This window comes from Lithobates pipiens, unplaced genomic scaffold (assembly GCF_037356315.1).
Source record: "Lithobates pipiens isolate NorthernLeopardFrog02 unplaced genomic scaffold, aLitPip1_a1.2 Scaffold_1, whole genome shotgun sequence".
Taxonomy (NCBI): domain Eukaryota; kingdom Metazoa; phylum Chordata; class Amphibia; order Anura; family Ranidae; genus Lithobates; species Lithobates pipiens.
The window spans coordinates 65,348,594-65,636,951 of record NW_027507685.1 but is presented as its reverse complement, the minus strand read 5'-3'; the positions used below and the strand labels follow the sequence as shown (position 1 = coordinate 65,636,951).

The 288,358-nt window shown below is 43.9% G+C and overlaps 4 protein-coding genes across 9 annotated transcripts; 2 read left to right on the top strand and 2 right to left on the bottom strand.

The window, feature by feature from the left end:
• Positions 1-8,283: 8,283 nt before the first annotated feature.
• On the top strand, positions 8,284-59,333 carry LOC143927306 (endothelin receptor type B-like). 2 transcript variants are annotated; one of them, XM_077451433.1, is made up of 9 exons: positions 8,292-8,442; positions 27,823-27,902; positions 30,763-31,286; positions 37,596-37,708; positions 40,686-40,890; positions 44,253-44,402; positions 45,473-45,606; positions 53,938-54,046; positions 56,709-59,333. In XM_077451433.1, the coding sequence occupies exons 3-9, from the start codon at positions 30,840-30,842 to the stop codon at positions 56,856-56,858; spliced, it is 1,308 nt and encodes a 435-aa protein (XP_077307559.1). In that variant the 5' UTR covers positions 8,292-8,442; positions 27,823-27,902; positions 30,763-30,839; the 3' UTR covers positions 56,859-59,333. The 2 variants fall into 2 exon arrangements, with proteins under 2 accessions (XP_077307476.1, XP_077307559.1); XM_077451350.1 differs by lacking the exon at positions 27,823-27,902 and having other exon boundaries at positions 8,284-8,442.
• Positions 59,334-74,808: 15,475 nt separating this feature from the next.
• Positions 74,809-90,157, bottom strand: LOC143927212 (DNA-directed RNA polymerases I and III subunit RPAC2-like). The gene is made up of 5 exons (XM_077451240.1): positions 90,000-90,157; positions 79,437-79,534; positions 79,269-79,345; positions 77,497-77,579; positions 74,809-75,197 (listed from the first exon to the last, which is right to left on the bottom strand). Exons 1-5 carry the CDS (start codon positions 90,036-90,038, stop codon positions 75,150-75,152), a joined length of 345 nt encoding a protein of 114 aa, XP_077307366.1. The 5' UTR covers positions 90,039-90,157; the 3' UTR covers positions 74,809-75,149.
• Positions 90,158-161,046: 70,889 nt separating this feature from the next.
• On the top strand, positions 161,047-212,254 carry VAMP7 (vesicle associated membrane protein 7). 3 transcript variants are annotated; one of them, XM_077451021.1, is made up of 8 exons: positions 161,047-161,164; positions 188,507-188,659; positions 192,791-192,848; positions 196,746-196,883; positions 199,458-199,548; positions 202,650-202,717; positions 206,795-206,887; positions 208,707-212,254. In XM_077451021.1, exons 2-8 carry the CDS (start codon positions 188,514-188,516, stop codon positions 208,773-208,775), a joined length of 663 nt encoding a protein of 220 aa, XP_077307147.1. In that variant the 5' UTR covers positions 161,047-161,164; positions 188,507-188,513; the 3' UTR covers positions 208,776-212,254. The 3 variants fall into 3 exon arrangements, with proteins under 3 accessions (XP_077307147.1, XP_077307206.1, XP_077307245.1); XM_077451080.1 differs by having other exon boundaries at positions 188,504-188,659; XM_077451119.1 differs by lacking the exon at positions 161,047-161,164 and adding an exon at positions 168,859-168,879 and having other exon boundaries at positions 188,504-188,659.
• A 12,115-nt stretch (positions 212,255-224,369) lies between these two features.
• LOC143926771 (SLAIN motif-containing protein-like) lies at positions 224,370-279,909 on the bottom strand. 3 transcript variants are annotated; one of them, XM_077450844.1, is made up of 10 exons: positions 279,712-279,908; positions 266,835-267,452; positions 261,292-261,431; positions 256,133-256,282; positions 248,528-248,668; positions 241,894-242,211; positions 241,674-241,811; positions 232,376-232,676; positions 229,194-229,498; positions 224,370-224,629 (listed from the first exon to the last, which is right to left on the bottom strand). In XM_077450844.1, the coding sequence occupies exons 2-9, from the start codon at positions 267,437-267,439 to the stop codon at positions 229,438-229,440; spliced, it is 1,854 nt and encodes a 617-aa protein (XP_077306970.1). In that variant the 5' UTR covers positions 267,440-267,452; positions 279,712-279,908; the 3' UTR covers positions 224,370-224,629; positions 229,194-229,437. The 3 variants fall into 3 exon arrangements, with proteins under 3 accessions (XP_077306970.1, XP_077307034.1, XP_077307097.1); XM_077450908.1 differs by having other exon boundaries at positions 224,370-224,577; XM_077450971.1 differs by lacking the exon at positions 256,133-256,282 and having other exon boundaries at positions 279,712-279,909.
• Between the last annotated feature and the right edge of the window lie 8,449 nt (positions 279,910-288,358).

Below are 288,358 nucleotides of genomic sequence, written 5' to 3'. Positions count from 1 at the left end.
GTCTTTGGAGTGTGAGAGGAAACCAGCGTATCTAGAGGAACCCCACGCACAGGGAGGACATGAAAACTCCATACAGATAGTGCTGTGATTGGTATTCAATCTGATGACCCTAGTGCTGCCATGTGGAAGTGCTAACCACTTAGCCACTGTGCTGCCTCACATTTAGTTTTCTTGGGATGTAACTGTTACTTTGTTTACTTGGACATTAAATTTAAAAATTTATTTTTATTTTTTTACATTTTTCATCCTTTGTTGCATCTCAGTGGTTCTAATATATTGCAATCTCATTTCCATGCGCTCCAGCGTTGGCTACAAGTCATTTCTCTGAGAGGGCTTTCTGGTGGTAACAACAGTGGATCATAATTGTATAATGTGTTTTACTGTGGCCACTTGGAGTCTGCATTATAAGCCCTTGTGACAGGATGGCAATAAAACAGCATAATCAGGAGACAGGGACAACGTGTTGTCACGCTATAACAGAAAATGCCTGAACAAGGACCTTTATGACAGGATCACTAGGAGTTATATTATAGAAAGTTGCAGATTTAAAAGTACTGAATAGAATAGCATTAATATGTTAAAGCTTATTTGGGATGTTAATGATTTGGTTTACATATATTTTTTTACCTGAACACTAGCAAGATATAAAAGACACAAATGAATGCAGCTATCTTACCATTATTACATAATTAAATGAATTTTTCTATACATGTATAAGTATCAGAATAGGAGCTGGTATTAGCCTCATGCAGTCCCTGTACAGTGGGGCTTGAGTGTGAGAGGAAGAAGCAGGACAAGGAGCCAATCAGTTAATGTCCTAATCAGATGCATGTGGATAGGAGGAGACAGCTGAATGTCAGAAAAATTAGCTAATCACTGTGTTGTTTCTCCTTTCACTTTCCAGTCACAGGCTGGGGTGGGTCCAGGATGACCTGGGCTCATAGGAAGTGAATTGAATGATGTAGTGGTAAGACTCTGAACTGAAGGTAAATAGGTAAATATTGCATCAAAACCTGGTTTTCCTATTTTATTTTTTAATCAGCTATTCATTTTTGGGGGGCTGGAGTTCTGCTTTAAAGGAAATTTTTTTCAAGTATTACATAAACAGTGTTGGGTATTGGAAAGGTTACTTAAAGCGTTTGTTACCCCAGCATTTCATATTCCTGATATGTGTCTGCTGTACCATGTACTTGTATCAAAAAGTATCCTGTTCTCTTTGTATTGCATCCTTTGTGTGAAATCGCTTTTGTTCCCGTCAGCCCCTCTGCTTTGCTCTTAAAAACTGACTACACCAAACAGGAGAACACACCATGGTCAGTTCTCTAGTTATGCTGGTAACTCAGCCTGCTCTCCTCCAATGATTAGACTTGTCCTGATACCACCCCCTTGCACAGCCATTCACTGGGAAGCTTAGTGTACTGTTGCTTCTCCTCCCCCAGCTCTTATGCAGCTGAGAACAGAGAAAGCAGAGGGAATGTGATCACTTATAAGAAGGGGGGAAAAGGTATTAATAATGTTTTTTTTTTATATCTATACACAAATTTTTTGCCTTTTGATTCAGTTTTAAACTGAACGCTTTAACACTATCGTTTGTATGAAAATACCATAGTGCCAACTTCACGTGGTCTACATAATGGACCAGAAGATCCAATTCTGCCAATTTACAGAACAGACTACTCATCCATCAGAGTTTTCCCACACATATTGTAAATGCGAGCAGAAATGTGCCTGCAGGGTATATTTTCTGTGTCATTGGCCAGTACGGATCTGCTTAACCAGAGGGAATGAATGAGCACACGATAATCTTATTACCGTAAATAAGCTATGGAGTCTGAGTAATTTCTTAGAAATGAAGATAAATGAATATGTGTGCCACAAGATTGGTATCAGCTAGTGGGTGAAAATTAGGGATCTGCTAATTACACATCTGCTATGGGCAGCCTGGAAGACTCTCTATCCAAGATTCATAGAAGTGTGGATTTTGCAGTTGGATTGCTACTCTGATCACTTTGCTTAAAGCCCAACTTGGAGTTGGCTACAAAAGGTAAATGTTCTCCAAGTAGATGTAGACTGCAGTATAATGCTTGTTGTTCATGCGATAATTTAACAGAGGGTATCGAATTCATGGTTCTGCTGGTAGTGATGACTGGTCCCTCAAAGCCGTTCTTCTTCCCTGGTTGCATTGCAACGCTGATTGCTAATATCATCATGTAAAATGCAGGACAGCGGCCTCTTCTGGTTCTGCATTGGGCTTAAAGAGGGATTCCACCTACAAAAAAATATCAAAAGCCGGCAGCTATAAATACTACAGCTGGTGACTTTTAATAAATAGACACTCACCTGTCCCAGGGTCCAGCGATGTCGGCAGCCGAGACCGATCGATCGACCGGGTCTCGGCTGCTGCCGCCGCCATTCTAGGTGAGGGAATCAGGAAGTGAAGCATCACGGTTCCCTACTGCGCATGCGCGAATCGCACAACGCACTAGGAATGGTCCGTGCTGTCTCTGGGACCCGTGTGTGTCCCAGCAGACAGCGCGGTGGGACAGGAAACCGCATAAACTCCCGTGGGAGTCTGTGCCCAGAAGTGGGTGCAAATACCTGTCTTAGACAGGTATCTGCACCCCCCCCTCCCCCCTGAAAGGTGCCAAATGTGACACCGGAGGGGGGGAGGGTTCTGATGAGCAGAAGTCCCACTTTAGGGTGGAACCCCGCTTTAATGACATCAGGGGTCTGCCTATATTCTGCCTCTGGAGAGAAGAAGTCCGGTGGGCCAGCTGTAGTTGTTATTCTGTTAGATCTCCACTAGACAAAACAATAATATTTTACATATGGGGGGGGGGCAACATATGGGGGAGCAATATACTGCATGTCAATGTTTCATAATCACAGCACTGTTGAAATTAAACCACATCTTAACCACTTGAGACCCGCGCTATAGCCGAATGACGGCTACAGCGAGGATCTCCTTTTCTGGGACTACGTCTATTGACGTAGTCCCGTGCACGAGCGGCCTGCGCGCCCTGTGATCGGCGAGTCTACGAGACTCGCCTGATCACCGATCCGTGCAAGGGGTCGATCCCGACCCCTTATCACGTGATCAGCTGTCAGCCAATGACAGCTGATCATGTGATATAACGGAGCCGGTAATCGGCTATTATTCCTCCTCGCGCTGACAGCGCGAGGAGAAAAAAAAAAGCCGATCACCGGCGGCCGTGATCGGGACATCAGTCCCGATCACGGCCAGCCCTGCCAGTGCCCACCTGCCCCCTGCTTTGCCACATTAATAAAAAATGTGTCCCACCTGTCAGTGCCACCCAGCAGTGCCCATAGTGCCACCCAGCAGTGCCACCCAGCAGTGCCACCCAGCAGTGCCACCCAGCAGTGCCCACAGTGCCACCCAGCAGTGCCCACAATCTGCCTCAACAAAGGTGCTGCACCCCAGTGCCACATATCCGTGCCCAGCAGTGCCGCCCATCAGTGCCCAGCAGTGCCACCTATCAGAGCCACCTATCAGTGCCACCTATCAGTGCCCATCAGTCCCATCTATCAGTGGTACCTATCAGTGCCCCTTAGTGCCACCCATCCATGCCACCCATCTGTGTCACCCATCCGTGCCATCTTATCTGTGCCCGTCTTTGCCCATCAGTGCCGCCTTATCTGTGCCCATCGGTGCCGCCTTATCTGTGCCTATTAGTGCCGCCTTAACTATGCCTATCAGTGCCCACCAGTGCAGCCTATCAGTGCCCACTAATGCAGCCTATCAGTGCCGCCTCATCAGCGCACTTCAATGAAGGAGAAAAATGACCTGTTTGCAAAATTTTATAACAAACTATTAAACATGATTTATTTTTTTTTCATCTTTTTTTGTTTGTTTAGCAAAAAATAAAACTCCCAGCTGTGATTAAATACCACCAAAAGAAAGCTCTATTTGTGGGAAAAAAATTATAAAAATTTCATTTGGGTACAGTGTTGTATGCCCGCGCAATTGTCATTCAAAGTGCATCAGCGCTGAAAGCTGAAAATTGGTCTGGGACTTAGGGGGGTTTAAGTGCCCAGTAAGCAAGAGGTTAAATAATTGCTTGAAGTCTATTGTTCAATGAATATAGAAGAGAGAAACACCTTTGCTCAAAGATTATATGATATATATATATATATATATATATATATATATATATATATTTATATATGTAGCGCCGGCTCCTGAAGAGCACGAGCTATGTGTTTTTCTCCATTTAACATTCCTGAAACCGTAGTTTGGTTTTGGGTTTAATTTCACCAAATTATAGTCTCAGTACCAGTCTGGCTGGATTGCACTGTGTTCTGCTCGGCCATAGGGGGCGCTGACATCGCTGGCAGGTGTGAGAACACAGTTCAGCTTGGTGCATTGAGTGCCCCTTTTTCTCTGAACCAACTTAGTGGGCATATGATCCTGCTGTGCATTCTGGGAGAAGGTACTTAAGCTACTGACATCACGTGCTTCTGGGTTCCGGTCCAGAAGATCTTTCTGTTTGTTTGGTCCTGGTCCTTCTGACCAGCCCCCATGGCTCTCATGGCCTGGGGTGCGGATCCATCCCATTCTGAGTCTCGGGGCTTGCTAGCCCAAGGCCAAGTAACTGGAGGGAGGACTTGGAGGTGGTCCGGTGCTGTCTTGTCTGTGGAGAGGCCCAGCAACTGAAGAAGCAACCAGGGGAGGACTCTTCGGGAGAAGGCCACGCTGAAGGCTGGCTTCTCAGAAAGACCCTGGAGGCTTAGTTGAAAGACCCCAAGTGAATCTACACTCGTACAGTATCGCCGGGCCGGCTTCAAGATACTGGTACCGTATGAGGGCTCTCTAAATTGGTCTACATCCTTCAGTTACTACAAATGTTCTACAACAAATCTGTGGCAGAGACTTTATTCAACCATTCCATATGCAAGTCTGTGGCAGAGGCTTCACTTTATCTGAACACTCTATCGGCTGCTAGGCCTAGTGAGAGGAGGTCTGTCCGATAATGGTGAGGGACCAGTTGTGAATGGCTATTCTCTGGATTGTTATAGTGAGAGACTACTGTTTTGACTAAGTTCCAAGAGTACCTGAATTTTCTACCTGAAACCCTGTAACCCTTATCGAAAGACTGTGTTTTGTTTATTCACTTTTTTGCAAATAAAAATCCCTAAAGTGGATCTGGTGTCAGTTTCTGCAATTCTTGGGCCGTCAACCTTGGGAAACCCCTAGACATACACGAGGTCAAGAAGGTAATGGCAAGCCCAATACAATCAGCAGCTCCTTCGGGGGTTTGTGCTACATATATTTATATATAAACTATATTGTCAAAAGTATTGGGACACCTGCCTTTACACGCACATGAACTTTAATGGCATCCCAGTCTTAGTCCATAGGGTTCAATATTGAGTTGGCCCACCCTTTGCAGCTATAGCAACTTTAACTCTTCTGGGAAGGCTGTCCACAAGGATTAGGAGTGTGTCTATGGGAATGTTTGGCCATTCTTCCAGATGCGCATTTGTGAGGTCAGGCACTGATGTTGGACGAGAAAGAGAAAAACAGGCTTGCCATAGCGTAAAATCAGAGGATCAATTTATTAAATAAAAGTAATGCACTCACTCAAGGATGACATCATATTGTGACGAAACACATCAGGAGGAGGGACATACTGACGTCACAGCGTTGCCGTGAACCTCGCAGGGATGAGCGTGTTGCTATAGCCGGCCAGCTTTATTCTATATGCTGTTTTTAAAGTTGCTTGAGTAAGTGCATTACTTTTATTTAATAAATTGATCCTTTGGTTTTACACTATGGCGAGTCTGTTTTTCTCTTTGGGTCCTTATCGAGTTCCATCTCTGATCGAGTTTGATTCCTCTGGGATCTGCTTCCAAGTCCAAGGCCAAGTCCAACAACAATATTATATATAATATTTATTATTTTTATTTTGTAGCACACGAAACATGAAAAAGAACAAGTTTTTCCAACCAAAAGCGGAAAAAAACAAAAACGCTGTATTTTCATTACATTTATTATTCGTTTTATACTATAATCCAAAACACAAAGCCTGTTTTAAATACTTTTTTTCTTGTAAAGTATCAAAGAACACATTTAGATTCATCTGATTTTTGCATATACAAGGTTAAAAATGTGCATGGGTGCCAAAACGTTCTACTACAAATTAACGTCATTTATGCGGTATGTTCCAAGGTGTCCTCTTTACTACGTGTATTGAAGAGCTTAGTCAATCCCAAATCCCTGCCAACTGGCAGAACTACATCCTGCTCCACAGCAGTGAAGATATCATCTCTGCACGTACTTCATGTTAGATCATTTGTTTCACCGGTAAGCTAGGGACCCCAATCCACACATGTTAAAAAGTTAGTTCAGTCTAGGTTTTTCTTAGATTGAGGTATAATTCCTTCATTGCTGTGGATGCCAGCAGAGAATTAGAGATGTTGGCTTAATCTGTAGTGTTTTCCTTCCCACAAAACTTGAAGTTTGTGTTTAGTGATGAAGCTGCTAAAATTGAAACACTGTATTGTATAAACAGTTTTTTATTTATGTATTTCAGTTACTTATATAGCACCATAAATTTACGCAGTGCTTTACATATACATTCGCATCAGTCCCTACCCTCAAGGAGCTTACAATCTAAGGTCCCTAGCTCACATTCATACATACTAGGGACAATTTAGACAGGATCCAATTAACCTACCAGCATGTCTTTGGAGTGTGGGAGGAAACCCACGAAGGCACAGGGAGAACATGCAAACTACAGGCAGGTAGTGTCGTGGTTGGGAATTCGAACCGGCGACCCTTCTTATTGCTAGGCAAAAGTGCTATCCACTACACCACTGTGTAGCCCAGTTTTTGCTACTTTGTGTATGTAATTTCTCTCCCTTTCGCTCTCTCTTATATATAGTTTATACACCAATTAGTTATAACTTTATGACCACCCACCTAATATTGAGTAGGTCCCCTTTTGCCACCAAACAGCCCCTTTTGCTGTCAATACAGCCCTCACCCATCGAGGCATGGATGCCACTAAACTAAACTGTTGAAGATATGCTGTGGTATCTGGCACCAAGTTGTCAGTAGCAGAAGTCCTATAAGATGCGATATGGGGCCTCCATGGATTAAACATCTTACAGATGAGATCTAGAGAATTTGGAGGCACCACCTAAAACAGTTTTGTGTTCCTCAAACCATTCTTGAACCATTTTTAAGGTGTGGCAGGGTGCATAATCCTGCTGAAAGAGGCCACTGCCATCAGCAAATACCACTTACATGAAATGTACTTGGTCATCAACAATGTTCGGTTAGGTGGTATGTGTCAAGTAACATCCACATGAATGACAGGATCCAAGGTTTCCCAGCAGAACATTGCCCAATGCATCACATTGCCACCACCGGCTTGCCTTATTCTATCTTCCATTGCTCCATGGTCCAGTTCTGATGATCACTTGCCCATTGTAAGCGTTTTTGACTGTGGACACAGGTCAGCATGGGCAACCTGGCAGATCATCAGCTACACAGTCCCATACATGCCAAACCACAATGCCATTTTTTTCTGCTTTCTACACATCGACCTTACGTACCACATGTTTACTTGCTATATATATTCCACTGACTTTCCGATTCCTTTGTAATGATATAATCAAAATTATTCACGTAACCTGACAGTGATCACACAATTATGGCTGCTTAATACACATGTATATATTGTGTGTGTTTGTGTGTGTGCGTGCGTGTGTGTGTTATCTTTATTTATATTTTTTTACCCGTGTATGGTCAGCTTAATACCATTCTTTAACAGCCACAGTGTTTGTACTGGATATAGTTAATAGCTCATTATTTATTAACTGAATGCACCCTATTCCCACTTTTTTGTTTTTACACATTAACATATCCTCATAATTCGATCTAAAAAAAAAAATGGCCAGCTATACTTATAATTCATTATTTTTGCTATTTACCTGAATGCAACACTTTTTTTAATATATGGAAATATCCTTTTCATTTGTTCTGCAAAAAAAAAAAAATGGTTGGCTACTCTTATAATATATCTAGGCTGTCCCCATAGAGACATCACAACAATGAGCCCTCTAGCTGCTTCACTTTTCCCTAATTATCTTCACTTCTCCTTTGAATGACAAGTTCAACAATTTTTTTTTTTTTTTTCCTTAAAGCCCTCTCTGCTTTTCTAACTCCGAGAATTGTCCAGCCCCCTGGTGTTACCTCATTGGCTATGACACATCAAACAGACAGCCTATATAGTGCCACTGGACATAATAACTGCATCATATAAAGCTTCCCTGGCCAAAAATTCCCCTTAGAGTTCTCAGATGAGGAGGACTTAACTGTGTGGATCTGTTCTAACCTTCTGGCTTCTACGTGAATGGTTCAAATGTCTACAAACAGAAGCCTAATGAGCTAAGAAACTGAAGATATCCATGAAGGTACTTTACATTTTTGTTCTGTATAATGTTACTTTAAATTATTTTTCAATTTTATTTATTACATTAGGAAGGATGGTATGCAGGAAATAAGAGTAATTTGTCTCTCTGTGTGCACATCTGCAGGGAGCATTAGGATATAATGAACTAACTTTAAAAACTATTCTACAATTCAAACAAAGTTGGGTAACCTTTGTTTAAACAGTGAGGATTATAGCACTGTTCCAGAATTTGTGTGTAACATAATCTGATTTGGACATTTGGACACATTTTTTTCAAATACGTTACTTATTAAAGCCTTTTTTTTTAAAGGGGTTTTTTTCTTTTTTGAGTGAGCAGTATTTTCTGTCATGATTGATGGATATCATCTCATGTGAGTGAGTAGTACATGATGTGCAATGGACAGGAGGAAAGAATGATGTTATAATTCCACTAATGGCTCAATTCACTAAGCTCTACCATATGGATTATTTGTCATAACATCTCCTATTTCCAGCACTCATCATCTCTCACTGCTGAAAATATGGCAGATAATAATCAATACGACTTGGCGAATTAAGCCAGTTTCTTCTATCCATCTATCTATTTATCTATCTATCTATTATTCTACCTATGTCAGGAAGAGGAAATGATAACAGATACCAATCTGTATTTGTATATACCCATTTATATATCTATCATATCATTGATAAATAGAAAAAAAAAGAGAGATTACTAGAAAGCAGATATATCAATAGATAGATAGATAGATAGATAGATGGAATATGGATCTATCTATCTATCTATCTATAGTCTATCTATCTATTTATGTATCTGTCTGTTGAAATTGTATCTAACAGATTCCAATCTATCTATGTATGTATGTATGTATGTATGTATCTATCTATCTATCTATCTATCTATCTATCTATCTATCTATCTATCTATCTATCTATTTATGTATCTGTCTGTTGGAATTGTATCTAACAGATTCCAATCTATCTATCTATCTATCTATCTATCTATCTATCTATCTATCTATCTATCTATCTATCTATCTATCTATCTATTATTATATTTATTTCAGGAAGAGGAAATGATAACAGATACCAATCTGAATGTGTATATACCCATTTATGTATCTATCATAGCATTGATAAATAGAAAAAAAATATAGATTACTAGAAAGCAGATATATCAATATATAGATCCATATTCTATGTATCTATCTATCTATGTATCTATCTATCTATCTATCTATCTATCTATCTATCTATCTATCTATCTATCTATCTATGTATATATCTATCTATCTATCTAGCTATCTATTATTCTGTCTATGTCAGGACGAGGAAATGATAACAGATACCAATCTGTATGTGTATATACCCATTTATGTATCTATCATATCATTGATAAATAGTAGAAAAAGTTAGATTACTAGAAAGCAGATATATCAATAGATATCTATATCAATACATCAATCAATCTATCTATCTATCTATCTATCTATCTATCTATCTATCTATCTATCTATCTATCTATCTATCTATCTATCTATCTATCTACTGAGCTATCTAAACTATTAATTATAGGAAAAGAAAATGAAAACTAACAGATACCAATCTGTCTATCAAGCTATTCAAGTGATTTTATGTATCTATTTTTATCCTGTTCCATAGATAGATAAAAAAGTAGATAGACAGACAGATAGATAGATAGATAATTTGATGGCAGATAGATCAATAGATATATCCATTATTTATCTGTCTGTCTGTCTATCTATCTATCTATCAATATATCTATCTATCTATCTATCTATCTATCTATCTATCTATCTATCTATCTATCTATCTATCTATCTATCTATCTATCTATCTATCTATGTGTGGAACATATAATATGATATGATATAAATAGATACATAAAACCACTTGAATAGCTTAATAAACAGCATGGTATCTGTTGGTTTTCATTTTCTCTTCGTATAAGTGATAGTTTAGATAGATAGATAGATAGATAGATAGATAGATAGATAGATAGATAGATAGATAAAAAAAACATAAAATATAGCTGCGCATAAATTTAAGCTAAGATAATGTAATACTATATGACAATAAATGACACCAAAAAATCACCATAATAAATATAAAATCATACTCATAAATGAACATGTGATGAAATAAATGTGTAATACATGGTAAATATGTGATAACAATAATAAATTCTAAAATAAAAGAAATAAAGTAATTATATCAAAAGTCCAGTGAATGAAGTGAAAATGGTGACTTAATCAAATTCTTCTGTGCAAACAGAATCACCAGTGCTTGTGAACCTCCACCACACAACATTTGCGCTTACCAGAGGGTAAGGGATACAGGGCCCGTAGTATTAAATCGGTGGCGTCAAATCAACCTCCAGACGTCCATGGAAGGAATCAGCTGTGGTTAAAATGAGGACAAGCCAAACGATCCAAACTCAAAGGGCAGAGCAGTAAGCAGCAATAACGATCCCAATGAAAAAGGAAAACTCACCATAGTGTAAGTCCATAAAACACAGTTTATTTTATAAGCAAAAATATTTCACTTACATTTGTAGAAACCGTTCTCCTTGACTAAGTCACTCTTTGACTAAATGGACGTATGTTGGGAGGGTGGCGTGCTGATGTCATCGCTGTCTAGGACGGGTGTTTGTAAGCCGGCTGGCATTTCTTTATGAGCTTTTAATATTTCTACAAATGTGAGGGCAATATTTTTGCTTATAAAATAAACTGTGTTTTATGGACTTACACTATGGTGAGTTCTATCTATCTATCTATCTATCTATCAAATAGAAAATTAAACATCTGTCTTATTTATTTCACCCAAAGTAGCCAGTTATAACTCAATTACAATTTCTGTTGAACTGCATAAATAATGGATTTGTCTCTTTATATTTTATTCCAATATTATTTTAATTACTGGGCAGGCAAAAGTATTTGTAAGCACAATAAGTAAAATCTTATATAAGCTTGAGCAAACTAACATTATTATAAAAGTTGTTTTCAATCTTTTTCAATTTATTTAAAACACCAGCTTTCATTAAAATAATATGTGGTGATCCTGCCCTGAATGTCCTGGTTCAGGCACCTCCTGAACCAGGACGCTAGAGTGACAATACCCTGTCCATCTCTGCCAAGGGTTTTCCTATGTTGCCCCCCTGTCCCATGCACCCCTGGTTGAGACTACAAGCAACCCTGCTGTCACACATTGCTCTGGCACGGTTCACCACCATAGCAATGATGTACAAGAGACGTAGTAGCAAGTGCATGTAGGCAGGAAGTGAAAAAGGCTGGAAGAGGTCAGCAACAATGAGATTAAAAAATGGATGAAAAATTTGCGAAAACAGTATTTTATTGAAAATATGGCAAATGTTTTTGCTACCCAGTGCTTTAGAAAATGAAATGCTGTTATGCCGCGTACACACAACCGGACTTTTTGACATCAAAGGTCCGACGGAACGATTCCGGCGGACCATTCGATCGTGTGTGGGCTGCAGTGGACATTTGATTTGCAAAAATCTGACAGACTTTAGAAATGCTAAATTTTTCTAATTTTTCCGCCGGAACTCCGCTGGACCCAGTTCCTACCGAGAAATCAGCTCGTGTGTATGCTAGTCCGACGGACAAAAACCGACGCGAGGGCAGCTATTGGCTACTGGCTATGAACTTCCTTATTCTATTCCGGTCGTATGTCATCACGTTCGAATCCGTCGTACTTTGGTGTGATTGTGTGTGGCCAAGTCCGTTCATTCAGAAAGTCTGTCAGAACTCTGTCAGAACTCTGCCGAAAGTCCGTCGGACCTAGTCCCTCGAAAAGTCCAGTCGTGTGTACGCGGCATTAGAGTTCAGATCTACTTTAAGTAATCCACAGAAAGAACTCAAACTTTAACTACTATAAGGCTTAGGATTGTGGCAAAGGGAAATTGATTGTTGTAACTGAAAGCCAATTAAAATGTTTGCTTTCCTTGAGTTTAGAACAGGAAGATCAATGAAAGCTGAATGCTAATTTGTGCTTATGATATACTGTGTAATATACCTTTCTCTTTGCCTTAAGCTATAGAATTACAAGGGCGATTGGATGTGCATACACAAGATAACCACCCTCAGGCACAGTCTTCGGCCGCTGGGCTTACAGATATAAGCTTTGTTTGCCAAAGTGTCATATTTGTTGCTATAGGGAGGAGGCAGAGAAATAGTGAACAGGAACTTCTCTATCCAATGTGTTGTTTTCACAGTGGCTAGCCAGAACAGGTCAATTTCTATAGACATGAGATCATCATCTTATGTGTATGGCTACCATTATTACACAAATCCAGTTATAGTTTACTATTGAGCACTGTGCCTAATGCTACTTAAAGTGGTTGTAAACCATTTACAACTACTTTTTACTACAGGCAAGCCTATAATTAGGCTTACCTGTAGCGACACTGTATATCTCCTAAATCTGCATGGTTTAGGAGATATCCCTGTATGTGCATGTGCCAAAGTCATCGGCTCATGTGCACTTAAGCAAACTGAAGCAACGGCACGTACGTGCCGTTGCTTCAGTTATACTGTGCCGTTACTGACCGCTCGTGCAGGAGTGACGTCATCAAGGCTTCGGCCAATCACAGAGCCGGAGCCGCGTTACCCGGAAGTAACCCCTGTGACAGATGTCGTCCCCGGAGCGGTGAAAGAGGACTGCTGCGGGGGCTTTGATCTCAGGTAAGTAATTCATAATGAGCTAGTATGCTATGCATACTAGCTCATTATGCCTTTGTCTTGCACAGTTTTTATTTATTTATTTGTTTTTACGGTTTACAAGCACTATAAAGTGGTATTAAATACAAAAATATTGCAGCATACCAATTATATGTGGTGTTAGTCTTTTTTTTTATTTTCAGCTTATTATTATTTCTTTTTTATTTTCACCTGAAGAGCTGCCCAGTATGTCTGTTATTTTTCAACTTCCTTTAACAGTGGAAGCTGTCCAGCAAAAGTGACGGTTAGAGGGCTGGGACAAACTATTAACACTGACAGGGATGCTTACAATGATCAGCTTTTAATCATGTATGTAAAACCTTTATCCCCCAAAAAAAAGAACTGTTGCTGTAACTGCTTATAATGCTTTAACTGGAGTTCAGCTTTAATTTATTAGTCAAGTCCATCTAAATCTGCTAATACATCTAACATCACCCTCTCTCAAGGCTGACAATGCTGCTGTCCAAAGGTGTCTCTCTTGCTCCTCCTTCTAGAGTGGAGAAACCCTAAGTAAGGAAGGGGGGGGATTTACTAAAACCGGAGCATGCAAATTTTCTGGTGCAGCTCTACATAGAAACCAATCAGCTTCCATTTTTTTTTTTGTCAAAGCTTAATTGAGCAAGCTGAGGTTAGAAGCTCATTGGCCCCCATGCACAGCTGCACCAGATTATGAGAGATCCGGTTTTAGTAAATCTTCCCCGAAATGTGTTACTGGCCAGACCACCTGGTGGAAATAAAGGAGAAAACACCTGAATGCAGCCACCACATTTAAGGATTGCTAAGCTACAATATATTACCTTTTTGTTTTTGGGTTTAATACCACTTTAAAAAGGTACATTGGCAGTGATGGATTGCTACAGGTAGCCCAATATATAAGGAATTCTGTTGAGACAAAAATGGCTGTTAGATTAGATCACGTAACCTACACAAAGTACATTGTGTTAGTGAAATCTAGAAGTAATAAAGCCCTTTGCCAGCATGCTGCAGAGAAGGACCCTTGCTCTGTGTAGAAGCAGAGGTCTCTCTATAGAGGTCAGACATGCCCCCTGCAAATTGATGTAAACAAAGTATAATAACCAGTATTGCCACATTGGTTGACCCATTAAATAATATTTAACCTGAAGTGTTAACGTAATGATTTTTACTAATGTGCGTTAATTAAAGAGGAGCTGCACCTTAAAAAAAAATATTAAAAGTCAGCAGCTACAAATACTGCAGCTGCCGACTTTTACTAAATGGACACTTACCTGTTCCAGGGTCCAGCGATGTCGGCAGCAGATTATGAGCAATCGCTCGTCTCTCAGCTGCCCCCGCCGCCACCCCCTGTTAGGGAATCGGGAAGTGAAGCATTGCGGCTTCGCTGCCCGGTTCCCTACTGCGCATGTGCGAATCGCACTGCGCATCTCCACTGGTCCCCACTGTGTCCTGGAAACTGTGTGTTTCCCAGAACACAATGGGGAGGGATGGCCAGAGCATCTGCGACTAGCTGCGGCTAGCTTGTCCCAGAAGTGGGTGCAGATACCTGGATTATACAGGTGTCTGCACCCCCCACCCCAGAAAGGTGTCAATTGTGGCACCGGAGGGGGGGTTCCGAAGAGCAGACCTTCCACTTTAGGGTGGAGGTCCGCTTTAACAAGAGTAATTGCTCCTGAATGCACACCTACAGTAGTATGCAACACACATGCATTTCAGTGCATAACAAGGCAAAGAGGCAGGTGCCCTGTGCTGAAAAAATAATTCAGTACCTATATATATCTGCTTATGTCGCAGCACACTGAGTTAGCCAGGGTTCACACTATAGCGAACACAGACATCGCATGTGATTCACATACACACACTGCTGTGCCGGTCACATCCGATGTCTGTGCAATGCGAGTTCAGCCATACTGTTGTATGGCTGAACTCGCATTGGATTTGTGTAAAAAAGGCGCAGGGACTTTTTATTTCCCGCACTGGAATTGGATCGCCTGGGTGTTCATGCCCATGTGATCCAATTCTTGTCCAAATCTACAGTTCGCACTGCGATCTGTAAACAGATCTGGGGATGTCACTGACATTGTATTGACACCCGCAGCAGTTTGCAGAGGGAAGTGTGACCTGCCTGCGGACGAGATGCGATGCGGGAACTGGCGCTGGTATTGTGCTGGTTCCTGCATCGCTATAGTATGAACCCCGGCTTAAAGTCTGAATGAGTCCTAAATAGGATATATCTATAGTTAATACTTTGAAATTTTCTGAAAAATCAGAATTTCTTCTGAAAGTGCTAGCTATGTTCTGATCAACAACCCATAGACTTTGCTGTGGTATGAATGTGAACTGTCAGTGTGATGAGAGCACCTAGCAAGTAAGATCAGACACGCAAACATGTATGTACTAGGATGCATGAGCTATTGTAGAATTTATTGGGAATTATGACAGAGAGATTTCACTATTGGAACATCCAAGGCATATAAGAACCCAAGGCCTGTCTTAGCCCACAATACTACACCTACAACTAAATATAAATTATTTGTGCACCAACCTTCTATTTAAATTGGCACTGTATAAATTCTGGGGTGGCCTATTGCCATTGATGACCAAGAAGTTCAGTTTCTACTCTCATGTTTTCTGTAAATCATTTGACCTTGTCTTCTCTCAAACCTTCATCAGAATAACCATGCATCCTCCTAGAAATTGAATTACTTCACAGAAACCTTCTAGCGGACATGGGACCATAGCTCAGAGATTGCTAGTTTAGATTTTGTCCTGTTATGCCTATTGAGCAGTAGCAGAGTACTAGGATTATCGCTTTGCTGGTTTATTTACTACAGCCATGAATAACATGCAAGAAACAGTAGGGATTAGTTACTAAAACTGGAGAGTGCAAAACCTGGTGCAGCTCTGCATAGAAACCAATCAGCTTCCACGTTTTAATTGCAAAAGCTTAAAGAGGAAGTAAACCCTGATGAGTTTACTTCCTCTTTCATTCCCTGCAAAGGTAAAGCATAATGGACTACTATGCATCGCATAGTAGTCCACTATGTGTCACTTACCTGACACAGGAGCCAGCGAAGTCACCGCTGTCCCCTGTAGTCCGGCGCATCCATCTTCTCGGTGGGTCTCGCTGCTCCGCAATGACGTCACTCCCGCACATGCGCACGGGAGCCGCCATGAGCAGCATATCACCGTTGACGGGGGCGCGCTCAGTGCGCCTGCGCGCCGCTGTCTACGGCGCATGTGCCGTAGACAGTGGTGCCTGTCTTTCGACAAATATTTCCTAAACCGTGTAGGTTTAGGAGATATTTCTTGGACCTACAGGTAAGCCTTAATCTAGGCTTACCTGTAGGTCAAAGTGTGTTGTAAGGGTTTACAACCACTTTAACTGAACAAGCTGAAGTTAGAAGCTGATTGGCTCCCATGCACAGTTGCACCAGATTCCAAGTGCACCAGTTTTAGTAAATCTTCCCCTGTATCCCCTAGCAGCCAGGGTTCATTTTTCCTGGATCTTTCTGAAGTTAACCGATTGGTTGCTATGGCTTAAAGGGGTTGTAAACCCTTGTGTGTTTTCACCTGCATTAACCTCCCTGGCGGTATGATTCAGTCTGGATTTAGGTACTGAAAGCGGTACAATTATTTTGCATGGAAATTTGGCGTTTTATATTATAGTGCTGTAATTCTTAGGAATAACTCTCCTAAATATGTTCAAACCAGAGTCTAGCAGACATCCCGGGTATGATAAAGTTTATAATATAATAAAGAATAATAAAAAATATTCAATAATGTAATCAAATCCTAAAACAATGAAAAAGGGACAGTTTTTGGTTGCTATGGACAATCTCCAAATTCCAGGCAGAAAAAACAGTATTTATAATATAAAAGTGCATGCAGGGCACTGCACAGACCACTAGGGACAAAGGGGGTGTGTCATTTTGTAATACAGCACTGTAATCTGTAAGATTACAATGCTGTGTGTGTTTTGTGTACTTTTACTTTTTTGAATTTGCCGCCATTCTCCGCTCCCGTGCGCCGTAACGCCGCAGGGAACGGAGCTCGGCGGCATTTGGCACTGTGAATCAAGCGGAGGACAGCTCGATCACACAGTGCGGAGGACATCGCTGGATCCAGGGGACAAGGTAAGTAAGTCTCACTGTGTCCTCCCCTGCATCCAGCGAAGCGATCCCGAGTCTGGCTCGGGGTTACCGCTCCTATCAGTAAATTCCTAACCCGAGCCAGACTCGGGATTACCGCTAGGGGGGTTAAGGTGAAAAAACTTCTGACACTGACCAGCCCCTCAGCCCACCTCATTTTACTCACCTGAACCTGTTCGTTCCCTCGGCAGAGACGTGCTCTACCTCTCTGTCCATTGTTTCATCTTTTGATTAGATAGATTGAGAGCAGCACAGCCATTGGCTCCTGCTGCTGTCAATCAAATCCAATGACATGGGTGCAGGGGGGCGGGGCTGAGTCCGGCATTCTGTGTCTATGGACGCAAATGCTGGACTCGGGAGCACAGTAACCCCCAGGGAAAGCGCTTCTCCTAGGGGGTTTACCAATGCAGGGAGGAACTGATAGCGCCGCCGGGGGACCCCAGAACAGGTGGATCAGGGCCACCCTGTGCAAAATGAGCTGCACAGTGGAGGTAAGTATGATATGTTTGTTATTTTTTTTTTTAAATGAGGGTTTACAATCACTTGAAGCTTACCTTCCTTAGATAGCTTGAATTTTGGCCAGTTTCTGCTGAATCAGCTGAAATTCGAGCTGTAGGCGACCCTGCATTTTAAAATCTAAATTTATTCAACATTTCTCAGCCGAATAGTAACTGCACCCTTTCAGTTCTGCAGTGCAAGTATCTAATAGCTGCAGGACCATGGGCTACTTGAATAGGATTGGATAGGATGGAGTTTAGAGTGGATGGAGGAATCAAGTGATTTTCTCTCTATTTCTCACAGGCCGAATGGCCAAAATTCAAACTGCCTATGCCTGCTGAATCAGCCAAATCAGCCAAAGGTTGAGCCATGGGATTCCCTATTGGCACCACTTGGCTAAACAAACTTCGAGTGAAAAATCAAAGGAGCTGGGTTAAAAATTGTCAGACAAACAGATACTGCAGACAATCATACACAGTCACTGTTAGGGTATCCAGACAGCCATAGGTAAATAAAACAACTGTCAGGGGAGATTCCTCCATTCACACTGTTTAGCATGGATGGATGAATCACTGATTGAGAGAAAGCTTTGCCGTGTACACACAATTGGAATTCTCATCGGAAAAGCCTTGGATGGTTTTCCTGATGGAATTCCGATCAAGCTTGTGTTGCCTACATACGGTCACACCAAATTCTCACCGTCAAGAACACAGTGACATCCAACACTTCGACAAGCCGAAAAAATTAAGTTCAATGCTTCCGAGCAAGCGTCAAATTGTTTCCGCGCATTTGTGTAGGAATTTTGCGTGTCGAAATTGCTACAGACGGTCGGAATTTCCGATCGAAACTTTTTCCGTCTGAAAAATTGAGAACCTGCTCTCAATCTTTTGCTGGCGGAAATTCGGCCAGCAAAATTCCGATGGAGTATATACACGGTCGCATTTTCTGACAAAAAGCTCTCATCTGTCTTTTGCTGGCCGAAATTCTGACCGCGTGTACACGGCATTACTCTTTTTTGCACACCATCATCCCTGTTCTCATACTGAATAATGTACTCAAAGAAGTGCTGGGAAGCTTTAGATTTACACGTGAAGTCAGATGAAGTAAAACTTCAAACATGCTCTGGTGAGATAGCTCCCACACAGCAAGGCTTTCATTGATGGGAACCCAACAGTAGCCAAACTTAGAAATACAGAAAGGAGTGCCAGACCAAAACCAGATGAAACAATTTAAGATAATTTAAATTGTTGATAAAAGGTCACATAAAAACAACTAACACATTTCGGGGGCAACACCAATCTCCCCTCATCAGGGCTCAACATAGGATAACACTAATGCCACGTACACACGATCGGAAATTCCGTCCAGAAAAAGACCGATGAGAGCTTTCAAAATGCTACCGTGTGTATGCTGCATCGGAATTTAGCTGTCTGAATTTCCGCCAGCCAAAAATTGATAGCATGTTCTCAATTTACCCGACGGAAAAACTTTCTATCGGTAATTCCGATCGTGTGTATGCAATTCCGACAAGCCAAAAATCATGCATGCTCAGATTCAACTACGAGACAGAAGCTATTGGCTACTGGCTATTGAACTTCCTTTTTCTAGTCACGTCGTACGTGTTGTACGTCACCGCGTTATAAATGATCGGAATTTGATGTGACCGTGTGCAGGCAAGACAGCTTGAGCCGAATTCTGTCGGAATTCCGTCGGGAAAACCATCAGAGCTTTTTCCAACGAGAATTCCGATCGTGTGTACATGGCATTAGATGGAACAATGACTTCACAGATCTATTTTAAAACCAGTATTGGACTCTCCTCATAGAGGAACAACTTGGCAGCAGTTACTAAGCATGTGGAGAGTTCAATACTGGTTTTTATATAGAGCTGTGAAGTCACTGGGGTTAATTTACTAAAACTGGAGTGTGCAAAATCTGGTGCAGCTATGCATAGTAGCCAATCAGCTTCTAACTTCAGCTTGCTCAGCGAAACGTTGAAAAAAAAAAAAACTGGAAGCAGCTGTACCATATTTTGCAATCTCCAGTATTAGTAAATCAACCTCGGTGTGTCCTCTAGGTTTTATCCTGTGTTGAGTCCTGAAGAAGGGGTTGCCCCTAAAGCATGTTGGTGGTTTTTATATGACTTTTTTTTTGCCAATAATTAAAATGATCATGTTTTCTTTCCTCCAGTTTTGGTCTTGTGTGCCTTTTGTTATTGCTGTTACTGAATAAAGTTTGTTTGCACTTACATGTCTATTGGCATGTTCCAGGTAGCAACACTGGAGTTGTTGAAAAGTTATTAATATTCTAGTGTGGCAGTAGCAGGGCTCAAGTCCTGCGGGAACGCATGGGAACGGAGTTCCTGTACTTTTTCCACAACAGGAACTCAGTTCCCGTTAGCAGCCGCGTCCTGCATATGCCGGAGTAGCTGGTTGCTAGGCTGAGCAGCGCCTCTGAGAGATAGCAGCCAGCCACAGACACCACACCAGACAGAGCCACACTTACTGCTGGTAAGGATCCAGCCTGTGCCCACTGCCCAGTCAGTGCCAGACAGTCCCGGGCCACCACCGACTACTCCCGCAGCCACTGTAGCACATTGCCAGCATTGCAGCCCAACTCTGAGCTGCCAGACTTCTCCAGTTCAACTTCTCCTCTCCTGAGCTGAGCCTCCGATTCCTCCCACCCACGAGGTCCGCTGCGAGTTTGCCGCCCGCCAGAGTCATTGACAAACTTCCAGGTTTGTGTCTTACACACACTTTGTTCGTTACAGTGAGCATGCTCCCCCTCCGTTCTGCTGCTGTGTCCCCTACTCCGCCTCCGTTCTGCTGCTGTCCCCCACTCCCCCTCCATTCTGCTGCTGTCCCCATCCAGTTTTCCTCCATGTCCCCCTCCGTTCTTGTGGTGATTATTCTGTTAGTTTGACAAGTTAACTTATTTTGTTTTTGTAAACTGGCACTTTACAAAAAATGTTGCACTATATTTTCTGTGAAATATATATGCATATGAGTGTATCTTTTTTTTTTGGTGGGGGAGTGCATCTTGGGTGGGAGTTCCCACACTTTTTTCCCCAGGACTTGACCCCTGGGCAGTAGTATTTTCATTGAAGGCTAATTAAAATAACAAGGTGAATGAAGGCCTGTCTAGATATGTCTGCATCCTACAGCTGCTTCTGTTTGCCATGCATAACCTGGACCTGCAGCAAGCAATGGAGGTGAATGGCAATAAATGCAAATGATGATTCAAGGCTAAAATCCTCATGTGAAAAGTGGCAAATGTGTGTAGCCATGAGTGAGCATGAACATTCTATATGATGCAAATATAACATTTCAAGTTAGGTCTTTGCTTTGTGTAATAAATACAGTGAATCGTACTGAGGTTCCGATTTTCAGTTGAAAAATTGGAGAATCCAAATGTGTGGAAACAGTTACTCTTTAAACTCCCCCACCTCCCTCCCCATTAGCTAGAGTAAAGAAAAAATACCCAGTATTTCAGGGTATAGGAGAACATGGGACTCCCTTGCCTTCTTCCCACAGTGCCATACTTGGCACTTGAGCACCCAATCACCAAGTCGAAACATGCAGAGATTGGGGGAGCTGGAGTTCATTAGCCTTGTATATTCTCTGATCCAGACCTTGATCTTACACAGGGTTTTTTTTTTTTCAAAGCCCCAGCAGGTGAGTGGGGTGCCTGGAGTGTGCAGGGAAGGTAGTTATCAGTATTGGAGGGGGCAGGCTATCAAGCAAACCTGTTACTTTTCCCTGAATTGGCAAAACACTAAATAACTTTACTTTATACAAAGCATTTGTAAAATTGTATATGTAGATTTTAAAAAGTACATTGTATTTTCAGTGAGTAATAATGTTGAGCAATTAGAGTAATTTCTTTGAGCATGAAGGGGCATTTACTTCTACTCACCTCTCCTCCCTTCTGTCCTGTCTTCCTTCTTAAAGTGGAAGTAAACCCTTCTATCATTTTCAGTCAAGGAAGCTGCCATCTTGGCCTCTAATGATTCTTCAATTGCCATAATGCTGCACATGTGATCAGTTATGAAACCATGCATTGGATAGTTTGAAATTTGGTTGAGAGCACAACCAATGTCAAAGTTAGCATTTCCGGCATGCCAGGAATGTAAGTGTTTTTTGAAACTGGGTTTACTCCCGCTTTAAGCTGGGTATAGACAGACCTAAATTCAGCTAGGTCAGCAGGAACTGTCCAAATTTCAATACATTTTTAGGCAGCCTGGTTGTACTGAAGTCAATATATTGATCGAGAATTCAATAGAGCAGCAGGAGAGATTCCTCCATCAACACTGACTGTGTTAATGGGAGAACCAAGCAACTTTCTTTCCTGCAATCTGCAGTTGAAGGATAGAAAATTGCATAATGTATGGCCTGCCGTAATCTAAAACCCATTAACAAGACAGGATGTGACAGGATATTTTCCCTTTAGGGGGCAAGGATGGCAATAAGAACCTGACAAATGCCCCACACACACACACACAAGAAAATGTTCTTATTCTGCTGCCTGTGTCCCCTCAATTCCTGTTTTATCTGACACCTTTCATATAGAAACAATAGTATCTGACCATAGGCTGATCAAAATTCAGCCAGTCCATGCTGGATCAGTATGTGTGGCTGTCACTGCTCCATAGAAGTTGATTGTTTAATCAACTTCTGTTGAAGGGGCATGCTGGAAAACTTTGGTTGATCAGTGACTACAGCTGCTGATCAGTGTATTCCAGGCGGTAGGTATTCGTTTGTGTGGATGGAGGAATCTATGTCCAGCTTTAGACAAAATCTCTTGAAGAGGGACAGATTTTCTAATCCCTTACCTTTAGGGGGGGGGGGGGGGCATTAAGTTATGTGTGGATTTGGGCTTTAGAATGAACACGTGTACTCTATATATTATTTACATATACCATTACAGTATATATATATATATATATATATATATATATATATATATATATATATATATATATATATATATATATATATATATATATTGGAGATGTATATCTAAATAATAATACAAAAAATCTAAAACAAATATAATATAGACACAATTATATTAAAAACACCATAGTCTGTGTATATAAAACAAAAAATACACACTATTGTAATCTAGTACTATGACGGGTCTCTTTGAAGTGGTAATTGCTTCTTAATTTAGTGGGAACTAAACTATCCATTCTAAAAGTCCAGGACGCCTTTTAGCATGGGTTAGATTGAAGGGGACAGTGAAGGAAAGTCAGACAATTGTTGCTTTGTGTTGGGGAAGAGGGAATATTATTCATTGCAAGTGTAATTATCCCTTATACCATGTAGACAGCAAGTTTTCAAAGCTTCAGGCTGTGAAGGGTTATACACTGCCAGATGAAATATAGATTTATGAGGCTATAAATGAATTTAACAAACCATTCTGCATTTAGCCAAGAAAAGCCAAAATAAACCCATGCTCCCTTTCTAATATTTCCATTCATGATTATTCGTTGCACAGTGGCAGATGTGCTACAAATATAACAGAGGCAAAAATAGAATTTCTGTTGCATTAAGGCATTTTCATGTGTGCAGACAAATGAAAGTGGGACATGATTGTTAATTATTTAAATAGTGACCTTATCTCTAGGAAAACTGTGCAATGCAATTGGGAATGCATTGGAAACTACCATATTAAACCAGATGAACCAATTGAAAGAAATAATTGCCATTCTATAGCATGAAATAAAAATACAGTATCTCACAAAAGTGAGTACACCCCTCACATTTATGTAAATATTTTATTATATTTTTTCATGTGACAACACTGAAGAAATGACACTTTGGTACAATGTAAAGTAGTGAGTGTACAGCTTGTATAACAGTGTAAATTTTCTGTCCCTTCAAAATAACTCAACACAGCCATTAATGTGTAAACCGCTGCCAACAAAAGTGAGTACACCCTTAAGTGAAAATGTCCAAGTTGGGCCCAAAGTGTCAATATTTTGTGTGGCCACCATTATTTTCCAGCACGCCTTAACCCTCTTGGGCATGGACTTCATCAGAGCTTCACAGGTTGCCACTGGAGTCCTCTTCCACTCTTCCATGATGACATCACAGAGCTGGTGGAAGTTAGAGAACTTGCGCTCCTCCCCCTTCCATTTGAGGATTCCCCACAGATGCTCAATAGAGTTTAGGTCTGGAGACATGCTTGGCCAGTCCATCGCCTTTACCCTCAGCATCTTTAGCAAGGCAGTGGTTGTCTTGGAGTTGTTCTTTGGGGTTGTTATCATGTTGGAATACTGCCCTGTGGCCCAGTCTCCGAAAGGAGCTGACCATGCTCTGCTTCAGTATGTCACAGTACATGTTTGGCATTTATGGTTCCCTCAATGAATTGTAGCTCCCCAGTGCCAGCAGCACTCATGCAGCCCCAGACCATGACACTCCCATCAATGTGCTTGTCTGGGATGACAGCCATGCAGACCAATCTGATGCCGTGTGCAGTGTATGGTCTAGAGCACTGACAGGCTGACCCCCCACCTCTTCAACCTCTACAGCAATGTTGGCACACTCATATGTCTATTTCCCAAAGACAACCTCTGGATATGACACTGAGCACGTGTACTTGACTTCTTTGGTCGACCATGGCAAGGACTGTTCTGAGTGGAACCTGTCCTGTTAAACCGCTGTATGGTCTTGGCTACCGTGCTGCAGCTCAGTTTCAGGGTCTTGGCAATCTTCTTATAGCCTAGGCCATCTTTATGTAGAGCAACAATTCATTTTTTCAGATTCTCAGACAGTTCTTTGCCATGAGGTGCCATGTTGAACTTCCAGTGACCAGTATGAGAGGGTGAGAGCGATAACACCAAATTGAACACACCTGCTCCCCATTCACACCTGAGACTTTGTAACACTAATGAGTCACATGACACCAGGGAGGGAAAATGGCTAATTAGGCCCAATTTAGACATTTTCACTTAGGCGTGTACTCACTTTTATTGCCAGCGGTTTAGACATTAACTACTTCCCACTTGGCCAATGTTTATATACGGCCGGGTGGGAGCCTTCTCCTTCTGACTGGCTCTCCTCTCCTCACACGGAAGTTGTCGCTGAGAAGAGGAGAGCAGATCGCTGCAGCCAGCTGGTGATCAGTGAGTATGAGCTTTTTTTTATAGCTTTTTACTCACTGATCACCAGTCTAGTGTAAAACACACATGTCCCCACACATGTCCCCAAAACACACATGTCCCCAAATAATAAAAACACATGTCCCCAAATAAAAAAAACACATGTCCCCCACATATGTCCCACTAAAATCACATGTCCCATATGTCCGTGATCACCTGCACACATCTGTACATGATCATTTGCGTACATATGTCCGTGATCACACAAACCAATTATTATACACTTAACGGAAAATTTTTTACCAAAAACATGTAGCAGAATACATTTTGGCTTAAATTTATGACAAAATCGATTTTATTGGATTCTTTTTAAAATAGAAAGAAGAAAATATTGTTATCTTTTCCAAATTTCCGCTCTTTTTTCGCTTATATTGCAAAAAATAAAAAACGGAGTCGTGAATAAATACCACCAAAATAAAGCTCTCTTTGTGCAAACAAAATGATAAAAATTTCATTTGGGTACAGCATAGCATGACCGCGCAATTGTCATTGAAAATGCGAGAGCGATGAAAGCTGAAAATTAGGCTGGGAAGGAAGGGGGCGAAAGTGCCCTGTATTGTAGTGGGTAATGACTGAGTGTTGAGTTATTTTGAAGGGACAGAAAATTTACACGTTTATGCAAGATGTACACTAACTACTTTACATTGTAGGAAAGTGTAATTTCTTCAGTGTTGTCACATGAAAAGATATAATAAAATATTCACAAAAATGTGAGGGGTGTACTCACTTTTGTGAGATACTGTATATAACATTATATGTGCAAAAATAAATAATTGATTTAAATATCACTACTTTTAGATACTGCTGACAGTGGTCACCACGGCAGAATGGAAATCCCCCCCCCCAAAAAAAAAGCCGGATGAATTTGCATCTTCATTTTGGATGTCAAACACTGACATATGAATATTACTTCTTACCCACAGACCATTCAGGAATATCTAACTTTATGGGGTAGTTTACTAAAGGAATAGAGTGTTCACGTTACAAAATTAATGACTAAACATTGTAAATAAGGTAGCATTGCGTTCACGCTGAATAACCAATTATATGAAAAGGAAATTCAAGTCATCTTGTGGTCAAGCATTTGGCATCCATTTATTTACATATTCTTGACAAGCAGTAAATAAGTGTAGCACTGACCCCCGAGGAGCTGCTGATTTTTATTTGGGCTTACTGTTACCTCACCTGCTCACTTCTCCGTCTCAGGGGTCCCGTTGGAAAGTGAATCAAAGAATGTTAGCTCCGACACTTAGTCCTTTTTCCAAGATCTATTTGGGATAAACACAAAGTCTTGCAATATAGGGATAGAGGGTTAAGGGGAGTTCAGGTACCTTGTAATTGCAGGTTAGAGGTATTTTCTTGATCCAGAGGACAACAGTTTCCACAGTCTGAATCCAGCAATCATCGGATAGGCCTCTCTCACTGACCTAGCAGCCAGTGGGATGCTCAAACAAAGTCTCTGCCACAGACTTGTCAATTTAAAGTAACTTCTTGAGAAATATTAAAGAGTTGTCACACAGTACCAGTTTCCTTCAGGCAATACTGTATGGTTAGTGACCCGGGTTGTGTCCTCCAACTGAGTCTCCAGGCTCTTTCAGAGATACCAGCCTTGTGCTTGGTCCTCTCCTGAAATAGTCCTCCTCTGGATCCTCCAGTCGCTTGGCTTCTCCCCGCAGGCAAGACAGCACAGGACCACCCTGGATCAGTAGGCCCCAAGACTTTTGGGCCTACTCTCTCAGTTGCAAAGCCCCGGGCCAGCCGGCCCCGAGGCACAGGAACAGGCAGCACACACCCCAGGCCAGGAGGGCCATGAGGTCAGGATTGCGAACACCAGAAAAGAGACCCCCTCAAAATGGCGTCAGTACCTTAAATTTCCCCACCCAGAATGCACAGCGGGTGAACCACTCCCACTGGGCTATTTCCAAGCAAAAGTAGTATTCAATGCATCCAGCCTGTTGCATTTCCAACACTTACCGGTAGTGACAGCGACACCTATGGCCAAGTGGAAATTAGCACAACCCAGCTGAACTGGTACAGAAAACAGAACTTTGAAATAATTAGCCTGAGCCAAACTGCAGCTTCAGACAACTTAAATTTGAAAAAACAATAGCATCTGCTCATTAGGAGAAAAAGAAAAATTAATAATGTGGCGCTTACTCAAATAAATGTGATAAATCTACAAATATTCAATTGTGTCACCTAAGATACTAAAGGTGAACAAATAAACAAAATCTAAACAATCCTTCATAAACAATACTGTGAAATATTCAAAAAACAGTACTTGAAGACAATACGGTGCAAATAACAATGAAAAAATGTCCTAAACTTTTTCTTCATTACGGTGCATAAGTTTATCACATTTTTTTCATTGTTATTTGCTCCGTATTGTCTTTAAGTATACTCGCATTTACAAAAAAAAAAACGGGTCACAGAAGTGCAGAACGAACTGCACTTCTGTGATCCACAGGAGAAGTATAGCCAAACAAGCTTTGGCTATATTTCTCCTTTAAGGTTTACATTCACGTTAACGCATAGTTAAACTGCAAAACAAAATTTTAATATATTTCAGCTTACCAGTCCTTAGTTGTTGTGGGTGTTTTTTTTTTTGGGGGGGGGGTTCTTTTGTTTCAGGTTTTTTTCTTCTATTTCTTCTGTTAACAAACTTCCTGACCCTGGGAGGCTACACTAACTTATCTACTGTATCTATGGGAGAAGTAATGGCTGCCTTAGGCTGGCCTACAATGTCTGCCTTTGTTCATCTCCATTACATTTCTGACATTGCTGATATGAAAATTTGGAGTTTACAGAAGGAACTCAAGATTGTTTTGCTTGCAGTGGTGCTAACAGAAAGTCGCAAAGCCTCTCTTCTTAGCCTGAAAAATAAAAACGAATGCAGTCACCATACCTGAGGACTAGTAAGTTGAAACATACTACATTTTTGTTCTTAGTTTTGTTTATCAAACAGAACCTCACTGTTCTTTGCAACTACAGTAATTCACCCACAAAATTCAAAACAAAGACAAGCTAATTAGGTTCTAGTATCAGTTTCACTCTGCTCCCTATCACAAAAGTGACCTTGCAGAGGAAACTGATTAGAACCCAACTACTGTACAGTGCCACTTTTGTAAACTTTGAGTAAGCATTGCTCAGATATGCCTGTAGCTACAGAGGTCAGTGAGGGGCTTGTTCTAAAATGGTTACTCCTACATGCACACAGACAGTTTGACATACGTGTCTGCATGCATATGGCTCGAAATGCAATTACACTTCAGTACAGTGTTCAGTCACACTGTATTTCGGCCTTCAATTTTTTTTTTTTGCAATTTTTTTTTATTGAAAGACTTTATAGTTTCATAGGATAGCACAGATGTAGGGTATACAGAGCATATATCCATTCAACAAGTGCCACAGTAAGGATTATTTCCTACATTATTTTCTACATTCAATTTGCCATATAATAAACTGAAAATTCCGTGTTGACGGTGGAATGGAGGGGTTGCGGCCCCCCACCCCACCAGGGGTTCCTATTCTGATGGGTTATCCATTAGCATTCAGGTAGAAGTTGTTGAATAGTCATTTTTACATATATTATAGTCCGTGCCACAAAGATGGGTCAGTCACCGTTATGGTGTGGGCGTAGTAAGAAGGGAAGTTAGAAAGCATAGACTTAAACATCAACTTAACAATAACAATGACAATAAGGGCTTGGTCTGTCGTATGTCCGACATCAGGTGAGCCCGGCCCTAAGGCAAGCTCACAACCCTATCTGTAGGGGCCTTGAGAAAGAAAGATGACTGAAGTAATTCGTTCCTCTTTAACCAGTTATCCCATATTTACTAATTCATTTCAGGCCTTTAATAGATTTTGATAGACTGCTGGCAGTGGGATTGGGTGCTGCCCCTGTGCCTCCTGAGCATCTGAAAACGCTGGGATTTGACTCTCTCAGACTAAAATTGCCTATGTACATGGGGCCTAATACTTACCCCTTCTATCACCCACACCACTGATACCCTCTTTTGTTTTTCTGGGAGTGCCAGATTCCAAAATTGTAACTATCCAACAGATTCCAAAATTGTAGACTCAGCCCTATCCTCAGCAGACAGGGGCCAGATTCCCCTTGTGCTTTTATTGTACTGATTCTGTTTGTTTGTTTGTTTGTTTGTTTGTTGGGCCACAAAACACATAGAAACTGGTACCAGCATGTTTTATGAAGCTCAGGTTGTTTCCTTACACATCTTCTTGTGGAGACACATGCTCATCTATGGGCACCATAGTGTTTTATTAGCTGACAGGAAGGAAACTATAGAGCCAATGGGAACCAGTACATCTCCAACTGTATTATATCTAGTATGGTCAAAAAAGAAAGGGTTGTGAGTTGAACATTCCTGGAAAAAATGCAGAGCAGGCTTATGGAAGCTGCAGCACTGGAGAGGAGGTAGGCAGGAGACACCGGCAATAGGTAAGGTGAGTATAATATTTACTCTAGTGTCATTGGGTATTATTTAAAGACCTGACAGGACTGATGATCAAACCATAAGATGATCAAACAATTAGAACACTACTTATCTATCACACTGTCTTTTAAGTTAAATATCTTTCACAGTTTTGATAACCACCATATGATGTCAATGGCTAGCCTACTGTCAAGGCTACATTGTTCACAAGCACTTTGTAGTCAACTGAGAGAAAACACTTTTTTCAAAATCGGTTAAAGTCTTCTGAATCTCTCAATTCATGAAGACACTAATACTAACTCTTACAAAAAGAAAACTCTTATGAACATATTCTTGTTAGAATACTGCACACTTGTTTTACATTTCTACACATAATACGCATGATGATAATTATCTTCTCTTCAAACCAATCCACCCATGTATTGTGCTTAATACTGTAGGAACAGTGTTTGTGTGAATAATCTTCTAAATGATGCTCATTATACTGTTTAGTTCAGATTTATGGTTAGTAATAAAGCATGGGTACCTGAGGGCATGTATTGCTGATATGCACTCTGCACTCAATTCTTCTCTTGTGCTGCTTTGCCCAATGTCTTGCTTTTCCCTGATTTACTGGCTCCTCACCACAGGTCATCAAAGCTTGGATTTTCTAGGCACTACATGTGAAGAGCCCCAGGAAAAACAGGACACTTATGACCTTGGACGATAGGACAATGGACTTTACAGATACTTTATTTGTATGCTGGATACTATGGCAAGGAGATAAGAAAGCCATGCGGTGCATGTGATAGCGGCCAGTTAATATATAACACAGAAGAACAGAATCTTACGCAGGCTTTGATTTAGTTGTTGAACAAATCATCTGAGAGACCAAAATTTAATATATAAGCAAACTTTCCTTGCAGCTGTACATAAGATGTACAGACCAAGCAGCGAGATCAGTCAAGAAGAGTGGCATATATGGTGATAGGCAATATGTTAAGTATCCTTTTATCAGAGATCGGTTGTGGTTTATCAGAAATTGTAGTGGCTAAAAGCGCCTGGTATTAAATTTGGGGTTTGTTCATAATGGACAATTGCCAGCATTCCTAAACTATTTAAATAGAAACAATTCTGGCATGGGATTTCCCTTCAAAGAGTCTGGCATGATCTACCACCTTGTCCATCATAATACTATGAAAGAGGTAGGGATGTTTGGGAACTCAGAAAAATTTTGAGGGCTTGCTATTGTTAAAGTGTCTCTAATGCCTGTCAGATTTGTGCTATTTCTAATTCCGCTGGGGAGATTCACTCTTACAACTGTTTCATTCTGTATTAACAGGTTTGTTTCCTGGACAATTGAGCCCCTTTCAGCCGTAATTTCAAGATCATTCTAAAACTCAAGCCCCAGACCTGCACATGATGTCTCCTACCACCTTGGCCCTAGTGTGGATAGCATGCCTAATTTGTGGTGTTTACAGCCAGTATACCCCGACCCCACAGTATCTGGAAGAAATCTCAGAGCTGTCACAGACATTAAATCAGGAAAAAGCTGGGCACATTATACAGCTGGGCACAAACCAAAGCCCCAATGGAAGTCAACAGTCTGAAGATGATATTGGAAATATGCCACCTCGAAGACCACCACCTTGTCTCTCCCGGTCTAAAATCAAGCATGCATTTAAGTATGTCACCACCATATTGTCCTGTGTCATTTTCCTGGTGGGGATTGTAGGAAATTCAACACTTCTAAGAATTATTTACAAGAATAAATGCATGAGGAATGGTCCCAATGTACTTATCGCCAGCCTGGCACTGGGAGATCTTTTCTACATACTAATAGCTATTCCCATCAATATTTATAAGGTTTGTATGAATTGACATTTATTGTTTTAAAGCTATTCTCTCTATACATATGCCATATTTAAGTGTATTAATACCCAACATACAGTATACAGTAATAAAGCAAAAGTAGAACAACCATAGGTGTTACTTCTAGGCATGCTAGATTGGAAACCCAGTACTGTCCAACAAAGCTTGTTGAAAAATCTGTCATTTTATGCATAGGAACACGTTTCAGTACATTTAATGTAATAATAGCTATTACTAACAAGTATTTCATGGCGATGGGGGCATGCACATGGGTCTACCGTCATGTGCACATTGTCGTCTAGGTCTTTACAAATTTGTAACCCTTTTCTTATTTTATTCGAAATAGGTAAAAAAAAAAAATTACAGGGATTTTAACCTTTCCCTACTTTATCCATAGTAAGAAAACAGAACAGCATCAAATATGCTTTAAGACATAGACCTTAGACATAGATAGTTGGTAGTGGCCTTTGGGAGTTAAAGTGTATTTCTACTTTTCCGGTCAAATTTGAAAAACCCCAACCATGTTTGTCCTGCATCCCTATTCACACAGCATGCCTAGAAATAATTTAAAGAGCAATACTGCCTACCTTTTTTGGTGTTTTTTGGAGCATATTTACACATAACCAACTTCTATTGCTTTAAAAGTATGTAAATATAAGGGACAGAGCTAAGGACATTTTTTACAATGCAGAAACCAAGCCTTGTGATTAAAATTTTGTAAAAAAAAATTTTTTTGTCAAATTTTGCTAGAACAGACAGTGTTTAAATCTAGTTATGACTGATAATAAGATCTGCCTGCACAGTACAAACGGGATTCATTTTTTAAATATTGCTACACAACCCCCACCCTAACATGACATAGCGAGGGAGAGCTCTGTAGGATCTTAAAGCAAGAGAAAAGCACTTAAGAATGTAAGCAGAAACAATTAAATACGGTATATGTTTTTTAGTTATGCTATGCTAATGGAAATATGTAACAAAAATAAAACAATTATCCATATTTGACTGCAAAGTAAAACAAGACTTTAATATTAGCAAATTACCTTTAAATATAAATTTGGAGCCAGTTTTTTTTTTTTTTTTTTTTAACTAACGCATTCTCTCCCTTAAACCCATGACAACAATATTCTCATTGTAACTAGGATGTCCCATAATCTTATCCCTTGCGGTTTGGAATGACTCATTTTCTCAGAAGGTTGAGAACTTGAGGTCAAATTAGAGGCTTCCGTGGCAAAGCCCTTAGGTTTATTGCGATTCAAATTTTATCTCTGACATTAAAGCCCAACTCTGGGAAACTAGAAAATACTCCCTTGCAAGGAAAACTGCATCTGTACTGTTATGGTTAAATATTTGTTTATGACTAGGGGGCACGAAAAAGTAGATTTACTTACCCAATCCTCTACTCCTCCTTTTGCTAAAACGGTCCCTGCAGTATCTTCCCCCCATTCTCCAGGGACCTAAAGCTGAGTATACATGTATTAAATTTTGGCTCGTTCAACAAGAACTGGACAAAGTTAAATCTGCCTATACCCAGTGGTGTATTTAGGTTTTCTGCTGCCCTAGGCATGACTAAACTCATGCACCCCCTAATTTAAATATGACCCCCCTTCCTGTCAAGGCCACACCCCTTTTTGTTCAGAAATTTTCCAGTGGAGACACTAGCTCTGAGGGCCTGGGGGGGAGGGGGGGCAATGGATTCCCTTAATTTTCAGATATTTCTTCTCACTTCCTGTTGGCTGGCTATGGGGCAGGAAATGAATGTTAAACTCTGTAATGGGACAGGGATGGCAAAAAATACGCTGACAGGGGCTATAACCCTCCCTTACTCTATCCAAAATGAAAAAAAAAAGTGTTGCCTTTAGTTCTACTTTAAGCACAAATTTCTGCTAAATTTATGGTGAGGACTAAGAGGATATAACCATGCCAGTGGTGCAGATGAAAACATATAGCACAATTATGAAGGTATGTGGTCCAGGCATTGAGCAAAGGCAGGACTGGGGGCAGGAACAAATAAATCCATCAGTTTTTTTTCTTCTCTTTAGCAATCAACAGAAATAAAGTTAAGATTCCTTAATATGTAAACTTACACAAGCAAAGGATTGCAGGAGAGTCCTACTACCTACCTGCCAGGGGACGTGTCCAAGATGTCTACCTGAGCTGCTACATATTCCGGAGCTCTGCTGGCTGACCCTACTATTATCCTTCTCCTGGGCGCTATTCTACCTGGCCACGTGTGGATTCTATCCAGATGAGACGTCGCTCCTCCAAGGGAACCCCTGGTAGAGGAAAGCAGCTCATATTCCCGCCGATCGAGGAGGTACAGATCTCGTCTCTTGCAGCCCGCGTGGAGCCTCGCAACATGTGGAAGAGCAACATGGCATCGCAGATGGATCCACTGGAGGGCAACTTTCTCCCACCGGGCTTTGTGGCGGACATAATGTCGGCAATAGCCACTTGTCAAGCCACACTCACCACTAAGATTGAGGCGGTGCAGCTTGAGATGGGTCTCATGAGACAGGACATTAATAAACTCCACTCCCGAGTGTCTGAAACGGAGCAGCGCGTAAGCCTCACTGAAGACACAGTAACTGAGCACTCCTCTGCTCTATGCACCATACAGACTAAGCCTACCTGCCAGGTATAGGTGACCATGTCAGTGTGCCTTGTGTCTGTACCATCCCTAGATTAAAAGCCCTTTGGCAGCTAGGTAAGTGCCATGCAAGTTTCACCCAAAAAAAGTGTAGCTTTCCTTCTACCCTAGGGCCTGTGTACCCCATGCTATATAATCTAGTCAGCTACTGCATAAACATCAACATCTACCTCCTATATAGATTACCAGTAACTGATTTCTATGTTAAGTCACTATAATATACTGTATAGCAACTCCTCTGCCAAAGGCAAATAAATAAGAAGATTTCCTAATATTTAACTGCCATATGCATCATTGCAAGCTTGTTGCCCTCAGGGGTTTCTAGTATATACAGTATATATACCTACTACATATACCTATATACCTATATTACTACCTACCTCCTGAGTGTAGCTGACCATCTTAGTCTCCCTTGCATCTGTGCCATCTCTACTACCCAGATTAAAAGCCCCATGGAAGCTAGGTAGTTGCCCTACGATTTCCACTCAACTGGTGTGGTTTTCCTTTCAGCCTCGCTACTTACAGCCTGCCTGGCTCCCTCCACGTGTCTCTGCTGCACCTTTCCAGACATGGGATCTCCTCACACAGTGGAGAGTGCCTCCCCTTCACTCTACTGGCCCGTGTCTGTCAGCTGACTTTCTCCTCCAGACAGTTTCAGCCTCCTGTCATGGCATCTGTCTCTCTGTAGATGAGAACTCAGGTGAGAGGTCCGCTGCGCTGATAGGACAGTCAAAACTTGACCGTCCACACAACAAATCATTGGTTGGGGTCCGCCCCGTACATATGTATGGGCTGTCCTCCACCAATGGTGGCCCTGCCAGTATTATCATACCAGCAGGAGTGTGGTCACATTATTGGGATGCCAAACTAATTTACCTCCCGGCCCAGTTCATCCCATAAGAGTGGCCCTGCACTAAAAAGGTAGCACAAGTCGGCGAAGACACTTTTTGTACTACCCCCCTGCAAAGGGCCGCCCTAGGCCTTGTTGGCCTAGGCCAAGATACAGCGTTGTTTATACCCCTCTCAGAAGCCAATCGTTAGGCAGGCTTCAATCAAACAGTCCTGCTGGAAGACCAACATTCGATCAGCCACTGCAGCCATTGGCTAATCAGTGTATTCTGACTGGGGGAGGGGCGGAAATCCCCACTTTTAGAGAACAATAGAACATTGGGGGAGATCCCTACACCTACATCGCTTGTGTGGATGCAGCAACCTGTGAGGTCTTTTTTTCATTCAACCCACTTGAACGAAAAAAATAAAACCTCAGTGTGTATACCCAACTTAAGGTCCTGACATCATCAGGACCAATGCAAGGCCCTTCGTGGGATCTAAGGGCACCATAGAACAGTCCATCACCAAAGCATAGTGGAGCGGCCTCTGCTGGCACAGCAGATGGATTGGGTGAATAAAAGTGCTGTTCGTCCCCTAATGAGCTGTAGTGTATATGGGACTGAACGTGTAACAGAGAATACATATTCTCACATATTGCTTGTTTTGGAAAATTAGAACAAGTGCACTTGCCTATTTCTATAAGATGTAATGGTTTGCATAAAATCTTACTATAATCCATGAAGCTTATATATGAGGGGGGTTCACGTCAAACCAGGACTTTTAATTTTACAGGTATAAAAAGGGATGTTAGCGTACTACACATAGTAGTAAATGGCAAGTGTGTCCTACTACTGATAGGAGGCACACATGTTGCAGGCCAGTCCAGAGACCGTTAATCAAGATGGCAGACAACAGTGTTAGTGCATGCATGGAACAGCATGTGGTGATGAAGTTTCTTATGAACGACGGGGTAAAACCCACAGATATCTACAGAACACTTCAAGCACAGAATGGTGATGAGGTGTTCAGATGCAGTAAGACATCAGTGATGATCCCGGCCGTGGTGGTCCCCAGCTCACTGCAGTTATTCCTGTGAACATTCAGTGCGTGTAACTCCTGATCCTGGATAATCGACACATACTGTAGTCTGTCGTGAAATAGCACAGGAGACTAATCTAGGCTGTCCCTGGATGGTTCAGGCATACTGACAAATCTTTCTATGCCAACGCTTGCCAGGCAATAGTTAAATGCTGGGATATGTGTATAAATGTAGCAGGGGAGTATGTTGAAAAATAAATGCAGTTTCCACTCCTTGAAATTTGTTCTTTTATTATATAAACTCAAAATTCCCGGTTTGACGTGAACAATGGCTTGGGGAGTACTCTAAACTTAAAGTGGAGTTCCAACTACATTTACTAATTTAAAAAAAAAAACTTTAAATTAGTTAATGACATTGCTATTTAATACTCACGTTTTTGGAAGAATTCACCCCCCCCGATGTCACATTTATTAGCCAAAATAAACGTATATAATTGATTGCTGGCGGTTGTCATTTTGCTTGTGGGCATGTGAAGCCCGCAAGCATTTAGTTTCGGGATATGGTGCAGCTGAGCGACCAGCATGCACCGCCCCGTTTTTGCACATGTGCAGTGATGCAGCGCTGTAAACTATACAGGTTGCCATAACAGTGGGCGGCGGCGCTGTCCACTGCCTCCTGGGAAATGATGAAACACATCTCCCAGGAGCAGTAGCGAACGCACTGAAGGAAGTGACGTAAGGTGCCTAGGTGATGAAGAAGGAAGATTTCAAGGACCACATAGCAACAGGCATAAAAAGGTAAGTAAAAAAAAAAATTCTCCAAATGTTTTTCTTTGTATTATTTCATGCACATTAATGACATTTTTCTTTTGGATGGAACGTCATTTTAACAACACAACTGGAGTGGAGCTAAAAAATAAATGCAACTTTCTCTATTAGACATTTTTGGCATAGATATCATAAATATTGCTCTGGTTTTGGGTAGTTGATGATGTTCTACACTTCCTACTGGTGCCATGTATGCAACTAATACCCCGTACACACACGGAATTTCAGACAGAAAAAGTCAGAAGGGAGCTTTTCATCGTATATTTCGACTGTGTGTATGCCCCATCAGACTTTTTACGTCAAAAATTCTGACAGGTCTCAAAAGAGAACATGTTCTATATTTTTCTAACTGAACCAATACCTATCGGGAAAACCGCTCGTCTGTATGCTGTTCCGACGTACCAAAAATTACGCAAGCTCTGAAGCAAGTATGAGATCGAAGCTATTGGCTACTGGCTATTGAAATTCCGTTTTCTAGTCCCGTCGTGTTATACGTCATCATGTTCTTGTCGGACTTTGGTGTGACCATGTGTATACAAGACAGCTTGAGCGGAAAACCGGTCGTGTGTACAGGGCATCAGACTCAAATGAGATGTCTGTGTTCTCAGCTCCACCTACTTTGCATGTACATAAAAAGGGGTCTTGCTTTTACTGCTAATTCGTTTCACTTTGTGGAGGAATAAGAAAGAGAGTTCTCCTACATGTTTATGTGTAATGGTCAAAGAAAGCATTGCAATGGAAACTTCCAATGTTGTCACTTACCCAAGAGTTATGATGCCAATGAATTAATCAAACAGCACCTGCCCAAAACCAAAATGACCTTAGAACAAAAACTTGCTTCCTGTAAAATTTAACATTTATCATTATGTATTTGTAAATTGTCAAACATTCTTGACAATCAGAATTGAAATTACAGAATCACTTACCTGTCTGAAATAATGTCTATATGATTGCAGCTTCTAGCTGAAAACTGGCCATTTGGAGTTCACGTGTGCAAGCTGGTTCCATTTATCCAGAAGGCCTCGGTGGGTGTCACAGTCCTGAGTTTATGTGCCCTGAGCATAGACAGGTAACATTTCAAGCTTTTTTATTCCAATATTCACAGAGTAAGATGGAGATAATAACTTATTTTATTTGCTGCGCTTTGGTCTGCTAAATAAACCATTGAAAGCATTATGTTATATCTGTTTGATAAGTGCAAAAAAAACACCTGTCCTTCAAGAGATCTAGAAACTTCTTGTGCACTCTGCCTGTGTTGCACTCTTATCAGTTATATTTGTGAACTACAGAACACCTCCCTCTATGTTATGGAGATGAGGGGCAGGTAAGTTTTTTTTGTAGCCCACACACTTCTTTTCCTGGGGTGACATTACTACTCCTCCATAGATACTGTACAGTTGCCGCCTTAGAAAATTAAAGTGGAAGTCCATGCTAAAACTTAAATCCCTGAATCTATAGACACCCGCAAACTAACACTAACCTATCTAACTATGTAAAGAAAAAATGAGTATACATACCTTTTCTGAAGCTGATCCGACCCGATCCCACGCTGAGTTGTCGACCGTGGCTTCGCTGTGGAGGCGGATGCAGAGGACACAGCCGACAACGGAAGCCCCATAGTAAATCTATGGGTGATGTCACTTCCTATTCATTTGACAGCCCTTGTAGGCTGTGTCCTCTGAAAAGCTTCTGCTGCTGGAGATCGATTGGGATCAGCCTCAGAAAAGGTATGTATACAAATTTTTTCTTTACAGGGCTAGATAGGTTAGTGTTAGATTGTGGGTGTCTTTAAAGCGGAAGTCCCTCAAAAAAAATTTTTTTTAAAGTCAGCAGCTACAAATACTGCAGCTGCTGACTTTTAAAACATGGACACTTACCTGTCCAGGGCACCCGCGATGTCGGCACCTGAGGCCGAACCGTCCTTCGGTCCTCGGATGCTGCCCCCACCATCTTCGGTAAGGGAATCAGGAAATTAAGCCTTGCAGCTTCACTTCCGGTTCCCTACTGCACATGCGGTAGTCGCACTGCGCAATCCGAATAGTTCCTGCTGTCTCTGGGACCCGTGTGTGTCCCAGCAGACAACGCAGGGGGACAGGAAGAGGTGTAGACTCCCATGGGAGTCTATACCCAGAAGTGGGTGGAAATACCTGTCTTAGAGGTATCTGCACCCCCCTCCCCCCTGAAAGGTGCCAAATGAGACACTGGAGGGGGGGGAGGGTTCCGAAAAGTGGAGGTTCAATTTTTGTGTGAACCTCTGCTTTAAAATTAGAGATTTTAGTTTTAGCATGGACTTCCACTTTAAGACCCCTTTCACACTGGTGCGGTGCGGCATTAGCGGTCAAGCGCCGCTCGTTTTAGTAGTGCTTTACCGCTGTTATAGCGGTGCTTTTCGGCCTCTAGCAGGGCACTGTTAACCCCCGCTAGCAGCCAAAAAAAGGGTTAATAGCGCCCGTGTTGCAGCACTGCCAATGCGCTTTGCAGGCACTTTGGCAGCGCTGCCCATTCATTTCAATGGGCAGGGCATTTTGGGAGCAATGTACAGTATGCACCGCTTTCGCACCACCCCAAAAGATTCTGCTTGCAGGACTTTTTTCCCATCATGCAAGCACACTGCCCTGGTGTAAAAGCACTCGGGCTTTCACACTGGGGTGGCTTGAGAGGTGCTTTTCAGGCGCTGTTTTTAGCACTAAAATGCCTCAAAGGGGTCTAAGTATTTTACTAAACTCAAGACAAAAAAGTGATATTTACCAATCTTTAGATGTGGTGGTTACATTTGTTTTCTTTGTCTAGGCTAAGTATATTTTCTATAGCAACTGGGAGGCATGTCTGCCTTAGTTGGGGAGTGAGGCACGAGCTGAGGAGTATGGAGGTAACAAAGTGGAGTAACTGAGCCGGCTTTTTTCTTTCTGCAAATCCTGTAGTTTAGAGGAAGCACGCACAAGTGTACTTCTGATCAGCCATGCAGTATTAAAAATGATTTGTGACTCACTTCTAACGGCTGGAGATCGTTGCTGATGTCCTTAACCCTGAGGGTTACATTGCTATTTTGACAAACATGAGAATGTGAGGCAAATTAATTTGGTGAGTTTAAACCGAATGGGGAAGTGGTTGCACAGTCTCACATGGTGTGGTGTGGAGATAATCTAAAGATACATCTACTGAATCTCACAGATCATCAGTTTACAACAATCTTATGATTTTTGCTATTATCTGGACATTTATTTCAGCTTTTATTCACTTCATTTTTACTGGGTGTGATTTCAGTCTACTTTTTATTGTTTTGAGAGTATGTTATATTTGTTTATGATGTTTTATTTATGTATTAGGTGAGTCTGAGATCACGTTTTCACTGTACAGCACCGCTATTTACCGTATATGTTTTAGGTTTAGGTGTTTTAGGTGATTTTGGTTTGTGAAAACATGTTGGGTTGGGTTGTGCTATGACTATCATTTCTGACTTTATGTCAGATAGATAAGTGTACTTCAACATCTTGGTAGCTATTGTATCATGTGTTTTATTTTAACGTTTTATTGTTCTAGATATGTATGTAATTATCATTGAATTTTTTCTATACTATTTAATATTTCAATAAACTTTTTTCATTTTTTTTTTATATAATCTGTTTAAAGTAGTACTCCGCTAGAATCGTATTATTTTTTCTTTTGCCCACAAAATCCCTGGGGCAGTCCTTATTTGTATTCATAGATTCTTTTTGGGATGTGGCAGAAGCTGTTAGGATTTATAATGGGTTGGTGGTCTCTTCCTTTTTTCAAATTTTTCCCCTTGGTTTGGGAAAAGGGCCAGAATCTATGGCAATCCAAATCAGACATATAGCTATCTTGTTTTCTTTTTTCTTTATAATTGCATATATATATATATATATATATATATATATATATATATATATATATATATATATATATATATATATATATATATATATATAGTGATTAAAATAGGCTTTAATATTAAAAAAAATATTTTCATGATCACTGTGAAATAAAAGCAGATGAATATTAATCAATAGTATCTAACCTTTTTACAGGTATCGTGCTGTGGCTTCTTGGAACCGAATACAGGGCATTGGAATTCCAGTTTGGAAGGCCATAGAACTCACTTTAATCTGGGCTGTGGCCATCCTATTAGCTGTCCCAGAAGCCATTGCCTTTGACTTGGTCGAACTGGAATTTAAGGGACAAATTATGCGGGTCTGCATGATGCCACTAGAGCAAGCATCTCCTTTTTTGACAGTAAGTATTGTGGATAATATTTCAGGTACAGCTATGAAAGATCATTGCCATTATTGTACCTCTAATCTAGATTTTCTGCTCCTTATTGTGTCAGATTTTATTGTGTCCTCTTTCCAGTTCTCATACCTTTGGCAACACTGTGTAAGATATGCCCACTCACAACTGGAAAAAAAAGCCTTTTAACCAACTTGAAATCTGCTTACCTCCCTTTTTTCTACTTCCTTTCTACTTCTGTCCCATATTTTCCACTGTTCCTATTCATCTAACATGGAATGTACACAATGTGGGGGGGTTTACTAAAACTGATACACACAGAATCTGGTGCTGCTGGCATAGTAACCAACCAGCGATTTGATTCAGCTTTTCAGTTCAATTAACCACTTCAGCTCCAGGCCATTTTTTGCGATACGGCACTGCGTCGCTTTAACTGATAATTGCGACGTTGTACACAAACAAAATGTATGTCCTTTTTTTTCTCACAAATAGACCTTTCTTTTGGTGGTGTTTGATCAACTCTGCAGTTTTTATTTTTTGGACTATAAACAAATAAAGACCAACAATTTTGGGAAAAAGACAATACTTGTTACGTTTTGCTATAATAAATATCCCAAATTTTTTTTTTTTCTTCATCAGTTTAGGTCAATATGTATTCTTCTACATTATTTTGGTAAAGAAAATTGCAATAAGTGTACATTGATTGGTTTGCATAAAAGTTATAGCGTCTACAAAATAGGGAATATATTTATTGCATTTTTATTTTACTAGTAATTGCAGTGATCAGCGATTTTTAGCGGAACTGCGACATTGTGACAGACAGATCAGACACTTTTTTTGGGACCAGTGAGATTCATACAACGACCAGAGCTAAAAATACCCACTGATTACTGTATAAATGCCACTGGCAGGGAAGGGTTAACACTAGGGGGCGATTGAGGAGTTAAGTGTTCCCAAGGGAGGTTTTTCTAACTGCGGGAGAAGTGGACTGACTGGGAGGAGAGAGATCGCTGTTCCTGATCACTAGGAACTGCAGATCTCTCTCTCCTCCCATGTCAGAACAGGGGTCTGTTTGTTTACATTGACAGATCCCTGTTCTGGCTCTCTGTGGAGCGATTGCTGGTGGCCGACGGACATCGTGGCCATCGGCCATGCACATCGGCCCTGGCTTTGAGCACGCGCCTGCTATTGCTCTTAAAGCGGCCGACATACACCTATGGCGATTTGTGCAGCCATGCCTACCTGGTCGGTGGCTGGTCGGCAAGCGGTTAAACTCTGATGGTAAAACCTGAAAGCTGATTGGTTGCTATGCACAGCTGCACAAGATTCTGTAAACACCAGTTTTAGTAAAACTCCCCACTATAACAAATCTATCATTTTCCCTTTACATACCAGCCTTTATAAGAAACTAGAGGCAGGAAACAACCCTGACACTAAATACCCTAAATAATACATTACAACCAATGCACCACCTACTCCGACACACTGTAGTTTGTTTGCTTAAGCAAAATAGACTGTTAATTTTGCAAGGGAATTTCCCCAGAGCTTAGTGAATTAGGTAAAGCTCCAGTGACTTCCATCACAAAAATATGTGCAAGCCAAAAATGTATTTATTTTTTGCTATTTTCCTTTCACGTGTTTAGATACACTTTGCAATATGAAGTTTCACCTCATTTACTAAGCTGTGGGTAAAAATTCCTTGCAAAATCAACAACTCCACTGCCTCCGTCTAATGATCAATTTAACTCATCCCCACTCCTAAAGAGCAAAAAGAGAGCTCTGGTCATCTCATTAGGCAACCTCCGGATTGAGATGGCAAGTGTCTCAGTGTGTAGCTATTAACAGTTTGTAAGTATGCTGTTCCCACGCTTATTACTCATGTCTGAAAAAAAAAATCTTTTGTTAATTAACTTTTTTCTCTATAAACAAATAAAAATATTGAAACTAAAATAGCCATTTGTTATCAGATCTTTCATTATTTGCATTGCATTACATTTAAGGGGCAATAGCAATTAATTCCCACTACTTCTAATTTTACAATACCTATTGACATAATTCTTCAACTAGATTATACAATAAAATTTTGTGCATAACTACTTATTTACTCCAGCATCCCCACCATGGAGTACCAAAATGTTTTGTTTAAAAAAAAAGATCGCAGGTAGTATTCGAACCTTTTTGTATCATGTACAATCTTACGATTTGTTATGCTTCCTATCCTGCATCCCTTTCGTAGAAAACAGTCTGCAAAAAATGCAACAAACCAGCCCTGGGTCGACATCAACCTGCTTCAGACTAATAACTCCTGGTGCTCAGTGACGGTGCTCGACTGATGGTGCTCGACTGACTATTGTCCCAATCTGGTTACCCTTTCTAACCAGCCCCCTGAGTGGTAGCCAGTTTATCAAGCATGTCAGGATCCTCCTAAGCAACTTGGGCTTAAACCCCAGTCAGTTCTCTGTACATTCCTTCCGTATTAGAGCAGCCTCAGCTGCCTCCCAACATGGAGTACCAGATCATGTAATCAAGAAACCAGGCCGATGGAAGTCCGCTTGTTTTGCCGCAGACATCCAAAATTCTCAGGAATAAATGGCATAAGCCTTTACCAAGCTGGCCCAATACACACAATAATCAATTAAGAGTTATTCCCCTATCTAAGACTTTTGCCCCCTTTTCTTGGCATACCGACCTGATCCACATCTCTCTCGGTCATAGGACCATGACCATAAATAAGAAGGCCAGTATGTTGGCCTGAATTTATGGGAGGAGCCTGGAGGGTTTTCAAGCAGCTCACTTGCCCATGCTCAGTGTGCAATACCCCCCCGCCCTTCCCTTTTTCAGGGCACTTCTCAGCATATCCTTCTTTATAAACCACCCATTACTTTGGATATGCCCCCTTTTCTTGGCATACAGACTAGACCACCAAGGCCCACTTCAGGTCTATTTATGTTGTATGATTTGTCGCATATTTATGTGATCCACATCTCTCTCAGTCATAGGGCCACGACACTATATATATATATATATATATATATATATATATATATATATATATATATATATATATAAATATAAATAAATATATAAATATATATATATATATATATAAATAAATATATATATATATATATCTCAAGGTACCCTTGATTGTATATTTGTTGATCATATATTTGTATATTATATGATCAGTTTGCATTACTCAGGCTTGTGTAAGGTCTACATTAGGTGTTAAATGTGAGGCCTGGTAAACAAAATAACTCAGAAACATAAAACAAAAAACATAAAGAAACAGAAGTTTTGTAAAACTAGAAGTTATATTTATCAGTTATACAAATAAATAATTATTGCCATTATTGCTTATATTCCAGTTTTATCAAGAAGTGAAGGTATGGTGGCTTTTTGGTTTTTACTTCTGCCTTCCTTTGGCCTGCACTGGAATCTTTTATACATTAATGTCCTGTGAGATGCTAAGCATGAAGAATGGCATGAGAATAGCACTCAATGATCACATGAAACAGGTAGGTGTTATCTTTATACAATTCTCCTTATCAGTAGATTGTTTCTGTTTCCTAATGTCTAATCCCTTTTAAAATGTTGCAGGTATAGAAGAACACTGAGTTCTCCTTACTTGATGTTTGAGCGGATAGCTATTTTATTAATTTACAGCACTTTAAGTGGAACTTAACAATCCATAACAACCTGCTGAAAAATAATGTTCTTTAGCAAGAAGCATACATTCCACATCAATAATTATGCTTCCGAAAAATTAGTGTGTGCTGTAAATTGCCTCCAGCATTGCTCCTGTTTCTTCTTGCTGGAGGCCACAATTTTCCTGAAGCCCAGGGCCCCTGAACAGCAGTTAATCTTTGGGATGTCAGCAGTTTGGCCTCTACAAATCTGGAACAGTGCCTAAAAATAGAGAGCAACTGAGCATGTGCAAAGCAGGGTGAAACAGTGTATCTTTTAAACGGTATAAGTACTTACTTTTAATGTTTCACATAGCTATGCCTGCAAAAGGGGCAAGCCTGAAGTGACTAAAGTACCACTTTAAATCCCAAGCAGTGTTGTCAGCCCTGTCCAGTTTTCCCCTTCTGAATTACAGAACACTTCTCCTTCTCCTTATCTCCATTACATAATGGGGTTCTGTGGTCCAGGAGAGGTGGAATAAGTCGAGCTGACAACACTATTTGAGATTTGGCAGTGTGTTGTCAGTTCATACAGGAAATTAGGAACACTGTAGTTTTCTAGAAGGTCAACCAGTATTTTGCTGTATTTGCAGTCTTTTAAAAGCGATAAAACATTAAGAAACCCAGACAAGTATATATAAGTAAATATAAGTGGATTCATTAATAACAGATGTAACTGTAAATTTTTTGCCTAGGCTTCCTTTTCTAGCCTAAACATAACTCATTGCTGCCATACAACATATCCACATTCCATAAGTTGGCCTCTTGTCACTAGATAGCCACCATTTTTAAAACCCTTAATGTAGCCTTTTTTCATGTTTCTTTGAAATAAGTATATCATAGAGCCTTATGCATGTCCTTTGGGAAATTCCACGTTAAAGAATTCTGATGTCTTATTTCAGAGAAGGGAAGTGGCGAAGACAGTATTTTGCTTGGTGGTGATCTTCGCACTCTGCTGGCTTCCTCTCCATGTGAGCAGTATACTGAAAAAAACTGTATATGATGGAACAGATCCACACAGATGTGAACTTCTCAGGTGAGATTCCAGCTGGTTTGATGCATCTTCTGTATGTAGAATAAGGGGAGGATGCTGGGATAGCTGCCCAGTGACCAGCAAAACAAAGTGAATCCACTACCACATTATGAAAATAAAGGCTTTGAATCTTTGGCTTGGCTTTAAAAAGCTTTGTTTTATTTAAAGTGTTACAAATATGTTATACTTACCCGCTCTGTGTAGTGGTTTTGCATAGAATAGGCCGATCCTCCACTTCTGTGCTCATGGCCCCTCTTCGGCACTACTTGTCCCTCCCTCCTGCTGAGTGCCCCTACAGAAAGAAGCTAGCTATGGGTGCACCTGAGCCAAGCCACAGCTCCCTGCACATAGAAGGTTTTTTATCTTAATGCCTTTACAACCACTTTAAGTTTTTGATAGTGCAGGTAAGAATCGCAATCAAGTTTTCATGCCCCCATTTGGGGAGATTTCATCTTACTTCCTGTCCTCAGTGACTCCAAAACAAAAAATCAGAGGGTGTGAGTGTCAACACAACAGGATTTATTTAACCTCCCTGTCGGTAATCCCGAGTCTGGCTCGGGTTGGGATTTTACTATCATAAGCGGTAACCCCGAGCCAGACTCGGTATCGCATCGCTGGATACAGGGAGAGGTTACTTACCTTGTCCCCTGGATCCAGCGATGTCCTCCGCGCTGTGTGATCGAGCTATCCTCCGCTCGATTCACACAGTGCCCGAATGCCGCTGAGCTCCGTTCCCTGCGATGTTACGGCGCACGGGAGTGGAGATCGGCGCTAAATTAAAAAAAGTTAAACCACACAAAACACACAAAGTACTGTAATCTTACAGATTACAGTACTGTATAAAAAAATTACACACCCCCTTTGTCCCTAGTGGTCTGTGCAGTGCCCTGCACGCACTTTTATATTATAAATACTGTTCTTTCTGCCTGGAATTTGGAGATTGCCCATAGCAACCGAAAAGTGTCCCTTTATGTCAAAAGTGATTTTAGACCAACTAGAAAACAGCGATAATAAATTATAATCACTTGCAGAACTGAGCGATAGCGATTTCTGGGGAAATTCGTCATCAAACACTAAATCTAATGACAGCGACAATTCTGCAAATGAGCAAATTTCAGTGTTTTTGTATTTGATTACATTATTAAATAATTTTTATTATTATTTATTATATTATAAACTTTATCATACCCGGGATGTCTGCTAGACTCTGGTTTTAACAGATTTAAGAGAGTTATTCCTAAGAATTACAGGACTACAATATAAAACGCCAAATTTCCATGCAAAATAATTGTACCACTTTCAGCACCTAAAACCAGAATGAATCATACCGCCAGGGAGGTTAATGCCAACAGTTTGTGCAGTGCTTTACAAAGTGAAGGGAGACAGTACAGTTACAATACAATTCAATACAAGAAGGTTAGGATGTCCCGTCTCATGGGAGCTTACAATGTAAAGGAGAGGGTAAGTAATATAAAAAGTAATAACTGAGAGCGATGACCTGATGAATAAAGTAAAAGGACAGTGTTTAGGTGGAAGTAGCATAGACTTCTCAGAGGAGATGAGTTTTCAGGGATTGGCAGACAGATTGGGGTAGGGAGCTCCAGAGGAACAGACAGGCTCTGGAGAAATCCTTGGGAGGAGCAGAAAGGAGGGTTTGGGTGATAAATAAAGATGAGGTTGGTGATGTGGTCGCTTCTGCAGGCTTCTATGTGGATCCACAGAATCCAGCAGGGGGCACATTATCCATAAGACCTAGAAGCAAAGACATCCATAGCTCTCCAAAAGAGCAAAGGTTTTACTCCCCATTGACAGAAAAATGAACAACTTCTTGAGCAGGGTAATATGACTTTTTACATTAAGGGTCTCTAGAAAAAAGTTAACTTTTTACTTGCTGCCCAGTAAAGTACTGTACATGTTCACCTTAAAATCATTATTGTTACGTTTACCCCTAGTGTAGATGGTCAGAAACTATAGCTGGCTTCTGTGTTCTTCATCGATTGCATAAGGAAAGCAGGCCTACCAGTACTCAGTAGCACAGTGCTATAGTGCCTGGCTACCATGTCGGGGCAGGTACTTGTGGTTGGCAGACAGGCACAGTGGTTTAATGACAGTCCAGGTACACAGCAGGCAAGGTTTGGAATAGTCACGGTCAAATCCATAGTCAAAAGGCAGGCAGAGTTCAGAAAATAGTCTGAGTTCCAATTCCGAAGTCATAAACAATGGAATCCAAACTAGCAGGCAGGGAGACAAACAGGGAGCTTGGAGCACATGTTACAATGCTATCACAAGCATGAGACTGCAGGCTTGGCTGGCTTAGATCAGGTTTTGTCTCCACACAGAGACTGGCCACATCAATCACCTTGCAGGTGGACAAGGAGGATACATCACAGCCAAAACCTGTATGCTGGAATGAGAACAGCAGCCATCATGGAACAGAAGCAGGGCTCGAGTGCTGCGGGAACGCATGGGAACGGCGTTCCCGTACTATTTCCACAGCGGGAACGCCGTTCCCATTAGCTGTCTGAGCAGGGCCGGCTGAGGCTATGCAGCGCGTAGTCCGCGCCGCTCCTCAGCCGCCGAGTGACTGGTTGCTAGGCAGAGGCCGCTCCGCATCTAGCAACCGGTCACATGACTTCGGCGTGGGCACGCACTGGCACGAGCCCGTCAGTGTGACACACGCTGCGCGCCGGACTGTCCTCCCGCTCCCCTCTACCCAGTGCCTCCTGGGGAAACAGCCGCTGCAGTGCACTTTGAGTTTATTTCTTCTCCCCCCAGAACAGAAGGGAAGAAGAGAATACCAGGAGGTCAGTCACTAGTAGTGTCATGTGTAAGTAAGTTGCATTCTGCAATACCCTGCCAAATTGCCAATACTCATCCATACTCTGCAATACCCTGTCAATACTCATCAATACTCTGCAATACCCTGCCAATACTCATCAATACTCTGCAATACCCCGCCAATACTCTGCAATACCCTGCCAATACTCTGCAGTACCCTATCAATACTCTGCACTACCCTATCAATACTCTGCAATACCCCGCCAATACTCTGCAATACCCCGCCAATACTCTGCAATACCCCGCCAATACTCTGCAATACCCGCCAATACTCTGCAATACCCGTCAATACTCTGCAATACCCGTCAATACTCTGCAATACATACCCTGCCAATACTCTGCAGTACCCTATCAATACTCTGCAATACCCTGCCAATACTCTGCAATACCCTATCAATACTCTGCAATACCCTATCAATACTCTGCAATTCCCCGCCAATACTCTGCAATACCCCGCCAATACTCTGCAATACTCTGCAATACCCGCCAATACTCTGCAATACCCGTCAATACTCTGCAATACATACCCTGCCAATACTCTGCAGTACCCTATCAATACTCTGCAATACCCTGCCAATACTCTGCAATACCCTGCCAATACTCTCCAATACCCTATCAATACTCTGCAATACCCTGCCAATACTCTGCAATACCCTATCAATACTCTGCAATACCCTATCAGTATCAATACTCTGCAATACCCTGCCAATACTCTGCAATACCCTATCAATACTCTGCACTACCCTATCAATACTCTGCAATACCCCGCCAATACTCTGCAATACCCCGCCAATACTCTGCAATACATACCCTGCCAATACTCTGCAATACCCTGCCAATACTCTGCAGTACCCTATCAATACTCTGCAATACTCTGCAATACCCTGCCAATACTCTGCAATACCCTGCCAATACATACCCTGCCAATACTCTGCAATACCCTGCCAATACTCTTCAATACTCTGCCAATACTCTTCAATATCCTGCCAATACTCTGCAATACATACCCTGCCAATACTCTGCAACACCCTGCCAATACTCTGCAATACCCTATCAATACTCTGCAATACTGTGCCAATACTCTGCAATACTCTGCAATACCCTGCCAATACTCTGCCAATAAATACCCTGCCAATACTCTGCAATACCCTGTCAATACTCTTCAATACTCTGCCAATACTCTGCCAATACTCTGCAATACCCTGCCAATACTCTGCAATACCCTGCCAATACTCTGCAATACCCCATCAATACTCTGCAATACTGTGCCAATACTCTGCAATATCCTGCCAATACTCTGCCAATACACACCCTGCAATACCCTATCAATACTCTGCAATACCCTGCCAATACTCTGCCAATAAATACCCTGCCAATACTCTGCAATACCCTGTCAATACTCTGTCAATACTCTGCCAATACTCTGCCAATACTCTGCCAATACTCTGCCAATACTCTGCAATACATACCCTGCCAATACTCTGCAATACCCTGCCAATACTCTGCCAATATACACCCTGCAATACCCTATCAATACTCTGCAATACCCTGCCAATACTCTGCCAATAAATACCCTGCCAATACTCTGCAATACCCTGTCAATACTCTGCCAATACTCTGCAATACATACCCTGCCAATACTCTGCAACACCCTGCCAATACTCTGCAACACCCTGCCAATACTCTGCAATACCCTGCCAATACTCTGCCAATAAATACCCTGCCAATACTCTGCAATACCCTGTCAATACTCCGCAATACTCTGCCAATACTCTGCCAATACATACCCTGCCAATACTCTGCAATACCCTGCCAATACTCTTCAATACTCTGCCAATACTCTGCCAATACTCTTCAATACTCTGCCAATACTCGCCAATACTCTGCCAATACTCTGCCAATACTCTTCAATACTCTGCCAATACTCTTCAATACTCTTCAATACTCTGCCAATACCCTGCCAATACTCTGCAATACCCCATCAATACTCTGCAATACTGTGCCAATACTCTGCAATACCCTGCCAATACTCTGCCAATACTCTTCAATACCCTGCCAATACTCTTCAATACTCTGCCAATACTCTTCAATACCCTGCCAATACTCTTCAATACCCTGCCAATACTCTTCAATACCCTGCCAATACTCTGCAATACCCTGCCAATACTCTGCAATACCCCATCAATACTCTGCAATACTGTGCCAATACTCTGCAATACCCTGCCAATACTCTGCCAATACACACCCTGCAATACCCTATCAATACTCTTCAATATCCTGCCAATACTCTTCAATATCCTGCCAATACTCTGCAATACATACCCTGCCAATACTCTGCAACACCCTGCCAATACTCTGCAATACCCTATCAATACTCTGCAATACTGTGCCAATACTCTGCAATACTCTGCCAATACTCTGCAATACCCTGCCAATACTCTGCCAATAAATACCCTGCCAATACTCTGCAATACCCTGTCAATACTCTGCAATACTCTGCCAATACTCTGCAATACATACCCTGCCAATACTCTGCAATACCCTGCCAATACTCTGCCAATACTCTGCCAATACTCTGCCAATACACACCCTGCAATACCCTATCAATGCTCTTCAATATTCTTCCAATACTCTTCAATATCCTGCCAATACTCTGCAATACTCTGCAATACATACCCCGCCAATACTCTGCAATACCCTGCCAATACATACCCTATCAATACTCTGCAATACCCTGCCAATACTCTGCAATACATACCCTATCAATACTCTGCAATACCCTGCCAATACTCTGCAATACATACCCTATCAATACTCTGCAATACCCTGCCAATACTCTGCAATACCCTATCAATACTCTACAATACATACCCTATCAATACTCTGCAATACCCTGCCAATACTCTGCAATACCCTATCAATACTCTGCAATACCCTGCCAATACATACCCTGCCGATGCTCTGCAATACTCTGCCAATACTCTTCAATACATACCCTGCCAATACTCTGCAATACCCTGCCAATACTCTTCAATACTCTGCCAATACTTATTCCTGTTTGTGGGATATTTTCTAATGGGCTGTGTAACAGAATTTGGAACAGGGTGTATTTGTGGTAGAAATTCCCTGCGAGGGAAAGATCATCACCCATTGTGTTGATTGTTTTGTTTGACACGTTATTTTGTTTTTGTAAACTGGCACTTTACAATAAATTTTGTACTGTATTTTCTGTGCAGTATATATGCATATGAGCGTACCTTTTTTTTTTTTTTTTTGGTGGGGGAATGGATCTTGGGTGGGAGTTCCCACACTTTTTTTCCCAGGACTTGACCCCTGAACAGAAGTGTTTACACGCTCTTGAAAATTATTACCAATAATAATGTCCCAAACTCTTCTGAAAACATATCTGCATTCCTTTGCTACAAAAACTAATATAGAATTTCAAAGAAATACAAATACCACTTTTTTTTGTACAAAGATATACTGTAGAGTCAGCAGACTCACTAATTGTATAATTAAATAAAAACCGAGGACAAGTGGGTACAATTAGCGTTCTAGCAATTTTGTTGCATTCTAGAAACTATGTAGATTATCACTAAGTATGGCCTAAGTGAATTTACTAAATTAGGACCAAAGTTATTATGAAAATCTACAAAGGAATGCAGTCATCAGACATGTGGGATTTATGGAGGCTTCTAGGAAATAAAATATTTGCATGTTTTGATTTACTGAAGACCCAAAATGCCTCTAAAGCAGTGGTTTCTGACCTTTTTTGAGTCACAGACCCCTTTAGGCTGCGTACACACGGGCGGATTGTCTGCCAAACTTAGTCCGCTGAACAGTGTTTCAGCGGACAATCCGCTCGTGTGTGGGCTTCAGCGGACTTTTTCAGCGGACAATCTGACGAACAAAGTCTTACGGAATTTCCGTAAGACAGTCCGTTCAAACTTGGTTTTGTCCGTCCAAACTTGGTTTCAGCGGACAGTCCGCTCGTGTGTAGGCAAGTTGGATGGACTAAGTATGGCGCATGCTCAGAAAGGATTTACACGGCCGAAGGTTGCATTGCAGTGTATAGGACGTCGTTTTTCTAGTCCCGTCGTACGTGCTGTACACGTCATCGCGCTCGCTTTCAGCGGACTGTCTGCTCATCGTGTGTGGTCAAGTCCGTTCATGCAAATTTTGAACGGACTGTCTGTCGGATTGTCTGACGAACTTAGTTGGGCAGACAATCCGCCCGTGTGTACGCGGCCTTAGGAATCTGTGATGAGCGCTATGGACCCCTTCCCCAGATATATTCATATAAACACAACTTTGCACACAATGAACATGTGTACATTATTTTATTAAACTCTGAGTGCCTCATACATATATGACATACACAATGTTTGAGCAGTAAACAGAAAACTAACTCCTTTTCATGCAAAAAGTAATGGAGTGGCCCAAAATGGTGGTTGTGCAGACAATGACGATGCAAATTGAAATGGTAAACATGAGCCAAGTCAAGAGATGCTTAATGGGGCAGTGGAAGGTGCATTTTCTTTAATTGGAAAACCATTAATTGGGGCAAAGGAGAGGGCTGTATAGAGAATGTGTTCATTTTTATCTGATCCTCACAGACCCCCTAAAACCCATCCATGGACAACAGGTTAACAACCCCTGCTCTAAAGCTTTCATCTATAGCAGCCTTTCTCAACCCTTTCAACTCGGAGAAACCCTTGAAATCGTTCTCTGGTCTCGGGGAACCCCTGCTAAAAATTAGAAGTCTATAACTCCTGATACATTGGTGTGATGGTCAGTGGGAAGAATGGTCCTTACACTTGTGGTCATTGGGAAGAATTACCTCCTTACAGATAGCTGAAAAGATCAATGGTGTCAGTGGGAACTTATCGAGAGGCAGAAATTGTCCAATGCTGAAGGAACCCCTAGCAACCTCTGGAGGAACCTTGGGGTTCTATGGAACCCTGCTTGAGAATCACTAATCTATAGTGATATCTGTTGGTGTAATCTGGTATTGCGGTGCAATCATAAAGATAGTTCTGTATGAAGAACAGTTTTTTATATGGCTATCCACACTCGTGTTTTTCATTTTTATAGGAGATACTCTTTGAGATATTTTATAGACATAGACAGAGCTGACAATATTAACCTTCCTTAGGACAGTACCAAAACATGGCAGACCTAGAAGAAAATTCTCAGTGAAATTCTCACCCTGTGAATATTAAATATTCCCTGCTGGCATTAAACATGGAGATATTAAAACTGGAGAAAGAAAATTAACACAAAGCTACAGTTGTTGCCAATAGCAACTAACCAGTTTTCAGGTTTTACTTTATAGATTCAAAATGATTTCAGTGTTGCTGTTGGAGAGTTTGTTCTCTAAAATCTAACCCTTCATTATTCTATCCAAAACTAAGAAAAAGTTTTATCTGAAAATACACGTTAAACAAGAAGGCTGGTCGGTCTCTATATCTATTTACATGTTTGTTCTTTCTTTAGTTTTTTCTTAGTCATGAATTACATCGGGATAAATATGGCTTCACTGAATTCCTGTATAAATCCAGTGGCACTCTACTTTGTCAGCAGGAAATTCAAAAACTGTTTCCAGGTAAGCATCATGCTTGTTTTTATTTATTGCAGTAAGCAACATGGCATGGTCCCTTCGCTGTCCCCAAACCAGCCTTCTATTTAGAAAATTAAGGAGCAGCACAACACAGATAAAGCCTTTAAAAGATTGTAAGCCTAAAAAAAATAGATCCTGTTCCCTTTATAGCAGGTTTTTACAGCACAGTGCATACGCTGTCTAATCTGTCCCTTTCTATACTGTAGAAAACCTGGTTGATCCTGCCTGTTCCTGTGTTCCCCTTAGTGTGCTCACCACAGTATGGCTGCTGATCATGAGACCGTTGTCAGCTTACGTGCCTCTGTCAGCCTGGTGCTCTCTTCTCTTCCACTCCCTCCCTGCCTGTCAGCTCCTGCGTGTGAGGCTGTGAGCAATCTCTTTCCCACCTCTCCACTCCTGTTGCTGTTAGTAGTTGGCAGTAAAGTCAAAGAATGATTATTGCCAGCCCCTCTCTTCTACTAAGCTATACTACACTGTGTACATGTTTGTATAAAATGTTGCCTCTAAATAACTTCTTTCTGGTCTTTTCCGGTCAGCCACATGACCTCCAGCCGCTCTTCTCCCCCGATCTAAAGACTACAGCGGGAGGGGCTGAGCAGAAAGCACAGCGCTCATATGACTTCCCGCCTAACGTCAGAGGGGGGTCTTAGCCCCTCCCGCTGTAGCCCTTAGATCGGGGAAAGAAAAGTAGCCGAAGGTCACATGGCCGACCAGAAAAGATCAGAAATAACGTATTTAGAGGCATAATTGTATACTAACAAGTACACTGTGTAGTATAGCTTAGTAGAACAGAGGGGCTGGCAGTTATCTTTCTTTGACTTTACAACCACCTTAACTCTGTGATTTTTTTTCCCCATTTGTAAGCTCCCAGGGGTAGACTGACAGTGCTTTGCAGTGTATTTTGCATTGCATAAAGCTCAGATTACCCTTCCCCTTCCCAGTCTACATCCCACTGTGCAGGAGATTAGAAGACAAATTCAGGTTTTTAGATTAAATGTATATAAAAAACACATAAGGTACACCTAACTGTAATAAAACAGCTGTGGGATGGAGTTAAGTAAACCTCTGGGATGGGAGGGGTTATTATAAGTCGGTGAGGGGCCAATAAGGGAAAGTCAACTTGTCTGAAAGTGCATTTATCCTTTAAGCAAGAGTGCTCTGAAGCAGGTTGGGACAGGGCAGAAGAAGCACCCAAATCTTAGTTACCCCTAATTAGTTTATATTAACGTCTTCCATCCCCTCTTCCCTTAGCTTTTCTTTTTTTTGTGTCATATGTAAACGTTATAAATGTACATTTGTTCATATAAGCAGCTCCCAATTAAAAATGCTTTGCACCAGCAACATTATTCTAGAATATTTATTCAAATAAATAATTCCAGATTAAAATGTGCACTTTTATGACTTGAGTTATACAGTAAACTACTTTAGTTCCTAGATAGAAATATTAGTTCCAAATATGTTAATGGAACCTGAGAAGTCATATCTTTTCCGGAGAAACACATAAAGCAATTCATCCATTGTGCTGGTTTGAAGGTGCCTGAACAAATATTGTAGCGCTAGAATATCCTCAGTCACATGTGCTAGGTTCATTAATCAGTATTTAAAAGGAGGTGTTTGGATGGCTTGAGATGGTTATTGAGATTTTTTTAAAGTGGTTGTAAACCTCAGTCATGGAATTTGAGCAAAGCACATATATCTGCAGTTTTTACCTATCTCTCTCCAAAGCTCTAAGGCCGCGTACACACGCTGGGACTGTTCGCTCAACTTTGTCCGCTGAACAGTGTTTCGGCGGACAGTCCGCTCGTGTGTGGGCTTTCAGCGGACAGTTTCAGAGGACAGTCTGCTGAACAAAGTTTTTCGGAAATTCCGAAAAACTGTCCGCTGAAACTCTGTTTCAGCGAACAGTCCCCTCGTGTGTAGGCTTGTTCGTCAAACTAAGTTCCGCGCATGCTCAGAAAGGATTTACACGCCGAAGTTTGCATTGCAGTGTATAGGACGTCGTATTTTTCGTCCCGTCGTACGTGCCGTTCACGTCATCGCGCACGGTTTCAGCGGACTGTTCGTTCGTCATGTGTGGGCAAGTCCGTCCATGCTAATTTTGAGCAGACTGTCCGCTGAAACTGTTTGGCGGACAAAGTTGGGCGAACAGTCCCCGCGTGTGTACGCGGCCTAAGTGTTGTTTCTCTCTGGTGCTTCATTTCTCTGTTAACAGCATGAGTCACTTATGAAACGTTTCCCTGACACATGAGATGAATTTGTGTCGGGTGGGGGAGAGAGCTCAGAACGGAGCTTGCCTATTCAGAACACAGTTCTTCTGCTGTGTGGAGGGGGGGGTGCCTTTCCTCCAATCAGCTCTCACACACTGTAACTGCAGCCTCTCTACCCCCATCTGACAGATGAAGAAAGTTTTTTAACATGATCTGCCGTTTTAAAGGGGTGTAGGGAAGAGAAAACTGCAGATATATAGTTCCATCTATGTAGGAGGATTTGTTTATTTCTGTGTATCATCTGAGAATGTTCAGTTCACTTAGTATATGTGAGGGTTTACAACTACTTTAAAGATCTTCAAGATAGTTTTCAAATTTTTGTTGATTTCTTCTGGCTTGATTCAATATATTTATGCATTTTTTATTTTATTTTTGTTCAGTCTTGCCTCTGCTGCTGGTGCCATAGGCCCAACCTCACTATCACTCCTATGGATGAAAAGGGTTCTGGCGGGAAGTGGAAAGCTAATGGCCATGACTTAGTCTTGGATCGCAGCAGTTCTCGTCTGACAAACAAATACAGCTCTTCCTGAAATTAAGATAATGCAAACAGCACCCCCACAATGGACCAGAAACCACATTTCCCTACCTGATCATGACTCCGTGTATATATATGATGTATATATGATGGCTGAGATGACATGAATGCCTTGTGGGCTGTATATATATAGTGCCCACTTTATGCTGTACTGTAGGCATTTAATCTATTTTCAAGGTGGAAACCTGGAATAGCACCTGACCAAGAACTTTTTTAAGGGTCACATAAGACAGAAAATCCACCAAACTTCCTGGGAGTTTTATTTTTACTAAAATGTAATTTTCAGGGCCTACAACTGAGGTTATATGTGTGTAATATTTATATTCTTGTGTATTTTTAAAAAGGGCTGTGACAGGTTGAATGCACTTTTGTTTTTTACTAGCACGTTTATCTAACAACAAGTGCCAGTATTAAGAAAGGTGAGATCTCTGGTGGAAACAGAAAATCATTTTTACTGGTTGTATTTCACAGCATTTTGCTGCAGTGCACTTCAAGGGAGACAAAATCAGAATAAGCAGGTTGCATGTATTCTGGGTTCAGGCTGGATTCACATATATGCGAATGTAATGTGTTTTTAATCGCATCCAATTCGCTCAATAGAGCCGGCTCGCACATGTCTGGGGTGGTCGTGGTCTGGTTTTGAAAAGGGCCCTGTGCGTTTTTGGGTTGCGAATTCAGGCAAACATTTGCACCTGAACCGGTGAGCAGAAACGCACCGGACTCCGGACTGCAAACCGCAGCTGCACATGTATGAATCCAGTCTCATCCTTTTCTGCATAGACTGTACTGACTTCTTGACACCTTCAATTTATTTCTATTCTTACTCTGTTATATTATATCCCTGAGTAGGACATGAGCTTGGAGATTATAAAGTGAAAACACAAGCACACCTCTCGTCATAATATTAGGTCATAGAACTTTTCTTTAAGTGTTTTATATTTTGCCTGCACAAACCTTTTAAATCCATTTTCAGGCATTCCCGGGACAAGAAGATTGTTTATAAGCTAACACTGCCATTCCTATTCTTCATGTACCATAGTTCATTTTATACTGAAATGCAACAGAATTTCTGAATGCCATTCTGTATGCATGTAATACAGATATTTAACGTGTTTAAAGGGGAACTCCAGGAAGTGTCATTACAAAGGATTAAGAGATACAAGTCAAATACATTAATTACAATTACCTCCTTGCCATCCTTTCTGAAATGGGTCTTTTAAAAACGTTCCAAGAGAGCACCACAGTACAAGCAGTCACTGTGCATTGTGCTCCAATGGGATTAGTTACCACAATGTTGGTTCTGTAGACTCCATAGACAAGTTCTATTCAGATAATGGGAGAGTCTGGAATCAGTTAGCATTTTCCACCTTTTTCAGTGGTACTTCCTGGGGCTCTCCTTTAATCAGAAAAAAGATGTGTCTTATATTAGCAAACTTAAGGAATCAAAAAGTTAGAATTTGCTTTCTGTGGATTCATTTGCAAAGAGCAGTTGTGTAATGTCACTATTAGACAATCTTAGTATAACCCACCCTAACATATGCTGAAATGTACCGCAGTACAACGGCAGCAAGTTGAATCAAAGACATAAGAACGATTACTGCCAGTGATTATATTAAAACCTGGGATTAGTGAAATATGGATGTTGACCATTGATGATCGCTCCTTAACCACTTCAGCCCCGGAAGATTTTACCCCCTTCCTGACCGGAGCACTTTTTGCGATTCAGCACTGCGGCGATTTAACTGACAATTGCGTGGACGTGCGACGTTGCACCAAAACAAAATTGATGTCCTTTTTTTTCTGAGAAATAGAGCTTTCTTTTGATGTGATTTTATCACCACTGGGGTTTTTATTTTTTGCGCTATCAACAAAAAAAGAGTGACAATTTTGAAAAAAACACATTATTTTTTACTTTTTGCTATAATAAATATCCCCCAAAAAACATATATAAAAAAAGATTTTTTCCTCAGTTTAGGCCGATACGTATTCTTCCACATATTTTTGGTAAAACAAAAATCGCAATACGTGTATATTGATTGGTTTGCGCAAAAGTTATAGCACCTACAAAATAGGGGATAGTTTTATGGCATTTTTATTTTACAATTTTTTTTTTTTTTAGTAATGGCGGAGATCTGTGATTTTTATCAGGACTGTGACATTATGGCAGACACATCAGACACGTTTGACACTATTTTGGGACCTTTGTCATTTATACAGAAATCAATGCTATAAAAATGCTTAAATTACACTGGCAGTGAAGGGGTTAACCACTAGGGGATGATGAAGGGGTTAAGTGTGTTCTAGGAAGTGATTCTAACTGTGGGGGGATGGGCTTCAAGTCACATGACAGCTATCACTGCTCCCAAAGACAGGGAGCAGTGATGTCTGTCATGACACAAGCCAGAACGGGGAAATGCCTTGTTTACATAGTTAGTAAGGCTCAATAAAGACACAAGTCCATCCAGTTCAACCTGAATAAGTGTCTACAATTGTCGCTATCCCTGTACATTGCACACTCACATCGGTCCCTACCCTCAAGGAGCCCACAATCCAAGGTCTCCATTCATATACTAGGGCCAATTTTGGACAGAAGCCAATGTCTTTGGAGTGTGGGAGGAAACCCGAGTACCTGGAGGAAACCCACGCAGGCACAGGGAGAATATGCAAACTCCAGGCAGGTAGTGTCGTTGTTGGGATTCAAACCAGCGACCCTTTTTACTGCTAGGCAAGAGTGCTAACCACTACACCACTGTGCCACCCAAACATAGGCACTTCCCCGTTCTGAGGCTCCGTGATCGCCGGTCCCGCGGGCATGGTCACGTTGTACCTGATGGGCACACGTGCGCCTGCTATCCCTGCCTCTTACAGGGGACATACAGGCACACCCATTTGCCCACTACTGCCATTGCACCAACGTATATCAGTGTGCAGCAGTCAGCAAGTGGTTAAAAAATTGCCAGGCACAGTAACAATTTTGAGAAGTCTCAGTACACATTTTTTGCTTCTTTCCCCGAAGCGACAAACCGCATGTAGCACTTCGCCCTGTCCCTCTAGAACAACATTTTTTAACCAGGGTGCCTTTAGGTTTATTCAGTGCTGCCTTGACAAAATGCCTAAAATTTGGCTAAAAATGCTTATACAAGCCAGGGGGTGGATGAAGCCTGCCTTTTAGATATATAAAGTCACAGATTTTCATTGTGCACCATTACAACTTTTCAGCCCCTGGTTTCCTAACAACTAATGATGTCATCAGTTGATAAGGAGGATGTCGGGCACCTACAGAGCATGCTTGTTTTTGCCCTCCCCTGCCCCTCTCTGTCAGCATTGGTGTCGCATAAGCTGAGTGAGCAAGAGAAACTGAGGGAGAAGAGAAACATTGGAACACTAGTCAGTATTCAGTCTTTGGAAGACTAAATCCTCTCTAATGAAGGGTTTCCTAAGCGTGTGGATTTTGGTGCACTATTAGTTTAGGTTTTTTATATTTTAGAATGGGGTGCCTTGGGAATTTGCAAAATTTTAAAGGGTGCCTTGACTGAAAAAAAGGTAGAGAAACACTGCTTTAGACTAATTGCTGAGATAGCATGGTCAATAGCACATGCATCATACCAACCAATGATGCTGTGCAGACCCTTGGTATGGCCAAAATATTCAGATATGTTATGTATGCTTGCAGGCTTAGCAGGATCACTGGATGGTGGATCTAGCAGAGCCCGTCACTGCTTGAAAGGACAGAGGGGATAGAACAGCGGAACTGGATGGGAGCCCTGTAGCTGACATGATCTATGGTGGTGTCAACTGTGCTCAGCTTGAGCGGGAACGCCCACAAATCCAGTTTCTATCTGGGGAGGAGCAGAGGAACTGAAAAGCATAATATAGAAGGGATTTTTCTTTATATTCAATAGTATTTAATTGTAAAAGCTAATATAGGTATTGAGATTTGAATGTATGCATCTTATTTTAATTATTTATTGCTCAAGAGATTTCTTTAAGAGACCTGGACGAGTATAGAGATAAAAAAATTCAGACTTTCAGGTCCTTTAGCTAAAGCCAAAAACAACCAGGCAACGAACATTTTAACCACTTCAGCCCCCGGAAAAATGTACCCCCTTCATAACCAGACAATTTTTTGCGATACGTCACTATGTCGCTTTAACTGACAATTGCGCGGTTGTGACATTGTACCCAAACAAAATCAATGTCCTTTTTTTCCCACAAATAGAGCTTTATTTTAGTGGTATTTGATCACCTCTGCAGTTTTTATTTTTTGTGCTATAAACAAAAAAATTGTGACAATTATGAAAAAAAAAACACAATATTTTTTTACTTTTTGCTACAATAAATATTCCAATTTAAAACTAAACAAAACAAAACAATTTGTTCCCTCAGTTTAGCCTGATATGTATTCTTATACATATTTTTGGTTAAAAAAAAAACACAATATGCGTATATTGATTGGTTTGCGCAAAAGTTATAGCACAAAATAAGTTATTGATTTATGTCATTTTTATTATTTTTTTATTTTTTACTAGTAATGGCGGTGATTTGCAATTTTTATCAGGACTACGACATTACGGCGGACAGTTCGGACACTTTTTTTTAAACCATTGACATTTATACAGTGATCAGTGCTATAAATAGCCACTGATTACTATAAAAATGTCACTGGCAGGGAAGGGGTTAACACTAGGAGGCGATCAAGGGGTTAAATGTGTTCCCTCACTGTGTGTTCTAACTGTGGGGGGATGGGACTGACTGGGAGAGGAGACCGATTAGGAACACACGATATATGACTCCTCTCCCCTGACAGGATGTGGATCTGTGTGTTTACAAACACAGATCTACGTTCCTGCTCTATCATGAGCGATCGCGGTGCCCGGCAGACATTGCAGCCGCCGGGCACACACATCAGGTCCTCAATGACGCTGCGGGCACACACCCCCTATACCCCTTTAAAGCAGGTGCCGTACAGCTATGACAAATTGCGCAGGGGAGCAATTCTGCCGCCGCCAGACGGTTGGAATGTGGTTAAAGTCAAACCCAGCATTAAAAGACAAGATTTGCTTATCATATCACGGCCCATCCAAACCAAAATACCAAAAAAAAAAACATGGGAAAAATTGGAGGAAGGGTGACATCAAAATTCAAAACAAGATAAAGTTGGCGCACAAATGAATGGTCTCTTTAAGAGCGTTTGACTATCTCGTGGGATGTTTGTTTATTTAAATAAATGTCCTGTAGATGGTCTCAATGTGCGGCTGTTAACCCATTATGGACTTGGCAAAAAATGGATGCAGCAGAAAAAACGATCAAAAACAGCGCATCAAAGGGACTAGTAGATTGATGTGAAAAAGACTTTAAAATTTCATTTATTAAATGTAAAAAATAAATAAACACAGACATCTGATCCCTGCAGGATCTCAAACACATAAAAAACACCAATCATAAAACGGACAGATGTTTGATAATGAAAAGCTCCTCAGATCTCTCAATTATAACTTTGGAAAGGTCAAAACCAAAGACCAATGTGCACAGCTTTCGAATGCCTAATGAATGCAATCAATCATCTGAAAGAACCCAAAAAGTCAGTGTAAACGAATGGAACAACGTTCCTAGGGACACTCACTTCATAGGTGTTCAATGGGCTGCAGAGCTGATGAGTCCAGTCTGATGACCGAGGGGGAGGTGTTTATTTCAGCTCCATCTGAAGCGTTCGGCTTGGAGGCAGAGGTGTAATGCTGCACGCTAGGTGGTAAGGATCAAGCTTAGTCACCAGATGATATCTCCTGATGACTCTCCTGCTTACATGTTTCGCGCTCCTGCGCTTTGTCAAAGCGCAGGAGCGCGAAACATGTAAGCAGGAGAGTCGGCATAGCAACCTTCCCCTTCACAGCCTTCCACGTGACAAGCCTCTCATGTGATCCACAGCCGCTCGGACAAGCGGCACTGCAGGCAGTGCAGCGTTCTCCAAGCTGCCTATGTGTACAGCTGATATCATCTGGTGACTAAGCTTGATCCTTACCACCTAGCGTGCAGCATTACACCTCTGCCTCCAAGCCGAACGCTTCAGATGGAGCTGAAATAAACACCTCCCCCTCGGTCATCAGACTGGACTCATCAGCTCTGCAGCCCATTGAACACCTATGAAGTGAGTGTCCCTAGGAACGTTGTTCCATTCGTTTACACTGACTTTTTGGGTTCTTTCAGATGATTGATTGCATTCATTAGGCATTCGAAAGCTGTGCACATTGGTCTTTGGTTTTGACCTTTCCAAAGTTATAATTGAGAGATCTGAGGAGCTTTTCATTATCAAACATCTGTCCGTTTTATGATTGGTGTTTTTTATGTGTTTGAGATCCTGCAGGGATCAGATGTCTGTGTTTATTTATTTTTTACATTTAATAAATGACATTTTAAAGTCTTTTTCACATCAATCTACTAGTCCCTTTGATGCGCTGTTTTTGATCGTTTTTTCTGACATCAAAATTCATCCAACAAGATCCTGGAAAAACTGAATATCCCTAATTTCGCAGAGAAGACACTCTGAAACAGCAAGACTCCAGGATCCTCAGCATTCTTGCGGGTAGGACGCGGCTATCACCCTTTCTTTCTCCAGTGTGATAGCCAGGTGTAAAGTAAATATATGCAATACCCTTTTTCCCTTTTTTTTTTTTAAAAGCTACGTGGTGACCTGATCTAATAAATGGGCTTAGCCTTTTGAATCAAGGTCTACATTAAGCCAAGGCCACCAACAGCAGCCCACATATTTCTCTCATGCCAGGAGTACTTTAACAGTTGTTTTTTTTAGCATTTTAAGCATGTATATTACCATATAATCATAATTTAAACTTCATACGTTCACGCTAGCATAGACATTTAGCGATTTTACAATAAACCAATCAAAGAAAGAAAACCAAGGGGACGCTACTGCTGACATCCTTCTCAAAATGATAGTTGCCACGCTATTGTGCTGACCCTCTGGCTTTGATTCCTTGACTCACTAATCCAGATGAGGAAAGACAAAGGTATTTACCTACATACTGGTACTGGGTACATTTTTCTAATTATTGGAGCATGTGGGTCACCATGACAGCCAAGCAACTAGCATTTTAAGGAGGGGTCAGCAATGGCAGCCTTTAAGAACCAAGTCCACCTTTCAGACCATTTTGCATGTTTGCGGACATGTTTAGGGTAATGTGAAACATGGTCAGAGTTCACAGCCCCCTACTCTTCCCCCATCTTACTGAATCTTGGGGTTCTTCTCCCCACAGGCTCTTGTCACTTTTGCTAAACTCAGCTTGGCTGTGCATAGCATGCCTCTGTGGTAAAGGCTTGTAGTTTTAAAAGAAGCACATACATGCGGTAATGTCACATTTTTGCTCCAGCCCCTTCGGACCTGCGGCTGTAGGAATAGTCTTTAGGAGCCTGTGCATTGCACCTATCATCCACTAATGCAAGAAAGTTCTTAAATGCGCATTCTCCTCAAGCAATGTGGGTGCATTTGTTTTTTTTGTTTTTTGCAAAAGCTGGAATATGCCTTTAAAGAAAAGAAATATAGGAACTACCTTCTAACAAATCAAATCTGTGCATGAGCAGCATTAAGCACATGCCACCTTGATAGAAGAAAATTTGACCATTCCGGCAGGGCTGGAATTTTTTTTTTTTTTTTGGGTAAACTCCAACTCCAAGTTTATGTACAGTAATCAAAGCAATATACAATTTTCACAAAAATAAATGTTTTTTTAATTTATTTTTTGTCCAGTTCCTCATGTCTTGCTCATTTGTTAAATTTTGTGAATAATCCTTCTTTTAGTTTAGCGTGTGTCACTTTGTTTTTTAATAAATCTCACATTTTCTACCAATAGTTTTTCATATTTTCTGTAAACCATGTGACTTCTCCCCTCTCACAGCCTGTCTTCTAATCATCAAAGAGTGTGGACACTTGACTGTTTTTAAAGTGGTGCATTATGCTCTTAAAGTGTACTGTATATAAAGACAAAACTTGTTCTTTTTTTGTTCTGGATAGAGTGGTGAGGGGGTGAGACCCATGTCTGATTTTTAGCGCCATCTGTGTTAGTGGGATTTACACCTATCTTTTACAGCTCAAATTTAGGCCGATCCAGCATTGGGGATAAGCTTGGGTTTGGTTCGAACATATGCTCGGCTGAACCTGGATGGTAGCCATAAATGCCACACCAATGAGCCACAGCTGGGACATTCTCCACCCCTAGCTTCACATACACAGAGAGACAAGGATGTTTGTGACATCCTAGAGCAGGCTTTCTCAACCTTTTAACCCTAGAGGAACCCCAAAAATTATTTTCTTGTCTCGAGGAACCCTTACTAAAACCAAATCAGCAGGACTCAATAAGAACAGTGCTCCTTATATCGGTGGCCAAAAGGAAGAATGTCCCCCTTCAAGTGGTGTTAAGAATGCAACCCTTAAAGACAGCTAAAAAGATATTTGGTGTCAAGATGCTGGCTTTGCTAAGTGGTGCTGAACCTTGAAGTTTGTAGGCATCATCAAATAGGTGGTCCATCAGCCACAACTCAAGGAACCCCTAGCAACCTCTGGAGGAACCCCAGGGTTCCACAGAACCCTGGTTGAGAATGGCTGTCCTAGACCATCCTAGACAGCAAGAAAAGACATGACATTTTTTGTGAACCTAGGCAAACCTGCCACAAAGACATTTGACATGATTTGGCAAGTTTATGGCGATGCTGCAACGCTGGAAGGTCCAGCTCAAAGGTTGTCGTTTTCACACCATTGCGGAGATTCAGCATGAATAGCAGAAGGTGCTTGACACACTTTTAAAAGAAGCCTTCCATGACACATTGCAGAAGTGGCAGGAATGCTGGGAGCGCTGTATTGATGTGCAAAGGGACTATTTTGAATGTAACTGTGTGTAAACGTAGATAAATAAAGTGCTTTCTTCTAAACAGAGCTAGTCTCGAAACTATTTGATACCACCTTGTAATCTTGGCTGAACTCAAGCTCATCACTGTTCTGCTGGTGGCCTGTCAGGACAACCCAGCTTGGCAAAAGTTACATTTTCAGTTGACTTTTGCTGAACGACCTAGGTAGCAAATTGTTGGCTGAATAGTGACTGCATCCAACCACATTCAGGCATTGTTCATGTATTCAAACTAGCCAGCCATTTGCTCTTTAGTGTGGATGGAGGAATCCATTTTATCTATCATGATTTCTCTCCTTTAGTCGGCAGGCTGAACAAGACAAACCTGTATGTTCAAGGCTAGCTTTAATCTCTCTACTTGTCCAGGTCACCAGGAGGTAAAATCCAAAATTTTGAGGCGTCAACAAGAGCACAGGGGAAATCTTCCAGCAACAACTGTCTAAGAGGGTGTTTCTTTTCTTTTGAAGAGACTTCAACTCACTTCTCGTGTCTGTGGGAGAGGAAGTGAAGGGAAATCTCCCCAATGTGACAGATTTTAAAAATAAATGCCTGACGGGTTTAAACCATTTCGTACTCTACCCAAAATGGAAAAATTGTTTTAGATATAATTTAATGTTAGGTTTGAACATTTCTACAGCTTCAGAGCTGACATGGGGATGTGACACACCATGCCATGACTACAAGGTGGTATCAAATAGTTTAGAGACTAGCTCTATTTACAAGAAAGTACTTTATTTAGCTAGGTTTACAAAGAAATACAGCACTCGCAACGTTCCTGCCACTTCTGGAATGTATCCTGAATCTCTTCTTTTCAAAGCATGTCAAGCACCTTCTGCTATTCGCATTGGATCTCTGCAATGGTGACAAAACGGTGACCTTTGAGCTGGATCTTCAACTCATTGCAGCATCACCGTAAACGTGCCGAATCACGTCAAACGTCCCTGTGGCAGATGTGCCCAGTTTCATTCAGAATTCCACGTTTGCTCTTTGTTCTAACTTGCTGTCCATATTGAAATAGCAGAAGTGGTAACACACGTGGTCAGCTGCAAAGTGCCTGATGTACACAAGAGGACGACTTTTGGCACACTGACTTAAGTTGGCCTGTTACAAAACTAGTCTCGAAACTTTTTGATAACACCTCGTATATTCGTAATTGACTACAATTATATTAAATACACATTATAGAGATGACTGAAAATTTGTCTAAAAGCAAAACTCAAATCATATCTACCAACAATCCAATTATCAACCAAACCCTGGCGATCCAATTTGTTCTAACAGAGGCTTGCTTAGAACTTTTCCATTAGTGTTTAAACGTAATGCATACAGTACAGTTTGTAGTAAGAGTTAGTTGTTCATTCACCCCATATGAGCTTTAGTTCGATGGGGATTCTTTTTACTACTCAAAGAAGCTGCTGACTCACCACAACCAACTTTCCTCTCTCTATTACCTGAGAGGAAATGCTCCAGGAATTGAACATGTAAGCATTTTCAGAGCTCTCTGCAGGCCTTTTGAAAAGCATCTTTGTGGCATGGTTACAACTTCAAATTGAAGAATATTGGACTGCAAGGCCTTGATTTGCACTCTAATTAAAACCTGCAGCTTTGCAGTGGAGAACCAGGTACTGATCTGATTACATTTTTGTCAAAATCATCCTTTGAAGGCAAGGAAGGTAAAATAAAAAAAAATCTATCCATAATTTATGAAACATGCCCAGCTTTGAGTTTGTGTGTATTCAAATTGATATACAAAACTTGAGCTTATCAATAAACTGGTTTATTAAGAGAGCAAGGAAAAGGTCAGCAAGCCATAGCTTAATACTGTATATACTAATGAAATCTGATTGGTTGTAATGGATTATGTACTAAATATATTCATAAAACATATTTACAGAAATAGCTATAGAAATTTAGTGCTAGAGATCCAATGCGAGATAAAGCGGGACTCAATTCCCCCACCCACCTATGATTTTCTTTTTACATGTGGGTCAGCACTTACTCCCTGGAGGGGCTTCTGAGAATATGCCTAGATTTTCCCAGAATAGTACAGAGGATGATAGTCACACATAGAGATCCATGCACGCCAACAATACAGGCTCAGTCTATGAGATGTCTTGGAATTTATTGCTGAACAGGAGAGGGGTTTAAACATTAATAGCAATCAAAGGGATGACAAAATTCTTAGTAAAAAAAAAAAAAAAAAAATCCTTTAAGGAGCAAGCACACACTACAGTCCCAAATCAAGTCCCAGGAGCTGTCTGCCACACAGGATCCACAGGTAGATCCTCAGTGAGGGAGATAAAAGATCCTTCTCCAGACGAGGATTTCAGGACAGTGCCCTCCAGCAAAATCTATTGGCAAATTTCTCCAGGTCCTCGGCTCAGCTTTTGCTGAGGCACAGACTGTAATCTCTTGTCTCAGAAGCTCTCTCCTAGGGGACAACAGCATCAGGAGAACTGGAACACTTCCTGGGGGTTAAAGAACACTCTGGCAAGGCCTTTCAAACATTCATCTCTTCCTCAGCTACTTTCTGGACTACTCCCTCTAGGGATTAAAGTGGTTGTAAAGGCAGAAGGTTTTTTTTTATCTTAAGCTTGTATTAATCTTGTATGCATTAAGAAAAAAAACCTTCTGGGTACGCCAGCCCCCCATAATACTTACCTGAGCCCCCTCTCTATCCAGCAATGTGCACAAGTGCCTCGGACATCCAGGATTCTCCCTTCTGATTGGCTGAGACACAGCAATAGCGCCATCGGCTCCCACTGCTGTCAAAGTCAGTTAGCTAATCAGCAGAGAGAGGGGTGGGGCCGAACCACAGCTCCATGTCTGAATGGGCACACGGAGCTGTGGTTTGGCTTGGGTGCCCCCATAACAAGCTGCTTGCTGTGGGAGCACTCGACAGGAGGGAGGAGCCAGGAGGGCTGAAGAGGGACCCGAGAAGAAGAGTTTCCAGGCTGCTCTGTGCAAAACCATTTCAGTTTCAAGTGAAGTGCTTGGGAAAAACTGATACGGTGTCCAAATGTACACATTAAATAAACCAATGTGTAGTGTTAAACTATACAAAAATAGTTCATAGGTAATCATTAGTGATAACAGTTCAAATAGCGATGTGTTTATTCTTATCCGGACAGAGATTCACAAACATGTCCCTCCACCAATCCAAATGCACTCACCAGAAAGCAATGCTGCACAGATTATAGGCAGAAAACTGGGCTCAACAGCATCATCCAAGACCAATGAATTCTTCTGAGCAATCCCTTTAAAAAGATGATCCTCTAGGTGATGGCAGCGACCAGAATATTCCAACGGTGAAAACAGCAAGTGGATGGCGGGACTGAAAATAAGATAAGTGCTCCCCAAAAATCAAAGAGATATGTAAACTCACTGGCCACTTTATTAGGTACACCTTGCTAGTACCAGATTGGACCCCCTTTTGCCTTCAGAACTGGCTTAATTCTTCTTGGCATAGATTCAACAAGGTGTTAGAATTTTGGTCCATATTGATATGATAGTATCACGTAGTTGCTGCATATTTGTTGGCTGCACATCCATGATGTGAATCTCCCATTCCACCACATCCCAAAGGTGCTCTATTGGATTGAGATCTGGTGACTGTAAAGGCCATTGGGGTACAGTGATCTCATTCTCCTGTTCAAGAAACCAGTGGTGAGATGATTTGAGCTTTGTGACATGGTGCATTATCCTGCTGGAAGTAGCCATCAGATGGAGCGGGGTTCCCCACTGACAGATTAATGTAAAGAAAACCATTGCCGGCAATAAAAAATAGTGAGGAAAAAAAAATGATGTGGGACCCCCTCAATCCATACCAGGCCCCCGACCCAAACATGCGCTAGTGCCCCCCCCACTTCCTGAACCATAGAAGGCCACATGCGGGGCTCTGCCCCACACTCCCAAAGCACCTTGTGCTCATGTTGATGGAGACATGGGCCACTTCCCCTCAACCCTGGCCAATGATTGTGGAAGGGTCTGCGGGCAGGGGGCTTATCGGAATCTGGAAATCTTTAACAAAGAGGGCCCCAGAGCCCAATCCCCCCCCCCCCCCCACCAAACTGTGTATGAGTAGGGGTACATTGTACCCCTTCTCATTCACCAAAAAAGTGTCAAAAAAATATTAGTTAAAAAAATAAATAAAAAAAAAGAGCGGACCTGCCCTTTAGCTATTTAAAGTGGGGTACACCCTAAAAAAAAAAAAAAAAAAAAATTTAAGTCAGCAGCTACAAATACTGCAGCTGCTGACGTTTAATAATCGGACACTTACCCGTCCCAGGGTCCAGAGATGCGGGGGAACAAAGCCCCCCCTCGTTCCCCGCTCCGCTCGCGGCGCTGTCATTCGTACTGTGGGGCACTCGGCTGTGGCTTCACAGCCGGGCACCCACTGCGCCATGATACGCCACACAGTCAACTGGGACACGTAACAGGTCCCAGGTGACTGTGCGGCACGAGGGGAAGTGATGTCACCAGCCCGGGCAAGGAAGAAGGCAGACTACTAGGGACCCCCTAGCAACAGGTATTTAGAGGCGAGTAAAAAAAAAATTCCAATTACATATATTTTTTAAGAATTTTAAAACAATTTTTTATTTTTTGGTGGCAACACCACTTTAAGAAGTCAGACAGCAGAGCAGACAGAGGGCAGGAGCCTTTGATGCGAGCAGAGCTTTTATTTAATTTTTTTCAGGTCGGCGGTGGTGACGGCGTTGTGATGGATGAGGGATCTACACCGGGAACGCAATTTAGTTATTTTTTTAAATAAATGAATTGTCAAGAAATGTCTGTTTTTATTTCTTTTTGAAACTTTGGTGAATGAGTAGGGGGGTAATGACTATGTACCCCATACTCATTCACATGAGGGAGGCAGGATCTGGGGGCTTCCAGATTCCAATAAGCCCCCTGCCCACAGACCCTCAAAAACCACCGGCCAGGATCTGTCACTAGAGTCAGTGGAGCGCTGGTGGCTGCAGAAGTGCAAACATGTTCCACCCTACAAATAACAGGTGAACTTATCCTTTGAAGTGGATCTTCACTGCATCTGAGCATCAAACCAAAAATACAATTTTCTTAATATTCACAGCAAACTCCCCCACCCATTACTCCATGCTTTATTTTGTGGAGAAATTGCTTTTAAAAACACCCCCTATCATTTCTACCCTGGCTATCTTGTGTAAGGGAAGATGGTTCATGTAGCATTTATTCAAGTATTCACAGTGCTTCACTTTTTCCACATTTTGCTATGTTACAACCTTATTCCAAAATGGATTAAATTCTTTTTTTCTTCAAAATTCTACAAACAATACCCCATAAAGACAATGTGAAAAAAAAGTTTGTTTATTTTGATTACATTTGCAAAGATTTCAAAAGGAAAAAAAATCCATGTAATTTAAGTATTCACAGCCTTTTCTCAATACTTTGTTGGAACACCTTTGACACCAATTACAGCCTCAAGACTTTTTGAATATGATGCTACAAGTTTGGCACACCTATTCCTGGGAAGTTTCTCCCATTTTTCATTGCAGGACCTCTCAAGCTTCATCAGGTTGGATGGGGGGCATCGGTGAACAGCCATTTTTAGATCTCTCTAGAGATGTTCAATTGGGTTCAAGTCTGGGCTGTTGCTGGGCCACTCAAGAATATTTACAGAGTTGACCCATAGCCACTCCTTTGTTATCTTGGCTGTGTGCTTAGGGTCAATATCCTATTGGAAGATTAACCTTCGCCCCAGTCTGAGGTCCAGAGCGCTCTGGAGTAGGTTTTCATTAAGGGTGGCTCTTGTAGATTGCTACATTCATCTTTCCCTCGATCCTGGATCCCAGTTCCTGCTGCTGAAAAACATCCTGCCACCACCTTACTTTACCATAGGGATGGTATTGGCCAGGTGATGAGCGGTGCCTGGTTTCCTCCGGACATGAGGCTAGGATAGGTCTGTAATTAGGAGCTAGAACATACAACATCATACCCCTAGGGGATGGAACCTCTAAACATATTTTCTCAAACTCCATCAGAGGGGAAAATTTGAGGCTCTTTACCAAGGACTGTGCAGTGCCGTATTTGTAAGTAACTAAAGAAAGCCTGTCTGGGCAGGTCGTAAGTCTCCTGCAGGTCCTGGAAGGTCCGCAGAATTCTAGCTCTGGTATCTACCAATTGAACAAAGTGAAATAGGGCCCTTTCCATCCAAAAATGAGACATGGGGAGCATAAAGGATAGAACTAGTGGTTCGGTGTCTTTTGTAGTTCCAAAAGAAATTGATAAAATCATCTTGTAGAGTCTTAAGAAGGAAGGACGGGGATGAGCAGCGCCTCAAAGAGATAGAGGAATTTGGGTAAGATTGCCATCTTGATGGTCGCTAAGCGACCAGAGATAACTTTAGGGATTTCCACTTGGAAAAGGAGGCTTTAATAGAAGTATATAGTGGGGGGGAAGTTAGCTATATAAAGAGTAACACCTAAGTACTTCAAAGTAGAAGTTCTCCACGAATAATTCAACAATTGGGAAAGATGGGATAGTGTCTGATGAGGCATGTTGAGGGGAAGAGCTTCTGTCGTCGAATTCTTAATTTTATAACCCAAAAGCTGAGCTCTAAGGCTGTGAATACTTCTGTACATGTGAGATTTTTTTTCATTTTTAATACATTTGTAAAGATTTCAAACAAGCTCCTTTCACATTGTCATTATGGGGTACATTGTTTGTAGAATTTTGAGGAATATAATGAATTTAATCCATTTTGGAATAAAGATGTAACATAAAATGTGGAAAAAGTAAAGCTCTGTGAATACTAATACTAATTAAATATTCATTGTTGATTGGGAGAGTGAAGTTCAACTTTAACTCCCTTCCGCAACCATTTCCTTTTTTTTAAATAAATATGTAAACAGAAGCCCACACATAATGTGTGTTATATAATCTTGTTTTCTATGATTTGATATAGTAATATAATGTAATAACACAATGTAAGGAACATTTTGTATTTTACAGTCCATAACAGTCAGTCCGGACAGTTATATCTATGGTGCCCCCAATAAATCTAGGGCCATGCATTGGACACAATCTCAACACCCATAGTCAAAATTATATTTTGCTTATTTTTGGATATTAATACAAAAGATGAAGGGAAGAAACTTAAATTTATTTTCTTAACCACTTGCTTACTGGGCACTTAAACCCCCAATTTTCAGCTTTCAGCGCTGATGCACTTTGAATGACAATTGCGCAGGCATACAACACTGTACCCAAATTAAAGAGGAAGTAAACCCCTTCAAACCACTTTGACCTACAGGTAAGCCTAGATTAAGGCTTACCTGTAGGTCCAAGCAATATCTCCTAAACCTATATGGTTTAGGAGATATTTGCCCGAAAATGGGCACCGCTGTCTACGGCGCGCAGGCGCACTAAATGCGGCAAGTCCAAGAATGGATTTGCCTAATTTGTCGACTCCCGTGCGCATGCGCGGGAGTGACGTCATCGCGGCTTCGCCGAATGGCAGCGGCGGAGCTGCGAGACGCGACTCCCGTGCGCATGCGCGGGAGTGATGTCATCGCGGCTTCGCCGCTGTCATTGGTCGGAGCTGCGAGACGCCACCAGCAAGATGGATGCGGCGGACTACAGGGATCAGCGGCGACTTCGCTGGCTCCTGTGTCAGGTAAGTGACACATAATGAGCTACTATGCGATGCATAGTAGTCCATTATGCTTTACCTTTGCAGGGAAAAAAAGAGGAAGTAAACCCATCAGGGTTTACTTCCTCTTTAAATTTTTATCATTTTTTTCCCACAAATAGAGCTTTCTTTTGGTGGTATTTAATTACAGCTGGGAGTTTTATTTTTTGCTAAAAAAAAAAAAAAAAAAAAAAAAACATGTTTAATAGTTTGTTATAAAATTTTGCAAACAGGTAATTTTTCTCCTTCATTGAAGTGCGCTGATGAGGCGGCACTGATGGGCTGCACTGGTGGGCACTGATGGGCTGCACTGGTGGGCACTGATGGGCTGCACTGGTGGGCACTGATAGGCATAGTTAAGGCGGCACCGATGGGCACAGATAAGATGGCACGGATGGGCACTGATAGGTACCACTAATAGATGGGACTGATGGGTGGCTCTGATAGGCGGCACTGCTGGGCACTGGTAGATGACACTGATGGGCACAAATATGTGGCACTGGGGTGTAGCACCTTTGTTGAGGCAGATTGTGGGCACTGCTGGGTGGCACTGTGGGCACTGCTGGGTGGCACTTATTTTTTTATTATGTTTAGTTATGAGGGGGCAGGTGGGCACTGGCAGGGCCAGCATCGGGACTGATGTCCCGATCGCGGCCGGCATCGGGACTGATGTCCCGATCGCGGCCGGCATCGGGACTGATGTCCCGATCGCGGCCGGCATCGGGACTGTCAGCGCGAGGAGGAATAATAGCCGATTACCGGCTCCGTTATATCACATGATCAGCTGTCATTGGCTGACAGCTGATCGCGTGATAAGGGGGGTCAATTTTGATTGGTTCTAGGGGTTATGGTTCTTAAGATAGACCAACTGTTTATTGAATAATGCTGATAAAATTGATGCATTAATATCTGGGTACAAGGACAGCACATATTCAGCAACACCCCATCTGCAGAGATCAGAGTCTCCAAGCTTACACACTTAAAGCAGAGTTCCATCCACTTTTGAGAATTGCCTTAAGGTGAAAAACGATGAGACTTTGCAACTCCTTTAACAGCCTGGGATCATCAAGAAGGTAACCATGTCACATGCAGGCTCCTTCCTTTGGGACCTGATTTGTAAGCCAGTTCTCTCCTCCACATTCTTGCAGCCAGCTCCCAGTGAAGTCACAAAAGAAGATGGCCGCAAGGAACACGTCGTGCAGCAGCAGCTTATCACCACATTATGCCCCTTTTTTTTTTTTTTAAAGGCAACTAGGTGGAAGAGGTAAAAGAGGGACTGAAAAATAGAAATATCAAAAGGAGGGTGATGTCACGTCTCTCAGTCAGTGTTATATCAAATAAAAAAAAACCAAAAAAAACAGCATGACTTTTTGGTAAATGTAACAAAGATGACTTTTATTAAAAAATAATAAAAGGCGTACTCACTGAAAATACACTAGTTTTGCTTAACTTGGCATGTTGTGAAATAATGTGCTTTCAGATACATAGCAATAAGATCAGAGCACAAGATACACAGTATCCACTATATTTACATTTATCCACTTTGCCGCAACATTCTTTCATTTTGTATACTATTTGGGCGCTAAATGCTTCAGTGAAATGAAATAAGTTTTTTTTTTTTTTCTATTTACTATAAAAAAAAAAAAATACTTAGATTAGTGAATAATACAACCAAATTTTAAACATAAATATAGATAAAGGACATTTGTCATTCCATTGTAGCTTCTTTCTGGTCATTGTAATTCTTCATACTTGTCTGTTAATGGGGGAGGAAAAAAAAATAAAAATCAATCATAAGAAAATGCCAATTTAGACTTTATGAAATAAATTATTTCTGACAAACGCAATCTAGGCAAAGTAACAAGTTTATTTTAGAAGCGATCATAACAGGCTGCAGTAGCCCCTGTTACCCAATCGATCCAATGGAAAGGCAGAAGGGGTTATTACCATGTGCTCCTCTGTCTGATGGGAGATCAGGGTGGCAAGTGCAAGAAACTGAAATACAGATTATACATGGTCCTTGCAGAAAAGTGAACCTGTTACTTTGCCTAGAGTTGATGGGGTCACAGCTAGGAAAGGATAACTGTACTTCTGCAGTAAAAATGAACATAACATATGCAATCATTGCAGGACCACAGAAGCTGCAGTATCTTGGTGGGCCGACTCTCCTGCCTTTGTCCTATACATTTAACATGGGAAGTGCAACACCACTATAAGGCTTTTTAAAAATAGTTGAGCCAATCAGTTAAAGTATTTCTCCACAGCATGTGAATCAACCTGCCACCATATCTGTGTCAGTGGGACTCTGCATTCTGCCTTGACATTTAGAACAAACCTGTAACATACACTGGCGGTCTCCTGTATCAGCAGACTGGTGACTACATTTTGCATTATATGCTCATTGATTTTAAACTGTAAGTGCAATCTTTAGGGGGTTGGGTTTTGCATTAAAAGTTTTAAACAGGATCACGCTATGCAGAATCTCTCTTTTCATGGAGTGATTTGCCGCTCTAACCTCTATCTTGGATGACTTCCTTCTGATAATTTCAAGGCTTGTGATTTACTGTTTTCTGGCGAGTTTGAACCTCGGTGTAAAGATAATTATCTACTAGGACCACCGTCTATCTTCAGAACTGTACTCATAAAGTACCATTCTATGAGCAATCATAAAAAGCCAGTCAGGTTTTAAATGGACTGACAGGAGCGTTGCTATAGTATTGTGTTTGCACAGTGCTTCAGGACTGGACTCCTTGCTATTTTATAACAAACCTGTAACTTATAAATCTCGACTACAGGGTAGCTAAAAGAATAAGGTCACCTTTTGAAAAAAAATATAAAAAGCACATTATTTGCATTTAAAAAAATAAAGGGAGGATACTGAACATACCTCCTAAATACAGGCTTAAAGTGTAACATATTGAGAAAGATGGACTTAGCCTTTAAAGTAAACCATAATGAAGCCACAGCTTCAAAAGTTAGTTAAAAATTCTATACAGCATCTGCTGACTTTTCAAAGCTCTGTGAAATCTCCACTAATTTAGCAGAAACTTTTCTACAGTAACCGATGTACTCGTGTAATAAACACTCCTTGTTGCTGGGAAATTTCCAGTCTGAAGAAGACTCTGCCAACCTGCTTACACAGCAAAACAAATTGATTTGTTCAGATAAAAAAAAGCTTGAAATTGTGTTGCTGTGCTCCCAAGGTTTAAAAGCTATTGGAGTCACGTCACATTTTCTCAGGTTGTTGCAGGTACTTTAAAAATGCTAACTGAATGCTGTATTGCATTATGCAGATTGTAAGCTCAAAAGGAGCTCTCTGATCCCTCTTGTATTGAATTGTATCTATAGTTCCTCTTCATTTTTTTTAAAGCGCTGTGCACGGTTGACTACAGAGCTCTATGCACAAAATAAATCTCTGTCTGGCAAATAGGTCACGCATTTGTTGCCACTTTTAAGGAATTAAAAAAATAAATAAAAATAAAATAAAAATGTGGCTATCGATAGCTTGCACAATTTATACTATAATAACTCTGCAAAAGAAAAAAAAAGTAATGTTTACCTTTCAGGCAGGTGGTGTGTTAAATCATCACTTGCTCCATGTTGCTGCTATCCAGCCTAACTGGACTGCATGTCCCCTGCTGCACACAGTGGTTCAGTCCACCAATCTAGTAATGGAATAAGGGTCAGGAGAGGAACCACAGCACCAAGCAGGGACATGCTGTCTAAAACAGCAAAGATTTAAAATGTCGCCCACCTAAAAGGCAAGAATTCCTCTTTAGCAGGGTTATTCTGGCATCAATTCTGCAAGCTACCTACAGGATCCCTAAGTACATAAGCAGGTGAAAAGGTTGGGAGTAGCAGTGTGTCTGTGCTAGTCAGAATGATGCCCCACTGACATGACCTAATACAGTATGCAATACAGAGCGAGCTGGTAAAAGGAGGCCACCACGGGGATGTAAAGCCGGCAAACGCCTGTAATGACATCAAGTGGTTTTACAGCAGTTTCTCACCCTAGTTCTGCCTCTCCACCCATTCAGCCTTGTATATTACTATACCTCAAATGTATCCAAGACATGCTGGCAAACCTCCATGAGTTCAGTTAGTCCTTTTCTGAATGGCTCAACTGCAGGAATTTCATCTGAAAGCAGAACCCATTATAAAATAAATATAGCACAATGCAGTCAACACAGTCTAGTGGTTCCTGATCTCCTATTTAAGTTTGTGGTAAATGAGAATATCTTGTGAGCGACTACTGACTGATATTGGAGTAAATGTATGTTTTTAGAAAAAAGCCCCAGTTCACACAATAACCTGCCTGTAAATCTCATAGTAACCGTATTGCATTCCTGTACAATTCACATGCGATTTAGTGCCGTGTGATTTGAGCCCACATCCTGAATGGGTTCAAATCGCACAGAATCACGCTAAAGAAGTGTGGTCACTTTTTTTTGGAGCCACAACGCAACCAGATTGCATGGCCGTTTTGTACCATGTGATCGGATGCAGAGAAAGCGTTTACTTTGCATCGACGCCCACAGCAGATTGCAAATACAGTGCAGGAAACATGCAGGGATCTCTGCGATGCCCGCACCGCATATGTGTGAACCTAGGCTAAAAGGTTTTCACAGTTCAAAAAAAAGCTAATCTGATCCCAGCACCAATCCTTTCAATGGACGGCAACTCCTACCACATCCCTTGAAGAGAACCCAGTTATAACTGAGCAACTAAGAATCACTGGTCCAGAGCAGGTATGAATCAACAATATAGGCAAGTTCCAGAGCTAGTGCTTATAAATACAAATGAGCAATCACAGCTCACATACTTCAAAAAGATCCAGTCATCATTGGACTTATGTAAGAATCCAATTTATTGCAAAACTGAACTATATCCCCTTCAGTTTTGCAGAGCTGTAGAATCTCATCTCCTGTACTGAAATGCTTACTGTGATTTCATTGCACACTGTATGCAGCTTATAATGCATATTGTGAGATGCTCAGAGTCTAATAGAGCCCATTTAATTTCCAACCCGGCCTGACAGTCTCTAGCTCAACCCTTTAATTCACAAGATTTTCGTTATTTTCGTTTTGGAGGCTCAGCAACACAAGTAGGTGTTACTTAAGGCGACATACATGCAAATGCAGTCTGCCTAGAACATCCGCTCCTCCAGACAGACACACACCCATCAAGACATTTTGATATCTGCATATCGCTCCCAAGAACCACCTTGTACCAGGGTCGTGGCCTATTGAGGAATACTGAGGCAGGGTGCTGGGAGATTTTCAAAAAGCTATATACAGCATCCTGTCAACCCCTCCCACCAGCCATGATCCGCTAGCATTGTACATAGAAGTACAAAGGTGTAGTAATGACATCATTGAGTCTAAAACAAGATAGAAGAACTTTTTTTTTTTTTTTATTTCATTAGAACGTTGACGAGGGCATAAAGAACGAACCAGGGAGGGCAAATATAAGCAGATACAAATTCAACTTTAAATTATAATAATTCTGTAGGCATTTCTGCTTTATTTGCTTATCTGAAGTTACCTAGAGCTAAATCTGTTACAGCTCCGCCTCCTTTCTACTGCTCCTTCCATGCAATGAATGTCCACACTGATAAACAGGTACATTCAGGAGGTGCAGCCAAAGTCTGAGAGAAGTTGAGATTTGTATATTGCTTATTTAGCTTCCTGCATCATACTGACGTGCAATCTTTATGACATGTGGGGTAACGACTGTCCTCCTTTGTAACCAGCTTGTTTTAAAGATCAGAATATAGTATACATTATATAGTAGGCAAGACCAAGTTGCGCATATGTTTGTTACTTACTTCGTGTCTGGATACGGAAATTTATTTTGCTCTCTGAAGGATGAGTGATGCTGTACCCACAGAACTCCACTTCTGGGCTATAAACAAGACGGACATGAATATCAAATCCTGCTAACCGGTAGACTTTTCCATAAATGATGCTTCACCTAAATGAAATATGAAACTCACTTCTTCATGACCAGGTATCGCAGACCATTTCCCAGAGTGTGATCCTCTTCATGTAAGACGAACGTTACACATGACTCGTCCATTCCATTGGCTTGGATCTTTAAAGAAAAACCCCAGATGTTATATATAGTCTATGCAAGGCTACATAAGTACCTGAAAGAAATAAATATACAATCCACCCATCATCTTTCCACTCCACGTAATGTTCAAAACAAGCAGAAAAAAAAAAAAATAAGTCACCTAGGCACATGTAATACTTGTTTACCATGTTTGTGAAATAAACAAAAGCCTGCTATTCTAGTATTACCCATCAGTCCTCGTGCAGGAAAAATGGAATTACGTACCGGTAATGTCCTTTTCCAGGAGTCTTTCAGGACAGCCACCTTAGAGAGACACCGGCTCCTCCCCTCTGAGGAAACACCGCCTTCATTTTCATGATTTAAGCCTCCTCCTCCCTTCGTTCCTCAGTTCTTCCAGAGTACCTCCGGCCAAACTGGGGAGACACAAGAACACGTCAAACAAATAAACTTTTTAAGTCTTACCTGACGGCCTCATGTAATGAGTTCCCGATGATCTGCAAACAATTTGGGTGGGAACCGGTGCTGTCCTGAAAGACTCCTGGAAAAGGACATTACCGGTACGTAATTCCATTTTTCCCCAATCGTCTTTCAGGACAGCCACCTTAGAGAGGATAAGCGAGTACATTACCTTAGGGTGGGACCACTGCCTGCAGTACTATACGGCCAAAGGCTTGTTCTTTGGCTGACAGAAGATCCAGTCTATAATGTTTCACAACCGTAGAAACACTGGACTACGTTGCAGCACTACAGATCTGTGCAGGAGATGCCCCAGCCCACTCTGCCTGAGAAGTTGCCACTGCCCCGGCTGAGTGTGCTCTAACCCCAACTGGAGGACCTAACCTCCCTGTCACGTACGCCTGTCCAATGGCTAACTTAACCATCTAGCTATCGTACGTTTAGAGGCTTTGGAACCCTTCCTAGCCCCAGAAAACAACACAAAAAATGAATCAGATTTCTTGAACTGACCTTGTGCAATCCAAATAATGAAGAACACATCTTTTAGCATCTTAATCTGTGAAACATGTGTTCCTGTTCTCCTACTGGATTCGAACAGAAAGTAGGTAGCACAATCTCCTGTATTCTTATGGAAACTAGAGGCTACCTTAGGTAAAAAAGGTGCCCTAATAGAAAGGGCTTCGAGTCACTTACTCTCCCTGCTGTAGTGATTGCCACCAAAAATACAGTTTTGGGAGTGATCAATCTTAACGAGCAAGGTTCTAACGGCTCAAAATGTTCCCTTGTGAGAACCTGTAAAACTAAAGCAAGATCCCGACTGGGAAGGGGGCGACCAAAGGCTTGGTCTTCACCTACTTAAGGCTCTGAAGAACCTTACTATCCCAAGGTCTGACATTAGAAGTCTATTCAGAAACACGCTTGAAACGGATACCTGACTCTCCAATGTTTCGGGGCTAACCTTTTATCTGCCCCTGACTGCCGGACCTCTAGAACGGCCCCCGAGCTGTGCTCCTTGAAGGAGTTCTCTGAGCACCAGCTATTGAACCGCCTCTATACCCTCAAAAAAATGGTCCGAGCTTCCATTTACCTGCCATTCAAAAGAGTGGCTACTAACAGTCTGAGACCCCTTTGCCATTCGGAACTTCCTCAGTAGCCAAGCTGCAAGGTTCCACCTGGGGGCAGCAGATTGGACACTGGGAAAAAACCCAGGGGAGTTCCACCGACAGGCCCTTAAGAATGGAGACCCACGGCCTCCTGGGCCAATGAGGTGCGATTAGAAAGAGTCACCAGAACTTCCTCAACTCTGCAGGAATCAAGACGGGAATCAGGACGGGAAGGGGGAAAGCATAGCACCTAGAGAAATCCTAAGTCTGTGCTTAGTGCGTCTGCTTCCGACATCCCATCTCCCCTGCTCATAGAACAGGAGATGGCTTCTTTCGCGTTTTCCCTTGGGGCAAAAGAAGTCTATCGAGGGCATCCCCCTCCCCCGGGTGATCATTTCGAAAACGTCCTGTTTGAGAACCTGGTTGCTCTCTCCCCGCGTTCTCCTGCTGAGGCATCTAATACCTGAATTTGCTCTCCTTTCCACCGGATCACTGGAAGGACAGGAATTTAACATTTGGCCCATCTGAGGGTGGCTTTTCGCTAAGGCCCTTAAGGCTCTGCTCCAGAAGCCCCCGTTTTATTGACGTAAGCCACTGCCAAGGGATTGTCTCCATGACTGCTACCTAATGTCCCCAGAGCACTCTCTACGGGGTCCTGAGAACCAGATCTACTGCTCTCAACTCCCTCCAATTTTGAGGGTCTCTTTGACTCCCTCCTTCTTGGATATTGGCCAAATCCACTCTAGGCCTTGTGACAAACATGCTCCCCTATCCCACCAAAGGGACTTTAAAATACAGGCTATGTAGTATTATCTCAATGCTCTAAGTCGGTTACTCACTGCTACCTTGCCCGCACGGGACTGTCAGCTGTGACCTTTGCCATTCGGTGATCAGTCATGAGCTACCGTGCTAAAGCTAGCAACAGAGACCCTCGTGATTTGACACAGGGTGGACTAGAACTCAGACATACGCAATCCAACCGCAGACTGCGCCTTTGGGAGACGGCGCGCATTGTCACACGCCACCGCTCCTGGCTTCTTTACCTGAGTTAGAACCGAAAACAACGAGTCCTAAGGCCCTCTACTGTGGCCCCAAACCTTCAAGATGAATAGCTTGCAGACGACAGTAACGTAACCCCGTCCACTGAACAGCTAGGAGCGTGGATGTCAGTAAGCTCAACCTGACCCTCTTTACTCAGGAAGGTGACCCCCTTGGGAAGTTTAAGATTAGTTTCCGTAGGTTCAGAGGCCAACCCAGGCTCCCTAATAGGTCCCTTATAAGCTGTGGATCCCCGTTCAACTGCGCCAGAGAAGGGACAAACAGGAGAAGATCGTTAAGATACACGATCACAGAGACTACCCTGAGACGCAGGAAGGACAGGACCTCTACCATCGCAGGAAGGTGACCCCCTTTGGTGAAGATACTAGGGAGAAGGGGATAGCCCAAAGGGGAGTGCTTTAAACTGAAGGTGTAGCACCCCTACCGAGGTTATCCCTGCCAGCATGAGGAAACGCTGGTGGCTTTCTGCGTTGGAAATATGCAGGTATGCATCCTTTACTATCGATGCCCTGAAACAGTTTTGGTGGAAGAGGTGCCCTCACCCCGTGATTAAAACCAACCAAAAACTTCTGTAGGTGACCAAGACACCCAGACGATTCAGGCTCAGGCTGAGCCTGAACTTTTCCACAGGCTTGCGAACCCCAAATGAGAGAATAGAAGCCTTGCCTATTTAATCTGCTGGGACCTTTATTACCACTTCCTATTCCTCTAACTCCTGCAGAGGAAAGAAAGGCACCTTTTGTCAGCTCAGTGACAAGGAGTCTCAAAGGGGGAAGCTCTGAAAACTCCACACGGTAACCTCTTTTGATGATCCCCAACACAAACTGATTGGAGGTGATCATCTCCCACTGGGGGAAGAAGGACCCTTTTTAACTGCTCCCCCTATTTTTTTCTTAAGGGGAAAGGCCTCTTTCTTATAAGCCATGCGATAGCACTGCTTCAAGACCTGGCCCAAACAGCAGGTCTCCTCTAAAGAGGGATTCCATCGAGCTTTGATTTGGACGCCCTGTCCCTCTGCCATGTCTACAGCCTTAAGGCCCTCCAGGCTGAGTTGGTCAGAGCCGAGGACCTTGCATACCATCGAATGAATTAAGCCGAAGCATCCGCAGAGTATGCCAATGCCTAAAGCAGCACGGGAAAAGGAGGATAGAAAAGACTCCTCTGCCGTCATTGCTTCATCTGGATAAGCCAATACTTTGTACTACGAGCCACCACTGTAGGCTTAGAGATTTCCTTATGGTAAAACCCAGGCATCTTCAAACCATAGGGTCTAAAAGTGCCCCCATGTCCCCAAGGACAGGTCAGTATGCCTGGACATCTGAGAAAAGGCCGCATCTAACCCGGGGGATTTTATTCCAGATGAGAGCCTCCTCTTCCGCCCAAGGAAACCTTTGCTTTAATGCACCAGAAAAGAAAAGTTTTCCTTCGGGATCCTGCCATCCTTGATGGCATCAATCAAGACGTCATGACCCGGGAACACCCGCTCCCCCTAGGCCCTAGTACATCTGATCGTGGGGTGACAGTGCCTCCTAAGTGATTTGGACAGCTCTCAAGAGCCTTTCCATCTCATCCAGGGGAAGTTTATACCGTGAGGTTCTTTTGGGTTCCCCATCCAAGTCCTCACCCTCAGTCTCCCTTTGGGAGTCTGAGACGGCACTGTCCACTTCTTCCTCAACTTCCCTCTGGAACCCTCTGGATTCTCCCTAACCTGTGGGAGGAACAACCATTGGGTTAGGTGGAACACTCTGCTGTGCTGGTGAAAAGAGTGCTCTGGAGCTGAGGGCATTGAAACCTTTACAGAAGCCGCCAGATCTGCACCCTGTTCTGCTGCCTGCTCTCTAATGGCACCCAAACAGAGCTACGGACTGAGCTATCCAGGCCTTTAAAACACTCCTTACAAAGTGCCTTGAACCAGGAATTCCCCAAAGAGGCTCTACATGAAGGACACTTCCTCCAAGAGCCAAGGGGGGACCTGCCTAATGGCACCCAAACACCATCCAGGTACTAACCAGGCCCGACCCTGCTTAGCATCCGAGACCAGACGAGATCGAGTGCATTCAGGGTGATGTGGCCGTAGGCTTAAGTCTTTCTGAGATACCTGAAGCAAAAGAGAGAGAGCAGCATAAACTTTAAAAAGAAAAGAAAAGAAACACCAGCACTACTTAAGAGAACCACCGGGAGTGCCCCCTCCTAGGATCAATCTCCACCTGGATCCCAGATGCACTGCCCTTCCCCCCGACCACCTAGGGGGAAAACACACCAGTGGAGCTACTGGTTATAAGGTAAGGGAACCCCTCTCCAGGGCTATTACCTTTGAGTGGCTGGTGCTGTTATCTCCAGGAGTTCTTGAAGCCTCTGCTTCGGACATTCTCCCGTTGAGGAAGCGTGGTACGAACGTGCCTCCAACAGCTACCTGTGCAGACTGTAGAAAGAGAGGCTGCACCAGCCGAACGCTAGGTTCCCCTTCACGTGCCGCGTCCGGAACCGGAAGACGCGGATTGAACGAAGGGGTCCGCCCCCACCGGAACTGACGTCGCCCGCCTACCGGTCCGGCTTCCAGCTCCCAGCCGGCTGCATACACAGGGGGGCCCTGGACGCCTTCGTTCAGTACCCCACTGGGCGAAACGCAGGGATGAACCTCTCCAAAGACTTCCTGCTTTCCCCAAGCGAAGATTGGAGTGCGTGTAAAGGTCAGTCGAGTATTCAGCTTCCCCAGCCGACTGGACTGTTTGTTCCGTTGAAACACCCACGGGTGAACGAACAGACGACCCCATAAACTTCCTGCTTCCCCAAGCGAAGTTTAGGGTATATGGACAGTACGAACACTTCAGCTCCCCGCTGATAGGACTGTCCCGGACCGACCGATAAATGGTCGGATAGCCGAACGATGCCGGAGCTCCGCTCGGATAGCTTTCAGATTCACCAACCGAATTCAGCCTTCAGGTTCCTTGGCGATGTCTCCCCGCCGGAGGAAACACCATAACTGAGGAACGAAGGGAGGAGGAGGCTTAAATCATGAAAATGAAGGCGGTGTTTCCTCAGAGGGGAGGAGCCGGTGTCTCTCTAAGGTGGCTGTCCTGAAAGACGATTGGGGAAAAATAACAGAGGGGCTCAGTTACCGTGAGTGACAACATAAAAAAAGGCCTATGCTACAGCACCTAAAAACAAGCCTAGACAATTGTTTTTGTAGCTAAAAGGTAAGAACAACAGTCAGATTTTTATTGCACAGCATGGCTTTAAGGTGATCTGTACGGTAATCTTGTTACAGTCTATTAGAGCCACCTAGTGGCCAATACAAAGATCTGCTTACAGCAGATAGGACTTTTCCATACGGGTGTTAAAGCGGAGTTCCACCCAAAAGTGGAACTTCTGCTGATTTGTCTCCTTCCCCCTCCTGTTAGAGGGTTGCACTGGCTTTAATTGCTTGGATACAGCACTCTGAACAGCCAGCATCTTTAGCAATTAGCTTTTGTGACTCGCCATCCTTGCGGAGGGTATCAATGACTGTCTTCTGGACAACTGTCAAGTCAGCAGTGTTCCCCATGAGTGTGTAACCTACTAAACCAGGCTGAGAGACCATTTAAAGCATGGGTGCTCAACCAGTGGCCCTCTAGTTATTGGGGAACTACAAGTCCCATCATGCCTCTGCCTTTAGGAGTCATGCTTGTAACTGTCAGCCTTGCAATGGCTCATGGGACTTGTAGTTCGGCCACAGCTTGAGCACCTATGATTTAAAGGCTCAGGAAAGTTTACAGGTGTTTTTCAGTAATTAGCCGATTAGTGTTACACCACGAGTCTACAATATTAAAGCGGAGGTCCACCCTAAAATGGACCTTCCGCTCATCGGATTCCTCCCCCCCTCCGGCGCCACAATTGGCACCTTTCAGGGGGGAGGGGGGTGCAGTTACCTGGATAATCCAGGTAACTGCACCCACTTCCGGGCTAGCTCTCTGCGGAAAGGGGCGTACATTACGCCCCTTTCCGCAAGTGCCCGCCCCCTTCCGCAAGTGCCCCGCTGCCTGCTGGGAAACACACAGATCCCAGAGGCAGCGGGGACCATCCTCATTGCGCAGCGCGGCTCGCGCATGCGCAGTAGGGAACCGGGAAATGAAGCCGAAAGGCTCCATATCCTGATTCCCATACCCAAGATGGTGGCGGCAGCACTCGAGTGTCAATCTAGAGATCGGCTTCGGGTGCCGACATCGCGGGCGCGCTGGACAGGTAAGTGTCACTATTTTAAAAGTCAGCAGCTGCAGTATTTGTAAAAAAAAAAAACGCGGAGTCCCGGTGGACTCCCGCTTTAAACTTTCACAATATTCTAATATTTTGGAGATACTGAATTTTGGGTTTCACTAGCTGTAAGCCATAATCATCAAAATGAAAAGAATAAAAATGCTTGAAATATATCACTCTGCGTGTAATAAATCTATATAATATAGGAGTTTCACTTTTTGAATTAAATGACTAAAAATAAATGAACTTTTTGATGATATTCTAATTTTTTTCAGATGCCCCTGTTTTAGAACCCTGATCCCTCTGCCCCCCAAGGCAGCTGATCAAACAAAGATCAGTTTGATTGGTTCCCTTAAATTGGAAGAGATTAAATTCTTGCCCCTTTTGGCTTCCATCATCACAGAGGGGCAGCCAGCCCGACCCCTCACAGCAGTCCCGGGCTCCCCGGTGGAACAGGAGAGCCTGGGGATGGTGACTGGCGATGGCATACCCCCTGCTGAGCCCTGTAAAAGGGAGAGCCATTTGATCATTTTTACCTGAAAGTGTGCGCCGTGTGTGGGATGGGATGGGTCGGGTCTTGTGTGCGCCGTGTGTGTGGGATTGGGGAGGTCTCCTGTGTATGGGGGGGGGGGGTCTTGTGTGTGCCGTGTGTATGGGGGGGTCTCGTGTGTGCCGTGTGTATGGGTGGGGGGGGGGTCTCATGTGTATGGGTGTGGGGGGGGTCTCCTGTGTGCTGTGTGTATGGGTGTGTGTTGTATGGGAGTCTCATCTGTGTCGTGTGTATGGGAGTCTCATCTGTGTCGTGTGTATGGGAGGGGAGGGTCTCATCTGTGTCGTGTGTATGGGAGGGGAGGGTCTCATCTGTGTCGTGTGTATGGGAGGGGAGGGTCTCATCTGTGTCGTGTGTATGGGAGGGGAGGGTCTCATCCGTGTCGTGTGTATGGGAGGGGAGGGTCTCATCTGTGTCGTGTGTATGGGAGGGGAGGGTCTCATCTGTGTCGTGTGTATGGGAGGGGGGGTCTCATCTGTGTCGTGTGTATGGGAGGGGGGGGTCTCATCTGTGTCGTGTGTATGGGAGGGGGGGGTCGTCTCATCTGTGTCGTGTGTATGGGAGGGGGGGGTCGTCTCATCTGTGTCGTGTGTATGGGAGGGGGGGGGTCGTCTCATCTGTGTCGTGTGTATGGGAGGGGGGGGTCGTCTCATCTGTGTCGTGTGTATGGGAGGGGGGGGGTCGTCTCATCTGTGTCGTGTGTATGGGAGGGGGGGGGGTCGTCTCATCTGTGTCGTGTGTATGGGAGGGGGGGGGTCTCATCTGTGTCGTGTGTATGGGAGGGGGGGGGGGGTCTCATCTGTGTCGTGTGTATGGGAGGGGGGGGGGTCTCATCTGTGTCGTGTGTATGGGAGGGGGGGGGGGTCTCATCTGTGTCGTGTGTATGGGGGGGGGTCTCATCTGTGTCGTGTGTATGGGGGGGGGGGTCTCATCTGTGTCGTGTGTATGGGGGGGGGGTTCATCTGTGTCGTGTGTATGGGGGGGGGGGGTTTCATCTGTGTCGTGTGTATGGGGGGGGGTTTCCATCTGTGTCGTGTGTATGGGGGGGGGGGTTTCATCTGTGTCGTGTGTATGGGGGGGGGGGGGTTTCATCTGTGTCGTGTGTATGGGGGGGGGGTCTCATCTGTGTCGTGTGTATGGGGGGAGGGGTCTCATCTGTGTCGTGTGTATGGGGGGAGGGGTCTCATCTGTGTCGTGTGTATGGGGGGAGGGGTCTCATCTGTGTCGTGTGTATGGGGGGAGGGGTCTCATCTGTGTCGTGTGTATGGGGGGAGGGGTCTCATCTGTGTCGTGTGTATGGGGGGAGGGGTCTCATCTGTGTCGTGTGTATGGGGGGAGGGGTCTCATCTGTGTCGTGTGTATGGGGGGAGGGGTCTCATCTGTGTCGTGTGTATGGGGGGGGGGGTCTCATCTGTGTCGTGTGTATGGGGGGGGGGTCTCATCTGTGTCGTGTGTATGGGGGGGGGTCTCATCTGTGTCGTGTGTATGGGGGGGGGGTCTCATCTGTGTCGTGTGTATGGGGGGGGGGTCTCATCTGTGTCGTGTGTATGGGGGGGGGGGTCTCATCTGTGTCGTGTGTATGGGGGGGGGTCTCATCTGTGTCGTGTGTATGGGGGGGGTCTCATCTGTGTCGTGTGTATGGGGGGGGGGGGTCTCATCTGTGTCGTGTGTATGGGGGGGGGGGTCTCATCTGTGTCGTGTGTATGGGGGGGGGTCTCATCTGTGTCGTGTGTATGGGGGGGGGTCTCATCTGTGTCGTGTGTATGGGGGGGGGGTCTCATCTGTGTCGTGTGTATGGGGGGGTCTCATCTGTGTCGTGTGTATAGGGGGGGGGGGGTCTCATCTGTGTCGTGTGTATGGGGGGGGTCTCCTCTGTGTCGTGTGTATGGGGGGGGTCTCATCTGTGTCGTGTGTATGGGGGGGTCTCATCTGTGTCATGTGTATGGGGGGGGTCTCATCTGTGTCGTGTGTATGGGGGGGGTCTCATCTGTGTCGTGTATGGGGGGGGTCTCATCTGTGTCGTGTATGGGGGGGGTCTCATCTGTGTCGTGTATGGGGGGGGGGTCTCATCTGTGTCGTGTGTATGGGGGGGGTCTCATCTGTGTCGTGTATGGGGGGGGTCTCATCTGTGTCGTGTATGGGGGGGGGGTCTCATCTGTGTCGTGTGTATGGGGGGGGGGGGGTCTCATCTGTGTCGTGTGTATGGAGGGAGGTCTCATATGTGCATGGGTGGGGGTGTGTCATATGCACCTTGTGTATGGGGAGGTATCATATGTATTGTATGGGGGGGGGGTCGCTTAATGTGTGTATGGGGGAAGGGGGTCTAATGTGGGCTGTGTATTGGGGGGTCATCTCATATGTATTGTGTGTATTCGGGGGGCTCGTGTGCTGTGTGTATTGGGGGGTTGTCTCACCTGTGCTGCGTGATTGGGGGGGTCTAATTTGTATCAGGGTTAAATGTGTATTGTATGAATGGGGGGGAGGGTGTTCTCATGTGCTGTGTGTATTGGGGGGTTGTCTCACCTGTGCTGTGTGATTTGGGGGTCTCATGTGTGCTGCATGATTTGGGGGGTCTCATTTGTATCAGGGCTTAATGTGTATTGTGTGAAGAGGGGGGGTGTTCTCATGTGCTGTGTGTATTGGGGGTGTCTCATGTGCATTGTGTATGATGTGGGTCTTGTGTTTTGGGTTTCCATGCGTATTGTGTGTATCGGGGGGGGATAGACTCATGGTGTGTGTGTGTGTGTGTGTGTGTGTGTGTGTGTGTGTGTGTGTGTGTGTGTGTGTGTGTGTGTGTGTGTGTGTGTGTGTGTGTGTGTGTGTGTGTGTGTGTGTGTGTGTGTGTGTGTGTGTGTGTGTGTGTGTGTGTGTGTGTGTGTGTGTGTGTGTGTGTGTGTGTGTGTGTGTGTGTGTGTGTGTGTGTGTGTGTGTGCCATGTGTATGGAGGGGGTCGCAGGTGTATGACGTGTACTGTGTATATGGGGGTCTCATGGTGTCAGTAGAACATAGATGGATGGGGATCTATGACATAAGTGGGGACATCACATTACACACTGGGACAAATCCGGAGTATACCGCCTACCATCTCCAGCACTGCTTTCTTCTCCGTTGCGCCCGCCATGCTTCCTCCCTGACACCGGCCAGCCACGAGGAGAACCCGGAAGTAACGTCGGCGGAGAGGGCGGAGCGTACGGCGTGTAAACAGAGAGAGGAGGCGGGTCTGTCAGAGTGTAGAGTGACACGGGGTGTGACATAAGAGTGTAGGTGACGCGGGGCGTGGAATAAGAGTGTAGGTGACAAGGGTTGCGGCGTAGAAGGGTGTGAGGATATTGGGTGACATAGGAGAGCTCAGCGGCAAGTTGCACTTGGCCGCCCCCTGAAGAGATCATATGAGGGGGGAGGGGCTGTATCACCTGATCACTGCCTGTTTTAAGCCCCTAAGTATAACCATGGCCATGCGTCTTTTGAGGGCAGTGTTTCCAACCTATCAGATTGAAATTCACAGACATAACACCCAAAATTTACTGCCACCGCCAAGTTTTGACTGGCATTTCCAAATGTTGCAGAATTCCAGTTTTAAGTGCAAATTTCAGGCTACAGACAAGTATAATATGTGTAGCGCCGGTGTTGTAAAAATTCTTGCGACTCGTGAAAAAAGCAAACCCCGTCACTCCCAGTGCGGGTCAGTCACTGAAACAGCTGACGGCAGGCCTTTACCATGCATGCGCCAATTCACTAATATTAACAGCGCATGCTCAGGATATTTATTTTAGCGGTGGAGAATAATTCTGGACTCAAGTGGGTGGAGACTTGCGGGTGGGCGGGCGGAGCTGAACAGATGGTTAGAACGTCAGCAGCAGCCCCGCCAACCCCACGATATTTGTTTAGTGGTCGAGAAAAATGATGGCTTCAAGCTGCAATTAGCGCATGCGCGGGATATTTGTTTAGCGGTCGACAAAAATTATGGACTCAAGCGGGCGGAGACTTGCTGGGAGGGAGAGATAGAGCGGAGCTTGGAGAGGGGGGTGGGGCCCCGTACATAGCACTGACTACATGTACAGTAAATTGTTCTGCCAATAAATACGCCTCACTGTGCCCAGAAAATGCCTCACTGCGCCAAAAAAATGCCGCCTCACTGTGCCCAGAAATCGCCACCTCACTGCGCCCAAAAAATGCCGCCTCACTGTGCCCTGCAAACGCCACTTCACTGTGCCCAGAAATCACCACCTCACTGTGCCCAGAAATCACCACCTCACTGCGCCCAAAAAATGGCGCCTCACTGTGCCCAGCAAACGCCACCTCACTGCGCCCAGAAATCGCCGCCTCACTGTGCCCAGCAAACGCCACCTCACTGTGCCCAGCAAAGGCCACCTCACTGCGCCCAGCAAACGCCTCACTGCGCCCAAAAAATGCCGCCTCACTGCGCCCAGCAAACGCCTCACTGCACCCAAAAAATGCTGCCTCACTGCGCCCAGCAAACGCCTCACTGTGCCCAGCAAATGCCACCTCACCGTGCCCAGAAAACGCCTCACCGTGCCCAGCAAACACCTCACTGCGCCCAGCAAACGCCACCTCACCGTGCCCAGAAAACGCCAAATGCCACCTAACTGTGCCCAGCAAACGCCTCAATGCACCCAATAAATGCCGCCTCACTGCGCCCAGCAAACGCCTCACTGTGCCCAAAAAATGCCGCCTCACTGTGCCCAGCAAACGCCTCACTGTGGTCAGAAAATGCCGCCTAACTGTGCCCAGCAAACGCCTCACTGTGCCCAGAAAACGCCTCACTGTGCCCAAAAAATGCCCCTCGCTGTGCCCAGCAAACGCCACCTCACTGTGCCCAACAAACGCCACCTCACCATGCCCAGAAAACGCCTCAATGTGCCCAGCAAACGCCTCACTGCGCCCAAAAAATGCTTCCTCACTGTGCCCAGCAAACGCCTCACTGTGCCCAGCAAACACCGCCTCACCGTGCCCAGCAAACGATGACTCACTGTGCCCATCAAACGCAACCACTGTGCCCATAAATTGCCGCTACTGTGCCATCAAACACAGCCACTGTACCCATCAATTGCTGCCAGATTGTCAAGCCGTAGCTGTGCTCCCTGGGGATATGCTGATCACCCATCTGTGCTGCTGGAGGGAGCCCAGACGAGCATAAATGAGGGACCTGCATGTCATGGTAAGTGAGACCATCCCATATCCCACTCCATCTTCCCAGAGAACAGGGACCCCCTTCCAACCCCCCCCCCCCGGAGAGGGACCCCCTTCCACCCCTCTGAGGACAGGGAAACCTTCTCCCCCCTGAGGACAGGGAAACCTTCTCCCCCCTGAGGACAGTGGCCCCCTTCTCTCTTGGGGACAGGGACCCCCTTCTCTTTTGGGGACAAGAACCCCCTTCTCTCTTGGGGACAGGTATCCCCTTCTCTCTTGGGGACAGGAACTCCATTTCCCCTGGGAACGGGGACTTCATCTCACCTAGGGACCCCATCTGCCCTGGGGATCAGGACCCCACCTCCCCTAAGAACAGGAACCTGATCACCCTGTGTGTGCCAACCTCACTGCCCTGCCTGCCATGTGTCCTGTGTGAGGGCCCTTCTGTGACAGCTCTTATAAGGACTTCACCCCACTGTGTGATCCCCCTACATGACTGATCCCTCTGTGTCCAAAACTTACACGGGGAACCCCTCTGTTTGCTCCCCCTACATGTCTGCATACTCTGACCACCACCTGTACCATTTCCACATCCACTGACTGCCTCCTGTATCCTGTGCACATGTTCCGACCACCTCTTGTACCATGTCTGCAGCCTCTAGCCACCTCCTGTATCCTGTCCGCAGCCTCTAACCGTCTCTTGTGTCCTGTCTGCAATCTCTGACTATCTCTTGTCTTTTCACGTGTCTGCAGTCTCTTAGGGGGAGTCTGAAGAGGAATCAAGAGTGAGAGCACTGGGAGAGAGGGATTGGGATTACGGGAGGAGTCAGATGTGTATGGACTGTGGAGAAGAGACTATAGAATAAAAACCAGAACCACCAACCTGGAGCCGTCTAACTGAGCCCTGCACGCTGCATTGGATAGGAGGTCAGTGACAAGAGGGCACTGATATAAAGGTTTGTTTGGAAAGGAACGTTTTGGCGAGAAGGTTTAATGGGTGGGGCACCTCATCCCTAATTACAGATAAAGAGTATGGATATAGGGAAAGTGGGATTATTACGGTGCCAATTTGGATATAGAATTGTGTCATAGAATTACCAATGTCTCAAAAGTTTAAATATTATACATAGAAAGATTTTTATAAATACAACAAAGCTTTATTGAAAAAATTTTTTTTGAAATAAAATATTCTGTGTAATACCAGATATTTTTACAAAAGATACCAGAATACATAGATAAAAATTCAATCCATTCAGTTTAGATTGTTGGTCAAGAGAATCCCACTTTCCCTATATCCATACTCTTTATTTGATATAAAGGTTTCCCATCATCTCAGTAACACCCCCCCCCCCCAGTATATTCACTCTGCGGAAGGTGGTCTCTGGTCACCAGAGTCTCCCCCCCCCCACATAACATTTGCCGGCATTTCCCTTTACATCAGAGTCCACAGGATTCTTCCCCAAGGCAAAGGAAAATGCTACAGAGCATGATCTATGGAGGAACTCTGATGTAAGGGGTGCTCTGGTCACCAGAGACCACCTTATATCAGAGTCCACTGCATTCCCATTTACATTGGAGTTCCCACTTACATCAGGGTCTGCAGCATTGCCCTTTGCATCAGGGTGTGCAGAGTTCCCCCTGTTAGATTAGAAGGGATGGAGGCCCAGAGACATGTCCAGAGTACACAGAGGATACATGGGTTAGATTAGAAAGGATGGAGGCCCAGAGACATGTCCAGAGTACACAGAGGATGCACAGGATAGATTAGAAGGGATGGAGGCCCAGAGACATGTCCTGAGTACACAGAGGATACATGGGATAGATTAGAAAGGATGGAGGCCCAGAGACATGTCCTGAGTACACAGAGGATACATGGGATAGATTAGAAGGGATGGAGGCCCAGGGACATGTCAAGAGTACACAGAGGATACATGGGACAGAAGGGCCCTCACACAGGACACATGGCAGGCAGGGCAGTGAGGTTGGCGCACACAGGGTGATCAGGTTCCTGTTCTTAGGGGAGGTGGGGTCCTGATGCCCAGGGCAGATGGGGTCCCTAGGTGAGATGAAGTCCCCGTTCCCAGGGGAGATGGAGTTCCTGTCCCCAGGAGAGAAGGGGATCCCTGTCCCCAAGAGAGAAGGGGGTTCTTGTCCCCAAGAGAGAAGGGGGTCCCTGTCCCCAAGAGAGAAGGGGGTCCCTGTCCCCAAGGGAGAAGGGCGTTCCTGTCTCCAGGAGAGAAGGGGTTCCTGTCCCCAGGATAGAAGGGGGTCCCTGTCCCCAGGAGAGAAGGGGCCCCTGTCCTCAGGGGGGAGAAGGTTTCCCTGTCCTCAGGGGGGAGAAGGGGGTCTCTGTCTTGGGGGGGAAGGGGGTCCCTGTCCTCAGAGGGGTGGAAGGGGGTCCCTCTCCAGGGGGGGGGGGGTTGGAAGGGGGTCCCTGTTCTCGGGAAAGATGGAGTGGGATATGGGATGGTCTCACTTACCATGACATGCAGGTCCCTCATTTATGCCCATCTGGGCTCCCTCCAGCAGCACAGATGGGTGATCAGCATATCCCCAGGGAGCACAGCTACGGCTTGACAATCTGGCAGCAATTGATGGGTACAGTGGCTGTGTTTGATGGCACAGTGGCGGCAATTTATGGGCACAGTGGTTGCGTTTGATGGGCACAGTGAGTCAGCGTTTACTGGGCACGGTGAGGCGGTGTTTGCTGGGCACAGTGAGGCGTTTGCTGGACACAGTGAGGCGGCATTTTTTGGGCGCACTGAGGCGTTTGCTGGGCACAGTAAGGTGTTTTCTGGGCATGGTGAGGTGGCATTTGTTGGGCACAGTGAAGTGGCGTTTGCTGGGCACAGTGAGGGGCATTTTTTGGGCACAGTGAGGCGTTTGCTGGGCATGGTGAGGTGGCGTTTGCTGGGCGCAGTGAGGCGTTTGCTGGGCACAGTTAGGCGGCATTTTCTGACCACAGTGAGGCGTTTGCTGGGCACAGTGAGGCGGCATTTTTTGGGCACGGTGAGGCGTTTGCTGGGCGCAGTGAGGCAGCATTTTTTGGGTGCATTGAGGCGTTTGCTGGGCACAGTTAGGTGGCATTTGGCGTTTTCTGGGCACGGTGAGGTGGCGTTTTCTGGGCACAGTGAGGTGTTTGCTGGGCGCAGTGAGGCATTTTCTGGGCACGGTGAGGTGGCATTTGCTGGGCACAGTGAGGCGTTTGCTGGGCGCAGTGAGGTGGCATTTTTTGGGCGCAGTGAGGCGTTTTCTGGGCATAGTGAGGTGGCGTTTGCTGGGCACAGTGAGGGGCATTTTTTGGGCACAGTGAGGCGTTTGCTGGGCACAGTTAGGTGGTGTTTGCTGGGCACAGTGAGGCAGCATTTTTTGGGCACAGTGAGGCGTTTGCTGGGCGCAGTGAGGCGGCATTTTTTGGGCGCAGTGAGGCAGCATTTTTTGGGCACAGTGAGGAATTTGCTGGGCATAGTAAGGCGTTTTCTGGGCATAGTGAGGTGGCGTTTGCTGGGCACAGTGAGGGACATTTTTTGGGCACAGTGAGGCGTTTGCTGGGCACAGTTAGGTGGTGTTTGCTGGGCACAGTGAGGTGGCATTTTTTGGGCACAGTGAGGAGTTTGCTGGGCGCAGTGAGGCGGCATTTTTGGGCGCAGTGAGGCGTTTGCTGGGTGCAGTGAGGTGGCAATTTCTGGGCACAGTGAGGTGGCGTTTGCTTGGCACAGTGAGGTGGCGATTTCTGGGCGCAGTGAGGTGGCGTTTGCTGGGCATAGTGAGGCGGCATTTTTTGGGCACAGTGAGGTGGCGATTTCTGGGCACAGTGAGGCGGCGATTTCTGGGCACAGTGAGGCGGCATTTGCGGGGGCACAGTGAGGCGGCATTTTTTGGGCGCAGTGAGGTGGCAATTTCTGGGCACAGTGAGGCAGCGTTTGCGGGGCACAGTGAGGCGGCGTTTGCGGGGCACAGTGCTATGCACGGGGCCCCGCCCCCCTCTCCAAGCTCCGCTCTATATCTCCCTCCCAGCAAGTCTCCGCCCGCTTGAGTCCATCATTTTTGTCGACCGCTAAACAAATATCCCGCGCATGCGCTAATAGCAGCTTGAAGCCATCATTTTTCTCGACCAGTAAACAAATATTGTGGGGTGGGCGGGGCTGCTGCTGACGTTCTAACCATCTGTTCACCCACCCGCAAGTCTCTGCTCACTTGAGTCCAGAATTTTTCTCCATCGCTAAAATAAATATCCTGCGCATGCACTGTTAATATCAGTGAATTGGTGCATGCGTGGTAAAGGCCCGCCGTCAGCTGTTTCAGTGACGGAGCCGCACCGGAAGTGACGGGGTTTGCTTTTTTCTTGAGTCGCAAGAATTTTTACAACACTGGCTCCTGAAGAGCATGCGCTATGGGTTTTTGAAATGTAAAGTTACACCTAAACTGCAGTTTGGTTTGGGTATAATTATTCCAAATTTTGACCTCAACATCAGTCTGACTGGACTATAGGGTGTTCGGCCTGGTCATAGGGGGCGCTGTCTCCTCTGGTAGACATGGACACACAGTCTGGTTGGGTTCTTTAACTGCTTGCTGACCGCCGGCTGTCAAATGACGGCCAGGTGGCGCGGCTCTTGTGGTGGGAGGCCGTCATATGACGTCCTCCCATTTAAAGAGGGAATGCGTGTGATCGTGCATGCGCATCCAGAGGCGTAACTAGAAACCTCAGGGCCCCGATGCAAGAAATCAGGAAGGCGGGAGGCCGTCATATGACGTCCTCCCATTTAAACAGGGAATGCGTGCGATCGTGCATGTGCATCCAGAGGCGTAACTAGAAACCTCAGGGCCCCCGATGCAAGAAATCAGGAAGGCCCCCCCCCCCCCCGAAAAGCATGATTTTGATACTATATTTTTTTCCACTGTACAACAAAGTAAAACATTTCTGTGCAGCCTGTGTCCCGAGTGAAACCTGTGTCACCAGTGCAGTGGTGGTACTGGAGGGGGGTGGCGGTGGTACTGGAGGGGGATGGTGGTCCTGGAGAGGGGTGGTGGTCCTGGAGGTGGGTGGCGGTGGTGGTACTGGAGGGGGGTGGCGGTGGTACTGGAGGGGGATGGTGGTCCTGGAGAGGGGTGGCGGTGGTACTGGAGGTGGTGGCGGTGGTACTGGAGGTTGGTGGTGGTGGTGGTACTGGGGGGGGGGCTGGTGGTGGTACTGGAGGTGGGTGGCGGTGGTGGTACTGGAAGGGGATAGTGGTCCTGAGAGGGGTGGCGGTGGTACTGGAGGGGGATGGTGGTCCTGGAGAGGGGTGGCGGTGGTACTGGAGGTGGGTGGTGGTGGTACTGGAGGTGGGTGGCGATGGTGGTACTGAAGGGGGGGTGGTGGTACTGGAGAGGGGTGGCAGTCCTGGAGAGGGGTGGCAGTGGTACTGGAGGTGGGTGGCGGTGGTACTGGAGGGTGGGTGGTGGTACTGGAGGAGGGTGGCGATGGTACTGGAGAGGCATGGTGGTCCTGGAGAGGGGTGGCAGTGGTACTGGAGGTGGGTGGCATGGTGGTGGTACTGGAGAGGGGGTGGTGGTGGTACCGGAGGAGGGGTGGTGGTGGTACTGGAGGTGGGTGGCATGGTGGTGGTACTGGAGAGGGGGTGGCGGTGGTACTGGAGGGGGGGTGGCGGTGGTCCTGGAGGTGGGTGGTGGTGGTACTGAAGGTGGGTGGCACGGTGGTGGTGGTGGTACTGGAGAGGGGGTGGTGGTGGTGGTACTGGAGGAGGGGTGGTGGTGGTCCTGGAGGTGGGTGGTGGTGGTACTGGAGGAGGGGTGGCGGTGGTACTGGACATCAGGGTTCACAGAGGGCCCCCTTGCTTCAGGATCCCCAGATACCCCCCCTTACATCAGGGTCCCCAGAGAGCCCCCCTTACTTTAGGGTCCCTAGACAGTCACCCCCCCTTAAAGAGGTTTCTCTGTACCTTGCTGGACTCCGCTGTGCACCTTGGCCCCCAGCAGATCTCTGTACCCCCCCCCCCGCACCTGGGGGGAGGCAACGATCAGCAGCTCTATGATGTTGATGGGCGGCGGGATCTTCCTGAGTCTATACACACACTGGAGAGGGGTCAGCACGGCTGTGAGTGGAGAGCGTGTCTCTCATGTAACAGCAGTGCAGAGACACTGGGACTGACGTTTAATTTTCCCTCGTCCTCTCTCCCAGGGAACACAAAACACACAGCTGATCTGCTCCCCATTCGGCCCCCCCTCCCCTCCTCTCCTGTGTTCTCCGTGGGAAATGTGAGCTTGTTAGCTTCGCACCTGAATGCCCGCGGAGAACACAGGAGAGGAGGGGAGGGGGGGCGAAGGGGGAGCACATCAGCTGTGTGTTTTGTGTTCCCTGGGAGAGAGGACGAGGGAAAATTAAACGTCAGTCCTGGTGTCTCTGCGCTGCTGTTACATGAGAGACACGCTCTCCACTCACAGCCCTGTGGATAGCAACCACGCCGGGCCCCCCCACAGTAATGGAATTCCAGGGCCCAGTCGCAACTGCGACTGTTGCGACCCTGATAATTCCGCTACTGTGCGCATCCCTGTTCCTTCTGTGGCGGCATGTCCCGGAGACACCGATCGCCACCGAGGGGGGTGAACAGCCATTGGGTATGGCTGTTTACCAGGTGATCGGCCGTGATGAAGTCATGGCCAATCACAGATGGTTACACCCCACTGCGCATGGTGCGCTGCGCATGCACATCAGTGGCTGCGTGTTCCCGGGAACAATGCTCGTCACGACGCTGGTAAACAGCCATTGGCCGGATGTTTACCCATATGATCGGCTGTGATCGCTTCACAGCCGATCACTTAATGTAAACAAACCACGGTAATGAGATGTTACCTGGTTCTCCTCCTCACACACTGATCATTTGTTAGGAGGAGATTGCGGTAACATCTCGTTACCGCTTACAGTGTACACCAATCACACTGATTGCGCCCCCCCAATAAAGAGAACCTGTCACCACCCATCATAGTACCTGTAACTCACAGTCCATCAGAGTACCTGTCACAGTCCATCCGAGTACCTGTCACAGCCCATCAGAGTACCCAAGTACCTGTCACAGCCCATCAGAGCACCCGAGTACCTGTCACAGTCCATCAGAGTACCCAAGTACCTGTCACAGTCCATCGGAGTACCCGAGTGCCTGTCACAGCCCATCAGAGTACGCGAGTACCCGTCACAGTCCATCCGAGTACCTGTCACAGCTCATCTGAGTACCGAGTACCTGTAACAGCCCATCAGAGTACCCGAGTACCTGTCACAGCCCATCAGAGTACCCGAGTACCTGTCACAGTCCATCAGAGTACCCAAGTACCTGTCACAGTCCATCAGAGTACCCGAGTACCTGTCACAGCCCATGAGAGTACCCGAGTACATGTCCCAGTCCTTCTGAGTACCCGAGTACCTGTCACAGTCCATCCAAGTACCTGTCACAGCCCATCAGAGTCCCTGAGTACCTGTCACAGCCCATCAGAGCCCCGAGTACCTGTCACAGCCCATCAGAGTCCCCAAGTACCTGTCACAGCCCATCAGAGTATCCGAGTACATGTCACAGTCCATCTGAGTACCCTAGTACCTGTCACAGCTCATCAGAGTACCCGAGTACCTGTCACAGCTCATCAGAGTACCCAAGTACCTGTCACAGCCCATCGGAGTACCCGAGTACCTGTCACAGCCCATCAGAGTACCCGAGTACCTGTCACAGCTCATCAGAGTACCCAAGTACCTGTCACAGCTCATCAGAGTACCTGTCACAGCCCATCTGAGTACCCGAGTACCTGTCCCAGTCCATCTGAGTACCCGAGTACCTGTCCCAGTCCATCTGAGTACCTGTCAAAGTCCATATGAGTACCTGAATAGCAGTCACGGTTCATCTGAGTACCTGCATACCTGTCAGTCCATCTGAGTACCTGAGTACCTGTCACAATCCATATGAGTACCCGAGTACCTGTCACAACTCATCAGAGTACCCGAATACCTGTCACAGCCCATCAGAGTACCCAACTACCTGTCACAGTCCACCAGAGTACCCAAGTACCTGTCACAGTCCATCGGAGTACCCGAGTACCTGTCACAGCCCATCAGAGTACCCGAGTACCTGTCACAGCCCATCAGAGTATCCGAGTACATGTCACAGTCCATCTGAGTACCCGAGTACCTGTCACAGCTCATCAGAGTACTCGAATACCTGTCACAGCCCATCAGAGTACCCAAGTGCCTTTGCCAGTCCATCAGCGTACCCAAGTACCTGTCACAGTCCATCGGAGTACCCGAGTACCTGTTACAGCTCATCAGAGTACCCAAGTACCTGTCACAGCTCATCAGAGTACCCGAGTACCTATCTGCTGCCCATCAGAGTACCCGAGTACATATTTGCAGCCCATGCCTCATAGAATATACGTTGGGGTGTTTGCTTTCCAAAATGGGCTCATTTTTGGGTAATTTCACTGTCCTGGTGCTCCTGGACCTTCAAAAGTGTGATGGGTAGGAATGAGATATGTCATTTATGCTCCTAGAACACCTGAAGGTACTACTTCAATGTTCGGCCTCTCTATGTGACCAGGCTGTGTAAAAGTCCTACACATGTGGTATCGCCATACATAATGTGTTTTGGGGTGTCATTTTTGCTATATACATGTGTTAGAAATATCTTATAAATGTACAACTTTGTGTAAAAAAAATAAATAAATAAGGGGTCATTTGGGGGGTATTTGTACTTTCCTGACTTGTTAGAGCCGGTTCACACAGGGGCGACTCAGATCCGACTTCAGGTCGCCCCTGTGTGAAATCGCCTTAAGTTGCGATACATGTAAAAATCAATGTAAGTGAATGAGAGCCGTCTTAATGCACACTACTGAAGTCGCTCCGACTTCAGAAAAGGTTCCTGTACTACTTCTATCTGACTTGTAGGCAACTGGTACCCATTGATTTCAATGGAGGTCGCCTCCAAGTCGGATCTCTGTCTATTTTGTTTTTTTGCCGTGGAGTTCCCCCTTGAGAGCTCATTCTCTGATTGGCCACGGCAAAAGTCGCCTGGACTGAGGCGACATAAAGTCATGTTGTAAGTCGCCCCAAGTCGTGTTGATAAGTCGTGTTGAAAGTCGTGTTGCCCCTGTGTGAACCGGCTCTTAGTGTCTCAAGAAATGAGATACACCTGATGTACTGAAGGCCTGATCAGATGTGATCAATTTTCAGTGATTGGCACCATAGATTGTATACTGCATAACTTTCACAAAGATCAAATAATATACACTAATTTGGGTTATTTTTACCAAAGATATGTAGCAGTATAAATTTTGGCCAAAATTTATGAAGAACAATTACTAATTAGCAAAATTTTATGACAGAAACAAAGAAAAAGGCATTTTTTTCACAATATTTTTTTATTTATAGCACAAAAAATAAAAAACCCACTAGTGATTAAATATCACTAAAAGAAAGCTCTATTTGTGTGGAAAAAAAGAACGCAAGTTTCATTTGGGTACAGCGTTGCATGACTGAGTAATTGTCATTCAAACTGTGAGAGCGCTGAAAGCTGAAAATTGGTCTGGTCAGGAAGGGGGTGCACTGTATTGAGGTGGTTAAGGTTACTTTCTCTCGGAGACAGCCCAGTGGAATTGTCACTCTTGCTATGTCTTCTGGGAGAGGGTACTTAAGATGCGGATGTCACGTGGTTCGAGGTTCCAGTCCAGAAGTATGTTCTGAGTCCATGGTCCTGGTCCTCCTGACCAGCCACCAGTGGCCCTCATGGCCTTGGGTGCGGATCCATACGTTTCCGAGTCTTGGGGCTGGCTTACCGGAGGCACAGTAACTGGAAGGAGGGTTCCAAGGTGGTCCGGTGCCGTCTTGGTTTTGGAGAGGCCCAGCAACCGAAAACGCAACCAGGGGAGGTCTCTTCAGAAGAGGGCCACGTACAAGGCTGGCTGCTCAGCAAGAGCCTGGAAGCTAAGCTGAAAAGGACACCAGGTGAATCCACACTCATACGGTATCACCGGACCGGCTGCAAGATACTGGTACTGTATGAGAGTTCTCTTATCTTATCCTTCAGTTACAACCGAGTCTGTGAGAGAGACTTTTCATTCTAAGTTCTACAACCAAGTCTGTGGCAGAGACTTTGCTTTATCTGAATCACCTGTCGGTTGCTAAATTCACAAAAAGGGGATTTATCCGATAGTTGTAATATCCAGTTGCGAATGGCTATTCCCTGGATTGCATAGAGAGAGACATTCAAGTGTCAGCAGTTCCAAGAGTACCTGAGCTTTTCTACCTATACCCTCTATTCCCTACTGAGAGACTGTGTTTTGTTCAACGTTTTTTTGCAAATAAAAATCCCTAAAGTGGATCAAGTGTCAGTCTCTGCAGTTCATTGGGCCATCTACCTCGGGAAACCCCAAATGTACACGAGGTGAAGAAGGTAACGGTAAGCCCATTCATTTCAGCCCCTTCTTCCGGGGTCAGTGCTACATATGCAATTAGCCATGTGATTTAACCACTTTAATACCGGGCCTTTTTTTAAATGTGGCGTTTACAAGTTAAAAACATATTTTTTGCTAGAAAATTACTTAGAATCCCCAAACATTATACATTTTTTTCTAACACCCTAGAGAATAAAATTGCAGTTGTTGCAATACTTTCTGTCACACCGTATTGGCGCAGCAGTCTTACAAACGCACTTTTTAAAAAAAAAAATACACTTTTTTGAATTAAAAAACAAGACAAACGTAAAGTTAGCCCAATTTTTTTTATACTGTGAAAGATAATGTTATGCCAAGTAAATTGATACCCAACATGTCATGCTTCAAAATTGCACCCGCTCGTGGAATGGCAACAAACTTTACCCTTAAAAATCTCCATAGGCGACATTTAAAAAAATTCTACTGGTTTTCGCTACAGAGAAGGTCTAGTGCTAGAATGATTGCTCTCGTTCTTGAGATCGCAGCGATACCTCACATGTGTGGTTTGAACACCGTTTTCATATGCAGGCGCTACTCATGTATGCGTTCACTTCTGCACATGAGCTTGGCATAATGGGGCGCGTTTAACCACTTGCCGACCGCTGCACGACGATATACGTCGGCAGAATGGCACGGGCAGGCATATGGGCGTATATATAAGTCCCTGCCTTCCCGCGGGTGGGGGGCCCGATTGGGCCCCCCCCCCCGGTGCCAGCGGCGGTCGGTATTCGTTCGGGAGCGATCCGGGATGAGGGGGCGGCCATTCATTCATGGCCACCCCCTCGCGATCGCTCCCGACGAATAGAAATGCTCCTTGACATCACTTCCTCTCCTGTAATGTAAACACAGGAGAGGAAGTGATGTAATCTCTCCTCCGTGTCGGTATTTTTCGTTCCGGCACCGAGGAGAGAGGATCGGTGAGTTGCACCAACACACCACACGTACAGTAGAACATGCCAGGCACACTCACACCCCCCCTTTACCCCCCGATCACCCCCCCAATTACCCCTGCCCCCCCAGTCACAGTGACACCAATTGCATTTATTTTTTATTTTTTTTTGCATTGGTGTCATTTGTGACTGTAATAACTGTTAGGGCAGTTAGGGTTAGCCCCCTTTAGTTCTAAGGTACCCCCCTAACCCCCCCAATAAAGGTTTAACCCCGTGATCACCCCCCGTCGCCAGTGTCACTAAGGCTGGGTTCACATTGCAGCGGTTTATGAGAACGAATGTGATTCGCACCGCACTGCAGTGCAAATCACATCCGATCTCTGTGCGATTCGAGTTCAGCCATACAGATAGTATGGCTGAATTCGCGCCGCACCCGCCGCAAATTCGCACGGGACCCTTTTTTTGGTCCGCAGCAGAATCGGATCGCATGGGTGTTCACACCATGCGATCCGAGTTTGCAGATCGCACTGCGATATGCGAACTGATCTGGGGGTGTCATTAACATTTCACTGACACTCCCAGCAGTTTGCATAGGGCAGTGTGAACTGCCGCTGGGAGGCATGCGATGCGGGAACCCGCCGCGGATTTGTGGCGTTCCTGCATCGCTCCAGTGTGAACCCAGCCTAATAAGAGATCGTTTTTCTGATCGCTCTATTAGTGTCACAGGTGACGCTAGTTAGGCAGGTAGGTATTTAGGTTCGCCGCAGCTTTTTATAGCGCCAGGGACCCCCATATACTACCGCATAAAGCCCCCTGATTGCCCCCTAGTTAACCCTTTCACCAGTGATCACCATATAACGGTTACAGGTGACGCTGGTTGGTTAGTTATTTTTTTATAGTTTCAGGGCACCCGCCATTTATTACCTAGTCTCACTAGTGTACCCCTAAATTTAGGGGTGTCTACTTTCCAAAATGGGGTCATTTGGGGGGCGTTTGTGCCATCTTGGCATTTTATGGCCTTCAAAACTGTAACGCCCTTAGAAAGCCTGAAGGCGGTGCTTGGATTTCGGGGCCCCGTACGCGGCTAGGCTCCCAAAATGTCCCACATATGTGGTATCCCCGTACTCAGGAGAAGCAGCAGAATTTATTTTGGGGTGTCATTTCACATATGCCCATGGCATGTGTGAGCAATATATCATTTAGTGACAACTTTGTGAAAAAAAAATAAAAAAAAATTAAAGTTTGTAATTTTCCCGCAACTTGTGGCAAAATATAAAATATTCCATGGACTCAACATGCCTCTCAGCAAATAGCTTGGGGTGTCTACTTTCTAAAATGGGGTCATTTGGGGGGGGTTTTGTGCCATCTTGGCATTTTATGGCCTTCAAAACTGTAATAGGTAGTGAGGAGTGAAGTCAAATATTTACGCCCTTAGAAAACCTGAAGGCGGTTCTTGGCTTTCGGGGCCCCGTACGCGGCTAGGCTCCCAAAAAATCCCACACATGTGGTATCCCCGTACTCAGGAGAAGCAGCAGAATTTATTTTGGGGTGTCATTTCACATATGCCCATAGCATGTGTGAGCAATATATCATTTAGTGACAACTTTGTGTAAAAAAAAAAAAAATAATTTTTTTTGTCATTATTCAATCGCTTGAGGCAAAAAAATAAAATATTCAATGGGCTCAACATGCCTCTTATCAGTTTCCTTAGGGGGTCTACTTTCCAAAATGGGGTCATTTGGGGGGGGGGTTTGTACTGCCCTGCCATTTTAGCACCTCAAGAAATGAGATAGGCAGTCGTAAACTAAAAGCTGCGTAAATTCCAGAAAACGTACCTTAGTTTGTAGATGTGACAACTTTTGCGCAAACCAATAAATATACAGTTATTGACTTTTTTTTTACCAAAGACATGTGGCTGAATACATTTTGGCCTAAATGTATGACTAAAATTGAGTTTATTGGATTTTTCTAATAACAAAAAGTAGAAAATATCATTTTTTTTCAAAATTTGCGGTCTTTTTCCATTTATATCGCAAAAAATAAAAATCGCAGAGGCAATCAAATACCATCAAAAGAAAGCTCTATTTGTGGGAAGAAAAGGACGCAAATTTTGTTTGGGTACAACATTGCATGACCGCGCAATTACCAGTTAAAGCAGCGCAGTGCCAAATTGTAAAAAGACCTCTGGTCATTTACCAGCAAAATGGTCCGGTCTGAAAGTGGTTAAAATTTTAATTTTTTTTTCTTATTTATTTTCCTTTTAATTTTTGTTTTTACACTGTTTTAAAAAAATAAAATAAAAATCTGTCACTTGTATGCCTATTACAAGGTATGTAAACATCCATTGTAATAGAAAAAAAGCATCTCTTAAATATATGATCTGGGGTCAAAAAGACCTCGGATCTCATATTTACACTAAAATACAATAAAAAAAAAAGGTAATTTAAAAAATAAATAAATAAAATGCCCCTTTAAGAGCTATGGGCGGATGTGACGTTATAACGTCACTTCCGCCCTGCAGTGTCATGGAGACGGGTGGGGGCCATCTTCCCCTCACTCGTCTCCATGTCAGCCCAGGAGACAGACGCGATCGCCTATGCCACTGTCGACGTACATCAGTGTGTGCGGCGGCCCGGAAGTGGTTAAGGTAGGTATTAACCTCCCTGGCGGTATTCCCGAGTCTGGCTCGGGTGGAAGTTTTATACCAAAAGCGGTAACCCAGAGCCAGACTCGGGACCGCATCGCTGAATGCAGGGAGAGGTTTACTTACCTTCTCCCTTGGATCCAGCGATGTCCCCCCGCAGTACGAGCGGCTCGTCCACTCAATTCATCACGGAGCCGATCTCCGTTCCCTGCGAGCGCTGCGACGCACGGGGACGGAGAACGGCGCCAAATTCAAAAAGTGAAACACACACTATACATACAGTATAGTATCTTACAGATTATATTGCTGTATGTAATAATTTCACATCCCCTTTGTCCCTAGTGGTCTGCCCAGTGCCCTGCATGCAGTTTTATATTATAAAAAATGTTCTTTATGCCTGGAAACTGGAGATTGTCCATAGCAACCAAAACTGACCCTTTACATCAAAAATGATTTTAGACCAGCTAGAAAACAGCGATAATAAATTCGAATTACTTGCAAAATTAAGCAATAGCGATTTGTGGGGAGATCCGTCATCAAATACTGAAAAGTAATGACAGTGACAATTCTGCAACTGAGCAAATTTCAGTGTTTTTGATTTGATTACATTATTGAATAATTTTTATTATTGTTATATTATTATTTGGTATAATTATTTATAGTTATTTATTATATTACAATTTATGATTTCATTTTTCAAACTTTATCATACCCGGGATGTCTGCTAGACTCTGGTTTGGACAGATTTAAGTGAATTATTCCTAAGAATTACAGGACTACAGGAATTACAGGACTAAAACGCCAAATTTTCATGCAAAATAATTGTACCACTTTCAGCACCTAAAATCTGAAATAATCATACCGCCAGGGAGTTTAAGGCAAAAAATATTTTTCTTATTTTATTTTCAATCCAATCTTCTCCTGAGTCCCAGTGACAGTCTCTCTCCATGCCAGGTGGTCCCTTCACTCCAGTCCAGAGAGAACTGACAGTCCCGCTCCTGGCTTGTCCTGCACATGAGGTTCCGGCCCCTCCGCTCCCTTGCACCATGACATCACAGGGCACGCTCACGTACCGCCTCTGCCAAACCCCAGATGGTCTCGGCCAGCTCCAGACCAAAACTACACATGCACAGTCCTGAGCTGAGCGTCACAGCCGTATTTTTAACCGGCAACCTTTTCCTGTCACTGCCATTTACTGGCAGGAGAAAAGTGCCCATTTTTTACTGGCTGCCAGTAAAAATACTGACAGTTGGCAACACTGGTGGGAAGGGGGGGGGGGGGGTGCAACGTGACAAAGGAGAGTCCAGTGAGCAGTGCCATGCTCATTGCCCAAATTTGGACCCAGAGGTGAACAAATTGGAGCTCACTATATAGGGGCCCTGTGGGAGTTAGAGGCCCATTAATACCACATATGGGTGTTGGGATCTGAGTACTGTTTAACTTATTTGTATCTTAGATCATCAGAGATTCCAGGCTACCAAAAATGTTACTGTGTGTCTGCATCCAGCCACTGAAAATGTTCTTGTACAGTGGGCCTTTGATCACTATATGGAGGTTGTATTTGGTATTTATTCAGATAGTCGTGTGACGTGAAATCCTATGTTAGTCAATAAGAGCTGTCTTAATTAGCACTACTGAATAGAGATGGGCCGAACACCCCCGGTTCAGTTTGCACCAGAACATGCGAATATAAAAAAAATTTGTGCGAACCCTATTAAAAAATTTCATTAAAATTGCTTGCGGCTGTAATGTATTGCCGGCTCCCGGCAATATAGATAAAAATCAAAGAAAAAAAAATCAGAGAGGGTGTCATACCCAACCCCCCCAAGTCCATACCAGGCCCTTTGGGTCTGGTATGGATAGTAAAGGGAACCCCCCCCCCCTGTACCCCTACCCATTTACCAAAAAAAGTGTCAAAAAGTAAAAACCACAATACACAGTTTTTGACACTTCCTTTATTAAAAAAGAAAAAAATAGTGTCCCACGATGTACATCCATATTCAATCATGCCGCCCAACAGACCCAAGAAATAGAAAAAAAAAACGAAAATGCTCCTTTTCCATGGGAGGCCTCCCGGCGACTGCTGTCTTTTTGCTGTGACAGCTGTTATATAGGCAATGGTGGGGCCCCCCGCTGATGTAACCAGATAGACCCGCCCCCTCTGATGACACATGACATCAGAAGGGGTGGGGTCACTCAGTTAGATCATCGGGTGGCCCCGCCCTTGCCTATATAACAGCTGTCAAAGCAAAGAGACAGCAGTCGGAGGGACGCCTCCCATCGAGAGCAGAGCTTTTTTTTTTCTATTTTTCGGGTCCGCCGGGCAGCATGAGTGAAGCTGGATGCACATTGAGGGACACTTTTTTTTTCTTCTTTTTTAATAAAGGAATTGTCAAAAACTGTCTATTGTGGTTTTTACCTTTTGACATACCCATTAAAATGGGGGGGATCTGGGGGCCCCCTTATTAAAGGGGCTACCAGATGCTGATAGGCCCCCCACCTGCAGACTCCCACAAACAACGGGCCAGGGATGCGGGAACAAGGTGCTTTGGGGGGAATCCCAAAGTACCCTCCCCATGTTGAGGGCAAGTGGAGGGGGCGCTCGCTCTTCCCCCATATCCTGGCCTGCTAGGCTGCTTGCTTAGATAAGGGTCTGGTATGGATTTTGGGGGGTCCCATGGCAATTTTTTTTCAATTTTGGCCCTTTAAAATCTATACCAGACTCAAAAGGCCTTGTATGGACTGGCGGGGGGGGGGGGGGGGGACCCATGACATTTTTTTTTTCTTAATTCTGTCATAGTGTTCCCTTTAACCACTTCAATACACTCTATTATATACTTTACACTGACTGCACTGTATATATATATATATATATATATATATATATATATATATATATACACATACACATACACATATTAAACTGCTTGCACGCCACTAACTAACCTGCCTCTAGCTAACGTTCTATAATTTATAAGCATAACACTATATACGGCCTCCGTGTAAGAAGCCTTATATAGTTTGGGGCGTGGACCCCTGAGCCATGATTGGCTAAAGGCATCCTGCCTTTGACCAATCATGGCTCTCACAGCAGAGCACACTGTGATTGGCCAAAGCATGCAGGTCAGGTGCATGCTTTGGGCAATTATCAACTGCGATCTAGCAGTGCATTATGGGGTGTTCCGTGATGCTCAAATTTGCTGCGAACGCCCCATAATGTTAATTCGGCAAACGGGTAAACACCCAATGTTTGAGTCAAACTTACTGTCGACTTGAACATCGGGACCATCCCTACTACTGAAGTCACTCCGATTTCTTGTACTACTTCAAGGCGACTTCTATCCAACTTATGCCCATAGCCTTTTTTTTTTTTTTTTTTAACAAAGAATTTTTATTTATGTTTCAAACAAAAAAAGAAAAAAACAGAAAACAGACATGCGTCAGCAAGGTACATACATAGTTTTAAGTAGACAGATAATCAAATGTATCACATATAAGCACAGATAGTTCTTAGCAATGTGTAGAGTCACTCATCATTGCAGCATAGAATGTAAAACCTCCCCGAGACCTCCCCCCACCACACAAAAAACCACATAAATTACAAAAAAAAAGGGAAAACCCCCCCCCCCCTCCACTCCCCCTAGCCTAAGCAATAGTCAAATGCTTCGCCTCAACCCATGCCGCCCAAATCTTCCCAAATTTCCCAGGGCAGTTCCTGCCCAGATATGTAAGGTTGTAGAGCGGTAAAGCCGCGTTCACCAGGGACTGCCACAGTTGTTTAGTAGGAGGGAGAGGTTGATTCCATTGCAGTAGTATGGCTTTCCTCGCATAGAGTGTAGTGTAAAAAATAAACAGTTTCTTCCCCCAGGAGATATCCAGAAAATCACAGATACCCAGCAGGAGAGGTATCGGGCTAAGTGGAATCGTAAGCTCCCCCACTGCATTAATATCGGCCAGGACCCCTCTCCAAAATCCCACTACCCCAGGGCAGGACCAAACCATGTGGAAAAAGTCAGCATCATCTTCTTTGCATCTGGGGCAGGTAGTCAATCGGTCAGGGTAAATCCTTGCCAGGCGTGCCGGTGAAAAATATACCCGGTGGAGGAACTTCAATTGTATAAACCTGTCCCTTGCAGAAATCGCAAGGGTCAGGTATTGCTGTAAACCCTCCTCCCAGTCCTCCTCAGTAAGCTCCGGAATGTCGCCTTGCCAGAGCTCAAACAAATGGGAGATCCTAGTCTCCTCCGATACGGTCAGCGCGGCATACACCATGGACAGTGTGCGCGTCCCTCCCCCCTCAGGACCAAGCGCCTCCTCCACCGCCGACACCCCAAGAGTCGCTCTAGATGGGAATTGAGAACGGAAGGCGTGTCGCAACTGCAGGAATCTGAAAAACATATGGTTCGGGAGGTCCCTGGCCTGTTTAATAGCATCGAAGGAGAGTAGCTGCCCCTGGGACACTATGTCCCCCAGTGTTGTAACTCCATGCCTGGCCCAAACAATCGGATCCGGGATGGATTGAAAGTGGGGCAGGCGGGGGTTCCCCCAAAGGGGAGTCCCCGGGGCCCACACCCCTGCGCCCACCAACCTTTTGTTCACCAGATCCCATATTTTAAGCGTCGTACGCATCGGGAGGGTTATCCCAGGGTTAGATCGTGGTCCCCTATAGATCAGGTTCCTGAGTTCCGCATAAGAGCCCAACAACGCCGCCTCCAACGAGGACGCAGGGTTGACCGGGCCCTCGGAGAGCCACCACCTGACAGTCACTAGGACTGCCGCCCAGTAGTATTTCAGAAAACAGGGCAGTGCCAGACCGCCCCTCACAAGGGGCCGTTGGAGGGTTGTTTTAGCTATTCTAGGGGGCCTACCATTCCAGACGAAGGACGAAACAATGCCATCTAATTTCTTAAAAAATCTAAGCGGGATGTGGACTGGGGTCTGACGGAAGAGATAGGTAAACCGAGGAAGGACCGACATTTTAATTAAATTGACCCGTCCCACTGGCGAAAGCGGCAAGGACCTCCACCCAGTACACCTCTGGGTCAACTGGGTAACCACCGGACTCAGGTTAAGGGTAATAAATTGTTTCAAGTCTCTGTGTATTTCCACCCCAAGATATTTAAATTGAGAAACCCTCTGCAGTTGCCCATCTACTCGGGAACCACCCTCACCATCATGTAGTGGGAATAGAATTGATTTCGCCCAGTTTATACGGATACCCGAGAACTGTCCAAACCGGTCTATATGCGACAATGCCGCCAGTAGGGAGGCTCCGTCGTCCTTGAGATACAACAGGGTATCATCAGCGTATAACAAAACTTTTTCCTGCAAAGGACCCCGGACAATACCCCGAACCTCAGGAGAGGAGCGGAGAATAGCCGCCATAGGTTCAATTGCCAGTGCAAATAGCCCCGGGGACAGTGGGCACCCCTGCCTGGTTCCCCTATGGAGGGGAAAGAGCGGGGAGAGGACCGCACCCGTACGCACTCTGGCCGTGGGAGCTCTGTACACCGCCCTGACCCAGGAGATAAAGGCTGGACCGAATCCGAATCTATGGAGGACTGCCCACAAATAGTCCCACTCCACAGAATCAAAGGCCTTCTCCGCGTCTAGGGAGACCACAACCTCCTCCCCACATTCTGCATCCCCCGAGGCCAAAACAGTAAAGAGCCTGCGAATATTAATATCTGTCCCCTTCCCTGGCATAAAGCCAGACTGATCCTCATGGATCAAGGTAAGTATAACCTCGTTCAGTCGCCTGGCAAGGATTTTGGTCAGCACTTTCGCGTCCGAGTTGAGTAGGGAAATGGGTCGGTATGACGAGCACAACTGGGGGTCCTTCCCAGGTTTAGGGATCACCACTATGATGGCTTGTGCCATAGATGGAGGAAGTTCCCCCTCCCGAAGGGACACGGTGAGCATATCATGCATTCTAACTGACATCTCCTCTAGATAATACTTATAAAATTCCGGGGGTATCCCATCCTCCCCAGGGGTCTTCCCCGTCTGCATGGACCCCAGCGCCACCCGGACTTCCGCCAGAGTGATCGGGGAGTCCAGACCGTCCCTGGCCTCAGAGGTAAGGGCAGGGAGTGTCACCCCCTCTAAAAAAGCACTTAACTCCTGCGCTGAGTATTGCACCCTAGATGAATAAAGGGCGGAGTAGAACTCTGCAAAGCAAGCGTTGATGGCAAGGGGATCCGTCACCATTGTCCCAGCACTATTCTGTATTCGAGGGATAGTGGAGATTGGGGCCTGCTCCCTCGAGATCCAGGCCAACAATCTCCCCGTCTTTTCGCCCTGTTCAAAAATCCTATGCGTCTGAGCCAGTTGACGTTTGCTTGTTTTAGCCACCCTAAGGAGCACCACCTCTCTATACGCTACTTTCATATCCTGAGCCGTGAGCGGGTTACCCGTGAGGGTGAACCGGGTCTCCAGTTCCTGGGCCCTGGCCTCTGCCTCCTCTACCGTGATCTTATCATTCCTGCGCTCCCGACCAATGGAGGAGATGTAGCACCCCCTCATATAGGCCTTGAAGGCATCCCAGACCATCCCCCCAGAAGCCGTGCCAACATTTGAGGCCCAAAATCCCCGGATTTCACCGCCCATCTCAAAGGCAATGGTGGGATGCTCAATCCAGTACCTAGACAAACGCCATAGTCTATCCCTCTGAGGGGTAGAGGTTTGCAATGTACACAGCAGTGGGGAGTGGTCAGAGATGCCCAGAGGAAGTAACTCTATTCCAAGGACCCTGGGAAGCATGGGGGCACCAGCATAGACTAGGTCAATACGGGAGAGTGTGTTGTGGGAGGAGGATTGGCACGTAAACTGGCGATCTGATGGGTGTTTCCACCTCCAGACATCCTCCAGCCCAAACACCTGTGCCCAGCGAGAAACTGGAGAGTCTGTGGCCCGGTCAGGCGATGCCCATAGCCTTTAATGAAAGTGGACTCCAAGTTTACATCGTCATCTATAGTGTGTGATTTGGATCTGAATTACAGGAAGATTACCCAGGCATTCTCTGAAAGTCATGTCAAATTCTCTTTAGAGTCCCACCAAGTAGTGCTCAAGTTGCCAGCAAATCAGCAGGAAGTCGCCTGGCATAAGTCGCACGACTTTCAGGTCATGGCAGTGTGAACTGAGCCTTAGGTCTCACACACAGCAAGAGGTGTATTTTAAAATAATTTACATATCTACTTTCTCAGTAAAGTGTGTGCACATCAGTTCTGTCCAAATGGGACTCTTGATAATTTGTTGTGCAGAGGAAAAACACTAAACAGAGCAGGGTTCTTTAAGCAGTGTTCCAAATAAAATGTGGTCCTATATGTATATATATGGGTGTATGTAAGGGTTTACAACCATGTTAACCTGTTGCTGCCTGCGTAACGCATACACTATCTTACCAAAAGTATTGGGACACCTGCCTTTACACACACGCATGAACTTTAATGGCATCCCAGTCTTAGTTCATAGGGTTCAATATTGAGCTGGCCCACTCTTTGCGGGTATAACAGCTTCAACTCTTCTGGAAAGGCTGTCTGTGGGAATGTTTGACTATTCTTCCAGAAGCGCATTTGTGAGGTCAGGCACTGATGTTGGACAAGAATGCCTGGCTCGTAGTCTCCACTCTAATTCATCCCAAAGGTGTTCTATCGGATTGAAGTCAGGAGTCTCCTTATGGGCCTTGCTTTGTGCACTGGTTCAAATCATTTGCTGGAGGTAGGATTAAGGTGTGGGGTTGGACTTGGCCCCTTAGTTCCAGTGATGGGAACTCTTAAGGCATCAGCATACCAATTCATTTTGGACAATTTCATGCCCCCAACTCTGTGGGAACAGTTTAGTGATGGCCCCTTCCTGTTCCAACATTACTGTGCACCAGTGCACAAAGCAAGGTCCATAAAGACATGGATGAGCGAGTTTCGGGTGGAGGAATTTGATTGGCCTGCACAGAGTCCTGACCTCCACCAGATAGAACAGGGGTGAATTAGAGTGGAGACTGCGAGCCAGGTCTTCTCTCCAAATCAGTGCCTGACCGCATAAATGGGCTTCTGGAAGAATGGTCAAACATTCCCATAGATACACTCCTACACCTTGTGGACAGCCTTCCCAGAAGAGTTGAAGCTGTTATAGCTGAAAAGGGTGGGCCAACTCAATTTTGAACCCTACGGACTAAGACTGGGATGCCATTACAGTTCATGTGCATGTAAAGGCAGACGCCCAATACTTTAGGTAATGTAGTGTGTCTGTGGCGGCAGAAGGGTGGGCTATAATTGCACATGTGCCACACATTTATGCCCCTGGGTGGCTGATGTTTCTATACTGAGAGTATACTGACCACACGGCGGCAAATTCAAAGGGACGTACCTTGTACACCCATTTGCCCAGCCATGCCATTCCGCTGACGTATATGTACATGCGGTGGTCGGCAAGTGGTTAAACACTTGACTTTTTGTTTACGCTATAAAAAAATAAGTAATTTCCTCAGTTCAAATGACCTCTATTCCTATGGGTCTGGACCTGCATGGTAGCATTGTAAATATTTTTTTTTTCTCCTTCATATAAACATCAGCAACATAATCTGGAGAGAATTTCCGCATTCCAGCATGATTACAGAGACCATTAAAACAGAAAGCGAAAGAGATATGCTTTGCTATCCCAGACTGGGAATGACAGTTTATTATACTACATATTGGAAAGTCTCTGAGTGTATTAATGAGAATTTCCAATACATGCAAGGGTGTGCTGCTTGGAAGTTACCCCTACAAAGCCCTGCTGTCATAATCAATGCTCAAATTGCTCGCAAAGATTGTACCATATATGGCTACTCTATACTTGAAGCAAGTTTTTGGACTCCGCAATGTCAGCCATTTCGACTTGTGTTCTGTAATTTTTCAAATTGAAGATAACAGCCTGGTATGCTCATGCTGAGGTTATAAAATGATTTTCTGAGCTCTGTGATGGGAGAGGGGGAGAGGGGGAGAGGGGTCCCCACAGGAGGCTATCCTGAACTCAGCATGGAAAGAGCAAGCTGTGATCTTCAATTCCAAATCTTAAAACCTTAAAGCATCAGTTCACCTTTAGTTACTTTTTTCTAAAACGTCTCAATGTGTGACAGCGCCCTTTATACCTTAAAATACTGTGTTCCATTTTAGTGATAAATGTTTCTTTTTTTAGACGCTCATATTACTCCCCTCCTTGTCCTGCAGATGGCAGGATGTGCCCAGCATTGGACGGGACCCACAAACAAGTACTGTACTCCCTACCCATGTATATGCAGTCCACTCTCTATCACTCTCACAGAATGCTGAGCTGATTGTTCATAGATGTGCAGTATGAAAACATTTGTTTTGTTTCCATTCATTATTTACATAAATTTGTTTATTGGTTACATTTGTTTAATTTGTTTTGTTTAATCTAACTCAGATCATATTTTGTTCTGTTTTACTCTATTCTTTTATATTTCATTTTTTTTATTTTCTATTCTATACCTTTATTTTTTAATCTATCCCTTTATTTTTTATTCTATATTTTCTGTTCTTTTATTTTCTATTCTGTTTTATTCTATTCTATTATTTTCTTTTCTATTATATTCTATTCCTTTTTTATTCAAATTCAGATTTATTCTATTAAAAAATAGAATTTTAGAAGATGGTTATATTGTAAACGTGAAGTACACAGCGGTGGTATACATCTATTTCATGCACGACTAGACCCCTTTGGGATCTTCCCTTGAGGTGAGGTCAGGGTGTGGATTGGAGAAGGCTATTCACAAACTTTTATATTACTTGCATTTGAACTTTATTTCTTTCTTTGCTGCACTTACTCCTATAGAGACGATTGCCTAATACCTGCAGTTATTTCGGATACATTTACTCATGCCTGTTGATTTTTAGATTTTTTTTCTGATACCATTGTTATTGCACTATTTGGGAAGTGACATTGGGAAGTGAGATTGTTATCAGCACTTTTTTTATATATATACATTTTTATTGGGTTTTTAGATTTAATGCATGCAAACAAGGGTAACGCAAAAGCAAAATAGTAAGAAAACATTTGTTCATCATAAGGCGGTACAAAAACGCCATGTGTGAATTTGAGGAAGGTAACCGTACAGAAACTACATTGAGCATTCCTGACAGTATTATTTCAGTAAAGTACTGAAGGGAGGAGCTGGCTCCCATCCCAGGCACCCCTTATGGGATCAAGACTGTGTCCAGGATTCAAGCCAGCTCCCCCATCCTTAAATATAATCCGATCAATCGTATTGTTAATAAATCCTATGAAAAAAACTGAGTACGAGAATAATAATACAATTAAATCTCAAATATATATTTGAAGAGATGAGTCTGCACCTTGACATCTCTTCCTAGATTTGTGTAGGTCAGGATAGTGGTATGGATATCAAAGAGTTGTCATTGACCCATGCCAACCATGGGTGCCATATTTGGGAGATGTGTTCCCTGTTGCTATTTCTGAGTGCCAGTGTTTGCTCATATATAAAATGTAAATGGGTTGTTTGCACCACTTCCCCTAGAGTGGGTGGTGTGGGTTTTTGGTAGTCTCTAATATGAGTCTCAGTTGTTTATAGTAGTGGTCCAATTCTAGAGATAGAAGTGCTAGGCTGGGTTGCGGAGTTATTGCCATTTGGGAGACGTCAGATAATTGGAAAGTTGATTTCCAAAAGAGTGTCAATTTGGGGCAGCTCCAGAATGTGTGGAGCATGTCCCCCTTTTTTCTGCATTGTCACCAGCATTTATCATATAGATTTTTTACAAAATTTTGACACTCTATAGGGGGTCAAGTACCAAAGTTGTAAGATTTTGATGAATAGTTCCCATAGAGTGGAGCAGCTAGTAACTTTGTAGGTGGAGTTGCATGCTTAAGCCCATTGGTCAGTTGTGTATGTATTTCCTAATTCTGATTACCATTTGAGCAGAGAAGTAGACTTAGAGAATATGCTTTTTTGCTGGAGGATATTATAGAAGAGAAAAATACCCTTGTGGCTAGCTGAAGGGTTCTTAACATATACCCAGGCAGGTTGGGGGATAGTACATGCCCATGATGGCGATGTGTGCAGATAATGTTTTGTTCGAAGGTAAAGATAAAGGTCTGAATTAGGCAACTGATATTCTTTTTGTAGGTTAGGAAATGTTTTGATCTTGTCATCGGTGAAGAGGTCATTAATGTGCATAATACCTTTCTCCTGACACTTTTTGAAGATATTAGGTCCATTTTGTTTTGTAAGACTAGCAACGGAATTTCATTATGGCTTTAGTAGGGTAGTTTTGGCTAAGTCGTATGAATTTATTCCAAACTTGGACTGTAGCCAACATTGTAGGGGGAATATGTAAGGGTATGTTATAGAGGTCGACCGATATGGGTTTTTCTCTGGCCGATGCCGATATTTAGAAATCATGGCGGCCGATAGCCGATATATGATGCCGATTTTTTTGGGCCGATATGTTAGGCCGATTTTATTTATTTATTTTTAATCCCCCTTGATCTAACACACCTTTCCCACTGGGGCATTTTTTAAGGCGCTTTTGGGCTAAAAATAGCGCCTGTAAAGTGCCTGCAAAATGGCTCCCCTGCAGTCTGTGTGAAAGACAGAGTGCTTTCACACTGAGGCGATGCGCTGGCAGGATCTTAAAAAAAAAGTCCTGCAAGCAGCACGTTTGGAGTGGTGTATACCGCTCCTCCACCACTCCTGCCCATTGATATGAATGGGCACCACTGCCGAAGCGCATGCAATGCGATTTGGCAGCGGTGCTTCATGGGCGCATTTAACCTCTTCCTTGGCCGCTAGCTGGGTTATATGTGCCCCACTAGCAGCCAAATAGCACCGCTAAAATGATGGTAAAGAGCCGCTAAAACTTGCGTTTTACCATCAACGTCTGCCCGCTCCAGTGTGAAAGCAGCCTTCATAAGTGATACAGAAAATTTCTTACACTTAAAGCGGAGGTCCACCCTAAAATGGACCTTCCGCTCATCGGATTCCTCCCCCCCCTCCGGCGCCACAATTGGCACCTTTCAGGGGGGAGGGGGGTGCAGTTACCTGGATAATCCAGGTAACTGCACCCACTTCCGGGCTAGCTCTCTGCGGAAAGGGGCGTACATTACGCCCCTTTCCGCAAGTGCCCGCCCCCTTCCGCAAGTGCCCCGCTGCCTGCTGGGAAACACACAGATCCCAGAGGCAGCGGGGACCGTCCTCATTGCGCAGCGCGGCTCGCGCATGCGCAGTAGGGAACCGGGAAATGAAGCCGAAAGGCTCCATTTCCTGATTCCCATACCCAAGATGGTGGCGGCAGCACTCGAGTGTCGATCTAGAGATCGGCTTCGGGTGCCGACATCGCGGGCGTGCTGGACAGGTAAGTGTCACTATTTTAAAAGTCAGCAGCTGCAGTATTTGTAGCTGCTGGCTTTTAAAAAAAAAACGCGGAGTCCCGGCGGACTCCCGCTTTAAACATTTATTAAACAAAACAAACCTCCAATCAGTTTACTTGTATGTATGATCTAGATTAAAAAAAAAAAAAAAAACTATATATTAAATAAAAACGGGTAGTCAAAACTTTTGGACAAAAAAAAAAAATTGGCTAACTTTACTGTTTTTATTTTTATTTTTTAAATGGTGTATTTTTTTCCCAAAAAAATGCATTTGAAAGACCTCTGTGCAAATGCCGTGTGACATAAAATATTGCAACAACCGCTATTTTATTCCCTAGGATCTCTGCTAAAAAAATATATATAATTTTTGGGGGGTCTAAGTGATTTTCTGGCAGAAAAGACAGGATTTTTACTTGTAAGCAACAAGTGTCAGAAAAGATTTAGTGTTTAAATGGTTAAACTGAGAACTTCTACACAGAGATGACTTCATTCATTCAGAAGTGTAAACATTGTATCATTTAGTTCTTTTCTTGGCAGTCTGCCCAGAGAGGAGGAAAGTGTTGCTATGACAACTCAGGCAACTCACACTGACTTCTTACAAGTCCCACTGTAGAATCGGCTTTTTATCAGCACAATCGGCCGATGCCGATTATTTAAAAAACGGCAAATATCGGCCGATATATCGGTCGACCTCTAGTATGTTAGAAGGGCGTGAGTTAGAGAGTAGCCATGTGTATAGATCCTTCCCTGAAATGAAGATAGCTTCCATTTGTCCCCATATAGTGTACTGGGAGGGTAAGAACCAGTCCCTTGACTGTGTGAGCACTGAGGCCATGTAGTAATCCTGGAAATCCACACAGCCAGTACCGCCGGCTGTGCGGAGTTTGATCAGTTTTGTGTGTGCGCTTCTGGCTTTTTTGCCTTGCCATGTGAAGGAAGAAAGTATGGTTGTTATGGTAGTTATTAGGAATGGGGATTGGGAGAGTCCTAAAGAGGTATAGAATTTGGGGGAGGTGAAGCATTTAAAGGCCGCTGGGCGTCCCATCCACGACATCTCAAAAGACGCCAGCCTTGCATAGATCTTTTTGGAGTTTGTTACAAAAAGGGATGTAGTTGCGATGGTATAAATCTTTAGTTGTTTTAGTTAGCTGAACTCCAAGGTAGGTTATGCTTTTGTCTGCCCAAGTAAATGGAAATTGTTGTTGTAATAGCATGCTAGTTGTGGCGCCTAAGTTCAAGATGTAAGATTTAGATTAGTTGACTTTGTAGTAGGATATGTTACTAAACCAGGCTAGCGTCTTCTGAACTCCTGGGAGGGAGGTAGTAGGTTGGTTATCATAAGTATCATGTCATCGGCAAATAAACTGATTTTATGTTCTTGTTCTCCTATGGGGATGCCTGCTATTTGTTCATTTGTGCAAGGGGTTCCATTATTAGATTAAATATGAGAAGGGACAAAGGGCACCCCTGTCTAGTACCATTTGAGATGCAAAACGGGGATGATAAGGATTCTGCTGAGTACACTTGGGATGAAAAAGCGCAGGTCAAGGCTATTATGGCGTTATGTATTTGTCCCGTGAGTCCAAATTTGGTTAAAGCTAAGGAAAGGTACCCCCAATGTACCCTATCAAATGCTTTTTCAGCATCCAGGGATAGGAGTATAAAGGAGGTACCAGAGTTTCCTACTTGGTGGATGATGTCTATCATCCTTCTTGTAGCGTCTGAGGATTGGCGGCCTTTTGTGAAGCCTGATTGGTCTTTATGAATGAGAGTTGGAAGAATGTCAATTAGTCTATTGGCTATCAATTTCACATATATTTTAACATCTATGTTGAGTAGGGATATGGGGAGAAAGTTTTGGGATGAGGTTGGATCTTTTTCCAGGTTTTGTGAGTGTTACTACCATTACATTTAGCATTTCTGAGGGGAAAGAAGAAGAGGTTGCGACAGAGTTATAGACTTTGCAGAGTGTGAGAGCTAAAAATGGTTGGAACTTTTTGTAGTATTCCCCATTGAACCCATCTGGTCCAGGAGATTTGGAATTCGGAAGTTTGTTAATTGTTCGTACTATTTCAGGGACTGTGAAGGGGATGTTGAGGTAAGATAGTTGTGTTAGCGAGATGGAAGGGAGGTTAACTTGTGGAATTTTATTATTTCATCTTGGTAAGGTTGAATAGTGTGTTTATTTTCCTTGATGTTATGTAAGTTGTTGTACTATGTGCTAAATGCGTTCACGATCTTGTGAGGTTTAAGTAGTTTTTCTTTTGTATGAGGGTGATACAGATACAGAATTTTTGATTTGGTCCTATATCCCTTAATTTTTAATGCCATCAATTTACCCGCTTTGTTTCCCATAGAGTAGGTATTTGCCCTAACTTTTGTGTAAGCTTTTTCAAATGATTCCAATAGCTGTGAGCGCAATTCATGGCGTAATTTAAATTTTTTTGTTTGGAGTAGAGGGGAGAGGTGGGATTTGTTTTGAGATTCGGTAAGTTCTATGTTGGCCATGAGTTGATCGAATTTTTGTGATCTTTTTCTTTGCCCTAGCCCCTAGTTGAATAAAGACACCTCTAATGACGGCTTTGTGAGCGTTCCATACCACCGCCGGGAGAGTTAACGTGGTTGTAAACCCTTACAAACCACTTTGACCTACAGGTAAGCCTAGATTAAGGCTTACCTGTAGGTCCAAGAAATATCTCCTAAACCTATATAGTTTAGGAGATATTTGTCCGAAAACAGGCACCGCTGTCTATGGCACATGCGCCGTAGACAGCGGCGCGCAGGCGCACTGAGCGCGGCATTCTCAGAGACGGAGCTGCCGCCCGTGTCGGCTCCTGTGCACATGCGCGGGAGTGACGTCATCGCAGCTTCGCCGAATGACAGCGGCGGAGCTGCGAGACCCCACCAAGAAGATGGATGCGGCGGACTACAGGGGACAGCGGCGACTTCGCTGGCTCCTGTGTCAGGTAAGTGACACATAATGGACTACTATGTGATGCATAGTAGTCCATTATGCTTTGCCTTTGCAGGGAATGAAAGAGGAAGTAAACTCATCAGGGTTTACTTCCTCTTTAACCACTTTCAGACCGGACCAATTTGCTGGTCAAAGACCAGACCACTTTTTGCGATTCGGCACTGCGTCGCTTTAACTGACAATTGCGCGGTCGTGCGACGTGGCTCCCAAACAAAATTGACGTCCTTTTTTTCCCACAAATAGAGCTTTCTTTTGGTGGTATTTGATCACCTCTGCGGTTTTTATTTTTTGCGCTATAAACAAAAATAGAGCGACAATTTTGAAAAAAACGCATTATTTTTTACTTTTTGTTATAATAAATATCCCCCAAAAATATATAAAAAAACATTTTTTTCCCTCAATTTAGGCCGATACGTATTCTTCTACATATTTTTGGTAAAAAAAATCGCAATAAGCGATTATTGATTGGTTTGCGCAAAAGTTATAGCGTTTACAAAATAGGGATAGTTTTATAGCATTTTTATTAATAATTTTTTATTATTTTTTTTTTTACTAGTAATGGCGGCGATCTGCGATTTTTATTGTGACTGCGACATTGTCGGGGACCCATCGGACATTTTTGACACATTTTTGGGACCATTGTCATTTATACAGTAATCACTGCTATATAAATGCAGTGATTCCTGTGTAAATGACACTGGCAGTGAAAGGGTTAACCTGTGGGCGGCAGTGTAGGGGTTAAGTGTTCCTAGGGGTGTGTTACTAACTGTGGGGGGGTTGGGCTTTCATTTAGTGTACACTGATCTCTGCTCCAATCACATGGAGCAGAGATCAGCGTCACTAGTTGCTAGGCAGAATGAGAAAATTTTGTTTATACAGCATTTCCTCCATTCCGCCGCTCCGTGAGACGATCGCGGGGATGCCCGCGGCGATCGAGTCCGCGGGTCCCGCGACCGGACTCACGGAGGTCCCGACCAGCGCGGGAGCGCGCCGCCAGTGGCGCGCTCCCGATGGCACGGCGGCAACGAATATTGGACGTACATGTACGCCAATATGCCTGCCCGTGCCATGCTGTCGACGTACATCGTCGTGCGCTGGTCGGGAAGTGGTTAATAGAGAAGCATTCTTCTAGATGCTGTTGGAGAGTGTTTGCAAGGGAGGGGCTGTGGAGAGATTTGTTAGTTCTCCATAAGTATGTGTTGGGTTGTGGTGTTTTGGCATCGATAGTAATACTGATAGGGGCGTGGTCCGACCAGGTGGTAGTGTGGTTCGCTAAAGCCGATACCTTTTTTGAAGTAAGAATTTGTCAGACAGAAATAAATCTATGCATGAGTAGGTGTTGTATCGCGGTGATAGATAGGTATAATCATGCTCACTCGCCTGACAACATCTCCAAACATCAAACAAGTTATTGGAAAAAATGAATTTGTTCAATGGTGATATGTGTCTTAGTACCCGCTGTTGAGTCCATGTGGAAATCTGGAACAAGGTTAAAGTCTCCACAAAATAACAAGTGACCTCGCTGGAGGTTTTTTGCTTTTTTCAATAAGTTATTGAAGAAGGACATTTGTTGTTGTTTCGGTGCATACAGGGATACTAAATTGTATTGGGTGTTGTTGATCATACATAGTAAGTAGGGATGAGCTTCGAGTTCGAGTCGAACTCATGTTCTACTCGAACATTGCCTGTTCGCCTGTTCAGCGAACAGTGAACAATTTGGGCTGTTCGCAGCAAATTCGAAAAGCCGGAACACCCTATACAAGTCTATGGGAGAAATCTAAAGTGCTAATTTTAAAGGGTAATATGCAGGTTACTGTCCTAAAAAGTGTTTGGGGACCCGGGTCCTGCCCCAGGGGACATGGATCAATGCAAAAAAAAGTTTTAAAAACGGCCGTTTTTTCAGGAGCAGTGATTTTAATAATGATTAAAGTGAAACAATAAAAGTGTAATATTCCTTTAAATTTCGTAGCTGGGGGGTATCTATAGTATGCCTGTGAAGGGGCGCATGTTTCTGGTGCTTAGAACTGTCCCTGCACAAAGTGTCATTTGTGCAGGAAAAAAAGTCTTTTAAAATCACTTGCGGCTATTGTTGAGTCCCGTAATACATACTCATTGAGTGTTCTCTGCATTAGCCGACAATTCATTCATTCATTGATAAAAAAAAAAAAAGCGTGGGGGTTCCCCTAAATTCAATTACCAAGCCCTTCAGGTCTGACATGGATATTAAGGGGAACCCCGTGTCAAATAAAAAAATAATAATTGACGTGGGGGTCCCCCTAAATATCCATAACCAGACCCTTCAGGTCTGATATGGATATTAAGGGGAACCCCGCATCAAATGTAAAAAAAAAAAATTGACGTGGGGGTCCCCCTAAAAATCCATATCAGACCCTTTATCCGAGCACGCAACCTGGCAGGCCGCAGGAAAAGAGGGGGGGGACAAGAGAGCGCCCCCCCCTCCCTCCTGAACCGTACCAGGCCACATACCCTCAACATTGGGAGGATGCTTTGGGGGTCTGTGACCCCTCAAAGCACCTTGTCCCCATGTTGATGAGGACAAGGGCCTCATCCTCACAACCCTGGCCGTTGGTTGTGAGGGTCTGCGGGCGGGGGGCTTATCAGAATCTGGAAGCCCCCTTTAACAAGGGGACCCCCAGATCCCGGCTCCCCCCCCTGTTTGAAATGGTAAGGGGGTACAAAAGTACCCCTACCATTTCACAAAGAAAGTGTCAAAATGGTTAAATAAGACAAACACACTTTTGAAAAATTCCTTTATTAAAAATAAAAAAATTAAAAAAAAAAGATTCCAGCGGTGCTAATCCACTCTTGCTATCCAGCGACGGGTCTCCGGGGTCCAGCGATGGATGATCATATCCAGCGACGGGGGATCTCTCAGTCCAGCGCTGTCCATACATCCGGAGTGGAGACAGAAGAAGGATGTATGGACAGCGCTGGACTGAGAGATCCTCCGTCGCTGGATATGATCATCCATCGCTGGACCCCGGAGACCCGTCGCTGGATAGCAAGAGTAGATTAGCACCACTGGAATCTTTTTTTTATTTTTTTTATTTTTAATAAAGGAATTTTTCAAAAGTGTGTTTGTCTTATTTAACCATTTTGACACTTTCTTTGTGAAATGGTAGGGGTACCCCTTACCATTTCAAACAGGGGGGGGGCGGGATCTGGGGGTCCCCTTGTTAAAGGGGGCTTCCAGATTCTGATAAGCCCCCCGCCCGCAGACCCTCACAACCAACGGCCAGGGTTGTGAGGATGAGGCCCTTGTCCTCATCAACATGGGGACAAGGTGCTTTGAGGGGTCACAGACCCCCAAAGCATCCTCCCAATGTTGAGGGTATGTGGCCTGGTACGGTTCAGGAGGGAGGGGGGGCCGCTCTCTCGTCCCCCCCTCTTTTCCTGCGGCCTGCCAGGTTGCGTGCTCAGATAAACGGTCTGATATGGATTTTTAGGGGGACCCCCACGTCAATTTTTTTTTTATTTGATGCGGGGTTCCCCTTAATATCCATATCAGACCTGAAGGGTCTAGTTATGGATATTTAGGGGGACCCCCACGTCAATTTTTTTTTAAAATTTGACACGGGGTTCCCCTTAATATCCATGTCAGACCTGAAGGGCCTGGTAATTGAATTTAGGGGAACCCCCACGCTTTTTTTTTTTTTTTTTATCAATGAATGAATGAATTGTCGGCTAATGCAGAGAACACTCATTGAGTGTTCTCTGTATTACGGGACCCAACAATAGCCGCAAGTGATTTTAAAAGACTTTTTTTCCTGCACAAATGACACTTTGTGCAGGGACAGTTCTAAGCACCAGAAACATGCGCCCCCTCACAGGCATACTATAGATACCCCCCAGCTACGAAATTTAAAGGAATATTACACTTTTATTGTTTCACTTTAATCATTATTAAAATCACTGCTCCGTTTTTAAAACTTTTTTTTGCATTGATCCATGTCCCCTGGGGCAGGACCCGGGTCCCCAAACACTTTTTAGGACAGTAACCTGCATATTACCCTTTAAAATGAGCACTTTAAATTGTGAACGTTCGAGTCCCATAGACTTTAATAGGGTTCTAAAGTTCACACGAAGTTTAGGTCTGTTCGCAGGTTCTGGTGCGAACCGAACAGGGGGGTGTTCGGCTCATCCCTAATAGTAAGATAATGTAGCGGCCTTCGGTATCCGTGATGCATTTCTGAAGTTGGAATGAAACCGTGTATGGCAATTAAAACTCCTCTTTGTTTCTGCATATAGCATGATTTGAATATGTGGGGAAACAGTTTGTTGACACGAGGGGGAGGAATCCTGGGCGAAGTGCGTCTCTTGGACGCAAAGCACATCACTTTTGAGTAATAAGGCTGTTTTCCACAAGGACGAGCGTTTGGCTGGGTGGTTCAAGCCTTTTGCATTTAAGGACACTATAGTAATTGACATGGTAGTGACCACTGGTGTGCTGGATGTGGTGCTGTAACTTACAGTTGGGAGGGGTTGTGCAGAAGTTCTTCAAGAAGAAGCGGTTGTCCGCTGGTGGGAAGTTCCTCTAGAGTAGTCCTGGTTAGACAGGTCAGATGTGAGGATGTCAAGGTCTCTGAAGTACGATGAAAGGCACATGAAGTTCTAACGCTGAATGTGCAACAGTCAAGTTAAAAGATAAAAAGTAAAAGAGAAAAATAAAAAAAAGCAAAATATAACCAACAGACAAACAAGTCAGCAATACGCAACCTTAACTGGGTGCTGACTGAACTTGGGGGGAAAAGTTCAGGCTCTGTATTGGAGTAAGCGGTAGACTGGACTTTGTGTGGTAGCTCAGTATGTGTACGGGCAAATACGATTATTTCATTTTTGGTTTATGGTGCCCTCGATGGATTCCTTGGGGAGAAGGGTTGGATCTTCCTGATGTGGCAAAATCATTACGTGGTAGTTCCTGGATAATGCCCCATGAGTGTAATAGCGTCATTCCCCCCTCAATGGTGGAGATGGTATGAGGGATTCCGTTATATGTGACCAAGATGGTGGCTGGGTGGCGCCATTTATATGTCATCTTGTGGTTTGTGAGAGCTTTTGTTATCAATTTTAATTGCCTCCTCATCTGTAATGTATACTGTGTGAGATCGGCAAATAATTGAATATCTGCATATGGTGCAGGAAGAGTAGTGAGTGCCCATGCTCTGGAGTGGATTTGCTCCTTGGCTTGGTAAAAATGTATCCGCAGAAGTACATCCCTAGGGACCGCCTACGCTAAATGGCATGGTTTAGGGACCCTGTGTATGCGATCTATAGTGAGCTCAATAGGGGTTAGCTCAGGCTGGCATACTTGTGTAGTTCTGCAGGAGGGACTGTCTCTGGTATACCATGGATTTTGATGTTCCGGCGAGAGCGATCCTCGAGGTCTGCTAACTTTGACTTTATCCAGTCAGTGTCCTCTTTTTAGGCCATACAGGTATCCACTAGATCATTTACTGTATCTCTGCATTCCTCCATCTTGTCTTCCATGTACTGCACTCTGGTGTCAAGTACAGGCTGCCCTGATGTAGGAAAGGCTGCTATAGAGGACTGCAGAGAGGATATGGCATGTGCATTGTGCAATTCTGTTCTCACTGTGGTCCCGGCCTGGTAAGCTGAATTCAAGCGCATCCGCGCTTTAGCAGGGCTCTGGGAGATCGGGGAGAGCAGAGGAGAATTGGCAAGGGGGGAGGGATGATATTTCTCCCTCTATTTCCTCTGGATCGCTGCTCGGAATGTCCGTGTAGGCAGATGGCGCCTTGCTGCGGCTCCGGTAGCGCCATCTTAACTTCCCCTTCTGTTCGGGCCAAAAGGACAGGGCTGTCAACTTCTGGAGGTTCCTCTCATCATTCATTTTGTGGGACATTGTATCAGCAGAGTCCACTAGTCTTCTGGAGGTGGATTGGAGCCTCGATGGGGCAGAGAACTTGCCCGTTTTGCAGTGGATGTCTAGCCAGCTTAGGAGAGCTCCAGGCTTAGGCTGCCATTCTGTGCATGTGCAAACCACGCCCCCCGTTATCAGCACTTTATTATTAGCGGAGAGGCTGAATGGGGAAATGATGATGTAAACAAGCATTTCCCCGTTCTGCCTAGTGACACATAGCCTCTGCTCCCCGCCCCCACAGTTAGAATCACTCCCTAGGACACATGTAATCCCTTGTCATGGAAGAGATGCCTAACACAGGCATCCAGCACAGAGTAAACAGATCAATGGGCTGCACTAAAGGAATCAGGCACAAAGGTAAGTGACAATTAGGGATGAGCTTCGTGTTCGAGTCGAACGCATGTTCGACTCGAACATCGGTCGTTCGTGCGTTCGCCGAATTCCGAACGTTTGGGCCGTTCACGGCAAAATTCGTGTGGCCCACAATGCACTGCGATGGCGCAATGCATTGCTGTCTCACGATTGGCCAAGCATGCACTGTGACCCCGCATGCTTGGCCAATCGCAGCGCCAGCAGCGAGGAGAGCAATGGTTGGACACAGGCATCCTGCCTGTGGCCAATCATAGCTCAGCCTGTGTAGTGCACGCCCCACACTATATAAAGCCGCCTTTCAGGCGGCCTCGTGTAGTGTTTGTTAGCATCTGAAGCAGTGGGTGTTCTGTGTACCTTCAACACAGTTACACACCAATCGTTTTTGGCTGATTTACTATTTTGCTCTTGTGTAGTGGTTACTGTCTGTGCCCTGACCGCAGTATACACCACTATATTCACCTCACCTATATAGCTAGTGATCTAGCTTTAATAATAGAGCTTGCAGTCAGTAGTGTTAGTGCGTGCTGTCTGCGTGCTCTGTACCCAGTACATACCACTATATACACCTACATAGCTGTTCTCTATTTGAGCCCACTTGCCATCTGCAGGAGTTATTGGAAGTTGTGCTGTGCTTCCAGCACAGCACAGTATACATCTGTATATACCCCTTTAACTCTGCTGTTTTCTGGTTATTGTCTGCGTGCCCTGACCGCAGTATACACCGTGATATTCCCCTCACCTATATAGCTAGTGGTCCATCTTTAACAATAGAGCTTGCAGTCAGTAGTGTCACTCAGGAGATAGTGCGTGCTGTGTGCGTGCTCTGTACCCAGTACATACCGCTATTATCCACCTACATAGCTGTTCTCTATTTGGGCCCGATTGTCATCTGCGGGAGTTATTGGAAGTTGTGTGTGCCTCCAGCACAGCACAGTATACATCTGTATATACCCCTTTAACTCTGCTGTTTTCTGGTTATTGTCTGCGTGCCCTGACCGCAGTATACACCGTGATATTCACCTCACCTATATAGCTAGTGGTCCATCTTTAACAATAGAGCTTGCAGTCAGTAGTGTCACTCAGGAGATAGTGCGTGCTGTGTGCGTGCTCTGTACCCAGTACATACCGCTATTATCCACCTACATAGCTGTTCTCTATTTGGGCCCGATTGTCATCTGCGGGAGTTATTGGAAGTTGTGTGTGCCTCCAGCACAGCACAGTATACATCTGTATATACCCCTTTAACTCTGCTGTTCTATAAAAAAGGCATCTGCAGGAGTTAGTGGGTGTTGTGTGCCTCCAGCACAATATAAACTACCCAACCACTGTTTTACCCAACTCCCTTCAGGCCATTACCATGTCTGGAAGGCCAGCAAGGAGAGGCAGACAGGCGCGAGCCGATAAAAGAGGGCAAGCAGGCTCGGTGTCTAGAGACAACAGTGCTGGTCGTGGACGCGGTGCATTGTCATCAGCACGTGGCCATGGGACATGCTTGTCCTTCTTTTCTGCAGCTGGACATGTTGAACCGCAACATGCCAACGACTTGGTAGAGTGGATGACCAAGCCCTCTTCATCCTCCTCATCCTCTCTCACCCAGTCTCAGGGTAGTAGAAAAGCAGCTGCCAACACATCGTCGTCCCTCCTCTCAATGTCATCATCAGTGACTCCTTCCCTAGACCCACCACGTCCTCCTGAGGAGTCTCCTGAACTCTTTGAGCACAGTGTTGGGTACATGCTCCAGGAGGATGCCCAGTGTTTGGTGGGCTCTGATGATGACACTCAGCTAGAGGAAGGCAGTAGCGTGAGCGCAGAGAGAGAGGATGCTCAAGAAGCACAGCAATCTGGCAGTCATGTTCCACAAGCTGCAGCATACTGCCAGGTTTGCTACAGCGATGAAGAGGGAGGGGATGATGAGGGCACTGACTCCACGTGGGTGCCTGGAAGGAGGGAGGAGGAGGAGGAGGAGGCACATGTCCAACGAGGCAGGATGCCCTCCGGGGGCCAGCTTAGGGGCAGCACACCGACGGAATCACACCGCAGAGCTCCGCCTGCGCAGAGCGCTTCCTCTGCGCGTTATTCTAAAAGTTCTTTGGTGTGGGCCTTTTTTGAGACGAGTGCATCAGATCGCACCGCTGCTATTTGCAACATATGTCTCAAGCGTATCTCACGTGGCCAAAACATCAGCCGCTTGGGCACCACATGCTTGACCAGACATATGTTGACCTGCCATGCAGCTCGTTGGCAAGCGTACCTGAAAGACCCACACCAAAGAACAAAGCGGACCTCTCCTTGCTCCTCATCAGCTGGCATCTCTAACCCCACTAGACCTTCAGTCCTCTCTGAAACCTGCTCTGAGAGGAATGAAGGTGTAGAATTAGGTGTGTCACAGCCAAGTGCTTCCGGGAACTCTGCTAGTGGTACATCCACATCCGATTATAGCAGGCAAATGTCCCTGCCCCAGCTGCTGGACCGGCGGAAGAAGTTTACTCCCAGCCATCCACATGCCCAGCGGTTGAATGCTAGCTTGGCTAAATTGCTAGCACTTCAACTGCTGCCTTTTCAGTTGGTAGACTCGGCCCCCTTCCGTGAGTTTGTACAATGTGCGGTTCCTCAGTGGCAGGTCCCCAAACGCCACTTTTTCTCACGGAAGGCGATTCCGGCTCTCTACCGGCATGTGGAAGGCAATGTCCTTGCCTCGCTGGACAGGGCGGTCAGCGGTAAGGTGCATATTACCGCTGACTCATGGTCCAGCAGGCATGGACAGGGACGTTACCTGTCTTTCACGGCCCATTGGGTCACCCTTCTGGCTGCTGGGAAGGATGCAGGACAAGGTGCAGTAGTGTTGGAGGTTGTTCCGCCACCACGCCTCCAAAATGCTACTACTGGTTGTGACACACCTCTCTCCTCCACCCCCTCCTCTTCTTCTTCCTCCATGGCCTCTTCCAGTGCTCTGTCCTCAGAACCAGCGGTGCTCCGTAGGCGTTGCAGGGGCTACGCAAGTACGCAGGCAAAACGATGCCATGCCGTGCTTGCGCTGGTTTGTTTGGGGGACAGGAGCCACACTGGGGCGGATGTTTTGTCAGCTCTGCAGGGGCAGGCCGAGAGGTGGTTGACGCCACGCCAGCTTAAGCCAGGAATGGTGGTTTGCGACAATGGCACCAACCTCCTCTCCGCCCTCCGACAGGGACAACTGACCCATGTGCCCTGTGTAGCTCACGTCCTTAACCTGGTGGTTCAGCGGTTCTTGGGCAGGTACCCCGGCTTACAGGATGTCCTGAAACAGGCCAGGAGAGTCTGTGTGCATTTCCGCCGATCATTTAATGCCTGTGCTCGGCTGGCTGAGCTCCAAAAGGAGTTGAACCTGCCCAAGAACCGCCTTATATGTGACATGACCACCAGATGGAACTCAACATTGGCCATGCTGCAGCGGCTGCACACGCAGCAGAGGGCCATCAATGAGTACCTGTGCGACTACGGCACCAGGACAGGGTCAGGGGAGCTTGGTTTTTTCTCACCACGCCAGTGGGGCATGATCAGGGATGCATGCACTGTCCTGTCACCGTTTGAGGAGGCCACAAGGATGGTGAGCAGTGACAGTGCATGCATCAGTGACACTGTACCTCTTGTCCACCTCTTGGAGCATACGCTGCGTGGAATAATGGACAGGGCACTTGAGGCAGAACAGAGGCAGGAAGAGGAGGACTTCCTTGCCTCTCAAGGCCCCCTTTATCCAGACAGTGTTCCTGCTGTGCCACCCATCACACAGGAAGAGGGTGAGGAGGAGGAAGAGGAGGAGGAGGATGATTGTGTCAGCATGGAGGTGGAGGCTGGCACTCAGCATCAGCATCAGCAGCAGCAGTCTTATAGGGATGATTTACAGTCCCAAGAAACACGTGGACTTGTACGTGGCTGGGAGGAGGTAGCTGCGGATCATGTTGTCCTTAGTGACCCAGAGGACTCCGGACCGAATGCCTCAGCTAACCTACGCTGCATGGCCTCCCTGATCCTGCAAAGCCTGCGGAAGGATCCTCGTATTCTTCGGATCAAGGAGAGGGACCATTACTGGCTGGCCACTCTCCTTGATCCACGGTACAAGGGTAAGGTTGCCGACCTTATCTTGCCATCGCAGAGGGAGCAGAGGATGAGACATCTCCGGGAGGCCTTGCAGAAAGCTCTGTGCAACGCGTTCCCAGAGACTGGGAGGTCACAAACTCCTGGTCCTGGACAACGTGTTGCTGAGGCATCAGTCAGAAGGAGCGGTGGAGAAGGTGGCTGTCTGACTGATGCTTTCAGACAATTTTTTAGTCCGCAGCCCCAAGGTATGATTGGTTCCAGCACCCATCGCCAGCGTCTAATTTACATGGTGCAGGAATACCTAGGGGCAAGGTCAGACTTGGACACCTTTCCCACTGAAAATCCTCTGGCTTACTGGGTCTTGAGGATGGATCACTGGCCAGAGCTTGCACAGTATGCAATTGAGCTACTGGCCTGTCCTGCATCCAGCGTTCTTTCGGAACGCACCTTCAGTGCTGCTGGTGGCTTCGTTACCGATCACAGGGTGCGCCTGTCCACCGAATCAGTTGATCGACTGACCTTCATCAAGATGAATCAGTCTTGGATCACCCACAGCTACCAAGCACCTGAAGCTGATGTAACCGAATAATTTTTTTTGAAATACCACATCCCTTCAAGACTGCCTATGCTGATGCTGAGTGACTGTCCTGTTATGTTGATTGTCTATCCTTTTCCTCCTCCGCTGATATGTTGGAAGAACATTTTTGGTTCTGGGTGATGCCAGCAGCCCAATTTTTCTGCCCCTGTTTAACAGGGGCGTTTAAGTACAATTTTTGATGCAATGCTTTGCAGCAGGGCTAATTCCTGCAATAAAACTAGAGTATATGGCAGAGGTTGCAGTGTGATGGCACCAGTGCCTAAGGCCCAATTTTTCTGCCCCTGTTTAACAGGGGCGTTTAAGTACAATTTTTGATGCAATGCTTTGCAGCAGGGCTAATTCCTGCAATAAAACTAGAGTATATGGCAGAGGTTGCAGTGTGATGGCACCAGTGCCTAAGGCCCAATTTTTCTGCCCCTGTTTAACAGGGGCGTTTAAGTACAATTTTTGATGCAATGCTTTGCAGCAGGGCTAATTCCTGCAATAAAACTAGAGTATATGGCAGAGGTTGCAGTGTGATGTCACCAGTGCCTAAGGCCCAATTTTTCTGCCCCTGTTTAACAGGGGCGTTTAAGTACAATTTTTGATGCAATGCTTTGCAGCAGGGCTAATTCCTGCAATAAAACTAGAGTGTATGGCAGAGGTTGCAGTGTGATGGCACCAGTGCCTAAGGCCCAATTTTTCTGCCCCTGTTTAACAGGGGCGTTTAAGTACAATTTTTGATGCAATGCTTTGCAGCAGGGCTAATTCCTGCAATAAAACTAGAGTATATGGCAGAGGTTGCAGTGTGATGGCACCAGTGCCTAAGGCCCAATTTTTCTGCCCCTGTTTAACAGGGGCGTTTAAGTACAATTTTTGATGCAATGCTTTGCAGCAGGGCTAATTCCTGCAATAAAACTAGAGTATATGGCAGAGGTTGCAGTGTGATGGCACCAGTGCCTAAGGCCCAATTTTTCTGCCCCTGTTTAACAGGGGCGTTTAAGTACAATTTTTGATGCAATGCTTTGCAGCAGGGCTAATTCCTGCAATAAAACTAGAGTATATGGCAGAGGTTGCAGTGTGATGGCACCAGTGCCTAAGGCCCAATTTTTCTGCCCCTGTTTAACAGGGGCGTTTAAGTACAATTTTTGATGCAATGCTTTGCAGCAGGGCTAATTCCTGCAATAAAACTAGAGTGTATGGCAGAGGTTGCAGTGTGATGGCACCAGTGCCTAAGGCCCAATTTTTCTGCCCCTGTTTAACAGGGGCGTTTAAGTACAATTTTTGATGCAATGCTTTGCAGCAGGGCTAATTCCTGCAATAAAACTAGAGTATATGGCAGAGGTTGCAGTGTGATGGCACCAGTGCCTAAGGCCCAATTTTTCTGCCCCTGTTTAACAGGGGCATTTAAGTACAATTTTTGATGCAATGCTTTGCAGCAGGGCTAATTCCTGCAATAAAACTAGAGTATATGGCAGAGGTTGCAGTGTGATGGCACCAGTGCCTAAGGCCCAATTTTTCTGCCCCTGTTTAACAGGAGCGTTTAAGTAAAATTTTTGATGCAATGCTTTGCAGCAGGGCTAATTCCTGCAATAAAACTAGAGTATATGGCAGAGGTTGCAGTGTGATGGCACCAGTGCCTAAGGCCCAATTTTTCTGCCCCTGTTTAACAGGGACATGTAATTACAATTCTTGATATAATATTTCACAGGAGGGCCCCTTCCTGTGCCCACCCAGAGTAACGGTGAGGACTTATAGTGTTGTGGCACCAGCACCACAACCACCAAAGGTCAATTTTTCTACTACTGTTCAACAATGGCATGTAATTACAATTCTTGATATAATCGTTCACAGCAGGGCGCTCCAGCGCCCACCAAGAGTCACTTTGAGGGCTTACAATGTTGTTGCAAAACCAACACCTTGTTCCGCCATTTCTGCAGAGCATATAGGGCAGGCCCCTACTTTCAAACATCCAATTTACAAACATCTCCTACTTGCAAACGGAAGGAGACAACAGCAAGTGAGATGAAAAAAGATGGACGACAAAACAAATTATACAGGGGTGATAACCCTTCCCTATGTTTTCCAAAAAGCTTAAAAAATTTTTAAAAAAGTTTTTTTGACTGGAGCTACACTTTAAAAATGTACCAGTTGAAAATGACAAACAGATTCAACTTAACACAACAAACCTACACAGTCCCTGTCTTGTTTGCACCGCCTGTATACTGCTGTTCTGAGTATATAGGGCCTGGGGGCCACACGCATTTCCTTTTTTTTAATATGGGTACGGGGTTCCCCTTAATATGCGTACGAAACCCAAAGGGGCTGGTAATGGGCAGGGAGGGCTACCCATGCCATTTTTCTGAATAATTTTCAACCATATTGCAGGAACCAGATATAACATTAAAACCGCAAGCAGTTTTTATTTCCGTTTAATGTCATTTTGTGCAGGGACTGTTCTAAACACGGGAAACACGTGGCACTTCACAGGCATACTACAGACACCCCCCAGGCACCATATTTAAAGGAATATTTCACTTTTTTTTTTTCACTTTAATCGTCATTAAAATCAGTGCTCCCGCCAAAACGGTAGTTTTTAAAACTTTTTTTTGCAGTGACCCATGTCCCCTGAGGCAGGAGGCAGGTCGCCAAACCCTTTTTAGGACAGTATCTTGCATATTAGCCGTTAAAATTAGCACTTTCCAATTCGAACGTTCGAGTCCCATAGACTTCAATGGGGTTCTAACGTTCGTACCGAACGCGGGGGTCGTTCGCAAGTTCTGGTGCGAACCGAACCGGGGGGTGTTCGGCTCATCCCTAGTGACAATATATATATTAAAGATAAAGACACAAGTGCAAACCAAACACAGCAAACCATTAACAAGCAAGAATGCAATAAATACACAGCAACCCCAAACACCTAATCTAACTAACTATATATATATATATATATATATATATATATATATATATATATATATATATATATACACACAAGAAAAGGGAACACATATACAACAACAAGGCAGGGACAAGAGGACAAGAGACGAAGGGAACAGGAGGCCAGATGGAGGAAGCAGAAGCAAGGGGGAGCCAGAGGCAGGAATCAGGAGACAAGTCACAGGAACCGGGTACAGCAAACAGAGTCCAGGACAGGGCAGAAAACGGATCAGGAACGGGTTTCAGGCAACGGTTCAGATCAGGCAGGGACAAGGCTTGCAGAGAGGAAGCCCTGAGCCTCAGTGAAGGGGCTTATATACTCCCAGCAGTTCCACATCGGGTGCAGCTTGATCATTAGAATGTCCATCTGCTGGGAGACACCTGCTGGTGGCCACCAGAACTGCACCCTTTGATGCTGAAAGAAATAGTGACACCAGCAGGTGATCCAAGCAATAATACTGATCCTGACACCCCTACACCGCCACCTAGTGGTTAACTCCTTCAGTGCCAGCATTTTTAATCGCACTGATCGCTGTATAAATGTGAATGGTCCCAAAATAGCGCCAAAAGTGTCTGATATGTCCGCCATGATGTCGCATTCACGATAAAAAAATCGCTGATCGCCACCATTACTAGTAAAAAAATAATTATTAATAAAAATGCAATAAAACGATCCCCTATTCTGTAGATGCTATAACCTTTGCGCAAACCAATCAATAAACGTTTATTGCGATTTTTTATTTTTTTTACCAGATATATGTAGAAGAATACGTATCAGCCTAAAGTGAGGAAAAAAATGTTTTTTTATATATATTTTTGGGAAAATTTATTATAGCAAAAACTAAAAAAATAATCCTTTTTTTTCCAAAATTGTCACATTTTTGTTTATAGCGCAAAAAATAAAAAAACGCAGAGGTGATCAAATACCACCAAAAGAAAGCTCAATTTGTGGGGAAAAAGGACATCAATTTTGTTTGGGAGCCACGTCGCACGACCGCGCATTTGTCAGTTAAAGCGACACAGTGACGAATTCGCAAAAAGTGCTCTGATCTTGGTTAAGCACTATAGTTAGATGCACTTATATATTTATTAGGGATGCACCGAATGGGTTTTTTGGTGCCGAAACCGATACCGAAAATGAAAAATACACTAGGCCGAAAACCGAAACCGATACCGAAACAGCACCGATACCGAAAATGACTGTTTTTAAAAAATATATTTATACAGGAGGTGGTCAGAGACTGGGGACATGGTACAGGAGGTGGTCAGAGACTGGGGACATGGTACAGGAGGTGGTCAGAGACTGGGGACATGGTACAGGAGGTGGTCAGAGACTGGGGACATGGTACAGGAGGTGGTCAGAGACTGGGGACATGGTACAGGAGGTGGTCAGAGACTGGGGACATGGTACAGGAGGTGGTCAGAGACTGGGGACATGGTACAGGAGATGGTCAGAGACTGGGGACATGGTACAGGAGATGGTCAGAGACTGGGGACATGGTACAGGAGATGGTCAGAGACTGGGGACATGGTACAGGAGGTGGTCAGAGACTGGGGACATGGTACAGGAGGTGGTCAGAGACTGGGGACATGGTACAGGAGGAGGTCAGAGACTGGGGACATGGTACAGGAGGAGGTCAGAGACTGGGGACATGGTACAGGAGGAGGTCAGAGACTGGCGACATGGTGCAGGAGGTGGTCAGAGACTGGCGACATGGTACAGGAGGCATCCCCCATTGCAGCCAGTGTCCCCCATTGCAGCCAGTGTCCCCCATTGCAGCCAGTGTGGCATTTTGCAGCCAGCGTGTCATTTTGCAGCCAGCGTGTCATTTTGCAGCCAGTGTGTCATTTTGCAGCCAGTGTGTCATTTTGCAGCCAGTGTACCAGTGTGTCATTTTGCAGCCAGTGTGTCATTTTGCAGCCAGTGTACCAGTGTGTCATTTTGCAGCCAGTGTGTCATTTTGCAGCCAGTGTACCAGTGTGTCATTTTGCAGCCAGTGTGTCATTTTGCAGCCAGTGTACCAGTGTGTCATTTTGCAGCCAGTGTGTCATTTTGCAGCCAGTGTACCAGTGTGTCATTTTGCAGCCAGTGTACCAGTGTGTCATTTTGCAGCCAGTGTGTCATTTTGCAGCCAGTGTACCAGAGTGTCATTTTGCAGCCAGTGTGTCATTTTGCAGCCAGTGTGTCATTTTGCAGCCAGTGTGCCAGTGTGTCATTTTGCAGCCAGTGTGCCATTTTGCAGCCAGTGTGCCAGTGTGTCATTTTGCAGCCAGTGTGCCATTTTGCAGCCAGTGTGCCAGTGTGTCATTTTGCAGCCAGTGTGCCATTTTGCAGCCAGTGTGTCATTTTGCAGCCAGTGTGCCATTTTGCAGCCAGTGTGCCAGTGTGTCATTTTGCAGCCAGTGTGTCATTTTGCAGCCAGTGTACCAGTGTGTCATTTTGCAGCCAGTGTGTCATTTTGCAGCCAGTGTACCAGTGTGTCATTTTGCAGCCAGTGTGTCATTTTGCAGCCAGTGTGTCATTTTGCAGCCAGTGTGTCATTTTGCAGCCAGTGTACCAGTGTGTCATTTTGCAGCCAGTGTGTCATTTTGCAGCCAGTGTACCAGTGTGTCATTTTGCAGCCAGTGTGTCATTTTGCAGCCAGTGTACCAGTGTGTCATTTTGCAGCCAGTGTACCAGTGTGTCATTTTGCAGCCAGTGTGTCATTTTGCAGCCAGTGTGCCAGTGTGTCATTTTGCAGCCAGTGTGCCAGTGTGTCATTTTGCAGCCAGTGTGCCAGTGTGTCATTTTGCAGCCAGTGTGTCATTTTGCAGCCAGTGTGCCAGTGTGTCATTTTGCAGCCAGTGTGTCATTTTGCAGCCAGTGTGTCATTTTGCAGCCAGTGTGCCAGTGTGTCATTTTGCAGCCAGTGTGCCAGTGTGTCATTTTGCAGCCAGTGTGTCATTTTGCAGCCAGTGTGCCAGTGTGTCATTTTGCAGCCAGTGTGCCAGTGTGTCATTTTGCAGCCAGTGTGCCAGTGTGTCATTTTGCAGCCAGTGTGCCAGTGTGTCATTTTGCAGCCAGTGTGTCATTTTGCAGCCAGTGTGTCATTTTGCAGCCAGTGTGTCCCATTGCAGCCTGTGCAGGGAGGAGAGCCGCCTCCGCCGCCTATTTGATCACAGCGCCGGGAACATCACAGCTCTCATTTCAATAGCTGTGTGTTCCCGGCCGCGCGCCGTCACACGCAGCCCCTCCCCCTTGTCCGGGCACTTTGATAGACAGATCATCCGTCCAATCCTGCGGATGATCTGTCTATCTAAGTGCCCGGACAAGGGGGAGGGGCTGCGTGTAACGGCGCGCGGCCGGGAACACACAGCTATTGAAATGAGAGCTGTGATGTTCCCGGCGCTGTGATCAAATAGGCGGCGGAGGCGGCTCTCCAGCGCTATACAACCCCCATGATGGGCGTCACCAGGGGCGGGGGGCGGAGCCCCGCCCCCACCCAGGCCACGCCCCATTTTGGCTCCATTATCGGCCGTTTTTCTCTTTTGGCAAATTGCCGAAAAGGGCATTTTCGGCCGATATGTTTCGGCGGCCGAAATTTCGGTGCATCCCTAATATTTATACATATTTTTTCTTATACATATATATTTTTCTTTACACGTGAGAGGTGAGCGCTGCACTGTTTTTTATGAAATATACATTGTTTTTTTGTTTTGTTTTTCACAGGTGGTTGAATGCATATGGTGTTAGCTGCCACTTTTTTTTTATTATAGGGTGTATACCCAGAAGTATTAACAAATTATTTAATTAATTATTGATTATTTGATTATTTTTTCTATATTTATTTCTTTACACTTACCTATTGAAATCATGTTCTAATTTTGATTAGAACAAATCTGAATTTGAAAACAAAGGAATAGAATTGAATAGAAAGAAAAGAATAGAAAAAATAGAATTAAAAATAAAGGGATAGGATAATAAATAAAGGTACAGAATAGAAAATAAAAGATTAAAATATAAAATAATAGAGTAAATCAGAACAAAATAGTATAGAAAATAAAGGAATAGAATGTTTGTTTTATGATTTTTATGATTTATATGCATTTTTTCACATAATATGCTGTGTGTTTTTTTTTATCTGACGGTCATGCGTATATTGTTTTAAGCACTATATTCAGACGCATTCATATATATTTATATATTTCCTTATACATATACAGTATATTTTTCTTTACACGTGAGAGGTGAGTGCTGCACTCGTTTTTATCAAATATATAATGTTTGATTCTTTCTATTCTATTGTTTTTTTTCTATTTAATTCTTTTTTGTTTATTTCTATGCTATTCAAATTTATTCTATTCAAATGTATTCTATTCAAATTTATTCTATTCAAAATTTTAATTTCAGAAAATGATTTTATTCTATTCTATTGTTTTTTCCTATTTTATTCTTTTCTATTATATTCTTTTATTTTCTATTCTAATCTATTCTTTTCTATTTTTATCAAATTTGGTGAAATTGATATATTCTATTCTATTCTTTATTCTATTCTTTTCCAGTCTCTTATTTTACTTTCTATTCTATTCTAGTCTTTTATTTTCTATTCAAATCCAAATTTATTCTATTTGAAAGTCAAATTTTGGGAGAAGGTTACATTCTATTCTATTCTGTTGTGTTATTTGCTGTTCTATTCAAATATATTCTACTTGAAATACAAATTTCAGAAGATGGTTATATTCTTTCTATTCTATTCTTTTTTTAGTCTATTCCTTTATTTTCTATTCTATTATTTTATTTTCTATTCCAATTTTTTCTATTCTGTTATTTTCTATTATATTCCTTTTATTTTCTATTCTATTTTATTTGCTTCAGAAATTTGAATTAGAATTCAATTAAAAAATTATTCAGATTAGATTTGAAAATTATTTGATTTATATTCAAAAATTATTTGAATTTCGTCCGAAAGTTAGTTTCACTATTTTGGATTCATTTAAATTTGTTACTATTCCGAATAACAAAAAATATGTCCGAATTTCGTTTCAGAATGAAACATACCGCCTACGTTTAATTGTTCATGTGTGGGTAGGGAAGGAAGCCAGAAGTGCTGGCAGAGCTTCTGGGATTGGCCAATTACTGCTCATATACAGAACTGGAAAACAACAGTGCAGCGCTCATATAAAATTGTACAATACCTATACCAAGTGATTGTAGTGTGCATAAAATAAAATACACCAAACAAAATATAACAAAAATTAAACACATGAGTGCACAAAAAGACTCCCAAGAAAGATCCAAAGGTGAGCTATCTTCTCCATTTGTAGCAGGAAAAGAAAGTGAAGTGTGTATCCCAATAGCCTGAAGGCCTTTCAGCGATAGGACCACCACACAGACCACCACAGTGTATCAAAGTGGGGGCTTACCGGACAAAGATGACCCTCACGGATGAGAGGTCAAATAGCACTTATTGTGATGTTTAATAGTACCTCCAGCTTCCTTTCAGGACTTTAACCAACAATTACACCTCTGGATATACCAGATATACCAGCAACTCAGTGTGCAATGAAGCTCAGCACCAAGATGATGCCATGAAAGAAGGAAGAAACACTCTTCAGTGCAAATCAGTCAGATAAAACCAGGTTTAATGAAACAAAATTCACTTACAAACAGAGATGTTGATCAAACACCTTATAACACATGGATAGTCAATTCACCCAAAACCAAAATGGGCGTGACTAGTACGGGCATGCGCAGGGGCGTGTGTTAAGCCTGGCTCCACCTAATGCCGCATACACACGACTGGACTTTCCGGCAAACTAGGTCCGACGGACTTTCGGCAGAGTTGCAATGGACTTGGCCACACACCAACGGACTAAGTCTGTTTGAAAGTCCATTCATTTTGAACGTTATGACGTAAACGGGACTAAACAAGGAAGTTCAATAGCCAGTAGCCAATAACCGCCGTTGCGTTGTATTTGGTCCATCGGACCAGCACACAGACGAACGGTTTACCCGATTTTTAGTCCGTCGCCCTTGAGTCCATCGGAGAGATTTGAAACATGTTCTATTTCTAGGTCTAGGTATAAAACGATCAGAGTAGCCCACACACGATTGGATTGTCCGATGGACTGATCCCGTCGAACCTAGTCTGCCGCAAAGTTTGGTCATGTGTACGTGGAATTACAGAGAGTCACTTGCGCCAAACTTTCATCCTGCATGCCTGACATGATGGCCTAGGTACCAGCTCCAGATTGAGGACAGCTGTGGGATATTTACTCATCCTCCACCCCAGCAACTGTCATCTAACGCTAGCACTACAAACCCTGGCACATTGTTGTGTGATGAGCCAGGAGCAAAGCAATATTAAAAGACTGCAGGGGACAATTCTTTGCCGGGGACAGACTCCTCAAAATGGGTACTTTCTCCAACAAATGTGGACAATTGGCAACCATGATCTAATACAAAGAAGCTTACAGTCAACAGGAAAATCAGAGTAAGCAATTTCAGGTTCAAGAGAAGAGCCTGTACCTTGCAAGATTGCAGGTAGAGCGTTAAGCAAAGGGATGATATACAGTGCTTTGAAAAAGTATTCACACCCCTGGAAATTTTCCACATGTCATGTTATAACCAAAAACGTAAATGTATTTTATTGGGATTTTATGTGATAGACCAACACATAATTGTGAAGTGGAAGGAAAATGATAAATGGTTTCCAAAATTGTTTACAAATAAATATCTAAAAAGTGTGGCATGAATTTGTATTCAGCCCCCATTACTTAGTCCACCTGTGTGTAATTTAATCTCAGTAAACAGGGGCTGAAAAATTGGGCCTTAGGCACTGGTGCTGGTGCCACGACACTGCAACCTCTCCCATATACTCTATTTGGAGTGCAGGAATGAGCCCTGCTGCAAAGCATTGCATTAAAAATTGTAATTACACGCCCCTTTTAAACAGAGGCTGAAAAATTGGGCTGGTGGCATCACCCAGAACCAAAAATGTTCTTCCAAGATATCAGCGGGATCATTGAGGAGGAAGAGGCTAGTCAGTCAACATAACATAACAGGACAGTCACTCAGCATCAGCATAGGCAGTCTTGAAGGGATGTGACATTTCCAAAAAAAATTATTTGTTTACATCAGCTTCAGGTGCTTGGTAGCTGGTGGTGATCCAAGACTGATTCATCTTTATGAAGGTCAGTCGTTCAACTGAGTCGGTGGACAGGCGCAACCTGTGATTGGTTACAAAGCCACCAGCAGCACTGAAGGTGCGTTCCGAAAGAACGCTGGATGCAGGACAGGCCAGTAGCTCAATTGCATACTGTGCAAGCTCTGACCAGTGATCCATCCTCAAGACCCAGTAAGCCAGAGGATTTTCGTGGGAAAGGTGTCCAAGTCTGACCTTTCCCCTAGGTATTCCTGCACCATGTAAATCAGACGCTGGCGATGGTTGCTGGAACCGATTATACCTTGGGGCTCCGGACTAAAAAATTGTCTGAATGCATCGGTCAGACGGCCACCTTCTCCACCGCTCCTTCTGACCGATGCCTCAGCAACACGTTGTCCAGGACCAGGAGTTTGTAACCTTCCAGTCTCTGGGAACGCGTTGCACAGACCTTTCTGCAAGGCCTCCCGGAGATGTCTCATCCTCTGCTCCCTCTGCGACGGCAAGATAAGGTCCTCAACCTTACCCTTGCACCGTGGATCAAGGAGAGTGGCCAACCAGCAATGGTCCCTCTCCTTGATCCGAAGAATATGCGGATCCTTCTGCAGGCTTTGCAGGATCAGGGAGGCCATGCAGCGTAGGTTAGCTGAGGCATTCGGTCTGGAGTCCTCTGGGTCACTAAGGACAACATGATCCGCAGCCACCTCCTCCCAGCCACGTAGAAGTCCACGGGTTTCTTGGGACTGTAAATCATCCCTACAAGACTGCTGCTGCTGATGCTGAGTGCCAGGCTCCACCTCCATGCTGACACAATCCTCCTCGTCCTCTTCCTGTGTGATGGGTGGGACAGCAGGAACACTGTCTGGATAAAGGGGGCCTTGAGAGGCAAGGAAGTCCTCCTCTTCCTGCCTTTGTTCTGCCTCATGTGCCCTGTCCATTATTCCACGCAGCGTATGCTCCAACAGGTGGACAAGAGGTACAGTGTCACTGATGCATGCACTGTCACTGCTCACCATCCTTGTGGCCTCCTCAAACGGTGACAGGACAGTGCATGCAGCCCTGATCATGCCCCACTGGCGTGGTGAGAAAAAAACGAGCTCCCCTGACCCTGTCCTGGTGCCATAGTCGCACAGGTACTTATTGATGGCCCTCTGCTGCATGTGCAGCTGCTGCAACATGGCCAACGTTGAGTTCCACCGGGTGGGCGTGCCACATATAAGGCGGTTCTTGGGCAGGTTCAACTCCTTTTGGAGCTCAGCCAGCCGAGCACTGGCATTAAATGACCAGCGGAAATGCACCCAGACTTTCCTGGCCTGCTTCAGGACATCCTAAAAGCCCGGGTACCTGCCCAAAAACCACTGCACCACCAGGTTAAGGACGTGAGCCATACAGAGCACATGGGTCAGTTGTCCCTGTCGGAGGGCGGAGTGTAGGTTGGTGCCATTGTCGCAAACCACCATTCCTGGCTTAAGCTGGTGTGGCGTCAACCACCTCTCGGCCTGCCCCTGCAGAGCTGACAAAATATCTGCCCCAGTGTGGCTCCTGTCCCCCAAACAAACCAGTGCAAGCATGGTATGGCATCGTTTTGCCTGCGTACTTGCGTAGCCCCTTGAATGCCTACGGACAGGGCTGCTGATAGAAATCATGGGGCCCCGTACAGCCTACCTGATGGGGCCCCCTTTAGCCACATCCCTGGCCTCGCCCCTATACCGAGAGGCTAGGGTATACAGGCAGCACCCCCCACCAATTTAACACAACTAGAGGATGATCAAATGAAATGGAATCAGTATACAAAGGTTAACTTTTTCTGAAAGATATTAAAGGAACACTCTAACCACAATGACCACTTCAGTGATTTGAAGTGATCAAAGGTGGTAGGAGTCAGTATGTGGGATGGCATATGAATATACCAAGGTGGTATAATGATTGGCTTCTAACACGGAGGGCTACACATAGATCAAAATTTGTCCGATTACTGCTAAACTGAATTTTGATGTGTGTGTATCCAGCTTTACCCAATTTCTTGCTTTAGCTGGCTTCTTCCAGCGCTGAATGGTTCCCTACAGCGCTTGTGTATGTTTTACTGACTATGGTGTCCTTTTATGAAGCAGTGAAATCTATTCACTACTTCATTCTCCGGCATTCACAGAGGAGATCTTTCTCCTCTGTATGTCAGTTTATAAAGCGGAGTAGATCGCTTCACCCTTGGAGGAGTGAAGTGATCTACAAACGCCTCTAACACTGGAGAACGGCCCCTAATACTGCTATCTCGTGAGACTTTACAAGATTACAGTACGAGAAATTCACCAATACACAGAGATGTCAATTTATTAAGCAGTGATAAATTATCACAGCTCAATACACTGACACACGGCGTGATTAATGTTAGTAAAATAAAGAGTCCCCCTACATAATATATACATGTATACACACACAGACATTATATATACATGTATATACACAAACATTATATATATACACATTATATATAAATATGACAGGGGGACATGGTTACAGTGTTGGGGGTCTGAACGAGGCATAAGGAAGTTAATCATCTTTCTCTTTCCTCCTCAGATTCCCCAGATTCTGTCTTCACTCCCCGATTCTCCACCTCTGAGTTGGTGAATCGGGGAGTGTGAATTCTGGCACAGATCGCCAGTGAAGCGCTGAGATCGCAGCTTCATAAACTGTCCGTTTCTGTGTCATTCAATGAGGATTCTCAGTGTGTGGAGATAATCGGCGGGAGAACATATTCAAACACTTCTCCCCTGATTATCTCTGGTTCATAAACTGTTTATGGGCTGTGATCAGCGGCGATCCTCTGGATCACTGCTGATCACTGCTTCACAAACAGACACCTAAGCCCAGTTGCTCACACTTCAGCCCCCTTGCGATGTGATGAGGTTTGGTGGAGGAAGAGGGCTCTGCAGCTGGCTGGAGCATGGAAACAGGTAAGTGAAAGAGTCTATCCCCAACCCCCCCCCCCCCCCCCCCCACACACACACACACACTGCAAGGTTGGACTTTATTTCATTTCCTGGAGATGGGCTGTATTATATATATATGTATACACTTTCTTTGCTGTTAATACTCAACTTTATGAATATGTTAGGAATATACTGGGACTTTTCAGGTGCTATATAAATATATTCAACATACAACTATATTAAAAGAATGATTTTGTGAAATGCATCTGTGTGTAGTCCCTGAAAAGTCCCATTATTTTCCTAGCATATTCATGAATTTAGCTTTCACTTCCACCAGACCTGTCCTGCTGAGGTGCAGGGCAAGTTTACAGCACAGATTTGTACAGAGGCAGAACGGGGATCACAGGAGAAGAATGCAATCTGTCACCTGTTATCTTGCCTTGAGGAGAGCTCCGGTGTTCTGTCCTTCCCGAGGAGGGGGAGGGAGGCTCGGGTGCTGATAGGAATACACGTCCCCTCTTCTCTTATCCATAGACCCCTGTGTTATCTGAGATCCGGGCTCCTGGGGTGCTGCTCTCCTCCTCCCTCGGTCAGCACTGTGCAGTCAGGCTTTTTTCTTTTTTTTTTATTATTCTAAATGCTGTTAAGATTGCTCGGGCCCCCCCTACTGGCTGGGCCCGGTACAACAGGGTCAGCTGTACTGGCTTATCAGCGGCCCTGCCTACGGAGCACCGCCGGTTCCCGAGGACAGAGCACTGTAAGAGGCCATGGAGGAAGAAAAAGAGGAGGGGGTGGAGGACAGAGGTGTGTCACAACCAGTAGTAGCATTTTGGAGGCGTGGTGGCGGAACAACCTCCAACACTATTGCACATTGTCCTGCATCCTTCCCAGCTGCCAGAAGAGTGACCCAATGGGCCGTGAAAGACAGGTAACGTCCCTGTCCATGCCTGCTGGACCATGAGTCAGCGGTAATATGCACCTTACCGCTGACCACCCTGTCCAGCGAGGCAAGGACATTGCCTTCCACATGCTGGTAGAGAGCCGGAATCGCCTTCTGTGAGAAAAAGTGGAGTTTGGGGACCTGCCACTGAGGAACCGCACATTGCACAAATTCACGGAAGGGGGCCGAGTCTACCAACTGAAAAGGCAGCAGTTGAAGTGCTAGCAATTTGGCCAAGCTAGCATTCAACTGCAAGGCATGTGGATGGCTGGGAGTGAACTTCTTTCTACGGTCCAGCAGCTGGGGCAGGGAAATTTGCATGCTACAATCGGATGTGGGTGTACTGCTAGCAGAGTGCCCGCAAGCACTTGGCTGTGACACACCTAATTCTACACATTCATTCCTCTCAGTGCAGATTTCAGAAAGGACTGAAGGTCTAGTGGGGTTGGAGATCCCAGCTGATGAGGAGCAAGGAGAGGTCCGCTTTGTTCTTTGGTGGGGGCCTTTAATGTATGCTTGCCAACGAGCTGCATGGCAGGTCAACATATGTCTGGTCAAGCATGTGGTGCCCAAGCGGCTGATGTTTTGGCCACGCAAGATACACTTGAGACATATGTTGCAAATCACAGCGGTGTGATCTGATGCACTCGTCTCAAAAAAGGCCCACACCAAAGAACTTTTGGAATAACGCACAAAGGCAGCTCCCTGCACAGGCGGAGCTCTGCGGTATGATTCAGTCAGAGTGCTGCCCCTAAGCTGGCCCCCGGAGGGCATCCTGCCTCATTGGAGATGCGCCTCCTCCTCCTCCTCTCTCCTATCAGGCACCCACGTGGAGTCAGTGGCCTCATCATCCCCTCCCTCTTCATCACTGCAGCAAACCTGGCAGAATGCTGCAGCTTGTGGAACATGACTGCCAGATTGCTGTCCTTCTTGAGCATCCCCTCTTTCTGCGCGCACGCTACTGCCTTCCTCTAGATGAGTATCATCATCAGAGCCTTCAAAACACTGGGCATCCTCCTGGAGCATGTACCCAACACTGTGCTCAAACAGTTCGGGGGACTCCTCAGGAGGACATGGTGGGTCTAGGGAAGGAGTCACTGATGAGGACATTGAGATGAGGGAAGAGGATGTGTTGGCAGCTGCTTTGCTAGTACCCTGAGCCTGGGTGAGAGAGGATGAGGAGGATGAAGAGGGCTTGGTCATCCACTCTACGAATTCTTCGGCATGATGCGGCTTAACATGTCCAGCTGCCGAAAATAAGGACAAGCGTGTCCTATGGCCACGTGCTGATGACGATGCACCGCGTCCACGACCAGCTTCTAGACACAGAGCCTGCTTGCCCTCTTTTATTGGCTCGTGACTGTCTGCCTCTCCTTGTTGGCCTTCCAGACATAGTAATGACCTGCAGGGAGACGGGAAAACCAGCAATTAGGTAGTGTATATTGTGCTTGAGGCACACAGCACCCACTAACTCCTGCAGATGCCTGTATGATAGAACACCAGCAATAAAGGGTAGATATAGGGGTATACTGTGCTGGAGACACACAACACCCACTAACTCCTGCAGGTGGCTCTATTAGAGAACAGCAATAAAGGGTAGATACAGGTGTATACTGTGCTGTGCTGTGCTGGAGGCACACAACACCCACTAACTCCTGCAGATGGCTCTATTAGAGAACTCCAGCAATAAAGGTAGATACAGGTGTATACTGTGCTGTGCTGGAGGCACACAACACCCACTAACTCCTGCAGATGGCTCTATTAGAGAACTCCAGAAATAAAGGGTAGATACAGGTGTATACTGTGCTGTGCTGGAGGCACACAACACCCACTAACTCCTGCAAATGCCTTTATTATAGAACACCAGCAATAAAGGGTAGATACAGGTGTATACTGCGCTGGAGGCACACAACACCCACTAACTCCTGCAGATGGCTGTATTAGAGAACTCCAGCAATAAAGGGTAGATACAGGTGTATATTGTGCTGTGCTGGAGGCACACAACACACACTAACTCCTGCAGATGGCTCTATTGGAGAACAGCAATAAAGGGTAGATACAGGTGTATATTGTGCTGTGCTGAAGGCACACAACACCCAATAACTCCTTCAGATAGCTCTATTGGAGAACAGCAATAAAGGGTAGATACAGGTGTATATTCCTTCTTGAGCATCCCCTCTTTCTGCACTCACGCTACTGCCTTCCTCTAGATGAGTATCATCATCAGAGAGCCTTCAAAACACTGGGCATCCTCCTGGAGCATGTACCCAACACTGTGCTCAAACAGTTCGGGGGACTCCTCAGGAGGACATGGTGGGTCTAGGGAAGGAGTCACTGATGATGACATTGAGACGAGGGAAGAGGATGCGTTGGCAGCTGCTTTGCTAGTACCCTGAGCCTGGGTGAGAGAGGATGAGGAGGATGAAGAGGGCTTGGTCATCCACTCTACGAATTCTTCGGCATGATGCGGCTTAACATGTCCAGCTGCCGAAAATAAGGACAAGCGTGTCCCATGGGCTACGTGCTGATGACGATGCAGCGCATCCAAGACCAGCACTGTTGTCTCTAGACACAGAGCCTGCTTGCCCTCTTTTATTGGCTCGTGACTGCCTCTCCTTGTTGGCCTTCCAGACATAGTAATGACCTGCAGGGAGACGGGAAAACTAGCAATTGGGTAGTGTATATTGTGCTTGAGGCACACAACACCCACTAACTCCTGCAGATGCCTGTATGATAGAACACCAGCAATAAAGGGTAGATATAGGTGTATACTGTGCTGGAGGCACACAACACCCACTAGCTCCTGCAGATGGCTCTATTAGAGAACAGCAATAAAGGGTAGATACAGGTGTATACTGTTCTGTGCTGGAGGCACACAACACCCAATAACTCCTGCAGATAGCTCTATTGGAGAACAGCAATAAAGGGTAGATACAGGTGTATATTCCTTCTTGAGCATCCCCTCTTTCTGCACTCACGCTACTGCCTTCCTCTAGATGAGTATCATCATCAGAGAGCCTTCAAAACACTGGGCATCCTCCTGGAGCATGTACCCAACACTGTGCTCAAACAGTTCGGGGGACTCCTCAGGAGGACATGGTGGGTCTAGGGAAGGAGTCACTGATGATGACATTGAGACGAGGGAAGAGGATGCGTTGGCAGCTGCTTTGCTAGTACCCTGAGCCTGGGTGAGAGAGGATGAGGAGGATGAAGAGGGCTTGGTCATCCACTCTACGAATTCTTCGGCATGATGCGGCTTAACATGTCCAGCTGCCGAAAATAAGGACAAGCGTGTCCTATGGCCACGTGCTGATGACGATGCACCGCGTCCACGACCAGCTTCCAGACACAGAGCCTGCTTGCCCTCTTTTATTGGCTCGTGACTGTCTGCCTCTCCTTGTTGGCCTTCCAGACATAGTAATGACCTGCAGGGAGACGGGAAAACCAGCAATTAGGTAGTGTAGATTGTGCTTGAGGCACACAACACCCACTAACTCCTGCAGATGCCTGTATGATAGAACACCAGCAATAAAGGGTAGATATAGGGGTATACTGTGCTGGAGGCACAAAACACCCACTAACTCCTGCAGATGGCTCTATTAGAGAACAGCAATAAAGGGTAGATACAGGTGTATACTCTGCTGTGCTGGAGACACACAACACCCACTAACTCCTGCAGGTGACTCTATTAGAGAACAGCAATAAAGGGTAGATACAGGTGTATACTGCACTGGAGGCACACAACACCCACTAACTCCTGCAGATGGCGCTATTAGAGAACAGCAATAAAGGGTAGATACAGGTGTATACTGCGCCGGAGGCACACAACACCCACTAACTATAATTGGCCACAGGCATCCTATTATTAGGGGGGCTGAATACAAATGCACACCACACTTTTCACATATTTACTTGTAAAAACAATTGAAAAGCATTTATCATTTTCCTTTCACGTCACAATTATGTGCCACTTTATGTTGGTCTATCACATAAAATCCCAATAAAATACATTTACGTTTTTGGTTGTAACATGACAAAATGTGGAAAATTCTAAGGGATGTGAATACTTTTTCAAGGCCACGTAAATGTAATTTTACAAAAAATTCCTCAAAAAATAAATAAATATTAAGTAAGTAAGTTTATGATTTTGTTTTGGGCTACAACCATAGCCATGTGGGTTAAACACCCTTAATCAAAATATTCAAAACACAAACATTGTCACTAGCTGGTAAATGGTTAGTGTGAATGGGCCCTTAGGTTAGATAAGTTGTGCTCATATAAAGAGATTATAAGGGGACTAGACTACTACCAGACCTTTTATATGGGGCTGGTTGGCTACTGTTGAAAGGTAAATGCTGCCCATACTCTACTCGATATACAAGTAACCATACTACAGTATATCCCTTCCCCTACCTCTTGTATCTTTTTACATGTGGTGCCCCCCCCCCCCCTTTTTAGTCGTTCTGATCAAAATTTGTTTTCTGCAATGTTCCTCATTTTGACTGCCCGTTTGATCGAAGATGACCACTTTGTATCTTTGTATTCTGACAATGTGATGTAACTTTGGAATTTATTTTATTTGTGTAAATCGTGTTACCTTTGTACCTGCTCACTTCTACCATAAAAAATTGTTTATTTATAAAAATCCCAACTCCAGGGTTATCCCCTCTGTCCTGCTGGAACACACCCACCCCCCACTTTTTTTTTTATACTTACCTTTTTCTGATGTCCCCAAGTCAGTTTTGTTATGGTTAGGGTCCTCAATTCCTTTAAATCTTCTCCTGGGGTAGTCCATGATAATGCATTGTCATACTGTGAATGAATGACACTGTGGTGACGCCCCCTTAGGAGTCAGGCCAACTAAACCTGCACTTACAATATTTCCTCTGTCTTCTGGGGTTGAGTGATGCTGGGTGTCATTCAACCTGGAAAAATTAGGACATCTTGTGGCAATATGAAGTACTGCTTGAGGTAGCTTCAGGTTGAAGATGAGTATTGCAAATTTAGCTGTTTTTTATTTTTAACATCTAATGAGGATCTATTATGAAAAAAGAGGGGGCTTCTTGTTGTAGAAGCTAAACAGTTGGGCAATTTTATTTTATTTTGCACCAGGGTTTGTAATGTTACTACCGTATTTTTCGGACTATAAGGCGCACGTAAAAGCCTAAATTTTCTCCCAAAAACGACCGTGCGCCTTATAGTCCGGTGCGCCTTATATATGACCTGTTGACATCGCTGGAGTTCTTTGTTAACAGTATCTGTCATCTTGACGTAAACCTTCGGACTATAAGGCGCACGTAAAAGCCTAAATTTTGTCCCAAAATCGACCGTGCGCCTTATAGTCCGATGCGCTTTATATATATGGAAATATCCATTTTATCAGCCGGTCGTTGCTAGTGCGCCTTATAATCCGGTGCGCCTTATAGTCCGATGCGCCTTATATATGGAAATATCCATTTTATCAGCCGGTCGTTGCTAGTGCGCCTTATAATCCGGTGCGCCTTATAGTCCGAAAAATACGGTAGTTGTCAATTTTTGAGTATGATCACTTAAAATGGCTGTAAACTGAAATTAAATGAAAAATTAACTGGGCATATCCCTCCACAGTATATTCTTGCCTTAATCCAAAGCACTTAGTGTTATTTCTGTCTCCTCTATTTTCCCTCTGCTATCCGCTATTGAGCCTAACAAAACAAATCTATATTTTCTTGTAGGACTTTTCAGGCACCAAAAACATCAGAAAATTGACAACAAAATATTTTTTTATTATCAAACAATGATAAATAAAAATGGAACAATGGCTAGTCACATACAGTGGGTAAAATAAGTATTGAATACGTCACTATTTTTCTAGATAAATATATTTGAAATGAATTTTCACCACATGTTGGTAACAACCCATACAATCCATATATACAAAGAAACGCAAATAAGTTCAGAAATTAAGTCATGTGTAATAAAATGGAATAACACAGGGAAAAAGTATTGAACACGCTAACTGAAATGTATTTAAAGTGGTAGTAAAGCCTGTTGTGATCTTTAACAAAAGCAAAGAGAGAGGTGGCTAATATCTCACCAATATCTCTATCACAGACTCAGGGTTTCTGGCTTCATTCATTACAGCTTGCGCCAGAACTATTCCCCATCTTTTTGCTTTGTGAGCTTTACCTACAGGTAAGTATAACAAGACTTACCTGTAGATAAAATGAATACCTCTTAAACCTGCACTGTTTAAGAAATATTTACCCTGGATGCAGCCAGTGTTGTCACCAGCACATGCGCTCTGAGTTTACTACCGCTTTGATACTTACGTACAAAGTCCTTTGTTGGTACTGATAGCTTCAAGACACCTCCTGTATGGAGAAACTAGGCGCATGCATTGCTCAGGTGTGATTTTTGGCCCATTCTTCCACAGTCTTCAAATCTTGAAGGTTCTGTGGACCTCCTCTATGAACTCTGATCTTTAGTTCTTTCCATCGATTTTCTATTGGATTTCATGTCAAGTGATTGGCTGGGCCATTCTAGCAGCTTTATTTTCTTTAAAACTATTTGAGAGTTTCATTGGCTTTGTGTTTGGGATCATTACCTTGCTGAAATGTCCACCCTTCATCATCCAGGTAGACGGCAGCAGATTTTTATTAACCACTTCAGCCTCGGACCATTTTGCTGGCTTAAGACCACACCACTTTTTGCGATTCGGCACTGCGTCGCTTTAACTGACAATTGTGCAGTTGGGCTCCCAAACAAAATTGATGTCCTTTTTTTCCCACAAATAGAGCTTTCTTTTGGTGGTATTGGATCACCCCTGCGGTTTTTATTTTTTGCGCTATAAACAAAAATAGAGCGACAATTTTGAAAAAAATGCATAATTTTTAACTTTTTGTTATAATAAATATCCCCCAAAAATATATTTAAAAAAACGTTTTTTTCCCTCAGTTTAGGCCGATACGTATTCTTCTACATATTTTTGGTAAACAAAATCGCAATAAGCGATTATTGATTGGTTTGTGCAAACGTTATAGCATTTACAAAATAGGGGATAGTTTTATGGCATTTTTATTAATAATTTTTTTTTACTAGTAATGGCGGTGATCAGTGATTTTTATTGTGACTGCGACATTATGGTGGACACATCAGACATTTTTGACACATTTTTGGGACCATTGTCATTTATATAGCAATCACTGCTATACAAATGCATTGATTCCTGTGTAAATGACACTGGCAGTGAAGGGGTTAACCAGCGGGTGGCAGTGTAGGGGTTAAGTGTTCCTATGGGCATGTTACTAACTGTGGGGGGCTGTTTTTTTTTTTTAGTGAACACTGATCTCTGCTCCAATCCCATGGAGCAGAGATCAGCATCACTTGTTGCTAGGCAGAACTGGGAGATGCTGTTTACAATGGCATCTCCTAGTTCAGCCGCCCCGTGAGACGATCGCGGGTATGCATGCGGTGATCGAGTCCGTGGGACCCGCGACCGGACTCACGGGGGTCCCGACGATGGCAGGGCGGCAAATTTAAAGGGACATACAGGTACGCCCATTTGCCTGCCCGTGCCATTCTGCCGACGTACATCGGCGTGCGCCGGTCGGGAAGTGGTTAAGAATGTCTTGGTACATTTTTCCATTCAGCCTTCCCTCAATGATATGAAATTTGCCAGTACCATATGCTGAAAAACAGCCCCACACCATGATGTTCCCACCTCCAAACTTCACTGTTGGTATGGGGGGGGGGGTTGTTTTGGGGGTGATGTGCAGTGCCATTTGACCTCCAAACATGGTCTGTATAATTGCTTCCAAAGAGTTCAATTTTGGTCTCATCTGACTAGACTATATTCTCCCCGTATTTCACAGGTTTATCTAAATGTTGTGCAGCAAACTTTAAATGAGCTTCAAAATTTTTTTCTTCAGCAATGGAGTCTTGCGTTGTGAGTGTGCATACAGGCCATGGAGGTTCAGTGCCTTACTTATTATTTTCTTAGAAACAATTGTACCTGCTAATTCCAGGTCTTGGACAACTCTTCTGATAATACTTTTCACTCCTCTGTCAGAAATCTTGCGGAGAGGACTTGGTCGTGGCCGGTTTATGGTGAAGTGATGTCCTTTCCACTTCTGGATTATGGACCCAACAGTGCTCACTGGAACACTCAGATGTTTAGAACTCCTTCTGTAACCAATGCCATCAGTATGTTTTGCAACAATAAGGAGAGCTCTTTGCTTTTACCCATCATAAGATGTTTCTTGTGTGACACCTTGGTAATGAGACACCTTTTTATAAGCCATCAGTTGAGACTGAACCAGCTGATATTAATTTTGAATTTGCACTGACAAGGGGCAGGATTGATTTCTAATTACTGATACATTTCATCTTATGTCTTATTTATTTACCTTCATGTGTTCATGGGTTTTTGCCAACATGTGGTGAAAATTTTATGTCAATATCACCTTTAGAAATATATTTATCTACAAAAATGGTGACATCTTCAATACTTATTTTACCGGCTCTACTGTCACTGTATACAATATCCCATATAAAAGAACCATCCTAGGACCACATGTGTCACAGAGTTATCACCATAACATGACAAATCTTGACAGAGGATCACATCGGAAGCTGTCTTATACATCCTGGCCAGGCAAGTTGGAACCAGATACCATCTGATCAAGACCTTAACCACTTAACAACCGCCCATTGCCGATTAACGGCTTCAGGGCGGTTGTTTAACTCTGAGAGGCCGTTAATTAACGGCCTCCCAGAATTCTGCTCTCGCGCGCCCCCTGGGGCGCGCACACGAGAGCATCCGTGACCGCTGGGTCCAGTGGACCCGGCGCATCACGAATCACGGTAAACGGGACGGAGTGATCACTTGTAAACAAGCCGGCGTCATGTTATGACGCCGGTTCCTCCCTCCCCCTCCCTGTACCGATCGGTACAGCGGAGGGGGAAGAGATCGGTGTCAGCAGCGATGTGGGCTGCATCTGCAGTGCCCACATCGCTGCTCGCCGAAAATTAACCCCTCGATTCCCTGCATTACTCTGCAATACCCTGCCATTACTCTGCAATGCCCTGCAGCACTCTGCAATGCCCTGCAACACTCTGCAATGCCCTGCAACACTCCGCAACGCCTTGCAACACTCCGCAACACCCTGCAACACCCTGCAACACTCCGCAACACTCTGCAATACCCTGCAACACTCTGCAACACCCTGCAACACCCTGCAACACTCTGCAACACTCTGCAACACTCTGCAACACCTTGCAACACTCTGCAACACTCTGCAACACTCTGCAATACCCTGCAACACTCTGCAACACCCTGCAACACCTTGCAACACTCTGCAACACTCTGCAACACTCTGCAACACTCTGCAACACTCTGCAACACCTTGCAACACTCTGCAACACTCTGCAACACCTTGCAACACTCTGCAACACTCTGCAACACCTTGCAACACTCTGCAACACTCTGCAATACCCTGCAACACTCTGCAACACCCTGCAACACTCTGCAACACTCTGCAACACTCTGCAACACTCTGCAACACCTTGCAACACTCTGCAACACCTTGCAACACTCTGCAACACTCTGCAACACCTTGCAACACTCTGCAACACTCTGCAACACCTTGCAACACTCTGCAACACTCTGCAACACTCCGCAACACTCCGCAACACTCTGCAACACCCTGCAACACCCTGCAACACTCTGCAACACTCTGCAACACCCTGCAACACTCCGCAACACTCTGCAACACTCTGCAACACCCGCCAATACCCTGCAACACTCTGCAATGCTCTGCAACACCCGCCAATACCCTGCAACACTCTGCAATGCTCTGCAACACCCGCCAATACCCTGCAATGCTCTGCAACGCAGTACTCTGCAACGCCATACTCTTGAGATACCCAGCCATACTCTGAGATACCCAGCCATAGTCGGTGATACCCTGCAATACCCAGCCATAGACATCCCCCCCCCCCCTCCCGCCGCCCTCTGCCCTCCGGTGCTTCTACCGATTCGCTAATATGATCAAAGCCAAAATCTTTTTTTTTTTTTCAGGCTTCCCAGCTTAGAGGTGAGATGCGGGGTCTTATTGACCCCACATCTCACTGTAAAGAGGACCTGTCATGCCATATTCCTATTACAAGGGATGTTTACATTCCTTGTAATAGGAATAAAAGTGATCAAAAAAAATATTTTTGGGGAAAAAAATGTCAAACTAAAATAAATAAAGTAAAATGAACAATAAAAAAAATGTTTTTTTTTAAAGCGCCCCTGTCCCCATGTGCTCGCATGCAGAAGCGAACGCATACGTAAGTCCCGCCCACATATGAAAACGGTGTTCAAACCACACATGTGAGGTATCGCTGCGAACTTTAGAGCGAGAGCAATAATTCTAGCCCTAGACCTCCTCTGTAACTCAAAACATATAACCAGTAAAAAAATTTAAATAGTCGCCTATGGAGATTTTTAAGTAGCGACGTTTGGCGCCATTCCACGAGCGTGTGCAATTTTGAAGAGTGACATATTAGGTATCTATTTACTCAGCGTAACTTCATCTTTCACATTATGCAAAAATTGGGCTAACTTTACTGTGTTTTTTTTTTTTAAGCACAAAACTGTTTTTTTTCCAAAAAAACACATTCGAAAAATTACTGCGCAAATACCGTGCGAGATAAAAAGTTGCAAAGACCACCATTGTATTCTCCAGGGTGTTTGCTAAAAAAACATATATAATGTTTTGGAGTTCTATGTAATTTTCTAGCAAATAAATGATGATTTTTACATGTAGGAGAGAAATGTCAGAATTGTCCTGGGTGCTCCAGAACACCTGATGGCGCTCCATGCATGTTGGGCCTCTGTATGTGGCCACACTGTGTAAAAGTCTCACACATGTGGTATCGCCGTACTCGGGAGTAATAGCAGAATGTGTTTTGGGGTGTAATTTGTGGTATGCATATGCTGTGTGTGAGAAATAACCTGATAATATGACAATTTTGTGAAAAAAAAAAAAAAAGTAAAAAGAATCTTGATTTTGCAAAGAATTGTGGGAAAAAATTACAACTTCAAAAAACTCATCATGCCTCTTACTAAATACCTTGGAATGTCTTCTTTCCAAAAAGGGGTCATTTGGGGGGTATTTGTACTTTTCTGGCATGTTAGGGTCTCAAGAATTGAAATAGGCCGTCAGTATTTCAGGTGTGATCAATTTTCAGATATTGGCACCATAGCTTGTGGACTCTATAACTTTCACAAAGACCAAATAATATCCACCAATTTGTACTTATTTTTACCAAAGATATGTAGTGGTATAAATTTTGGCCAAAATTTATGAAGAAAAAATTACTAATCTGCTAAATTTTCTAACAGAAACAAAGAAAAATTCATTTTTTTACAGAATTTTCGGTATTTTTTCTTTTATAGCACAAAAAATAAAAAACCCAGCGGTGATTAAATACCACCAAAAGAAAGCTCTATTTGTGTGAAAAAAAAACAAACACTGCAGCTGCTGACTTAATCAGCCCACTTACCTGTCCAGGGCGCCCGCGATGTTGGCCGCCCGACGGCTTCACTGCCCGTTTCCTACTGCGCATGCGCGAGTCACGCAGCGCTTTGTGAATGGGACGCGCTGTGTTCTGGAACACACAGTTCCCAGAACACAGCACAACCCATTACCCAGAAGACGCCGCACGGAGGAGAGAAGAAAGAAGATCTCCGCGGAGGAGGAAGAGGAAGATTAGGATTATGTGCCTAGCAACAGGCACTTCTGGTAAGTAAAAAAAAAAAAATTTTTTTCATTTTTTTTTTTTAGATTTTTTTGTAATTTTTTATATATTTTTTTTTTTCAGGGTGGCCCTCCACTTTAAGGAGACATTCAAGATACCCTTATGAGAAACCTGTGGTCTGGACGACCAAGACTCCAGATCCAGAGCATGTATGGTTGTTTCTGAGCTCGAGTGAGCAGAGATCCGTACACCATGGATATGCCACCCCTAGTACCCTGGTTTCTAGTGCACCATTGTTCACATGCTTTCAGAGATGGTGGACCCCCTGAGGACCCCAGAGTCCGTAAAAAAATGAGCTCAACGGTCCTCTTTTATTGTGGAGTTTTATCATTGTTTGCGATAATAAAATGTATTTTTATATATTTCCTGATGTTTTTGGTGCCTAAGAAGCCCCACAAGGCAGAGAATGCTGTTTTTTTTTGGTAGTTTTATCAAATCTGATCTCAATTGAGCCCAAGTTGATCGGCCAGGATCAATTATAGATCGTTTATAACTATTAGAAGAGATTGATTGGAAAATAAATTGGTCATTTATTGAGGCGTGTATGGCCATCGTTATCTTCCAACCATCTAATGAACTCCACTTCCCTGTGTGTGCCATATTGATCCATTGTGTTGACTACTATTGATTGATTATTCCTATCAGATGAGACTGTTTGAAAATGCAATTGATCACTTATTGGTGTGTCTACGGTCACCATGATCTTCACTTATTGGTGTGTCTATGGTCACCATTATCTTCCAACTATCTTTCGAATTCCCCGTGTTGGGCATATCGATTGTGTTGTGGACTATTGATTGATTATTCCTATTGTTAGTGATCAAATCTTTATTGACATCTGTACAACCACCATTATCTCCCAACTATCTATTTAATTCCCTGCGTTTTGGCATATCAATCATGTTGTTGACTTTTGATTAATTATTACTGTTGGTAGCAATTGATCAGAAAAGCATCAAACATTTTTTGAAAAGTGTACGGCCATCATTATCTTCCAACTATCTGTCGAATTTCCCATGTTTGGCATATTGATCATGTTGCTGAAGATTGATTTTTCCTCAGATCGTTTATTCCTATCAGAAAAGATCGATTGGAAAACAAATCAGTCATTTATTGACATGTGTATGGCCACCGTTATCTTCCAGCCATCTAATAAACTCCACTTCCCTGTGTGTGCCATATTGATCAATTGTGTTGTCCACTATTGATTGATTATCCCTATCGGGAGAGACCGATTGGGAATGCAATTGATCATTTATTGGTGTGTTTACGGTCACCATTATCTTCCAACTACCTGTCGAATTTCCCATGCTGGGCATATTGATCGTGTTGTTGACTATTGATTGATTATTCCTATTGCTAGTGATTGATCAGAAAAGGATCAAACATTTATTGAAATGTGTACGGCCACCATTATCTTCCAACTATCTATCGAATTTCCCATGTTTGGCATACCGATTGTGTTGCTGACTATTGATTGATTATTCCTCAGATCGTTTATTCCTATCAGGAAAGATTGATTAGAAAATAAATCAGTCATTTATTTACATGTGTATGGCCACCGTTATCTTCCAACCATCTAATGAACTCCATTTCCCTGTGTGTGCCATATTTATCAATTGTGTTATCTACTATTAATTGATTATTCCTATCAGATGAGACCGATTGAAAATGCAATTGATCACTTATTGGTGAGTCTACAGTCACTATTATCTTCCAACTATCTGTCAATTTCCCCATGTTGGGCATATTGATCATGTTGTTGACTATGATTATTCCTATTGTTAGTGATCAAACATTTATTGAAATCTGTATGGCCACCATTATCTTCCAACTATCTATTGAATTCCCCGTGTTTGGCATATCAATCATGTTGTTGACTTTTGATTAATTATTACTGTTGGTAGTGATTGATCAGAAAAGGATCAAACATTTATTGAAAGGTGTACGGCCACCATTATCTTCCAACTATCTGTCGAATTTCCCATGTTTGGCATATTGATCGTGTTGCTGATTATTGATTATTCCTCAGATAGTTTATTCCTATCAGAAAAGATTGATTAGAAATAAATCAGTCATTCATTGACATGTACGTGTGTGGCCACCGTTATCTTCCAGCCATCTAATGAACTCCACTTCCCTGTGTGTGCCATATTGATCGATTGTGTTGTCTACTATTGATTGATTATTTATATTGGGAGAGACTGGGAATGCAATTGATCATTTATTGGTGTGTCTACAGCCACCATTATCTTCCAGCTATCTGTCAAATTCCCCATGTTTGGCATATCGATCGTGTTGTTGACTATTGATTGATTATTCCTATTGCTAGTGATTGATCAGAAAAGGATCAAACATTTATTGGTGTGTCTACAGCCACCATTATCTTCCAACTATCTATTGAATTTCCCATGTTTGGCATATCGATCGTGTTGTTGACTATTGATTGATTAATCCTCAGACCGTTTATTCCTATCAGAAAAGATTGATTAGAAAATAAATTGGTTATTTATTGACATGTGTATAGCCACCGTTATCTTCCAACCATCTAATGAACTCCACTTCCCTGTGCGTGCCATATTGATCGATTGTGTTGGTTACTATTGATTATTCCCATTTGGGAGACCACGATTGGAAATGCAATTGATCATTTATTGGTGAGTCTACGCCCACCATTGTTAACGTCCAACTATCTGTCTGTTTGGCATATCGATCGGGTTGCTGACTATTGATCGATTATTCCTATTAAGAGAGATTGATCAGAAAAGGATCAAACATTTATTGAAGTGTGTATGACCAGCATTATGTGTTTGGACAGCCAGCCTCATTGCTGTAAACACATCTGGTCTGGTGATCAGTGTGTCTGTGCCGGACTCGGCTGTCACTGTCCCGGTGTGATCATCCGTCAACCTCCAGGACTACATCTCCCATGATGCTTCACTCTGACAAAGAGTCAGCTGCGGAAGTCAGCGTGACCTGTCCTTAGAGAAGGGGGAGGAGCGAACAGAGGGAGATCTGGCATGCAATCAGCTCTGTGATCAGGAAAGAAGACTGTGTAGAGCCCGAGCACCTTCAGGTAGGAGCAGAGCGAGCCCGGCCCGGGGAGAGCTGACAGCGGGGAGGATGGAGCGGGCTCAGGGAGAGGGAGCATGACTCAGAGGAGAGGGGGCGGGGGCAGGAAGACTCACATCAGCATGTCATAGAGTTTGACACATAGGAAACACAGGGCTGTTGCCCATGGCAACCCCTCACTGCACTCTGAGGGGATCCTGGAATCTATTTGGTCGCTGTGAGCACAGACTTCACCAGTCTGTCCTTCCCTGTCTTGCGATTGGCTGTCCTGTAGTGTCCCCCAGCCTGTGTTTACTCAATATTCCTATACAACTTCTACCCCTCTATCCAGGTGACAGCATTCATCTTGGGTTTGTATAGAAGGGGGAGGGGTTGGACCCTCTGTTGAGGTTTTATTTACATTCACCCTCTGTATTTGCAGGTGAGCATTGTCCAAATGACAGGAAATTCAGAATGTTTGTTGTCCCCAGAACAGGAAGTGAGGGGAATTCTTCCAGTGGAAACACCGGTTTATATGGGCTTTTACTGCCCCCCTTTCCCAACTGCCCACCTAAACACAGAACTGCAGCCGCCCAGGGCTGTACACATGCAGTGCTTCGCTGTAATGATTAAACAATGCCTCGCTTTCGGAGGGTGGTGCCACTGCCAAACACAGCGCCATTTCAAGAGGTGACGTATCGCTGCCTGTCAAATGCCCCCTTAAAAGTGATCCGCCTTAGATCACTTTTCCGAGTAGAAGCAGTATAGCTGCACACATGAAGAGCTCTGAGTTTGCATTCACACATTTCCGGAACCTGCGAGAAACTCGCTACAAACTCGCTTTGCGCTTAATTTCACTCCCAAGCACAGCTGGCAAATGTGCGTTTTTTATGGGGGGGGGGCGTTCCAAGTCCTAAAAGGTTCGGGAGTTTCTTTGGTGCATTCGGCACACATAGAAGAGTCCATTCAAGCAAATTGGCCACCCAATGCGCAACACGCGGGGAAAAAAAGTGCGTTCTGGCAGCACATAGTGTGATCCCAGCCTGAGGCCCCATTCACACTTGGTGATTTGGAATGCACGGGGTGGTTTGGCCCGTCAGCGGTTTCAGGTACCCGGGAGGCACACCGTCCAGCAGCCCCACAAACTCTATGACAAGGTGAAATGCGTAGTAGCTGGAGGCAGTACTGAGCGGTACCCACACGCAGGGACGGATGCCCTCAATGCAGGCAATCTGAATGCATACCTGAGTACCACGGGGTACAGAGTCCAGCCGCCAAGTATTTCAGCCTGTCATTGATCTTGACGAGCTGCTTACAAAGGAATCTGGATGCCATGCCTCCCCGGGTGCCTGAACATGCCAGGATTTGCCGCTGACAGGCCCAACCAGCCATGTTCATGAGACCAGGTAATGAACGTGTCTCTTGTGGTAATCCAGCGCCTCCATCCATCAGATCTCTATGGTTGGGGACAGTTCCCTTTTTCTGTTGAAGCCCGGGTTCACACGATTCCTCGTGCAAATTGACAACTCAAAATCGCATGACAAGTTGCACCCTATTTTTACCAATCGAGCCAATCAAATAGTTGCGATTAAAAAAAAGTTCCTGCATTATTTTTCTGCAATTTCGTTGTGACTTGCATTGACTTCTGTTAAATGAAGTACAAGCTGCAAAAAAAAAAATCATCAATCCAAATCGCACTGATCTGCGGCTTTGAAGTAGTGTGACTTCAAAGCCGCACTGCTGTGAACCAGGGCTAGACCTAAATCCAATGAAAGTGAACGCTTGCAGCGTTTTTCCCTTCTGTAAATGATTTTTATTCACTTGCAATGTTCCCTAGAACTGGCTTAAAGAGAACATTGAGCTCTTCCAGGAGAGTCCGTTCCCCAGCAAAGCCCCCTCCTTTTCTGGGCGTGTCTCTATTCTCTCTGTGCTGGCCCAGCTCCTCTGCCCCTCCCCATGTAAACTTTAACTGTTGGAGGAGTGAAGGGGAATACTATAGGGCAGTGGTTCTCAACCTTTCTAGTGCCGTGACCCCTTGATTTCCCAAGTTGTGGGGACCCCTAACAGTAATTATTATTTTCAGTGCTGTAATTTTGCGACTGTTATGAATCCGAATATAATTATCTGATATGCAGGATGTGTTTTCATTCTTCTAAATGTAACATCTTAAAGCATAGTGATTAATCACAAAAACAATCTGTAATATATAGTGCAAAATATTTATTTAAAATTAACATACAAGTTAAAAATGAATTAAAGGCCCCACCGAGAGACAGGGTAAGTGCCGGGCAGATGGCGGGGGGCACAGTGGCAGCATTTGATATGGCACAGGGTCAGCATTTGGGTTTTGCGTTTGGATGGGCACAGTGGCGGCAATTGTACAAAAATACTTTTATTAATTTAGTGTCTCCGACTTACCAAAGTCACTCAGTTGTTCCATCAGAATCAGCAACCCGTCTAATGTGTTAACCGGAAGTGACATTTTGTTGCCGCCATCTTGGTACACTCGTCCACAGCAAGGCTTCAGTTAGAAGTCGGCAAGCGGACATCATTTTACACGTATTTTTACCAGTAAACTGAACTTTTATACTATATAAGCCTTATATAGTATATAAGCTAAATTTATTGGTAAAAATACATGTTAAATGCAAGACTTCGGTGGGTGTAAAAAGATGTCCACTTGCCGACTTCTAACTGTAGCCTTGCTGCGGACGAGTGTACCAAGATGGCGACGGAATGTCACTTCCGCACGATCTCTCCTGTCCTGGAAGTGACATCTTGCTGGCTGTCCATATCGGACCAGCAATCGCGACCCCCCTGGCGTATCGGCAATAGACCCCCAGATTGAGAACCGCTGCTATAGGGGATGACTTGAGTGACACCTCTTGGGCTGCTGACCTCACAGATGGTGGCACCCAGCCGCAGTCTTAGGGCTTTCGGTGTCTACACAAGGGAGAATTATACAGGTAAATAACATAATAATATAACTTTACAGGAATTCTAGGAAACGTTTTTGTTAGTGTACATGGGGTAACTGCTCGTTTTTGATTAGGTATGAGGAGAGCGGAGATACTTACCTAATCCTCCGAACCTTTGGGGTGTAAGACTGGTCCCCACCACTCCTGCTCCCCTACACACTAGCGGTCTTGTGAATGGACTGTTCCTGATGTCGTCATGCCCATTGACTGGCTCTGGGTGTGAGGACGGCAGGAACAGTCTACAGTTGGACATAGGGGAGCGCTGTTTTCTGGAGGATTGAAGGATCGTGTGAGTATAGCCATTCTGTGTGCCCCTGGATAAATAGAGCAGTTAACCCATACAGTTTTCACTAGAGATACTTTAACCTCTTATTGACCATGTATTGCATACACATCCATGAAGACGGAGGCGACTGCTGAGTGCCTGCTCACTGCCATCGCTCTCTCTAGTCAGTGGGGCGGGCTCCCGATCATGTGACCACTGTAACAGCCAATCGGTCATCACATGATTGGAAAGCCTTCCTCCTACCCTTTAGATAAAATGCCACAGTGGCTGGGTAGAAGTTAGGCCCCTTTCACGCAGGTCTTCTTACTGACGATCAGACCTGCAGATCAGTTATCTTGTCAGTTCAGTTCCTCAACTCTTTTGCACAACCCGCACTTCCCAGCTGTAGTTGTGTCACACACACTATCGCAACACATTCGTTATCTCCAAGAACATGAAATCTAAGAGACTCGTTCGGAAATATCAACCAGCCTTACGTGAGACATTGATGTGGGCAGTGCCCAGCTCCATCATGAGCAATGCAATGATGTTGGCACCATGCAGAATCATTCTAATGAGATACTAATTTGAGTTCATTGTTAAACTATCTATGGCCAAAACATTTTATTTTTTAATTTTGGATAGATTTAAACTGCTTTCAGTATTTTATTTTTTATTTTTTCATGGAGGAGATTCCCTTTCATTTCCCATCCTCTGTACCAGGGGTCTCCAAATTTTCTAAACAAAGGGCCAGTTTACTGTCCTTCAGACTTTAGGGGACTGTGGCCTTTGGCAGTAGAAAAGGTCTCCCACTGCAGTGGGAAAAAAAACAATGCCCCATCATTGGTGTCACTGGGGGGGGGGGATTGTGCCCCGTCACTGGGGGGGGGGGGGATTGTGCCCCGTCACTGGGGGGGGGGGATTGTGCCCCGTCACTGGGGGGGGGGGATTGTGCCCCGTCACTGGGGGGGGGGGGGATTGTGCCCCGTCACTGGGGGGGGGGGGGGATTGTGCCCCGTCACTGGGGGGGGGGGGATTGTGCCCCGTCACTGGGGGGGGGGGGGATTGTGCCCCGTCACTGGGGGGGGGGGGATTGTGCCCCGTCACTGGGGGGGGGGGGATTGTGCCCCGTCACTGGGGGGGGGGGGGATTGTGCCCCGTCACTGGGGGGGGGGGGAATTGTGCCCCGTCACTGGGGGGGGGGGGGGATTGTGCCCCGTCACTGGGGGGGGGGGGGGGATTGTGCCCCGTCACTGGGGGGGGGGGGATTGTGCCCCGTCACTGGGGGGGGGGATGGATTGTGCCCCGTCACTGGGGGGGGGGATTGTGCCCCGTCACTGGGGGGGGGGGGGGATTGTGCCCCGTCACTGGGGGGGGGGGGATTGTGCCCCGTCGCTGGGGGGGGGGGGATTGTGCCCCGTCGCTGGGGGGGGGGGGGGATTGTGCCCCGTCGCTGGGGGGGGGGGGGGGATTGTGCCCCGTCGCTGGGGGGGGGGGGGATTGTGCCCCGTCGCTGGGGGGGGGGGAATTGTGCCCTGTCACTGGGAGGAACTATGCATCTTTGTTGGTATCGGTGAATAAAATAATTCCCCATGGTCTGGATAAAAACAAGCAAACAGCTGCAGTTTGGAGACCAAAGCTTTATACAAAACAGGAAGTGACAGACATTGAAAGATTTCATCTCTATTCCTGTTCTATTGACAACTTCAAGTGTGGTATTTTCACTCACATCCTATACCAGTGTCAATGGTCACCAAGACAGACATTTATGCCCCCAGAGGGGACACCGTAATAAAATTTTGACAGAGGTTCTATCCTATCATCGCTTAAACCTTAAGTTTTGTGTCCCATATTGATATATTGGAATGTACTAAAGACATAATATGTAGCACTAGTTCTAATAAAACTATATGTGATCATATTAAAAATATAATTCGTATCTAGGGGTGTTCCACTCAGTGCATATAACATATAAAGAAAAATACATGTTTACATCCTACTAATAAACATTGAGCCCCTGTTCGCACTATGAATCGCACAGGAAGCACACCGCATTGCTGTGAAATTTGCATGTGATTCAGTGCGGTGCAATTTTGGGCTCAAATCACACCAAAGTAGTGCATGCAACAATTTTAGAAACCAACTGCAACCGGATCACATGGTTGTTTTTGTATCATGCGATCTAGTGCAGGAAAACGCACCGCGTTTGTGACCTGTAATTGGGGTGTCATTAACATTACAATGACACCTGCTGCAGATTGCAAGGGCAGTGCGATTTGCAAACGGTACAGGAAAAGAGCACCGATGGCAGGTTTACCACACTGTGTTCTTATATTAACCAGGGATTAGTCAAAAAATCACAAAACCCAAATCCCATGAGTCCCATGAATTGGCACTTCTGTTATCCTATGTAAGCACATCCCTCCCAGTGAATGCACACCACCACTGTGTCCTCAAAGAGGGCTAACTAGAGGCAAATGACCTCCAAAAGATTAAGTGGTCATATGCAGCTTAGTAACACAAGTATGTCCTCCTCCAGGCTCAGTAACAGGCTCCTCCACCTTTCACATGTAGCCATCTCTTCCAGGGATCAATATATACGAAACAAGAACCAAAATACTACAATAGTGTATACCAGATAAATCTATTTTTTTATTAAAAAGACTTTAAAACCGCTTACACGTGCCAGTGTACCATAGTGCTAATTAGTACAAATTCTAGTCAGTAGTAAGTCCAGTATGTGGTGACCTCGGCCTGTCTGCCTCCACCAGGATTTGCAGGTGCTATAGGGACTGCCCTGGGTACTGCCATTGATGGGATGTAAGCTTGCATGCCATGCTATTTCATTAGGATGTGTTCCAGGAACTGCAGTAGACACTTCCATTGGTGGAATGAAGGCTTGTGTCCCATATTAAAAAGATAGGATGAGCTGCAGGAACCATTGGTTAGATGAGGGCTTGTGTCCCATATTAATATATCTGTATGAGAATGTGCTTTCACCATCGGTACTGTCATTGATGGGATTAGAGCTTGTGTCCCATAATAATAAATTAGGATGAGCATGTGATGAAGAAACTACCACAGGTACTTTCATTGGTTGAATGAAAACTTGTGTCCCATAATAATAAATTAGGATGAGCATGTGTTAGAACTGCCTTGGGGACTGTCATTGGTGGGCTTGTGTCCCATAATAATAAATTAGCCTGAGCATGTGTTGGAGGAACTACCATGGGGAACCATCATTGATGGGACAGGAGCTTGTGTCTCATGATAATAAATTAGGATGAGTGTGTGTTGGCGGAACCACCTTGGTTGCTGTCATTGGTGGGATATGGGCTTGTGTCCTATAATAATAAATTAGCCTGAGCATGTGTTGGAGGAACTACCACCTGAACCATCATTGGTGGGATGTGGGCTTGTGTCCCATGATAATAAACCAGGATGAGCGTGTGATTGAGGAACCACCTTGGGTACTGTCATTTGTGGGATGTGGGCTTATGTCCCATATTAATTGGGATGAGCATGTACTGTAGGAACTGCCATGGGTCCATTCTCATGTGCCCATGATAGGGACACGTTTCTACAAGCCCTGTTCCTGTTGTATGACTTTGTGGGCTTCTCTATATATTTTTATACTTGCATGGGACTGTTTGAACTAGTATGGTTGGTGTTGTGGTTGCACCTCTTGTGTCTTGGTGGTTGGAATAACTCCATCCCAGGACTGCCAACATTGGTTTCATATAAGGGCACCATTTAAAGAGGATTTCCGGGCCAGTGCAGCCATCTGATCTATATCAAATTGGCCCTAGACTTTAGACCATTTGTACAATTCTACTGCAATTTTTTAAAATATACCTTACCATATATTAATCAAGATACCTGTCCTTGTATATCACAAGTATGCATAGCTGTGTATTTAGTGGGTGGCAAAGCTGTGTCAGTAGAACGCAGTCTATTATTGAGGAAATTGCTCAGCAAACTTTATTTTTCTTCACTTCTATCTATCACTTGGTGGTGTCTGGAGGAACTAATAGACATCTGATTGCCCTTCAAACCTATTAAGATGTTTAACAACTCCCTTGTCTTTTGTCATGATCAATAGTGGATTGTATTTCATTGATTAGAGCACAGAACATAATAATCAGTTATCAATTCATTGGAGGGTCATAATATTATTTTGGACTTTGTGATGAGAAAATACAGTATAAAGATGACTTTTTTTTGTCCTGTGCTCCATACGGGCTGGTTTATGATGTTGATCCTGTATGGTTATGTGAACGTCCGCTTTCAGTTTCTTCCTTTTGGTTTATTTGGAACACAATCTTGCTTAACGTGAAAGTCCACTTTTGCTGAGAAAAAAAAGGCATTCTTCCAATGTCAGCATTCTGGTGATAGTAAACTTCATCACAGACTTCTCCTTCCGGCAGTGTGTATTGTCTGTTTGGAGGAGATGTGCAAACTGCATGAAGTTGCATCTGGACTAATGGCTAAGTGAAGGTGAGTTTACTGCAAGGTTCTATTCACATTTATCTGTGTTCCTGCAGTACGATGCATTCATTTTAATTGCAGGAAAATGTAGTTTAACCAGAAATCCCATTCTTTCCTATGTAACCACTTTACATCAATGCACTCTAGGTTTAGTGCATTGTTAAAGGAAACTATAGAAGTTCCATTAACAACTGTGTGCATTTACACGGGTTTTTTTCATGGCTTTTTTTGAAACGGGCCCATTCGCAATCCTTAAAGAACAAAAAAACATACGTATATAATTTTTGGCCAGTGTAGTGACCACATTGCAAGGTGCATTCACATCTTTGCATTGTGCTGCAGTGAAGGACAGCTACATTATTTTCTGCTGTATGTGTGTATTGGGGTGACATTAAGATTGTACAGCAACATAACATACCGTACGCTTTTCAGTGTGCACAGCTATAATATGCATAATAATGTGCATACATACAGCGGGTGTGAATAGAGCCTCGGGGCCATTCATGCATTAAGTTTGCAGTGCAATGTGTGCATATAATTGTTGGGGACCCACCCCCCTGTATAAATTGCCTGCTTACAGTAGGTTGAAAAGTTACTTTTAAAGGAAAAAAAAAAAAAAGTTAGATTTTATGAGTACCTTTTTAAAGTGGTAGTAAAGTCCTTACCAAAAAAAAAAGCTGGTCCCCCTGCAAGGTAATATAGTGTGCTAGTATGTACCGAATGCTAGCACATTATGAAAGACTTAACTTAAAATGAAGCCCTCCAGTGGCATGCTTTCACTGCTGACAGGGCTTCCATCATCACCCAGTCTTCCTTGCGAGTTGGCAGACTCCAGCTGTTTGAATGGTCAAGCCGCGGTGACGTCATTCCTGTGCATGCATGAGTACCCCAAGCACGAGTATGCGGTTCCTTCAGAGCCCATCGCCGGCTCCCAAACAACCAAAAATCTCCTAAACGGTGCACATTAAGGAGATATTTTACCTAATCGGTAAGCTTTATTATAAGTCACAAAGTGGAGTTTACTTTAAGCCCAAGGTATCTAGGTGAGGGTGACATCACACTTCTCCTGGGGAATACAAATCAGTCCAAATCTCATAAGAAGATAATTGCTCTTGTAATGGACAGGAGTGTCTTTTTGTGAGATGTGGTCTGCTCTGTACTTCCTAAGCATTTTCCTGGAAGAGGGTGACGTCACGCCCAGCGATGCAGAAGATCGGGGTAAAGGAAGTATGAAATCTAACAGAAATGTAAATTAATAGAGCGGCCCAAACAGTATATGAGGACCTTGCAGTGCACAGAAAGGTCCATTTTAAGGCTTTTAAAAACAGGAATAAAGGCCCAATCACAATAATGCTTTTATTACATTAACACTTGTACACCGTTTAGCCATTGTGTTAAGAGGGGGTAGGTCAACTGTGCGCAATGGAAGGAAAAGTCATGTCCATTATTTATTTATATTTTTTTATACATTGACCTTTTGTAAAATGGTCAATTGGTGAAAATGGCATTGCTTAAGAAAGAGTGTTGCAAACCTGCGCTAAAAACATGCAAAATCTGGTAGGCTAGCTTTTTTTGGATATAGCGGGGAAGGGTTAGACCTGTCTTTGTTTTTCATTGAATTTTTCTTGCTTCTGTCTTTTCCTGACTAGAACAGAACAGTAAAATTGATAGAGAATCTTCTTTTATTTTTATTTTTTTTTCTCCCTTTTTATTTAAAAAAATAAATAAAAAAAAAAATAATTTTTCTTTTTTTTTTTTTTTTTCCTCTTTTCCTTACAGTGGGAGGGCAACTATTATACATCCCCGGACTTGAGACCTTTAAGGCCCTGTTTAGATCTATGTGTTGCAGTAATGCACACATTTTATTCACTTTGAATTAGGGCTGCAACTAACGATTATTTTCATAATCGATTAGTTGGCCAATTTATTGTTTTGATTAATTGGATAATAACCTTAAAAAAATTGTAGTGTATAATTTAATATGTAAAGTTTTTTTAAAAAAAAAAAGGCCAATTTTTTTCTTAAATGTATATGCGATGGTAATATAAATAACCAACTATATGGTTAGGGAGCAAAACCTCTAATCCACTCTGAGATATAAGAGATACATTGTATATATTATTGGAGGTTGAATCTGGTAAATATTAAATATCATCAGACTCAGAGATAACATTTTTTATTTTAGACCCGTTTCACATTGGGGTGCATGTAATGTGCCCTGCTCCCACATAATGTTCCCTGCCCCCTTGAAATGTGCCCTGCTCCCACATAATGTTCCCTGCCTCCTTGAAATGTGCCCTGCTCCCACATAATGTTCCCTGCCTCCTTGAAATGTGCCCTGCTCCCACATAATGTTCCCTGCCTCCTTGAAATGTGCCCTGCTCACACATAATGTTCCCTGCCTCCTTGAAATGTGCCCTGCTCCCACATAATGTTCCCTGCCTCCTTGAAATGTGCCCTGCTCCCACATAATGTTCCCTGCCTCCTTGAAATGTGCCCTGCTCCCACATAATGTTCCCTGCCTCCTTGAAATGTGCCCTGCTCCCACATAATGTTCCCTGCCTCCTTGAAATGTGCCCTGCTCCCACATAATGTTCCCTGCCTCCTTGAAATGTGCCCTGCTCCCACATAATGTTCCCTGCCTCCTTGAAATGTGCCCTGCTCCCACATAATGTTCCCTGCCTCCTTGAAATGTGCCCTGCTCACACATAATGTTCCCTGCCCCCTGTAATGTGCCCTGTCTCCTTGAAATGTGCCTTGTTCCTACCTAAAAGTTTACTTTAAATGTAATGCCTTCTATTACCTCCACATTCTCTGGGTTCAGATGCTGATCTTCCCTCCACAGTCTTTACAGTAATTAAAAAAACAACAAACATGTTATACTTGCCTGCGCTGTGTAATGATTTTGCACAGAGCAGCCCTGATTCTTCTCTTCTGGGGTCCCTCACCGATGCTTCTGGCTCCTCCTGCCTTCAAAGTGCCCCAATAGCAAGCTGCAAATTATAGTATAGCGTGCCCCCATAGCAAGGTAAAAAAAAACTTCTGCTTTTAGAACCACTCACTTCCTGCTCAGGACTACATGTCCCATGAGGCATTGCTCCTCTCACATTTACAAGTTCTCAGGCACTTACTGACATGTATGGACAGTGTACTGAGCTGTATGTGTGCTGCACTGTATTTCCTAATATGTAAACAAATGATGCATTCTGTCTGCACGCCAACTAATCGGCTGATCGATTATGAAAATAGTTGACAACTACTTTCATTGATTACTTGTTTCAGCCCTAATTTAAATGGTACCCCCATCGCACCACAATGTATGATAATGCACTACCACGCATTACAGTGTTCTGCATCAGAAAACATAACATAGGTCTGATTTTTCGATCCATTATGATGTATTGGCACTTCATCCCAATAAATGGGCTCCCATACCACAGCATACATTGTCAGAGGCATTGGGACGCAGAAAATGTAAGTGTGTTTTCACGGCTAGGCCTGCAGTGTTCCTGAATCTACAATGTGGTTATGTTGTGCGGTTATTGGCGCTCTGTTGAGTTGATCATAGATCATGGCAGAGTGCTCTGTATATATGAGGTCATCACTGATCCGTCACTTAAATAGAAGAGAAATTGATCAGAAAGCCGACAATATAATTCATGTCTGGGCTCCCGTCATGTGGTTCGGCCATTTAGTGTTTCACAATCTGCTCTTCCTTGTTCCATTTATAAATGTTGGTAAACAAAATGCATCAATTGCCTCATTGCTATTTCTGACATCTGCTAAAATGTTCATCTGCTGTGTAAAGTATGGTTGGTGCATCTGTCTAAATCAGATTGTCAGAGCGATGCTCCGCTGCCACCTAGAAAGATAAATGCACAGCAGGGTAGATGAGAGCTCTGCAGTCAGTGGTCTCTTCTATGGGCTTGTATTCCTGCAGAACTCGTTCACCCACAATACTGACCATTAAGCGCAGGCAAAGTAGTGGCGAAACCTGGTCATATACAGAATTATTTTTCGGACAGCCTCGGGGTAAATGAAATCCGGTGCTGTAAGTGAAGTTTGACCTGTTCCTGATGGACTGGCCAAAAATTGCCCTGTTGGCACCACTGCGCCCAACATTCTGTGAATGGAAAATTGTTGGCCGAACAGCACCTCTACCCAGTTAGATGCAGGCAATGTTCAGGTATTTTCAAGCAGAATTCAATAGTTGACAAGGCAGATTCATCCATCCATGCTGTTTATATATAAAAATATCCGAATATCTGTGCACAAGCCTTTAAAGTTGAGCCACATGCAGAGGCGTATTTAATAAAAATGTCAATATATAAAATGTACAAAAAAAAGTAAAAAATATGCGGTGTACAGCAACTGAAAGGAAACACAAATTGTAGTTAACAAGTGCAATAACAACCATATTAATGTATCAATAAAGTATAAGTTCACCTTTTGAAAATAAAATGAATAAATGCACATTTTTTTTTATTTATTTATTTTTACCTGCAAAAAAATGTGCATTTATTTATTTTATTTTCAAAAGGTGAACTTAACCATATTACAATGTATCAATAAAGTATAAGTTCACCTTTTGAAAATAAAATAAATAAATGCACATTTTTTTTGCAGGTAAAAAAAAAATGTGCATTTATTTTTTTTTCTTCGAAGGAGCCTGCAGAGCATTGCAGCCGCGATCGGTACATTATGGATGTACTGCAAGGCTCCTGAGGCTCTCGGGATAGCTGTCTGCTCTTCTCTCTGATACAATAAGGCAGTTACTTGAGAGCAGGGATATCCATGAACTATGCAAGTGCTCACAGGCGGTTAATTGAGAACTGCAAGCTGTGAGCTGCAATGGATGACAGTACTTGTAGTCTATCTATTCACGGGAAGCTATGAATAAATGACAGCGCTGTGCGGCACTCCATAAAATTGTGACAGCGGGTACAGAGAGAGGATCCCCCTACCCACTGTCACAGGAAGAGAGGGTAGAGGGGGGTGCATGCTGAACGTGCTACATGTTACACCTTAAAGTGGAGATAAAGCCATCGATTTAAACGGTTACATTCCCGGCATGCCGGGAATGCTAACTGCACATTGGCTGTGCTCTCAACCAAACTGTCAAACCATCCAATGGCTGGTGTCATAACAGATCACATGTGCAGCACTGTGGCAGTTGAAGATTACAGAGGCAAAGATGGCTGCTTCCTTGGCTGAAAACGATAGGGGAGTTTACTTCCACTTTAAATATGGGTGTAAACATATTCAGAAAGGTGAATTTGGCCTTCAACGATGTCCAAAATAATCTGCGATAAAATTCCACACTATAGAACTGAATAGCCTGTGATTGACAAGTGCACTCATAACTATCCATAAAGCATGGATAATATCCAAAATGATCAGTGATAAAGTCCAAAAAAATAACAAATAAAATGGTGTATATGTGATAAAGTCCACATAAACTGCTGAAAATAAATATGATGTATTAATAGTGAAGCTGATCGACTCAAATGACACCTATACCTGCCATTGCCCCAGGGTGTACTCTCACCTCTGACCTCCATTTCGAAAGGTCAAACAAGCAGATAGATATCCAGGCAAGCTCCTTCTTGGATACTCCCAAAGATAATAAAGAGTCTCTCCAAGTCTCCAACCACTTCCAAATAACACTCAGTGCTACATGGGTTACTGAACCACCAAAAATTAAACTTCTTATCTCTGCAGCGCTGTGTGTACCAGAGGCTGAAAGAAAATAATAGTTCATAGTGCTTACTGCTAAAAACACTTTTATTGTAAAGCGTGTAAAAATTGCTCTTGCATTGTACAGGTAAATTACAGCATTTTCTGTTCGATTCTGTTTCATTCAGGCTGAAAAGAAAAGTCTGTGTGATTGGCCAACTTAAGACTGTGGATGGCGCTGTTTAGGGACTTTGGGCTTCCTGAGATCACCTAGATCAGGAATGTGGGGGGGGCTATCTTGTTATATGCCTTGTTCAGACAGGGAATAATTGGCTAGCAGGTGTTGTTGGCTTTAGAACCCTATAATTGTTTTATAACAGCTTTCTCTTGTATAGTGTTAGGTAGGATAAGTCAGGCAATAGGTAAATTGTAGCCCTTTCAAATTCTACTTCGCTGATCCCCATGTCCTCCTCATGAACTCCTCATTTTATATTGTAAAAGTGTATTTTACATGGTACATCACAGGGGTGAGTTGGTTGCTGCATGAGATCACAAGCCAGTGAACCCAGTTCCTGCATCGTTTCCCTTCCAAACATTTGAGCATGGCCGTCACTTTTGTCCAAAGGTTCTCTCCAGTAGTAACTTCAGGAATCACTTGCAGCCTGATAATATTTGGTGGCTGAGGTTCTCCCTGTCTTCAACCCGCAGTTGGAGTACAGGAAGTTTATAGCAGTCATGTTGTTGGGCTTCTTCCGGTGGGTTTTGTGGGCGTCTTTGGAGTTGACCAGTGGAAGATGCGGTTTCCATTATGAGTAAACTGGTGGCCAAGCAATACTACTATCTTCCTAAGAGCTCCCTCCATCTTACCTGCCAGAGAATCAGTCTGCTCTAGATACACTTCAAATGCAGAACGGCACACCTTGAACTTGGCACCAAGGAAAGTCCCTGCTTGGCGACTACAATATCTTCTGCTCTTTGTCACTGTCAAGTGTAGTTTGTTTTGTCTTCAAGGAGCACCATGGAAAATCCCTTTTTAAAGAAAATGATCACATATTCTTTCTTACAATATCCAGATCTTGTTGGGACAAAGTACATGTAGTACCTTGTCCCACCTTCCTAGGTGCCCTATACAATGTCGGACAGGGCGCCCCTCCTTGACGTATGGCCTTCCGACACCACAGCCAGCAAGAAGATGATGCTCGCTATCAAAGCAATTGTCTTTTCACTTCTTTTTTTTTTTTTGTTTGTTTTTTTAGTTCTGGATAGATGAGATATTGGCTGGAACCTCTTAAAGAGGAAGTAAACCCTGATGAGTTTACTTCCTCTTTCATTCCCTGCAAAGGCAAAGCATAATGGACTACTATGCATCGCATAGTAGTCCACTATGTGTCACTTACCTGACACAGGAGCCAGCAAAGTCGCCGCTGTCCCCTGTAGTCCGCCGCATCCATCTTCTTGGTGGGGTCTCGCAGCTCCGCCGCTGTCATTCGGTGAAGCCGCAATGACGTCACTCCCGCGCATGCGCACGGGAGCCGACACGCGCGGCAGCTTCGTCGTTGAGAATGCCGCGCTCTGTGCGCCTGTGCGCCGCTGTCTACGGCACATGCGCCGTAGACAGCGGTGCTTGTTTTCGGGCAAATATCTCCTAAACCATATAGGTTTAGGAGATATTTCTTGGACCTACAGGTAAGCCTTAATCTAGACTTACCTGTAGGTCAAAGTGGTTTGTAAGGGTTTACAACCACTTCAAGTTTTTTGCTTCCCGTGTGCCTTCTCCAGTTCCTGTCCCAAAGACACAATAGGAAGGTCATGCTCAGTTAATGAGCGTAGACACATTTATTTGACTTGGTTGTTGTATTCCCTGCATAGGGCAGTATGGTGATTTTTAAAAGTGTACGTTTTTTTAAATAACTAAAATTGTTTCTGATTCTCCTGAATCTAAGCTTTCTGGGTTTGCTATGTAGCCCCTTCATCCTGTAGTACTTAAAGCAGACCTATAATAAAAAAAGACAACTCTGCTACCTCGTTATAAAATATTGAAAACATCTTGATCATGAATTGTGAATCCCGTCATGGGGAAAGTTGGCTATTTCTGTTGGAAGGTCAGTCCTCAAGCCCTTAAGCTGTGAAAGTGGGATCAGATGATCAAACACTGTGGGAACAGGATTTTCTACAGAATACATATGTATCACAGTTGTCTTTATTATCACACATCATAAAGGCTCCGTACACACAATACGAAAATCAGAAGCAAAATTTAGTCTGACGGACAATCTGCCGATTTTAGGATCGTTAGTAAAGAAAGTGCTTCCGACAGCCGATTCCTTCTTCTTTTTTTTTTTTTTTTTCTGTCCGACAAAAGCTGGATCCGCAGACTATAAAATGTTTGTTGGATGTGAACACAGTGTTCGATTTTCATATAGTTAGTACAATTTTAATACGAAAAAAATCATAAGAGCAAGACTACGCATGCTCAGAAACAAAAGAATACATTCAAAACTCTTCAACACATGATTTCACTTCTGAAGTTGAATTCTGTTGTCCTAGAATTTTCGTAATTGTGAGTAACCGCTTCACTTTCGGCATGAGACAAGCATGACTACAAAAAACCGGGCAAATGGTCGTCCGAAAATCTGATCGTGCATATGAGGCTTAAGACCTGGGCAGGATAGAACAGAAGTTGTGGTCTCCATAGAGTTGTCCATTCGTTTATTTTATTTTTTTTAAAGCTTGGATGCCTGGGTCCAGTATGTGTCCTTTAACTTGACAATACTCTGTAACTAATTAGTCGGTTTGTGGGGGGGGGTGAGAACTAGGAACACACAGTTGCGCACTCCCAAGTTCTCTTTTGAATGGTTAAAGACAAATGAACCTTCACCTAAAAATTACAGCATCGTTCTTTTCCTCCCCCTGCCTGTTACACAACAGATTTTTTTTTTTTTTTTTTTTTCTTTTTTTTCTGGGAAGCAACAAAATTTTTGGTTGTACTTGTTCCCACTTCCTCATTCCTCACTTAGGCAAGGATGACTTACTCTTAGCCCGCTTGCCCCACTGCAGCCTTCTGGCATTCATGCTTCACATCTAGGGAGGCTACAGGATCAGTCCCCATATAGTCCATGACCTCATACATGTGCATTAGTAGGCCAACTGTGACTGACCAGAAAGTAATGGCGAACTCCTGAATGCAAGATGGCAGCATGGAAGATCAGAAGCCAGGCAAAAAATTGGGTTCTTGGAAGACGGCACTGGACTTTTTGAGCTGGTGCGTGTTTCTTAAAAGTTAGCAGCTGCTGTAATTGCAGCTGCTGACTTTTAGGCTCCATTCACACCTGAGCGTAGCAATTTACTGGCATTTTTTGGGCATTTTTTAAAGTGTTTTTTGCAGCTTTTTAGAAATGTATTTCCAAGCGTTTTACAGCTTCAAGCTTTTTTGTTTAGCCAATAGAAATCATTAGAGGGAGGAAAGGAAGAGGAAATTAGGAATGGAGAGCTGCTATTTGAGTAGAACACGCTCATAAACCGCTCAAGTCAGGTGTTTCTATTGAAGTCTATGGGGCCAAAGACACTGGTAATCTGCCAAAAAAAAACAAAAAACTTGTGTACTCTTTGAGCTTCAGGCGACAGAGCGGTCAGATGTGAATAGGGGACATTGAAATGAATGGTATTTGGCTTGTTGAGCGTTTTAGAGCTAATAGCTTTAAGCAGAAAATCGCTCAGGTGTGAACGGGGTCTTCGGTTTCCCTTACCCAATTGAAGTTCCACTTTAACATATAACTAAAGGCAAAACCTTTTTTTTGTTTTGGATATAGTGGAGAGGGCTTTTGATTGCTGTCTGCGCCCCTTTTAAGGAGATTCTCGTTCTCCATTTGTCTTGTTTACCATTATCACTGAAAGTGAAATTAAAAGAAAAACCCCTAATTCTGGTTTGTGCTAAGAAAAGTAATAGAGGGGAAATCTTCCAATAGGTACATTAGTTCTAGTGACCTGGGGGTCCCCCCCCACCCACACCAAGAAATTGCCTCTCACTTCCTGTTTGGCTATGGGACAGGAAGTGAAGGGGAATCTCGACAATTGGACACAGATGGCAGAAAAAAATTCTCCCTTACGCTATCCAAAATATGGGGGGGGAGTTCTGCCTATAGTTCTACTTTAAGTAACATTCTCTGGGCAAGAGACGTTTTACATTTGGACTTAAAAAGGCATTTTGTGCTCAGGACGGGGTTGAGGGCCTATGCAGAATGTTGATCTGGTTCATTGCGGTAATGTTTGCACATTATGAGGTTAAGGCAGTCTATTGGTTTACGTGGGCTAGCAATGCACCAGTATGTACTTAAAAATTGGACAATTTCTGGCACTATAATGCACAACATACGATGTGCGTTACTATATGTTGCAGTGTGCTGGAGTGACATTAAGAATGAATGGAACCATGGCTGCAGAGGAATGGATGGCGACCTGCAAGGATCGCTATAAGCTTTACGGTATCTGGGTTACCTGGATAAATCATGCTAATAAAACCGTACCGAGCCCTCAGGAGGATCACCAACCTTGGCACCTTGCATGGTCAGGGTTCCTCAGGACCCCTAAGGCCACTAATGGTCTCGATCGGATTGTATATTGGTCCTCATACCTCTTAAATCTAGTTTAACCACTTGCCGACCAGTCACCGCAGTTACACTGTGGCAGAATGGCTCGGCTGGGCGAAACAACGTTGTGTAACGTCGATTCGCCTTGTGGCCACTAGGGGCACTTGCACCCTCTGCTCGCCCATGGAGCCGATGCAAGTGCCCGGCTCCCACGATCGCTCGGGGCACACAGAGAACCGGCATCTGTGTGTCTAAACAGTTTTCGGTTCTCTGAGGGGAGAAGTGACTGATCGTCTGTTCATACAGAGTATGAACAACGATCTATCTCTTCCCCTACACAGTCCACTCCCCCCTTCAGTTGGAACACACACTAGGGAACAGAGTTAACCCATTGATCGCCCCCTAGTGTTAACCCCTTACCTGTCGGTGACATTTTTACAGTAATCAATTCATTTTTATAGCACTGATCGCTGTAAAAATGCCAGTGGTCCCAAAAATGTGTCAAAATTGGCTGACGTGTCTGGCATAATTTTGCAATCCCGATAAAAATCGCAGATCGCCGCTATTACTAGTTAAAAAAAAATAATAAAAATGCCATAAAACTAGTCCCTATTTTGTAGACGCTATAACTTTTGCGCAAACCAATCAATATACGCTTATTGCGATATTTTTGTTTAAAAATAAATAAATAAAATGTAGACTACATATCGGCCTAAACTGAGGAAAAATTTGTGTGTGTGTATATAATATAAAAAAAAATTTGAGGGGATATTTTATTATAGCAAAAAGTAAATTGTCGCTCTTTTTTTGTTAGCGCAAAAAATAAAAAACCACAGAGGTGATCAAAAGGACGTTAATTTTGTTTGGGCGCAACATCGCGCGACTGCGCAATTGTCGTTTAAACCCATGCAGTACAGAATTGCAAAAGGTGTTCTGGTCAGGAAGGGGGTAAAATCTTCCGGGGCTGAAGCGGTTAACCTGCTATTGTTATGTTGAGTTGCATTATGAAGTAGAGTACTGTTCTTGTTCCCCATACCCTTCCCTAAGCGCTCTTGCACTGCCCCAAAAATGCTGCTTGCAGGACTTTTTTCCCGTCCTGCAAGTGCACCGCCCCAGTGTGAAAGCACTCGGGTTTTCACACTGGGGTGGCTTGAGAGGTGCATTTGGGGTGCTTTACAGGCGCTATTTTTAGAGCTAAAACACTTTAAAAGCACCCCAGTGTGAAAGGGGTCCTTGCTATTACCCTTCCCTTTCCTCCGTGTCCCTTTCCTCCGTGTCCCTTTCCTCCGTGTCCCTTTCCTCCGTGTCCCTTTCCTCCGTGTCCCTTTCCTCCGTGTCCCTTTCCTCCGTGTCCCTTTCCTCCGTGTCCCTTTCCTCCGTGTCCCTTTCCTCCGTGTCCCTTTCCTCCGTGTCCCTTTCCCCCATCTCTCTTTATGAACATGTCTGGATCTATGTCCCAGTCTCAGGTATCCAGTCACCATAGGCACTAATATATGTAGGGGATGTGAGACCTTAAATTGTGAGTGTTCGTTGGATGTAGCATGGTTCTGATGCTTCCTTTGTCTTGCTACCCACCATCTGGATAATTTCACGTTTTCACCGACTGTTTCCTACTCTGACTCGTTTGTTTGTTCTATTTGGTCTGTGAATTTCTTTTTGTTTTTTTATGCTGCAAAATTTATATAAATAAAGATTACTCAAAAAAATAAAAATGAATGGAACATCAGACTAACGTTTTTTTTTTTTTAATACATTTTTGTGTTATTCAATAACGCAAAGCTTTTAAATTGTAAAAGTCATATCATAAAGTCAAAAATAATTACATTTAGAACTTTTTCAATAGGAACGGACAATATGTAGCCATGGATTATATACTTTGGGACTTATTTTGTAATGATGTGACATTCACAAAACATTCACTGCAAGTGAATCTTCCCAGGGTATTTGTTTTATTATACTGTACAGTGAATGATTTACCACCAGTAAATGTCACATTCACGGCTTTGTAAATGTGGCCCATATCATTTGCATTCAATGGCTGCTGCTTGTGCTTCTAAATCATCCCAATAAAGCCGCTGCCAGAGGCATATAGAAATCCCAGTTTATCTAGAAAAACCACTTCATCCTCTGAGGACCGCAAGGAAATTACTGTTTTGCCTGCAATTCTTCACGGCACGTTTGACAACCATTGTTGGAAGTCTACAATCCACTAACGAGTGTAATTATACTGCTAAACTATTACTTTCCTGGGCATGCAAGCGCGCTCTGTTATTATAGTATGAACCATTCTTTTCCTGTCTCAATGAAATTCCAATTTAAAGGAAACGATCGTTTTTTTTACATGGTTATAAAATATATAAATGTGACCACAAGTAGTGTCAATAATCATCGGTTGGTGAGGGTGGTGAGGGTGTTTTAAAGGTTTGATAGTGGCCATTATAATACTAAAACTATAAACTATATGTACAGGGCAGCTGTTCTTCTACATTGGTTTGGTCTCTTGGGGCTTCTTCACATTTGACTAAATTTCTAAAATTTTCTAACACTTAGACCCCGTTCACATTTGGGTCGCCTCAGCGCTAAAGCGAAACTCGTTTTAGCGGCAATTTACCGCTGTTTAAGCGGCGCTTTTGCGCTGCTTTTTGGCCAATAGTGGGGCAAAAATGGGGTTAAAAACTCCCGTTTTGTGGCGCTTTGAAAACGCTGCCCATTCATTCTAATGGGCAGGGGTGTTTTGGGAGCGCTGTATACGGACACACTGGAATGAATGAGAGGTAGTTTTCAGGCGCTTGGCCCAGGCTATTTCTAGCAGTAAAGCGCCTGAAAACCGGCCCAGTGTGAAAGGGGTCTTAAAGTGGTTTCAAAGTCAGAACGTTTTTTATCTTAATGCATTCTATGCCCTCCTAATACTTGAGCCCATCTCAATCCAGCAGTGTTGAGCGAGAGTCTCAGCTGCCCGTAAATCTCCTTCCTCACTGGCTGAGACAGCAGCAGCAGGGGGCGCCATTGGCTTCTGCTACTGTCAATCAAAATCAGTGAACCAATTAGTAGAGAGAGGGGGGCGAGGTCGAACTGCGGCTCCGTGTCTGAATTGACACACAGAGCAGTGGCTTGGCTTGGGTGCCTACATAGCAAGCTGCTTGCTGTGGGGGCACTCGGCAAGAGGGAGGGGCCTGGAGAGCCGAAGATGGACCCGAGAAGAGGAGGATCTGGGCTGCCCTGTGCAAAACCAACTGCATAGAGGGAGGCAAGTATAACATGTTTTGCTATTTTTAAATAATAGTAATAATAATAATTTAAAAAAATAAATGATACTTTAAAATGATTGTAAAGGTTCGTCTGTTATTTAAAAAAATAAATAAATGTTATACTTGCCTCGTCTGTGCAAGGGGCACAGAGTGGCTCCAATCCTCCTTTTCTAGGTCCCCCATTGGCACTCCTGGCTCCTCCTCTGCATCAAGTGCCCCCATGGACAGCCGTATTCCATGGGGGCACCCATGCTGGAGCTGCTGGTCTCATTCTTGTCGCTGGGAAGATTGGGTTCAGGTAAGTAAAAGGGGGGTCTGGAGGGGTTCTGCACCACAGAAGGGCTTTTACCTTAATACATAGAATGCATTAAGGTGAAAAACCTTGAGACTTTACAACTCCTTTAATATCACTTTAACCACTTCAGCCCCGGAAGATTTGGTTGCTCAATGACTGGGCCATTTATTGTGATTCGGCACTGCGTTGTTTTAACTGACAATTGCGCAGTTGTGTGACGTTGTACCCAAACAAAATTTACGTTTCCCCCCCTCACAGCTAGAGCTTTCTTTTGGTGGTATTTCATCACCTCTGCGGTTTTTATTTTTTTACGCTATAAACAAAAGGGAGACAATCTTGGGGGGGGGACACGATCTTTTACTTTTTGCTAAAGTAAATATCCCAATTAAAAAAAAAAAATTCCTCAGTTTAGGCCGATTTATGTATTCTTCTACATATTTTTGGTAAAAAAAGCAATAAGCGTATATTGATTGGTTTGCGCAAGTTATAGCTTCTACAAACTATGGGAAAGATTTATGGCATTTATATGGTGTTTTTATTATATATTTATTTTTTTTACTAGTAAAGGCGGTGATCTGCGATTTATTTATTTATTTCGGTATTGCGGCGGACAGGTCAGACATTTGACACATTTTTGAGGCCATTGACATTTACAGAGTGATCAGTGCTATAATGCACTGATTACTATGTAAATGTCACTGGTAGGGAAGGGGTTAATGCTAGGGTGCGATCAAGGGGTTAACTGTGTTCCCTATGTGTGTGTTCTAACTGTGGGGGGATGGGACTAACTAGGAGAGATGACAGATCGCCATTTCTACTTTGTAGGAACACACGATCTGACAACTACGTTCCCTCGTTGTTTGCATAGCGTCGGATAATGCCTCCAACTTTCACACCAGTTGATCAGCATATCAGCTGGAGTGATGTTTGGTGCTGTGCATGCGCAGACCCAGTGGGGGCATTTTTGCGACAGGAGGCATTTCTCGATGGACCATGTGCACATCGTAGGAGCCTTTTTTTGATGTGAGAAACCATTTCTCTGGCACAATTTAATGCTATGCAAACAGCGAAGGGACACCGTATTTGTCACATTGTGCATCGCTGTTGCGCCGCGGGTTTACAGCGAGGCAAAATCTGACATCTACGGTGTCCCTCCACTCTTTGCATAGATTTCTAATGTGCCCAAGAAAGAAAAAACCTCCTATGGTGTGCGCATGCGCTATGGTGACATCACTCCAGCTGAGCGGCAAATCAACTGGAGTGCCCTTCTGTTCTGCGTATGCGCGGGCACTTTTCCATGGACGGCACAAATCAATAGAACACTGGCTTAAGACAAGTCACAGCTGGGAAACTCATTGATGTTCCCGATTCTGCCAGAGTGAAAGTGAAACGGCTTGTTTGTCCAGATTTTCTCATTGTATTCAGATAACAGGGACGCTGATACAGCATTACAACCAGTAAACGGATAACATGAGGCTTTCATAATTGTTCACTACACCAAACATAACAATGTTGCATTTTAAATGAAACCCGTTTTGAGAAAAATATGTAGGCTACTATTGCTGTCCTTCCAGATACTGATCAGCGGCTTCAATAAATTGTGATTCTCAAATCTGGAGCAAGCATGCAGCAAGTGAAGTCAGAATCTTCAATCTGCATATGTGTAGTGCTGCTTCTGTTTGTTTTACACCTCATTTTAGCACTCAGTCTGTGTGTGACATAACATGTAGATGATTTTAGCTCAGCAAGGGTGTTTATTAGCTTGTCTTTCACAGAAATAATTGATAGTGTGTGATCTAGGGGCTCAGGAATGCTGCCAGCCACTTGTAAAAATGACAACCTTTATTAAACTAGCAAGCAGTCCAGATAACAAAACCGCTTTTTTCGGCAAATGAACACAAAAAAGTCCATAACTTTGGTAAAAAGGAAAATGAGACTATGGCTCGCCGCCACTATACCAGTCCCACACTGGGGTCTCCTGTCTACTTTAGGGGTTCCAAAGGGGAGGTTTACAGTTTAGCAATGGTGGCTCGATCTCATGCTTAAAGGAGAAGTCCGGGCTGAGCTTGTTTGTCTGGGCTTCTTCTATGGGGCACAGGAGTGCAATTCATTTTGCACTCCTGTGACCCGTTTTCAGCAGAGAGCGATCTGAAGTCCGCTCTCTGCTGACATCACAGAAATCGGTCCAGGCACAGCGTCATCACTGCAATATACTCTGGATCTGCCAGGTGCCTGGACTGATGGCCCTCTCAGCAAGCCGTTGGCGGTATTCGATCGCTCGGTTCTCAGTGCAGAGGCACTGAGCACTGACCAATGCTGCATCCACTTAGGTATGAAACTGCAAAAAAAAAAACAACTTCTCTTTTAATCCACCCTGATCACTCAGGTGTGTCCTCTCTCTCACAGCCAAGTGCCAACTGTTTCCTTTTCCTTTTCTGAACTCCGACGCACCCGGTTTAACCCCTTCAAGACTAAAGTCCCTGTAATCAGGGTTTAGCAGTTCTTCCCTCCAAAAACTCTTGGAACTTTCAACATTTCAGGTCCCTAATGAGAATTTACCAATCCAGAGTAATGAAAATCAGACCTCTCCTCACCAGCCAGATTACCCCAGAACCCCTAACCCTGGATGGGTGAGAACCCCTGAATACTAAAAATGTCTTCAAGAGCCAATATAAAAATATGTATTTAAAATGCCATTGTGACATTAAAACATAGCTAGCATGTTAAAATTACAAAACTGTAACAAAACAAAAGTGTAATATAGTGCAGCTAGAAACGTTCGCTACATTCGGTTTTTTTGTTTGTTTTGTTTTTTCTCCTGGTGATTCTGAGAATCACACTTCCTGTTCTTGTCTACGCTCACTTCTCCACTATCTATGGAAGGAGCCGTTTGTTTTTACCCAAGCTGGACTTAAACCACTTGTGGACCACCTAAAGTACATGTACTGCTGAAGGTAGGCTCTATAGCACAAAATCATGTACCTGTACGTCGTAGCCAATAGGGGGAGCAATCGCATGCTAATTGTCTCCTCCTCTGTCCAATCACCGGGTCCGGCAGGCCCGATGTCTGCCAGCCACCCGCGATTGTTCCCGAGAGAGGCAGAACGTCAGTCTGCCTTTGTAAACAAGGCAGAACACAGATCTGTCTTCCCCCCCAGTCCGAGCAACCCCCGCACAGTTAGAAAGCACTCCCTAGGTACACATTTTTAACCCTTTGATCGCCCCTGATGTTAACACCTTTTTTGACAGTGTCATTAGTACAGTGACCGTGCATATTTTTTAGCACTGATCACTGTAATGTCACTGATCCCCAAAAAAGTGTCAGGTGTCTGATTTTGTCTGCCGCAATGTCGCAGTCCCACTAAAAATCGCTGATCGCCACCATTACTAGTAAAACATAAATAAAAATGCAATAAAATATCCCATAGTTTGTAGACACGAAAACATTGTGTGTGTGTATATATGTATGTGTGTAATATATATATATATATATATATTTTTTTTTTTTTTTTGGTTTTTCTTTATAGCAAAAAAAAAACAAAAATGCAGAGGTAATCAAATGCCGCCAAAAGAAAGCTCTATTTGTGGGGAAAAAAGGTCAATTTTATATTGGTACAGCATCACACGACTGCGCAATTGTCAGTTAAAGTAACATAGTGGCGTATTGCAAAAAATGGCCCCTTAAGGGGGTAAAACCTTCTGGAGCTGAAGTGGTAAAACATGTCTGCATAAGGCCTCATTCACACACGGCGGATCCGTTTAGTGGAGTCTGCCAGGTTGGCAGGAGATCCCTCCCTTGATCTCTGCTGAGCCGTGGATGACAGGTCCGTCTCTGCTCACTAAGTGGGAGGGGCTTGTGAGAGTGCCACTGATTCTTATGGAGAAATTGGACAAAAATGGACAGCATGTCCATTTTCATCAGATCTCATCCGATCTGCCAAGACGGATAGCGAACGTTTCGCCATATGTCCGATTTGATCAGATGGAAGACGGGTGTCGTCGGTGGACACATCTCCCTTGACATCCGTCTCCCCATAGCAGTCAATGGATGGCCCGCTCGGATCCGCCTGAAAAACAGGATCCAAGCGGGCTTGCCGTGTGAAAGGGCCTTACAGAGGATGGGTTGATTAGTAGTTTTTCAGAACAAAGGATAACTTTTTTTTCAGTTCTGCTAACAGAAGGTGACAAAGACCCATCATTTCTTGCAGGATAAAGAGGTATTTTCTGTACTTTACTAAAAATGTTCTTGGCCTCCAAAAAGAAAGCTAATGCAGCTGCCCCATTTAGGGACTGATAAACTGCAATATAATAAATGATTGTTCTTGGGTTTAGTTGACATTCAAAGTGATTTGTAACTGATAAAACAACCCATTCAGTTTAAAATATAAATGTATGGCAAAACGTTTGTGTATAGATATAAAAAAAAACATAAATCCTTTTTTATATATGCTCACATTCTTTCTGTTCTCAGCTGCATAAGAGGTGTGGGGGGGGGGGGGGGGGTGGAAGCAGCAGCACACTGTGAATGGCTGTGCAGCAGGGGCGTGTCAGGACAAATCTGATAATTGGAGGAGAGCAGGCTAGAGAACTGACCACGCACGGTATGGTCTACTGCTTAGTGTGGTCAGTTTGTAATAGGAAAGCGGAGGGACTGGCAGGAACATCTGGGAATTTACACAAATTAAACAATATAAAGGGAACAGGATACTTTCTCAAGTACATGGTACAGCAGGCATGTATTAGATGAGAAATGTTGAGGTAACAAACTCTTTTTAAAGTGTTACTAAACCCACAACAGTAAAATCTATAAAGTCTATATATGCAGTAAAGCATGCTTGCTATACTCTCTGTGGAACCTAAGGATTAATCCTCCACATTGTGTAAAAAGGCTGTTTGATCCTGTCTCCTCTGATGCTTCCCTTCTTCCACAGTCTCCAATCTATCTCCAGATAAGCCGGAACCTTTGGAGTCACTCTGCACTTGCTCAGTTTGGTGTGTATTGCTAGAGAGTTGTTGTTTGTTTTCTTGGGACGGTGCATATGATCAGCCCAGGGCCAATCAGCACTGTCCAGACAAATGGTGAGGATTCATGCAGCCTCATGGGACAGTCGGAGGAGAACGAAAACTCTTCCTATAAGCTTTAGCCAGCCTATCAGTGCTGCCTCCTCAGCGTACATCAGTGAAGGAGAAAAATTACTTATTTATGAAATTTACTGATGGAGACTAAAACTTTTTTATTTTATTTTTATTTTTTTTCAAAATTTTCGGTCTTCTCCCTTTTTTTTTTTTTTTTTTTTTTTCTAGTAACCAGCAGTGATTACATACCACCGAAAGAAAACTATTTGTGTGAAGTAGAATATAACAATGTCACATGGTGACACAATGTATCATGACCGCACAATTGTCATTCAAAGTGTGGCAGCGCTGAAAGCTGAAAATTGGCCTGGGCAGGAGGGGGTGAAAGTGCCCAGATGGAAAGTGCTTTATAGTGACCTTAAATGTCTGCTTGTTATGAGAACGTTGTATTTTCCCTTTAAATATTGGTGCACATGAACATGAGTTGCTTTGATGGCCTGGCTCTAATATGTGACCTCAATGCGGATTCATTGTATAAAATGAGAAAGAAGCTTTCATGTTCTGTAATGATTAGAATGGGATGTATGTGTCTGGCTCAGCCCTGCTTCTCTTCCATAGCAGGCCCGCAGGAAGCCAGGATGACAGAGCCTGAGTCAATGGAGGAGTCATTGACATTTGATGTGGTAGATGCTGATTCTGAGTAACGAGGAGCTTCATACAGATCCGACTCTAATTGTGTGTTTTGCTATTAGCAGGGAAGAGATGGCGATCTTGTTCTCTGTTGTTGCAAGAGGAACCACTATCTTGGCCAAGCATGCCTGGTGTGGGGGGAATTTCCTGGAGGTGACAGAGCAGATCCTGGCCAAAATCCCATCAGAAAACAACAAGCTGACCTACTCTCATGGCAGGTGAGGTATTTTCTATATGATATTGTAGAATATTCTGGCTGGTTAATATATAACACAGAAAAGTAAAGGTGCAACAATCAAATGTCTTTTTTGAAGAGAATCCATCACCTCTATACACTTAAAGCACTTGTAAAGGCTTGATGCTTCTTCTAAAATAACAAACATGTTATAATTACTTGCTCTGTGATGATATTGCCCTGAACCTCCTCTTCTAGGGTCCCCTGCCGGTGCTCTCCTTGGTGTCAGCCACCATAGCAAACCACTTGCTATGAGGGCAGACATGCAGGCTCACTACAGAGCTGGGCTGTGTGCTTCCATAGACATACAGCATGGCTCGGCCCCGCCCAACCCCCCCCCCCCCCCCCCAAATTTGATTGACAGCAGCAGGAGCCATTGGCTTCTACTGCTGCCTCTGTGCCCATGAAGAGATATACAGGGCAGTGCTGTTGCAGATGGGCACACTGCTTGATCAAGATAAGTATATAGGGGAGTGAGGGGGTGATACTACTTCTGGGACATGTTTTTACCTTCAAGTGATTGTTAACCCTTCCATATATACCCAGTGAAGTGACTGGCCTCAGGTGATACACAGATAAAACAAATCCTCCTACATAAGTTGTACCTGTTTTATCTACAGTCTTTTCTTCTTTACATCCGTTCAAATGCAGAATTTAAAAAGCTTGTCTGAGCTGTCAGAAAAAAGGGGATGGAGAGCTGAAGTTACACACTGCAGAGCTAAGTGAGACCGTCCCCCCCCCTTCCCTTCCCTTTCAAATGGAAACAGAGCAGAGGCTGTCAATCACAGCCTAGAGCTCCTTACCATTACTTTTTTTTTTTTTTTTTTCTTTTTTTTTTTTTCTCTTGGTGTCAGGAAGACTTGTCAGAAATGATTCATACTAATAACAGAGGAATGTAGCAGCAGACATAAATGACACTTCGTGCTCTTGATGGCACGTACACACGATCAGACTATCCGCCGGAACAATCCGTCCATGTGTGGGCTTCGGCAGACTTTTTCTTTCCAAAAGTCTGGCAGACTTAGAAGTTTTGACTCAAAATTGCCCGGCGGACAAGCCATCTGTGTGCTAGTCCGCTGGACTTTTGAAATGAACGGACCTGCCCACACGCGGAGAAAAGTCCGTTCATTTTGAACGCGGCTCCAGGTAGACGGGACTATCGCAAGAAGTCAATGTCGCCACCTCCATCGGAGAGATTGACACCTCGCCAGCCCCGTCACCTGGTATGGACTTAAAGGGGAAGCCCTACGTCGAAAAAATGGCATGGGGGTGTGAAACGCGTCTACGTGACCACAGTTTGCCATCTTTGGTGTTATGTTTGTGAAACAAAACAAAAGGCAGTTGGAAGTTCTGGATGTGCCGCCATTTCTTCTTTCCAATGGAGGGCTTATGACTGTTATTAAAAAGGAGGGTGGCTATACTGGTCACTGATGAAATTTTTTTAAAATTTTTTGTTTATTTGTAAATTTTCAGTTGTTTATTATTCTCACTTTAACAGATGAAAAAAAACAGAAAAGATGGGAAAATGTTCATTTGGTTGCATAATAATTGTGCACCCATAGATCTTCACCTAAGAAGAAAGTCAAAACCTCACTTTTACTTTTTTTAATTCAGGGGTAAACAGCGGCGCTAGATATGGTGATAACATAAAATTATTTAGCAACTGGGATATAGGTATACATTAAGTGTGTGTGTGTGATATAGGTATACATAATGTGTGTGTGATATAGGTATACATAAATAGTGTGTGTGTGTGTGTGTGTGTGTGTGTGTGTGTGTGTGTGTGTGTGTGTGATATAGGTATACACAGGGCTCGACCCCAGGTGCCAGGTCGCCAATGCGACCAGAAATCGCGACCTGGCGCCTAAGCTGCCACCAGCCGACTCACTATCGATGCCCCAGACATGCAGCAGCATTAACACTGACTGCCGTCCTCCTCCCTTCACACTCTGCAGCACCGCGCTGTGTGTGAAACTGACAAGCAATGGAGAGAGGAGGATCTGTCAGCCTGATGTCGGGGTGGGCGGGACCTGGCCGGGGTGGGGGCGGGACCCAGCAAGCTATCAAACACCAGCCAATGGGATCTGGGCGGGCCGCTACGTGTATGTGGCCCGCCCCTTTTCTTAAGCAGCCCAATCGTTGGCTGGTGTTTGATAGCTGCTGAGTCCCGCCCACCCAGGCCGGGTCCCGCCCACCCAGGCCGGGTCCCGCCCACCCAGGCCGGGTCCCGCCCACCCCGACATCAGGCTGAAATCTGACATATCCACCTCACTTGTTACATTTCAGTAACAGAGTGCTCCGTGTGAAACCTGCCAGTGCCAATCAGTGCCAACCAGTGCCACCTCCAATCAATACCACCTGCAACCAACCAGTGCCACCTGCCAGCGCCAACCAGTGCCACCGCCAATCAGTGCCACCTGCCACCGCCAATCAGTGCCACCTGCCACCGCCAATCAGTGCCAGTGCCAACCAGTGGCACCATCTGCCACCGCCAATCAGTGCCACCTGCCACCACAAATCAGTGCCACCTGCTAGTGCCAACCAGTGCCACCGCCAATCAATAGCACCTATAACCACCACCCAGTGCCACGTGCCACCTGCTAGTGCCACCTGCCAGTGCCCAGTGCCACCGCCAGTCAGTGCCACCTGCCACCGCCAATCAGTGCCACCACCAATCAGTGCCACCTGCCAACACCAACCAGTGCCACCGCCAATCAGTGCCATCTGCCAGTGACAACTAGTGCCATCGCCAACCAGGGCCACCTGCCATCGCCAACCAGGGCCACCTGCCATCGCCAACCAGGGCCACCTGCCATCGCCAACCAGGGCCACCTGCCATCGCCAACCAGGGCCACCTGCCATCGCCAACCAGGGCCACCTGCCAGTTTCAAACCAGGGCCACCTGCCAGTTTCAAACCAGTGTCACCTGTCGGTGCCATCTGGCAGTTCCACGTGCCTTCCAGTGGCAACCAGTGCCACCTGCCAGTGCCAGCCAGTTCCATCTGTTGCCAGCCTTACTCTTTCTGGTCAGCCCATACCCCTGATGTAACAGCGTTTCAATGGAGTTATTGACTGGGTGCTCCATTGTGAGTTAGGGATAGGGGGTGAAAATGAGTGGCCTTACCCCAGGAGCTGAAAAAAAAAACTGGCTCCTAACTTTTTTAACTGGCTCCTAAATTCAAAGCAAATTTGTCAACCCCTGGGTATACATAAATTGTGTGTGTGTGTGTGTGCGAGTAAGCACACATAATATTAAAACATTTGTTAAAACCTAATGTCCATGAATGATCCAAGATCTTGTATGATTGGCACCTGGTGGCGGCTCCCTTGGCCACTTTCACACAGGCGGATAGAATTCAGCTTTTTAGCTGCGGACAGATCACGTTATCTACAGCAGCTAAACTCGCGCAATGCTTTCCTATGGCCCCATTCACACACTGCATTTAGCAACAGTTTCATTTACATGAGGTTTGGTGCAGTTAGAAAAAACCTATTTGACTGTGTCCAGGAGCGATTTTTATTGCAGCTGTCTGCAATAAAGCAATGAAGCACATCAGAAATGGTTAAGAATGTTCCAACGCAGCTAAACGCAGCCGCATGCAAACGCACGTAAACACAGCTAATCACAATGTACAACTGCAAGTGAAAGCTGTGCCAATATTCTCTGAATTTCAAAATAACATAACAAAACATGCTTTTAACAGCGGCAGAACAGCCACCCGTGTGAGGGGGGGGGGGGGCGAAGCGATGTTCCCATTTTTACTTCTTTAAATATTCAGGTTTGAGGTTTATTAACATTTTGGATTGGATTTGCATTGTAGTTGTTCAATAAGAAATGAATCCTCAAAAATACAACTTACCTAATAATATTGCACACAGTGTAGAGCTCATCATTTATAGCGTCTGACATTGGCATGGTTGTACAGCACTACCTGCAGCTGGATGAATGTAAACAAAGCACCATTTACAGCATTGGGCTCTCCGAGCCCAGGAAAGAAGAGGCAGAGAGTACATGTGTTCTCACTATATCTTCATCCGTCTCTCTTTATATACAGTATATAACTATCTATGATTATCCTGCGGAATAACTGTGTCTTCCTTTTTCTTCCCTCAGTTACTTGTTCCATTACATCTGTCAGGACAGAATCATTTACCTGTGCATCACAGATGATGTGAGTGATTTTTAAGTTTTATGGCGATTCTGTTTAATGACCATACACTACTACCCTGAATTGGTCTGGAAAGGTCAAACTATTAGGCCTCATGCACACTGGATGTTAAAGTAACATTATAAAAACGCCCTAACGCTGATAAACGTCAATAAACACTCAAAAACATCTCTCACAAGCATTTTACTTTTTGGACCATTGAAAAAACAAAAGTTTTCTTTTTCTTCAAAAAAAAAAAATGCTAATGCGGAAAAACGCTAAAAAACGCTATTGCAAAACTTTGGAAAAGAGGTTGAAAAAACTCACTGCAAAGCTACTGACGTCTTTATAACGTTATTTTAACGTCCAGTTTGCATAAGGCCTTATAGAAGTGCAGAGCTGGTCAGCCGGTTCTGGGAGTCAACAGACAGTTGTATATTGCCTGTGCAGGTGATCACTTTTTACATTTCTAGCTGCCTTATTCAGCAATACTTACCCCCTTTGTGACCCCGCCCTAGGCACTTTATTGCCAGGGGAGGTGGGTTTTCTTAACCCTTTCATGACTAAGCCTATTTTTGGCATTTGGTGTTAAAATCCATATTTTTTGCTAGAAAATTACTTGGATCCCCCAAACATTATAATATTTTTTTTTTTTAGCAGAGACTCTAGAGAATAAAAAGGCGATTGTTGCAATATTTTATGTCGCACTGTATTTGCGCAGCAGTGTTTTAAATGCAACTTTTTGGGAAAAGGGACACTGAATTAAAAAAAAACGAAACAGTAAAATTAGCCCAATTTTTTTACATAATGTGAAAGATAATGTTAAGCTGAGTAAATAGATACCAAACATGTCACACTTTATAATTGCACGCACTCGTGGAATGACAACAAACTACGGTACCTAAAAATCTCAATAGGAGACGCATTAAAAAAAAAAAATCCGGTTACCAGGTTTGAGTTACAGAGGAGGTCTAGTGCTAGAATTATTTCTCTCGCTCGACGATCGCGGAAATACCTCACATGTGTGATTTGAACATCGTTTACATATGCGGGCGCGACTTCCGTATGTGTATTCTTTGCTTCGCGGGGACGGCGGGTGCTTAAAAAAAAAAATATATATATATATATTTTTTTTTTATTAAATTTATTTATTTTTTATTTTTTTTTTTTTAAATAATAAAATTTTGATCACTTTTGCTGTCACAAGGAATTTAAACATCCCTTGGGACAGAAATAGGTGGTGACAGGTACTCTTTATGGAGGGATCGGGGGTCTAAAAGACCCCCGATCCCTCCTTTTACACTTCAAAGTATTCAGATCGCCGTTTTCAGTGATTCTGAATACTGTATATATTTTTAAATCCGGGAAGTGATGTCATGATGTCGCTTCCGTGTTTACCAATAGGAGACTGGAATGAAGCCACTTACGGCTTCATTCCAGTCCCTCCCCAGCCACCGGAGGCATCAAATTCTGCATCGGTGCTCCCGATTGAATGGGAGCCCCAGTAAGAGCGGCGGGAGGGGGGGCTCCTCCGGCATAACAGCCAAGTGGCTTTTCGCTGCATCGGTTGTTATGGCTGGAAAGCCGAACGCCGGCTCTAAAAATCAGTAGCAGAATGATGCCTGCAGGTGCGGGCATCATCCCGGTATAACCCCCAGAAGCCGAGTACGCACATCTGCGTACGCTCAGCGGCAAGGGGTTAAGTGACCGCTGTGATTTGTTACAACCGTCACATGATCAGATGCGTCCGATCATAACTAATCATCGGGAGCGGTTTGTGACATTTAGTCGCTGTGGCTGGGAGTGCAGAGTGAACATGCTCCCAGCAGGGAAAAGCCGTTCTACACGTCTGGGGCAGCTGGGAGTGTAGGGCACAGCTGCCACATAGATGCACAAGTCCAGAAAGAACAAATAACAAAGTAATATAAAATAAAACAAATATTGATGGATATACATTGCCTTGAAAAACTATACCCCTTGAACATTTCCACATTTTGTCACGTTACAACCAAAAATTTTAATGTATTTTATTGGGATTTTATGTGATATTTTTAGTGCCGCTAAAGTCAAGGCTTTTGGAGATACTTTTATAACCCTTTCCAGCTTTATGCAAGTCAACAATTCTTAATCGTAGGTCTCATTCATATCAGGCAATGCTTCTTGTGAAAAGCAAACCCAGAACTGGCGTGTGTTTTTTTTTTATAGGGCGGGGCAGCTATAACCAACACCTCCAATCTCATCTCATTGATTGGACTCCAGTTTGTGGACACCTCACTACAATTAGCTCTTGGAGATATCATTAGTCTAGGGGTTCACATACTTTTTCCACCTGCACTGTGAATGTTTACATGGTGTGTTCAATAAAAACGTGGTAACAATTATTTGTGTGTTACTAGTTTAAGCAGACTGTAATTGTCTATTGTTGTGACTTAGATGGAGATCAGATCACATTTTATGACTAATTTGTGCAGAAATCCATTTCATTCCAAAAGGGTTCACATACTTTTTATTGCGAATGTATTTCTTACTATAAAAGGTTCTTTACCATAGTCTACATATAAAGGCATTTTTTCGCTAAGGAATTAACCACTTCAGCCCTGGATGAATTTATCCCCTTCCTGACCAGGCCATTTTTTGGGATACGGCACTGCGTCGCTTTAACTGTCAATTGCACTGTCGCGGACATTGCGGGCAAAAAAAATTTTTCCCCCACAAACAGAGCTTTCTTTTGGCGGTATTTGATCACCTCTGCGTTTTTTTTTTTTTTTTTTTTTTTTTTTTTTTTTTTTTAAAAGCTATATTTTTCACATTTGCTATAATCATAAACTTCCCCAAAATATTATATATATATATATATATATATATATATATATATATATATATATATATATATATATATATATATATATATAATATGTATGTCTTTCTCGGTTTAGACCGATTATGTATTCTTCTACATCTTTTTGGTAAAAAAATTGCAATAAGCGTATATGGCTTACCCAAAAGTTATAGCGTCTACAAAATAGGGGATAGATTTATGGCTTTTTTATTTATTTATTTTTCTTTTAAGTAATGGCGGCGATCTGCGATTTGTTATCATGACTGTGACGTTATGGCGGACACATTGGACACTTTTGGCACGGTTATGAGACCATTGTCATTTATACAGTTATCAGTGCTATAAAAATGCACTGATTACTGTATAAATGACACTGGCAAGGAAGGGTTTAAACACTAGGGGGCGATAAAAGGGTTAAGTGTGTCCTAGGGAGTGATTCTAACTGGGGGGGGGGTTACCACTGACATGACTACTGCTCCCTGTCATGTCACTAGGCAGAAGAGGGAAATGCCTTGTTTACATAGGCATCTCCCCGTTCTGCCGCTCCGTGACACGATCCGTGACACGATCGCGGGAAACCGGCGGACATTAAGTCCGTGGGACCCACGATCACGGAGCACACGGCAGGTGCACGTGTGCACACAATGCTGTGTCTTTAAAGGGACGTACAGGTATGCCCATTTGCGCAGCCGTGCCATTGTGCCGTCGTATATCATCGTGCACTGGTCAGCACAACCAGTTTCCTTAGTGAAAAATGTCTTTATATGTAGACTATGGTAAATAACCTTTTATATAATAAGAAATACAATATGAAACCACATTCATTCCACTGAGATTACATACATTTCATTTATAGTCATACACAGTATTTCACATGTATATTTTACAGCTGCTCAAGGTCGCTCGATCAATTATTTTCCACAATTTTCTTTCTATACACTGTGTACCTGCTGATGACCAGCAGTTGATGGTGTCCACATGGATATCGGAGAGCTGCAGTATGATCACAATGCAATGTGTAAAGCATATTCATGCTTTTTGTACAGTATTTTGTTCCTGACGTGGTACATGTGTTCTTTTAGGACTTTGAACGGTCCAAAGCGTTTAGTTTCTTGAATGAAGTCAAGAAGAGGTTTCAGACAACCTATGGCTCCAGAGCACAGACTGCGCTTCCTTACGCCATGAACAGCGAGTTCTCCAGCGTCCTGGCAGCACAGCTGGTAATATCCGAGACACAGAATGAGAGATCCCAAGGCTCTTTGATTTGAAAGTTTAAATGTTATCCTGATAAATTGATGAAATATATAAAAATAATGAATGCAGTGCAAAGGGCATTGATTATATACCCATATCGATCAGCCAAAGTTCACTGACCTCACATAAGTTAAAGCCCCTTTCTCCCCCCTTTAACTACGTTTTTTGTCATATCAACGATTAAACGGCAGTTCTACTCACCCGAATCTTCAGTCATGTGATGCCACCGGTCTAATCCTTCTCTTTTCTAATGTTTTCTTTCTGCTGTTTTTTTTTTGTTTTGGGAGGCTATGTCACATGTGATGTGGGCACTTCCCATTGGTTGTCAAGCAGAAGGGGCCACAGGACCCAGAAGATCACAGATGATACATCAATTGGATGGCAGGGCACCAGTGGTCTCTGGATTTTTAGCCCTGGATTATCAGCCCCCTGCATCGGAATATTGCGGTGAGGGACCTGTAATCGGGACTAAAGCCTGGTACACATGATGGGTTTTTTTCGTTCTGAGGAGCTAGCAAAAAGGTCCTGTACTAACTATGAAATATTGGTTCTGCCAGAACATGCTGGTCAGCACTCACATCCATTGGCTGCTAGTGCTGATCGGCTGCTGGTTTTCCAGCAAGCTTGTTCAATAGAAGCTGGCCGGGAGATCGGCTTCTGTCAAACAAGCACGTGTATACACGGGCCAAATGTTGACCCGTATCTACTGAACTAGCTGGTATTGGGCACTATTCGGCCCATGCATACGGGGCTTTAAGCTGGCCATATATGGATCGAAATTCAGCTAGTTGAACGGGGACTGATTGAGGTTCAATCCATCTATAAGCATGCTGATTATACCCAAGTCAATCCATTGCCCCACTTGGGCGCAACCAGCCCGCCAATTCTTTACATGCAATTACTGCCGGTGGCTATAGCCACTAGTAGTAAACATTGTGTTCTTCCTTGCTGGGAAGGCCCCCCTTCAGCAGAACATAATGGCTCTGCGGTAGGCATTCCCCCATCAACACTGACTGTGTTGATGGGGGAATCAACCGATTACTTATTTATATATTTTTTTTTTTCCCACCCATGGTGGAAGGAAAGAAAATTGAATCCTCTATGGGCTGCTTTAGGCAGTACATCCTGTTTCACCAGGTAAGAACGGTAAAAAATCTGGCAGGATTGGTAAGGGGTTGGGGGGGTGGGGGGGGGGGGGGGGTGGTGTCGCTTTTTTGTGCTGCCTTAAGCTGGCCATATGTGGAGTGAATGTCATCAGGACAGGTCATGATCTGAGCCATGGTGGCCCTGTAAGCACCTTCCTGCTCTTCTATTTGGAAAGCAAATGTGCTGGGTGGAAAAATGTTGGGCGAACAGTGACTGAACCAAATCCAATACAGGCACTGTTTGGGTATCTGCAGTTGCCGTCTGTCCGAATACAAAAGCAAGCAGGGGAGATTTCTCCATCTGCGCTGTTTAGTGGGCTGAAAAAATAAAATAAAATCTTACAGTGCATGACCAGCTTATACTGCATCAATAAGCATGGCATTAAAACAACGTAGTTCATTCATTTGAATAATTTAAAACACTTTGCTAGCCCCTCCATTACTGATAAAGAGATTGGCACATGCAGGAGTAGAGCAGGACAAAGGTCCCTGTCAGCTGTGACATATTGTGAGGAGTTGTTTACAAAAGTCAATGCCTCTACACATATATGGTTGATAGATGAAGGCACTATAAAATGTATTCTTATTTGTTGCTGATGTTTTAATTTTTTTGTTAATATTATTTCTTTGTAAATATTACTTAATGACCTTCCTTCATATTATCTTAGTGTAAAATGTGTTACTATGTCAGTGATGATGTATAAAAAGCAGAGTGGTATGTGCGGGTTTGATGGTAGAACAAAGGTGGTATACAGGTAGAAGTCTATGCAATATGTTGACTATAAATGGGTGAGATCAGCTGTATATTCGAAGATTGTCTGACTTTGTGTGTAAAAGCCCCCAGCAATCATGTGAGCAGCACTGGATGAACACAATCTGCATTAGCCGGTCACATGGACACATGTGATCAGGGGAGAGCATTCGCTGGAGCAATGAGGGCATCAGGTGACCACATACCAGGCAGATTTTATCTGATTTTTGTGTCATTCTTCTGTCTTAACTATATATACAGAAGATTCAAGAAGAAAACTGTTCACACTGCACTCAGTTTAAAACAAGTGTGTATGGTGTACCAGGAAAGGGGGGATCACTGTATATAGAAGACAGCCGAAAACTCCCCAGTACTTGGCCCTACCAGTCAGAAAGAGGACTAGTCTAATATGTTTAAAGACCAAAGTCTGAACACATTGTCATATGTTTTTGGAAGCTACCCACCATGGAAACTGTTTATTTACAGTCTAAATTATGGCAGATTCTTTGTGAAATACTGCAAACCATTACCATTTTCTCAGTATTTAGGCGGGGCACCTTACAGCTGTACTGCCTAGGACCATGTAGAAGCAGGGTACCGTTCTCCAGATCTCTGTATCCCTACCTTCTATTGTCTCCCCATAGAAACACCACTCAGAAAACAAGAGCGTGGATCGTGTAGTGGAGACGCAGGCCCAGGTGGATGAATTGAAAGGAATTATGGTCCGAAATATAGGTATGTCCTTCCTGCTAACAAACACGTTATGTGTGCCAATTTAACATCAGTACCAGAGGTACAATAAACTATAATTCACTATACACTAAAATATACTATATACTAAAATTCAAGTGGTTCTAAAGGCTCAAGGTTTTTTACCTTCATGCATTCTTCATGCCCCCCAATACTTACCCGAGCCCCATCTCGATCCAGCGGTGTCCATGAGAGCCTCGGCTCTCTGGGTACTCTCTCCTCATTGGCTGAAATAGCACCGTGAGTAATTGGCTCCTGCTGCTGTCAATCACAGCCAATGAGGGGGGGGGGGGAGCCATGGCTCTGTGTGTGAATGGACGCGCAGAGCAACTGCTTGTGGGAGCGAACCCATTGGGGCACTAGGCAAGAGGGAGGGGCCAGGAGTGGAAAGGATCAGGGATGCTCTGTACAAAACCATTACACACAGCAGGTTAGTATGACATATTTGTTTAATAAAAAAAAAAGCATGGGGAAGATTTTTTTTTTTTTTTTCCATATGTTATCTTAATGGGCAGATATCCCTGTGACACCTGGACAAAAAATTGTCAGAGTAATTATCCATGGAATGCAAAAGCACAGACCACAATAGAAACATACTTGGGCATTAATAAAGGGTGCTTTAGGATTCCGACAAGGCGCGGCACCAAGAGCATCAGGTACATAAATCTGTTGGGGCTCGCAGTCAGGAGGTCAGTGTCCATACTGGACTCTCCATCCTCAGTGTCCATACTGGACTCTCCATCCTCAGTGTCCATACTGGACTCTCCATCCTCAGTGTCCATACTGGACTCTCCATCCTCAGTGTCCATACTGGACTCTCCATCCTCAGTGTCCATACTGGACTCTCCATCCTCAGTGTCCATACTGGACTCTCCATCCTCAGTGTGCTCCCTCACACATTTTTCACTGCTCCTGTAAATATGCTTGGCTGAGACATTTTGTACTGATGTGGGCGTAGCCTGGTAGAAAGTAAGAGAATAATTCCCCATCAGGGCCGCCTTGCTGTTGATAAACCAAATAGCAGCTATGGATCTGCCCACTTCTGTGTGCTGTCAAATAGCAGCTTTTGAATCCGCCCACTGTCACGTGCTGTCAGTCAAAAGTAAAGCAAACCTTATGGGTAACAAGTCTCTCGGTTTACATTTGGCTCCCCTCACCCTCTGAAAAGTTATTGCACAAATATGGCCATTGTCATAGCCTTATTTGGGTAATGACATCACCTGTATCCCCGGTCCCTTTGTTTAAATTTTAGCTTTTGGGTGACAGCGTGGGGCCGGGGATGCAATACTGAGCAGGAATCTGTCACATACATGATCACTTCCCAGCTCAGACATGCTGCACTGAGTACTGGCGTACCTGGACTGGACTTAAAGGATAAGTTTGACTTTGGAACATGTTGCATGTTCCACCCGTTTTTAGCGTGGAACATGTAACATGTTCCAGGATCTGCAGGTTCTCCCACCCCTGATCCCTCCTCCCTGTGATAGCGAACGGGGGATATTCTTCCGGCACCCACTGTCACAATTTGAAAACTGTATGGCCATGCAGGGCTCCGCCCACATGGCCATGTCATTCATTTACTGTTTCCTGTGACTGAATACCTACAAGTACCAGCAGCCATTGTGGCTGATGGCTTGTAGTTCTCAATGAACTTTGAGTGCTGGTGAGCACTCTCGTAGTCCATTGATCTTCCTGCTCTCAGGTAACTGAGTGCTTGTACCAGGTATGAGCAGACAACTATGCTGAGGGTCTGCAGGAGCCTGAGATTGCACCTGCTATCTGCAGAACATGGGCTCCTTAGAAAAAAAAAAAATAAGTGCACTTTTTTTTTTACCTATAAAAAGAGCTAAGTCAACTTGGCCTTTAATTGCCTCCAATTTCCTTATCTGAGAACTGGCAGTAATTGTTTAAAAATCTATCTTTGTCATAGCAATCTGTTCATAAAGTGGTGGTAGTAAAAACCACCTGTATTTTCTATGTGTCAGTTATGTTACTGACACTGGTGCAAATGCTTGTCTGAATTATCTGCAGGTAATTTCTAAGGAAACTACCACCAGAAATCTGTCATTTTTAGCTTTATTGAATTCCCCTGATGGTCTTCCTCCTCTATATCTGTTCAGCTGTAGGGATTTCCTTTTGCTTCTGTTCAGAACAGAACGGGCGGCACAGTGGTGTAGTGGTTAGCACTCTCATCTAGAAGTAAGAAGGGTCGCTAGTTTGAATCCCAACCACGACTCTACCTGCCTGAAGTTTGCATGTTCTCCCTGTGCCTGCGTGGGTTTCCTCCGGGTACTCCGGTTTCCTCCCACACTCCAAAGACATGCAGGTAGGTTAATTGGCTTCTGTCCAAAATTGGCCCTAGTATATGAATGGGGACCTTGGATTGTGGGCTCCTTGAGAGTAGGGACCGATGTGAGTGTGCAATGTACAGGGATAGGGACAATGTAGACACTCAGGTTGAACTGGATGGACTGGTGTCTATATTCAACCTTGCTAACTATGTAACTAAGAACAGAAATCTCGTGAATGAGGCTTCCAATGGCAATTCAAATCTGATACTCCCCCTCTCTGCACTCCCAAACTACACTAAAGATTGGCCTGTAAGAGAATGAAGTAATGAGATTTCTCCTATCAAAAACCAAGATCGGACTGAGGAGGGGGCGGGTGGGTTATGTTACAATTGGTGTACAACTAAGATTATTTTATGTGCATTTTATAGTTTTTATATAATATTGACTATTCCATTTGAAGGGTCAGAGATTTAGGTTAAGTGTTAGGTTTCGACCACCATGATCATCATGTCAGCTGAATGACGTACACTGGTGACTGTCCTGGCAGTCCTAGCCTAGGTCCCTTGTCTGACGCATCTGCTGAAAAATCACAATAGATTGTGTTTGTGTTCAGTGCATTCCAAGGCTCTGTAAAGTTTGCAGTGCATAAAAATAACACATTGTAGCACAGCACACTACAACGCACACCAACATGCATATATATGTTGCATGAACCTGACCTTCTTTTGTTGCGTTGCTTTATTTGGAATAAAAAGTTTCTTTATTGTAACTTGTTTTCATGTTGCTTATTTACAGATCTTGTGGCGCAAAGAGGAGAGCGGTTAGAGTTATTAATAGATAAAACTGAGAACCTGGTTGACTCTGTAAGTGTTCGGATATTTTATGACATCATATTGTAGATCAATGTTTTTAATTTAAGTATGGTCAATATGAACTTTATTTTTTTTTTTTTTTTTTTTATCAAATCTTTGTTTTACAAATAAAAAATAAACATTAGATACATGGTGCATCCATTTTAACCCCTTCACACTGACTGTACGCAAATATGCGGCCCCACTGCACTGGGCTTTTTTCTCTGGGGCCACATATTTGTGTATCTCCCTTTGTGCTGGGAGCCAGTCACAGGCCGTGCTCCCAGCACAAAGCCTGGGGTCTTGCCAAAAGACATGGGCCCTGTTCTAATGATCACCTGATCACTGTGATGGCCTCTGATTGGGTATTACAGCAATCAGTCAGACCCCTTTCACACTGGGGCCGTGGCCGTGTTCTCGCTAAAGTGCCCACCCGTTTTTAGATGGTGTTAAAAAAAAAAACTCTTGTGATGTGGCGCTTCTGAAGCACTGCCCATTCATTCCCATGGGCAAGGCGTTTTGGGAACGCTATATACAGTGCTCCCAAACCACCCCAAAGATGCTGCTTGCAGGACTTTTCAGAACATCCTGCAAGTGCACCGCCCAGTGTGAAAAATCACACTTGAATGAATAGGAGGTGGTTTTCAGGCGCTTAGCAGAGGCCATTTCCAGCACTAAAGTGCTTGAAAACCACCCCAATGTGAAAGGGGTCTCGCTGTGAAGCCTGCCCCTGTGTTTTGTGCCTGTCAATGGACGAGACTGATGCATTGTATCGCTCTCTGTCCTTGCAGAGATAGGAAAACAAAAAAGTGTGCGTGTGTGTGGAGAAAAAAAATAAAAACACCTAGATCAAGGTTTGATCTAAGTCAGCCCCAGGGTTAGTATTTGGGTCAAGTTCAGGGTCAAACGCCAGGGTCAGTATTTTTTGGACAGGATTTTTTTTTTTTTTTTAATTAGTATCAGTGTCAGTGTGTTTTTACAACGAACATACACATATGTGTCATTGCGGTCACAGGGGCAGAATTTATTTTGGGCTGTTCTTTGGTGGAAGGTTATGGTCATAGCAAGAAATATACAGTTACATTTTCAAACTTTTTTTTTTGTTTACTATTTTGGGCAAGTTTACCTTAGATAATAAAAAAAATCAGGAGATATCCATTACCATTTACTACCAAATGAAGGCCCAATTTTTTCCTGAAAAAAACAGTATAATCCACCTGGATGCACAAAGTAGTTGTGGTGATACAGTGGTGTGAAAAAGTGTTTGCCCCCTTCCTCATTTCCTGTTCCTTTGCATGTTTGTCACACTTAAGTGTTTCGGAACATCAAACCAATTTAAACAATAGTCAAGGACAACACAAGTAAACACAAAATGCAATTTGTAAATGAAGGTGTTTATTATTAAAGGTGAAAAAAAATCCAAACCATCATGGCCCTGTGTGAAAAAGTGATTGCCCCCTAAACCTAATAACTGGTTGGGCCACCCTTAGCAGCAACAACTGCAACCAAGCGTTTGCGATAACGTGCAATGAGGCTTTTACAGCGTCCTGGAGGAATTTTGGCCCACTCATCTTTGCAGAATTGTCCTAATTCAGTTACATTAGAGGGTTTTCGAGCATGAACGGCCTTTTTAAGGTCATACCACAACATCTCAATAGGATTCAGGTCAGGACTTTGGCTAGGCCACTCCAAAGTCTTCATTTTGTTTTTCTTCAGCCATTCGGTGGTGGACTTGCTGGTGTGTTTAGGATCATTGTCCTGCTGCAGAACCCAAGTTCCTTTCAGCTTGAGTACACGAACAGATGGTCGGACATTCTCCTTCAGGATCTCTTGGTAGACAGCAGAATTCATAGTTCCTTTTATCACGGCAAGTCTTCCAGGTCCTGAAGCAGCAAAACAGCCCCAGACCATCACACTACCACCACCATATTTTACTGTTGGTATAATGTTCTTTTTATGAAATGCAGTGTTCCTTCTACGCCAGATATACTTGGACACACACCTTCCAAAGAGTTCCACTTTTGTCTCATCGGTCCACAGAATGTTGTCCCAAAAGTCTTGGGGATCATCAAGATGTGTTGTGGAGAAATTGAGATGAGCTTTGATGTTCTTTTTGCTCAGCAGTGGTTTTCTCCTTGGAACTCTGCCATGCAGGCCATTTTTGCCCAGTCTTTTCCTGATGGTGGAGGTATGAACGCTGACCTTAACTGAGGCAAGTGAGGCCTGCAGTTCCTTGGACGTTGTTGTGGGGTCTTTTGTGACCTCTTGGATGAGTCGTCGCTGCGCTCTTGGGGTAATTTTGGGCGGCCGGCCACTCCTGGGAAGGTTCACCACTGTTCCATGTCTTCCCCATTTGTGGATAATTGCTCTCACTGTGGTTCGCTGGATTCCCAAAGCTTTGGAAATGGCTTTATAACCCTTTCCAGACTGATAGATCTCAATTACTTTCTTTCTCAATTGTTCCTGAATTTCTTTGGGTCTCGGCATGATGTGTAGCTTTTAAGGATCTTCTGGTGGACCTTACTGTGTCAAGCAGCTCCTATTTAAGTGATGCCTTGATTGTGAACAGGTGTGGCAATAATCAGGCCTGGGTGTGGCTAGAGAAATTGAACTCAGGTGTGGACAACCACAGTTATAGTATGTTTTAACAAGGGGGGCAATCACTTTTTCACACAGGGCCATGATGGTTTGGACTTTTTTTCACCTTTAATAATAAACACCTTCATTTACAAATTGCATTTTGTGTTTACTTGTGTTGTCCTTGACTATTGTTTAATGTTTCCCGAAACACTTAAGTGTGACAAACATGCAAAGGAACAGGAAATGAGGAAGGGGGCAAACACTTTTTCACACCACTGTATGTACGGTTTTATTATTGCATATCAAAGTTGGAAATTTGGGCTTAGACATTTAGATTTTGTTTACCCTTAGGCGTGAAGGGGTTAAGGATCAGAAGCTGTTATCTTTATCTTTCTTTATCTTTCTTTCTCTTTCTCATTTTCTTTTTCTTTCTCTCTCTCTCTCTCTCTCTCTCTCTCTCTCTCTCTCCCTCCCTGTCAGTGAGGGGTGGGGAATAAACCTCAAACCTCTCCTCCAATCTCTTCAGTTGTGTGTCATTTATGTAAACAGCGGGATTACAGTCCCTGGGGACTGCTGGAGTAAATGTGATGACCAGCCTGGTAATCTTGTAAAAAAAAAAAAAAGCTTAGAGCTCCACCTACTGGCTGTAAATAAGAAGTTGGCAATACGTAAATATAAGTTAAAGGGGTTGTAAAGTTGTCTTTGTTATTTAAAAAAAAAAAAAAAAAAAAAAAAATTTTATACTTGGCTCCACTGTGCAGCTCGTTTTGCACAGAGTGGCCCCGAACCTGGTCTTCTGGGGTCCCTCAGTGGCTGTCTCGGCTTCCTCACACAAGTACTTCTCACGTTCATGCGAGCTCCCTCGCATTGTGAGAAGCACTTGCAGACGTGCTCCCGCGATACAGCCGGTGGCTATAGCCACTCGCTGTATCACTCGACCCGCCCCCCGTCGTGCCACGTCATTGGATGTAATTGACAGCAGCGCCAGCCAATCCATTCAATCCATCCACTCCAGCCAATCAGCGGCCAGGCTGAGCAGAGAAGAGGACGTCAGGGGCGGCAATTTCGAGGGGTCTGGTAAGTAAAATGGGGGGACTGGGGGCGCCAGCACTGTGAGATGTTTTTTCACCTTAATGCATAGAATGCATTGAGGTGAAAAAATATTTACCTTTACAACCACTTTAACTAAAAATAACTTTTTTTGATGCTGTATGTTTTAGTCCCTAAGATAATTAGGAAGGGAAATCTATACAAATGTTATACATTCCCTTTTAAAAGCAGTTCACACAGTTCTGTAAGTTCTGAGTGAAGTCCAGAACAAGGGTAATGAAATGGGCCATATTTACTACATACGACTTCCTTTACCACCCTGCACTAAGAACTTTGATAAGAAATCTTATTTAAAAGAATGTGAAGCTGACTTTGGCTCAGCTGCCATAAAACATTTTTTGAGGGAAAACCTAAAAGAAAATGCTTCTGCTCTGTAATTGGTACATTTTATTTTTCTAGTCTGTCACCTTTAAGACCACAAGCAGAAACCTGGCTCGAGCTATGTGCATGAAGAATTTGAAGTTGACCATCATTATTGTTGTTGTAACAATAGTAAGTATTCTTCTAATGCATTTTGGGTGAAAGTGACACTGTCTTTGGGTAAAAAGTAACAAAGCAGGACCTGCAAATGAAGAGGCCTTTACTTTAGACTACCATACAGTATTGCAGAATATTCAAACTCTGCACGGTACAGCCTTGCTTTGAGGGTGACTTAGCAGAGCTTATACTATAGGAAAAACTTTGGCTAGAGTAGGGAATAGTTAAAGGATCACCTTCTGGGGAAAAAATAATAAATGCACATATTTCTGCAGAAAAAAGTGTATATTTATTACTTCTTCACACAGGATCCTGAAAAGCATTGCACTCATGTACAGTAGATCATGGGTGCAATGTCACACTCCTTCAGACCCTCCATATAGCTGTTTGCCCGTACCTCCTGTTTGCCCGTACCTCCTGTACAGGCAGACAGTTCCCGAAGAGCGGGAAAATCAATTAACTACTAGAGCGCTCATCAGCACTCTTGCCGTTCATTGAGGACTACAAGCTGTCTGCTGAGGTGGAGACTGTACTTGTAGTCCATTCGTTTTACAGATCACTTTAGATAAACAATGTGGCTGTGTAGGTGGAGCCCTGCAGAGCAGTACTATTTTTAAATTGTGACAGCCAGTGTAGGGAGATGAGCATGTTGCACCCTAAATTTTGGTGTAAAGTGTAACATGCTCCCAAAGATGAACTTTATCCTTTTAATATCCCTTTCATGTTTTATTTCTGTCCCTTTCCTTGATGGGGAGTAAGAGGGGGGATATCTCCTCTTGGTCCTTGTCCCCAGAACAGATTTCCACAATGGAACTTTTCTCTTAACCTCTTGTTCCTGGAACAACTCAAATGTTTTTCCCACCACTTTCTGCACCAGAAACATTGGTCATTAGGACCAATAGAGAGGGTGAATCTCCCCAGCAGGAACACATTTTTGCTCTACATACACATTAAAAGAAACCTATCAAGAAACAGATATGCAGGTTGCAAAGACAGAATCTATATTGCTCTTGTGACAGGGTCTCTTTAATGAAGATGTGTGGCTTTTTGCCACTGGTCTCTAACCTGTGGCCCTTTTCTTGCCTTTATCTGGGCCTTGAGGCACTATTCCTCTCACTGACACCAATGAAGTGGTGTCAGTGGTTGGGGTGCTATTCCTCCCACTGGCGTCAGGGATGGGGTGCTATTCCTCCCACTGGCATCAGGGATGGGGTGCTATTCCTCCCACTGGCATCAGGGATGGGGTGCTATTCCTCCCACTGGCGTGAGTGACTGGGCGCTATTCCTCCCACTGGCATAGTGTAAAGTCTGAAGGTCAGTAAACTGGCCCTTTGTTTAGAAAGTTTGGAGACCCTTTCTCCAGACAACTGTTTTTATATTTTCAGTGAACAGGAAGTATGATTTTACGATGATGTCATTGAAGCAGTCAGGGAAAGAATGTAAGCCCTTTTATTTGTTGTCCGGTATCAATGAGACGGTATTCTTGGTACAAATGAATGTAATGGAAACCAAACATAAAAGAACAGGCAACAAGCTTGCCACATTCCCAGCCCGAAACTGCATATACACAAAGGGGCGGGGATGCTTGTGATGTTGTTATCCCTATATGGCCACTTCACTATGATTCTATGTTTGTTTGGTCTTTGATGTCACAAGCATCCCCACCCCTTTGTGTATGTGCCATTGCAGGAAATGTCCTGACCACAGCTGATTGGCCCCATTGATGAACGCTTACCTCTGGGTTCAGGCCAAACCCAAGCTCATCACTAATGCCTAAATAGAATTTGACAATGGACGTATCTTAAGATGCATTCTGTTTTATTTGCCGCTCCAGGTTGTTATCTATATCATCGTGTCGGCAGCTTGCGGAGGGCTGACGTGGCCCAACTGTGTGAATAAGTAACTCCTCTGTCTTCCGATGCATGAAAGTGTTCTCCAGGAAACCAGAAAGTCAAAGTACTACCTATTCACACATGTAGAATCCCGCCTGAAAAGAGACTTGATAGAAAAGCCTTTTCCCTCGACACTGTGAGGTGTCCGATATTCTCCTTCATCGTTGCATCCTTCCATTCTTACTGGACATTGTAGCTCTCTGCCTTATATAATGTGTCCGAAGAAACTTGGCCAGGAGTCTGTCACGCTGTATACCCTAAAACCTGAAGGAGATGGAGCATGGTAACTCCATTGGTTTTTGTTTTTTTTCGGGGTTTATTTTTCTTCTACACCATTTTTTACCCCTCACAGCCTCTTTCTCTACCTTTCAATATCCCCTCATCTGTTTTTCACCAAAGTTACGGTTTTAAATTTTTTTTTTTTTCTTTTTTTTTTAAAACCCGTCCAACAGCACATTCTTGCCTCTGCTGGTGATGCCAAACTTTGACATTGTTCAGTTCAAAGCCATTGGAAACCTGCGATCGCTCACCTGTCCTTGCATACATCTTCCACACATTTCATTGCAGAATTGCTCCAGCCACTCTTGATTTTTCACTAAAGCTCATTAGTATTGTTGATGTTTTTTGGTCTCTAAAGCATCGCTTGGTTGATCAGGCGGCAATTTTGAATTAAAAATGTGCGGTGTGTTCTGCCCAATTGTTATCTCCATAGTTCAGTGGGTAAAGCACTCGCTGTCAATGATATTATATGGGCATTGCTTTATTAACTATACTGTATCTAGCCTTGGCAGATGGTTGCCAGTCCATGTTGAAGTGGCAGAGCAAACAACTTGCTTCAAAAAAGTTTTTGTATTTGCTTGAAACACATTTGGAAGTTTTTTTCTTTCTCTTTGAACTAATTCATGTCCTTTTTTTATAGCATATTTGTAGCAAACCTACCCACCACCTATTGAAGGTGTCCCCCATTAAAAAAAAAAAAAAAATCCAACAAACCTTAGCCCAGGGTGCTCCAACCTCAACCATGTTTCATGGAAGCTCAAAAGCTGATCATATGACTTGCAAGGTGATTGTATCATTTCCTTCAGATCTACCAACTACTAGGGCCTGTATGATTTTGATTTAAATTTCATGGATTTTTTTTATTAAGCAGTAACTTACTTAACATAGTTTTTGCTAGACTTAAGGGAGATTGCGCAATCCGACTATGTATGTTAAAGTACCATCTGCAGATAAACTGTGAAGATCACTCATACAGGTACTCTGTGAGTGGTGTCACTTCAATACAAATGGATGCTATGTAAATAGTAAGGGTTCTTCGTCTTCCTTACAAGGGGGCTGCGACATGCAAGGAGCCCAAGTCAGTATATTGCAGTGGCAGAATCATTTGAAGGTGCATCCATTTTTTTTTTTTTTTTTTTTTTTTTTATGGAAATGTGTTTACTGTTTGTGTGGCGCACTTGACCACTCATGTTCCCTACCAGTTTGTGATTGGCTGCCTTATCTAATACAGCCAACCATGAAAAGGTAACGAGGTATACTTAAAATAGGCATCAAGGTTCAAGTTGTGTGGAACGAAGCCCTCCAGCCAGTTGTCTTCAAGTTCTTTCTGTGAGGTTGACTGGTCATCTGAATACGGAGGTGAAGAATAAAAGAAAAATTACTTTTATTTTAGTGCTTTATGTTATAAATGTAATTCTTACATATAGAGATTTCAAAATCCTGTTTAATTCCTAATTTATCTAATAAAATATTAAGCCATTCTGTGTTTTATGAGCCAATTTATTTCAGAGGCTTAATAAATCTAACACATTCTGCTCAGAATCATTGTGGACTTAATACCCTCTTACCTGGGTATGTTTTATATATTAGAATTTACGCACACTATATTACTAAAAGTATTGGGATGCCTGCCTTTTATACACGCACATGAATTTTAATGGCATCCCAGTCTTAGTCCGTAGGGTTCAATATTGAGTTGGCCCACCCTTTGCAGCTGTAACAGCTTCAACTCTTCTGGGAAGACTGTCCACAAGGTTTAGGAGTGTGTCTATGGGAATGTTTGAACATTCTTCCAGAAGCGCATTTGTGAGGTCAGGCACTGATGTTGAACAAGAAGGCCTGGCTCGCAGTCTCTGCTCTAATTCATCCCAAAGGTCAGGACACTGTGCAGGTCAGTCAAATTCCTCCACCTCAAACTCGCTCATCCATGTCTTTATGGACCTTGCTTTGTGCACTGGCGCACAGCCACGTTGGAACAGGAAGGGTCCCATCCCCAAACTGGAGACTAGAAAACAGAAACAAAAAGCGAAAGGTGCACCGACCTAGTGCATTAGCACAATATAGTTAATTAATGTAGTGGGTAGCACTTTTGCCTAGCAGCAAAAAAAAAAAAAAAAGGGTCGCTGGTTCGAATCCCAACCACGACACTACCTCCCTGGAGTTTGCATGTTCTCCCTGTGCCTGTGTGGGTTTCCTCTGGGTACGTTTTGGTTTCCTGCCACACACCAAAGACATGCTGGTAGGTCAATTGCATCCTGTCTAAATTGACGCTAGTATGTGTATGTATGAATGTGAGTTAGAGACCCTAGATTGTAAACTCCTTGAGGAAAAGGACTGATGTGAATGTATATGTAAAAACGCTGTGTAAATTGACGGTGCTATATAAGTACCTAAAATAAATAAATTAAAAAGGGCAATATATACTCACAAACGTAGTTAATATAAACACGAGTGCCCTCCACTGCATGAAGGTCTGTTAATGGCCATTGGTCCTGCCAGAAGACCAGGACGTATCTAAATGGCTCAGCCATTTGGATACCTCCTGGTCTTCTGGCAGAACCGATGAACATTAATAGACTTTCATGCAGTGGAGGACACTCGTGACATGTTTATATCAATTACTTTTGTTTGTATATATTGCTCTTTTAATAAATGATGTTGTGGTAATGCATTCGATTGGTGCCCCTTTTCTCTTTCTGTTTTGCTAGTCTCCAGTTTGAGGATGCCCAATATCCTGAGAAGGCAGCAAGACGACCAGCATTAAGAAGTTTCCATACCTCTGGGCTACCACTGTTAGAGCAGGAGAATATTTGCATGCTGTGTAGCCATCCTTAAACTATTTCCACAAAGTTGTAAGCGTAAAATAGCCAAAAATGTGTTGGCATGCTAACGCTGTAAGAGTTCCCTTCACTGGAACTAAGGGGCCAAGCCCAACCCCTGAAAGACAACTCCACACCATCACCCCCCCCCCCCTCCACCAAATGATTTGGACCAGTGCACAAAACAAGGTCCATAAAGACATGGATGAGTGCGTTTGGGGTGGATGAATGTCACTGGCCTGTACAGTCCTGGCCTACACACAATAGAACACCTTTGGAATGAATTAGAGCAGAGACTGAGAGCCAGGTCTTCTTTTCCACATCGGTGCCTGCCTTCTGGAGACACCAATTCACCTTACAACTGTATAAACCATATATAGGAGAGAGGGGGGGGGGGGGGAAACAACATAGGCTTCCTATAATAGAGACACAGACAGAACAGTCATTGCAGCAAATCTTTCTCGGCCTTAACGATTGGCTCATTTATGGTCACCCTTGTGTCCTTATACATCCACATTAATATGGAAAACTTCCAAATGGCACTTTGCTTGCTGAAGCCTGTGGGATGTATTTTTCTGTTGCACTCTGTATGTCCTTTGAACAATGGTACAGCTGTTATGATGAGGACTAAAAGACTTTCCTCCTGTTGGGATGAGAATTGCACTCAGAATGTGATTGTTATACAGTGTTCCTATTCAGTATGTTGGCATTTGTTTAATGAATCCTTGTTTTCCCTCCATACGTTTTCTTAACCTAATGAGATCATTTTTGCTTTACGTATGTACTGTTTTTATTTTTTAATCTGATGTGTTAAGACTGCTGAAAATTAAAGAAAATCCATAGCACTTTTAGAAGAATTGAAAATCTCTTTATTTCACCCCTAGTCTGTTTCCTTGCACAAAGTACAGTCAGAATAAAAACAGATCAGCTTGGGGGGGCCAAGTCACCCTAGTTATCTCTGTTTCAGGTGGCAACTCACTAACAACTGGAGAATGCTCAACTGCTCCTACAGCAGCAATCCATACTCGTATCATTGCTGCCTCCCTGGTGAGAGGTTCTGCAGTTTTGATTAGTAGAAGAGCAATGCTATAGGACAGTGATGGCAAACCTTGATACCCCAGATGTTTTGGAACTACATTTGCCATGATGCTTATGCACTCTGCAGTGTAGGTGAACATCATGGGAAATGTAGTTCCCACACATCTGGCGTGCCAAGGTTTGCAATCACTGCTATAGGATAAACCAAGTGTTCTCTTTATTGTTGCTGGTGATGATATTGATAACGGAGTTGTAATACCTTCACATTTGCAATCAAAGACAATTGTAAGCACTAATGAGCAGGACCCTCGATTCCTCTTGTACCAAATTGTAATGGATGCCTTCATTTTGGTAAGCGCTGTGCAAACTGTTGGTGCTATATAAATTCTGTATAATTGTGGATGAGGGACTGATTGTATTAAATCAGATTTTTTCGTAATGGTCCGCCTTGTGTCTGAAACCCAGATAGTGAACATTTCCTACAAGAAATGGGAGGCTGCAACATGCAAGGCATCTGATAATTTATGACTGCCAATCTGTCAGGATTAACAATGATCCAAACATGGTGCTAGCTCAGAAAGTTCATGTACAACATCCCTTGTGATAGCATAGGCAGTGACAGGTACTCTTTAATTAGAAATCTGGCGTCTATTAGACCCCAGATCTCTCCTCTGTCTTTAAAAGCATCTAATCAAAGATTGGTTTAATCAGATGCTGTTACAAGCTGACAACGCCTTGTAAATAAATCAAAACTGGAAGTGACAAAATCCTTGTCTTCCAGTTTCATAGAGCTAATCAGGGAACACAAATCCCTCCTTTAGCTCTATGGTCAGCCAGCAGACAGGCCATCTTTCATCCCGGGCTACCCAGTGGAATGGCAGAGCCTGGAAAGGAGAGGACCACCACCTTGCCCAGTGTAAAAGTGATCCAGCAGGACCGGTCATAGGCACTTGTCAAGAGTGCCTGCTATGCCCACCCTCTCTCCTCCATTCATAGGAGCTAAACCAGGAGTGCTCAACCTGTGGCCCTACAGCTGTTGCAGAACTAAAAGTCCCATCATGCCTCTGCCTTTGGGAGTCATGCTTGTAACTATCAGTATGGCATTGGCTCATGGGACTTGTAGTTCCGCAGCAGCTGGAGGGCCACAGGCTGAGCTCCCATGATCTAAACTATAGTTTCTAGCATTGAAAAGCACTGCCTGATCTGCTACACAGATCCCAAACATCAGATGAATGTCCTAAAAGTTGACATGTTTCAAAGGGGCTAGCTCTAAGGAAGAGGTATGCCTCTCGAAACGTGATGGCTCTTTGGACTTTCATCTCACATTTGGGATTTGTGTAGCAGACCAGGCTGGCGGAGCACCTCTTGGACTGTTATGCTACATTCATGTCATTATTTGTGAGTATATATCCATATTCCTTTTAATAATAATTTAGCACATTACCTTTTTCAACAAACTTGTGCACCCTCTGTTCACTATCTTTTAGAGCCCCTTCACACTGACAGTGTGGGACTGTCGGCGGTAAAGCGCCACTAGTTTTAGTGACACTTAACTGTAGTTTTAGAGGTGCTTTTTTTTGGGGGGGGGGGAGCGCTTTTAACCCCTGCTAGCGACTGAATAAAGGGTTAAAAGTGGCACTGCCGAGGCGCTTCCCATTGATTTCAATGGGCAGGGGCACTTTAGGAGCAGTGTATACACCACTCCTAAAGCGCCTCAATGAGCTGCTAGCAGGACTTTTGACATCCTGCCAGCACAGCACCCCAGTGTGAAAGCCCTCTGGCTTTCACACTGGGATTGCAGATGAGGCATTTTTCAGGCACTATTTTTACAGCTAAAGCACCTGAAAAACACCTCCAGTGTGAAAGGGGTCTTGGAGTCTCACATTTGCGTTTTCCCCGATACGTGGCAGCACAGCATGTGCATAAATCAAACCGGTTGAAGATTTGTGACTGTATGTGGCCGCACATTTCTCTGGCGTGCAGAAGGTTTGGTTTGATTTTTCAATAAGCAGTTAATTCTTGAGTTAAGAAAAAAAAAATCCTCTTTCTAAAACAAGAGGTCCAACACCTAAGGACAGAGAAAAGAGTCCAATGGAGTGGGGGTGGTTTAAATGAGCATGAACGAGGGGGCCCTAGCATAGTTCTTTGTCAGTGTCCATTCATCTGAAGGCAGCATGCATATACAGTTGTGCTCATAAGTTTACATACCCTGGCAGAATTTATGATTTCTTGGCCATTTTTCAGAGAATATGAATAACACAAACTTCTTTCACTCATGGTTAGTGTTTACTCTTTTTAAATCATAATGGCAACAGAAATGACCCTGATCAAAAGTTTACATACCCCAGTTCTTAATATTGTGTAATGCCCCCCTTTAACATCAATGACCGCTTGAAGTCTTGTGGATGAGGCTCTTCAGATGGTAAAGCTGTCCATTCTTCTTTGCAAAAAGCCTCCAGTTCCTGTAAATTCTTGGGCTGTCTTGCATGAACTGCACATTTGAGATCTCTCCAGAGTCGCTCAATGATATTGAGGGCAGAAGACTGAGATGGCCACTCCAGAACCTTCACTTTATTCTGCTGTAGCCAATGACAGGTCGCCTCATGTTGGAAAGTCCAAGTACGTCCCATGTGCAGCTTCCTGGCTGATGAATGCAAATGTTCCTCCAATATTTTTTGATAACATACTGCGTTCATCTTTCCATCAATTTTGACCAAATTGCCTGTGCCTTTGTAGCTCACACATCCCCAAAACATCAGCCATCCACCTCCGTGTTTCACAGTAGGAATGGTGTACCTTCCATCATAGGCCTGGTTGACTCCCCTCCAAATGTAGTGTTTATGTTTGTGGCTAAAAAGCTCAATTTTGGTCTCATCACTTCAAATAACTTTATGCCAGAAGGTTTGAGGCTTGTCTCTGTGCTGTTTGGTATATTGTAAGTGGGATACTTTGTGCCATTTGCGTAGTAATGGCTTTCTTCTGGCGACTGGACCACACAGCCCACCTTTCTTCAAGTGTCTCCTTATTGTGCATCTTGAAAAACAGCCACACCACATGTTTTCAGAGAGAGTCCTGTATTTCACCTGAAGTTATTTGTGGGTTTTTCTTTGCTTTCTGAACAATTTTCCTGGCAGTTGGGGCTGATATTTCAGTTGGTCTACCTGACTGTGGTTTGGTTTCAACAGAACCCCTCATTTTCCACTTCTTGATTAGTTTGAACACTGCTAATTGGCATTCTCAATTCCTTGCATATCTTTTTATACAGTTCAACTACCTTTTTTTCTGCAGATCCTTTGACAATTCTTATGCTTTCCCCATGATTTAGAATTCAAAAACGTCAGTGCAGCACTGGATGAAAGATACAAGGGTTTGTCAGGCATTCAGAAACTCATTGAGCTTTTGTACACACTCACACACCCTCTCTTAATTACAAGCAAACAGATGACAGGTGAGGATGGTTACCTTTAATAGCCATTCAAACCCCTTTGTGTCAACTTGTGTGCATGTTATCAGGCTAAAATCACCAGGGTATGTAAACTTTTTATCAGGGGCATTTAGGTAGTTTGCCATTATGATTTAAAAAGAGTAAACACAGTCAGTTGGTTGAAGCCATTTTATGATCAACCACTAACCATGAGTGAAAGAAACGTTTGTGTTATCATTCATATTCTCTGAAACATGGCCAAGAAATCATAAATTCTGAAAGAGTATTAAACTTATGAGCACAACTGTAACTCGAGGTCTATGATTAAAGTCCTATATGAAATTTTTATTTTGAGAGACACTGGGCTTAATTGTACATATCACCTTCAATGGCTTCCTAAACTGTGCTAGGAGCTTGCAATGCATATACTAACCAATAAGATGTAGCTCTTCCTCCACATTTGCTACATGTTAATGTTACTAAACCCACAACAGAGCCTTGGAGGCACTCTACACATGCTCAGTTTGGAGTGTATCATTATAATTTTTTGGGGGAGAGAGAGGGGGGTGCATGTGATCAGCACAGTACATAAGCACTGTCCAGACAGCAGACAGAGGGTCAAGGATCATGCAGCCTAAAAAAGAACAGTCAGGAGCATGAAAACTCCTACAAGCTTTAACCAGACACTGATCGAAGTCACAAGACTGCTATATACTGCTGGTGAGAAAAGGTATTTAACAGTTTATATTTAATAAACTAATTGTATTTGTGTACTGTGGGAGACCAGATATAGTGAATGCAGGGTCCTGGGTTTAGTAACACCAACATACTGCTAAAATCAGCATGGAATGTGAACACATCATCAGGCATGTGCACACACGGCCTACTATTCACTACACATTTTCTTACATCTTCCCCCCCAATGCAAGACCTCTTTCCCACTGGTGCAACTTTCCAGCAGGACAAAGGTAGATCAAAATTATTTCCCTTTAAAGCCAAGGAGACTTCACATCACTGCAATTTGAAAAGTACTGCATATGCTGCATCTTTAGTAGCACCTTAGAAGTCATAGGAAACGCACCCAGGGTTCATTTGTAGATGTGTTTTTGGGTGGCACATGGCAAAAAAAAAAAAAAAATATGCTGGTTGTTAAAAAGTGCAGGCACCTGCTGCTGTATTTAAAGTGTTTGTTATATCTAAAATATTATTCACTGCCAGCCCCTCTATTAGAGGCTGGCATACAACACAATCCAAGTCCTTTGTAAAAAAAACAAGCATAAGAAATAACTCTTTAGAGCTGTCTTCAAGCCGGTCACATGAGTTGCAGCCACTTTACAGCTCCGAGAAATCGCTTCTGCAGGAGGGGCCGCTGAGTAGCCCTGGTTATCGTGGTCAGCTTAGAGAGGGCATATAGGAAGTGACAGATTCAGGTCGTTTTTACAGTTTAGAGGGGGGCAGATTACACAGCACAAGCACTGTGCTGTGTAATCTGCTTTAAGGGACCAGAATCTGTTAAACATACCAAAAAAAATAAAAAATAAAAATCCTTTTCTTTGCTGTACGTCAGGGGACACAGAGCCATAGTAATTACTATGTGGCAGAGGTGGGGGACTTGAGTCACATGACTTGACTTAAGTCACCTGTTTGAGGACTTGCTTGACTGATTTCAATAAATGACTCGACTTGACTTTGGCTATAAGGCTTGCAATGACTTGGCAAGTTGGCACCATAACACTACCCCTAACAACCACAAGCTGCCGTTTGGCTACCTGATCAGGGTGTCATGCAGACATTACAGTGTTCAAAAGCCACGCCTCCTAGTCTGTGATAGGCAGAACACTCAATTTCACAGCAGGCAGTGTTCAGCCTATCACAGACATCCCCGTCTGTGTTATGAGGATATGCAGATGTCCGTGATAGGCGGAACCCTGAATGTTGGGAAATTGAGTGTTCCGCCTATCACAGACAGGGAGGAGGCACAGCTTTTGAATACTGGAATGGCCACCACCCACCAGGTACACAGCTGCCTGACCATAAAGTTTATAATATACTGTTTCATTTAATTATATAAATAATATATATACACTAATGAGAAGTAATTTTCTTGTTTCCCGTCCCTGCCAATTTTTTTTTTTTTTATATGGACAACCACCTCTATGTATCCTCTTCTTTAATAGAGATGATATCTTGTCAATACTAGGTTTAGTATATTGTATATGCATAGTATTTTTTTATTTTTTTTATTCTACTGTAGTACAATGCACAATCAAAAAAATAAAGCCCACATCTTTGGTTCAAAAAGAATCTCACTCAGAATTGTGCATTAGGCCACTTGTTTTACATGTTAAAAATTGTGTTTTTATACGAAACTTGTACATAAGTGCTTAGCTGATGTAATCATCACACTGACCTGCACTGTAATTAAATGTTATTTTATCAGGGCATAATGCAGATACAACTACCACTGGCATATAAATATATAGGGTGCTATTTACAAAGTATATTAAAACCGATCCATTGCACACCCCCATATCTGGCATTTTAAGTGGCTATTCTCATCACCAGTCAAGTTTCCAGATGTTGGCATTTTGTCCACTGATTTAGATGTTAAAATACTTTATTAGTTTGAAGTTCAAACTTTGAACTTGGTCATTTTTTTTTCCCCTCAGCAAGGACTACATATTTTTTCAGGCTTGTTGGCCATTTAATTGCCGAGTGTGCTGCTCCTTGGGCATGCAAAGTGTTTCTTTAACATGCCAAGAGAAGGGCAAAAAAAAAAAAAAAAAAAAGCACAAAGCAGTTTTGTTAATGTTGAAAATAAAACAAAACCTTTCCTGAACACTGACTTTTAACTCATTTACAGAACTGGAAGAAATGCATAGATCAGAGAAAACTGATCCCATGGGAAGACTAATGCATCTGTTCCGCAAGCTAGCGCAGTATTTCTCAACTCCAGTTCTCAAGGTGCCCCAACAGGTCATGTTTTCTCTTATTTTGCACAGGTGATTTGATCAGTTTCACTGCTTGGCAATTACCACAGCCATGTCAGCTGAGGGAAATCCTGAAACGTGACCTGTTGGGGCACCTTGAGGAGTGGAGTTGAGAAACACTGAGCTAGCGGATCCTGTTCTCAACACAAAGTCGTCAACCTTGTTATTAAATCTGGACGCGAACAGGTCTACGTCGGGAGTACCCCATCTCTGACATATCCCTAGGAAGATGTCGGGGTAAAGAGACCATTCTCCCAGAAAGAATTGTTGGTGACTCAAGTAGTTCGCCTGCCAATTCTCTATCCCAGGAATGAATACTGCCGATGGGCAGAACACCACATCCCTTGCCTAAGACAGAACACTATTCACCTCTTTTTGGGCTGAACGACTCCTCATGCCCCCCTGGTGATTGATGTAAGCGACAGCCGTGGCATTGTTGGACTGAATCCTGACAGGACAGTCCCTCAGTCTGACCGTTCAGGCCGTTAGAGCTAGACAAACTGCCCAAATCTCCAAAATGTTAATAGGCACGGTCCTTTCCAACATGGACCATTGCCCCTGGACAGAAGCCTCTTCCAGAACTGCTCCCCAGGCTAGAAGATTGGAATCCGTAGTCACTTTCCAAGAGACTGGTAGAAACGATTTTCCCTTTTGAAGGTTGCCAAATATCCACCACCAATTTAGGCTCTGATGTACGTCGGGAGTCAGATGAATTGAAAAAAATCAAAAAGGCATGAACCTTCTTGTTCCAGGCCGACAGGATTGCGTTTTGTAGCAATCTTGAATGAAACTGCGCATAAGGGACAGCCTCGAAGGAGGCCACCATTTTCCCAATAGTCTCATGCACAACCAAATGGAAGGCTTTTTTTACCTTGATGAGTTGCATTAGTTCTACAATGGGACCGATTCTTTTCTGGGGTAGAAATACCTTTTTCTGTATGGTACCCATGATCAGACCCAGGTACTGTACTCTCCTTAATGGTTTTAAGGAGGATTTTTATAGGTTCAGAATCCAGCCTAGAGATTCCAGGTAACTTACCGTTGTAACCAGACTGTGGTTTAGCCCTGAAACTGAATAATCTATCTTCTAAATAGGGTAGGACCGGACTGCCTTGAGCCCTTAATCTGGCTAAAAGGAGGCGCCAGAATCTTTGAGAACACCTGTGGTGCTGTGGCTAGACCGAAAGGCAGGGCCACAAATTGAAAATGATGATTTTCTACTTCGAAGTGCAGAACAGAAACTTCTGGTGAGCGGGAAATATTGGCACATGGAGATATACAGCCTTGATGTCGATAGAAGCCAAAAATTCCCCTCTTCGGGAGGATGGCTACAACCGACCAGATTGACTCCCTGCGAAAGTATTGGATGTTCAAGTGCCGATTTAGATCTCAGATCTAGAACAGGTCTCACTTCCCCATTTGGCTTTGGAACCATAAAGAGGTTTGAATAAAAACCTGTGCCTTGTTCTTCTAAGGAAACTTCTGAGTGCACTGATTTGGATAGTAGATGATCCATTGCTAGAAGGAGAGCCTTCTTCTCTGGATCCTTGGTAACATTTGATCTTAGAAACCGAGGAGATGGGAAAAACTCGGAAATCTAGTTTGTAACCTAGAGAAACGTCTGAAGCCAGCCATCTGTCTTGACATTGCTCCTGCCAGATCCTTGAGAATTGCAGGAGGCCCGCACCCCCTATATCCCTCCCGCCACCTGAGTGGGCAGGGGCACCCCTTCATAAGGAGGCTTTAGCACTGTGTTTTGTGAGCTTTTTGCCCCAAGACCTCTTCTAAACCTGGTGCTGCCCTTGGGGTTTTCCCCTTGAACTTGAGGCCATTGAGGCCTCAATGCCAATTTTGTTTGGGAGCCATGTTACATGACCGTGCAATTGTCAGTTAAAGCGACGCAGTGCTGAATCGCGAAAAAGGGCCTGGTCCTTTGGCTGCAAATTGGTCCAGGGCTCAAATGGTTAACGGACTGGGAAACACCCATTGGGGCAAGAACCTGCTGAACTTACTAAAGCTATATGGTTTTTAGAAAAGTTCCAACTTTTTATTTGCTGGATCCTTTAACATCATGAGCGCATTATCAACCGGACATGTGAGGTTCTTATTCACCGAGGTAAATCGCAGCATCAACTGTTGGAACACACCCCCCCCCCCCCCATTTCTTATCGAAGTACTCTTCCAAAGAGTACAGTTTGGAGAATCTTAGGTGGATAATATTGTTTATCCGGATGTTCCCATTCAGCATACATAAGCTTCCTTAGCCATGCATGAATTGCAATGGCATCCCCAGTCGGAGGAGGTTTTAATGATCCCAACTTAGAGTTGAACAAACAAACTTTAGTAAGAGAGTGCACAAGCAAGCCGTCTTGTGGTGTTACTCCTTCTATAGTAGGATCCTCAGAAGAGGATAAAACCAGTATCTTCCAAATCTTCTGGAAGATCTGCCTGATCCCCAGTGTCCTGAACCTCCAAAAGGAGGGGCTTGAGCACTAGATTGGGATCTGCTACTTTTAACCCCACTATGGAGGGATAAAATAGCATCAATCTTCTTTTCCAAATTGGCAATGGTAGAAGACAAAACCTCTTGTGTAACATACTCAGGGGCTGAAGCATCTTGTGCGACTGCAAGCAGTTTCCCCTGACGGCTCAATCTGACTGGCCTCAACACTCTAAGAGGATGACATTCTTTTGGAAAGGGTTTTAGTTTGTTGTGCCCCCTTAGACGAGTTTCCTGGTCCCTTTGCCACTCATAGCTTAAAGCACAAAGCAGAGGCACTACCAGCAAAAGAATGTAAACTTGCTAGGCTATCATACAGCACAATAGCTGCTATTAATCCCAGCTTCTTATAGTACAACGTGTCAAAGGGAAATGCATCTGTCAAACCTGATCCAGCCAACCTCTCTGCTGTCCCTCTACCGCCAGGCAGCAGCTTCACTCACAGTGCTTTAAAGACTTCCTGGACGTGTGGCCGGTGTCTGCCGCAGTTACCCATGCGCCGCACGCGCCCCCCACATACACAGAATACAGCCCCCCCCCTTTGTCAAAGTAGAGCATTTTCCCGCTCGAGCAGCATCTGCAGCATGGCAAGATGGTATCCTCCGCAGAGCGGCCACGATCTGCCTTTTAAAAAAATATATATTTTTTCACAAAAAAAGGAGGCCGATGTTTTGACATGTCCCCTGAAGAGGAATAAAGCCAATCTGGGGGCACAGGAAGAGACCAGACCCCCCCCCCCCCATTTCTTCCCAGAGGGTCTGCTCCGGCTGGAAGAGAGTGAAGGCTTCTGCTATTTCCAGTGTCATGACGGTGAGTGCTCAATACAGCCCCCAGTGGTGACACCACTATACATAGGAGAAATTCCTGAGAAAATCTCCCTTACCTTATCCTCGCAGCAGGGTTTTATCAGAGATAAAGACCCAATCTTCACCCTTCACGGTAGGCTCCGAGACATTTTAGGAAACCATCAACCGGGAAACTCAGGTTATCCCACAATCCTGGACCTGCAACGGCACCCTGTCAGTAAAACTTTATGGCCTCACTACCAAAAAGTACTAGATCCCAGGGCCCAGCTCTCTAAAGAGAAGCATTTGCAAGCAAAACCTAGTTTCTTCAGACATGAGGCCTGGGTATCATTCATTTAGCCCATGAAAAAGACATCACAACGGATCAGGTCAGCATAGCTAGCCCCAGCAAGGATTGCTACCAGTTGAGCTCAGCACATCTTTACTCGTGACCAACACCTTCGACACTGGCGAAAAAACTGAGGCCTCCCAGTAATGGGGGGGGGGGGGGAGTACACACTTTAAGGGGCGTGCCAGTGTCCAGCACCTGTCAGTCCGATATTACCCACATAGTAATTACTATGGCTCTGAAAAAATTCAAACACTTTAACAAGTGAATAGCAGATTGGTAAAGAGGTTGTACATGGATTCCTTAAAAATCAGCAGGGATGTAAACCCTGCACCCTTGGTAGTCACTAGTAGGGCAAGACCTTCCAGCTCCTGTGGATCTAATTCAGCCTTCTTCGCCTCCTCTCCTCAGATTTTGGGAGCAGAGGCTCCCTGCCTCCTCTTTTCCCCTCTGGTGGTAGCATCACTCCTGCACAAGAGGAGCTGGAGCATGCTGACCATGGGTGCATTATCACTGGATGTTAAGGACCCTGGTGAGTTCCAGCACCTTAACCACCCACTAATGTCCTTAACCAATGAATAGCCAGTTGAGGAGCCTGCACCCAATGGCATCCTTAACCAGCTAGTCATCAGTAAGCACCATAATACAATGCATTTAACACACTATGCACTGCAGTGTGAAAGCAGCTTAAATGCATGCAATACCTAGAAAATTTTGTGCATTTTATTGCAGGACAAAAAAAAGAGTAGTGTGAAGGGTTTAAAGCAGAGCTCCACCTAAAAGGGGAAGCTCCGCTTGTCTGCCTCCTCCCCCTCTGCTGCCACAATTGGCACCTTGTGGAGAGTGGGTACCTAGTTTTGACTGGTACACACTCACACTTTCAGCTCAGTTCTCTGTGGCAAACTGAGCAAGAAGTTCAGCTCCTCCTTTTGGGACATTTCACAGGTCCGAGGAAAACTACAGCCCATTTGCCGATTTCCCTTGGTTAAAGTGGAAGTAAACTCCCCTATCGTTTTCAGCCGAGGAAGCTGCCATCTTTGCCTCTGTTTAATCTTCAACTGCTATGGTGCTGCACATGTAATTCGTTATGACACCAGCCATTGGATGGTTTGATAGTTTGGCTGAGAGCACAGCCAATGTGCAGTTAGCATTCCCGGTATGCTTTTTAACTGTTTAAATCGATGGGTGCTGGTGCTGCCATCTTAAAGTGGAAGTAAACCCAATAGCGGATTGAAGAATCAGCTCGGGCTAGGATACCACTGGACAGTTAAGTGCTCTAATATTAAAGGGCAGCAGCTACATCATATGAGCCTGGAGCTCCTTTTAAGTTATAATCGTTCTTGATGCAAACGACATTAGAAAAAGTTTTTAGCAATACTAAAAAACGGTAGTGGAGAAAGTATACAATCACCAGACAAAAGGATTTTTTTGTTTTTGTTTTATTTACTAAGAAGAGGTCAAGCAGGATAATCAAAGGAGACGCTCCACAAAAACATCGTCTCTTCTACACATAGCAACTAATCAACTTCATATAACCACACAAATATTGTGCACCATCGTCATTTGTGATTTCATCTAAACCGATCCAACCGGTAGGAGAAAATTCTTTTGCAGTCCTTGAAGTGCTCTCTAAATATGGAACATTATAGATTTATGTATGTACACATTTACTTTTTTTGGACTTCATCAAGGACATTAAAAATTTGCAGATAAAAAAAAAATAAAAAGGAAAAAAAAAAAAAAAAAAAAAAAAAAAAGGAAAAAAAAGGTCAGTAGATCAAGTAACCAAAAACCCTACATTTATATATATTAAAAACTTTAGGACCAACTACATTACATATATCCATTTCTAACATATTTCACATAATCAGCTGATTTAAAGTGTATCAGCTTGCAAGTAACAGTGCAGCCATTTTGTGCATTGAGCTAATAATCAAACAATTAAGAAATGCCATAAGGTTTCCTGGGGTTCCTCTGCTCTGCAGTGGTTTGTGCAGTGTTCTATATACCGCAGGGTGAACAGAATTTGGTTGGCCCCGTTTGCAGAATTCATTGAATGAGAAGGATGTATTTATGCGGATACATTTAAAGATACCTGTGTAAAGGATGAATGGAGGAGACTATTGTAGCCCTCTTAAAAATGCTAGTTTTCTGGCTGTCACTGAATCAGGATCCTCAAGTACAAAGCCACTGACCAGGTACAAGAATGTAGATAAAAAAGTGCCTGATCTGCATGCAGGTACTGGTCCTTTGACTCAAACTACTGAAGACAGCCAGGAATCTAGTGGAATAAGGTCAGCAATGACATGCAGTACTTGTCTCGTCCTTTAAAAAAAAAAAACTGCATAAACAAGGACTCTGCAATAGTGTCTCTTCATTTAATCCTCTATTCCTGGTATTTCAGTGTTCTCTCTCTCCCCCCCCACCCCCTTCCGGTGTATACAGTATGTCTGTAGCCAGCACTACTAAGAAATGAAAACAGAAGGTAAGTGCAATTCCCCCGCTGTCTGATATTGGCTTCCAATGCTTTGTTCTGGGAAATGCAAGAGCAAAATGTATAGCAGATCTATAGGCTAAGAAAGTGGAAAATTGTATACTTACCTTTCCGTAACTTTCCTTTCCTGTCGCATCTTCATGGCAGCATACACTCTGGGTTGTGACACAACCTGATAGGACCACATAACTACAAGATGACGATACGGCCCCCGCCCGAGCATTCTCCGTATATATAAATCACCTCAAACGGGTGGGACATTGTATGCTGCCATGAAGATGCGACAGGAAAGGAAAATTACAGAAAGGCAAGTATACAATTTTCCAGTTTCCTGTCACATCATGGCAGCATACACTCTGGGGAATAACTTGCAGAATGGGTGGGAGTGCAAAAAAATTAATTTATTAACAAGGAACAGAAGAGTTGGCCTGAATAACGGCCCTTCCAAAATCTACTGTTGAAAGCCATGCAGAATCCACCTTATAATGTGATAAAGTGTTTCTGGAAGACCAGGTGGCTGCTTTACAGATAGTCTCCGCCAAGACCCTACAATACGCTGCCCAAGAAGTTGCCACTGCCCTGGTGGAATGTGCCTTTAAGCCCTCCGGAATCTGTTATTTACTCAGTAAATAAGCCTTCTTGATTGCTTTAACCAGCCATGAAGAGATGGTACGAGCTGATGCCGCTTGACCTTTCTTAGGGCCATATGGAAGAATCAAGAGGTTCTCCAATCTTCTGAATGGCTTGGTTACTGACCCCGAGAGGACTACAGCACCCAGCAGAACGCCCAACACAGATGGGGAATGAAGGAAACAGACAGGTACACAGGAACAGATAGAATGGAGACCACTGCATTATGACCAAGCCTGTTTAAGGCTTATATGTCAGAGTGCTCAATAGCATGTTGCAAAGCCTGTTTAAGGCTTATGATGACTAGGAGGCGACACCCGAGTCTATTTAAGACTCAACTGAAGATAGCCGAGGACAACTTGAAGCAGTTTTAAGCCTGTTTAAGGCTTTTCCCAAGGTCACAGAGTTTTGAAAAATATCCCTGAGATCACCAGAGTGGGGATCCTACCATTTAGCTTCGTTTAGAGGCTGTACCGGTAAGGACTTCCAACCAGGAGAGGCTAGAACCTGGCTGGGGCAAAGTGGTAAGGGGGTGGAGGTTAGCGTCACAACCCAGAGTGTATGCTGCCATGATGCGACAGGAAACAGGATGGAATGCAATGACTCATTTTATACAAGGAGCTCTGAATGTGATGCCAAAAAAAAAAAAAAAAAAAAAAAAAACACGTTACTTTGAAGGCCTTTGTGCTTAATAATCTGCCTTTTGTACACACCCCCACCCCATAGTCACATTGTATTACAATTACATGAAACGGTTTTCATTGTATACCTGGTTTTAGAAATCATTACTGGGTTTCTTTGCTTCTCTATGGAATGCAGACAAGTCATTGGTGATGGGAGGAGATAGCAAGATGCTGTACATGGCCTCCTGAAAATAGGAAGCTGTGCTAATATCCACATGTGATTCTAATCCTCCATGATTGAAAGAACTGAAATTCAATAAATAGGGGACAGCCAAGGATGATAGAGCTTGATAATAGAGTTCCTCCAGCCAGGAAATGAGGCAAGCTCTATATAATTTGCTGCAGCTTCTAATGCACACAACGAGAAGCTCACGGTGTGTAGTGCAGAGTCATTTATATAGGAGGGGGAGGAGTCTGTACAATTGTGCAAGGCTGAAATTCAACTTTAACCCATGAAAAATAGAAGAATGGGGTCTAGGAATGCAGCTACTGCAGTGGGATCTTTCAAAGGAACATGTAACTTTTACAATCAAAAAAATCTGGCAGCGGTTCCTTAAACACTTGCCGACCGCCGCACAACGATGTACGTCCTATTTTTGAAGAGGGATATCTCGGTAATGGCAGCAGCTGCTGCCACAACCGATATCCATCTCTTCAGGCGGCGGTTGGCTGTACGATAACGGTCTCCGTGGCGGATTCGCCGCAAGATCACCGCTATCGGCGGCGGGAGAGGTGCCACCCCCCCTCCTGCCGCTTACCGGAGCCGTCGGTAGTGGCGGAGGCGATCGGGTCCTCTTCCTAGCTGGGCATAGAGACAAGTGAGGCTAAGATGGCCCCCACTCGTCTCTATACCATAGGAGGGCGGAAGTGACGTCAAAACATCACTTCCGCCCATACCTCTTAAAGGTATATATTTTTTTAAATATCAGATTTTTATTTTTTATTTTTTTGCATTTTAGCCCAAATATGAGATCTGAGGACTTTTTGACCCCAGATCTCATATTTAAGAGGACCTGTCATGCTTTTTTCTATTACAAGGGATGTTTACATTCCTTCTAATAGGAATAAAAGTGATTTTTTTTTTTTTTTAAACAGTGTAAAAATAAATAAAATCAAATAAATAAGAAAAACATTTTTTTTTTAAAAAAACACCCCGTCACGACGATCTTGCGCACAGAAGCGAGCGCATATGAAAAACGGTGGTCAAACCACACATGTGAGGTATTGCTGCGATCGGTAGAGCGAGTGCAATAATTCTAGCCCTAGACCTCCTCTGACGCAAAAAATGCAACCTGTAGAATTTTTTAAATGTCGCTTATGGAGATTTGAGGCTAAAAGTTTGACGCCATTCCATGAGCAGGCGCAATTTTGAAGCGTGACATGTTGGGTATCAATTTACTTGGCGTACCATTATCTTTCACAATATAAAAAAAAAATTGGGCTAATTTTACTGTTGTCTTATTTTTTTATTCAAAAAAGTGAATTTTTTCCAAAAAAAGTGAGCTTGTAAGACCGCTGCACAAATACGGTGTGAAAAAAAATATTTCAATGACCGCCATTTTATTCTCTAGGGTGTTAGAAAAAAAATATATAAAATGTTTGGGGGTTCTAAGTAATTTTCTAGCAAAAAACACAGTTTTAAACATGAAAACACCAAGTCTGAAAAAGAGGCCTGGTCCTTAAGTGGTTAAGCTGGCCATGCACCACTCAAAATTTGAGCTGGGGGGAGTCCCTGTAATCACGACCTGGCTCAATAAACTGACTGATGGGATGCAGTCACTGTTCAGCCATCAAATCTTCAGATGCAGCCACTGTTCTGGTATGCAGCCAGCTGCCGATGCTGTCTGACTGCAATAGCTGTGGAGATTCCCCCACCCATGCTGTTTAGCATAGATGAGGGGACCAAGAGATTCTCTTGCTCAACCTGATGGGCTTAATGAGGAAAATCTTCCCTGTACAGCTAGCCTTTGGCATCATTCACATTATATCTAACTAGTCACTTTTAGGCTTCAAGCCCACCATTGTGGGATCATGAGTCATGGCACCAGGATTTAATAGAGAATGAGAGGTCCATAGGATCGATTTTAAAGACTGCAGCACTGACAGATGCCCACCCTCCCAGAAGCTGCTATACCTAGAGTAACACCACGCAAACACCCCAACTTCCTAGTGCAGGCACAGGGCACACTGAACCCCTTTGCTCAGAGCTTGGATTTGGCTATGCCTCCATGGGGAGAGATTACACCTACCTCTCCTGCGGCCTCCAGGGGGGGGAAGGATTACACCTACCTCTCCTGCACAAGTTTCAACAGAGCTCAGAACTATTGTTTCTACATACAAAATGGCTGCCTGCAACAGATACCACCACCTGGTACACTTTAAATCTAACAGTGCAAAAAATAAAAAGTCAGTGGAGACACAAATCTACATTTTTTTACCTAAAACCGACGGCTCGGTGTTCTAGTGCAAACAGATATTTGCTACGACAACACAAAACATTTCCGATTTCGGAGTTCAGTTCTGAAAAATGGAAAAAGGTAAACTAGATCAAAGACACAGGGTGCTTCTTCCAATATGGCAAGCAGGTGAAATTTTATTTTTTTATGCTTTGCTCTGAAACATCGAAGTCCAGCCCGCTGGACATATTAAGGGGGGGGGGGGGGAACTCATCTTTGGGGCGATTTAATAGCATCCTTCTTTCCAGGAGTCGTCATCCAGTGTATTTGACTTTGAGGACAGAGATCTAGAAGGGGAAAAAAAAAAAAAAAAAAGGTTTAATTATAGAAGCAATACATTAAGTAATTTGGGGTGCATTTACTAAAGGCAGATCGACTTTGCGAGTGCAGTTGCATTCATTTTCTCCATAGCTTAGTAAATGTGGTAAAGCTTCACTTTGCAAACAATACCCAATCAGGTGCAAGGAAAATAGAAAAACAGCAATTTTACATGTATATCATTGGGTGATAGAAAAATAAGTGCAACTGTACCTACAAAGTGCAGTCTATTTTGCCCTAAATCCACCCCCATTGTTTTCAGGCTGTGAAGCAGGCTGGTGTAATCTACTCTAGTTTCAGAATAAAGCAGGCGCTCTGCATTTCCCAGCCAATGTCTCAGAAAGCCCAAACAACCCTTGAAACATGGAACACACTGATATGCAAATGCAGACTTTGATCCCTAAAGTTGTTGGGGCCATCCCACACACCCAACTACAGGTTCCTGAGCCCGCTCCATACCCCACCACACACCCAACTACAGGTTCCTGAGCCCGCTCCATACCCCACCACACACCCAACTACAGGTTCCTGAGCCCGCTCCATACCCCACCACACACCCAACTATAGGTTCCTGAGCCCGCTCCATACCCCACAACACACCCAACTACAGGTTCCTGAGCCCGCTCCATACCCCACAACACACCCAACTACAGGTTCCTGAGCCCGCTCCATACCCCACCACACACCCAACTACAGGTTCCTGAGCCCGCTCCATACCCCACCACACACCCAACTACAGGTTCCTGAGCCCGCTCCATACCCCACAACACACCTAACTACAGGTTCCTGAGCCTGCTCCATAACCAAAAGTCAAGTCAGACTTTGTCTGATCAGCTGATTATTTAGCAAAGTTATATGCAAATATACACTTTACTGTAAGAGAGGACTTTGGCATACTCATTATGCCATCCATTCAGAGCACGTTGCACACACAAATAGATTTCTGATGTGACCGTGATCACGTCACATGATCATAAACACAGGGGGTGTGTCTAAAATCCTTTTAAGGGCCGGGAGCCACCAGCGCAAAAAGGTTAGCTTGCAATCGCATAGTCATGAAAATGTATACCTTTTTTCACACAAAGAGCTCTTTTGGTGAATATATATATATATATATATATATATATATATACACACACACTATAAAAAAAGACTGAGAACTGTGAAGAAAAATAAAAAAATAAGAAACACACCACACAGATTTCTGTAAGGTTTATGTAAAAGTTAAGAGTCTACAAACTATAGTGTGTGTGTGTGTGTGTGTGTGTGTGTGTGTGTGTGTGTGTGTGTGTGTGTGTATATATATATATATATATATATATATAAAAATACATTGTTATGGACAAAGATCTGGCATAAATACACCTGAGATTTCCAAGCCAGGTAATGAGCTGAACGCCAATGAAAGCAATCCAATTCCTTGGCCTTTAAATCACCTTCATTAAGTTTGTGAGTTGCATGGAAGCAGGACAACCAAGTGGGTGATGTTCAGACAGGTGGATATATTCCTACAGTGATTTGTGTCTCTGTAATAGGGGTCCACCATATCTTGTAAGAGGCCAACTTTTACCTTATGAAACATCACATCTTCAAATATGTGATCGTTTTGAAGCGGAACACAGACATCATGCAATGCTCAGTGATTGAGAGCAAAGGAGACATATGCAGGAGATTGCCTGAATGAGATTCCAAATACGCTGCATCTATTCACTATATGAACTTTGTATGTTACAAATAAGTCACAAAGGGCACTTATTATTCATAAGTTTACTGAACGTTCATTCATTTTGCACTTTGAGCACAGTTTTTATATTGTGGGTTATGCATCGGTCACTTTATTAATTTTCATTATACTGAAGCACATTTGCATCAAGTATTATCTTATGCACAACGATCACTTTATAAAGAATACATTGTCACATTTGATATGGTTTAACACAGAAAGTGGCGCTCCATATATATGAACGCAGAATCATACTTACCTAGGTGGATGCAGCATCAATTCAATGCTGCATCTGTCCCCTGTCAGATCCAACACTGAGAACTAAGCAAATACCGCCGATCCCTCGGTTCTCACAGCTCCCTGAGCAGAGTGCTGGTGACAGTCCCCGCTCTCTACTTGCCCTCCAGATTTTAGGCTGTGGCTGGCTCTTAAAACATTGGTGTTCATTACAGCAGTGGTCATCAAGCCTGTCCTCAGGGCCCACTAACAGGCCAGGTTTGCAAGATAACTGAAATACATCACAGGTGATCTCATTTGCTGCTCAGTGATTGCAGCATTCTAGTCTGCATGTCCTTAAGACAATACATAAAACCTGGCCTGTAAGTGGGCCCTGAGGACAGGGTTGATAACCACTGCATTACAGGCCAATCAGACACTCATTGGAAAGAACAGAAATGGTAATCAGGGGTTAGCTAGTGAAACATGCAAACATTATCCGGTTATCATTCATTCCAAATCCTGGGAAAATCCAGAGTTATTGGTTAGAGTCTACAGGTGCCCAGTATCAGAGGATGACCATTACTAGGTATAAAAAGGAATTTCCCAACATCTGCAAATCTCATTTTTGCTCCTCCACCATTACATTTATCTGTGGGTGCTGAAAATGACGGCCCTTCATAAGCTCAAGCCGATCTTACTCAGGGCCATTTGTCTGCCTGCCCCTAAGTGACAGCACCAGCAAATCACCAAACACTAACTTTGTCACATGATCCTCCGCGCTCGAAGCAAAAAACGTATTTTCTAGACCCCTAGAGGATGAGTAGAGCAGCAGATGAGTGCTATAAAACCAATTTGTTTCATCACCCTTCATGAGCATAAAGAACAAAAAAACAAAAAAACTTGCCTTTTAGATGGTTGCATCATCTTGCTTTTGGGAGTTGCGCACCCTGCAGAGGACGGAGCTTTTCCACCCGAGTGCTTCATTGTGGGTGGAAAGTTTCCCGATCTAGAAATAGCACCAGGTACAGCTTGAATTAAGCCAGGCGAAGATTGCATTTTACGAAGACCGCTTGTACTATTGTAACCAGAGGATTTAATTGGCTGCTTTGAGTTCAGGAGTGAACTTGTGCTTAGACCTGCTTTAACTGGCTGACGGAGAGCTGCTGGCTGGCCGGAGCTGTACCTCATTTTACCTGGTGGATTACCTAAAAAGGATTAACAAAATAGTTATTCATATTGCAGGCTTCTGACCACAGTGCATTTTTGTTCTTTCAATAAAAAGTTTTTTTTTTTATAGGAATATCCCACACAAAATCTTTCTACTGGCAGTGCCTGCACCATCAATCTCCGTAGACTCATATGGGGCAGGGTGGATGCGATTCAAATCAAGTCACTTTAACTAGTAAAAAGGCTTGATTTAAATCATCATTTTTAAAAGAGCAACTGTCATCTTTATCCCGCAGCGACTCCTCCTCTGACCCGCTGTTGACTCACTGACAGTCCCATTCACTTTAATGGAATGGACGGCTGGTGATTTGGCAGTGACACAAGGTGAGAGATGTGGCGGCAGCAGGTGAGTGGATGCCAGCTAACAAGCGCTGCCATGATGGATCTGGGTGATCAATGTACATTGCAAGGATTACAGGGGACTCGAAAAATTTGAATATCGTGCAAAAGTTAAATTTATTTTACTAATGCAACTTAAAAAAAAAAGGTGAAATATACGAGATAGACTAATTACATGCAAAGCAAGATAGTTTAAAACACGATTTTTCATAATCGTGAGGATTATGGCTTACAGCTCATGAAAACCCCAATGTCAGAAAATTAAAATAGTGTGAAAAGGTGCAATATTCTAGGCTCAAAGTGTCCCACTCTGATCAGCTAATTAAGCCATACCACCTGCAAAGGGTTCCTGAGCCTTTAAATGGTTGTTCAGTAGGAATCACAATCATGGGAAAGACTGCTGACCTGACAGTTGTGCAGAAAACCATAATTGACACCCTACACAAGGAGGGAAAGCCTCAAAGGGTAATTGCAAAATAAGTTGGATGTTCCCAAAGTGCTGTATGAAAGCACATCAATAGGAAGTCAATTGGAAGGGAAAGTGTGTAAGAAAAAGGCGCACAAGCAGCAGGGATGACCACAGCCTGGAGAGGATTGTCAGGAAAAGGCCTTTCACAAGGAGTGGACTGCGGCTGGAGTCAGGGCATCAAGAGCCACCACACACAGACGGATCCTGGACATGGGCTTCAAATGTTGTATTCCTCTTGTAAAGCCATACCTGAATAATAAACAACGTCAGAAGCACCTTACAGGCAGATAGCTTCCATGCCACACTGCATTGAGGCAGTAATTGCTGCAAACCAAGTACATATGCATGCTTATACTTTTCAGGAGGTCCGATACCTTTCTATGTACAATCCTTTTATTGATTGCAAGTAATATGAAAATTTTCTGAGATTGTGGATTTGGGGTTTTCAGGAGCTGTAATCCATAATCACCAATTATGACAAATCACACCTTGAACCATCTTGCTTTGCATATAATGAGTATCTCATATATTAGTTTCACCTTTTAAGTTGCATTAGTGAAATAAATGAACTTTTGCACAATATTCAAATTTTTCCCCGAGTATCACCTGTATAACAACCTTAGCTGCAGACTCCTACCTTTTGTTATTCAGCGAGACTGGAGGTAGCGTTTATCTGCCTGTATAGGCCAACATCCCTAAAGGTAAGTGAAAACAAAAGTTTCCCCCTAAAAGTGGAACTTTAAAGGCATAAGTGTCAGAAAATTAGTTCTAAAATATCATTTAAAATTGTATCAAAAATTATAAAAAAACAGTACTAGGTTTAACAGATACAGGTTAATAACCCCATTAGGAGTGGCAAAAAGGCATATAGAAGATTGCATAGACAGTTCCATCATGTTTCAGAGTAATCTTGACTCCCATCAGGGATAGTCCTCTCTTTTTGCAATCAGTGTACTTGTATTCTATAACATAGATTTTACAGAAAATAGCCGTTTCTAGGGCAAGGAGTGATGCAATACTCAATGCCGTGAACCCAAAGCTCAACATCAGTTGGTAATTAAAAACAAAAAGATGATAGAAAATGGCCATCAAGATGGAGGAGACACAATATGGGCAGCCAACCAGTATTGGATGTTAGACTGGAATCAAAGGATAGAGTAAAAGATCTCTGAAGGCCAGGTGGGGCTGTGCACACCGAGACCAAATGGCATCCCTAGGAAGTAGGTAAAAAAATAAAAAATTTATAATATATATATATATATATATATATATATATATATATATATATATATATAATAAAAAGCAAAAAAAAAAAAAATGGTGCGATTGTGCATCACACCATATGCATACATACCTGGGTTGCAGTAAGTAGCTGCAATACAGTGCCCAGCTATGTGTTTTTATAGACCTCTAAATAGTGGTTTTGGGGCCTACAGCAGATCCCTAGTGAATAAAGAGTCTAGTATAAGTAAATGATTCAAATCTCCAAAATAGCAATAATGGTGGATGCTACTGTATAGTGTATACATCAGCCCACCTGAAGTCTCAATTCACAATGTAATAACAGATATTTTAAAAGGTGTATCAAAGACTGATGAATTCCCAATCAGACAGAGGCAATCTGCCTCTGTCTAAAAAACAAAGTTACAGGATACCAAGTCTCAATATCAATTGTAGGTTTGCAAACATTGCCACATGTATATAGCATTGATAACACTGAGAATCATAGCTCAAGAACACAAGAACTTACCCGAGTTAGTCTATTGCAACATTCACCTGCAAATATATATCGGTGCCGATGTCCGCTGATGTGAACAACATCACATCCGCAATTATATGGCCACTTGGAGAGTGGACAAAGTAAGTGACGCCCCACCTGGTCTTCAGAGATGTTTTACTCTATCCTTTGATTCCAATCCAACATCTATATGGGTTGGCCGCCCATGTGTGTCTCCTCCATGATGATGGCCATTTCCTAGCATCTCTTGTTTTTAATTACCGACGGATGTTGACCTTTGGGTTCACAGCATTGTGAGTATTGCATCATTCCTTGCTATACAATTAACTATTTTCTGTGTAAACACTCTGTAAAATGTATCTTCTACTTTATAGAATACAAGTACACCCCCGTATCCAAAAAGAAAGGTACTATTGCCAATGGAGTAAAGATTACTCTGAAACATGTTGGAATGGTCTAAGCAATCTTCTATACGACATCTTTATATGCCTTTTGCCACTCCTAATGTGGTTAATAACCTGTATCTGTTAAACCCAGTACTGTTTTATATTGGCTACACAAACACACACACACGTATTTTATATTTTTGATACAATTAAAATTATATTTTAGAAATACTTCTTTTGTGACTCATGCCTTTTAGGGGGAACTTACCTTTTTGTTATTCTGAAGAAATCCCTTGGTGTTTATGTGGGAAAATTAGTTTTATGGCAGTGGTTTCATAATTCTCAGCTGCTGCACCTGCAGAGCAATGATGAGAAATCTGCAGGGCCGGCATCCCTTTAGACTTGTTCCTATTGGAAGTATCTCACCAAAAGTAACATTTTTATTCCAGGGGATGCTTGAAATCCGACTTGTATCTTAGTGCAGACGTCTGGGAAAATTGATGAGCCAATCACATACACACATTGTGTCTACAGAACACCTCCAGGTAGCCATACTGCAGTTTCAGAAAATTACAGAGCTGCAGATTGAAAAGGAAGGGTCATGCTTAATAACATTCAATTACAATATGAATTGTGTCACAATTGTATATGCTATATTTTTTCTTTATTTGGGCCAGTTTGGTGTAAAGAGGTGCTTGTGGATCTTGTTGAGCACACAAGGTAGAATTCGCACTGGGGGGGAGGGAGGGGAGAAAGGCATAGATTATCCTGAAATGATCAGAGGATTATTAAGGCATCAGATGCCAGAGCTAAAGGGTTCTTGGTCCTGGCCACACAAAATTAGCATGTATTCTGGCCTCAAGAGTCAACATCTGGGTTTCCCCAATATTTGGCATATTAAGTGGATGTCTAGGTGAAGGGTACATTCCCAGTTGCTCACTCCATTGCTCTGAACTACAGAATATTTATGGGGGATTTTGATTTTCATCATGTTGCCTGGACCACGAGGGACTGGAAACACTCCTCAGTCTGGAATACTAGTATCCATTATCACTTTCCAGTAAGAAGGAAGGAAAAACCTTCAAAAAGACTGTTTGTGAACTCACTGCAAAGTATATTCCCATGGGCAATAAGTTTCAAAAGGCTTAAAATAAGTTTTTTTTTTTTTTTTTTTTTTAAAGCTAGAAACTAAGAAAAGCGCTTTTAAAAAATATAAAAATGAACGAACACTAGTGTCATTTAAAATGTTACAAAGCATATAATAGAATATGTAAAAAGGAAATCAAGGATGCAAAAATTCAAAACGAAAGACAGATCGCAAAAGATAGGACAAACCCCCAAAAATTCTTCAAATATAATAGTAAAAAAGGTCAAGTCTGAGCATGTAGGCCCTTTACAAAATAATCTAGAGTGGGTGACTGGGGATAAAGAGAAGGGTAATTTATTAAATACTTTCTTCAGCTCTGTATACAAAGGAGCATCGGGGTGCTCATGTCCATAATGGGGGTGGTAGTGACACAGCCCCAAATCCACAATGGCTCAAAAGTGATATGATCCAGAAATATTTAGACAGAATAAAGGTGGATAAAGCACCTGGACCTGATGGCATCCACCCACAAATCCTAAAAGAATTGAGCTCTGTAATTTCAAAGCCATTGTATCTAATTTTTAAGGACTCATTAATGACAGGAATAGTACCACTGGTTTGGCGCAGGGCCAATGTGGTGCCTATATTTAAAAAGGGAACAAAGTCTTTACCAAGTAACTATAGACCTGTTAGTTTAACTTCTATAGTTGGGAAGATACTGGAGAGATTAATAAAAGACCACATCGACAAGTTCTTGCAGGAAAAAAATATTTTAAGCAGCAGGCAGCATGGATTCATGAAAGACAGAAGTTGTCAGAACAACCCGATTTCTTTTTATGAGGAGGTAAGTAAAACCTTGAACGGAGGGGGTGGATGTGGTATACTTTGATTTTGCAAAAGCGCTCGATAGTTCCGCACACACGGCTCATGTGTAAGGTAAAGTCTACAGGTTTGGAAATATCAGTTTGTAAATGGATAGAAAACTGGCCAAAAAGACAGAATTCAGAGAGTAGTGGTTAATGATTCTTACTCTGAATGGTCTAAGGTTATCAGTGGTGTACCCCAAGGTTCAGTGCTGGGACCCTTACTTTTTAATATCTTTATAAATGATATTGGGTCTGGGATCAAAAGTAACATTTCCGTCTTTGCAGATGACACCAAGATATGCAGTGGAATAACGTCCTCACAGGATGTCTACAATTTACAAGCCGACCTCAATGCTCTGTCTAATTGGGCGACTATGTGGCAGATGAGGTTTAATGTTGAGAAATGTAAAGTTATGCACTTGGGGGCTAAGAATATGCATGCATCATACATTCTAGGGGGGAGTACAACTGGGGGAATCCATAGTGGAGAAGGATCTGGGGGTTTTGGGAGATCATAAGCACAATAACATGTAATGCCAAGCTGCGGTTTCCGAAACGAGTGAAGTCCTTTCTTGTATTAAGAGCGAGAGAGATCATTTGCCCCTGTTCAAATCATTAGTAAGACCTCATCTGGAATATGCCGTTCAGTTTTGGGCACCAGTTCTCAAAAGAGGTGATTGGGGAACTGGATAAAGTGCAAAAAAAAGGACAACCAAACTGATAAGAGGCATGGAGGAGCTCAGCTATGAGGAAAGATTAGAGGAACTGAATTTATTCACTCTTGATAAGAGGAGATTAAGGGGGGATATGATCAACATGTACAAATATATAAAGGGTCCATATAGTGAACTTGGTGTTGAGTTATTCACTTTACAGTCAACAAAGGACAAGGGGTCACTCTTTACGTCTAGAGGAAAAAGAGATTTCATCTCCAAATACGGACAGGTTTCTTCACAGTAAGAGCTGTGAAAATGTGGAATAGACTCCCTGCCGAGGTGGTTCTGGCAAGCTCAGTAGATTGCTTTAAAAAAAGGCCTGGATTATTTCCTAAATGTACATAATATAACTGGGTACTAACATTTATAGGTAAAGTTGATCCGGGGAAAATCCGATTGCCTCAGGGGATCAGGAAGGATTTTTTTTTCCCCTGCTTTAGCAAATTGGATCATGCTTTGCTGGGGTTTTTCGCCTTCCTCTGGATCAACTGTGAGTATAGAACCGGGTATATGGGATGGTAGGATATTGGGTTTTTTGTGGTTGAACTGGATGGACTTGTGTCTTTTCTTCAACCTATATAACCTATTAACCACTTCCCACCTGGCCAATGCACATATTACGGCCAGGTGGGAGCCGTCTACTTCTGATAGGATGTTCAGGAACATCCTTCAGAAGGAGCGGGATCATGCGTGCCCGCGCAGCAGCGCGATCCCGATGTGCTTGTGTCACCCGGACACGGCGCATCTCAGATCGGCAGGGGGGGGTTCTGTGATTGGCCCTCCTGATCACATGACGGCTGTGTCCAATAACGGCCGTCATGTGATGTAAACAGCCGGTTGCTAGGCGATCGGCTCCTCCTCACACAGAAGTCATCGCTGAGGAGAGGTGAGCAGAGCAGATCGTTGCAGCTGGCTGATGATCAGTGAGTATGAGCTGTTTTTTACAGCTTTTTACTCACTGATCATCAGTCTAGTGTAAACACACAACACACCACACAGTATAAACACAATGTCCCCACATATGTCCCCAAAACACACATGTCCCTCACATATGTCCCACTAAAATCACATGTCCCAATGATTATCTGCACACATATGTACATGATCATTTGCGTACATATGTCCGTGATCACACAAACCAATTATTATACACTTAACGGAATTTTTTTTTACCAAAAACATGTAGCAGAATAAATTTTGGCTTAAATTTATGACAAAATTTGATTTTATTGGATTTCTTTTAAAATAGAAAAAAGAAAAATATTGTTTTTCCAAATTTCCGCTTTTTTTGCACTTATATCGCAAAAAATAAAAAAAACAGAGTCGTGAATAAATAACACCAAAATAAAGCTCTATTTGTGAGAACAAAATGCTAAAAATTTCATTTGGGTACAGTGTAGCATGAGCGCGCAATTGTCACTGAAAGCGCTAGAGCGATGAAAGCTGAAAATTGGTCTGGGAAGGAAGGGGGCGAAAGTGCCCTGTATTGAAGTGGTTATGGTTGGGTTGGAGATCCACCAATTTAGGGAATTTCTTGCTTGGCGCGATAGGAGCATGGGTAGGTAAAGAGAAGCATGCCTGTTCAAGGTTGACAATATTCCGCCCTGAAGAGGTCACAAAAAAAAAATTTAATAAAAAAAAAGAAAAATGGGGCAAATGGTACAGCCTCAAAAAGGATTACATGAGGCCTTTTTTAGGGATGTGTCCAAGACCAGATCCAGGTATTCAAGGTGAAGGTGAAAACTTAGAACATCTGAATTGTCCTTTGGACATTTACATCTGGAAAGGAGGAGACGCAACCTTCAGTTAGTCTAGATGTGATATCTTCAGTTATTACAGCGAGAGGCTTTAGACTAAGAACGAACAACAAACTAAAGGAACAGACTTTAGTTAACTCCTTTTCCACAGATTGTGTTCAGCAAAGATTTTGGCGTGCTAATACCGCGTTACATAATAATTGCAACGATTGTCATTTTATTCCCTAGGGTCTCTGCCAAAGAAAAGAAAAAAAAAAAAAAAAAGTATGTTCACGGTAAGTTAGTTTAAGCTTAAAGCGGTTCTGCACTCATAATACATTTGCCCATTCTGTTGCCTCTAGACCGTACATTTGATAATGCCACGTTTTTTTTTTTTATTAATCTACCTTTTGTAATTCGTAGTTTTTTTTATTTTCCTCCCCTGCGGCGATGGGCGGTCTCTTGCGGGGATCAGCATCATTTCCTGCTGAAGCCCGCACTGTCTCCTGGGATCTCGTCCAAGTAATCCCAGGAGACATTGCGGCTAATGCACCCGGAATCTCGCGAGATTTCGGCTAATACACCCTAAATCTCGCGTGATTTCGGCTATTACAGCCGAAATCTCGCGAGATTTCTCACGTGCCAGAAAAAGTCAGTTTTAGCTGAAAGCACAATAAATGCTCACAATTGCTGAGCAAAGAAATAGTACAGGGCTGTCGCATTTCAAGGTCAAACTGAGGAAAAGGGATTGCCCTTAAAACCACGCAGGTGCATAGCACTAATGTGTTCTATCAAAGTGTTACTAGACAGATTTGACAGTTGTCAGCTGCATCCAGTTTATTAAAGTGGTTCTGCACCTAAAAAAAAAAAAAAATTATATTAAAAGCCAGCAGCTACTAATATTGCAGCTGCTGACTTAATAAAATCACACTTACCTGTCCCAGGGTCCAGCGATGTCAGCGGCAGATGACGAGCGATCGCTCGTCTCGCTGCTGCCACCGCCATCCTCTGTCAGGGAATCGGGAAGTGAAGCATGACGGCTTCACTGCCTGGTTCCCTACTGCGCATGCGCGAGTCGCGCTGTGCGTCTCTTCAGATCCCCCGCCGTGTCCTGGGAACTGTGTGTTTCCCAGAACACAACGGGGGGGGGGGGGGGGTCTGCCCGGAAGTGGGTGCAGATACCTGGATTATCCAGGTAACTGCACCCCCCTCCTCCCTGAAAGGTGCCGATTGTGGCACCGGAGGGGGGGAGGGATCAGATTAGCGGAACTTCCCCTTTAGGGTGAAGAACCGCTTTAAGGAATGCTCTACTTAGATGTGAGCGGTTATAAGTTTTGTTAGCCAAGTACTCTTGTGAGCATAAAACTATTTTTATTATATTTATTCTGAATAATAGATAGAAGACTGGAGCAGTTTGTTTTATAGTCACCCAATGGATATCTACGCACTGACTAGGATATGCAATGACATAAAATGCACACATATCATAACTAATACAGAAAAAAAAAAAAAAAAAATACAGAAAAAAACCCAATATCATACCATCCCATATACCCGGTTTAACTTTTTTTTTTTTTTTTTTTTTATATAAAAAACACATTTAATTATTAGGCAGAGTTTAGCTTTGAATGGACATACTAGCTGAGGGTTGCTGAATCCTGCTCAATCGGCTGCTGGGCCCCTGAAGATCAGACTCCAAGCTCCGGCTGCTTCTCACTGCCTCCAGTGAACGTAAACTTGTTTTTGCAAGATTGGGCATACTGTGCCGCAAGTCATCTATAATGAAAATTAAAAAAACATTTTTTTTTTTTTGTTGTAAAGAAAACACCCCAATACACGACAAACCCACAATACAAACCTTCACAACTTGGGTATTTCATCCGATCCTGCCCGGGATTTTGCATAGATCTGCGGGGAGGTCGAATGCGGGTAGCGCTGCTTCGACTGCTGTCCCCGACTGTGGAGGGCGATTGGCATCGAGGTGAACTGAGAGGTGATGGGGAATAGCGGTGCGAACTGCGGTAAGACAAAGAACAGTCGTAGTCATCCTCATCCTCCAGGCTGTATGTGTCAAATTCCTGATCGCTAAATGTTCCTCTTCTCAGAGAGTGGAGGGAGGCGCTGGAACTGCGCCTGGAAACAGACGCTGAGCTAGAGGCGTAGTCCTGCCGGAGACCTGAAAAATGTAGAAGTTTAAGTATCACCAAATAGTCCAACAAACTAATAAATCCACAAACATGATGGCGAGGCTGAACAATTTTAAGATCTTCAGCAGCCTGCTAAATTGCAAGTGTTCCTGTAACAAATTAAATTTATTAACATTTGGTAGATGCACAAGAATTCTAGTGTACGCCCATCCAAAACAGGTTTCTTAGTTTTGGATTGGGTTAGAAGCCCTGTTAGATTTTTACTGTTATCTTGGGCACCACAAGAGATTTTCCTTCATTGTTTGGTTCTCTGTTCTGCGGTTACACAAAGCAGAGTAAATCTGATGAAGCCCCAGCTAATCCTCTTCCAATCCAAAACCTAGAGAGACCATAATGTCATGACACAGAACAGTAAAGCCCAACACCATCCTAAACTTTAACCCGTCATTTTACCCTTTCCACTAGAAATTTGTTTCTGTGCAGCTACCATTGGGGGAACGCCAAGATAAGCAAATATTGTTTATAGTTCCGTAGCCCCATGTAGCCTTAAAGTGATTGTAAAGTCTCTTTTTTTTCCTATAAAAACAACAAACATGTTATGTTATACCTACCTGCTCTGTTGCAGTGGATTTGCCTGGATCCTTCTCTTTTGGGGTCCCCCTTCTGTGCTCCTGGCTTCTCCCTCCTGTCGAGTTTCCCCACAGCAATCAGCTTGCCATGGGAGGACCAGAGCCAAGTCACAGCTCCCTGTGTCCAGACACGGAGCCCCAGCCCGCCCTCTCTCTCCCGATTGGATAGCCAACCTTGACAGCAGCGTCAGCCAACCAGCAGGGAGAATCTCGGACGACTGAGACACACTTCTGGACATCACTGGACAGAGAAGGACCTCAAGTATTAGGGGAGGCTGCTGCACACAGAAGGCTTTTATCTTAAGGCATAGAATGCTCCCACTGCTATCAATCTATCCAACCAGGACCAGAAACAGCGGCTGGAGTTGGTGTGCTGGTCCCCATGACTGGAAAGACCGGTTCACCTTAATCCATGGAATGTATAAAAAAAAAAAAAAAAAAAAAACACAACAAACCACCTTCTGACTTTACAATCCCTTTAAATCTTAAAGACCAGTTGGTGCTGCTCTCTATCCTCACAAGGTGACTGGTCTTGTATTCCCCCCATTCTGTAGCTTTCTCCATAGTGGATGGGTATTCTGGATCCTTCCCATAGCACTGCTCTGTGTACAAGCCATGTACAGCACAGTGATGTCACCACTACTTTTAGAATTTTATATATCCAATTCAGATGACACCTACCTATTTCAATGATGTTGGGTGGATGGACCCTTTAAAGCAAACCTGTACATAAAAAGCCTCAAACTACCACCAATAGCAAGTGGTTTCAGACACCTGAACAGGTTTCATTTATTAAGCATCCCAGAAACCTGGGGTATATGGACATCCATATTGGCTGAGCTGCTTAAAGCCCAACTGAAGCTTCTTTTGTGCACAAGAGCAGTGGACCAATTCTCCAGAATGTTGCTAGTATGTGGTATTCTTATGCCATGTACACACGATCGAATTGTCTGGCGGACTTGGTCAGGCAAACAATCCGCCGGACTTTATAACGAATGTACTTGGCCACACACGGACACTCCGAAAGTCCGGTGATTTCTAACGCGATGACGTACAGCGGGACTAGAAAAAGGAAGTACAATAGCCACTAGCTTCCTTCTCGTACTTGCTTCAGAACATGAGTCATTCTTAGTCCACCGGACTAGCACACTGACGAACGGATTGTCCGCTGAAAGCCAAGTCCGGCACACAAATTTTGAGTCAAAACTACTTTAAGTCTGCCGGACTTTTACGATGAAAAAGTCAGCTGGAGCCCACACACGATCGAATTGTCCGGCATACTGTGGTTAGTCCGCCAGACAAATTCGATCGTGTGTACGCAGCATAACCCTTACTGCAGCAATCAGTATGTCAAAATACACAGAAGAAGGAGAACATATCTATTAATGTATATGCAGCATGACTGCACTGCTGTAATATACAGTATTGCTGTCATTTATAGGAAAACGTCAACTGGGTTTTAAGCAGCTCCTGGATTTACTTGGCGACTCCTGCGCCTCTCAGTGACAGCTCGCCACAAGCTTGGCCAATAGTGAGATGTAGGAGGTAGCCAGGAGCAGATGACAATCTGTCAGCTGGAAGTGGAGCGAACTGAATTATTTAGAAGAGGTTACATGTATCCCCATAGTCAGACTTCACAGCTGTGTGTGGGTTTTTTGTACTTTGTCTGCAGTTTATATGCATTTATTTTTTGGCTAGGGATATGGAAACATTTGTATACTTTGACGTCTAGAAAAAACACGAAACATCTAAACGTTCAAGAGAAGACCTAGCCATTGCTTTCAGATGCAAAGCACAAACATTTTTTCCAGACTTTTCTATGCAATTATGCTATAAACCAGGGGTGCCCAACCAGTGGCCCGCACCCTCCTGCTCTGTGATGGACTAGAATACTGTTAATAGTATGTTTATTACTAAAATCAGTGTATATTATGGGCATATCTGTTTTGCAGTGGTTAACTGTCTGCTTTCAAACTGATCCGCAGGTGCAGAGCAGTGCAACCTGAGGGTTACCTGCACCGAGCCATAGGCCCCTTTCACTCAGTCTGACCCAATTGGACCCTCCATTAACCTCTAAAAAGAGTAGCAGATGTAAATGGACTTTTGTCCATTTACAAATGCTTACCTCCAATCCGATCCGCAAAGAAAAAAGGAAGTAGAGTGGGCTGCCATGCACCCGCTGTGCTCATTGTGGCCGATAACCAAGTTGTTTAGGTGGCCCTCGCTCTTCAAAAGGTTGGGCACCCCTGCTATACACAGTGCAAAGCTGTACTATCAGTTACCCAACACCAGATGGCCCTGTGTGGAAACAAATTCTACCTTCTCAACCAAATTCATTTAGACCCAACACTTAGGGCCAGTTCACACCAGACGCATTTCCGCTCCGTGTGCTTTTCTGCACTAAAAATGCATGCAGTGTGTTTTCCATGTATTCCAATGGCTCCAGTTCACACCATGCAGTCAGTTTCTGGTGCAGAAACTGATCGGAACTGACTGTATTGGTGCAGAAAAAATAAATAAATAAATAAATAAATAAAAAAAAATACATAGTCCACCTTTTCAATGCACTGAAATTCTTGAAAGGAGAAAAAAATAGTGCATTTATTTTTCTGCATTGGAGTCTTCAAAGCATTGCAATTGTGATCAGTGAATTGTGGGTGTATCCACTAAACCCAGGTGTGTACAGAGATGCAGAAAGCAATCAGTGGACTACAAGTGCAGCAATAGTTACATAGGTGAGGAAAACACACACACACACACACACACACACACACACACACACACACACAAAGTGTGTGTGTGTGTGTGTGTGTGTTTTTATGTTATTACATTGTATATACCTGTATGTTGTGGTTGTTATGGTGCAATGTAACCACACTTATGCTCCATTGAAAAAAAACATGCCCCTCTGCTGAAGCAGCAGATCGACTTTTTGCTTTCTTAGCCCAGGCACCAATATGCCAGTAATTCAGCTTTAACTATGTACATCAACTATGGAAATCGCATACCTACTTGTATATACAATTTTTTTTTCTTTTTAATATAATAAACACAAAGTTATACATATTAAAAAAAATAAAATAAACACACACACACATTTCCTTTAAATTTGAGCATCTGGTTAATGTCAATTTGACTGAGCAAGCAGCAACATTTTTTTTTTTTTATTCCATAAAAGCACTTTGATCCAGGATATAATGTCTCAAATAAAAGGCATGATGTAATGTTAAGTCATAACCTGATAGCATACCAACTTCCATTGACTAAACATTTATTGTAAATTGAACATGATAAACATCTTGGCCCAAAACGTTTGCTGGAAGTGTGCAGACAACATTAGCTGAGCCTGCTTACTTTTACTCCGCTGGGTAGGTCCAGGATGTGTCTGGATGATGACAAACCTCAGTGATGGTATAGGGCAGATGAACTTGGCAACGAGAACAACCGGCGAACGGAAGGAAGCCAAAGTTTAAAAAAAAAAAAAAAAAAAAAAAAAAGCCTGAGGCCCCCGATGGAACAGGGGGGAGTCCTATAGTGACAAGCTGTAACCCAGTGGAGGTGCAGCCCGCGTGAGGCAACTAGCGATGACGTCACTTGCTGTGCAGAGACTGCCAAGGATGGAACCCGCTGAGGGGGTGGACACTTGCAGGGCAAGCTAGTTCTGAAGGTCCCGGCACTAGGACAAGTTTCACGCACCTGCGCCTTGTCAAGTCATGCGACGGGATGGACCAGGAAGAATTTAAAAGGTCTGAACACCTAAAGTTGGGGTGTTATCAGGTTATGACTTACCATCAGGGCCGCTGTTAGAAATCACGGGGCCCCCTACAACCTACCTGACAGGGCCCCCGGGAAATCAAATTGCTAAAATGCCATGGTCACAATGGTATGCTTTGCAGCCATTGCAGAAATAAGAGCCTTGCTACTGCTGCCTCATGACACCTGTTTTTATTTTACATTTTTACATTGTGAGACCGCATTGCAGCTGTAAGCCAAGTATTTGGCTTGAAGGTGCAGAGCAGCCCCATTGAACTCAATGGGAAGTTTGACAGATGGTGCTGCCAGTCAAATTCTGCAGCCTGCAGTACAAATGCCTCAGCTCTGAAGTAAAGCGTTGCAGCCATGGCATGTATACAGCCCGGTATGACAGCTGGCTTTTGTCGAAGGGGCTTGATCAAAAAAAGGGATGCTGACCATCTCCCTGACCGGAGTGTTCTGGTGGGGCGTCCCCTTGTCAGAATACAATAGAATAGCAGGGGAGATCACTGTACTAACATTAGATTGTTAGTATAGAGGCTCTGACCTGAGGTGTCAGGGTTTTTTTTCGTTCAGCCTGTGGGGTTTAGCAAAAGTAAACTAGCAGTGTATATGAGACATTAGGCCACATTCACGTTGGAGGTGACCTGAATGTGTGACAAGTGCACAAGTAATGGGCAATTTGCAGTGCATTTTGGAAATGCGCTGCACATGCGCATAGAACTTGTGGTGCACAATAATTGTTAATGTCACCCCAAATGCAATGAGAAGACATGCGTTTTGTCATGTGGCAACGCTGCATGCCTTAAAAGTTTCTGAAGCCTCTATATGTTTGTCACATATATGGCAGCCCATTCAAGTGAATGGGTTACCCTATGTGTGAAAAACAAGAAAAAAAAAAAAAAAGAAAATGTGAGCAGGAATGTTTGTTACTGCTATATGAAGTATAAAGGGACCTTAGGGATGGTATATCGAAATGGCTGGGCAGAGATGCCTGGCAGCTGGAGAGAGAGATGTGTCCACTGGCTTCTTGCTCAGCACTGCATTGACAGTTATCTGCAGTTCTAGGCTGGCTTCATATTCACCCTCTCTCCAAAATTCTAAAGTTTTGTGACTTTGTTCCAGCAGCAACCCCCCCCCCCCCCCTCACCCCCTCCAGCAGAAGCACTGCTCCATCCAAACCCTGGAGTTCAGTGAGCACAGAGCAGTGAGAGCAGATCTGGAGGGGGATGAGAGGTCAGCACTCAGGGAGGAGGTGAAGCTTCCTGCTCATGCTGACCAGAGATAACATTGACGAGGGGGAGTTTCAGGACCCGGCAGAGACACAGGCAGACTGAGACTGCAGCTGTCTTCTGCTCCAGATCAGGACACTTTACCAATTGCCAGTAGGAAGAACTGAGATGCTGGAGGGAGAAAGCTGGCAGCGCTGCTAGGAGATCCACAAATTTCAGAAGGCAGTTCGGCTAGCTCTCCTGCTCTGCAGGTTCCCGGGCCCCTCTTCTGAAGTGACAGAGCTCGGGCCCCCTACAGGAAGGCTGGCTGTACTGCCCTATCAGCGGCCCTGCTTACCATTAAACCATACCTTTGAGACATTATATCCTGGATCAAAGCGCTTTTATGGAATTTTCTTGCTGCTTGTTTTCATGTTACTTTTTCACAGAAGTTATTTCCTAGCTATGATACGCGGGACTGCCATTAATTTCTAATCTTCTACTTGTTGCTCTTCAGCAAGCGCCTGATCATCTTTTGTAGCTCTCTTCCAAGTTGTTTAAAAGCATACCTTACAATGGAATTGTATAGGGTCTGTACAGCGTCCTCTAGACTATGAAGTGTGAATGCCTAATTAAACTAACCAATTAGATAGGCTTCACACTATCAGTATAGATAAATGAAAAGGAGATTGTACGAAACTAATGTGCATGGCCACCTCAACACAGAAAAATAAATCCATAAGTAATCTTACTTTCCTCCTGCAGTCTGGCCATAACCTGCACATCAGTCAAATCCTGAAGCTTGTAGCCCATAGATATGGAATCATCGGATGTGCTCAGTTCACTGTCCACAGACGACTGAGAGCTGAGTGTAGAATGGGCCCCAATATAACCTGGAAGAAAAACACAGATAGGATATAGGAAGCAGATTTTATACACTTTTTAGTCTTACAGTCAAGACATAAAAAATGTAAAGTGGAGGTAGCAGCCAACTAGAAAACACTTCTTTATTTCTGTTTTTGTTAGTATGGGCAGTGCAGGTTTACCTTAATAAAGTCACAGGTTACCATAAACATCTAGTACTTGCCTTCTCTGATCTCCCACCAACCAAGTCAGACACCCCAAGATTCTGCTTACGCCGGGCTGTGAATACTAGCACAGCCTGCCAATTGATTGCCCTGCACAGGGAGATAGTGTGTTAAGTAGTACCCGGTATTTCTCAAGCAGTCTGGTGGAGATGGGAGTATAAGTAGGGGTCTCCAATCTTTCTAAAAGTTTACTGTACTTCAGACTTTAGGGGGGCTGGAATGTGGCCACCAGGAGTACAAAATGTCCTAGAATTAGTGGGAACAAACAATCCCCCCCCCCCCCCATTATTGGTGTCAGTGAGAATTGTGTCCCATCATTTGGCATCATTCAGAGGAATTATGCTCTTCATTGGTGTCATTGGAAGGAATTGTGCCCTTCATTGGCAGCAGTGAATTAAATGGTTTCGAGGGCCAGATAAAAGCAAGCAGGGGGCCGCAGTTTGGAGAACACTGGAGTATATGGAATATCAGTATTGGCTGTTTATGGCTATTCCTGTAAACCTGTTACTTTGTGCAGTGTGGTCAAAGTGAAGATTCACTTTAAAGCGTTCCGCTGACCAGAGACTTCAAATCTCGGCCAGTTCAAACCATGTATGGGCAGGCTGATTGCACATGAGAGCAGAGAGAACACACAGCGATTATTGCTAGCGACTATAGCTGCTGGCAATTGCATGAAAAAGACACCATGCTCCGCAGGAGGCATTCCCCCATCAACACAGTGTTGGAGGAATTGAGCAATTTTCATGTCACAGGAAAGAAAATCACACAATCTATGGCCAGAATTTTCTATACCACAGAACAAAAATTTTGCCAACCTTCTAACACACACACACAAACACACCATTTAAAAATCTAAACGTGATCCAAGGCTCAGTGGAATTTTGTATGAAAGTTTTTTTTTTGTTCAAATATACAGAATTTTGGAAAATTGTCTCTGGGTATTTGGTCTTACCATGTGGTCAAATAATTTTTCTTCCAGAACTCCTATGCCGCATACACATGATCGGACTTTCCGGCAGACCAGAGTCCGGACAATTCGATCGTGTGTGGGCTCCAGTGGACTTTTTCTTCCCAAATGTCCAGCGGACCTAGAAATAAGACTGGCTTCAAATTTGTCCGCCGGACTCGGTTTTTAGCCGTGTGCTAGTCCTGGACAGAATAAAACCGGCACTAGGGCAGCTATTGGCTACTGGCTATGAACTCCCTTATTCTACGTCATCACATTTGAATCCGTCTGACTTTTGGAGTGATCGTGTATGGCCAAGTCCATTCGTTTGAAAGTCCGACAGACCTCAGCTGCAAGATACGTCAGATCACCCACCGGACCATGGCCGTCAAAAAGTCCAGTCATGTGTACACAGCATTAGAATTTTGTTCAGACCTACTACTTTAATGTAATTCCAGCTGACGGGTTTCTTGTGTGTCTAACATACACACATTACAATATGCACAGTTTTTCCAGAAAGAAAACCGCATTCAGTGTTAGAACTTTGTTCCAAGTTTTTTTTTTCCATCCTGCTGCTTCTAATTCCTGTGGTCAAACAAGACTATTTAAAGTGGAGCTTTACCTATAGCAACTTGATAAAAATAATCTTTAGCAAGGAACATGCATAATATTTATGCTACCAAAATTAGTGTGTGCTGTAAATTGCCTCAAACATTGTTCCGGTTTCCTCCTGCTGGAGGCTGCCATTTTGCTGAAACTTAGAGCCCCTGAACAGCAGTAACTCTAAGCGGTCAGCATTTTTCCCCTCTATTTTTAGGCACTGTGCCAAATTTACAGAGAGCAACTAAGCATGTGCAGGGCAGAGTGAGATAGTACATTACTGGATATTTAATATAAGCACTTATTTTTAATGTTTTAGATACAGTACGGGAAAAAAAGTATTTGATACCCTGCCGATTTGCCCACTGACAGAAAAATGATCAGTTTGTTTGGTTATTCGCAAATGGAAGAAACACAAAGCAACTGTCACTTTCCCTTGGTCTGGTGTTCAAAGCAAGATCTCACCTCGTGGAGTGTCAATGATCATGAGAAGGGTGAGGAATCAGCCCAGAACTAGACAGGAGAATCTTGTCCGTGATCTCAATGCAGCTGGGACCACAGTCACCAAGAAAACAATTGGTAATACACTACACTGTGAAGGACTGAAATCCTGCAGTGCCTGCAAGGTCCCCCTGCTCAAGAAAGTACATGTACAGGCCCATCTGAAGTTTGCTAATGAACATCTAAAGGATTCAGAGGAGAACTGGGTGAAAGTGTTGTGGTATGTTGAAACCAAAATCTAGCTCTTTGGCATCAACTCAACTCGCCGTGTTTGTTGGAGGAATGCTGTCTATGACCCCAAGAACAACATTCCCACCAAAAACCAAACCCCAGTGGGGGTGTTTTTATGCTAAGGAGACAAGACAACTTCACCGTATCAAAGGGATGGACAGGCCATGTACCATCAAATCTTGGGTGAGAAACACCTTCTCAGCCAGGGCACTGAAAAAAAATGGGTCATGGATGGGCATTCCAGCATGACAATGACCCAAAACATAGCCAAGGCAGCAACAGAGTGGCTCAAGAAGAAGCACATTAAAGCGGAGCTGCACTTGGCTTTGTGTTTATTTAAAGTCAGCAGCTACAAAAAAAGTGTAGCTGCTGACTTTTAATAAACACACACTCACCTGTCCCAGCAATGCAGCCGCCCAAGCCCTCGGTTCTCCCCGGCACTGGAGTCACAAGTGTGGGCACCCGGCTGCAACAGCTTGCGCCTAGGCAGTCAAACCAGAAGTGGGAGCTGGGTACCTGTCAAGACTAAGTAGACCCCCCCCCCCCCCCCCCAAAGAAAATTACATGCCAAATGTGGCATGTAAGGGGGTGAGGAGTCCATAAAGCGGAAGTTCCACTTTTGGGTGAAACTCTGCTTTAAGGTCCTGGAGTGGCCTAGCCAGTCTCCAGACCTTAATCCCATAGAAAACATGTGGTGGGAGCTAAAGTTTCAAGTTAACAAACATCAGCTTAGAAACCCCAACGACTTGGAGAGGATGTGCAAAGAGGCGTGGGACAAAAATCTCTCCCGAGATGTGTGAAAACCTGGTGGGCAACTACAAGAAACATTTGACCTCTGATTGGCAACAAGGGTTTTGCCACCAAGTGCCAAGTCATGTTTTGCGACAAGGTCAAATATTTCACTCATTAAAAAGCAAATCAATTTAGAACTTTTAAAATGTGTTTTTCTGGATATTTTGTTCTTATTCTGTCTCTCACTTAACCACTACAACCCCGGACCAATAAACACCTTAAGGACCAGAGGTCTTTTTTCAATTTCGCACTGCGCTGCTTTAACTGGTAATTGCGCGGTCATGCAATATTGCACCCAAACAAAATTTGCGTCCTTTTCTTCCCTCAAATAGAGCTTTCTTTTGATGGCATTTGATTGCCTCTGCGATATAAATGGAAAAAGAGCGAAAATTTATTTTTTGTTATAAGAAAAATCGAAAAAAACTAAAAATTTTAGTCATACATTGAGGGCAAAATGTATTCAGCCACATGTCTTTAGTAAAAAAAAAAATGTCAATAAGCGTATATTTTTTGGTTTGCGCAAACGTTATAGCGTCTACAAACTAGAGTACATTTTCTGGAATTTACACAGCTTTTAATTTATGACTGCCTATCTCATTTCTTGAGGTGCTAAAATGACAGGGCAGTACAAACCCCCCCCAAATGACCCCATTTTGGAAAGTAGACACCCCAAGGAAATTGCTGATGGGTATGTTGAGCCCATTGAATATTTATTTTTTTTGTCCTAAGGGATTGAATAATGACAAAAAAAAATAAATTTACAAAAAGTTGTCACCAAATGATATATTGCTCACACATGCCATGGTTATATGTGGAATTGCACCCCAAAATATATTCCGCTACTTCTCCCGAGTATGGGGATACCACATGTGTGGGACTTTTTGGGAGTCTAGTCGCGCACGGCACCCCGAAAACCAATCACCACCTTCAGGATTTCTAAGGGTGCAAATTTTTGATTTCACTCCTCACTACCTATCACAGTTTCGAAGGCCATAAAATGCCAAAATAGCACAAAACCCCCCAAAATGACCCCATTTTGGAAAGTAGACACCCAAGCCATTTACTGAGAGGCATGTTGAGTCCATGGAATATTTTATATTTTGCCACAAGTTGCGGGAATATTACAAACTTTTTTTTTTGCACAAAGTTGTCACTAAATGATGATATATTGCTCACACATGCTACAAGTCAAATTACACCCCAAAATAAATGATGCTGCTTCTCCCGAGTACGGGGATACCACATGTGGGGGGGACTTTTTGGGAGCCTAGCCACGTACGGGACCCCAAAAACCAAGCACCGCCTTCCGGATTTAAATATAAAATGCTACCAAAAAAAACTGTTAGCGATCGCAGGGATCAGGCCTGACTCTGCGATCGCTGCAGTTATGTGTTTAGTGTTTTGTAAGTGAGACAGTGATCGATCGATACTGCACTTGGGTGGGCTGGGCAGAGGGGCAAAACGCAGGTGCTAGCAGGTATCTGGGCTGATCCCGCTAACAATGCGTTTTTTGGAACCCTGAACTGCTGGGGACGCTAGTATAGATCTGATCAGATATTGATCTGTTCAGATTCTATACCACTACGGGAGGTTTATGCTTTGCGTGTGGGTGTTAGCGGTACTGGCACTAACCTAGCGCTGCCTGGGGCGACGCAGACCCTTACCCTAAAACCTAATTGATATCACCCGCCGGGTGATCAGGGGGTTAAACCTTTATTGGGTAATAAATGGTGGGTGCCCCGATGCTATAAAAAGCAAACTAACCAGAGTCACCCGTAACACTTATACGGTGATCAGTGGTGAAAGGGTTAACTAGGGGCAATCAGGGGGGTTCAAATTTTTATTAGGTAGTATATGGGGGTCCCTGGCGCTATATAAAAACCTGACGGGGAACCTAAATAACTGGCTAACCAGCGTCACCAGTGACACTTATACTGTGATCGCTGGTGAAAGGGTTAACTAGGGGCAATCAGGGGGTTAAAACCATTATTGGGTAGTATATCGGGGTACCTAGCGATATAAAAACCTGGCGGTGAACCTAAAAAAAATAACTAGCTACCTAGCGACAGTAGCGACACTGATGCAGCGATCAGAAAAATGATCGCTTAGTGACACTGGCAAAAGGGGGTGAAAGGGTTAACTCTAGGGGCAATCAGGGGGTTAAATCTTTATTGGGGGGTGATAGGGGGCTACCCTGGACCTAACACTAACTGCCCTAACAGTTTTAACTGTTACAACTGACACTGAATGCATTGATCAGTAAAGAAATGATCAATGCAATCAGTGACACTGTGACTGGGGGGGGGGGGGGGGGTTTGTGTACCTATGTGTACCCATGTGTCAGTGTAGTGTTTTGGTGCACTTACTTTTAGTCTTCTCCTCGTAGTCCGGTCAAAAAGACCGCCCCGAGGAGAATGACATCACTTCCTCCTTCCTGTGTGAACAATACACAGTGGGAGGAAGCTCGTCATTGGCCAGAAACCAACGGCCATCCCCTCATCACGGATCGCTCCTGGAGGGAAACGGACCGCCGTTTCCAGCGGGAGGGGGTCCGATCGGACCCCCCACCCGCTGGAAGGCAGGCACGTACATCTACGTGCTTGTGCCTGCCTGTGCCATTGCGATGACGTATAATGGCAATACGGCGGTCCTTAAGTGGTTAAAATAAACCTACAAATAAGATTATAGACTGATCATATATTTTTGTCAAGGGCAAACGTACAAAATCAGCAGGGGATCAAATACCCTTTTCCCTCACTGTAGCTATACATGCAAAAGCGATCTAGCAGGACTTCATTTTCTGACCAACGTTACACTTTAACCCCAATAACCTTTAGGAAATTGAACAAAGGTTCTGAAAACAAAAGTTTTGGAATGAAATTCTGTCTTTGTTGTTTTGAGAATAAATGACTTCATGATGTACACAGCTAGGGAAGGTTGGGGGTGTCATGTTGTAAAGATGTTTGCGGAGTAAGAATATGTAAATATTTTAATGTCCAAAGTAGAGCTCCACAATTGGGGGGAGGGGGAACTTTTTTGCTCAGCATAAAGATCACGATTCTCTGCGTAACATTATAAAAAAAATAATCACACAACCACACACCTGGGCTAACAGTTACAGTTTAGTGTATTTTTTGAAAGACCGCTGGGCAAATACAGTGTGACAAAATATTGCAACAATTGCCATTTTATTCCCTAGGGCAGTGATGGCGAACCTTGGCACCCCAGATGTTTTGGAACTACATTTCCCATGATGCTCAACGACACTGCAGAGTGCATGAGCATCATGGGAAATGTAGTTCCAAAACATCTGGGGTGCCAAGGTTCGCCATCACTGCCCTAGGGTCCCAGAGAGATCTCTATCTAATTTTTTCTAACTTCTACGTAATAGTGGGAAGAATAGCGCCATTCTTGATTTTTATTTTTTTTTTAAAACACCACACACGTCTCAAACCACCATTTTCCTCTCATGACAATTCCACTGCATTGTGAAAATAATTACAGCCATACATAGGCACATAGTTCCGCTGACTCAAGGCTTACCAATAACATTTTTTTCTATGTGATCAATCTGACTTCTACCTTTTTCATAACCAAATAAAATTATTTGATAGCTGAGAAGTTGCCAAAAAGGAAGTTGCATGGGTGAAAAGCACCTATCAGAGCAGTACCTAGCAGTCTGTTGGAGGACAGGTAAGTCCCACCCAGATGTGATTGGCATGTGCCAGGCTTTCACTCCAGTTTTGGCTGTTATGTCTGCAAGCACTGCTCAAAGTCTGACAGCCAAGGGCCATGGCAATATAGCATAAAAATGTTGAAAACCTCCTGATCCTGTGTTACTACAGCAAAGCCTGCTGCCCATTCTTACGTGTGTGTGCTCTTATCTGCAAGTCATCGGTTGTTTTATTTGCTCACTGTAATAACAGGATCCTGGAACATTACCTGTTGCAGCCATGCATACTGCTATACCCAACACCTCTAGCAAAAGCAAACATGTTAAACAAGTTCACGTGTCAACAATATATTGGTACAGTAATAAAAACACAGACCAAGCCATATAGTGAAGAGTCATACAAAATAAAAAAGTCATCTTTACAGTCATAATGCAAACATTTATCTATGCATTGTGAGGTCACGTTAGGGAAACATACAATTAGGTGATGTGTTAGGATTCATGCTGTTTACAAATCATGCCATACCTGAACTGCCACAGGTTAGTAGTGCTTTGTTAGTGGATTTGAGGCACCCCGGTGAATTTAATGTATTGCTACAACTGCCGCTCTCATTGTTGGCGTTATATGCACTTGGTGATGCCAGCGGGCTGCAGTAAAGGCTTTTCCATCTACTCACTACAACGACAATTTAAAAGTATAACCAGGTTAGTTTAAACAATTAGGGTGAATTGCACACATTCATTAGAAGTCCTAAGTATAAACCAAACCCATCCATCTTATTCTACAGGTCAGAGCAGACCAGAAATCTTTATGTGCCAATATAACTGCACCAAAAAAAAAAAAAAAAAAAAAAAAAAAAAAAAAAAAAAAAACACCACAGGACAATAGTCAGAAATTAAAGACTTCATAAATTAAACAGCCCCAACTCCACTGGTTGATTTACTAAAACTAGAGTGCAAGTTTCGGTGCAGCTGTACATAGTAATAGCTTCCAGGTCATCAAAGCTTAAATCGAACAAGTTAGAAGCAGATTGGCTACCATGCACAGCTGCACCAGATTTTGCACCCTGGACACATGGGCTGATGTATTAAAAATGCAATATAAAAACCCAAGGGCCCCCTTTTACATGGGCACCTCCGCCAAGTGGAATCCACTTGCTCAGCAGGGGATCTCTCGACTGATCCCTGCTAAGCAGTCTTCTCTGCTATGCAGAGCGGAAACTGACAGTCCCACTCTCTGTGGGACAATCGGATGGACAGTTCCATCTGATCTGCCAGACAGATGGGGAATAGGACCACCATCCATCTGTTTTTGGTGGAAAGGATCAGATGCTGCAGGTGTCAGCGGACATGGGTCTCCTGACATCCGCTGCTCCATAGACAAGACTTGGGTGTCTGATCAGGTCCACCTGAAAAACAGAGGCGAACCTGATTAGACAGCCTGTGTGAAAGGGGCTTAATACCAATGCTGCTCTATTGTGTCACCTCTGTGCATTCAATTAACCACTTGAGATCCGCGCTATAGCCAAATGACGGCTACAGCGCGGATCTCCTTTTCCGGGACGACGTCAATAGACGTAGTCCCGTGTACGAGCGGCCTGCGCGCCCCCTGAGGGGTGCGCGCGGCGCGCTCTGATCGGCGAGTCCATGAGACTCGCCTGATCACCGATCCGTGCAAGGGGTCGATCCCGACCCCTTATCACGTGATCAGCTGTCAGCCAATGACAGCTGATCATGTGATATAACGGAGCCGGTAATCGGCTAGTATGTTAGCGCGAGGAGAAAAAAAAAAAAAAAAAAAAAAGCCGATCACGGCCAGCAATGCCAGCGACCACCTGCCCCCTCCCAGTGTCCACCTGCCCCCTGCAGTGCCATCCTGAATAAAAGTAAGTGCCACCCAGCAGTGCCCGCAGTGCCACCCAGCAGTGCCACCCATCAGTGCCCACAATCTGCCTCAAAGGTTCTGCACCCCAGTGCCACCCATCAGTGCCCACAATCTGCCTCAAAGGTGCTGCACTCCAGTGCCGCCCATCAGTGCAGCCCATCAGTGCCCACCAATGCAGCCCATCAGTGCCGCCTAATCAGCGCACTTCAATGAAGGAGAAAAATTACCCGTTTGCAAAATTTTATAACAAACTATTAAAACATGATTTTTTTTTTTTTTGCATCTTTTTTTGTTTGTTTAGCAAAAAATAAAACTCCAAGCTGTAACTAAATACCACCAAAAGAAAGCTCTATTTGTGGGAAAAAAATGATAAAAATTTCATTTGGGTACAGTGTTGTATGACCGCGCAATTGTCATTCAAAGTGCATCAGCGCTGAAAGCTGAAAATTGGTCTGGGACTGAGGGGGGTTTAAGTGCCCAGTAAGCAAGTGGTTAAAGTGGTTGTAAAGGCAGGTTTATCTTAATGCATGAAAGGTAAAAAACCTTCTGTATGCAGCAGCCCGTCAGCCAAACCAACACTTACCAGAGCCCCCTCCCGATCCAGCACGAGAGACTAGGCTGTCTGGGACTCTATCCTCATTGGCTGAGATAAGGAAGCACCATTGGCTCCTGCTGCTGTCAAAGTCAGTGAGCCAATGGGGGGACAGAGGGCAGGGTTGGGCCGTGGCTGCATGTCTGAATGGACACAGGGAGCTGCAGCTTGGCTTTGGTGCCCCCATAGCAAGCTGCTTGCTGTGGGGGCACTCAACGGGAAAGAGGGGCCAGGAGCTTCGAAGAGGGACCCAAGAAGAGGAGGATCTGGACTGCTCTGTGCAAAACCACTACACAGCAGGCAAGGAGAACTTTTTCTCTCCTTTACAACTAAGAAGAGACTTTAAACAAGCCCACTTTAAATCAGTAAAAGTGAGAACATTAAAAACAGTGCTGTATGAATAAATCCTAGAAAGAATATACAGAAGTAGGTGTATGTAATATATACATACAAATGTCCACATGGTGCAATGTTCATGAACCAAAGCCTCTGCATTCAAATGTGAGTCACTCCTTCAACCATCACCAGTGAAAAAAAATTCAATCTGTCTAAAATGAACAGACAACTAATAACCAAAGTGCTGTATATTAGCTGTCTGTTCATTTTGAATGGATCTTTTTCACTGGTGATGGTTCATTTATTAAGGAAAACTCACCACAAAACAATTGATTACAGAGACTTTGGTTCATTAATATTGCACACATACATTTTTTGCTACATACAGGATATTTGTTTTTTTATTTAAATTTATGTGTATTTTTTGTAGTATTTATTTCAACATCGCGTATTTAGGAGTGAAATCACTTTTAGACCCCTTTCCCACTGCCAGCATCTTTCAGGTGCTACAGCACTAAAAATAATGCCTGAAAAAAGCGGCTCCTCTCACTCCAGTGTAGCCCGAGGGTTTTCACACTGGAGCGGTGCGCTGGCAGGGCATCACAAAGTCCTGCCAGCAGCTTCTTTGGAGCAGTGAACTCACGGCTCCTCCCCATTGAAATCAATGGGGCAGCACTGCGATAGCGGCAACGTTTTGCAGGCGGATTTAACCCCTTTCCGGCCACTGGGGGGGGGGGGGGTTACAATCACCCCGCTAGTGCCTGAATAGCACCGCTAAAACAGAGCTAAAAATAGCAACGCTTCACCGCCGACGACCCCCGCGGCTCAGTGTGAAAGGGGCCTTATTGATTTAGTAATTGACCAGAACTGTGAAGGTGCCCACAGATTTCATAGGGTGCACGCTTGTGAAATGCAACTGCCCTCAGGCATCCATGTCAAATGGTCTTGGCCAATAGCAAACAAGATGGGGCTGTTCTCTATAGCCAACTGGTCCCTAACAGGTGCACAAGACACCAACTTCTTTGCATCCCCAGGTAACACTGGTGGAGAGAAGACTGGAGAGAACAGGCACTCTTCATTGATGGGGTGATGTATCCACTAATTTAATACATTCTTATCCTGCTTCATTTTAACTAACTAGCTCAATTTTTATCACCTAAAAGCCCTGTGTGTGAATGCAATTTCTTCATAGAGGAAACCATGAACTCTGAATGACTGGTGACACCACTTCATGCAACCTCCAGGTCAACTGTTTACTCTGCAAACGTTCAGCTTTTATTCCCAGTTTGGACTGAGGAGGGGAAACAGGTGCACTGTATGGAACCATCTGGGCTGGAGCCAAGGCTGTGCATACAATACATAAGCACAGATGGAAGCTTGAATGCCCTCCCAACCTCCACCCACTGCAATAAATAAAAAAAAACACTTGTGTGCAGCGGCTCCCCCCAATCCTTATCCGAGACCCCTCAGATGGTTACGATGGCCTCCGCTGCCCCAGGACGCACCCTTATTGGCTGAGACAGCAGCAGAAGCCCATTGGCAGGGTCTCATGGACGCAGAGCAGCTGCCCAGGAGTGAGCACATAGCGGTGCCCCCAGGACAAGCGGTTTTCTCTAGGGGCAATGCTCAAGGGAGAGGAGTGCCAGTGGAGCACCTCGAAAAGAAGAGGATCGAAGCTGCTCTTCAATACACTTCAATGTCTCTTCCCCCCCCCCCCCAATACTCACCCAAGCCAGATCTTGGTTAAGCTATGTGCACAAGAGCAGTGGCTCCCTCCCCATAGGCTCAGAGACACAGCCAGGAGTGACGAGTGAGCAGGGAATACACTGAGCCGAATTGGGAATGAGCCTGCACGAGTGTCCCCATGGCAAGTGGCTTGCCATGGTAGGCAACTAGGCAATTAGCAGATGAGGGTAGAAGAGGAGAATTGGGGCTGCTCTGTACAAAGGTTTTCAAGTACAATGGATGTAAAAAAATAAAGTAAAAAAAGTCTTATCCTATGTGTTTATTAGGAAATGGCAGTGCTCAACTCTTCTCTACATAATGGACATTACAGATCTATGCAATAATTTATCAGGGTATCCAGACAATCAATTGACAATCTGTGCCCAATACACTTTCCCAATTATTATCCGAATAACCTCTTTAGAAGTGTTCATTAAAGAGCACAATGAGAAAACCTTTACAATTTACTTCAGCAAAGTTTTAAAATGGGATTCTGACTGCATGCCAAGAGTCACTTTGCACTTTCCTCCATCAGTCGTTTTATATGACTAGATTATAAGAGATTACAGAAATGAAGCTGGCATGGTGCAGAGCAATCCTAATACACCCGACTTCCTGTAATGTAAACCATACAGGAAGTTCCATTTGACTCTGCACTTCTCATGAGAAATTAGACTGCACAGCCCATAGATGTCCATACATGGGAACCTGTACATGGTATTGGAGGCATATAGACAGCTTACTAAATCAAGTAAATAGTCACTTCAATTATCCAATCATGATGACAAATTCCTCTTTATGCATTTCATCTGCACATGAATGGATATTCAAAGTAAACAGAATTTCCTTCTCACATGACTGGATGATTGAAATGAATAGTCACTCAATTTATTGTGTGAAGTTTCTAAACTCCTTAAGTAAAATCGGCCTCAATGCATACACTGTAAAATCATTTGGTAAAAGATTTGCACTATGAACCATTCCCCATCCACTCTGCATGTGCTCATTACTCCATCAGTACAGTTCGACAGAAGAGCTGCACACATTTTCCAGCATGCTGAGAAAAGTTAAATTTATGTGACAAAACAATCCTTTAGCTTGTATAAAACAGAACAATGAGAGCATATAGCTAGAGGTGTGCCGTTACCTTGATCAAGCTTGCCAATTAATGTCCGACAAGCAGCCTCCGTCTCTGGACTGTGGTGATCCAGCACCTGCCGGCACCATTGTAAGGGAGAATCGGCTTTCTGCTCTGCCATTGCATGCTTCTTTGGAGAGACATAAAGCCTTGAAAACAAAAAAAACAAGGAATTATAGTAAATGTAACTCCCTTTACACCATCACAAACATGCATGCTGGGTAACCTGTGCCCTTTCAGCTTTGGATATTCCCAGATCAGTGAGGGGTCACATGAGGACCACAGCATGTAAAGCATAGGGAAAAAACTAATTTCAAAGCAAAAGCTTAAAATTATATACATGTATGAAGAGTTACCCAAAGCCACTGTGGCCCCACTGAAAGATAGTTGTAAGCAATGTCAGTATTACTCTGATAAAGCAATTCTAGACCTATAGATATTACAGTAGGTAGGCTAAAGAGGATAGGAGTCAGCAATCTAAGAACCTATTTACACTCATTTGCGATTAAATGAAACGTGAAATGTACACCTGACCCACTTTTTGCTCAACACAACACCTGTGTATTCAGATCTGTGTATTATGGTGCATTAACCCCTTCATGCCCAGCCCCAGGGTGCTTTTAACAGGGTCTGTACACCTGGGGGGCAGGATGGATCGGCTATCATGTGACCACTGACTGGCTGTTACATGATCAGAAGCCAGTCCTGACAGCTACCGGCTGCTAGTGGGGACCGAGCTCTTTGACAACTTGGCCTCGCAGTGAAGTCGCCCAATGACACACATGTTTACGTGAGAAGCATCAGGGTCAGGAGCAACATTTAACTTTGCTGACGTGTAGAAAGCAATTTAGAAATGAGTGGGATCCTCCTTAAAATTCATCATTTACATCATTAAAAAACACATTAATGTGCAGGCAAAGGTGTGGAGCCAGCCTAGCAGGTAGATTAGTTTATTAACCAATTAACAGATAATGAGCCGTCAAATTATTTGCTCTAATAACCTGTTATATCCTTTTTTAGTAATACTGAGAACCAAAGAACCAGTTTTACAATGTACTCTTCGCAGAATATTTTACAGTGTGTAACCTGACAACTATATTAAATTAGCAATTTAAAATAAACACACACACACACACACACATATAACAGTTGGCTCTAGCAAGTACACACACACACACACACACACACACACACACACACACACACACACAAACATGCCAAACGATATTAGAATTGCGAAATAAGAAAAATCAAACTACTCAAAGCAAAACCAAGAACCAAAACATAGCAAAGTTCTCAATTATCAAGCAACAGTCAGATACCAAACATTAGAACCCTCAACATAAAATCTAGGTCAAGAGATTTCTCCCCTTCATACTGCACAGCATACTTTAAATATTTCAAGGCTGAAAATTGTTTCTGCATAAGTGGAAGCAGTTTCAGCAACCACAACAGTACTGGTTACAGCATCAGAAAGGGGTAAATTCAGGTGCCTAGTTTTACCACTCATGCCAATAAAAAAAATAAAAAATTATGGATTTTTTGTACCCACCATAAAATCCTTCCGTGTCCATTGAAGGACACAGCCAGATCTTGAGGGATGGTCTTAATCACACCACCTGCAGGAGCAGGACGCAACAAAAAAAAATAAGACATCCTATTGGCGGAACCTGCTGGTGGCCAAACCCTCCCATTTCAAACATACAGCTCGGTAGCAATTAAGACAGGCCACACTGCCACGCAATTTGTGCCGAAATCGGACAAAAAAGTAGAGCAGGAAACTTTTTCTAAGTGGGAGCAACTCAAGTTGCTCCCATTAGAAAGGTTTGCAATGCATTTAATGGGGTGCTGCACAAAGATGAAACGGGCCTCAATGAACACAGAAAAGAGAAGATTAAATCACAAGAAGCCATTCTCTTTTTCAAACCATTGAAGAAAACAGATCTTTACGGATGGGATGTCTCAAAGGCAAAAGGGTAGGTTCAGAACCAGCGAACCAAACAGAACAAGAAGTCACACCCATGCAGAACTCAAGTTGCTGCCTGCAAAACTTTCCAACCAGAACTGGCATCCTCAGGAGGCATCCATATCAACCTTGTAAATTTTGGTAAAAAGCATGCACAGACAAGGTAGCCACCTTGCAAACTGCAAAAGAAGCAGAATGATGAAAAGCCCAGAACATGGTCAGCACTCTGGTAGAATGAGCAGTTATGGGAAATGGAGGTTCCTGGCTCGAAAGAGCATAGGCTTGGGCCACTGTCTGGTGAATCCACCTGATCATAGTGGATGACAATGCTGCCCAGCCTTTTCCTAGAACCAACTCCAATCCTAGGTGCCATCTGCTAAATGCTAGGCCAATGATGGCGAACCTTGGCACCCCAGATGTTTTGGAACTGCATTTCCCATGATGCTCAACTACATTGCAGAGTGCATGAGCATCATGGGAAATGTAGTTCCAAAACATCTGGAGTGCCAAGGTTTGCCATCACTGTGCTAGGCAATAGAAAAACAAACCAAAAAAAAAAAAAAACGAGCTGTGTGTTGCAGATAGGAGGTTTGATCAAAAGCAGAGGCTGCTCCTAAGGCTTTTGCTTTTTTGATGTACATGGCTCACTCTTCCTGCAGGTACCGTAATCAAAACCCATCCATCAAGATCTGAAGATCTGGATGTGATCCTCAAAAAATATAATATAAAATGGATCACTATACGCAAAAATCAAATGTTTGGAATTTGTCGGTTCCCGCCATAGAAATGCAGTCCGGATGCATTTCTGCAATGTGTTTTTCCCCACTCTTTCCAAAAAATATTCCTGGGTTTTTTGATGCATTTTCAGTAAAGTTCTGTGCAGAATAAAATGCAGCGGGTTTTACTTTTTTTGCAGGGAACTAATCGCACCGGTGTAAACTAGGCCATGGGACCCCATATAATCAACTGTCCATGTGTTTTTGATGCAGAAAAAAAAAAAATGCAGTGGACTGCATCTGGTGTGAACCAGCCCTAAGGCTGGGTTTCCACTATAACAATGTCAGACATAACATGTGATGTCTGTGCGATGCAAATTCAGCCAGCCATACAGATTATATGGCTGATTTTGCATCCGGACCAAAAAAGGTGCAGGACCCTTTTTTCGGTCCTCACTGCAATTGGATCACATGGGAGGACTGACAAACATGAACTCCCCCTGCGCCTAAGTTGCCACCTCCGCCCAGCTGCTGCTGCTATTGTAAGTCTGTCCCGCCCACTCTGCTGGATTTCTGATGGGAACACAGGAGAAGACTCATGCCCCCGTACACATGATTGGAAATTCTGTCAGCAAAAAAGAGCTTTTGGTCGGAAAATATGACCGTGTGTATGCTCCATCTGACTTTTGCTGGTGGAATTTCCGCCAGCAAAAGATTGGGAGCATGTTCTCAATTTTTTGGTGGGAAAAGGTTCCGATCGCGTGTAGCAATTCCGACGTGCAAAATTCCTACACATGCTTGGAAACAATTCGATGCATGCTCGAAAACATTGAACTTAATTTTCTCAGCTCGCCGTAGTGTTGTACGTCACTGCGTTCTTCACTGTCGAAAGTTCAGCGAACTTGTGTGACCGCGTGTATGCAAGCCAAGCTTGAGCGGAATTCCGTTGGAAAAACCATCCAAGATTTTTCTGACGGAAAATACGTTTGTGTGTACGCGGAATTAGGCCTTCATGGAGGAAAGGATAAGGACAGAGCCTGGCATTCTGAAGGAAGATTTCACCTGAGACACATGCCAAGCCAAAAAGGGTGAAGCAGGCCAACATCATCCATCCAAGTCTGACACATGGCCACCGTTTATCGGGATTATCCAATAAATGGCTTAGCAATTTACTAGAGACTAGCAAAATCACTGCAACATGAAGTCTATACCATACTTTCTATTGTGGTGAGCCTCTCATAGTACATAAGGCTGAAGATCAGCTTAATGGGAATAATCCTAATGATACAATAAGGGAACACCCTCCAGGTCTGAGCAGTGAATTGACCCAGTGCAACTTCCAGCTTTCCACCGTGGCTCTGTATGAGGTAGACATACGCATTTATATCTCCTATACAGAGATTGTGTTTAAGAAATAAATCCATAAACAAATGTCAGATTAATTACATCTCCAAAGCGACACTAAACTTCCTTATTCTCAAAATGTAATACACACACACTACTACCTGTAATCTATTTTTCATAAAATGGTTTCCCCACGCCGTTTTCAGTCTCCTTGCAACATCCTTTGTGATCTCCCAAACCTCTCCTTTGCATCTCATTTACACTTGTTTAGAATTAGCAGTGCGTGCAAGTCGTGTACTGCTCTCTGCGCACTACAAATCCATGGTCCATCTCAGGACTGTACAAAAAGGTGACTACATACCTACATACGGGGGGGGGGGGGGGACCATGGAGGAAAAAAATAAAAAATAAAAAAAATGTAGATACCCGCTAACAGAATGTCAGATCATAGCAAATATATTATAAAAAAAAAAAAAAAAAAAAGATTGTGGAGATTGAGGACCACCAGAACAGAAGGAACCTTGAGTTGATAATATATACCTGAATAAAATAATTTTTGGCCACAAGCAGACATTTCTCACGGTTGATCAGGTCAGGAGCTTATTAGGGTAACTGCAGAGTGAAATTTTAGTTCTTTCTTCCAGAAAGGGTAGCAAACCAGTGAGAGCTTAAAAGCTTAAGCCTTGTACAGATAAGGGGTCACTAAAGTTACAAAAATTCTCATACGACAGAATACAACTTCTGAAGTGTTGCGTTTTATTGAATTGTAATGTAGTCTCATTTTCAAGCATGCGTGGTCTTTGACTTTTTTTTCACCAATACTGTACCTCTTAAAGGGGTTGTAAACCCTTGAGGCTGTTCACCTTAAGGCTCCATGCACACTGAAGCTCAAAAAAAGCTTTTTCTGGATGCCAGATTACTGGCAGAAAACGCTGGTTGAAAAACGTGCTTTTAACAGCGTTTTGTACTAGCGTTTATGAGCTTTTATTAGCATTTTCAATAAAAATACAGAAGACACTCCAAAAATCCCACAGTGCATTCCAAACTCCCACAATGCATTGAAAAAAAATAGAATGCCGAACACTAATTAACACGTGTTTATGAGCCTTTTATAAGTGTTTATTGGCGTTTGTCGTTTTTTGGAGGTGAAAACAGCACTTTGAAGACAAACTTCTGGCGTTCAGAAAAAAAGCCCATAAACTCCACTGCTCATTAAAGCTAAAAAACGTCCATGTGTGCACGGACACATAGGCTAACAGAGTGGAGTTTTTGGGCTTTAAAAAAAAAAAAAAAAAAACAGGCCCAAAGCTCCAGTGTGCATGGAGCCTAATGCATTCTATTTTTACTGACACCGTCAGGTCCTAGACTGCATCAGTGGCAAGAAAAATAGATACAAAATGTTACTGGTTGCACTTGGTTTCAATAATCCCTCTTAAAAGAAAAAAAAAAAAGTTCTTACAGCAGCACGTTCCTGAACGGACACGCTTTTTTAAATGAAAGGCATTCAGTTTTAAAGTCACACTTACCAGCAGTCTTCCTCGTCTTCACTGCACGAGTCCAGCTCCAGAACATCAACCTCATCAAGGGCCGTCTCATCCAGAAGATCCCCAGAATCCCCGCTGTAGCCCCGTTCAGACATACTGCCAGAGGTGTCCTCCTGCTCCGTTCTGCTGCTGACATCCAGGCTAAAGATAGAGCTATCGTCCATATCACAGTGATTCCCTCCCTTATTGGCAAGCCTAGAGTCGGCACACACCTTGTCATACTGCACTTGTGAGTCCATTCTTATACGAGGGATGTTTTCCTTTTCTAAGTGACTTGGATCCAGTTTAGAATGAAGGTTGGGGATGATCTCCAGGTCTCCCATGTCAGGTTGAATGTTCATGCTGTTCATGACTCCGGTACAGTGGATGGTAGAGAGATGATTATCAACACCGCTGTCATTGCTGCTCTGTGGAGTCTTCTTTACCCTCAGCTGCTGGTTCTGAATTTCCAGCCTTCTGACCAGTTCCTGAAGCTTGCGGACTTCCTTCAGGTCAGGGTTGTAGTCTGATTCAGCTTCCGTATCCATACTGCTGTCGGCTACTATCATATGATCATGCTGAATGACAGGATTTTCAGGGACCACCATTGTCAAATGGTCACTGCAAGACAAGATGGGACAGCCTTTAAAAAAATGGTATGCATCTTATAAACTAATTATTAAACACATCACAATGGAAAGCTGAATACTCTGCAGTCCAAGTATTACAATTTAAAAGTAGAACTAAATGCAAAACTTTTTTTTAGTTTTGGCTCAGAACCCACCAGTTTTTGTTGCAGTTTGTTTCCGTGTTCGGGAGATTCACCCCATTTGTCCTGTTTACCATCATTGAAAATCACAGTAAGAGAATCCTACATTTTGGGTTGTCCCTAGAAAAGCAATAGAGGGGAATTCAGCGGGGGCACTAGTTCTGGTGACCTAGGGGTCCACAAGAAGTTCCCTTAATTTACAGGAACGTCCGCCCACTTACTGTTTTGGCTATGGGACAGGAAACTAAGGTAAATTTCCCCAGTGGGACACAGATGGCAAAAGTAAACATTACAGAGGTTATAACCTTCCCTTACTCTATCCAAAATGGGAAAAAAATAAAGATAAATTTTGCCTATAGTTCTATTTTAACTCAAAACCTACTTGGCAGTAAAATGGAAAGAGGACTAGTGTCGGTATGTACAGATAAAGGGGGTCGATTTATTAAACTGGGGTGGTGCAAAATCTGGTGCAGCCGTGCACGGTAGCCAACTTCAGTATTTTTTTTTTTAATTAAGCCTAGACAAAAAAAAAAAAAAAAAAAAAAAAAAAAAAAAAAACCTGGGAGCCGATTGGTTTCTATGCCCAGCTGCACCACATTTTGCACTCTTCAGTTTTAGTAAATCAACCCCAAGCCTCAAAATGACAGAATGCTATAACCCCACACACTACACATACATCCATGGGCGGTAGAGAGGCTTAGTGTACTGAACCTACCTGTGCTCATTACTAATCACCATGTCAAAAAATAAAAAGCATGGAACAAAAAAATAAAATAAAAAATACATAAAAAATAAAAGAATGCAGCCGCCACATCCAAGGATTGGTAAGCTTCAATACATTACATTTTTGTTCTTGAGTTAAGATCCGCTTTCATTTTACTCATCACCTAGGCCCGGAGTTTCTCTTTAATAGCATTATCAGTCGAGTTGTGCAGAGCAGACAAGTTGATCCAGCCAAGAATCCATCTAGCTAGTGTTTCCTATTGTTTGCAAAGGGCTAGGGTGTGTGCGGAACTGCCTCTGGCCAGTATGGAAACACACGCCTTGTGCACAATATAAACACCCATATAATAAACACATGGAAAAAGTAAAAGTAAACTGCTGAACAAAACAAGTGCATCTCATTACCATCTTCTAGAGACACTGCAGGGATGAAAACCTTCCTGACGTCAGAAAACACAATATATAGAAAGGTTCTTTTTTGCAAACAGGAAACCATTCCTCTTCCTTGCAGCAGTTACCATTTGTTTGCTAAAGACTTGTTACATCATTATACATCAAACAGATACCACATAAAGTAGGTCACAGAAATGTTATGGCCATCAAATATTTAGCGGTGAAAAAATAATTTTCCCACGCAACCCCAACAGAGACACGTCTAAAAATAGTGTCCTGTTCATTGGAAGAACAAGTCACCAGTCAAACTTTTCAAACCAAGTAAACAGACCATTCCTAGAAACCGGCAACCGAACATCCCATATTGATAGGAGACCCAATCACTAAACCGGTCTTTAGAATGAGGCTCATTGTAATGGACACCTGTACTTGTGGGGTATTAAGATGCTGCTTGCAGGACTTTTCCCAACGTCCCGCAAGCGCACCGCCCCAGTGTGAAAGCACTTGGGCTTTTACATTCGGGCGGCATGAGAGGCAGTTTTCAGATGCCATTTCTAGCGCTAAAATGCCTGAAAACTGCCTCAGTGTGAAAGGGGTCTTTGTGTCAAAATATCCGCCGCAATACCAGTCCCGCTATTAGTCACATTACTAGTAGAAAAAAAAATCCCAGTATATATCCCATAGTTTGTAGACAAGGGTTGATTTACTAAAGGCAAATCCACTTTGCACTACAAGTGCGGTCGCTTTAAAACTGAGGAGAAGATCTGAAATAAGGGGAAACTGCTGATTTTATCAACCAATCATGTACAAGCAAAAAGTTTATTATTTTCCTTGCATGTACCCCTCAGATCTACAGCAACTGCACTTCCAGGTGCACTTGTAGTGCAAAGTGGATTTGCCTTTAGTAAGCCCCCTTTCACAGTGGGGAGGTGTCAGCAGTAAAACCGCCAATTTCGTGGCACTATTCGGACGCTAGCGGGATGCTTTTACCCTCCTGCTAGCAGCCGAGAAAGGGTTAAAACCACTGAAAAGCGCTGCTGCAGCAGCACTATGCGGGCAGTGTGGCCCACTGCCCCACTGATTTCAATAGGCAGGAGCGAGCGGTGCATACACCGCTTCTTTACCTCTCCAAAGATGCTGCTAGCAGGACTTTCTTTACCATCCTGCCAGCGCGCCGCTCCAGTGTGAAAGCCGAGACAGCAGCGGCTCTTTGCAGGAGCTATTTTTAGCGCTGTAGCGCCTGCAAAGTGCCTCAATAAACCCCTATAAGTTTTGCGCAACCAAGCAACATACACTTATTGGGGTTTTTTTTTTTTTTTACCAAAAATATGTAGCATAATACATATTGGCCTAAATTTATGAAGACATTTAATTATTTTTTTTATTGGATATGTTTTATAAACAAGTTAAAGTATTTTGTTTTGTTATTTATAGTGCAAAAGAAAAAGAAAAAAGTAATTTTACTCAAACACAGAGCTTTCTTTTGGTGGTAATTGATCACCACTGTTTTTTTTTTTTTTGGGTACAGCGTTGCATGACCACACAATTGTCTGTTAAAAGTAACGCAGTGCCGTATCGCAAAAAAATCATCATGAAGGGGGAGGGGTAAATCTTCCAGAGGTCAAGTGGTAATAAAAACCATTTACATATATACAGAAAATAAATGTTATTTTAATTATATTCTTAGCAAATTTAAGGGGAAGTGAAAGGACAGAAATTAAAGCTGCACCCCCAGAGACTGACAGATAATGACTATAAAGACCTGACATTTCTCTGCGCCTTTGTCCAGGCCACCCGCCATCACCTGTCCAACAGTATTGCAGTATCCACACGAGCCACTGGTTGGGTACATCTGCCCCAGAGCAATGAAAACAAAAAAAAAGGTTCCTGCTCTATACATCTGCCAAAAAACATTGCAGCTATGTACACTGAGCCCCCAGTTTACATATATGTGGTGCAAGAAACTTAGAGAATCCTGAGAGTTTCCCACACCACACGGAAATTGCACTCACAAACAACAGTGAAATTGCAATAATATGGGTGTGAACACTCATGCGATCAGATTCTGGTACGGCAAAAAAATACATTACATGCTTTTCTGCAGCTTCTCCATTGAAGTATATTGAACCAAAGAAGCACCGTTTTGCGTTTTAAAAGTCCCTGACCCTTTCCAAATAGGCAGCGGCTGAAAAAAGCACAGATATGAACGTGTCCCATAGGAAACCATGTAAATACATAATGGGGTTAAAAAGACTAAAATTAGCTCTCTCTTTATAGTAAAAAAAGCAAATCACTAATTTAAGGGGTTAATTTTTTTTTACTGTAGAACTGTGAAAGATTTACAGTAATGATTATTTGTGCTATAAAGGGCTCATTTTAGTTTCTTTTTTAACCCCATTATGTTACTGGCCGATTAATCGATTATGAAAATAATCGATTAATTTCATAATCGATTAGTTGTTTCAGCCCTAGTGCGATTCCTATCCAAATCACATGCCGTGTCCCGCACAAGCATGAACCCAGGCTAACGCCTCATGCACATTGAGCACTTGCTAAACGCCTTTTGTACTGGCAGAACTGCTACTTAAAGTACAGTAAAAGCTGCCCTTTTCACATGTTTTAATGCACAATCGCACATTTGTCATTAGTGTATTCTATTGGCCATAATAATCATTTATTCTGGCTATTAGAATGCATTAATACACACTTATGCACGGATTTTCTGTCTAAATGCTCATCTCCTGAACGCTCTAGCGATATTTTGTTTTCAGTCTGTAAACACTCCTCTTCTAAAAAGTGTGTATGGCCCAGTGTGCATTGTGCATGAGCCCTAATGAAGATCAAGCTCTTAAAAGTATGACAAAAAAATAAAAAAGGGGGGGGAAGGAGGAAAGACTTCCTAAAACAGAACAGAATAAAGGTTACAATCCCTGTCAGGTTTTTTGCCACCTGTGTCCCAGTGAGGAGATTTCCCTTCACTTTCTGTCCAATAGCTAAAACAGGAAGTGAGACAAAACCCCCATTAAAGTGAGGGAATTCCTGGTTGTCACCAGAAATAGCGTCCCCATTGGAAGATTTCACATTTATTCCTGTTCTGGGGACAACCCAAAATTTGAGATTTGTTTCTCCCTCTAATTCGATGATAAAAGTAACCTATTCAAAGAGGGTGAACCTCTAACAGATGGCATTACAAATCTGACAGGAGTTCTAAAGCCTCTTTGTGCTATATAAAAAATAAATCTCTCTAGAACTACTTTTAACCCGAACCAAAATCGCATGGTACAGGATCATTTGAGTTTGAGTGTCTACAAACATGTTGCGTTTATGATTCTGCATTTGGGGTGCTGTGAATACATTGGCACCCACAAGCAGATCGCAAGGGCAGTGCATTCAAATGTGGCGCAAGAAAGAGCATGGAATGCGCCTTTCCCACAACAGGTGCTGGTGTGAACGGGTCCTTAAAGTGGACCTGCAGTCCTGGTGACCAGGCCTTCCAAAAGTTCAGTTGCTCTTTAACCACTTAAGGACCAGAAAATACCCCCTTAATGACCAGGCCATTTTTGCGATACAGCACTGCGTTTCTTTAACTGACAATTGCATGGCCGTGTGGCGCTGTACCCAAACAAAAAATTTACATCCTTTATTTCCCCACAAATAGAGATTTCTTTTGGTTGTATTTGATCACCTCTGCGGTTTTTATTTTTTGAGCTATAAAAAAAAAAAAAAAAAGATATACCGTATTTTTCGGACTATAAGGCGCACCGGATTATAAGGCGCACTAGCAACGACCGGCTGATAAAATGGATATTTCCATATATAAGGCGCATCGGACTATAAGGCGCACCGGATTATAAGGCGCACTAGCAACGACCGGCTGATAAAATGGATATTTCCATATATATAAAGCGCATCGGACTATAAGGCGCACGGTCGATTTTGGGAGAAAATTTAGGCTTTTACGTGCGCCTTATAGTCCGAAGGTTTACGTCAAGATGACAGATACTGTTAACAAAGAACTCCAGCGATGTCAACAGGTCATATATAAGTCGCACCGGACTATAAGGCGCACGGTCGTTTTTGGGAGAAAATGTAGGCTTTTACGTGCGCCTTATAGTCCGAAAAATACGGTATATATAGATATACACACACACACTTTGCTATAATAAATATCCAAAAAAAGCATTTCTTCTTTTAGGCCAATATGTATTCTTCTACATATTTTAGTAAAAAATAAAAATCGCAATAAGTGTATATTGCAGGGATATACAATTAGCGGACCTCCAGCTGTTACAGAACTACAAATCCCATGAGGCGTAGCAAGACTGACAACCACAAGCATAACACCCAGAGGCAGAGGCATGATGGGACTTGTTTTGCAACAGTTGGAGGTCTGCTGATTGCATATCCCTGGTATATTGTATGGTTTGCGCAAAAGTTATAGCATTTACAAAATAGGGAATAGATTTATGGCATTTTTAATTATTTGTTTTTTACTAGTAATGGCGGTGATCAGTGATTTTTAGCGGGACTGCGACATTGCGGCAGACAGAACGGACACTTGACACTTTTTTGGGACCATAGCCACTTATACAGCGATCAAAGCTAAAAATAGCCAACGATTACTCTATAAATGTCACTGGCAGGGAAGGCATTAACACTAAGGGGCAATCAAGGGGTTAAGTGTGTTCCCTGGGGAGGTGCTGCTAACTGTATGGGGGTTAGGCTGACTGGAGGAGGAGAGAGATCGCTGTTCCAAATCACTAGGAACAGACACTCAATCTGTCTCTCCTCCCCTGACAGAATGTTGATCCGTTTATATTGACAGATCCCCATTTCCTGTCTCTGGAGCGATTGTGGGTGGCCAGCAGACTTGCGCTGGTTGGCTCACCCGTTTGTGAAAGGGGGCACGCCCACAAATCAATGTGTAGGCGATTGATGTACAATGACGGGCGATTCCCGCAGGGAAGTCAATCTGCCGCAGTACAACTGCGATGGGCAGTCTAACTAGTTAAAGAAAAAACAAAAAACAAACACAGTGCCCCCCTCAGCCTCAAAAACCATTCCAGTGGTGTAAATACTGTAGGGATGAAGGGCGAACGAGGAGAGGAGATGTGTACAGACGGTGCAATCTCAGGCAACAAATGAACCATTTCCTGTGGGACACGTATTTATTGGGTGTAGAAGACACTATACAAGTGTGCATATAGAGAACGGCTCATTTCTCTCTATACACCAATCTTTGTTATCCCCCCATAGAAAGTCAGCTGGAGGGCTTACTCATTTCATTACCAATTCTCTCTTTATTACACCTGCCACTTGTCCACATTTTATCAAGATTTTTTTGAATCAATATTATGGAAACATCTTGGTAATGGAGATAAAAATTCACAAACGAAGCCGACTTCCATTGTTTTAAATATGCAGACTGATTTGCATATTATGCAAACAGAATACAAGTAAAATGAAGAAGTTCACCTGGAAAACAATATCCAGAAAGAGGAACCAGGACCTCTATAGTGCAATACAAAGCAAGAACTCACCATAAACTAGGAGGGGACCCATTCAATGTAAAAGGTTGTCACTACATATCACATAACCAGTACTTACACCCACTGCAGTATGTGCAGTCACCATACACGATAGGACTATCCCGTTATACAAGCAATTTTATGTAAGACTCCCGATAGCTTTTCCCAACTGGGAGCTTGCCTGGAGTAGGCCACGGTTCCTTGACCAGGCCACTTGTTCATCTAGGAGCAATGGTCTCCAAACTGTGGCCCTTTGCATGACTTGATTCGGCCCTCAGGGCACTATTTATTCCTCCCACTGATAAGAGACACAAGGGTCAGCTTTCAGATTTTTTTTGTCAAAGCTTAAAGGGGTTCACCTTAACATGAAAAAAAACAAACACCTGGCAGACACCATCCCCCCAGCACCCCCCCCCCCCGTTTTACTTACCTGAGCCCCTTCATCTCCTATTCGGGACGCACTGTCCCTCTCTCCATGGGGTACCAGCTCTTGATTGGATAGATTAATTGCAGTGCAGCTATTGGCTCCCACTGCTGTCGATCAAATCCACCGACACGGACACCGGGGCCAAATGTGGCATCAGTGGACGCAAATGCTGGACTCTGGGGCATGCCCGTGAGGTTTCGTAAATAACCCCCAAAGTCTATTGCATTGACAAATTGTTACAATGTTTATACTCAAGTTCAACTGATAAAGAATGTTGTGATTCTTGGCAGACTGCGAGACAGAGAATTATTTGCATAGAAAGAATTGTGAAACACTTTAGTCAAGATCGCGATAACGATTCTTGATGCTCAATTGTGCAGCTCTAGCTCAGTCTAAAAAAAAAAAAAAAAAAATCTTGTTTGGTTACAGCGTTGCATGACCGTGCAATTGTCAGAGTGCAACAGTGCTAAAAGCTGAAAAATTGGCATGGGCAGGAAGGGAGTAAAAGTGCCTGGTACTGAAGCAGTTAACGATTCATATGGAATGAGAAAAGCAGAATAGGTTTCATAAAGAAGCGGCCATGTTAATGTTATTCTGATTACAGGACTGGGCAGCACATGTTGGGCCGTGATAACACAAATAACGTCATGCAATGTACTCTGATAAGGTGGCAGCTGTGGAATACAGATGAGGGTCCCTTAGATAAACAGACGTAACCACTTCCTGAAAGGGACAGATATAGAGCAGAAGACAGACATCATCTCCCCATCAGACACAACACCGCGCACTGCACTACTAGCAGGACCTCAAATAACGCTGTCAAACATGAATAAAAGACTGTCATAAAACCAAAAGCCATCCAAATCGGTGTGATGTGACCACCAGGAACACTTCCAGAGTAGTTGGAACAAGTTCCTGCGATCAGCTGCTATTCTGAGCCAAAACTTTCCAGGTCCCAACTTACACAGGAATAGGCGAAATGCTGCCAACCACACATTTTATTCCGCATTACCGGTATGCCAATGGGGGAGAGAACATCTAATTACCAGAATTTCAGCAATCTGAATGGGCCCTGTGAGTTTTGTTTTTTACTGTTATTGATAGGTAAAGGGAGTGTCCATGGGTACCTTTGGGCGAAAACCCTACAAGGACCTAATAAAAAGCATTGTTTTATTAAAAGTCAGCAGCTACAAACACTGTAGCTGCTGACTTTTAATGACACTTACCTGTCCAGCGAGCCCGCTGCTGGACAGGCAAGATCGGCTGCTCCATCTCAACAAAAGGAAAAAAGCAGTGGAGCCTTGCGGCTGCACTGCCCGTTTCCTACTGCGCATGCTCGAGTCGCGTGGTGCTTTGTGAATGGCCCCGCTGTTTTCTGGGACACACGTCCCAGAAGGCAACGGGGCCGTTCGCCGAAGAGGAGGAAGCACTGCGGAATAGGAAGAGGCAGATTAGGAACAGCAGTTCCTAGCAACAGCAGTTTCAGGCAAGTTAAAAAAAAAAAAAAAAAAAAGTGTGTTTTTTTTTTTTAAGCATATCAATGACAGGACTAACAAAATAGCCAAAAAGAATGGCAGCGGGATATAGGGCATTAAAGGAGCCCTTGTGGAACTACAGCAATCCACTAGAACAGGCAATCCCAACCCCAAGTCCCAGTCCGGTACCGCTCTGTGGCCTGTTGGTAGCCAGGCCACACAGAAGGGGACCAGAGACCATGGATCGTGACATTCCTGTCTGGACTGCAGCCATGCCACTTAGCAGCCTGTGTGTCCTCTCCCGTGGCTCATCCTATCAGCAGGTCAGGGGGCGGGAGGAGCTGGACAGAGAGCAGGTGGTGGGTAATCACCCTCTAAGTTGGGCAGCTCCCACCCTCCATCCAGACCTACAGCTCCTTCCACTCCCTGCCCTCCTGATAGAATGACACTGTTGGCTAGGGGGAGTTGGGGGGTCAGAGCAGTCGGGAGGAGGCTGCTCCTAAGAGCTTACGATCTAAATGCTGATTATTTTACATTCTGCTAAGTGCATCCCGGGCATGTGCAATGATTGCAGAGAATGGATTTTATACATTTATTTTCATCTCAGTGAACTGTAGATCAGATGATGCATTAACTCTTTAAAGTCTCTATAATCATATTACTAGGATTTGGAATCCCCCCCCCCCCCCTTGATGCACAGTGGAAGGCTCAGCCTACTCTGTCACATTCCATGTTATGTGATGTGATGTGATGTGATGTGATGTGATGTCCGCCCGCCCCCCCCCCCCCCCCCCCCCGAAGACTGACTCCATGAAACCACAATAGTATACACACCATTGTTTGTAGGCACCAAAACGTTCACTCTTTTCGGTTTCTTTTTGTTTATATCACAAAAAATGTAAAACTCCACTGGTGAGCAAATACCAACAAAAGAAAGCTCTATGTGAAAAAAAAAAGTGATCTAAAAATCTAATACAGTGCACAGTGTTGCATGACCACTCAATTACCAGTTAAAATACTGCAGTGCTAAATAGCAAAAATGGCCTGGTCATGAAGGGGGTAAAACCTTCCTGAGGTCAAGTGGTTAAAGTGAAGCAAAAAAAAAAAAAAGTGTTTTTTTAATCACTTACCTAGATGGGATTAATGCCCCCGCCAACATCTGTAAAACAGCAGTGTGTTTTTGCCACAAAAGTGGGAAGTTGTACGATTTAGGTTAGGTTCATACCTATGCGTTTTACATTTCATAGTAACACACAGTCCATTTAACATGATTTCTTATGGGTCATGTTCACATTGGTGGGTTTTCTGGAAAGGGTTAAAGCGGTAGTAAACCCACAATTTATTTTTTATTTTTTTAACACCTGCAAAGCAAAAGGCATAATGAGCTAGTATGCACCGCATACTAGCTCATTATGAAATACTTACCTTAGAACGAGGCCCCGACATCTGGCATGATCCACGCCGAGGGAGCTGACATGCTCCCTCTGTGTTTCTTCCGGGTATCGCGGCTCCGGCGCTGTGAGTGGCTGGAGCCGCGATATCGTCACTCCCACGCATGCGCGCGGGAGATTTCATTCCGGCCGGACACTGCCGGATTTTCAGGCCGAGAATCCCCTCGTGCGCATGCGCCACTGCAGTCAGCGGCGCATACCGAGGGGAATATCTCCTAAACCGTAAAGGTTTAGGAGATATTTTTTTTACCTACAGGTAAGCCTTATTATAGGCTTTCCTGTAGGTAAAAGTTAAAAAAAAAAAAAAAAAAAAAAAAAAAAAGAAGGAGTATACAACCACTTTAAGCCCCATACACACTATCAGATTTTCTGCTGATTTACCAAAACCATGTAGTACAAGGGCCTGCCGAATTGTATACACATTGAAACTCCTAAGGTTTGACCTCATATGGTTTTGGAAAGTCTGAAGGAAAAATAAAAATTAACAGAAAATTTGATAGTGTGGGACTTTTTTTGCCTGCAGCAGGTTGCGTTTTTGGTTCCATAGACTTCAATGGAAACATCAAAAACACAGTGCTTGCATTTTTTTTCTAGGCAGTCTGTTTCTCCTGCATGAGACAGACAACCCCCCCAAAACATTATATATATATATATATATATATATATATATATATATAATTTTATTAAGCAAAAAAAAAAAAAAAAAAAAAACACACTACACAAAGCCTAGCCTTACACACCTCCTACACCTGCTCAGATGTGAGCCAAAAGCAGCATGAAAGGCAAGTGTGATATGGGACATGCACCACACACACCGGCCACTTTATTAGGTACACCTGTTCAATTACTTTGTAAAACAAATTTGCTGATCAGCCTTCATATGGCTGCAACTCAATGTATTTAGTCATCTAGATGTGGTGGAGACGACTTGGTGAAGTTCAAATCCAATATCAGAATGGGGAAGTAAGTGGATTTAAGTGACTTTGAATATGGCATGGTTGTTGGTGCCAGACAGGCTGGTCTGAACATTTAAAAAACTGATGATCTTCCAGGATTTTCACGCGCAACCATCTTTATGGTTTACAGAGAATGGTCCAAAAAAGAAAATATCGAGTGGCATTTGTGTGGACAAAAATGCCTTGTTGATGTCAGAGAATAATAGGCAGACTGGTTTGAGATGATAGGAAAACAGTAACTCAAATAGCCACTTGTCACAACCAAGGTAAAAGGAATACCAATCTCTGAATGCACATCACATCGAACCCTGAGAAGATGGGCTACAGCAGAAGAATCAGCAGCATCATTTAAACACCAAGGCCTACCTGAGTATTGTTGCTTGCCATGTCCATCCCTTTAGGAGTACAGTGTGCCCATCTTCTGATGGCTCTTTCCAGCAGGATAATGCCCCATGTCACAAAGATCAAATCCTCTCACCATTGGACAATGAGATCCCTGCACTCCAATGTCCTCCACACTCACCACATCTCAATTGAATAGAGCACCTTTGGGATGTGGTGGAATGGGAGATTCACATCATGGATGTGCAGCCAACAAATCGCCTTGTTGAATCTGTCATGTAGAATTATGGCAGTTCTGAAGGCAAAAGGGGGTCCAAGCTAATTTTATCAAGGTGTACCTAATAGAGTGGGCGGTGTGTACAGGGGACATTCCTTCCAGGGACATCTATTTATTATACAGATCAGAGGAAGAGACAAGAGATGAGGGATCGGACTACAGGAAGCCTGGAGGACTGCACAGGTACCATGTGTGGACCTCAGGAGACAGGGTGGGCATCAGGTCTGCCTATTAAAGCCATGCAATGTGCCAACATGTAGTGTAGGTAGACTGGCATTGTCCCCGGTGATGACAAGGTATTGTCCCCGGTCCTTGCTCTGTGATGACGTCACAGCGTACCGGAGGTGTTGTTCCTCCCATATACGGGGGTCATCAATGAGCAGACATGCACCTTGAGGGGGCTGCACTGGATGCCCCCCGTACAGTGTGCGGTCCATAGCCATCCATTGTGTGAGGTGCACCGGATGGAGTCCTCCCAGACACACAATGGGCAGAAGCCCCCCTCCTCCTCCCCGGGGATCACACACTCTCCATCCTACCTCGCCGCATCCCGGCTCTCCGCTCCTTTCCTTTCCCTCCTCCTCCTTCTTCTTCTTCTCCCGGTTACCGGTCTACGGGCGCGCTCCCCCCCCCTCACCTCCGATCAGCACAGCTGCAGCATCTCGCGGGAACGCGCTCCGTTCATTTCAGTAGCACTTGTAGGCGAGCAGCCGGGTGGGCGGGGCCAGCCACCTTCGAGTACAAACACAGAGCAGGGGGAGGGGCCGGATCACATCTAAAGCTGGCAATGAAATGGGCGGAAGCCGGTGTTCTGGCATATAGAGTCCGGGCATCGGATACTGTCCGCCCTGTACTGCGCAAGCGCAGCAGAAGGAGCTCTCCGAAGATGAAAGGCGCCTGCGCTGTGGGTGGAGGCGGTAGCCCCACCATCTTCTAAGTGGACATAGGGCTGCAGCTATTAGAGGGCAGCTCACCACGCTTCAGGCACGGCCTCGCTGCGCTCAGCTCTTTTTATTCCAACTCTATGTTCACTTGGATGGTGGGGCTAGAACCTGGACTCAGCGCAGGCGCCGTTCATCTTCGGCTATTTTCGGAATCTGTGTATACTGCGCATGCACAGTACACAGTGGACACTATCTGATGGGGGACACAATATGATAGGACACCGGCATATAGCGTCCGTCCAACGGATAGTCTCCGCCCCGTACTGCGCAGCGCTTGCGCAGTACGGAGCAGGAGGAGATTTGGAAAATCTCTGAAGATGAACGGCGCCTGCACCGTGAGTGGAGGTGGTAGCCCCACCATCCAAGTGGACATAGGGCTGCAAATATTAGAGGGCTCCTCGCGGGCTCGCCGCGCTTTGGGCACGGCCTCGCTGCGCTCAGCTCTTTTTATTCCAACTCTATGTCCACTTGGATGGTGGGGCTAGAACCTGGACTCACGGCGCAGGCGCCGTTCATCTTTAGCTATTTTCAGAATCTGTGTGTACTGCGCACTACACAGCGGACACTATCCAATGGGGGACACAATGTGATAGGACACGGGGGTGAAGAAAAGGGCGGGGCTGTGTGTTTAGCGGCACTATTAAAGGGAAGGGCCTGGCCGGTTTGTTGTTTTTTTTTTGTTTTGTTTTTTAACCACTTCAATACCGGGCACTTAAACACCTTCCTGCCCAGACCAATTTTGAGCTTTCAGCGCTGTCGCACTTTGAATGACAATTGCGCGGTCATGCTACACTGTACCCAAATGAAATTTTTATAATTTTTTTCCCACAAATAGAGCTTTCTTTTGGTGGTATTTGATCACCTCTACGGTTTTTATTTTTTTGCTAAACAAATAAAAAAATACCGAAAATTTTGAAAAAAAAAACTTTTTTTTTGTTTCAGTTTCAAAACTTTGCAAATAAGTAAGTTTTCTCCTTCACTGATGGGCACTGATGGGGTTACACTGATGGGCAATGATAAGGCGGCACTGATTGGCACCGATGAGGTGGCACCAATGAAGTGGCACTGATGAGGTGGCATTGATGAACACCGATATGTGGCACTGATAGGCGGCACTGATGGGCGACACGGATGGGCACTGATAGGTGGCACAAATTGGCATGGATGGGCATGGATAAGTGGCACAGGTGGGCATGGGTAGGCGGCACAGGTGGGCATGGGTAGGTGGCACAGGTGGGCATGGGTAGGCGGCACAGGTGGGCATGGGTAGGCACTGATAGGCGGCACAGATGGGAACTGATAGGCGGCATTGTATTATAATATATTGCACTAATGGATGCCAATCAGTGCCAATCAATAATGCATGCCAATCAGTGATGCCCATTGTGGCTGGAGAGTAAAAGAAAATACAATATGGTAATAGCTTGTGATTGAGCCACTCCTCAATGAGAGGTAGAAATATTAATTAATACAAAGGCAGCCAGAACACAATGTCGAATCCCTAGTGACGACCATGGATATTAGTGCATCCCTCCGCAAGAAGTGCAAGCTGAAGTGGGTACTGCAAATTACATATCCACTGGCTCCCTAAGGTGATGCGGGGGAAAATGGACCCCTCACCAAAGTATATCTGAGCCAAAAATGTGGCCCCCAGGAGGTCCCCTGACCATGTGGATCCCTTATTGAGAATACCCAGGGAGCGATAATGTGTAGTGTCCCATCTGGTTTCAGTGCTGCCCTGTGTGAAAGAGGACTAAAATGCAGGTCAATGTGCATCAAAACAGTGCACAGGTGTATGGACCCATTCCCACCAATATGCTGCTGTAATGTTTGTCAGCTTCATGTGGCCCTGAATGGAACCCCAATGCACTTATTATGGACATTGCCAACAATTTACAATCATCTATGGTCCCTATCTCACGCACACACTATCTCACGCACACACAAAAAAACAGGGAGGGGGAGGCGCCTGAATGTAGTATTAAAATGATAACTTTATTAGGATAAGAGTAAAAACACTTACAAGCAGTGGCGGTGCATCCATTAACCACTTTCAGACCGGACCACTTTGCTGGTAAATGACCAGAGGTCTTTTTACAATTTGGCACTGCGCTGCTTTAACTGGTAATTGCGCGGTCATGCAATGTTGTACCCAAACAAAATTTGCGTCCTTTTCTTCCCACAAATAGAGCTTTCTTTTGATGGTATTTGATTGCCTCTGCGATTTTTATTTTTTGCGATATAAATGGAAAAAGACCGCAAATTTTGAAAAAAAATGATATTTTCTACTTTTTGTTATTAGAAAAATCCAATAAATTCAATTTTAGTCATACATTTAGGCCAAAATGTATTCAGCCACATGTCTTTGGTAAAAAAAAAGTCAATAACTGTATATTTATTGGTTTGCGCAAAAGTTGTCACATCTACAAACTAAGGTACGTTTTCTGGAATTTACGCAGCTTTTAGTTTACGACTGCCTATCTCAGTTCTTGAGGTGCTAAAATGGCAGGGCAGTACAAAACCCCCCCAAATGACCCCATTTTGGAAAGTAGACCCCCTAAGGAAATTGATAAGTGGCATGTTGAGCCCATCGAATATTTTATTTTTTTGCCTCAAGCGATTGAATAATGACAAAAAAATATATATTTTTTTTTTTACACCAAATTGTCACTAAATGATATATTGCTCACACATGCAATGGGCATATGTGAAATGACACCCCAAAATAAATTCTGCTGCTTCTCCTGAGTACGGGGATACCACACGTGTGGGATTTTTTGGGAGCCTAGCCGCGTACGGGGCCCCGAAAGCCAAGAACCGCCTTCAGGTTTTCTAAGGGCGTAAATATTTGACTTCACTCCTCACTACCTATTACAGTTTTGAAGGCCATAAAATGCCAAGATGGCACAAAACCCCCACAAATGACCCCATTTTAGAAAGTAGACACCCCAAGCTATTTGCTGAGAGGCATTTTGAGTCCATGGAATATTTTATATTTTGCCACAAGTTGCGGGAAAATTACAAACTTTAATTTTTTTTTATTTTTTTTTCACAAAGTTGTCACTAAATGATATATTGCTCACACATGCTATGGGCATATGTGAAATGACACCCCAAAATAAATTCTGCTGCTTCTCCTGAGTACGGGGATACCACATATGTGGGACTTTTTGGGAGCCTAGCCACGTACAGGGCCCCGAAAACCAAGAACCGCCTTCAGGTTTTCTAAGGGCGTAAATATTTGACTTCACTCCTCACTACCTATTACAGTTTTGAAGGCCATAAAATGCCAAGATGGCACAAAACCCCCACAAATGACCCCATTTTAGAAAGTAGACACCCCAAGTTATTTGCTGAGAGGCATGTTGAGTCCATGGAATATTTTATATTTTGCCACAAGTTGCGGGAAAATTACAAACTTTTTTTTTTTTTTTTCACAAAGTTGTCACTAAATGATATATTGCTCACGCATGCTATGGGCATATGTGAAATGACACCCCAAAATAAATTCTGCTGCTTCTCCTGAGTACGGGGATACCACATATGTGGGACTTTTTGGGAGCCTAGCCGCGTACGGGGCCCCGAAAACCAAGCACCGCCTTCAGGCTTTCTAAGGGCGTTACAGTTTTGAAGGCCATAAAATGCCAAGATGGCACAAACCCCCCCCAAATGACCCCATTTTGGAAAGTAGACACCCCTAAATTTAGGGGTACACTAGTGAGACTAGGTAATAAATGGCGGGTGCCCTGAAACTATAAAAAAAATAACTAACCAACCAGCGTCACCTGTAACAGTTATATGGTGATCACTGGTGAAAGGGTTAACTAGGGGGCAATCAGGGGGCTTTATGCGGTAGTATATGGGGGTCCCTGGTGCTATAAAAAGCTGCGGCGAACCTAAATACCTACCTGCTTAACTAGCGTCACCTGTGACACTAATACAGTGATCAGAAAAATGATCGCTTATTAGGCTGGGTTCACACTGGAGCGATGTGGGAACGCCACGAATGCGCGGCGGGTTCCCGCATCACATGCCTCCCGGCGGCAGTTCACACTGCCCTATGCGAACTGCTGGGAGTGTCAGTGAAATGTTAATGACACCCCCAGATCAGTTCGCATATCGCAGTGCGATCTGCAAACTCGGATCGCATGGTGTGAACACCCATGCGATCCGATTCTGCTGCGGACCAAAAAAAGGGTCCCGTGCGAGTTTGCGGCGGGTGCGGCGGGTGCGACACGAATTCAGCCATACTATCTGTATGGCTGAACTCGAATCGCACAGAGATCGGATGTGATTTGCACTGCAGTGCGGTGCGAATCACATCCGTTCTCATAAACCGCTGCAATGTGAACCCAGCCTTAGTGACACTGGCGACGGGGGGTGATCACGGGGTTAAACCTTTATTGGGGGGGTTAGGGGGGTACCTTAGAACTAAAGGAGGCTAACCCTAACTGCCCTAACAGTTATTACAGTCACAAATGACACCCGCCGGGTGATCAGGGGGTTAAACCTTTATTAGGTAATAAATGGCGGGTGCCCTGAAACTATAAAAAAATAACTAACCAACCAGCGTCACCTGTAACAGTTATATGGTGATCACTGGTGAAAGGGTTAACTAGGGGGCAATCAGGGGGCTTTATGCGGTAGTATATGGGGGTCCCTGGCGCTATAAAAAGTTGCGGCAAACCTAAATACCTACCTGCCTAACTAGCGTCACCTGTGACACTAATACAGCGATCAGAAAAATGATCGCTTATTAGGCTGGGTTCACACTGGAGCGATGCGGGAACGCCACGAATCCGCGGCGGGTTCCCGCATCGCATGCCTCCCGGCGGCAGTTCACACTGCCCTATGCGAACTGCTGGGAGTGTCAGTGAAATAATGACACCCCCAGATCAGTTCGCATATCGCAGTGCGATCTGCAAACTCGGATCGCATGGTGTGAACACCCATGCGATCCGATTCTGCTGCGGACCAAAAAAAGGGTCCCGTGCAAGTTTGCGGCGGGTGCGGCGGGTGCGACACGAATTCAGCCATACTATCTGTATGGCTGAACTCGAATCGCACAGAGATCGGATGTGATTTGCACTGCAGTGCGGTGCGAATCACATCCGTTCTCAAACCGCTGCAATGTGAACCCAGCCTGTGACACTGGCGACGGGGGGTGATCACGGGGTTAAACCTTTATTGGGGGGGTTAGGGGGGTACATTAGAACTAAAGGGGGCTAACCCTAACTGCCCTAACAGTTATTACAGTCACAAATGACACCAATGCAAAAAAAAAAAAAAAAAGCAATTGGTGTCACTGTGACTGGGGGGGCAGGGGTAATTGGGGGGGTGATCGGGGGGTAAAGGGGGGGGGGTGTGAGTGTGCCTGGCATGTTCTACTGTATGTGTGGTGTGTTGGTACAACTCACCGAACCTCTCTCCTCGGTGCCGGAATGAAAAATACCGACACGGAGGAGAGAATACATCACTTCCTCTCCTGTGTTTACATTACAGGAGAGGAAGTGATGTCACGGAGGATTTCCATTCGTCGAGAGCGATCGCGAGGGGGTGGCCATGAATGAATGGCCGCCCCCTCATCCCGGATCGCTCTCGAAGGAATGCCGACCGCCGCAGGCACCGGGGGGGGCCCGATCGGGCCCCCCACCCGCGGGCAGGCAGGGACTTATATATACGCCCATATGCCTGCCCGTGCCATTCTGCCGACGTATATCGTCGTGCGGCGGTCGGCAAGTGGTTAAGGGCACACCCTCTCTCCAGTTACCCTCCTCTGTGTAGAATGGATAGATTCATACATAGCATGAATCTATCCATGGGCGCTATAGCCACCCCCTATTCAGGCGTCCGACTCCTTTTTGGATGCCGGGCGCCTGAATTACAATGGTGGGGATGTTTTTTTGAAGCACCTGATTAGAGCCATAGGCTCTAATAGGCTTCAAAAAAGTGAACTGTGAGTGCAAAGCATTGCACTCATAATCCACCCTGCTGTGTTAGCAAAGCAAATTAATATTTGTTATTCTAACACTGAACCGCCTGTCAGCCAATCGAGGCCACAGATCTAATACCCGTCACCTGATTGGCTGAAGGCACAGGCACTCCGATTGGACATCTAATGGAACTGAAGAGAACCATGGAGGAGGACACAGGAGCCATCGCCTGACCAGCTGCATGTCCCACAGCTCACCGCTGTCACCCGCTACCAGGATGGGGTAAGTGTGTGCCAGTCAGGCGAGGGGGGGGGGGGTCACAGAGGCTTCATATGATAGGAACAGAGGCTGCATATAATGGACAGAGAGGCTGCATATGATGGGAACAGGGTGCATATGATGGGCACAGAGGCTGTATGATGGAAACAGGCGCTGCAAGTGATGGGCACAGTGGCTGCATTTTATGGGCACAGTGGCTGCAATTGATGTTTGTTTTTTTTCTGTATTTTTTAGAATTTTTCAGTTTGTTTGCGCCCCCCAAAAATTTTGAGCACCATCCGCCACTGCTTACAAGATGATAGAAGATGCATGCTTGTCAAAGTAAAGTACAGCCCTGGCATTTCACATGGCTCTGTGGGTCCCACTGCTGTTCCAGGTAGCTGAAATGGATCATAGTATTTCTCTAGTCGTCTGTCCAGGACAGCACTAGAGAGATAGGCTCCACCTCCAGAGGCAGGAAACACAAACCAGATCTTTAAAGGGCGGTCTCCGTCCCTTCCCCTTCAGTCTTTGTGTTTCCTCCACCGGAGGAGGAGGCTGGATCAGGAGCTCCCCTTCCCCTGACGGTGGGATAGCCCATAAGAGACGGGGAAGGTGTTCGGATTACCTGTTGGTAAACGGACGTTTTTGAAGTCCTCCGGTCGGGTTGACTGCAGCTTCGAACCGGCGTTCTCCTTCTGAAGCCCGGGGAGGGCGTTCGTTTCCCCACCTGACAATAGGTTCAAAATTGGGTGCGAAGTCAGGTGGGGGGCGGGCACAGGCTTCGAGTTCTGGCCTGTGCGTCACAGGAGGAGGATAGAGGACTTCCGGCAATCCACTACCGGTTCCGGGTCGCGCGGCGAGCGTGGACGTTCGGGACCTTGGCGGCTATTTTAAAAAGCCGCAGCCACGAGGCGTTCGCGCTGCATCGCTTTATCGCCATTACGAAGGGAAGCCTCCAGGCGGTTAGGCGTGTGCTTCAAGCGTTCGTGCTGCATCGCTTTATCACCATTACGAAGGAAGCCTCCAGGCGTGTTCCGATCGAAATGGATGCAGTGGAGAGTGGCAGTGGAGCCGAACCAGCTCAGGTAGGCAAACACAGAGGTGTCTTGTACCTACAGGGCTGGGAGAGAGGGGGAGGGGGGGGAGTAATGGACTAATCAATGCATAGGCATTTTGAAATGGTCCAGGTGTATTTTTCCTCCCTCCCTCTCTCAAACAGGATCCGGACTAAAGAGTCTTGCGAATCCTGTTAGCGGTTGGTGGGGTGCACATAGGTGTTTGGTGAAGGCGTCCTATTTTGCTAAAGGTTTCGCTGACGTTGGCTTGTCTGTTTTTTCCCTTCCTTCTTCTCTCCTTCTCTTGCCTTAGGCTCTGCCCAAAGAACCAGAGAGGTCAGGGGGGAAGAAGAGATGTCCTTCATGTATGAGTAAATTAAAAGAAGGATGGTCTAAGCCCCTTTGTAAACCATGCATAGACAAATTGGTCTATAAGGAAGCTACGGGAGCTTGTAAGGATTTGATTTCTGGAGTACAGAAAGAAATGGAGTCCATCAAAGCAATGTTAGCGAACCTTGAAACCCCAAAACCAGCCGCAGTTCCCTCTGCTTCCACCCCAGTAGTAGGTGACGAATCGGAGGAGGAGGAACTTGATTCTCTGGATGGCCTAAGTGAGGCGGCATCATCCAGAGATGTTCCTGTTCAAGGGTCAAGCTCTCCCAGATACAGGCTCTCACTCGAGGAGGTTGATGCCTTACTGGGGGTAATTTATGAGACGCTCGAAATCAGAGAGGAGCCAGTCTCCCTGTCCTTGCATGACCGGATGTATCAGACCCTAAAAACTGATTCAGTTAGGGTTTTTCCGGTTCATAGCACACTGATAGACTCAATCAAAAAAAGAGTGGGAGGAGCCAGAGAAAAAGTTATTTTTCCCTAAAAGCATGAAGCGGAGATTCCCCTTCAGCGAGGACCCCTCTTGTGTTTGGAATAAAGTGCCCAAGGTAGACGCAGCTTTTTCCCAGTGTGCAAAGTCAACAGATCTCGCCTTTGAAG

Excerpts from the sequence above, each read along its gene's own strand:
- LOC143927306 (XM_077451350.1), top strand. The coding sequence starts at position 30,840 with ATGATGTCTCCTACCACCTTGGCCCTAGTGTGGATAGCATGCCTAATT. Across the intron at positions 44,403-45,472 it reads TCAATGATCACATGAAACAG|AGAAGGGAAGTGGCGAAGAC; the intron begins GTAGGTGTTATC and ends GTCTTATTTCAG. Across the intron at positions 54,047-56,708 it reads AATTCAAAAACTGTTTCCAG|TCTTGCCTCTGCTGCTGGTG; the intron begins GTAAGCATCATG and ends ATTTTTGTTCAG.
- LOC143927212 (XM_077451240.1), bottom strand. The coding sequence starts at position 90,038 with ATGGCGGGCGCAACGGAGAAGAAAGCAGTGCTGGAGATG. Across the intron at positions 77,580-79,268 it reads TTTCCGTATCCAGACACGAA|ATGAAATTCCTGCAGTTGAG; the intron begins GTAAGTAACAAA and ends TTCTGCTTTCAG. Across the intron at positions 75,198-77,496 it reads ATGTCTTGGATACATTTGAG|ACAAGTATGAAGAATTACAA; the intron begins GTATAGTAATAT and ends CCCCATTAACAG.
- VAMP7 (XM_077451021.1), top strand. The coding sequence starts at position 188,514 with ATGGCGATCTTGTTCTCTGTTGTTGCAAGAGGAACCACTATCTTGGCC. Across the intron at positions 192,849-196,745 it reads ACCTGTGCATCACAGATGAT|GACTTTGAACGGTCCAAAGC; the intron begins GTGAGTGATTTT and ends GTGTTCTTTTAG. Across the intron at positions 206,888-208,706 it reads TTATTGTTGTTGTAACAATA|GTTGTTATCTATATCATCGT; the intron begins GTAAGTATTCTT and ends TTGCCGCTCCAG.
- LOC143926771 (XM_077450844.1), bottom strand. The coding sequence starts at position 267,439 with ATGGTGGTCCCTGAAAATCCTGTCATTCAGCATGATCATATGATAGTA. Across the intron at positions 261,432-266,834 it reads GAAGACGAGGAAGACTGCTG|GCTTTATGTCTCTCCAAAGA; the intron begins GTAAGTGTGACT and ends TTTGTTTTCAAG. Across the intron at positions 248,669-256,132 it reads ACTAACCTGTGGCAGTTCAG|GTTATATTGGGGCCCATTCT; the intron begins GTATGGCATGAT and ends TTTTTCTTCCAG.